The sequence below is a fragment of the Chaetodon trifascialis genome, chromosome 21, assembly GCF_039877785.1.
Source record: "Chaetodon trifascialis isolate fChaTrf1 chromosome 21, fChaTrf1.hap1, whole genome shotgun sequence".
In the NCBI taxonomy this organism is placed as follows: domain Eukaryota; kingdom Metazoa; phylum Chordata; class Actinopteri; order Chaetodontiformes; family Chaetodontidae; genus Chaetodon; species Chaetodon trifascialis.
This window is the reverse complement of record NC_092076.1, coordinates 15,239,952-15,474,915: the sequence shown is the minus strand read 5'-3', so window position 1 is coordinate 15,474,915 and position 234,964 is coordinate 15,239,952. Positions and strand designations below refer to the sequence as shown.

Genomic DNA, 234,964 nt, shown 5'->3' with positions numbered 1-234,964 from the left:
TGGTCTATATCTCACCCAGGCTGTTTAATTATGTAAACTTATGGCCAGAGAGCGAGAGGAAGGCTTGCGTTAGGTAATAAAGTGAACAAAGAAATCACCTCTAACAAACAAGAAGCACTATCTAATGGTGTTAAATCTTCAAACATCGACGGAGAATTCCTGCTTCACAAATAAACCTGAAAAACTGAAGACAAACACGCATATTCAGAAAATAGTCTCAGCCAAACAATCGAAGCAGAACTCTAAAATGGATTTCCCTCAACAGCAAAGATATGGCCGACCTGGGAAACAAGCTATGCTCGAGTCTGGGAGACAGAGCAGATATCAAAGAGAAATGGAGGGATAGTTGAAAGGCCCATGAAAGATAGAGGGAAGGACGCGCATCAGTATGACAGCCTATTTGGAAAATTGATGCTGTCGTACTGCCGCCGTGTTCCTCTCGCTTCCATGCGAAAGAGCATGTGGTTAGAAACCGGGCTGCGTGAGAGCAAGGGAGGGGCAAGGTTGATTGTTGGTTCAAGGAAAGCCCCTGTATTGAGAAAACGGTCTTATTTTGGCAGCTGTGACCCACTTTTACACATTCATGCTTGAGCTATGATATGCACACTCACACACATACAGTACGCACACCCACACGCCCACACATGCTGCAACGCATCAGTGAAGAGGAAAACAGAGGCATCTGGAAAAGTCGTCCTCTGGGAGGCATTGACATGATTTGCGGGGGCTCGCTACGTTTCCCATAACTTTGGTAGTGCAGCTCTCTGCTAGGTGGCTTCCCAGCGCGTTTGCTGTGGCAACTGATGGCTGCACAACTAATTGGCAAAACACACGAGCAGGCCGGGATTGTACTGCACCGTAATGTAAGGAGGCATGTGAGACCACACAATGTATAAATAATTGCACATTAATGTTTAACTCTAGTTTAAGTGTCTCCTCAGGAGTGAGCGGGAGCGTTTAAGTTCCCTGAGGCTCAGCTGGAGCTGAATCGACAAACGTCATCTTGGACGTTATGGCCTTGTTTGTGCTTTTAGAATGTTTTTGAATTCCATAACATATACTGCAAGCTCAGGTTATTGTTACTTAGGAGCTCTGAGCGAATGAAAAAAACATTTCAAGGTGCACATTTGTGATGTGTCCCTGGTTTCAAAGCCCCCTGTGTGTCAGATTTGAAAAAAACTGTGTCCATGGCAGCCCCAGACGTGGCACTGTGGCACGTGAGGAGGGCTGAAGGAGTAACTGACAACATGAAATAGGATGGCATTAATCTGATCACAAACACCAGCTGTAAACCATTACTTACAGAAGAAAAACGAGATCACAGATGCTTTGAACAAGACTGCTGAGGCGTTTTTTCGTCAGCACAGTGTCTTAATGGGAATAAATTAGCCATTTAAAAGTGTGCTTCACATGCTGATGCCTCCATGTGGGAGCCAGAATTCCCACAATGCTTTGAAAAATGTGATTTTCAGTTCCTAATGTGATGTCAGTGGACTGCTCGCAGTGAGGTGATGATTTCCAATTCTGTGAAGCTTTTTAATCAAAGGATGCAAAGTGACAAGAGGGCAAAAGCTTATGACTTTTGTGGTGAGGCAATGTGGCTGGTGATGAAATGCTCTAACTTTGTCTGTGTCAGGAAATTATAAAAGTGGAGGTGCGGTGCAAAAAAAGCTGAGGGGAACTGCAGCTGGGTGATAATTCGCTGTGGGTTCATCACTCTAAATGGAACCTGTCATGTTACACAAAGTCATTTGATCCTGTTAAAGACTCCCTCTGATGAAAATCTAGTTTTTAGCTCGTTAAAATGTCCATATGGTGTTTTTTATTTGCTAAAAGACCAGTGACAGTCTCACAAACGGATTCACTTAGCCGGGGATCATACGTAACAACCCAAAAGGAACCAATCCAATCAACTCGCAGTGTGGGGTATCAGAGGGTGCAGCTACATATCAGTATTTTGCAACATGTTCTGCAACCCGTGAGTTTATTTTTCTCGGGTTTGATTCATTGACTGTGTCCAAACAAATCTGCAGCGTGCTAGATAATGTTAGCCAGCGCTAGCCTGCCAAGTTACAAGATGATTCATATCAAATGCTGAAAGGACAGTTTTTATTGTCTAGGGTTGCTGAGAAAGTTGAACATCGCGCAACAGTTTGTCAAATAGGGAAGCTGCTGTTAAGGCTTGTGTGTTTGATGAGTAGCGGGGGGGGGGGGGGGGGGGGCTGGAGATAGAGGAGGTTACATTTAAAGCAATGTAAGGCATGATGGGATTTTCTTTCATGGAAAAAAATGTCCAAATATGTATATTTGATGAGCAGTGATGAGGGGTTTAGGCTTGACAAACGCTGGACGTGGCTGCAGGCACTGAAATAAAGAGCACACAGAAGGTGCAGTCCAAACAAAAACTCAACATCAACTTCAAACCAAGAGCAAAATGCTAATGTCTTCGCTGTACTCACACTGGGAACAAACTGGGAAAGCACAGAGAGATCAGGACAATCTGGCCACAGGTAGAGCTGAGTGCCTTCCTTAAATACCCTAGTGATAATCAGCCTGATGCGCGGCAAGTGCACTGCTGATTAGGCGGAGCCAGCTGAGTGCAGGGACACACCCAGCTTCAGACGGACAGGGGAACAGACAGACAGACAGACAGACAGACAGACAGACAGACAGACAGACAGATAGCACTAAGGGAAAAGGGAAACACTAGGACAAGACGGGTTAGAAGAACTTTAATATGTCAATATTTACTGGTGCAGTTGTTCAAAAGCTAGCTAAGAAAATTTGTTTTGGGCACCAGCCTGTCACATCTGAGCCACACATTTCTTTTTGGTGACTCCAAATTTCTTGTCAAGGTCACAATGGTGAAATTTTTATATTTCTTACAGGGTAGATTTGGAATATCCCAAGATTCCCTGACGACACTTGCAGCCGATTATAATAATCTGTAACTGATTGCTCTTTGAAAGGAAGCTTCCAGTTCCTATATGAGGGTGCCATTCCCCAGGCTCGCACCACCATTAACTCCCATTCATTATATTCTACAAAGCAGCACTACAGTAATAATCATTTATAGTCCCAACCACTGAGCTCTCTGAATATATGGTCCTGATCAAAAGCCAACACCGAACATCAAATGGGCTCATTCAGTTGCAAGTCTGGCTGTAAATTAGTGAGACATAGCATGCCAACGCTGGTGCCAGGGACAGGAGCTGGGACAGGATTCTAGACTAACAAGACAGTTATGGGAAGTGATGACAGTATGTTGGCAAGTGCCATTGCTCCAGACCTGACCCACTATTCATCTTGAAGAGGCAGCCGGCAAACAGATAAAAGCTACGAGAAATATCGACGAGGTTAAAATGTTTAAGCGCTCTCATAAGTGATTTAATGCGTTCAGCGGGTTTCATTTGGCATTTTTTTTCATTTGGCACAACATGCAGACAAGAGAATGTGCGTATTATTCAGTTTTATTGACAGGATATGAGGTTAAAGCAGCGATACATGACACAAGGAACACCTCTTCATCTTGTCCTTTCTGGGAGGTGTTCTGTTTCTACACCACTCCGCCCGGCTCGACACTCCACCCGTCCAAAGCCTATAGCTCGACGTGTAGCCCTGTGGGCAAAAAAAACGCAGCATTATCAGAAATTCTTGACAAAGCACTTTCAGGAGTAGGACTTAGCAGCACGCATAGTTAAACTCAAGGGAACAGCTTCTCTTAAAAGCTCTTGTACCAGCTCCGGCTCTTTCTGCAATTTGGGAAGCACAGTTTTCAAAAGAAATTGGGTCATGGTAATGGCAGAAGAACATGGCATGTATAAAGGATCGGCCCCTGGAGAGAGAGCGCGAGGAGTCAGGAACAATGGCGGCCTGCTCGGATGCGACTGTGTTTCATTGCTTTGTCAGTGCTGTAACAGCAAAGTCTTGTCAGCTGAAAAACTGGTATGCCTCAGCCTGCCTTCGTGTTTCCCACATTTAGGTAATGCGTATCATCTCAGGGCAACGAGTGGGCAAAGCGCTGATCTTGGGTCATTTCATAAACAAATAAGAAGCTTAAAGTGTTTCTTCCTCTAATGATTGTGAAGTTCAGAGCTTTTCTGGATGAGAAAGGGTCTTTTGGTGGTCATGTGGAAAAAAAGGAGAAATCCAAGGCACTCTGAACGTGTCTGAAGCCTTTATTCTGCATGACCAGTCATAATTGCAAGCTTAAAATTACAGAGGGGGAAAAAAAAGAGATCCAAGGCGCTAAAAAAAATCAGTTAAAAAGCCTTTCTTCTGCTCAGCTGCTCACTGTGAAGTTTTTAAATTAGAACTGTGACTACACAAACAGAAAAGCAGAAGCTTTTTAACTGATTTTAGCAGTGCCTTAAATCTTACTTTAACTTGATAATAAGTCTCAGAAGTGCCGGGCTGTATCAAGAGTAGAATAGAACAGAATGGGGTAACAGCCCTATATAAGGAGAATATGAATACCTAATATTGGTTTATAACTGACTAGTATATTATTATTATTACCTAGTAATATGTGTATTATTACACACATGAGCAAATCCTTACAGTGTGTTTATAATGTGTCATAAAATACTGAAAAACAAAAGTTAATTTACTCATTTCTAGTATCGTACTGATGAATAGAAGGTTGGATATTGACCTGTAGGTGCTGAGTGCATTACCATAATACACAATGGTTGTGCAACAGCTGTTTTAAATGCATCTGGGAATCTGTCTGTTTGCAGAGATGTATTTACAATCTTCAGGACTTGAAACACTGTCAAACACACGAGGTGGACGAGTTAGACTCGGTGACAGTCTTGCAGAGCTCAGGTGAATTTTCCCGTGGTTCCATCTGTTTCACAGTGTTTCTTGGGTTCATCTACATTCACATAAGCAGCAACGCTGGCTCTGATTGAGCTTATTTTGCTACTGTAGAATGTAATGCAAGTCCTTCCCAGTTTGATGCAGAGAACCATGGACGGGTGGGGGGCAGTGCCAAGCAGCTGGTCAACAGGGGAAAGTAATATTCTAGAGTTCCCAACATTTCTCTGTAATAATCTCGGAAATGTAATCCTGTCTTGCCAGATGTACTGCTTTGTTATAGACAGTCATGGCTTCTTTGTGTATATTACAGTGAACTGTGAGCCCAGTTATCCTCCATTTTCTTTCAGCGGCTTGACAAACCCTCTTAATCTAATTAACACTTTCATTGTTAAACCACGGGGAGATTCTGTCAGTCGACCTCTTTTTAACCTTCATTGGAGCAACAGTATTTAAAGTACATGACGTGTTACTGTTAAAATGTTCAACCGTGTCACTTAAAGAATAGTCAGCACTGTGAGACTGTTACCATGCTGATGAGCGGTTTCATTCACATACTGTGTGAGACATTCATAGCTACCAAGCGTGATCAGCTCTGAGAATATAAACGCATACACGCATACAGAGTGTAATGATGATGATTCTGGTTTGATATCAAGAGCAAGATATTCAAATGAAGTAAGTTCATGCAGGTCAATGTCATTACACACAAACTGTGTAGAAAAAAAATGGCTGCAATCCATTAGTTATGCCAGTTTCATGGCAATGTCTACTTGAATTTTGCAAACAGTAGCTAACATTAGCCACCAGAATTGTTGAAATTGTTATTTAGTTGCTTTTTGTGGGTGAAAGTTGCGTAGTTCAGCTTTACAAATGCACCTATACTTACTTAAAGCTACATTACAGTGTGTTCCAAACCACTTATTAATTGTTTATATCATGCTTATAAATGATAGATTGGGGAGTGGTGGGGGTGAAGATAGACAGAATATGCTGAAAATAACGCAACTGAAATCCATCTTAATCCACACAATAATACCACCAGGAATGACACCCACAAGAAAAAACTCCAGATCTAGTAATTACACCAAATGCAGCCTCATGCAGGATGCATCCTCAATCATGTTTATTGCAGGAACAGAAATGGACCTGAAACATTAATGGAGCATCATCCCCGCTGGTCACAAACCGCAGCACACAGATGTAGAAGACTTGCTTTAAAGCATTATCTTCTAGCTATACATTTTGGCATCTTATAGAGCAGATTTAACTCATGTGTGCATTTGGAAATACAGCCAATTGTGAAGGAGGACGTCCGTAAGAAGGTGTGTATGCTTTGCACCACTGTGTGCTTTTATTTGATGTTTGGCTTCTAGCCGTCATCCATATGTCTCGAAGCACGTCTATATCTCATGTTGAAGTCCCAGTGAAGAGTTCAGTGGTGAGTTTAAATTTTTCATCACAACAAGTATGGATGGCATCGTAAAACGTGGTTACCAAGCAACTGCTTCTCAGCCTCCCAATCAGCGGCGTTGTTGGTTTCAGATTCAGACACAAATATCATCACGCTCTCTTTTCCTCCTCTGCATGTCACTCAGTGTGCAAAACATATAGTGAATGGGCTCATTTGGTACGTAGTAAATGAAAAAAAAAACAAAGTGTTTTTGATCGAGGAGTCTTTCAGTTTCGGCTCCTGGAGGACAAATCTGTTTCCTAAGTCAGTCTCTCAACTTCAGCCTCATGTGCTGAAGGTGTAGCCTATAAGCCTTTCAGGAGATACTGTAAGTTTATAGGAAAGGCTTAGACTTTAAATTAGGATCTTTTGGTACCCTAACCTGCTGCCAGTCACACCACTGGTGATAGTGAAAAAAGATGCTTATGCAAAGCATTTTTTCCCCCTACTGTTCCTGTCAGGGAGCTTTTGAAATCCCTTTTCTAATGAGAGCTGGCATTCCACCTTCCTTCAGTATTTCCTCCGGAGGGGAAGCAGGGAGGGTTAGCGACAGAGGGATGACAGCAGTGAAAGTGCCGCAGTCAGGAAAAGTCCTCTGCTCTCGTCTTATACGGAAGACATACTTGGGTTTTGAGATTTGTCTGTTTTATAAACAATGTCATATGATCGCAAGGCGGCGGTCGGCCGTGTGACCTCCGTCTTCAGCAGCGATATCTGATCTGGCACCGCTGGCTGTCCCTGCAAAGCTCTGACAGGCGGTGCTGATGGAGGTGGATTCAGGCACTTTTAAAGGTCCTGCAATAATCACTTTAGTTTTTCAATTACGCAACAGCACAGACAGGATCACTTCCTTTGTATATGTATACAGTTGTAGATTCTAAAACAGCTTTACGCTGTGTTTTTTAGCTAACTAACAGAGGGAAATAGTGCATCTGCTTGGGACTTTCAGCTGTGGATTAATACATAATTGGTGCTCTAGTGAGTATTTACAGCAGCAGGGCGGTGCATGTGGGAATCAGTCGAAACAAACTAGTGAGTGTGCTCGTGGTAATGAAAGAACATGACACCCAGTGCAACAATGTTCTTCAGTGATGCGTTTTTAACAATACTGAACAACGGTGCAGCTCTATAATGGCGCACAGGAATAAGATATATCAGGCTTTGATGCACACACAAAGCTGGTTAGTAGATACATTCATTGCTGGTTTGGCTCTGTACCACTGCCGGCTGGTGACTCAAATAATTGGGGAGGACAGGAGGAAAGCAAACCCACGGCATCATGTTATCTTACACTAACTGGCTGCTTACCTCTACCTTCTTTTGTTCAATGAACGATTAAGGAGTATAACAACGGCCTGCAAGATTTCCTCCAAACGCCATTAATCCTGTTGTTTCCAGATTAACCAAACAGGCCTAATGTAGAAAATCGAGTATTTCTCAAGTGTGTAGATATACAGGCCTAAAATGTGGATTACAACAAAGTGGAGCACAAATGACAACAGTAACATGCAATTAGTTGCCAGTTTGAGCTAATAGGGTCTGTTGCTACAGCAATTCAGTAAAGCCTGCTTTCGAGGGTATAAATAAAGTTTTTCTCGAGAGGTTTATGGGCATTTTGGAGGCTGCGTGTGTTGTTGAATTGTACTGCATTATAGTTAGAGGTGTTTCTAGTATTTAAGTCTGCCCTCACTGACACAAATAGGCTGAACAAAACATTATAAACAGGTCTCTCTACGTGGAATACCATGCAGTCAACAGCTAGAAATTATTGCACTGTTTGTTTTATTACGCTGAAAAAGATTTAGCTCAGTGTACCTCATCGACTGTTCAACTGAGTGACAGCAAGAGAGAAGACGGACACTAAGAAGACGTCCCACAAACTGTTCCAGCTGTCATTAGTTCTCTTTAATTCCTTGTCCTCTGTGGCGCTGTTGACTTCTTGGATGAACAACTGCAGTTTCATGACCAGTGTGGCTTTGAGTGTGTGTGTGTGTGCGCGCGCGTGTGTGCATCGTTCTGCTTCACCATGAAGGTCGCACAGTCTTTCGCATCAAAATCACTGTCCAGGAATCTGGAGAAATCCATTTGGCTTCTTCACTCCTTCACTACAGTGCAAGAAGCTGGGCGGTGTGCAGTCAAAGTTCTCTGCTGCAGTGCAGTCTGTGTCATCCTGATCCACAGTTATTTTTAAATGTCTGCGGCTTTAGAGAAGAAAAGTTAAGTGAACATCCTCCACGCCACTGTAGTCGCGCCGTGGGTCCAGCCTGGACAGCTGAGGCAGTGAGGCCTGAGGCTGTGCCAGCAGAGCAGAGCTCTCCATCCGCTCCCTGACGGCATCCTTCCACTGCTGCGCCCCCCAAACCCAAATCCTGAAGTCCTTCAGGGCTATAACAACAAGATGTTACATTGGCTAACTCACGCAGCTACTGCTCAGTGAAAAATGGGAACCATGAAACTGAAAAAAGGAAATCTGGACTCTGATGAAAAAGCCTAAGTAAAATGTAATATTGGTTATGAAGGATCTCCTAAACTGCTACTAAAATGACAACTAAGTCTGCACATGTAGAATAACTGCAGTGCTTTGTCCTGATTGGCTGTCACTATAGGCCACTAGTCCAAACTGGGGGCACACTATGTGATTTTAAGCTTGATTTTAAACCTGATTTGGCGATGGCCACTTTCAGCACAACTCTGCAATTACTTGCAACGAACAGGGCAGGTCATCGTGGACAGTTGGCACATAGCAGCTTTAATTAGTGTGCTCTCACCTCCTGACCTGCTGAGTGCCGACTTTCCAGTTCAAATACTGCAAACTGGCCTCACTGCAAAGATTTTTAGTCACACTTTGAGGCAAGCACATAAACAGATCATGCCCAAGTCAGCAATAACTTCAAATTGAACAGAGCGATAGTCATCAGACAAGGCTAGTTATACTGTATATACTGACTATATAAATGAAAAGTGCTCTGAGTCTCACATGAGAAGGAAGCCTCAACTCCCAACAGGGAATTTCAGTCAACATAACTGACTTTGCAATAGAGGAGGAAGGACTTAAAGCTGCACAAAGTCATTTCTTTTGCCACTACGGGGCAGTGAAATAAGCTAAAAACACATCATTGTCATATTATCACTGCATAGCATTGTTTTGATAAACAGTTCCCTGTTCACACATCGTGCAGACACAGAGCAACTCTAGCATTGTTCGGAGTCGTGTTTGTGTCCATCTAGCAAATTCAAGTCCAATATTCACTCTGTTTTGGTCCCCGCCAACTCCACAGAAGACTGTCTGACTTTACATCTGCTAAATGTTCCACTATGTCGCAAACTGTATCTGTTGTGTTGTGCTGAGCAGGTAGCGTACAGTGGGTTTATCAGAGCTATTATGCTGGAAACAGCTGCCTGCTGCTGGAAATAAGGCTTGTGAGAGCAGAGTTGTGGGCTAGAAAACCGAAACAGCTGGCTTTTGAATTGGGTAATTCTCCCTGGATTCATCCCTACAAAGAACCCCTTTCACATGACATAATCATTTGACCACTCTTTTGGTAGAAAAATATTTACTGGTGCAGCTTTGACTGAATGGCAAATTGATGTCAGTTTCGTGATTCAACATTTTCCCCATCTTAGTAATGATGATACAGAACAGTTTCCAAGTCTGTGCAAAAATGAACTTGGAGCTCTCTCTGCTGAGTACACAGCTCACTGTGCAGAACTCTTTCAAACATCTATTACTTATTCTTTATTTATGTCTTTTTTCCCCTCTGCTTTCCATGCAAATCATAACACAAAATCAGGACTGCAGTATGAACTGTACATTTTGTTTTAGTCTCAATGCACAGACACATATTCTAACAAGCACAGGTGCATCACAAATCCGCTTCTGGCTTTTGTTTTCCCCTGATTGTTGCTATCTATGTGTGTCTGAGAATGTTCATTTATTCTCCAGCTTGTGTGCATTTCAGTCTTTCCATTGTTCTTCATGTTATCTGTATATAAAGAAAAACATGAATTCCTCCAACAGGCTCCCTTAAGATTTTTTTCATCCAGGCTCTCTTTCCAGGGTCTTATGACACTCTTTCTCTCCTCTGATATTTACTGGTGCCTCTTTGGCCCACATCATTACAGCCTCCTGCCTGCCAGAAACACTCCCCAGAAACAATGTGCTGTATTCTCATCACGTTGCATGCATTCCCAACCAAGGCAGATAAGTGCGATTTAAGGTCCAGCTCTCACCCTGCAGCTTCCACACACCTCTCTGTAGCTGCCGATGTCAAGACACCCTCTGCAGTTTTTTGATCAGAAAGCGTTGAGTACAAATCTGGGGTGCAATATAGCTCAGCGCTATCCAACCAGGAGCCACTGGGATCGGCTTTTCATCAGAGCCGAGCCCTACCTGCAAGATTTGGCCTCACATCTGGTTTAGGTGTGCTAATTGGAAAGACCTACACATAAATATACATGTCACATTGGTGGCTGTGGCTATTTGCGGCTACAGAAGAGCTGTGTGTAGGAGCACGCTATAGAGCTTTGGTTCATTTCAGTGCAGCAGTGCTGAAACATACTTTACTGGTAATTTAGCCCTATCAGTTCTCCATAATCCCCCAGGTGCCATGGATTGGCTCCAGACCAAAATGAGTGACTTTATCTGAATAAAGAGTGTATTAACTGAGGGAGCACAGCCAATTAGAGTTTCGTCCTGAACACGATGCTTGTTTACAGGCATGTAGCTGCAACATGATAACAGGCAGCTCAAAAGATCAAGGAATTGTGAATGCAAATAAATGTGAGTTTCAAGACGTGCAGAGTGTAGGTGGCTGCAGGAGCCAGCCAGCGACCGTGTGCTGTGGACGGAGGTCTGTGCAGCCATTTAATTTAGAAGTGTTAATGCCAATAACCAGGCTTGCTTCTTTGCTTTCTTGGAGGAGGAGGGGGCTGCAATTTACCGATACTTGGCTGAGTTCTGACGCCAGCACTGAAGTGATGTAAGAGACGGAGGGAGGGAGAAAGCCGAGAAGGAGGAGAGAAGAAGCAGAGAGAGAGAGAGAGAGAGAGAGAGAGAGAGAGAGAGAGAGAGAGAGAGAGAGAGAGAGAGAGAGAGAGAGAGAGAGCGAGGCTCAGAGCCCTGATATTCTCCTCACTTTCGGAGACCCAGACAGAGAGCAACTCCCCAGCGGGTATCCTAACTGAGGTAGGCTGGCTTTTCACACTCCCACCCTTCGAGTATATGAAGAAAAATAACATAGATGTAGTTCGATTTGAATTTTAGTTGAAAGCAATCAAAGAAATTGTCCCGGATCCACACTCAGCTGAGCGCAGCGATGGTTAGGGTGTAATGCTTAACATAAAGATAACACATTCATTTGGAACATACTGGTTCTGTGTGGGTGTCGTGTTACCAAGTTGAACGCGTCGTGCAAACTGCAAGAACGACCTCAAATATGATCGTTTTCCGCGACTAAAACCTGTCAAGTTGTTTGGACGTGTAGGAGCCTACTAATTAATTAATGACGTGACTCTGACGTGAGGATAATAGCTAATGAGCCCACTTGGCTTATGTGTTTCTGCAGCCTAACTTTGACTTGAGCAGAACTGACTGGGTCTCCTGGAATCAGCACCTTGGACAGCGACGCACCGCGGCGCTCACACGCCGCCCAGCCGAGGGAGAGCGCGCAGAGCCCGGGCACCCACCAGCGTTCCCTCCCGATCAGGATATGGTGCTTTCCTGCCGCTGATCCCCGCATGGGTCGCAATGGGCTTTAGTTTGTCCATTGCTTGATGATAGCAAAGAAATGCCCTTGACAACAGTTTACACAGAGTTGTATTCAGCATGACGGCGGCACAGGAGACTGAGCGAGAAGGGGAAGACTCGGTGGCGAAACTTACGCAAGACTAAAGCCCTGCATGTTGAACCAGAGTTAGTGTCGTTACCAAAACATAAGACTTGAAGAGTTCTCCACACTACCATGGGGATAAGGCACCTTTTGTTGCTGCTAATATACCTGGACCCGCTGAGCGTGTTGAGCGCCGCTCCAGGCGGAAAAAAGCCCAAACAGGCGGCCAGGAAGGTTCCCAAAGCCACTGTGGTCCCCACGGTCGTCCCGCAGAAGACGCCGCAGCCGGCCCCCGCCAGCAACCACGACACCTGCCTGGGCTACTACGACGTGAGCGGACAGTATGACAAAATGTTCGAGTGCAACAACACGGACCACCGGTACTGCTGCGGGACGTGTTACCTGCGCTTCTGCTGCGAGTACAAGAAAGACCGACTGGATCAGAAAGCCTGCAAGAACTACCAAACGCCGGTGTGGGTAGTGACGGCCGCCCCGTCGCCCGTCCCCACCGGTGAAACGTACGATCCGAGCATGGATCAGACCAACACGGCGGTCTATATCACCTGTGGGATCATAGCCTTCATCATAGTGTTGGGAGTGTCGGTCAAAGTTGCGTACGACAAAGCTACAGAGCCGCCTCAGGAAATGAATATTCATAGGTGAGTGGGTAGAAGTGCTTCAAATCACATATACTGTGAGAGTGACTTGTGAATGCATGAAATGTGTTTGCAGCACAAACATGTTCTCTGCTCTGTGTTTTCTTTCAAACGTCCCCTCGGTAAGACAGAAAAAGACTTAAAGTCTCATACCATTAGAAGTATATTCATACTGTCCTCTAATGTAGACAGACATAAAGAACCTTTGCAGACAGGGGTCAAAGGTCAAGACTCGTGCCAGAAACAGACTTAGAGTCATGTCGAATGCAGCAGTATTCAATGCACCCGAATGCAACTTAGAACATTTTTTTCCATCTTAATTCGAGATCAGAGTGTTTTTCCCCTATATCTGAAATAATGAACCAGAAATCAGACTGGCAATGTGTTTCAATTAATTAACAGATTGTTATCTAAAGCCAAACTGATGAGCACTTTTCAGATCAGATTCTATCAGATTTGTAGCAGATGTTAAATCTGTGTAAGCCTAAAATAATTACGGAGGAGTTGAAAGAGAACTATCACAGTGATTGTGGTGCTCTGGTGTTCATGAAGAGAGAGAGAGGGAGTGCGTGTGTGTGTGTGTGTGTGTGTGTGTGTGTGTGTGTGTGTGTGTGTGTGTGTGTGTGTGTGTGTGTGTGAGTGAGTGCATCTGTTATGTGTGGGAGTGAGAAGGATTGAGGCCCAACATCGTATACACAATAAACTCGCAAACATCCAGTATAGGATGTTTGCAGATAGAACCTTTCTTGTTTCCATTCAGCTGGGATAAAAACTGCATCTCTGGCGCTTGAATCTGAATATAACCCAGATAATTGGCTCATGAGGCAACCAAGTCAAGGCGGCCAGCTGTCATCAAAGATCATACTTCACTACTTGCCCCCAGTCTTACCCCCACCCCCACCCCGACTCCATGCACATCAGCACATGGCTGTCTGGTGCGTTCAGGTGGGGGTTTGACAAGACTGTTTAGCAGAGATGGGATACCATGGCCGATGATTGCGTCTCACCTCCTCAGCTGGCTCCTACTTCCTCCTGGGGCTTCACCATATGAGAGTTATCATACATGAGTAGACCACATGTTATAGACTGTATCCACATCAGTGAACAAATGCTGACACACATTATTTCCTCAAGATTGAATAGCTTTTCTTTTATTGGATGCATTATTCAACACTTGAGCAATCTTAAGACTTTGAATAATGGATAGTGTTAACGTTGGGGCTGTATCAAGGTCGTGTGACATGCATGCACCGCTGCACATTCAATAAGTAACAGGAGGGGGAGGGGGGGTAAAATATTCATTTAAAAGCAAAGGTTACGTCTGTGGTACATTTGTTGTACAAAAGCTTTGAGCTGCTGCAGCGCTGCAAAAGTAATTTGATTTCCTTTTACACAAGCGATGCCAGAAAAAGCAAACAAACACTTTTTGAACTTTCTTTCATCATGATTGCTTCCCCCCCACCCCCCCGAGGGCTCCATCCTTCCATATGCACCTGGTGCGGTCTGAAAAACATTCAAATTCAACCCAATTAGACGAGATACTCACACATCCAACGTTGTTTCTCTTGCAAATGAACATTCATCATGTTCCCAGACGTAAAAGAAAAAGAAGAAACAGAGCAGCCCTGAATTACCCATAATAGCACAACACTGTCTTAACAATTAGCAGCCATTCGGCGTGCAGAAAACAGACATGCTATCACTTCATTTTTAACTCAGTTCGGCTGCAATGAGAGAGAAAAACTGTACAAGGAGAGAAACATGTTCTTGGTGCAGTCTTAACAGGTGTTCTTGTTTCTTCGGTTTCCAGGGCCCTTGCAGACATCCTGAGGCAGCAGGGGCCCATCCCCATATCGCAATATGACTGTGAGAATTTTGCAGCGATGAACGGCTCACCCAAAGACAACACACCAGTCAGAACCTCATCCAAGAACCACTACACCCCTGTGCACACCTCCAAATCCAACCACGGTAAGAGCTCTTCATCTCTCTCTGCTCAGTGCTCATAGCTTCACAAGGATCTGCTAGTTTATGTGACATGACTGCTGGGCTGATATAGCTTGAAGGCAGATTTCAGCAGTTCAGCCCTTTGCAATGCAAAGCGTTTGCGATGCACTTGTTTTTTCTGTGCAAAAATTCTGCATTCTCCTCCAAAGAGCACCCACTGTGCTCAATCTTTCAACGGTGTAATCTTCAATGTTAACATCCAGTAATCATCCGATTTGAGCAAGAGAGTGCGAGGGAGAGAGCAACAGAGAAAAAGAGGGGCCTGATAGTGGAGATAATTACATGCTGGCAAGGTAGCACGGCCCTGCAGTCTCTGACAGACTGGAAGCGATGACCTCTCCGTCAGTCAGTGGGCGAATCACACGCAGCGCACACTGTGTGATTGAACCCCATGATCCAGAGAAGGGACAGGTAGCATGGATGGGTAATATGGCTGAAGAAAACTATGCAGGTAAAACAGGAGCCCAGGGGAAGCTGGTCAATGGCGGCGGGTTCTCCGGGCAAAGCAGGTGTGATTAGATCGAGAGAGGCAAAGACATGTAGGGAAGAGGAACACAGATGGAAAATAATGAGATATTAGAGGCACGAAGGAGCAGGGAGATGGAAAGAAAACACACGGAGGACATGTAGCCTCAGTGTGGAGGAGAAGTAAAGAAGTATTTTCACATATGTGGTGTTGATTTTGCAGCTGTTAAATACCTAATGTGTGAGGCGGGCTACCCATTTGTGCTATCTGAATTATTTAAATAAAACCCGTCTTCTATAGCTTCTTCAACAGAGCATTACAATGTGTACAATAGAACTTCCATTGACTCATTACACCCTGGTAGAAAGCTTCAGAATGCACCTTCTCATTGGCTGTGGAGGCAGGGAAGCATGTGTCTGGGGGGCGATGTCTGCTGGTTGTGACAGATCTGTTCTGAAAGCCAAACATCGCAGCACTTGATACAATGCACATGTCGTTGTTTTGGTTGATTTGAGCTACAGGACAGCAAAAATATTTTTGCATCTCTGTCTCTAAATAATAGATGCGCATACTTCCAGCTTTATTTGGATTTCCAGTCTCTTGTATGTCATGTAAACTTGGCCTCCTTCTGCCACATCGCCATCTATCAAATACTTACTGGGAACATTTTCTTGCAGCTCAGTGTTCACTGCGACTACAGTCTGCAGTCATTCACTTAGTGCCTTCGCCACTCAGACTCTGCATTATTCCCCTGCTAATGGTCACTGGCTGGCTATGCAGGGGACACCGCTGATACGTAGCTGCACATGGCAGGCTGCCTTCAGCGCGACCTTGCATGCATTTATGCTCAGTAAAGGTCGGGCGTCACTTTATCTGTCTATCTGACGCTCAAGCTCGGCTGCAGCTATTTTGCCTGCTTGCACACAATCACTGTAACTCAGTCTACCCCAGCCAAGCCCTCCCCTCATCAGGGACCACAGCAGTCCTGATGGGGTTGGACATGAAAGGCAGTGACAGCCCGGGCGAAAGCGTGGTTAATGTGTGCATATAAATTGGGAGCTCCGCTCGATGCCCTAACAGGCTCCAAGGTGCTGTGGAGAGGGAGCCCACTCACTCTCGCAGAAAATGCATATTCATATGCGCCTAAATGGGCATTTGGCTCGCGGAGGCAGGCCTCTTAAGGAGAGGGTCCTCGGCTGGAGTTGTCGCCGCTAAGAATGGCACTTCACAACCAGAGGCTTTTTGAGACATTTTAAATCAGGTGGAGAGACCTCATAAAGCAAGTGGCTAAAGGGCCCAAGAGGATCCTATCAACTTATGTCAAGAGCGGGAATAACATCCGTTCCTCCTTTGATCCTCAGCAGGCGATGATGCCCAGTTATTCTCAGCAGCAATCACTCTCTTAGCAAAGAATTTTTTCATTTATTCTCCTCAGAGTTTTGTTTAGGCTCAATTCTAAAAATACATGCTGATTTATTTTTTTTCACGTTGGGCCTTGTGTGGTGACACAGCACCCTTGGCGCACTGTAAAACTTCCCTGCATTTTTAGAATGATATATTTCTTTGAAAAAAAAAGAAAGAAAAACGGCCTACAGCAAAAACAGTACAGACAGCATAATATGATACCAGCGCAAGTGCTGCTATATTTATTCACATCCACTCTGCATTGTTGTGCGGCTCAGATCCTCTTTTAGGTTGGGGTGTAAACACAGAGCGCCCCACAGCCACAACAAGGAGCAGACCTTGAAAGGCAGGAGCAGATACCTTTACAGGAGTTCGCCTTTGGTTAAAGTAAACAATAACCGCTTCTCTGAGTAATGCAGTTTGGCCCACAGCTCTCTTCAGATGAAGTTGATTTATTTACCACACACCACCGGCAAAGATTTACCTCTTTTTTGTTTTTTGAAAAGTGTTGCTCGGTTTCCTCTCTGACATTTTCTTAATGCGCAGAATGATGAAATATAGTTTCCAGGTAGTGCAGAGAGCAGTTGTTTCCTCTGTCTCGGTTTGCTCAACAAAAACCAAAGGAAAAAACAATTACTTCCAGATAGCAGTTCTGCAAAAAATAAAAAAAAATAATACAGCAAATTGGATTATGAGTTATGGGGCTACATGTACTGCACCAGAAGAATTAGCAGATGACTGTATTAGAGTGTATGCTCACGCAGAGGAAAACCTTCAGCCTGTATCCACTGTGTATGAGCTGGAGCTCCTGTACAATACTGGAAGGACCTGAGCAGTCAGTTAATTCAGTCTGAGATGAGCAACCTCCTGAGCTTAAAGGTCAGCTGCTGTGGACAATTAGAGGTCGTGATGATAGAATAACATTTCCAGCTATTTAGCAGCTTTGACATGACCTTCAGATATTTTTAAAGCATGCAGCTGTGTGTGTGTGTCGGTGTGTGTGTGTGTGTGTGTGTGTGTGTGTGTGGGTCTCTCGGAGAGTTACCTAAACAAGAAGTTTTGCCTCAATAACAAAACAGTGATTTAATTACTCTAATTATTCGCCAAAAGGCACTTTTATAATCATATTCAGTGAGCCCTCCTGCCCCTACCACTACCACACACATACAGACACACACACCCACCCACCCACACAAAACACCTCCCTCTCCTGCCTGCAACCTCCTCTAATTAATCCTTAAAGTGAGCTGCTATAACATCTCCACTGTGACCTCGCCGGCTCCCCATTGGCCAGATAATCATCACCCACGTGTTAAAAACAACATTTCTATGCTGACTGCATCAACATGTTTAATAGAAGCTTCCTCCTGTGTGCACCTGTGTTAAACCTCAGCATCTGAGAGACCCCACCTAATTGTCTCCTGCCCTAGATCTCATTATTGCCCCTTATTATACAGCTGGACCTTTGGCTCCCTGAGTGTAGGTGTGTGTGTGTGTGTGAGGAGGTTTCAGGTGTGGAGGCAGGGATCCATCAGCATCCCTTTCCAGCACCGTTACCAGTTAATTATGGACCAGTGTGAATCCTGACTTACTGCACTGCACCATTAGCTTCATGAGAGGGCAGGGCCAGGGTTAAAAGAAAAGGGGCATGTATTTGCCAAAATGGCATTTAAAAAGCTCCCTTTTCAGCCTTCAGTGTGCATCTCAGCCCGAGAGAGCCCTGGAGGAAGATAAAGATACGAAGATACGTGATGCTGAGCTCCAGCTGAACAACTTTATCGAGATGATGTACACAGCTCCATGTCCACTCCAGCAGATCGGCATCTGATAACGCTATAAAATCAGTATACCATGTAAATTACCCCTGCCCGGCTGTGTTAAAGCTTAATCGACCTTGGAGTCAGATAACCTCCCTGTTGACAGCCACACAGCACCACATCCAGCTCGGTTCATGGTATAATTATCTTATTATTCACATTTTTCCACTCTCAGAGGTAATTCAGAGGTGTAGATGTCCAGCAAAGAAGTCTGATTAAAAAAGTATTATCATATGAATCCTCAGTGCCTGCCAGCTCCGGCGCCGGTTCATTTCAATGGCACATGGTAAAGGTGAAAGTCACGATTTTCTTTGTATCAAGGACGATAAATTCATAATGCGTAGCCTTCCCCCTGCAGGCTCTTCATGCTACCTCACCTTAATGAGCTGGGAATGGGAGCAGGAGGAAAGGAGGGGATTGCTTTTGAAGGGTCTTTCAGATTCCAGGGTTGTCGCAGTGGCTCGTGGAGTGGCCTACCAATGGCAAAGATGACAAAAGAAGACAACAATAACGGCTGCGTGTCGCACAGACACGCTGGCGTAATGGAATGGGAAAATAACCTCAGTGGATTCTCTATCTGCAGCCATGAGAGCAGCGCTGGGAGAGGTGTGATTGAGTTCAAAGTGCAGCGGTATGTGGGTGGTTGGAACATATCGCTTTTTTTTTTTTTTTTCTGGTGAGGATCGTGGCTCTAGGCTTGTTTGTGTGGTTCACGTTTCCACCGTTTCCCATCTATGCGTACCTGAGGGAAAGAGACCATGGGGAAGTTCCCTATTTGACACCATGAAAAAGACACAAGTGGGGCCACTGAGAACATGATGGAAAAGCCCAAACACAATTTTCTCATTTTAGACAGGTGCCCTGGTGAACTTTATCATGTTATTTTAGCCTGGTGATCCCCAGCCTTTGTGATTTGTGGCCCCTTAAAGGTGAATTTCTGCAGGTAGAGCTGAAACGATGAGCTGACTGGTATGCATATGTTCACTAGCACTGAGTATGTGCGGTACATACATACATACAGCTCTGATTGGGAAGCTATTTTGCAGTATTTCCACCATGCTGGTGCACAACAGTGATTTATTCTACAAGTGAGACGTGTTTCCATGCGTCATTCTTATTATTCAAGTCACAGAAGCCTGTAAATCATGGAGAATTGGGAAGCAGCTGACCGCGATGCTCAGCTGTTCCTCCATGTTGTCTGAAGTTTTACATAGCTGAAGTAGAAAAACAACTGCTGCCTCCATTTCATCAAGACAAGCGCAACTGGTTGTCTCCCCAACTGTGGCTCCAGTGTGTCAGAGGACATCTGAATGAAGCTGAACCTCTCTCAGCTGCCACTCGTCGATGGTGGAACTCCAAAAGATGTTCACTCATCAGTCTTAGTCACATATTTCTTGGATTTCAGACAGCTCTTGGGTTGTTTTAAAGCACAATTTTGGTTGTTTTTAGGATGAAATTGTGTACATGATTAGGTTGTAAAATGTTCATTATGAAATACTAATCACATTTCGGTTTAATTCAGACTTTTTTTGGCTTTACTTTTGTTTGTTCTAGGCTTGTCTGTAACCCATTGTTATTGCTGCACACCTTGGCCAGGACACTCTTGAACAGATGCTTAAGCTCAGGCTGACAAACTCTGCATCCCCAGTGTGTAACGCAAGGTAGAAATTTGTAGTCCTGATGACATCACCATGACATCATCAGGATTTTCTCAAAGACTTGGCAAAGCTCCTCCAGAGCCTCAGATATAAAACAGCTGTTTTGACAGGCTGACTGCTGTGTGACTAGCAGACTGACCTCGACGTCTAAAATTGTTGGATTACAATAGAGAAACATCAACTTGTCAATATGATCAGAATATTTTCTCCCTGTTTTATCCAAAGAATTTTTAGAGGACTGACGAGTTATAAACCATCCAGCGATTCATGAGGTTAGAAAGTCAAATGTTAGAAGTCTATGGGAAAAAAGAAAATATTTTTGTCTGGCATGAATGTTTGTTTTTTCTGATTTCATGCTCTGGTAGTCTTCTCATGACCCTTCAGATTTCTCTGACGAAACCCTGTTTCAGTTGTTGCTTTCCATGAACTGATCAGAATACTAATGCTTTCTGTATATGTCTGTGTCTGTGTGTGTGTTTGTGTGCATCCACATAAATGTTTGTACGTGAACTGTTCCTCATGGTGGCCTCCACGCGTGTGTGCGTGCATGTGTGTTTGTGTGTGTTGCAGGTCTCCACTATGGAAAGGAGAGCGTCCGCAGCAGTGGAGGTGCTGAACTTCACAACTTCATCTCCTCTGGTTTTGTGACATTGGGTCGAGGCCATCCGAAAGGTAAAGTACCTTTTCATTCCGTCTTTTCTTCTCTTCTCTCACGCAGGAGATTGAATGACCCGTTACCACATCTAGGAACACTGCGCTGCTGAATGCTAAAGCGACCCACGTAATGTTCCACCGGTGATCAACAACAAGACGCAGATGGAGGTGAAACGTTACCAGATTCAATTTCCCTCCCGAGCAATTCACATGAACTCCTGCCTCTGCTTTTTTTTGCAATTAAACACAAGCAAACACACACTTAGTGCTGTTGATAGGTGGGGAAGGTGACTCCGAGCTCACGCGCACGCATCCACGACACACACGTGCACACACAGCCATTAGTCAGGGGCCAGAGTTTTCCCATGGGTAATACGCTGATTAGTATGCAGCCATGTTGGCCGAGCTCTTGTGATTTATTTCCATCCATTTTAGCTCCACAAACTAGACCCTGTGCGTGTGTGAGTGTGTGTGTGTGTGTGTGTGTGTGTGTGTCACCTCGCGGGGGTTGCGAGGCGAGCTCCTTCACCTGATACTGCTATCGAATGTTTAATTGAATGTGTTTGTGCCAGCGCGAGGACGCTTGTAATCTTTCATAGCGGCTGACTGCTTTAGTAAAAATCTACATGATTTAAATGGAATCTGGTTCCACCGCTGCGTATGTCTTCCCACTCTTCCCCTTCGCCCTCAAATCCCGCTGATTTCCTGTTCATCATCCTAATTACAGCGGCTGATGACCTGTCGCCACTTTAATAAATACCAGTTCAGATTTATGCGTCGCTCGGCAGGCGCGCGCGCGTGCGACTTTTCCACCAGCAGAAATTCATCTTTTTAATTTTTTAGTGGCGTGGCTTTGTTTCCAAACTGCAGGGGCCTAGAAGCTTCTCTCTCTTTTATTTCTAATGAGGAACCGTCGTATTCATGTTTACATGAAATTAGCTGTTTTTCTCCTTACTTTTTGCTTCGTTTGTTTTCATCCCCAGAGGGGGTCCGTTTCACAATGGTATTCATAGGCAGCTAGAAAAAACAACCTCTCTCTGCAGCCCCCCCCCCCCCCCCCCCCGCATCACTACCAGAGATGAGTAATATGAAAAAAATGATTAAGCTTTATGAATCCTGATATTTTTAAATAGATTTTCTCTTCTGCACATATATCGCCGCAGCATCACTCTCCGGCTATATACATCACAACAACAGCATGGGGTATGGTTTAGCGTGCAGCATCTGTGCAGTCTAATAGGTGTTTTTTTTTGTTGGTTTTTTTGCAGCTGGTACTGTAGCCTTTGATTTCTCTGCTGCACAAACAAATGAAACGTGAGGCTGAGGTCTGCTGACGCTAAAATTTAGCACAAAAAAATACGTGAAGCACACAAGGGCCTCAGTTCTTGAACAGTATCCCCCCTTTCCAACATCTGTGTTTGACTGTCTTGTGCCCAGAGGCAGGTATTACTGTGGACTGAATCCTAAAATCAATGAAACACTGGTTTGAAATTTGGTTTGGGTATTGTTGCTGCTTGGTATTATCTTTAGCGTTTCACCAGTGTACAATCACTTCAGGGTGGTGGAGGGAAACGGTTTAACCAAGCCTCCCCCGCTCTCTCATAGTCTCTTTACAAGCACTCTTCATATCCACAAAAGCTGAGTGGCTTCAGCTACATAATACACTACTTCTCTCTTTGACTGATTGAAGGATGTAAATTGCTTGTACCCACAGTATATTCAGTATTTTTGACAACACACAGTCATATCTCTTTCCATTTTAATGATTCGCAAATAGTCAGTAAATCACTTGATCCTTCGCTTGACCCAGCGTTGAATTTATCTAAAATCCGTGGATGCTTTTTAACGTCCGGAGGGGAGAACCTGTGGGCTGATGTGAACTCGCAGTGATGAGATGGAGTCACGTTGAGGTTAAAAGCAAGTAAACAGTCCGGTTGAATTTAAATCATACCGAGCGTCATTATTTCTGAAGAGGTTTGCACAGCTTGGTTTGCTCTGGCTGAGGGAAACAAGGCTGGAAAAAAAAAGAACGCAAATAGATATTCACCGGTCAGTCAGTGGAAAAATTCTGTTTCCACATGAACCTGGAAACAGATGTTGCCTTCTTTAGTTTGCTTTTGTTGGTATGTAGGTTTTTTGACATATTAACAGAGCAAAGTGTAGGAGTCAGTCCTCTGGCTTGGGTATGGCTATCCTTACGTTGCTTAATTATACAGGCAGATAGTGTGTTTGGTTGTTAATTATATGTCAAGCTGTGTGTGTGTGTGTTTGTGTGTGTTGCAGCGCAGCCCTTGGGGAGGAGATGTGAGGTCAGAGCAGCTGGATGCTTCACATCTGTGTGGCGGGGTACAAAACCCTGTGCTGAACTCTAAATGAGATCTGCCATGAGCGCTGGGGTGGGAAACTAAACCCCAGCCTCTCGCACTGCAGTCCAAGAGGTCGTTTGTCCCAGTACCTTTCTAGTGAGCCGACCTTCCCCTCAGCTTACCCTGTGCTATTCTACTTCAGTTAGTGCTGCCCTACATTTCCCATAATGCCTTTCAGCAACCTTTAGGGGAAGGGTCATAAACTTGTTGTTGCCATCTGTAGGGAACAGAGAGTTTTCATCTGTGTTCTAATGTCATACCGCGCACTCATTGTAAACAGGGTTTGAATGAGTTGTGTGTTCGCGCCGGAAAAGCAGCAAAACGAGGCGTTTATTGTGAAGCAGCTGTAGGAAATTCTATGTATCTGTCAGCGAGATTAGTGGGGCTTTGTTAGCCGTGTGGGACGACAGAAAAGGAAACAACCACAGTGAGCTGGTACATGAAGAGCTGCAGGTTTTATCGCAGTTTATGAGAACCAACATGTCACCTTCTCCTATGGAAAAGCATAAGCTTTGCGAGCACGACTGGAGCGATTGTGTTTGCTCTCAGCTTGAAACGGCACAGGCACGCTGCACCTATCGAAAACAGCGTAAGCGTACATGAAAAGCGATGCTTGATTCCCGAGTGTGTTTTTGATGCGCGCCGTTCTCCCACAATGCTGTGCACATAGAACAAGAGGAGCTGCGCATATTAATGCTGTTAATGCATCTCTATTTACTATAGAGCTCACGACATGGTGTATGTCTTGTTGTCCAAATGCCGAGTAAGAATTATTAGACCCGTCGGTGGGTTCAATTGCATGTGCAAACAGGAATTTCACGTGCTTTTTAAAAATGCAACCGCTTAAGAAGAAGTCAGCATGAATAATGGCTGTAAATTAGCAGTCTGTGCTGTTGTAGCATGCAGAATGAATGATCAGTTTGTGCAACATGGACCAGGAAGGAGACCAAGAGACATAGGAAATGAGAGAGAGAGAGAGAGAGAGAGAGAGAGAGAGAGAGAGAGAGACCTTCTTTCCATTTCATTCTCATGCACACAGTGTCTTTATAGTCCACTTCACGCCAGCTTACAGAGCAGAGCGGGGTGACATTTCTTCGTCCCAGCAGTCAAACCACCAGCAGAGACGAGCTTTTCGTGTAAGAACCTTTAATTTTTCACAGTTTCGTGACTCCCTCCGCAGCCTTCTGCCCCTGTGTGGAGCGAGGTGTAGTGTTAAGGTGGGTGGCCATCTGTTCCCTGCATGAGCTCCCTTTGCTCAAAGTCCCAGGTTTGTCTCAACAGTGATGAACAGCAGAAATGCTGGCAGCAGAGGTGGTTTGGATTTGGGATTTGGGAGCTGAATGCTCTATTCTTTCTTTTTCTTTCCTTTAGGGGAAGATTCCATGACACAAACACACAGGCTCACTCTTATTTGTTACTTATGTGTTTCAAAATTCATTCAAATTCTCAACTCCCGCTGAACGTTTTCCCAGAGTGACAATCTTTTAGTAATGCTACACTTTATTTAGCATGCACAGCTGCTTACCTTGCCCCTGTCCCCTCAGCCATCTGTCCAGATCGATGCACCGCCTCACAGATTCCTCTGCTCCTGTGTACTCTGTTGTCCTCTTGTCCAAAATTAGGAGGCAGCAAGGTTGAGGCTTCTGTCAAACTGAGCCAAACTAATGAGGATGCTCACTGATCTGTTGTGTGTGTGTGTGTGTGTGTGTGTGTGTGTGTGTGTGTGTGTGTGTGTGCTGCTGTCAGATGGGACTGCACTGTTACACTGCCTTGGGTGTAAAAACTGCAGAACTCAGTTTGAAGCTTCAGAGTCGCCAGTAATTGTATAAAAGTTCTCTGGAAACATAATCTCAGAAGATAGATAAGAGGGAGCTGGAGCAACTTTGCTTTTGCTTGTATGCTGGTCGTGGTGATTCAACGCTACACCACATCATCGCTTCTGGCCTACGCAGACTGAAGCCCAATCGCAGGCTTATATTAATTGTTCTTGTCACAGAAGAACTGCAGTGTACTTTTCTATTCACTCACTGTCACCGACTAAAACCCTGCACTGTAAATCACTGTCACGTTGTCGCACATATTTTTCTGTGCCGGAGCGGCTTTAAGAGGAGAAAAGCTCAGCGTGCAGCCGCTTCAGATTGAGAATCCCCGCCATTGATGTGGCTAGATTACAACTTTAACACCTTGATTGGAATTTTCTGCCTTCGTCAGGAGAGCGGATTGACAGCCAGCATGCTAATTTGATAGTGTATAAAAAATGCAGCTTGCCAGCTGTTATTGGTTGAATGCGCCCATTTTAATTATTTTTCCATATGTCAGTCTTGTTGATATGAAATGCAGCCAAGCCACAGCATCCCGAGAAGTGATTACTTCAGACAAAGCCTCCATCCTTGACTTAGCGTGTGCCATACTTCATTACCTTGCTAAGCCCAACTTTTAATTCTGCCCTGTGGAGGAAGTCAAATTGGTTTTCATGGCAGGCAATTATTGTTTTTATGAATATGATGTGCCTGGAATGGTGGATATGGTGATGTAGCAGCAGAATTAGCGGGGGATGTTATCACAGAACTTTTATTTACAATGCAATTTCAGCACATTAACGAGTGCAAGAGTCACTAATTGGCGTGCCCCGCATGGAGCAAGTTGTACCGCACAACAATGCAGTATTAAGAGACTGTAGGGTCTATCCGGGGAAAAGACTTTGAGGAGAAAAAGAATCGAACAAAGCAAACACCAATCATTTGGTTCTGCTGTTACAAACGAACAGATGTTTGCCTCTAATGTGTCCTTTTTGTTTACCTTTTGTGAAGAACTTGATGACAGGGTATAAAAGCCCCTCTCTGCGTTTCAGTACGTCCCTCTGATTGTGAAACAATCATCTCCCGTTCCTCCGAATGAATCAGAAGCCGTGGAACAACAAGCCCACAGGCAGTATCATCATTTCCAGCCCGTGTAATCAACACTCCAGGCTGATGAGGCAGAAGATGAAAACATCCGCCCATGAAAACCTTTGGTGTTGTTTAAGGTACGCGAGGAAAAATAAGCCCAGACAGGAACTGATTCATACGGTGACCATGAAAAGGTCCGACGCATCATCAAACCAGAGATGGGAAATGAGATCACTGATACAAAATGCACATTATCGAACAAATCAAACAGCGTAACAGTCACTCACTTGTCAGCAGCTACTCAGCTACTGGGCTGTCTGTGAGGCGGTGCGTCAGTTTTTTTAGACTTGCAAAGGCATTTTAGCCTCCCCGTTGGACAAATATCGGTGAAGTAAAACCACAGTATACACGGTAGTAAGTTGTATCAAAATGATTTTTTCAATTCTGTATATTCGAGAGTCTGGAAGGACAGCTACAGGGGTCAAATAACAGATGGAGGCTGTGCTCGTAAACTGATGCTACACTGTGCTTTGAAGCTGCAATAATCAATATATAGAGAAAAAGGTGCTTTCTGTAATGCTAGAGGGGTCACACGTAGTGATGACTCAGCTCTCCCCAGTGTCTTTCAGCTCATGTTTTGGTTTTGCCTCCTGCATCTTTCCAGCTTTGGTTCACTCTCACTGTCACTGACTTCAGCTCTTTTCAGTGAAAAAGCTCTGATATATTTACTGTACTCTACCTGCCCAGCAAACAGCCAAACAGATAGAGAGTTGATGCCGTTAGATCACTGGTGGCTAAGATTTGCATTTTTGTGGAGATTGCTAAAATGAGTACAATAATCTTTAGTATTTTTGCTGCATTGTGTTAGGGCTCCGCCTTCATTATTGCAGAATCCAGCAACACATTGGTTGGAACTTTGCTGGGCCAGCAGCTAAAGACAATTCTGTGATAGAGACTAATCTATCAGCTGATTTATGTGTCGGTGGAAGAGTGGACGTCAACACATTCATACTAACAGTGAATGTGGGGATGTTTGTGTTCATCATGGTCAGCAGTCGCCCACTCCAGCGGAGAAATGCTCTGCAGCGGGATGATTGTGAAAGCGTTCATTCTGTAAAACATCAGTGTGTAAGCGGCTGTGACGCAAACTTTAGTCCCTCCTGCATGGTGTGAATGTGAAAGGGCTGTGTGTTACACCCCTTCATGTGCTAGCTGATGATTATACATGAACAGTTCATGAATTCTTGCATTGTAATCAGATGAAATACACCATTTAATAAAAGTCAATGACACTCATGAAATTGCAAAAGTGGTATTTTGGCCAGGAAACTCGCACAGTGTGTGTTTTTAGACAAAATGAAGGGACTTGACAAAGAGAAATTACAGTGAAAGTGACTTCATGTAGCAGAGGCTTGCAGATTTCTCCTTTTCGAGTTTACTGTTAGAACAGCACAGCTCGGTAAGAGTAGGTCGAGTTACTTACAAGTGAAAAGACATCAAGCCATCGAGTAAAACCAGGCTGAATATTGTTGAAAAGTTCAAGTTTTTTTACATTCTAACCTTTGTCTCAGCGGCATTTCACAGATTATATTTTCAGTGTGTACCAGGTACTACAGGATCTGCTGGACACATTTTCCAGCAAAGGGGCGGCACGGTGGGGCAGCAGGTAGTGCGCGTGCCTCACAGCAAGAAGGGCGGCGGTTTGATCTCCGGATTGGGCCTTTCTGTGTGAAGTTTGCATGCTCTTCCCGTGCATGCGTGGGTTCTCTCCGGGCACTCCGGCTTCCTCCCACAGACCAAAAACATGTTCATTAGGTTAATTAGTGACTCTAAAATTGCACTTAGGTGTGAGTGTGAGCGTGAATGGTTGTTTGTGTATATATGTTGCCCTGCGATCGACTGGCGACCGGTTCAGGGTGTACCCCGCCTCTCGCCCGTTGACAGATGGGATAGGCGGCATAGAAAATGGATGGATGGATTTTCCAGCAAACACACCTAAAATCCTTTATTCTGCCCTCAACCCAGATTAGTCCATAGAGATGAAAACCTTACATAGTGTAGGAGTCCTTACCTTTGGCTTTTTATGTTTGCATGAATACCAATGAAATGTTTGTTTCTCTCATAATATGCAAATGTTTATTGAGGTTCACATTTGATTATATTCCAGAAAAAGCGCATTGCTGTAAATTATGTTTGTAAAGTTGTCAAGCTATCAATGCTGCTGCAGTGTAGCCTCCGTAGATCACTTTACACATCATAGCAGTCCCTAAAAAGCCTCACATAGGATTACATCCTCTTAAAATGTATCAGTGTTTGCCCTCCTTGTGGCGATAAGTTCAGATTTAAATCTTAATCACCGGTTGCTCTTTTCTTCTCCTAAAAACACTTTGAAACCAGGTCCCACTTCAGGGACCGATCTGTACCCCCAAATCACTTCCAGGGCCTGAAAATCCAGCAAGGCTGCTCACTTTTTGCTCGCCGGCTGCGCTTGATTGACAGCGCGCTCCTATTGGGCACAAGAGCACCCGCTCATACAAATTGACGGTCAGTTTCAGGGGAGGTGGCACGGCTGACCTGCTGGCTAAGCACTCTGCGGAATAACCAATAAAAAAGTGTTAATAAGGTCCTGGAGAGAGCAGGGCCAGGGCCGTGGCACTCATTAGTAGAAAGAGAGATCAAGACAGATTTCTCCTGCACACAATGCAGAGAGGTGACCGGACATCTCTGTCCCTGGCTCTGTCTCTGGAGCTTCGTCCACTGAAAATGCAGGAGATTCCAGGATCGGGCCAGAGGTGAGGTATTGTGCTACTGTATGTAAAAGCAGACATGAGCAGCATATTTCACTGGTAAACACACTGTCTGCTCAGTTGGGTGTTAACAGGGTGTGACTCTGGTTTTCCTCCCCCTTGTTTCCACGACTCAATAGCGATCCTCAGCGTCCTTTAGCCGAGGACTGAATTAACATCTCTGGGTATTCACAAATGAACACAAATGCGACAAACACCTTGCAGCATTCTCCCAAATACCACCAGAACTCAAATATGTCGAGGTCAGTGAATGACAAGCCACCCTACAATTCCTGACAAGACTCTCCGGTATCCTGAGGAACAATAGCACTTCCAGATACACTGCAGTCAATTACAGTGATGTGAGATGCGGGGGCAGACAGAGGAAATGACAGTTGGGAGACAGCTCTCTTATCATTGTCCTTCTGTTGTGGCCACTTTGAAACAAGTGGAGCTATTTGTCTGGCAGCGAGGTATGCTGGAGGGAAGAGAAAGAAGACTTTTATCTCAGAGAGAGACGAGAAAGGGGGGAATATGCAAGGAATGTAGCACAGACAGAATATCTGAGTGGTAAAAAGCGAGCGGGCTAAACAAGAAAAGGGATTTTGAGAGCAGGAGTTTGGCAGGTAAAATGGCAGGAGAAGAGATAGAGAGTCCTTGCAGGCGGGTAGTCGGGGACAATGGGCTGACAAGGCTGCTGTGATGTTTGCTCGTGCACGGTAGCGTACTCTTAATGTGCAGCATCAATCAAGATGCTGCCCACCGCACAGCATGGCAACTTTTATCGCCGCTCATTAAAGTAAGTGCAGATATTTTATGCATCAGTTGGAATGCAAGGACTTTTTCATGCTAATTTCCTTCCTTTAGATTCGTTATTCATCATCTTTGATCAACGGGGTCCTGTACACAAATAAAGTGGAGTGGAGGCTTGCGCGCCTGATGAATCTGGAATCCGCCATGTGCTGAAGCATCACATCTGTGGATTGCCTCCGCTGCTTAACTTTATTTAGCAAACTCAGGAGTTTTATATATGTTTAATGAAACGGTAATGTATTAAATCCTCCTTCAATTGTTTCACAAGGCCTTTCTTTCAAAGGAAAGAAGTGTTACATTAACTTATTTTCACAAGGGGGTATTTATCATCCTTTAACAAATAGAGTCTGGAAATCAGGGTTTCTGTCCTCCAACTCTTGCCCCGGGAGCGATTCCCTGATGAAAAGAACGTTTAGCGACTTTAAATCCACACCTCCTTTGCTCCCTGCTTCCCCACCTTCACCCCCACTTCTGCAGGTCCATCCTAGACTGATAAGATGACTTGAAATGCCACGGCTGCTCTGAAATAAAATGAACTTGTGAACTTTGCCCCAAATATCTATCCTGGAGGACCATTTTGCCTCCCTAGCGAACGTGTTAGCAGATGAAAGGAGGTTGGCATGAGCAGTTGAATTGTGTTTTGGGTCTGGTCCCAGTCTTTGAATTTCAAGCTTCTCCACGCTAGGGCTTTCTCGTCTTCTTCTTCTTCTTCTTCTGCATCGCGGCGCGCACAATGGGAATTGAATCCAATGCTTCGTTTAAATTGATTTTTTATGACCGAATGTGAGCAGTGAACACTCTCTCTCATTACAGACATGGGCGCAGATCTGAGAGCTGTTAATCCACTGCTAAAAGCAATGTGTCAAGCTTTTGAATCAAACGCCCTTTTTCTTTCAACCCATCCTCTTTAAGATGCCTCTCAGTCCTAACTATATTTATTTATCAATTATTACACTGCGGCAGTTGTTTGGATTTTTGTTTTCTCTGAATGCATATAACCTGGTAATCAACCATCGCCCCCCACCCACCCACCCACCCACCAGCTGAGAAGCCAGCATAAGGAACTGGAAAGCAGCTAAGCCTGAAACTGGAGGGATGGAGTGTGTTAAGTGAACAACAGCAGAGTGCTGTTTACCAAAGATTTGGCAACAGAAACACCAAAAATAGCCGGCCCAAGCTGTTTATCATATTGAAAAGCATGACACTGTGTATTGAACAGCCACGTCCTTCTCAGAGTCGCTTTGAGTGATAAAACAGCTGGTATAAACAGTCATGCTACGAGCATTGCGAGGATACTTCTTAGTGTTTTAGAAAGGGCTGGTAAAAGACTGATCTTGGCTCTGCCACGCTGACCTCAAGCAGCTTTATACCCACCTCCCGGCAAGGCAAGCTCCCGCTCTCATCTGTAATCTATTATTCATAATGAAGAGGCAGAGACGAAGACTGGGAAAGGCAGATAACTTGGTCGCTTTTTCCGCCATCCACCCCCACCCCCATATTACTATTATCCAGAGGCCATTGTGTGGGAAAACAAATGGAACGATTGCCTTTTGTTGTATCGGAGGGGGGAGAATTTTGTATTCTGTGCAGAATTTGAATGTGGACTTGCTATTCAGAGCACACAAGCTACGACTGCCAGTTGCATTGTGCAAATAATGATGCATGGGAGGGATCAAATTAAAATTTATCAGCTCTGGGTTGGGATCCATCTCCAAATCTATTTCCAGCAGATGAAAAATTGAAAAGGCAAAGGGGAGCGCGTGTTTTGAGTCTGGTGTTAATTTGCTCCGTCACTCCTTCTTGTTTTTTGATCAATTCTGGCCAAATGTTAAGTCGGCAGTGAGTCTGTTGGGGCAGATGTAGTGTTTGTAATATTGATTCCGTTTCTTCAGTGAAGGCATGCACTTTTTAAATGCTTTATTCGACTCTATCAAGAGTTACCTTCACCCGAACCATAACGAGCACATGCTCTAACCCCAACTCTGACCCTCGCTAAACCCCGAGTACCTCACTTTGTGGGCACCACTTTTCTGTCTCCACATCGTCCCCACAACGTAGCTGTTGGAACAGATTTCTGTCCGCACAATGTGAGAAATACAAGTACACATCCAAATATTTACATGCAACAACAATGACATCCCCTGCAAATATACACAAACCAACAGCCCTGTCTAGCAACCCTGGTCCTAATTTAGAGGCTGATAAATGCCATCTGCTGTTGTGATAATCAGTAATCACTATCAATTTACAGTGGCCAATTGTTTACTGAGCACCTAAACAATTTGCTAATTCTGCATTCACAGATGATGAAGCATTATGAGGCACCTTTTGCTTGTTGTTCTCACTAAATTAGTGCAGCGATAATCCGATTCGCTGAACTGGCATGACCGAACCCTTAAAACATACCTTTTTATTATCTCTGCAATATATTTAACGACAAGCTGTAGCTCTCCGCCTCTCCATAAAGCAGGTGGTGTTTTCCCTGGCATCCACTTCACACTGCTATTCACGCAACACGCAAGCTGGAGGGACGAGGGATCAACACCTTGTCAATCCTGGCGTTAGGCTTCAGTTCGAAAAATCACACGAGATGTTAGGGACTTGTCAGGCTGAAAGGAGCCCTCTTGGGCTGATAAAACCACTCCATGGGCTGTTGGTTGAAGAGGAAAGGGGCGCCATGTCCTGTCGCTGACTCCATTCCACCACTGCACACATAACACCACAGCTGTCCCAGCCCTCTCTGACCAGAGCCGCAAATAGCCTCCACATCGTCACCAGTGCAGGGACTGTGCTTTTCACATGGCGGGGCATCTGAATTATCGCTGATAGAGGCCACAGGTATTCAATCTACACGCCTAGACTGAGGGGTAATAGCCGGGGGGTGGCGGGTGGGGGTGGTGGGGGACTGAGGTATTATAATTGAAAGGCCTCTTCAATAGCAATAAATAATGAAGTTTCCCTTGGGTCCATTAGGGGTTGGGAAGGGAGTGTGTCAGATGAAGGGGGGTGTTCTCACATATATTGAGCCAGCCTGTTAACCCCCCTCTGAGCGAGGCATGGAGGGAATATGATACGGGTGTGAACACACAGGAGGCAAGTCACTCAAACTGCTTCATTATGAATCAACTGGAACAGGTCTATGTATGATGTGACTGTGGTATTGCTTTGCACATTGTTGCTCATGTGCTACAAATCATACATATATACCTCTCATGCCTGCTAAGCATTTTGAAAAAAGTGTAGTTGGTTGACATTTTCTTTATTTGACTTTAGTTGAGGTTTTTTCTTTTTTTGGCAAACGTTGCAAATACTACATTTCTCTGACTCTGATTCCACATGCAAGGATCAGAAGCCTTAAAACAGAACTCCAGACCGTGTGGAAATGAGTGGAAGCCAGTGGCTGTCTGGAGCAGCCATTGACTTCCATTCAATATCTGCTGAACTTTGCTTCAGCTGTGTAATCACACTGAAAGTCAGGCATTATTTTCAGGGATAGGAGTGCAGACAACTCAAGGCATGCCTTATTAATCGTTTTCATGTCTGATAGAATGGAAACCAATGGCTGCTGTGAGTCAATGGTTTCCCCTCAAAGTCTTATGGTAAAAAATATAGCAGCAGACTTACACTTGGTGTTCACTGTGATGGATTACACAACCCAAACAAGTTCCAAATACTTGTTTATTGACTTTCATATTGTATAGAAATCAATAGAAACCACTGTCTTCCTGAAAAGTAGACACAAATCTAAAACTGTACAGACTGTATGTAAAGTACACATGATTTGTAGCTACAAAGTAGTATGTGCAAACTCACTGGTATGGTCCACTGAGTATTTTGAGATACATAATAGCATCAGTATTTTTAGACTGATGTTGGAAAAGATCCCTGTGGATTTCATTCTGATCAGGGGAGGAATATCTCTGCAACAGTGTTTAGCTCATCATGTGACACCGAAGCCGCTAACGCCTACGCTTAAGAAATTCTATTAGAGGTTTAGCAAGCACATAAATCAGAGCGACCCACCTTATCCACTGTGGGATGCATGAGGTGTTTAAATGGAAATTACATTTTTCAGTTTCATCGCAGGTTTTATAGACATTTTTATGTAGCCATTATCAAAGAGAAACTTTAGAGCTGGAATGCAGGACTTTACATAAAAATGAACGTCCGTTATATTCGGTCTCTTGTCAAACGAGTTCACACAATGATAATTTGGCCTTGGCTGGTAATTCTTGTTATATTTTTCTTTGTACCAGAGTTTTAAAATCTGGTGTCTGTGGCGACTTTCCCGTGGTGGTGCACAGGCAGTGATATGCTTTATATCAACTGGTTTGCCAGAGCTGAAGCAACTGTAGCGATAAGCTAAAAGGTAAATGTTTAACTGTAGCCTGCATGCAGTGTGTTGTTAGTTCAGCACTTTGTTGCAGAGGAACAACATCATCAAGATGCAAACAAACTTCTCTTTTCCCCAAACGAATGCGCACTCCTGCCATGCGAGTCACATGCCACTGCCTATAGTATATGCACATAGTAATTGGCACAGCCTTGAAGCGCTTTCAAATCAGGCAAAATTAGCAGCATGCTGCCGCTTCTGACAGATATGAGCTTTTCAATCCTCTTCCCAACTGAGTGGAGGAGTTTTCTGTGTCTTAATTACCTCACATTTGGCACAGTGCACTGCAGAGCTAGCGGGAGCCACAGGGAGATTGGGACTCAGCTGAGACACTCAGACAGCGGTTGGTGACAGAAGCCAGGGGAGGATGCAGTGGAGAAAAGGCTCCCAGCTAGCATGGCTGGGATGACAGGAGCGGTGGCGGAGGGGGCCAGAGATCCCCGAGGAGGAGCAGAAGAAAGAGGAAGAGCTAGCTCAAGGGAGAATTCCCCTCAGGCACATATGGCAGAATTGAAACATCCATATGCTGGTGTAAAACAGAAGATATTCAGAGTGTCGGCGCTCTCAGTCCCTCGCTACCTCCTGCTTTTGAGATATTGTGTACTGGCTGGTCTGTTTTGTTTTGCATACAACTTCAGATCCCTTTGGAATGCTGACAGTAGTAGAGGCAACACAGGGATGTCTCAGAGGCTCTACACTGGGAGTACAATGTCATGGTCAGCATGTGGATGGAGCTCTAACATGTAAGCTACTGTACTATAGAGCAATTTTTATAGTGAAACTGAAATATGCAATATATATTAAAACTGCCCATATATATCTACCTCCTTGGTGTTTTGACTTGTGTCCATATTTGGTCAGAATTAAAATTTTTGCCCCCCTGTCGGCAGTGCCCCTGATCAAATAGAAATTTATATTGTCATTATTTTTTCTTCAGTGACAGCAGCCCCCACATGAGTTTTCTCCAAGAGGTGTGAATTTTTTGTACCACTGATAATGTGGTATTGAAATTTAATTGGTACCATATCCCTGAGGGCTGGCATTGAAAATTGTTTTTTTTTTTTTTTTAATGTCACATTACTTCTAACAGTCTAACAGTCAGTTTACCACCTGGGTGGGACGACTGATGCACTATGTACCTTATTCTGTACTTTCTTTGATACGAATCACAGAACAATGGAGTGCTGACCCTACTATACTTACTTACCTGTGAGCAGCTAGCAAGGCAGGCTTCTGTCTATGATACTGGACAAACAATAACTCAGCAGGTGTTGTAACAAACATGGGAAGTAGAGTGGGAACCAGTGATAACTTCAGCAAGCTAGGCTGTCTAGCGTCCACTTTCAGAGTGGAATACAAACTCAGCAGCATGATGGCTCTTCCCAAGTGAGACTGACAGCTTAACTGGTAATGATAAATTGCTGGCACCATGTGGACTTCATGCATTCAGAAAGTTTTATTATTTCATGCTATACAGTATTTCAGTTAAACAACAGATTTTGGTTAAAAGTCCACTGATGCTGTGGGAAATGCACACTCAGAGGTTTGAGATTTGATGGCTTTACCCTCTTCTGAGAGACTGAAAACTCTGCAGCTGGACATAGCACACAGCAATAGCTGTGTACCAGCATAGTTTATGTTTACACATTTTCTAATTTAGCTTTAAAATAATGTGCCTGGCTGCAAAATGGCTGCAGGATCACGACCACTGTCAACAATGTACCAATCAAATGCCGGACTTAAACAAAATCCTTCCAGCAGGTGTTGAGACACCACAGGGTTCCTATCACTTAAGAGCACTTAAGTCTTATTTCAGAGTCTTAAGCAGTAGTTACAATTAAATCAGCTAATGGAAATCTTCCATTAAATTTAATAACTCCATTTAGGTAGAAAGTTAAACTAAAAGACCAATGTGCACATCTTATACACAAGCAATTTCCAGTCAGTTTTTCTCTGATTTAGTTGATGGTGGAAAAGCACAAAAAGACCCTGCAGAGAGAATTGACTCCTGCAGCCGTGGGCAATGAACCACAGAGGCTGACAGCGAAGCACTCAAGATGTTAGTGTAAAAACTGTTCCTGTAGCCGTGCTACAGCACTCTGCTACCCAAACTCATGTTTGCTTGCTCAGTCTTTTAATCACAATAGTCAGCTGATTGTGGGTCAACCATGCATGGATGCAGCAGCAACGCGATCACTGATGTGAGATGTCGTGACGCTGCAAAACATAGCTGTCCTGGATGTATAGAAGCACTCTCGACCATATCTGCTCAGCGTCGTTGTAGAGGCTGCTTTGTCCTCCCGTTGTAGCCTATTGTGCATAGTTTCTGTACATTTTAAGCCACACAAAGTAGATCTGCCTCCAGTTCAATTGTGCTCCCTTCACTAAACTGCCTCTATTCCCTTGATGTGGCATTGATCCATCTACTCAGAGCATTGTCTGTGCCAGCCTGACCAGCGCCATCAATATTGCATCAGGTTCAGTCTAAACAGCTCAGAACTCTTTTGCAGTCCATCTTGGAGGAGGTAATAAAATTCATGGCTGTCTTCATTCCCCGGGCGATGAGAGTCACATGGCAGATGATCTCAGCCTATAGCTTCATTTTGCACGCCAGAGGACCGAACCATTCACACGCTCTCTATTTGTGCCAAGAGGTGAGGTTAGGAAATGATTCTCTTGGGCCAGGCAAAAAGTGACTATTACATTATTAATCACCTCAAACATTAATTAGTAATCTCTACTAATTAGTATTTGGTCCTTTCATCACCCAGCATCAGCTGTTCCGTGAAAATTAAATGTTTACAAGAGAGTGAGTCAATATTTGCTCGCTGGAGGTTAAATTGAATTTTCTCAAGAAATACTTGAGCACTCAAACCCACCTGGACAGCGTGGGGAGCTGATTCCGTCCAGCTCTCCCAGAGTGTCCTCTGGAACACAGTTAGAGCTGACTTTGGCCCAAACTCCACCTGACTTTTCATTGTTCCCGTCGCCGTCTCTCCCCTGATCATGGTGGTTTATCTGGCAGACACTGCAATCTAGGGAAGCATGAAGATATTAAATTATACCAGGAGGAATCAGCCATGCAGCTGCCACAATGACCCCTGGGAAATATAGTAAAAAATGGAAAGTGATTCCAGAGGATGATATCTATAGCGCTAGTGGCTCATTGACTTCAAGCATTTTAGCTAGCTCATTTGCCTTCTCGCTATAACTGGTGCTGCAGACCTTGGTGGTTTTATGGTTATGCTGATGTTATATTACCTCGCTTTTAATTAATAGCTTGAAAAAAATCGGAAAACCCACAGTGTGCATTGTTGTGACACAGAATGAAATTTGATAGTGATTAATGCACAATAAGAGTCGCGTGACAGACGTCATGTCTAGATTGTTCGAGCAAAGGGACCAACCAAGGGCTATTTCTGAGGGCATTGTGGCTGAGCTGGCTAACGCTCTTGTCCAATGCAACAACCTCGGGCAGCCATCATGGGCTTTATTTTAAGAACACTTATTGAGGAAATGTCATTTTCCCATCCATTTAAAAGACATGAATCTTCTCAATTTGACTGGCCACACATTTCCATGAAAAGAGATGTGGAGGAGAGATTTTTAAAATACAGGTCTTATGTAAGTGTTCTTTAAAGTAGCCCTCTAATCATTTAATAGGCCATCACTAATGTTCTCAAATGTGCTCCAATTGAATTTGACTGTGCAGTTTGACTGCAGAAGATGTATTTGTGCAAAGAAAAACTACTTCTCTTTTTTTGTCAATGCACCATCCAGCAATTACGATATACAAAGAAATTAGAGCTGCAGTATCAGAATAGGTTGCTTTAATTTACATATTTAAGTGATAGTTTTGTCACGCTGGAGTTTGCATTATGCTGAGGGTGATTTGTAAAATTAGCATCATTGGTGCTGCTTTCAAATAAGTGACCCTTTATAGCGAGTTATAAGCTGGAAATAATGGATTTGTCAATGGTTAAAGGGTTCTGCTGATGCTTCGTAGAGCAGTTCTAAGACATTAAAGCTGGCAAAGGCACAGATAAGACCTTGTAAACCAAAAGCAGCTTTTATCAGTGGCTTGAGACCAGTTTATAAAGCACTATTAAATGATTCAACAGCATGAATAAGATAAAACTTATTAACCCTTTGCCATGGGCGAATTATTCAGAAGTGGTAGTCCTTATTTTTATATAGCAAATACAAAGCTCACATTAATGTTACTCTTTACTCCTTTTTTTTGAATGATTGTTGGAAAATGGGGGAAAAATGAAATAGTTAACCTGTAGTGATATATCTGATTTTGCCCCGTCAGTAAGTTAGACTGTTGTCAGCTGTTGCTTTCTTAGCTAGTACAGCAAGAGCCAGCTATTGGTGCTTTACAATTAACTCTGACATGAAACCATCTGAGAAGTGTGGAAGCATTGTGGATTTGAAAAAGCATGAATAAAGGTAAGGCTGCCTTCCATTCACATTAGAAATGAGTCACTCAGTGAGGCAGTGCAGGCGCCGTGAATGAACTGATCATCAGTCCATCATCAGTGAAGTTCAGGGTGAGGACACGTGAGTTGCGTCAGAATTAATTAAAAATAACACACTGTTTGTGTGTTACATGTCTTTTTTTAAGCCTGATTTCTTGAAAACGTGACAGCCTAGAGGAGCCTAAATCTCTCCAGCAGGCTGGTGTCAGTGGATGTTACCTCATTTAAAGGGTCAAGCTAACACTTTGTCACTGTGGCTCTGTCTCTCAGCGCGCACAGAGGCTAGCCAAGGTCAGCTCAGACACATTCCTCCCAAAATACCTTTGACAGGTAACACAATGACATCCAGGAGACAGAATGATATTTCTAAAAGTCCTCCAGCCTCTTTCATAAATAGCCCGGCTGCTGTCTGTCCTTCATGACTTCCTTCCCCTGGCAAGCTGATTGATAGGAATGCACATAATCCATTATTTTGGGCCATTGATTGAGCCCTGCAATCAAAGATCAGTGTTGTGGCAGAGGTAACCGGACCCTCCTATGAGATGGCTGCGTAGCACAGGCGCAGGCAGAGGTGTCAGCCGCCGGCCTACTAATCACCCTATGCTGTGAGTAATGGCTATGAAAGCAATCACAGGGGAAATGCATCATCTCTGCAGACCCTCGATCTATCAACCTGACTCGCTCTCATTTGACTGAAACGCATGCCAACATGAAATATGACGCTTTGTCAAAGGCAGAGGGAGCGCGTTTGGCTTCGGAGCTGCAGAATGTAATAATTAAACACACCCATAAAGACCCATTGTATTTTATGCATTGACATGTACGTGTTGCGCATTTCTGAAGCTGTTTCCCTGGGTAAACATTTCATGCTCGGCTCCGGTGCATAATTACAATGCTTCGCCAGTTTATACAGAGTTACAATATACTAACAGTCATTTTCCACTTCAGTCATCTTTCAATTTGTTTCCCCACATGATATCAACAGAGTAATGGTGGGAAAAGAAAGAAATGCCTCGCTTGCACACCATCAAAAAACTATTTGTCAGAGAGTTTGATGTGTTTCGCACAAACAAAAGCCACAAGCCGGCGTCCTCGGCTGCCCAATCCTTTTGACGATTTGCTTTATGAAGGGGAGCAGGAGTTATTCCTAGGTTTTCTTTACAAATCTGGGATATTTGAAGTTGTTTGTGTTGCAGTTTTGGCTGTGCAGATGTAATTTCCCACAGTGGGGAACATTTCCTCTCCAACCACAGGAGTCCCCGGTCCACCTTGCAATCTGCAGGCTGGCCTCTTCCTGCCCTCTTCTCCAAAGTGCCTCTCCATTATGCAGCATGTTGTTAGTCTCAACAGGTGCCCAAGAATATTTGCACAAGGCGCCCTAGATTTGCTGGTTCAGGAGTAAGAGGAAGCTCAATGACAATATCAAGGCAGAGCTGGAGTGAAAACTGCGGAGGACACAGACAAGCACTAATGTGCCAATTTAGCAAAGCTAAATGACCGAGAATGTCAAATGGGGTCCTTCACCCCATAACAAATTCAGAAAATGATTTATGTTTTTGTACATCTAACGAATGCAATATTTGTCATTTTGAAACAAATTGCCACTGCATCTCTTAAAATGAATTCTATAGATTTTCCTCTCAGCCCATTCTGGTTTTCTCTCAGTGAGGGTTATTACTTAATTAGATCGGAGGAAGGCTCTGTCAGATATCTCCCCTGCCTCCGACTGAGACTCGCCTTACCTCAGTCGCTCTTGTAGAATACTGATCACTCGGAACACGCCTCAACCAATTACCTGACATCAATGAAATATGACATAAAACATGAACACATTTCAACAAAATGTGCTTTTATCCCCCCCCCCCTTGTTGTTGAGGGATGAATCGCCCTTCTTCAAGATTAGATGGAATGTAAATCTGCAAGTTTCACTGTCATTGGAGAATATATCAAACTTGATTTTCAAGTGTAATCATGACAATTAAAACGAAATATCAGACAAAGGAAGGATTCCCACAGCATCTCATGACATTTTCATGCTCACGGTGTTCTGAATGTTACAGTCATGCCTGGAATTTTACTAAATTGCACTTTCTGTGACTGCTGAATTGTATTACCTGATTCATGTAAAACAATAAAATTGTGCAGGAGGTATACAGTATACAGTGGCTCGAATAAAAATGACTTAGCTAACGTTAGGGAAGGATGGTAGGCATGGCTTAAAAAAATGCTTCCTTTCTTTGCTTTGCATCATAATTCCTTGAGGCTTTGTCACACGAACACAAACATAAATGTTTTTGAAAGGACTGATTCTATAGTCTCTTGGGAGGACTCGTCGTCGGTCTCTTGTGTCCTCCCTCACTAGTCTCCTTCATGCACGCTCAGTCAGTTTTTGAGGACGGCCTGCTCTTGGCAGATTTACAGCTGTGCCGCACTCCTTCCATTTCCTAATGATTGATTTAAAGTGGATTCAAAGGGATGTTCAACGCCTTGCGAGTTTTTCTTGAATCCATCCTTTGACTTTTGCGTTTCACTTTTGTTCCTTTGCCGTCATTTTGCCATGATACAGACTCACGCACTCAAAGGTTAGACCTTCAAGTTGCAGCTCTATTTATAATACAATCAACCGACTAGATATATAGCTGATCTCCATTCAAAAGATCTGACGGTGACTGACTGATGCTGCCATCCCTCGAGCTTGTTTCTATTGTGGCTAAAAACTACATTAACATTTCTTTCATTCAATACTGTAAAACAATAAAACATGAAATGGGTGGAGGAGGGGGGGTACTCTCTGTAGACACTGAACTGAAAAAGAAAAACTAGCAAAAAGGGAAAAGGGTTTATTCCCTGTGAGATCCAATCATGATGAAATATTAAAAAGCCCACATACTGTATGGCGCCATAAACCTCATCCCGAGTTACCCTGCCTCACCTAGCTCCCTGCGGCCTGATCCGGCGGGCCACAAAATCCATCACAACTACTGTGATCAGTGCAACTGATGTGACTAGTGGCACTTTTCTGAAATGTTAATAAAGCCATATTGAATGGCGCACTATTCTCGGCAGGAAGTCCGTAGCCTGTGGCTGCTCACTAAATCTCAATGACTTCATTAACTCATTACCATGAGTCACGGCGTGCAGTGCCAACAGCAATTAAAACACAACAGAAAAGAGCGGTGTCCTTGGGCCACTGTTCTGCTCGCAAGACTGATACGCTTTACTAGATTTAGCAGGATGACTGACATATCAATAGGTGCCGAGGTGGATTAAATGGACTCGATCAATATTCAGATTTGTCTCACTCACACCTCGCTCCAGAAGCAAAATGCGTGCACCTTGTCAAGCGCTGTCGGCTTTTGTGCTTCAGGCTGTGCCAGTGCTGCTGTTATCAAGAAACTGTCTGTCACATCCAAGAAAATGACGTGTCTGTGAAGATTTTATTTGAAATTTGAAGGCTTGAAAAAAAAAATTTGCTTTTTAACTGATGATAATTGAAAAATTACCAAGAGCTAAACAAAGTGGAAGTCGCCGGGAAAATCCTAGAGGGCACGAAAGGTCACGAAGATTTCCTCCCACTACAGAGAGGACTGGTTAATATTCATCCAATTCTTTTGTCTCTCTATTCCTTATTCAACCAGGAGGCCAGAGGAGACGAAAAAATCGTAACTTTCAATGAATATGTCAGGGCTTTAATTCAACTCTCTCCTCTGTCTTTTGTAGAAACACATTTCTATTCATGAAGCCAATCCTCCGTAGTCATGACACTGCATACTTATGTTTCTTTTGTAAAACTCTAGCAAAATGGTAATTAAATTGCAACTGTGGGCTTCTGTCCCCTATGCAGACTTAAAGAAGCCTTTATCTTAGCAAATGACTGACAGTTGATTATGAAAAACCCCAAATTCCTTTTTTTTTCCTCCTGCGTGAAGGCAGTCCACCCACACCTTCCGCTTTTGTGCGCACTATTGTTATGGCTCCATTGTTAATGAGTTTAGAATTAACTGGCTGTAATGACTGGAGACTGGAGCCCCTGCTGAGCCTGATTGTGCTGTTGAATGGGGAGCTGGAGGAGTAATGTATGGATGGATGTGCACAGTGCGTGCAGGTATCTGTGTCTGTTGCTTGCTCCAGGGAAAAAAAAAAAAGAAAGAAAAGCAAGCGCTGCCTAGACTGGGAGGGTCGTTTTCGGGACCGTCATGCCTTGATGCCCGTTGCTGCTGTACAGCCTGACATCAGGTGTCATCCTGTGGCCATTCATCTACTTTAGAGGATTGGTTTTATTGTGATTTTTAAGCCAGACATCAGCTGGTAAAGCTGTGGCCTCAGTCAGCTGGGGGGCATTAGAGTCTGCCTAAAGTCACCTATTGCACACTGAATTAGTGCTATTAGCTCATTCAGAGACATTTACTTAGCATTAAGACATAGTGGAAGTGATTACATTTATTAAGAGCCGACTAATATTTTTTTTGGTGTGGTGTTAGGCGATAACTCGTTCAGTAATGAGTGGTGTAGGGATTACAGACTATATGCCTACATCCACAAGACAGCCGATTTTGAAAAAGCTGTTTAAAGTCACACGTTCACACTGGTGTGTTCAGGTTGTTTTGGTAAAGTTGTCTGTCCGCACTCAAACGCCTCAGCAATTAAAAACAGCTCAATGCGGGGAGGAGTGGGACAGAAACAGCTCGATTATTCCCCTGAGTCTCAGAACCAGTTTAACCCTTAATGCTCTCTTTTAAATTCACAATTTAGTCGTTCCATTTACATATTCTCTGCTTCTGCAGACAGCTGGCTGAGCATGAAACAGTGATTGGATGGCTGCTCTTAACTGCTGCAGGTGACCGGTCCTGCACTATACTGCAGTCAGACATTGGTCACAGCACTATTTTGATTGATTCTGTCTTACATAATCAACATAAATGCTGCTGAATGGCAACTCATTTATTGTGTGAACTGCTATACTGACATCCAAAATGAGTCATCATAGAGAGTCAGAGGCTGCAGGAAGTTGTGTCTTTATTCTGACTGCCATACAGCCCAACAGTGCTTATGCTTTCCATGATCTCACTTATTCTTGTCCACACTAAAAAACTGCTGCTGGCATTGTAAGATTTAATCATCCTGGAGTTTCATGTGCAGTGAGAAAAAAATCGCCTCAGTGTGGACAGAATGCCAACACAGAGACAAAGATGTGTTTTATAATTTAACCACCTTAGTGTCAGCGTACTCAAAGTAATTGTATTGCTAATTACATCATTAATCCCATAAATCTCTCTCTTTTTTCAACATTTGGGGTGTTTGGTTTCTCATTAGTTTGAGCTAGCCTCCACTAAAAGAGGAGAAACACACCTTCCGGCTTCTCCTAACTTGTCTTATTTACATGCTGTGTCTTGTTAGCTGGCTAAGGGCCACTGCCAAGCCTCCACTCAGGAATAAATTGTGTTTTATTCAGAGTTGGAGGGTGTGTGAACCCTGCAGGACCTCCAGACTGCTGCATGCAGCCACTGCAGCGATGATGACGGTCAATACAGTGAATACCTCCGAACCATTGGTCGGCTGGTCTTTAAACCACGATGCTTTGTTTTTCTATTCTTACATGTGTTAAATACAGAAGATGTGGAGTGTGGGTGTGGTGGCTTTAGAGTTGTTGGAGGCAATTTTGATGAACCTAAGCTGAGCAACAAAAAGCAATGCAGCTGATTAGTGCACCTCACCTACAAGTCCGGGTGTGCTGTATTCAAGGCTGCCCCCCTGCTGGGGCTGCCCCCCTGGGAATTGCTGCAGGGTTGAAGCAAAGGTCATGATTGCCTGTTTACAACATCTACAACAGGTCAAAAAGGTTGGCTGTAGATTGGTGCTTAGCTAGTAATGAGCATTAAACATACTGTAGTAGACTAGCTGGATTTTGGGGGCTCTGGCTGCATTCCTCCTCTGTCTCTCCTTCTCCTCTTCTTCTCTCCTCCTCTGTCCTGCAGCATAATTCTCTATAATGAGCTTGTGGACAGGAGATGAGATATGATTCTTGGAATTAAAACAGCATTTTCTACTTTGATCATCCAGCAGTGTGTGAAGCACTGAAATAAGACTCTCCCCTTCTTTATCGAATCTTTGCTCTCGCTCTCCCTCTCTTAATCTTTCCCTTGCTCGCTCGCCCTGCTCTATCTGAGCTTGGGGGATTGCTGTATGAGATGGAGAGTTAATGAAGAAAGCTTTTTTTCTCCCCTGCAAGAAGACCAGTAAACTCTGGCAACTTTGTACTCTGCTTTTGTTAATCGCGTCACAATCGGCTTTCATGCTTTACAATCCCAACCCCTGAACCAGTTAAGCATAAATATTTAACATCGTTATTTTCAAGCCCCTGAGAATATGTCTTAAACAATTGCATAAGCTGCTGCACAAATGAATCAGAAGTATTTTTTGCTGCTAAAGTTGGCCGAGCAGCTTCAGTCTTTCTCTGTGAAGCAATCCCGACAACAGAATCCACTTTTATTCCTTTTCATTACACACCATCTTATTTTACATCACTTACGGGCAAAACAGCGCTCACGTGGGCCCTCGCTCTCACGCACACACTCATAAATAAGCTTGTCTTCATGAAATGCGAGTGAGATGCAACATTGTCAGAAAGCCATTTAAGATGCTATCATCTAATATGGAGGCTGACGTGGGCTGGTGCTGGCAGCGTGGTTATGTAAGCAGCTTTCTCAGGGACTGATAGCAATCCAACACACCCAGCAGGGGAGTGGTGGTGTTCGTTTGTGTATGTGTGTGTGTCGGGTGAGATATGGGGGGTGTGAAACAAATCACACATTCAGTACGCTACATAATATTGCACCAGTGTTTTGCCACAGGTACAGAGAGAGGCACTGCTCTGTGCCAATTGATTTGTTAATATGCTAATGTACCGTGATTAGCGAAGCAAGAAACCGAGCGCGGCTTCGCTCAGTGAGGTGTTGATTGAAAGAAATCAGCAACTGAGGTGGCAGATGAGAAAGAAATGCACATTTTGAAATTAAAACTTTGAACTCTTTATTGTAATTACAGGCCAAAGCAGATACTTAAAGGATTCGTTCAGGATTTTTCCAAGTCATAGCCAAACAGTCCTTTTGGAAAAACATAGCAAAGGAATATGTAGCATCAGCAGCCTGAGTTAGCCACATCGTGAGGGTATTTTCCATTTTGCTTTTTTCAGTAGGCTCTAAAGTTCCCTCTTTGTGTTACCCAGCACAGTATGTCTGTGCTGAGTCAGTGTGGAGGGATACCACGTCAAAACGCCTGCAATAAACAAGTAACTACCACTGCTGCTGCTGCAGCTTGGTGTTATCTTTCGTAGTTTTGGCTATCATTTCTATCAGGTCGAGACAGTGTACGTAGGTTCCCTCCTTCTCAGATTGTGTTGCAGCCACTCAGCAAAACAGTGACGTATGCTAACAGCAGCTTTGCGTGCTACACTGACAGCTCCGAGTGAGCACATTACGATGATGCATGTGACGACGAATTAACTATCAGTTTGTCTGACTGAAGATTCAGCTTCAAGGCTCACGAGCCGAATGCATCAGCACCATTAGCAAACATGGTTTATTACATACACTCCATTGTGTGTTAATATGAAGTGCAAGGGTGTGTGTGTGTTTCACAGTCATAAAAAAACATTTAGCTTTATTGCGGCATGCATCACGGCATGGCAGGAGCTCCTGGAGTCACTATTCCCATCGTGTAGCCTAGCGTCACAGAAATGCCCATTACTATCAATGAAAGCTATGATAGTTAGATGAAGTTTAAGCAAAAATAGTTTAACTTGCATGCATTTTTCTTAAATTAAATGTGGCTCATTAAAATCAGACGAGAACCAAATAGCTTGCAGCCGTATGTGGTGTCCTCCAAAAGAGTGATGCGTTGCCCTCCAGCTGTGTAAATTGTGACATGACATGTTTGCGGCTGACATTTTGGCAGGCTGAGTCATATCATTGATTTCAGGAGATGGCCCATCTGATATGTGAAGGCCAGCTGGGGTAAGGGTGGCTGGAAATGCAGCCGAGCCCTTGTAGAACGAGTTACCTTGGGCTGAAAATCTGAGCAAACATAGTTAAGTGCTGATGGTGGGCATGCTGGCAAGTAGATTTGCCCTGGGAGGGAGGTCTCCTCAGTGCACTGACTCCAGTTTTTCACTCGTAGTTGTCTTTCCCCTTTGTGGCGCTGCACGAGAAAAATGCCTGTTCCAGCCAACATCAGCCTGCTGACTACATGTCGGTGCAGCAATTGACTAGAAAAACACAGTCTTCTTCCAGTTAAGGAGCACCACCAATGTTGTTTACTCTTAAGCTGCCAACCACACTTATGCCATTTGTGGACCTGCTTTAAAAGTTTTATAAATTTCATCCCTCCACGGACAAGCAGTTTTCAACCTTTTTGATATGCGTCAAAGTAACCGCTTTACATGGCGATGCCGTGGAACGAGATGATTGTTTGTTCATGCAGTGCTGAAGGGAAGTGCTGAATCTTCCTGTAGCACTCCTCAACCCCACAAGTTTCTGTTGACTGAAACGCTGCACACATCATAAATATGCTGCATAATGTTGAGTCAGGATAACTGCAACTAACACTTGGGCGTGAAGGTTTCTTGTCAGATTCTGGTTCTAAATTGTGCAGAATCACTCAGGCCGCTAAGCTGATGTGTGAATGACTACTAATGGATCGGTTTGGTCTTATGCAGCTCATGTAGCAGGCTCACAAATAGATGCATTACCCTTATCATTTCATCCAACACAAAGGAAACACATGCTGCAACTGCTAAAGCTAAAGGTGAACAGCAGCCACATATTATTCCAACCCTTAGACCTGCATAGAGTTCACTGGGTCCACCATGTCCCAGACCACAGGAACACATCTGTATCATCCTCATTATCCCCCCACACCAGGCATCAGGCATCAGATATGGACCAAACAAAGGATGCAGGAGATGATGCAGTACATCCTCTGGGGGGAAACACTCACAGCCATCAATACGTCAGCCTTGCATTACATGTGTGATGGATTTATCATAGCATCGATAAGTTATTGACTAGAATAATACCCAAGGTCGTCTTGTAGGAATCTCCAGTCGCCCTGCTTAACGTAGTGCAGCAAAAGGTTAATGTCAGTGGTCTTTCCTGCTCCTCTGCGGTGCAGTGAGTACAGATTTCACTCATCTCATGAGGTCAAAACGGCCATAATAAATCTAAGGGAGGTTATCAAGAGCTGCTGATCAATACCATGTACGGAAGCTCAGGGCTGCTAGTATTAATGACAACGTGTGACAAAATAAGTCAACTTAAAAAAAAATTAAATGACTCAACCACCGCTATTGTCTCAATAAATCATCTTTAATTAGCGAGTTTATTCTTCACTAATGTAAAAGCTCATTATTTATGTCAACAACACAACTGTGGGTTGTTGTGCTCTGTTCTTTGGTTGCTCACTGATTTCAATAAATGTCAAGGAGGACGTTTAATGGCATAGTCTTTCTTTCACAATTTATGTAGTCTTATGTACACTTAATACTTAAGTCCACATGTTCAGGTTCTTTAAGTGTTCTTGTTTTGATGAGAAGAGCTTTTCTGAAGAGGCATCAGTGTGCACTACAGTGGACTGAATACAGCAGTGCAGTTCATTTGGTTCTAATGTTATGTGTACTTTATGTGCATTTTAGTACAGAGATGTTCATATTTCCCTCACGGGGGGTTCATGTAAACATCAGAAGGCTGATGTGGAAAAATCTGTAATTCATGTTCATCAGTGTAGCTGCAGCAGCACTTCTTGTCATGAATATACTCCAAACCATAAAGGTTCATTTGGTCACTGGGCTTAAGGTCAAATCCAGTGTGCATATTGTTCAGAGCTGGGGAACGCATCTCTGTAGCTGTGTGTTGCTGTGTGGGAGACCGCGGCGATGAGAAGCTGATGGTAAATCGATAATGATGGATCAAAGTGCCGCATGGCTGGAGCCCTGCGGTGTCAGGGTGCGGGGAACAGCGGTGACTTTTTACACCTCCTCCTTTCTTCTCATTTTCCTTTTCCCCTCTCCTCCTACTTCAATTCTCCCTTTTCATCTTGAAATTCCAAAGACTCTCTGTCTCCCCCCCTGCTTGGTGGCATTTTACGTGTGTGTGTGTGTGTGTCTGAATGTGTGCGTGAGTGAGACAGAGAGAGGTGACTTGATGCTTTGTGTCACGGTGTCAGGTGGCATCAGCCAGTAGTCGATGGGAAGATAAAATGTAACACAATCGATATCCAAGCACTAAAATTGCTCTCATTTCCAGCAGCCTTCTGCACTACATGTGTCCACATATCTGTTGCTGTCGCATGTGAAGAACATTTGCCTCACAAAAGAAATGTAATTCATAAAATGAGGCTCTGTACTGCTGTAATGTATAATGTGCAACAAAGACCGGTGTGAATTGTGAATTTAACCCTATCCCTGCTTTTCAGTACAAATACAATAACTGCCGATTGTTTAGCGTGAATGTGATTTTCTGTTATGTTACCACATAAGTAGCACAATCTAATGAATAACCACTTGGTTCTGTTTTTTAGGAGAAAAACATTGGCCGGTCCGCTCCCAGAGTCACCATGGTAGGGATGGCTGTTCTTTCTTAAATGGTCAAAGTTGCCTCTAACCACTTCTTTATGATTTCTGTATTTCTCTTATGAACTTGTTAGTGATTAATAGTGGTAATCAGAGGTAACATCTGGTTTCTGATCAGTGATTGGAGGCAGCTTATACCTGGAGTGTTAATTGTAGTGCAGTGCCTTCCCGTTGATCTCTATCTATGCCTAACCTGTGTATTTTCCCTTTGACGTTTAGCTCTCCTGTCTATGTGATGAGTATGTGTGCAGTCTGGTCTGTGTGCGCTGGTTTTAGGGGTGAAACGGTACACGAAATTAATGGTTTGGTAAGAAAATGTCCGTTAAGACGAGTGCAGCAGGTTTATGACTAACCTACACTTAGTCACTTTGTTGTAAAGAGTTAGATGAGAAGGTCGTTGCCGCTCTTTTGTGTGTTTGAAACAGTAGGCAATTAGCTTAGCCTGAGTCTGTCAAAAGTTCATAAATATGCCAACACCTCGGCGGGGAGTTGCAATTACTTGACCACACTGCTAGCAGCACTGACGTCCCAGACTCCTGTCACAACGAAGTCGTCAAAGCTGTTCTCACCGGACAAACAGCTGACAGGTCAGTTGGGTTATTACCACCCATATTTACATTTATTGTTAGGCAGTGACTTCTAGTGGCCGAAGTAATTAAGACAGGCGCGAAGGAGGGAGTCGGGTGACATAGCATCAAGAGCAAGATGGTCCACATGTAGAGGAGGGCGTGGTAGATGGATGGGTCAACCGCTGTTTGTGTCCCTTGTGAAAGCAAAAGTCAAGGCTGAGCCCATGATCTTTTCTTAAACCTAAACAAGTAGTTTTTGTGCCTCATCCTCAGCAAACTGTGGTGAGGAAGGTCCTGTACAACGAAGCCCCCAGCACATTTTAAAGAACACTGTTATGGGCCTCTAGCTGTGTAATAATTAAGCTAGTATGCTTGATTGTCTCTGTTCTCAAAGACAGAACATCGCCCAACCTCTCTTCAAAAGGTCAGCACGCAGTTTTCCATTGCAGAAGGTTTTAGCTAGCATGTTTCGGTTCAGTTTCCAGACAAATAATGTCACTCAACTTCAGTTCACGGGGTCAGCACAGGTTTTTTTTCGTGCAATCCACCTCTGCGGTAGACCAAATAAGACATTTAACAGTAACCTGAACCAAACAGCAATTCAGGCCAAACGTACCGTTACGCCCCTATCTGATCTGTTCAATCAATGGTGTGATGATGTGGGCTCGCTACAAAGAAGCATTGTCAAGAGAAGATTTCAATTGCAATACAGTTTTTGCTTTCAGCTAAGTTTTGAGTAGAATTTGGGCCTAGTAGTGAAAAAAACCCAATCAAACTAGGACACACTTTATGTAAATAAGACTGTTCTGCACCTCTTGATGTTTGTTGCAGCTGGCCCACATTTCCTTTTCATTGTGTTGTGCCTTAAAACCCAACTGGTCCCATTTCCCTCTGTTCTAATTCCTGCCCTTTGAAATGTATGTTTTGAACTGTTTCACTGAAGCTTTTTCTATGTGTCGTCCACTTTTCTGAAATGAATGTCCTAAATCTATGGTGTGCGTGGTCTTCGACTCTGTCCGTCTCAGTGGAGAGGAGGGCTGGTCTATAAAGGCATGGATAAAGGCAGTTTTGATGATGTTACTTCTTTTATTTTAAGAAGACATCAGATAAATCTGTGCTTATCCTTGCTTAAGATATACGGACCCTCCTCTTCCTCCTCTACCTCTTCCTCGCCCTCCGCCTCCTCTCAAAGGAAGTCTGCTTTTCAACAGCCAACAAATGGAGTCGGTTGGTATGTCAATCAACTGTTGAGAGAAATGGCTTTTTTATTAGACTATTTTTCCTGCGATGTGACACCTGATGAAAATGCCATACTGTTACCCTGTTTGATTTTTCAGGAAAGATTGTTGCCTTTAAACCCAGTCAGTCACCTCTGCTTTGTCGCGAGAGGACAGAGTGAAACCAGACGAGCTCTGTAGGAACATCATGAAGCACTACTTCAATAAAATGGATCTCTTATTGCCTTTTAACGCACAGGGTCACAATAGTCCACGGTGGGTTCACTGTCTATCACATTTCAAAATGAGCTGGATATGAAGTCCATCTCAACCTCCTGCCCTTCTTCGCTCCTGCTCAGACTATCATGGCACATTTGTCAAGCTGCAGAGGCACTGACATGTCAACTACTTGGCCTTTGGTGTCCTGGGGGCGATTTTGAGTTATGAGATAAAGAGCGATACTTACTGGCCGCATGGATAGAAACAGTCTGGACTGGGATTTTATTGTACTTGGAAGAACACAGGAACAATCTGCAGCTCTGCTGATGCTCGTTAATGGAGTTATCTATGAATGCATAATGATATCTGAGTATTTCAGTGTAGCTATTCATTTCAAAACGTGTTAATTGGTTTCCTCTCATTAGCAGACATCAGATGTAGATTAACAGACAAGCGCAGCCATTTAGCGATACACTGTATTTGCAGACTAGGTATACACATGGTTCTAGCAGCATTACAAAACCATATACCAGAATCTGAACCATATCTCTTAAATGGCATGCTGTAATAGGGGCTTACAGCACTGCTGATAGCACTGCAGTGTTTACTATAGTGACATAGTGCTATGAAGCACTTGTTGATAGTGTTTTCCACTGCATTCTGCTTGCCTTTTTCCTGCAGTCCCGCTGAATGTAATGCATCTTCTGTTGTTTTCATGACATCAAAATACAATAAGAAAAATCAATAGCAGATTTTACTTTTATGCTGTTTGTTATTTTATATACACACCTAGTGGAATTTGTTCAAGCTGGACTATTCAATATTTTTATGTATCTACCTATCTGCCCTGCACCAAACTGATGCATTCATCAGGTCACCCAAACCCGCCCCTGTACGTGCATTTTCCATACACCTCTTCATGGTAGCATCCCCAGTAATTTTTCGTGGTCGGATGAGGCCGCCGAAAGTCTCGAGCTGGCATGAGGCTGGCTGACATTTAGCTGGGGTAGGAAAATTTGTTTATCAATAACAGCAACAGAAACAGGCTTGCATTTTGTATTTGAACAGTCTGACACTGTGGCTTACAGAAATAAAATGGCACATCATTTGCACGACACCCCCACCCCCACCACCACCGCACACACACACACACACCCTGACATGACTGGAATCAACAAAAACACGGTACCAATCTTCACCTGGGTTGTCTCACTTTTCTACAGACAACAAGCCTCAGAATAATTTAAAAGCTGCCATAAAAACACATACAAATTCCACACCTGCTGCCTGTAAACTGCTTAGGAGGAGTCAAACAGTATGCTGAGTTCAGGAATGTGGAAAGAACTTGAAAATCCTTTTGGGCTCTTTCAGTCTTGCAGTGAGACATTGTCTGGTGTTGGAGCTGAGTAAAGTTTCTTGATTTTGTTTCCCACTTTCACAGCATATTCAAGTCTAACTTTTCGTGTTTGCTAGTATTGACTCTGAGTAGCATTTCATTTTACATTATTAAAACCTTTGGTACCAAGCAGCCAATACAATACTACAGTAGTTCTGCAAAACACTTGTGATATTGCTTGCCAAACCGTGTTCCCAGTGCTGTTTTTCAAATTCAATTTTGCTTTATTGGCATCACGATATTTAAATACAGTTCTGCCAAAGCAGGTTGTGTAAGGATTACATTGTAAGTAAGGGCTGGGTTCATACCTGTTGATGACAAGTGAGCTTCTGTTGATGGCTTAAAGATATGGGAAGAGCTTTTTTCAGGGTGAATCAATGTTTTAAGTCCATATTCTGGCTCACAATATCCATTCAGTTAAGAATGAGCAGTGGAAGGTAAAATTAGCAGGGCTAGAAGTCCTATAAATAAGGCTCATAAGCATTATCGCCAGTGCCGCAATTGGGTCAGAGTTAAGCCTCCTGCGCTGCCAGTGAAATCAATGAGGAGGTGGGAGCTACTTCTGTCCAGGGGCCTAAAGCTTTGTCCCCTCCTAACCGAGTGAAGTGGGGCTATTATGGCAGTTAACATTTAGCGATTAAATGTGAACACTCTTTGTCAGTTGTTAAATGTCAAGCCCACGGTGGCTTCCCTTTCCTCCGCTGCCTTTGCAGCCAGAGGAGGCCAGGGATGTGTCGGTAGCACCGGGCTGTCAGCAGAGCCAGTCGGACAGAGACATCCGCATTCATATGTGTCACACACGGCTTGCACACATACTTGCAAACGCACACATGCACAATGCACTCCGTACCCCCATCGCCGCCACCTCCACCTCCTCTGGGCCTTTCATAACTCCAGTAGCTCCACTTGGCAGGGCTAATGGGATGGCAGGGCTGTTGGTTTTAGAGAGGGATGTCATGAGAAGAGTGCAGCAGAGAGCCGAGGATGGCTCTCTAATAGATTCTGGGGTGGGTGGTGTGGAGGGGTGGAGGGCTGCCTTGTGATCACTGGCCCATGTTGCAGTTTCTCTCGGTTTTTCATCCCACTGCTCCACTACATCCTCCTTTTTCATACTTTTCTTCCTTCTCTTCTCTCTTCTCTGCTTTGCGTCTTAGTTTATCTTGTGTCCGCTGTATTTCTGTCTCCCAGCCTTTTACTTACTTGCCCCCCTCGACTGTGTGCCTGAGAGATACTGAGCCTTTAGGGTTTCCATTAAGTTGTGTCTGTCTGTCTGTATTGTCAGTGTTTTGAAGTCTGTCTGTGCCCACCATGATTTCAACTTACAGTTTCCATTTTCAAAGCAGTGAAAAGCAAAGTCAAAGCTTTCTTGTGTTCAGCGTTTGCTGCCACAGGATTTTATTTTTTAAAAATATCTTTTAAACTTACACATATAAAAGCATGAAGCTCAACAACTTAGAGTGTAAGGGTCAGTACACTTGTAAAAACGGCATCTGAAAGCCCCTCCACAACCCTTCGGTGTCAGATTTAGCAGTTTTCTGTAATCAACAATCCGACAAACACACCCACTTCATGCAGTGATTTAACAAAGCAAGTATGCAGAAGCGCAGCTACTTCCGTAAATACTGTTCGAGAGTGTGTGCCATTATACCCACTTGAATGATTATCGCATCTCACTCACCCGACCTTCAAGTGTGTGGCCATTCAGAGCAGCCATAAACACTTTTGCCTTCAGTTGGAGGATACATTGATAGTTTCAAGCATTTATCAGTCTTTAGTCAGGTGCTGGGCCATGGAATGTCTACACACACCTACACACACCCAACCCCGACTTTCCACATTAGATACATTATTTCTTGCATTGTTCCTTCAATGTGTCACCTGCCTGTACATGTCGCTTGTATGTGGTCCATTGGATCGATTTCTGGGTCTTGCTTGGGTCACATCTGGAGGCTGCTCAGTTGTTCAAGCAAATCCTCTGTTGACATTAGTTTAGGTTTATTTGCTCTCCACAGTGAGCTGACTGGATATCATGACGAGGCTGTTTAGTTGTTGGACGGAATTACAATTCTTAGAAGTCGATGTTTTGATGGTTTTCAAGATACCTCTTAGCATACGACGCAATTGATGGTGCATATTCTTATTTAACCTTGGCATGGGGTTCAAGGTGTTTTGTGGTTGGTTCAGCCCCCCCATGTGCTGTATGTGGATGTGATGTTTGGAAGTGTGATGTGAAACAAAATGCCACGCCAAATGTCAGATTACTGAGTCACTTGCGTGCCATCTGGACGTTATTACGCAAACTCTGCAAGAAGGTTCTCCAGACATTGGTTAACAGCGAAGGAAAACTGAATGTGAGTAATCTTCTCTCAAAGAGGAGGTCAACTGTTTCCAGAAGACAGTGTCTCAGACCAGGCTCTACAGCCCACAGATCATAGATACAGTACTGTATGTGGCTGATTCTGACTGACACCATCTGACAAACACACATCTGTGCCATCATGACTGACAGAAAAACATCCATTTAGCAATTTAGATAGGGATCCTGTTTAACCCAACAATCTGGAGAGCATGTCAATCATAAATAATCAACCCACTGTATGATTAGACAGCAGCACTGGCGTTGCATCTATTTTAATATGCCAATTTAAGGAGATGAAGGCAATAACTAATGGACAGCGGTGCATCCAGGTCTCACCCTCCACTGTCAGCTCACTTCATCACTGGCAAATAGTTATCTGCAGCCACTTCGTGGTAAAACGGTGAGTGGAGGTTAGTGTGCGGTGTCGCCTCGAAGGGCCACGGAGGAAGACGGTGCAAAGGGATGTTCAGAGTTGATGAGCAACCTCATGGCTCTGAGATGTTGGGGGTGGAGGGTGGATGTGCTGGGAGTCTTTTTTGAATATGGCTAATTGGCAACCAGATTACAGAGGGATCACTGAACATGGCTGTCCTGGTTCCTAATGAGCTTCAGTCTTCGGTGACTTCTCAGTGGCCTGTTCAGCTGGGCCGTCTCTCCAGATCCCTTAGACCAGGCTTTAAGTGGAAATCACCAGACCGAGGCAAAAATTCTTGGACATCACTGTGCAACATTGGTCCATGTCTGGGCTCTCTAACTGGACTTTAATGGGAGAGTACAGTTTCCAAGAAGTGCTGATTGTCAAGAACATTGTGCTATCAGTGATGGAATCTGGGAGAGTTCACTTGCCAGTGGGGCCAGTTCTTTTGTGAAGTTGTTTCTGTGATTTTAGAGATAGCTTTAGGAGTTATTAATACTCCTAACCACCGGAGGGCAACAAGGATTAATGTTCCTGTCTGTAAGCTGTCTTGTATTGTCTTGGTTAGCCAGTAGGATTTGGTAGAAGAAGACCTAAATGATGCTGGCTGTGTTAACTGAGCTTTGCTACAGTGTTAATAAATAATTAGTTTTGATTATATTAGAAACATTACAATCACTATGATAAATTTCAGCAACTGTAATTGTGCTATTTGTTTTGAAAAAGTAATGAGTTACATGTAGTAGTAAGTAGTGGAATAACATAAATGCATTACGTTGTGCCACATTCCTCCCAACACCGCTCATCACAAACTGATGACGTGTCCCTTCAGTAAACACATGCTGATAAGTACAAGCATATAAATAAATCCATTTACCAACCGCCTGGTCAGCTTTTTTTTTATTTATACCACGATGGCATGGAAATAACAGCCCTGGCCACAAAAAAATGCATTCAAATGTGTTTTGTGGGGAACATGATGCTGCCGGAAATTGTTTTTATCAGTGTGACATGAACATCTACATACTGAACGTATCTGGAAAATGCTAACTGGAGTTTTCACTTGTTTTTTAACAGCAGCCCCTCCTGACAACTGAAGCGTGATTAACAGTTTCATAGTTACATCGAGGCAACTCAAAACACTCTGAAGTAAAACCAGTCATTCCCTATCCTCAGCAATGTCATTGCTGATGTTTAACTTTTGAAAATTTAACAAAAACAATTAGCTTAATGTAATTAGTTGCGATTTCGGACACCTAAACCAGGTGTTTCAGTTTCTTTGACCCACAGTTAACACACGGATGGGAAATTTAAAACTTCTTTCATGAATGTGAATGTGGTTCTCGTAACTGTGATATCTTAGGAACACCTTGAGGGAATTTGTTCACTTGGTCTCAAGGATGAACTGATTACAGTGAAGACATTTTATATCCAAAAGGTGAAAGTTCAGCTTCACCGTGACATCATAATGTCCTGCAAAAACACTTTCCTGTCCATTATTCAACACCATAACTTGGGAACAGAAGAACAGATTGTGACCATATCTCACATTTGGTGTGTGTGAAGCTTCCATGTTTTACAATTTGTAGCTTCCTTGCAGCAACATCCCCGTTTGAAGCATTGTAGTCCACCTGAAGCTCATTGCTTCTGCTGATATTGAGCTTCAGGTGACTGTCGTTGCACCATGTGATGAAGCTCTCTATCAGTCCTCTGTGCTCCTCTGTAAAAATAGTCTCTCGGTGAAAATAGCATGTTTCTCACTGGAAATGATTCACTAAAATCACCCCCCAAAAATACACTTCAAAAGTCTTCACTGCATGTATTATATGAGTCTGGACAGATGTGGATATAAAACTGCAATTTGACTGTTAGAGGCATACAGCCGGGAGGCAGTAATTCTAGCTTTCTGTGCCACCTGTGTAAAGGCATTTACATCGTGCCTGCTGGTTGAATTACACAACAGATAGTAACTAAACAGACATATATATTTATATTACAGTGCTGTTTAATACATTTAATATATTCAGCAGACAGTCCCAGACGATGTGAATTTCTCCTCTTGAATCACGTCTTCTGCGAGAATCACTGTTAAGCATTTATATTAAAAAAGAGAAGCCAGTGGAGGAACACACAGACGACACATCCCATCTATCTCCATAGCTAGGGCAAATATTGAAACCCATGATGTGAGCGCGTCAGGCCTCCCTCTCCTCCTTCTCGTCTATGACAGATGTAAATGGACGTTTCAGCAGTTGGCTGTAATGCATTTTTAAACAGGCACAGCAGCAGACAGCAAATGAACATGTCGCGACGGCAACACTCCACGACGGGGTCTCCATCTATCGTCGCCTGCTCCTCACGTACAAACATACAAGCCCACGCTCACACTTACACGCATGCACACACGTGCACGCGCGCTCCTGCACACTGCTGAGAATAGCTGTCATTCATCAACTTTCTCAGTACAATGGGCTCAGTAAAGGTCCCATCTTTCAACTAAAGCACCTCCACACTGCAGTGCCCAGCAGAGCACTGTACCACTGCATCACATTCCCTGTCAACCGCAAACGCTCCTGCACAGTAGGATGGATAGATGATTGGGTGAAGCTGTTGTTTATTTTCTGAGTTCAAAATTAAAATGGCTCTGCTTTCCCAGCTGACAACACAGAAGAAGACTGGTCCCGCTGATTAGACCACACTCGTGTACACAGAGAGCCATAGAAAAAAAAAGGGCAACGACCAGAGACGGAGTGCGTGTGAACGTTCTGACGATTTTCGCTGCGGCTGAGAGAGCTCAAAGGACTGCCACTCCAGAACACATGTGCAAATGTGCAAAATGGTGCTAAAACATAAGCACATTTGGAAAGACGCTCGCTAATCACACTCAACCATACGCAACATCAAAAAGCACTGCAAGTAAGGAAAACAGCACCAAGGCCTTTGTACAAGTTGTAGCTACATAATGAATGAAGTGAAGTAAAATGAAGTAAAAATATGATAAGTCAGTGTCTGAGGGGCACCAGAAAATGCTGCGGCTGAGCACTTTTAATGATGGAAAATGTCTATTTTAGGTTGACAAAAAAAATCTTAACTCAAGGTCACCCTACTAGCTTTTTTCGGAGCTTTCAAAGCAAACAGAGTCTGCTCAGTCTGTTCAGTTGTCATCGTGTAAACGGTTTGTGTAACCAGGTTGTTATGCAACTGAATCAACTTTGCTGCACCATTACTGCAGCTAAAAGGCTAACATTAAGTGTATGGCACTGGTTCTTTATGGTTCTGAGGCACAAGCTTGAGGACATAAAGGTGCATTTCAGTAAGAAACATCGACTCTCCCGGCTTCAGATTCTGCTTTGTGCACAGCTCGAGATTAAGCCGTTAAGAAAACGAACAGCACAGCGTTCACTGTAAATGAATCGACTTTTGGATTCTGGATCAATTTTTATTTATTTTGCTACAGCTCTGATTTGCGTCACTGGCTTCTGGCCTCTTCTTCGTAGCAAGGGCGGCTCATGGGTATTGTAATATTTAGCCCTGTCTTCCGAAGCGACAGACAAAATATGTTTAAGAATATTGATAAGCGAAACATTTTTCCCACTTACCAGCACTTATTTTTTAATTTGTGAAGGGTGGGGCGAGTGTGAGCTGTGTGTGTCTGTGTGAGTCAGCAGAGGACATGTGCATTGTAGCTGTGTGTGTGAGACAGGTGAGGGTGTATCTGTATGTATGCTGCTCCTGCTGGTGGATGTGATATGTGATTCCTTGCTTGAGTTTTATCAATGTGAGCCTTTTTTTTCTAAATGCAACATACATGTTGTCAAGGGGATAAAAAGCGTATCATTTGCTTGCTTTTCGTCTGTTTGCTTGTGGTTTCTTGAGCTGAATTGTGGGCCGCAGTCGAGCTGCCGCACGCGAGGCCTCATTTTCATGATGAATGCATAGATTAATGGAGTCTCTGTGTTTTTACTCTTAAATTATGCAATTTCCAAAGAATATGAGGGTCTGCGTGTTCCAGGACAGGATGTGATAAATATTGTATGCAGCCGTGTTTGTTGTCTTCTTTTCCTCATCTGTAAGTGTTCTACTGTAGCCTATCTGGAGGTTACAGCAGATCCACCGACTGTAGTTCCATTCATCCCACAATCTCTCTCATCTCTCTTTTTTTGTCCATTTCCTTCAATTGAGGAAATTAAAGAGATAGTTCACCCACTAAATATGGTTTCCAGCAACTGCAGAATAGTGATGTGGCATCGTGACACTGTAAAAGTCAATTTTTACACTTTTCTCTACATGAATCTGTATTTTGTGAATTATGTGAAAATCATAAAAATGCCACCAAAAGACAACTTGAACAGCGTTTTGGTGAATTATCTCTTCTATCACCCTGCTAACAGTCTGTATTTGAGCTGATACATAGCTGTCCTCGTGGACACTGAACACCTTTCATTGCTTTTGTCATTGCAGGTACCCATCAGCACAACTATAACCATGTGGCTCTAGGTAGCCCTACACGCACACCTAAGAATGGTAAGACAAACTAGCGGGTGAGGGGAATATTCAGGTGAATTCACGGCTCAGTTCGGTGTTTGAGATGAAGCCTGGACCTGGGCATTAACTTAAATAGAGTGCTTGACATGGACGTGTGAAAAACCCCTTGACACGGTCCTCTTTTCAATTCGCCCCACCGTGAATCCATTCTGTTATTGAAAATGAGGCCTTTTTGTTGAAGATTGAATCACAGAAGTGTCACATCCCGTAGTCATGAACATTTTTCTGTGAGCGGGATCAGGCTACGCTCGCCGTCCATCCCCCTTTTTTTTTAAAAGCGAACACAATTGGCTGAGGATCAACTTAATGTTCTGTCGAGGTCATCCCGTCCTCTGGTTGACAGAGCGTGTGAAACCTGCGACGTTCCCTGCTGTTATCCGCAGAACAAAAGTTATCGCCGTAACCTCATGCTCCCCGTGAGGAGCATCACCGTGAATCGCCTTTTATTACTGATGTCATGCAGCTGTTTGTTCAAATGGTTCTTGTGAGCGAGCCGAGGCTGGCCCCGGGTCGCAGACTGGCAGATGTGAAGAGCAGCAGTTGCATAAGGATGCAAGGTGGAGGCTGGAGAGAGGAAAGACAGCAGAGATTAAAGGAAAGAAAGGAGGCCATAAGCTGAATATTCACCGCCTTCTGTAATTATTAAATCACTCTGATCTTGCCATTCGATTCATATTCTGTTTGTTTCAACCACAAATAGAAAAAAATGACTCGCTTGCTCTCAGGCACTCGGGGGCTATGCTTGAATTCTGCAGCCAGAATGCCCCCTTCTTTACGGACATAATTGACCATGTGGTTCATTTCACACACACGTACACACACACATGCACACATACACAGCGATAAGCGAAGCACAACTATGGAGAAATGCCTTGGAGATCTATGGAAAACATGAAAAATCCATTTCAACAACACATCTAACACAGGGACTTTGATCACAGGCCCCCTGAAAGACTTCAAATTTCAGCATGCAGTGTATTTTCTAGATAAAACCCGCTGCCATGACCCCCCAGCGGCAGCTGCAAATCACAAGCAGAAAATGCGCAATCGTACACACAAGTGTACGTGACGTGCCTCAGGAAGGAAAAGCTGATTTGATTTGAATTCTTTTTGTGTTGGGTGGGGGCGGGGTGGGGGTGGTGTACTAGTCATGCTGAATATGGAGTAGGTCTTTGTAGGTTCTGTTTTTCTGCCCATCAACATGTTTCTGAAATACTTGTTTTTCACTTGGGTTTGGTAGCTCACCGATCATTGAGACGTGGTAAGTCATACATACATACATGCCTTTACTTTAGTGTGAAAACTCATTCATGACATCCCAGCACACATTTGTGTACACATGCACCAGACACCAACCCGTTTGTGTCGTCCTTTCTTTCACTGAAGTCGATGTGTTTTCAGACCTGATTGAAGTAGCATTTGCTGTATTCTTGCTGTTTGTTTGAACCTGCCTCAACAAGAACATTTGTGGTCTGTCATGTGGGGCAAATCAGTCCCAGAATCCTTTTGACCCATGAAAGCAGCCTATATAAAGTCAAGTCCTGTGATTGCTGATGTAGAGAACATAATCTGATGTATAATTTGTGTTATTCTATATTTTTCTTATTGTCAACAAAACCTACAAAGTTTAGTCATTCTCTCAATAATGTGATTTTTTACACCTCACAAATGTGTAGTTTGTCAGTACTTTTCCAAAACAGCTGGTTGCTTTAGTTATTAAGAAAAATTTTACTCAAACATGGGCTATTGTTAGCCGTGAATGAACGGCACCAGAGCTGTATATATTAGCCTGGTTCCAGACATCTGATCAGCCGCCCACATTTTCAATTTGTTCAGAAATAGATGATGTGGGCGGACGCGGGCAAATAGGTTGTTACGCTTATTGACGGCTGTTTCCCCTGGATGAGAAACAGTCAGCCATTCAGAGCTCCGTAGTAAGGAGTAAGAGCGGGGACCTGATGGGTCGGCTGTATGTCACTCACTACTGACAAAACAAGATAACCGCTCCATCCAGCAAGAAGCTGGCTAACAAAGTGTCAGTTTGAATGAATGAATGAACAACGGCAACTCAGTCTGAGCATCAGGAGAGGTGTGTGTGTGTGTGTGTTACATTGTTGGCTTTGATCTTTACATTCAATTTGTTGGCAATAAGAAAAATGCAGAGTACCACCAGACTTTCCCTTTAAAAACGCACTAAGATTTGCAAAGACTATTTGAGCCAGGTCTGAGTGGTCGTACTGTACATCATGATGAAGCAGTGAAACGTGTTTGCTATGGAGAGAGCTAACAGCATGCCACAGTCTGAGTCGATTCTCCCCTTATTGATGCAGTGTGGCAGACGGTCCACTAGCAGATCGTTCACATCCTTCCAATCCCCTCCCTGCAGCTCCCAGGACCCCCTGCTGTGCCGGCCCTGCCACCACCCTTCCATCCTACTCTCTCAAGCTTCCTCCTCACCTTTCTGTTTAATTTCCTTCTTGTATTTCACTCTCCTTTTTTCCCTTTTAGATTCTCTTATCTCCATCTCTTCTCTTCCCTTTCCTGCTCTCCATCCTGCAGCAGTTACTAAAGCCCTATTTTTATCTATCCATTGGAGGCTGGTCTGGAGCCGCACCCTCACCCGCTGCTCTGCACTGCGTGACAGACTCACAGCCCACTGGGGGAAAGTGAGATAGAGCAGGAGCGAGAAAGAAAATGAGAGAGAGGGGAATACTGAATGGACAAGAAAGAATTAAGGAGTGAGGGAAAGTGGGTGGCAGCATGGCAGGACAGATAAGATTGACAGAGCGAGGAAGACGGCAGTGAATGGGACAGACTGCGGATGTTTGTGTGTGTGTGTGCATGTGTGAGAAAGAGAGATAAAGAGAAAAACGAGAGCGAGAATAAAAGGGGGCTTTGGTCCAGTCGCCCCCTCCCCGTGCGTCTTCCTGGCATCATATCACGTCACATCAGTGACAGCCAGTCCAGGCATGGCTCCCTGGCCCGTCCCAGATCACATCACAGCGCTGTCACAAGCAGGGTCACTCTCCAGCACACATCTGTTGTTTGGTGTGTTGTCTCGTTTTTTTTCCCCTCTCTTTTCTTTTTTTGGAGCACTGTTTCCTCCCGTCAAACCACCACGTCACCTGTCAAGTCAGTCCCGCACCACACATTCACCGAGTGCCCGATGTGACCGCCTATACTCCCCCATCACTGCCACCGGCAAGTTGGAGTTTTAGATATACAACCGTTTCTCAAAGCCTGACACTCAACTCACCAGCTGAGTTACAGCTCAAGCAAAGAAACAGTTTTCTTGAAAAAGTGTTGTTAAACGTAGAAAGTAAGAGACAAAGAGACCAAGTGCTTGTTATAATAACCTTAAACTGTATGTAAACCCGACAGCCACAGCCAGGATTTTAGGAATACTGAGCTCAAGTTATATTTTCACTTAGCTGTTAAATAGAGTTGTGCATTTTCTGTCCATTTTATTTACCTGCATGATTTGTCTAAATGCCTTTTCAAAGCCCTTTCCACGATGCCAGGATGTAATCCTTGTGGGAATGCACTAAGTCCCTTTTTTAATTTAGTTTTTGGCCTGAAAACAGTCAAATTGAAGATCTGACTCCAAGGTTGGATTATGATAGCCAGACCCATTTTGGATACAGATGTAGGCTGACAAATCTCTAGTTCTCCTCATATCAGCAAAATATAAAGTAGAAAGCATCCAGGTAGCAGGCTTCTCGTGTGAAGTGAGCACTGATCACCTTGGCTGGTTTAAATGACAAACATGCACTGTGGCAGATTATTGGAACCACGGCCGTCAGTGCAATGCACCCCAGGCAGCCCACCCTAAAATACACTGAAGAATTAATCATGTTCTGTAAGGCAGCTGAGCTTTAAAAGCAGCCTTACCTTGAGCCAACAATTTTCAATATATGGTGCTTAATCCAAAATGCCGCCTCACATCACTTCTCAGACGGGTACATGTCGTGATTATCCCATTCAGCCTGGTTTACTGTGGGACAACAGCATGTAACAGATCGAGCTGCTGATGTTCGTCACTGGACTGATGCACTCGTACAATGAGATACTTGGATTTGAACCGGTGATGACTATCCAGCTTTCAAACAAAAAGTCATAGCACTTCAAACCACTGTGGCTAAATAACAGTAATGGTGTAAAAAGCGAAGTTCCCCACAGATCAACATGAAATGTGCCTGTTGTGTAGTTGCTGTGCCGGTCAAAGATCAGTTTAGAAAATAAAACACCACTCTCAAACTTAACTCTATGATTGCGAGTGGCCTGCAGTTCAACAAGCCAAAAAAATGTGGAGAGTATTCTCTTGTGAAACGATCTAACTGAAGGCATCATGTGAATTTCAGGAACTGTTATCTCCACGTTAAACTTTCATGTATATCAATAAGAAATACATCAACTTTGTCTGAAATGGAGAATGGGTGCAAAAGTGACTCTTAAAAACTACCAAAACAGACCTTAAAAACTTGCATGCATAAATATATGCTAGCTGCAGCCCTGGCAACAACAATGAATTAGTTACACATCTCAAATGTCTCCTGAAAATAGAAATTCTGGTATCGATATTTCGCCATGTTTTCACCTGAATTCACTGGCACCACAAATCTTCTTACTTTATACCAACAAGTTTATTTTCTCATAGCACCTCTGCCTCTGGGAAATATGTGTAAAGCTAAAACTCCAGCCTGCCCTCGAGCTCAATTTCCCCTTCTCTACCTCAGCAGGTGGTCCACGATGGTCTGATCCAGGCTTTTGGGGAACGAGGGAGGGTTGGGGAGGGGGCTAGGAGAAGCCAGCCTGCCCATTTTTTTCTCTTCCCTTTTCTGTGTCTGTATATGTATGTATGTGTCTCCAGAAAACAATCGGATAAGTGGCATCCTGACCTCGCAGACGGAACCCTACGACCTGTCTTTCTCACGCTCCTTCCAGAGCCTGTCACACCTGCCGCCCTCCTATGAGGCGGCCGTCAAAGCCGACCTCAACCGATTCTCATCCCTGAAGAAACTCAGTAGGTCCAAGTTCACTGCACTAATGCAAGAGTAGGCTCCCTGCCCTGATGCCCTGCATGAAAAAAAAAAAAATAAAAAAATACTGCACTACGTTTGCTTCCCCGACTCCTGACTGGGACTTACTGAGCAGTGTTTCAGCTGTGAAAACCATTTGCTTGCTGTACTGAGGACATCAAACAGTCAAAAAAATATAAACTCAACATACTTTTCCGGAGATTTGCAACTCCTCATTGAGTAAACATTTCAGGGGCTGGAGATGGCCTTGAATCAGAATCAGAAAATACCCATTTCTCAACTCTGATCCTTCATGAAATCAGCCGAGTCATCTCAAGAAACTATGAGTCATTGAAATTCCATGCTTCCCTTGTCTCCACTTAAAGGCTGCAGCCACTATTTCTCTTGGAGCGTATAAGTACATTAAGTGGCTTCTTATGCCCGGGACGGCTCGGTATTGATTTAGTGGTGCTACGCTGGATTTCTGCTGCGTAATGAGGTCTCATCTCATGATATTCTCAGAGTGGAACGCAAATATTCCTTAAGGCTTGTGTAATTTCATCATAACTGCCCCACTTCTCTGCTGGCTCGCAGTCAAAGTGAAGGATGATGATCTACAACTCATCCCGTCAGGGCTCGCTCCACGCTGGCTCCGGCTCATATCTGCCAGGCACCGATTCAAACTAAATGACAAAACGGGTTTGCAGGATGCAGGGCTATTTACTGGTCCTCGCTTGCATTGGAGAGGAAAAAAACAAAAAAACATTACAGTCCAAACGCTTGGAGAATTAACATAGAAGGCATACTACAACTACCGCAAGTACTACAAATAATACAATAATAAACACAGCGACAGTCGGTAAAACAAAACCAAATGAATTCATCTGTAAAAGATTGTAGCCCACAAAAGAGACACGGTGTTCAAATGGAAAGATATCCTTAGGCAGTGTCCTTCAGTCTTCCCAACTTTCTTTCTGCTTCCAAAGCAAATTATTTGTTGCAGCAAATAGCCGAAAGGCTGTGGAGTTTCTTTTTGTTGCTCAAGTAGTGTCTGCACACTGATAGATCATGTTGGATTGTGCTGGAGGGAAGACAGAGCAGCGTTTTTCATTGTCGGGATAATAAAAGAGAAGAATGCTACTGCTTATTAATGCAAATTGGTATCAAACCGAAGAAAAGCATTTAGCCCATTGCAGCGCAGGACAGTATACATCACAAGTTATTCATTCACTCTGCGGTAATATGGTTGATGAGTTTGCAATGCCCTGCCCAGATCTTGAAGACTATTATGCTTGAGAAAGGAACATCTTGTTTTTATTATCTCTCATAATGAATCGATTTGCAGCGGGCACCCTTGGCTCGCTGCTGAAGGGGATTTTGGCTGGGTGCAATCTTGACAGGTGGTGTGAACACTGCTGCACCCATTATTGAAAAAGACAGGCTCAGAGGCCTCCACGAATTCTCAATAAGGCAGAGAGGTCTGCTCCCCATAATTTATTCCCGCCACATAAATGACATTAGTGTTCACCTTTGATTTAATGTAATGGTTGAACATCATGCTGGTGTTCAGAAGGAATAAAGAATTAGCTTCTTCGTACAAGTGGACTTACACATGTTTCCATTTCTGAATGGTTTGTGCTGCATTGTGTCTCTTTGTCTGACGGTGTTTTTGTAAATGTGCGTCGTCCTTTGTGTGTGTACATACTCACAGACTAGTCTTTGTGCATGGGTTTGTATTGTGTGGCATGACGTTGATGCTACATCCACTCCTACTCTGCTGTCTTCAGAAATGTCTTCCTTTTTGATCTGCTTCTCAATGCATGTTATTGTGTGTACATAAGAATCGGGATTAAAAACATCCAATCAAGGACATTCCAACACTTCCAATTCTTGGTGTGAATTGATTGTGCAATTGTACAAACAGCTTTCCAGCATGTATATTAAAGGTGCCTGCGTGCTTTCCTCCATATCTGTATGATATGACTGTGTTTGTTTATAGACTTTCACATGACCTTTGAAAAGTTTGCCCCCACAGCCAGAACTGCCTGTAGAATCCCAGATGAAGCCTGGATGTGTGGATGTTATGTGCCTAGCATGTAATACGGTCTCACTGTGATTCCTCTGTCTCTCTCGATTTTTTATTCCCCTCCATGAGCTTGGAAAGGTGAAACACAGATGGTTCCGCCAACACTCCTCTCTGCATTGTGTGCAATGTGCTCCAATCCCACTTTATCCGATTTCTCCCCTTGCATTCTAACACCTACCCATGTTTTCTCTTGCTTTCGCCCCCTGAATCTCCTCTTCATTTCTTGCTTCTGTTTTTTTTTTTTTTTTATTCCCATCTCCTCTGCAGCAGATAAAGAAGTCGAAGACTACTACACCCGTAAGCGCCACCTGCCCGACCTGGCAGCAAGAGGCACTCTTCCCTTGCATGTTCTCAAAATCAGTCAAGACCAGGTGGGTACACAAGTGCTTGGTTTAAGTGTGCAGGCGTCTGAACAAGGTCATGTTCTTTGCTTTTTATGCATCTGTGAGGCAAAGCGAGTATGCTATCTCTTATTCTCCAGATTTGAATTAGTTAGAAGCTATAGCTGGTCTTTCACTTCTTTCTGCAGTGGTGGGTAGCGAAGCCTTTTACCCCTCAGCTTGTGAATAAACTCACCTCATTCATCTTTTGCTCAACAGCACCGGGAACAGCAGCAGCAGCTCCAGAGCCAGCCCCCACAGTCCTCCATCGCCCAGGCCCCTCCCCAGTCCCAGTCTTCACAGCAGCAGTCTCAGCAAAGGCAGAGACCCCGTCGTGTCCAGAGGGCCATGTCCCAGGACCGCGTCCTGTCCCCACAGAGGACCCCACAGCAGGATTATAGCATGTCTTCTAATGGTATGTCGCCGTACGGAGGCAGGATCCTCTCAGACGAACAGCTCCTGTCTGCAGAACGTCTTCGCTCCCAAGAGCGTCTTCTTCCACAGGACCGCCATACTTCCCAAGATCGTCTGTACTCCAAGGACCGCATATACTCCAAGGACCGACTCTTGTCGCAGGATCACCTCTATTCAAAGGACCGCCACTACTCTCAAGACCGCCTCTATTCACAAGATCGCCTGTACTCACAAGATCGCCTCCTATCCCAGGATCCTCTGCTCTCGCCGGACAAACTGATGATGTCGCTAAAGCGCGGCATGGTCAGCAGCATCTCTGGCGGGTTTCGTGGCAGCGACTTGTCCATGTCGCGGGCCATCTCGCACACAGACGTGTTCATACCAACCACACCTCTTATGGATCGCTACAAGATGACCAAAATGCACTCCCATCCCAGTGCCTCTAACAATGGTGGCGGCGGGGCATCAGGAGCGGGAAGCACTGGGCACTCCAACACTTTAGCCATGAACCAGACAGCATCTAAGAGGCAGGCGTTTGCCTCCAGACGGACTCATACTGTGGAACAGCTCCACTACATCCCACAGCACCACCAGCAGCAGCAACAACAGCCACAGCACTACCGTACAGGCAGCAAGACTGAGGTGACTGTGTAACGGCAGCCAGGACTACCTGAACTGCACAGGAAGAAGCATTGCTGTGTGCCAGGGGTGGGGTTGACTGAGGTACATGGGTACACTGGCCTTCTTTTAGAGTAGGATGGTGGCAATTTCACTTTCTTTGACTGAGGTTCCTGCAAAGTCAAAGATTCCAGGACCAAGAACATCCACATCTACTTACTGTGAGAGACCGGAAAAATGAGCTACACTGTATACACAGGCCCAGCTAGATCTGAAGCCAGAGAGAGTTGTGGATAGAGGAGGTTTTATCCAGCTAACTTGCCTACTGTTATTTCCACTGTCTTGATTACCCTATTCATCCACAGGCTACGGCCTCATTCTGTGTATGTTTTAGTGAGAAAACACTGATTGTGTCTGTTTAAGCCTTTATTGGCCTCCTTTGTCCAACAAATCTATTCTGTGACCTTTTCTGGCAAATCTTAAAGGGCTTTGCATGGTTAAACACATAGACCGATTCCTCCGTGACTTCTGTTGTACAACACAACACCACCACAGGTGATGAACTAGGATGAGCCTGTAACAACTTTATAAATATATAAATAAATGAACAAAAAACAACCGTTTGTACGCCCTGTCCTACTCATAGCGCTAGAGAATCTCAATGAGAGAAACTGAAATGGATGTTATTAGCACTTCTGTTTGGTGCCTCTGACAGATGTTCCATTTCGACAGACGAAGTGGTTTTGTGGGTTACAAAGCACAATCAATAAAAAAAAATATTCTCTTCTGTTTTTAATTTCATTTTTGAGTTTGAATAGTGATGGCTAGCTTGTTTTGTTCTTGAAGCAATGGCAGGTTTTTTTTTTCCGCTTCCAGTAGACGATTGTAAATAAGCTATTCTAGAAACAGTATTATGGACAAGTCTGTACTGGATGGACTTTGTATTAGACTGTCTGTTTTCAATAGATTCTTAAAAAAACAACTATAAATCATCACTGTTTCGTGAGTTCAGAATAGAAACCCACTTAACCAAGTATTTGACAGGATAAATTACTACTATACTGTGTGTGTCTTTGCAAAACTGTAGGACGAGAAGTGAATGAATGTGTTGTTGATTACAGATATACCACTGTTCATATTTGGATGTAGACTGTGTTCCATTGACATCAGAGAAGTTGAACATCATGGAAATGGATTATAATGCTTGTTACAGTAGGGTCAAATAAACCATCCATATTTTTCTAAACATTCGACATTGTTCCTTGATGTTCCTTGACATCTGTGTCGTGTGTTTGCTTCTAAAACTGGTCAACCACATCACCACGATCCGATCAGTGGCGTTGCTAGGGTCTCTTGGGGCTCCAAGCAAGAAATCCCTGGGGCCCCCAAACCATCTGTGTATGCTGCAAAAATGTAGTTTTTGCACACATAAATGCACAATTTCTGGGGCATTTGAGATGAATACTGAAAAAAAAATATTAGTGGTTCTCAAAGTGAGGTCCAGGGACCAACAGAGGTCCCTGAAAGCCCAGGCCTATCAATAATCATTGTTGTAAATAAGTGGCCAGGAACTCCAAGCAACTGCCTGGCTTGCCTGTCATCAAGCCCCGCCCCTGACAACGGCGAGTTCTACAGTAGATATGGTCTATTGAGGTCAGTTTGGTACCGTGTTATTTCAAGTGTTGTGCATAGGACTGACAAGACACCTGTCAAAACCATGAAGGAGTCTTTATCAATGTTTATGACTGTTGTCATTCAGTGTCATTCGGTCAATTATGTCAGTTTTAGTGCCACTGACATTGTTGGAGATGATCTTTGACGAGATAAGGTGATCGATCTTTGTTATGACAACTTGACTTTAACCGAGAGCATACCCTGTCATAAACATGCCACAGCAAATGATCAAACTTGAAGGCATTATGCGGGTTTATGTGTTAATTTTACATTAATCTTTCATATGTGGTCAGTTTTGACATTAGCTGTCACAAAGCCATCCTAATTTTGTCAGTGGTACAGTTTGTACTAGTCATTAAAATGTCATTATCGTTACTACGGTTAATGTATCTCAGAGCTGCTACGTTGATTCTGACCAGCCTCTTTCAATCTGTCTCACGTAACTCCCCCAACTTTATGGGAATTCAATGCTAAATCTCTAGACTCTTTAACCGTTAAGACTTTTGTACCAGTATGAGAACGTGATGGTACTTCCTGCTTTGCTGCTAAACATGAAAACAGATTGTTTAAAACAGTTTGAAGAAGTATTTCAATTCAATTTCTTCTTTATAACCGCCACTGTAGGTGCGTGGTGTGTCAACATCCTTTCTGGAAAAAAAAAAAAAAAAAAAGTATAATTCTAACTCCAAACTGTAAAGGTTTGCTTTCACATAGGTAGAGGCCTCACACCTTATCTGACACTATATCACAGCCTGACCCACTTCCTTAACTGACACTGTCACCATGATATACAGCACCAGTGTTGGCCAGGGCACTACTTCAATTTGACATCTGAATGAATATGGCTGACTTTAATGCTGGTCAGCGCAATTTCAGACCTCTTTGAAATTCATGGCAATCCATGGGTGCGAACGACAGTTCTCACAGCAAACAACGGCGCCTGCAATTGCCCTCCTTCACAAACACACAAGGGGGAAAAAAAAGGACAGGAAAAAAGTGGAATAAGTTGGGGTTTCCAATTTACACTGATCCCCTCGCCCATCAGCATTTAAATGAAAATATGAATCTGCAATCAAAAAGAATCTGTGGAGGGAAAGCAGCTGAAGCGTGAGAGGTAAGATGGCTACGATAGCCTGAGACAAGCACTGCAACTCAAGCGGAGGGAAGAAGAGGAAACTGGTCGAGGAAAGGGCTTTCCATAAAATAATCAGCAGTTTTCAAACTGTCTCTCCACATCTCATATGACATACTCCTCTCTAACAATGTATTTCATTACCTGTCTCTTCCACTTTTAATGCCAACATGATCCAGGGACACAGGGCTTATTTTGTTGGTTAAATATTTAGTTTGGGCTCTCTGTAGCTCTCGGTTTGTCCCTTGCTTTTGCAGTCCCTGCGGTGAACGTCAGCGAGCACTGTCAGAGAGATTGTCATGTCGGGATTTGAAGTAGAGAGAAATCTTTCAGTTGTGATCGTCAGAAAGTTTTCCAGTGACAATCAGAGGTTGTAGTTTCAATAAATAAACGGTCTTTTCTCACTTCTGGTCTGCAAACTCAAGAAGCACAAGAGAAGGTCTAAATCTAAAAATCTTGTAAAATGAAAGCATTCATACTTCAGCAAATAACAAAATATGATGAAAATGGTTATGACGCACACGAATGCATACAGACTGTGTGTAGCCTGAGAGGCAAAACCCAGAACAAAGAAGTCCTGAAAGCCCTCGCTGCACCACCTGCTTCTCACTGTTCGTTAAGGTTAACGCTGTGCAAGTGAGGTGATACCTGAAGGCCACTCACATGAGCGTATCAACATGTTCATCAGCTCAGATTTCATCTGGAACATGGCTGCTGGACGGTCAGACTCTTCCAAGAAAATCAAGCTGGAAGTATAAGAGGGAGGCAGACAAAGGATTTTGAAATGATGCCCTTGCACTTCAACATTGAGTTGATTTGGAAAAGGAAACTGTTGCTTGGTTGTGAAATCAACCATCATGTCTGTGTTAGACTACTGCTCATTCCACCTTAAACAGCTTGCTGCGGCTTAGCACTGTGCTCTGTATTGCAGTACAGGCGATAAATATCCTGCTCATCACTGCGTACAATATGAAAAATGGGCTGCTCCTCATTAGCAAGAAGAGAACTGCATTCTGTCATCGTTGCTTCATTGTTTTCAAACGTCTCCTACTAAAGCTGCCTCTGTAGATCACATCTCCTCTCACATTTCAAGCCATTGCTCATCACAGCAGATCCCAGGACTGACTAATTATTGGTAAGCCAGCATTAAATACTGAGCTTGAGAAGACTGCTTTCAGCACTTTGCACCATATAAATGGACTAAAGAGGATACTGAAAGCTGGGGAGGTGACCTAACATCCATACACATTAAAAAATGAAACAGGCAGCGTGACTCTGGATAATCCACAGACGTCTTTGACGACAGTTTTCTTTTGAAATACGTTTTATTTACAGAAGAAATAATGAAGGCAGCAGGCTGTGCAGCTTATCCAGAACACCACATTAAAGGCAGACATTTCTGAGATGTATCTTTTTACTGACCCTGAACTGGCTCTCATAATATATCTAAAATCTAATTATAGAATGGCTTTGATTACCGAATTTCAAAATGATCTTAATAGATTAAAAATTCTACATCAGATAAGAATAACTGCAACTATACCAGTCACTGTGTGTTAGTACACAGGCGCCAGCTTGAATGTGGCTGCAGATAATCATTGCCATTATTTTGCCAGTAAGCTCCTATCATTCACCCAGTAGGTGCTGTTGCTGTGACTAGTTTCCACCCGACTGCTCAAAACATGCCCCACATCACCGTCCTCTCCCTGCTTATCTCCATGCATGCAGGACCCAACCCCAGTTATTTGTGATAATCCACAGATTGTAGGCAGCTAACAGACATTTGTTTTACGACAGATGCCAGATTCAGATAAACATTTAATTAGCAACTCATCAGCTCTGTCAAAGCCAATTACCCCAGTCTCCAGCCCCAGCCAAAAACTGCTCCTCTCACAGCTCGTCTGCACAGCAGCTGACTCTGCTGGCTGCGGCGGGACGCGAGGAGCCAGAGGCAGCACGAAGCCGAGGCCCCTATACCGCGCCGGGATTGTGAGCGCCTAATCCAGCCATTCTGCCACTGCCGACTCTTCTGGGTCAGAGCAGTGAGGAGAATGGTTTAGATAGAATTACAGGCTGAGACAACATTGTGCTATTTATCAGCACTTCACACGCCTGTTGTGAAAATTACTGCTAGCGAGGTGTCTTGGCAGCGCTTTCGCTTGTCACGACAGCACATTTCTCAGCAGTCAGAAGGAGTGTGATGTGAATTTTGGGGAGGCACGGCGGACACACTGTTTGGCTGACAAGTGATCTCTGGGCAGTGTGGTGCAAAAACAGCACAGATGTGGCTGCTTAGTAGCGAAGATTCAGCTGAGAAGAAGAAGAAATTGATCGAAAGTGGTGATAGCAGTCAGCTTTACACCAAATGACCACAGGCTGATTAGACTGCCTTCCTGCTGCTTTGGAGGATTCTATGTAAATAGAACATGTGAGGGATGATATGGCAGATAGCACATGTGCTCAGAGAACAACAGTGGGAATTCACAGCATCATCTCCGCGGTTATTGTTCAGCCCTGCAATCACATTATCACATTTCACTCAAATTAGGACTCTGCATGCTTACATATTACACACACCAAGGCATCTCTACAGCATGCACATGAGAGGCTTCTCTGCACTGACCTGTAACCTAGCAACCGCCTGACGTCTCACACAAGCCGATGATTAAAGGTACCGTCTTTTCCATTCTGAGCATGAACCCTTTGATAGATTTTCCCCCCTTCAACTCCAGCATTCTCTCGTCAGTAGCATGCCAAGAACACTCATATTACCTACAAATATGAAATATGTAACACCACGCTGATTTTAGCCTTTTGAGACCAGGGGTCTGTGGCTGCTGTAGTATGCAAAGCCCCATCATTAACCGCTCTGGAGAGCTGCATCTGGCTTTTCATGTGACTCCAGGACAGCGGCTGATTTGCAGGGGAGGTTGGAAGACTCTTTGGTCCAAAGAGAAGCTCAGCTTCTGGGCCTTACACCACTTCACGAGCATGAATAAAGCACACATTCCAGTGCTTAAGAGCCTGGAGAGCGGTGTCTTTTGTTAGCATGCCAGACTAACTAGCTACTAACTACAGCGTGTACATGTTCCCCTCCAGATTAATGCAAGAACTTTGTGATCTTCTGACTTTTCATCCAGTGCCATCATTAAGTCTAAATTTTGATTTGCCCAATACTTGATTAGTCAAATGTTACCTGTAAATTGATGACGCCACCATGTTAACATTGTCAATGTGGCTACTTTAGCATGCTAAAGTTAGAAGGTGACTTGCTCTATAGTAGGCATCCAAATGTTTTAATGTTTTAATTACATTTTCGTTCACAACACAGGGCTAACTAGCTACCCTGGGACACGATGTCCATGTCTTAGTCATGGACCATTAGCTGCTAAGGATGCCTGGGACATATAGCTTTAGACTCACTCTTTTAGCTCCCTCCCATGTATGTGGCGGTCAAATGCATTTATGAAGACTTTTTACTGGGCTCTTTTTATACAACTTGTTGCCTGGAACATTAAATATGAATCTGAGCTGCAGGAGTTTTCAACCAACTGTCTGAGTTTAACTTAGTCAACTGAATAATACTACCTACTGATTGTTTCAATGTAATTAAAAGTGGTAACTCTGCCAGCGTTATCATTGCCAACTCCATGCATGTGGCATTAGAACAGAAAGCTGGTGTAAAGGTGTAGTAACAGTAACTTAGGGTGTTGGGGTGTAGCATGAGTAGATGAGTAGTAGATGAGTTAGTAATACTTCAACACATTGGAACATTTTTGCAGCACCACTGCTGCACTACAGGCCACACAATGTCTCCACACTGCAGCTGCAAGGGCACTGTGCATGGGTGCACAGGCAGAATCTATTTTAATAATGCCACCTGAAAGTATAATTTGGAAGTTCTACATAAACTGCCTCACCCTGCATCATTGGTTTCCTCCTCCCACTTCCCCTCAGCTGCTCCTCCTCCTCACCTCTCTGTCTCTGAGCGCATTGTTAAGGCTCTCCAATAACCAGATAAAGGAGACGCCAGGGAAACCGGGCTGAGACAGAAGAGAACATGGAATGAAGAAAGGGGGGAGATTTTTTTAGAGCTGGGTTTTACTGTGTGCGCATCTGATGTACATGCTGTTGAGGGATATCTCTGTGACACTGCTTTGCAGAGGGTTGCTTAATCTGAAATGGGGAGGAAGAAAGGAGTAAAGTGGAAGGAGGAGGCAAGAGAGGGGGAGAGAGTTGGTCTAAAGACTTGGAAGAGAAGAGGCTGGATGGGGAGACTGGAAACAGGAGATAGGAGAATGACTGAATACTGGCACTAAAATGGGATGTACTGTAGAGTGTGTGAAAATAAAACCAAATGCACAATCTGGAATGAAAGATAAAGCATCTTTATTCGCAAAGTTTTCTGGAAGAAAGTGGAAAGTAATGTAAAGTTATTCGTATAGATACAAACATATACTGTATATGATCAGTTAAGACATGATTAATTTATTACAAAATGTGCACTTAGTGTAGGTAGTTTTACAGATTTGGAACCAGCTAAAATGTGTGAAATCACCCAATAGTTAAATTTATTCTGTGATATTCCCCAACCAGCTTCAGCTTTATAACACCTCCTCATAAAGTGACTCACACATACATGATATGACTAAATTTTATCCTCAAACACATACAGTACAGATAATTAGCATTTTAACAACTTAGAGACAGCCGCTCAAACAAAGTCCACCAACCAGTCATGGGCGATTTGAACAAGCACTGAAGCTTCAGAAAGCTGCATTTAAAGGTAATTTTACTCTTGAGGTGTGATGTGTCATTTCCTGTGGGTGGGTGCAGAGATTTCATGCCACTGGACGTGACACCAGAAATTCATTTGGGCGAACAGAAAAAAAAAGATGCAGCATTTGTGGAGATCAGATGTGCTTTTATAATGAGATGTAAAGTGAAACGTGTAACTTTCACAGCAGTCGTCACTGTGGCCAAACTGTCATCACAGAATATGGCACAGTTCATTTCCAAACATTTCTTTGAGTCCAGTGGTTTACAGAGGGGGTTGAATAGGGAGACTGTCCAGGGACGACCACAAACTGCCACTGATACTGAGCTAGCACTAACACGAGCGAGCCAATCAACTGGCATGTTTAGTGCCAGCTGACCACTACTGCCTGACATCTCACAGAGCACACTGACCGAGCATTTGATGAGGTCGTGTTAGTGTTTTATTACAACCTGTGTCAATGTACACATATCAGCAGAAACTGACTGTTGAAAAGGAAGTTTAATGTCTTTTTTTCCTACAGTAGCACTGAGCTCTGCCCTTCATGATCTGATCCAGAAGACGTTCTTCCATCAAAGCTGGTCATTGCTGGTCGATCCTGTTATATTTGCTCTAATACAGACACTGAAAAGTAACTTATATTAAAGGAATCTTTAAAGTTGCAAAATCTGATTAATTAGATTTTGTGTTTGCATGAGGCTGGCTTTCTGCAAGTCCTAATTTGGTCTGTTTCTCTCATAATCGTTGTCTCTATATTTGAAAAGGTTTTGCCCTGATTTGAAATTCATAAATTTGTACCTGCTAATACACTAATTACCCTCTTGAAGTACAAGCAAACTAGTTAAAGCTGCCAAAAAGTAGCTTGCTAATGCCTCCAGCTGTCTGTCTGTCCCTCAAACGTCTCCACAAGCAGCAAACTAGAAACATCTCCCCTCAATGAAACTAAAGCAGAAAATAAAAACCTCAGGATATAAATCACGTACACATTCCGTGATAAGAGCAGTGAAATGTTTAACTGCAACATGCTGAAACTTAGTAGCAAGACGTATTAAAAGTAAACTGACTGTAATCATGCAGCAAACATCTGCTAACATTAGCTTACAGCAGCCATCATGAGCTACTGGTCTTACCAGAGTGAGTAAGATGTTTCAGCAGAATCCCTGAGTGCACTGAATTGAGTGAGGATGAACTCCTGAACTAACCTTTATGTTTGTAAGAAGACAGCATTATTTCTCCAATAAATATCTGGTCCAAACTGAATCTAACTCTTGACCCTGTTGGCACCCCAATCACCACAATAAAGCTCTTGAACTCCTGCTATATCTGCAGAAGCAAGGCCACTCCAGCTAAAGTCCACTTGGACGGATTTTCTTTGGTCTTCAGGTTGAAGGTCCATACATATGAGGGTCCCCTCTGGCGGGTCTTATAGACCGGACACTGGTACACGTTCCTGTTCTCCTGTTTGTCCACAGGAATGGCCCTGATGAAGATGACTGGCATGGTTGGGGTGAGCTCTTTCAGGCGGGCATCTACAATCAGGCCGGTCTGAGAGGAAAAGACAGTTTGGAAGGGGAAATGAGAGCGAAGGAAGGAGGGAGGGAGGGAGGGAGGGAGGGAGGGAGGTGTGAAGGGGGATGACAAGCCAGTCAACCACAGACAGAAACATCTCACAGAGCTGAAGGAAGTTCTAAATTAGTTTGAGGTGCGGTGAAAACTTCGTCCAGGCTCTGTACTTGCCATTGAGGCTGCATTTAATAATGTTCTTTTGTAGGTGGGGAAAAAAGAGATGTTTGACTAATCTAAGTTGGCACAAGCGGCGTCAGACTTCCAGTCTGCAGAACACAATATTGTGGTACCCTTGAAAAAGTGGTGAAAGTCAGCAGAGTTTGAGCCGAAGTCAAGCTGCCCTGCCTTAGAATACACACTCTATAAACACACTGAAACAGAGTGGTCTGTCTCATTAATTAATCCTCCTACACTTAGCGCCTGACAAACAGAAGTTTCGCCATGCATGCACAGTGACTTTCAGGAATGAATGTAAATCCTGATGACTTTGGAAAGCTCAGAGGACAAAGCCCTAATTGCATCTGCGTTTGCTATAAAACTTTAAAGAGGCGTTAAATACCGATAAACTTTTGGTAAATACAAATAATGGGTATCTTAAAGCAGGCCGTGTGGGCTCATTGAGTGTCGATATAATTTAATTTAATGACACTGTATATACGCTGCTAGGGCGGTAAACAGAAATCTATCTTTATTGTATAATCTCAGGACACACTGAGAGAATAAAAAGTATTAGAAAAAGCTGGAGTATTGATTATTCATCACCATTAAATGGTATCCGTCACATTAACACACAGGCTTCCTCTGTGTAATGTCTGCATTTCTTCAGCAGCACACAAGGTGTTTATCATATACACTATGGAGCTGCCTTTGATGTCTGAAACCCCTCTGAATAAAATGCAAGGTTCATTAATATAGATGAGTAAGTTTATCATAAATCTTTCACTTTTATTGCTGTGTCCAGATGGAGCTCCGCGTTCTCTCCCGTTCGCTCTCTGCTGCTCCCAGCCCGTGGCACAGACCTGGCCTTGGGGCTGAGAGGAGGACGCGAGGAGGGAGGCGGAGGAGGAGGAGAAGGAGAGCGGCGGAGTTGTGAGGAGAAGCCGCCCGGCCCGTCTGTCCGCCTGTCTATTTGCCTGCGTCTCCAACTTTAATGAAGAAAAAAGGAACCACTCCTCTAAAGGGCGATCTAAGTGTTCAAGTGCACACTCTGCACATTTCCTAATTAAGAAGTCTACAGGGATGCTCCTTGAAAGCTGGGCGCATATACAGTAGCTGTATGTATGTAGACAGATAGAGCCCTGGGAAGCTGAGTAATGCGCTGCGCTCCGAGAGGCGAACGCAAGCAGGATGCAAAGCAGAAAATTAAGCCACAAAGGGAATGCGGAGGCCCTTCAGGGGCAAAATATCAAAGTTACTTTACTTGACTCAGTTTAAAGATGCATTTTGAGGTTAACTCACCTTATGTTCACGTGCTAGTCTATCATCCATCACTGGGAGTGGAATACTTCTGTGTAAGCTGCTTGTGAATCAAAGCGGACTGTTTTTTGATTTCTGTATCCACGCCTTCCCCCGGAGGCTCAGCTGTTTGCTACTTCTGTGACAGTCAGCTCGACACAGAAATCAATGAATGACTCATGTACCTGCGTGTCCCAGCGTGCACCCTCCATGTACAGCCCGTGTACGTAGGCCCCTTCGCGAGGCGGCAAGCTGAAGTCCTCGCGATTCTTCTTGGTGACGTCACACTGCAGGCACATGCGGTCCAGAGGCCACTCATTCCTGTCATTCAAACACGGGGAGATTTAATGGTTCAAGTGCTTTCTTTTACCTTTCAACCCTCTGTGTCCCAAGGCACGCAAGCCCTACCTTCGAGCCATAGCCTGCATGATGGCGGTGAGGAAGGACTGTGGGTTAAAGAAGCCAGCCAGCCACACTGCAGAGGGTAACACGAAGTCCGCCGACCAGGCTTCCAGCTCCTTGATCCTGGCCAGCAGGTCAGTGAACCACAGAGTCAGGCCACACATGGAGGGGTAAGCCCGCCTGGTCCAGCTGTCGGGCACCATGTCCAGGAAAATAGCATTCTGAAGGTTCTCCATGTCACCGGTCATGGTTAGCTCTCCCTGAAGGGTGGGGGCCACAGGAAAGGAAAACACTCTGTGTCTGAATGAATCATTCCTTTTTCAAGTTTTCAGATTTACTGTTCATATTTTGTGTAGCTGAAAGGAAGAAACATCAGTAATGCTGATTTAACGCACCACCAGAAAGGGATGCAGTGGAATTTAATCTGTGTCCTTGCATCAGGCGGGCAAGGAACGTGCTAGCACTATGCTAATCTACAATGGCTTACGTTTCCTCAAAGGTGTAAAGCGTCAAGATAGTTGGCTGACAGCGCAAAGGCTAACTGAGCTAAATTTGATGCATCTGATGATTTTCGTGGAGTTTCTTCATCCCTGTGAGCAAATCCACCGGTCCACCAAAGCTGTGTTTGACTGCCAAACTGAAAGTTAAAGAGAGGCAGCGTGGGGCAGTTCAGAAAGCAGAATAGTGCTGCCTTCGGCTTTTTAGAAATAAAGCTCTCGCCACGCTTCGGTAACAATGAATAAACATATATACAGTGATCTGGTGATGTCAGCAAGAGCACTGCTGTACTGATCGCTAACTGGGAGTACGACCAACGCTGAAGGATGGAGTTTAAACTCCACTGCACTGAGAGGCCTCATGTCTGCAGATTAAAAGGATACATTAGCTGGAAAGCTAATGTGGGTTACACCACAAAAGCTGTGGCTCTTGTGTGTCTGACTATAAAATAAACATTTCATTATTCTGGGCATTTATATTTTGTTCAAAGGAGAGCACAGGGCATGTAACCCAAAGATCTTTAGCCGAAAAACAACATGCAATTTCATTTCAGATAGACATAAATGTTATTACTCCAATAATGTGAAGATGCCAGTGTTTGCTGTGCCTTGATGAACAGGCTGCTTGTGGATAGCTGAAAAATCTGTTGAATAATTATGCTTTTACCCTCTTTATGATCATCTGGATAATAGCGGTTTTAATTAGGACGACTGTCTCCGCCGCTGACAGACGCTGCCTCTTATTTTTGTGAATTTTCATTAGAGAAAAGGAACCAGGAGTTCAACGTGTCACTTCCCGTTTGCCTCAGCGGCTAAACATTGGAGGTGACAACTCCCAGCCGCATAAGGTGTTGAACAGTAACAGGCCCTCCGAAACTACTGATGCATGCGTAAACATGGAGACGAGCACGCCATGCCAGATAAGGAAACATGCTGTAAGACGGCCAGGAGACGAGTTATGAGACGGCGTATGAGTGAAAACAGCGGTGTCCTTCACCCACTGATACCGGAGCAGATGTATTGCTGATGTGTAGATACCCTTGTGTGACAGTCATAGCAATTCTTTATGACGCTGATAAGGTCCCGTAGATTGATCTACATCTGTGCATGAACCCTTCACCTTCGCAGCACTCCTCAAAATAATCTTGATCCGTCAGTTCAGCCGCGGCACACTATGAAGCTGCACCATCTCACCAAGGCCAACATTCTGATAGTTCCTATTTATTCCACTATAAAGACGAAATATGATTCCATTTGCTGGTACAATAGTCTACATGGCTTTTAAATCACTGAACCGATTTATTGAGGCTTGTAGTGTCGGGAGATCGAAGCCTCATAACTCCTGACAAACGCTTTTACACATTTTTTCCCCCATCTTTCTCTTTTTGCTTGCTGTTAACACACGACTCAGTCAGGCTTGACACACAGAGCGCAGACGTCTCTTTCCTTTCTGCCTTTCTTTGAGCCAGATCTCTGAGTCATTCCGAAGACTGGGCTTCTGACAAACGACGGAGAAGACGGTTTAGTTATGCAGGAATGCTAATGTGGCAGCGCGTCAGAGTCAACAGCAGCCGAGCCAGCGTCGTGTGAATCATAGGTGCCGAGAATAATTGAGGGTTCTGTGGTGGATTTTGAATGACAGTTCACTCAAAGTTCATTTGTTTTACATTTAAGTTATTGCGCTCTTAGCGCCGTCCCTGCTGAGCCAGCGGTTCTCATCAGTGGACACCCAGGGGTGATTAGGTGGTTGGAGGGAGTCCCTAACCAAATGGGAAATGAGCCCCTTTTGGATATGATTAACATTACAGGGGAGGTGGGGAATGAAACAGTCACCGTACTCCTCCGCAATTTAACTCATTGTTCCTGATGGCATTTTAACCATGAGGGAATCATAAGATATGGTCTCTAATAATCAGGGACAGTCAGTGGGACAGAGCCTCCACAGGGGGACGGGCAGAGATACAGCGTGAGGTGAATATCAGTCAAAAATCAATCTGACATTAAACACACCTTCCATGGTCTTGATGCTGACTGATATCATTCAGTGTGACTCACCCTTTCAGAGGACGTCTTTATGTCTTAGGCGTTGTGGGTACATTGCTTTTTCTCTAGTTAGAATTCCAAGCCAACATTTCCACATGTTTGACTAATGGCAATTCCAATTTAAGATGTCTCCAAATCATTTCTCACTATACACAAAATGTTAATTCTTGATATCAACAATAAATTTCTTAATGGCGGAAATGTTTATTGCAGATTTCTGTGACTACTCACCATTGACCTGTATTCAAACCTGATTACAGATATGTATAATTCAACTCTGATGTGTTAAAAATCAATGTAATTTTGATTAGACGCAATGCTAATTAATGATAACTCATTAGCCAAAATGTATTTTGTTGTGTTGTGTTACATTTGCTCATTGTAGATATCTCCAGTTATTCTTACATTACAGACATCATAAAAGGAATTCTAGATATCTAAAATTCAATTACAACTTGTCAAAATGAAACTATTGATATGTCATCTTGGAATTGTGACTAGTAAGACTGTAATTTCAGATATCTAGAATTCTATTTCAGATATCTGAAAAACTAACGGTAACTCAATTCTAACAATTCCTTTAACAGCTAGTCAGGATTGAACTGGAGATATCAAAAAGGGAAACTAGTCAAAATGTTGTAGATATCTTCTGTGACATATGCACCTATCTGAAATGAGCATGGTAATCTGGGCTGTATATCACAACTGAACATGGTCATTTATTCACCTATTTCAGGTCAACCAAAGCTTTTGTGGTTCTTTAACAGTACGATGCCAGAACATCTGAAATGGTTTCTTGGTATGATGGATGTGTAGGAAATGCAATTGTTGGTATCTGAAATGGGAAACTGCATTTTCCACTCGTCTCTTTTCAACATGTGGAAATTCTACTGTAGATCCTGCATCTGAACTCGTTATTCTTAGCAGTGAAAAAGGAATTAGTGATATCAAGAAGCAAATTCAAGATATAAGTGAATCAGTTTTGACCGCTTGAAATTGAGTTTCTACATGTGAAAAAAAAGATGCATGCCAAAATTGCTTTATCTAAAATTAACAATTAGCCATATGACATCTTGGCATGCTTCCACTGGTGAAAACTACGAGTCAGCACTGCGGAGCAAACGTTAACAGGTTCGCCATAGCACCTGCCTCTAACTGACATGTCAACAGCACATTGGATGAGCTTTCACGGGGTCCTGCTCTCCTGACGCCTTTAATTCTTTCTGTCGTCATGTTGGTTTTGCATGACTGAATGCTTTCTATTTACCAGTGGCAACATGTTGGATGCTCAGTAAAGAAGTACCCAGTGCTGTTTTGACAAACAACACGATGATAACCTGGCCAACACAGTTTAATGACAAATCAACGACAGAGCCATTTTTTTGAAACTCAGATCAGCCTTAAGACTGTTCCTCTGAAAAACACCTGTCCAGATGTGTGACTCACTGTGTTCACCGTACACAGATCACCAGAGATGTGTGTATGGAGGATAAAGAGTGACCAAAAGGCAAAAAGGCCTGCACTCCTGAGCCACACACATGACATCCAGCTGGTTTGATACTGAATATTAATGGGAACAAAAAGCTTCTTTCTGTCGGCTTTTTGAAGATCTGATGACATATCTGGTCATTACAAATCTGGGAGAGTTTTCCACATTTCACAAATTAGAGGGACAGTGACCCTCCATCCCCCGCTGCAATTCCATGCTTGAACAGAGCTAAAAGGCGAGTGAATATTGGACTTAACATTAGTCGGGTGGCCAGAAACACGACCCCAGACGAATGCTAATGTTGCTGAATGTGAAAATAGGCAACTGTTTGCTAACTCTCACAGTCTGCGTCGTGTTTACAGCAACCCACTGCCCCCAAATGGCAGTGACCAGAAGGAATGAATGAGCTTTAAATACTCTCAGACCACTGAAAACCAAAGGCTGCACATTCTTTAGAATGGCGTTTGTTTTACTCATCAGTTTTTCTGTTACTCACTGAAATCAGACGCCTAAAGAAAACTAAGAAAACCACGATACTCTCACCTGTTACCAGTGAACCTGTTTACCTGTGGAATGTTCCAAACAGGTGTTTTTGGAGAATTCCTCAACTTGTACTTGCATTTGCACTTTTTGCTCTATAACATTTATGTGATATTTTCCAGTTACTTTTTACATATGAAAGATAAAACATGTTTTTTTTCTTGATGTTTGTGACTCTACCAAGCAGCATACATAGTTAAACTATTTTCTGTTTTAATTGTGTTTATTGCTAATATATAATCAGGATTCTGCATAGGATGTTTTATTTTGAAATTCATGCATCTGATTTCTCTCTTATCTTTGCTCTTTTGTTTAATAATCTGACCTCTTTGGGACTCAAATGATTATGAAACAATGTGAGAGGATAATTTTCTCCTCTGACAACTGACTGAAACAAAGGAAGCTATCACTGCAGGCGACTCACCTTTAGTCCCAGGCTGAGCTCTTGGAGGGAGCGTCTGATCTCCTGCGTGAGGAGGTTCATGCGCTCACACTCCTGCAGCGCCACCACCTGGTAGGGAGTCCTCTCCTCTGCCTTCCCCAGCAGCTCTGCCATGTTGAACTCCTCCGGGAGCTTCTCCATGATCTCCTCCAGCACCGCACGCACCTGATAATGTGCGAGGCAATGAACAAGTGTGTCCGGGAGTGAGCGAGTGAATCGGCAGTACAAATTGCTGTTTGATCCATCTCATTGTTACAATCAAAGATACTCAGGACAAGAAACAGAGAAGCGGGGCAGAATACTTGAAATAATAGACTGATTGGGGTTGTCAGATAAACTCAGTACTGCCGACACTGACAGCCTGAGAAACTGTTACAGTTTGAAATAGACACTTCCATAAATATTCATGAAGATCTATTTTGCAAGGCAGCTCTTTGTTTTCAATAACAGTCTAATCCCTCCAGAAAATCAATGCTCACATCATATTTTTGCGGGTAAGTGATGAAAGCTAACGTCTGTGTCAACATTTTCCCAAGGCAACCAGCATTAGCGATCAATCAACGGATTAGGTGCCGAACAAAGGATATGAGGTCATCATATCTATGGATTTTTCAGTTCAAATATCTGATCTGGGTTTGGCAGCTCCTCAGCGCGCTGAATACAAAGTGAGCCTCGTTGGTAAGCTCTGCATGGCTGTCATCAGTTAAGACAGGAGTATCCAGGCTTCTGAGCCAGAAAGGTCACACATCGTAATACACTGAGGAATGGAAACACACGCACGCACACAACATGCAGTGGCTTTGAAGGTCTAGCAGGATTCCTTCTTCTCATCTCTGGTGTTTCTGCTGTACTGCTGTGTGTGTGTTCAATCAGGGTGTGGCAATTAGTTTCCTCACTCACCTACACACCTGCTGCCAGTCCACTCATCAACTACACCTGCAACATGAACCCCACTCCTTCACTTTACGCTTCGCTGAACCTGGCTAATCCCAACTTACCTGAGGCCTGTACCATAAAGCTTGATTAACCTAGCCGGGCTTCCTCTTACTTATCGGGCTTCACTTAACGAGACATCCACCCTCCGGATTTTCGGTACCATAAAGCCGGCTATCAACTCACTAATTCAATTCAGGCTTGTCCAATCTAGATCTGTGCGCGCTCACATAAAAAGGGCGGAGTTTGCTGCATGCGACCAATCGCAAACATGGAAAAATCAGCCCGAGCCGCATATTTCACTACGGAGGAGCAAACAATAATAATTAATAAATACGAGGAATACAAATCAATAATCCAGGCAAAAAGCAACACAGTTGCAGCTGCCAAACGGCGCAAGGATTGCTGGCAAAAAATCGCCGACTGTGTCAATGCGTAAGTTAGTGCAATTATAATATTACTTCCCCACTATGACTGCACTTGTATATCTGACTACAGTAACATTTGTGTGTTCCATAAATGTATGTGTGTATGAAATTTTTCGTTATGGCATGTGATTGTAGCCTTATTATTTCAGATGCAACCCGAGTGGAGCAAAGAGAACATGGGAGCAAATCAAACACAAGTATAAAAATATACTTCAAAGTGGTCAGTACACTTACTATATCTTATACATGTAGCATATGTATATGTAGGCCTACATGTTGGAGGCTATACAATACAATATACAACGGCAAACATCCCAGGGCTTAGTCTACGTTATGCAAATTACACATCAACCTTGCTTACCTGCGATGTCATAAAAGCCCTCTTTGATGCATTGCGTGGGCAGGTGGCCGGGAAACACCACGAATGCATCGACAAGCTCAGTCAGGGCCCCCGCGACTTTATGAATAGCTCTACATACTGTGTTTTTCCCGAGGTTTTCGGCATCGCCAACAGAATACATAAAAGTACCTATGAATGAATGAATCAATCCATGATTTACTTAAACAAATAATTGATTAATGGCATTTTATCTGTGGCTTGCTTGTAACCCATCCAACGAGGGATTTAAAGACATCATAATAATTACAAACATCACTAAGAAATATATTACCTGTGGCAAAAAACCTCAGTGCAATGCACACTGTCTGCGGGACTGTCAGCGTGTGGTTGCGGTGCGTTACATTACTGATGTAAGGCTCCAGCAGCAGACAGATGTATTGTAACCCCTCTCCCGAAAACCTGTACCTTTCGCACAGTGATTGTTCAGACAATTCGAACGGATTACAGCGATCTCTAAATATTCTCTCGCGCCTGAGTGCTCTTCGCACAAGCTGTGCACCAAGATCCACCGGGTTCTCATAAAACGGACAGGCCATTTTCCAAGAGAACTGATTGGTCAGTAGGTGGGGCTTTTATACCTTCTGAGCTCTTATCCTGAATTTATCCTGCTCCGGAGCAGGTTAGGTGTTCAGCATAGGTTACCACGGCAACGTAGCCCGATAGAAAGTAAGCCACCTTTATGGTACCGAAAAGCCAGGGTTAAACCTGAAGTTATCGCGCTAAGCCGTAATCCAGTTTTATGGTACAGGCCTCTGGGCTTGAGATCCACTGTCTCCTGTTTGCCTGCTACACCCTGATCCTCGCTTGTCTCCAGCGTTTTATCCAGTGCCCTGCTCTGCTGTTCACCACCCAGCCTGTCCGGCTCCAGATCTTAACCGCCAGCAAACTTTGGAATAAAGTGCCTTTGGTTGATTTGGTCTCTGAGTCTGTTCTACTTTGAGGTCCCGAGTTACTACCTTAACAGTAGCTAAGCTGGTTGATACTTAATAAGCAGTATTACTAATAAAACTCTCAGAAACTGTTGTGTGTACTTAAATGCCATAGAGGAGCTCCTTTTCTTACTCTCTATCAGGCTAACAAAAAAGCAAGTAAACAAACAAACCCCCACAGCATTGAAATACTGATTTGGAGGTTGACTGAATTCAGAAATTAACTGTTTTTGCATTGAAAATGCAATCATTAGGATTAATAGTGTTTTAATTCATGCAAAAGACCATAAAAGTAACCAAGCCCTCATTATAAAAGCACATTCTACAAGTGAAATCAGTTAAAACACACTGGAACATGACTCACTTTTGCGGCACGTTTCAAGCAACAATAAGCGTAAACGACTTTTTAACCAAGCTAACGCTCAGACAATCGAGACCCTTATTTATGATATTACAAAAAGTGACGCTGAGGGAGAGTGCAAGGCTGCACTTTCTCTGACGGAAAATTTGTATGAGCTTTTACACTCAAATAAGCTTTATTTCAGAACAGTGCTGAACCAGAAAATGCACCAGAAAATGCTATCTCTGTAAAAATCACCCTGGGTGCTGTCAGAGACCCCAAACAGTTGGTCTGCAATTTATTTTCAGTTCAGCGTGCAGCCGCTACAGAGAATGTCACCTGTTGTCATCACACATTTAAGATTTGGCGCTGGGGCCCGGAGTTTGGTGAGACAGTCGACTCTGTGAAAGGCTTTTCAAGACAGAAAATCACATCAGAATCATAACACGAGTTCAAATGCCACCTTTTTACCCCCTTACACTGACACTTTCACTGACCTGCGAGTGGCTTAGCCTCACAAATTCACTCTGCGCAGCCAGACATTGTTTAAACCCACGCACCTGGATTTTTATAAGGAGACCCCGAAGTTTTCTCAAACTGGATGTTGGTCAGAATGTGTGTGTAATCAACACTTAAGACATCTAGAATGTTTCTAGCTGAGTTAATGGTGCAGCCATAAAAACATGTCCGAGTCCTGGCGGGTGGATATCACACTCATACATCACTTTGAACTTTATTTCAATGAGCCTGCTCTCTTATTTAATATAATATTTATATAAAGAATAATGAGCTGGAACTGTGATACTGCTAGAGGAAAAGTCTTAACTTACAGCTACTAAAAGAAAAAAGAGGAAATGTCTGACAGGTCAAACTGTCGATTCAAAGCTGTGAAGACTTTGCTTTTGGGAGTCTTTGGGACCACATTAAAGTCCTGATGGACATAAGGGTTAAACTAGCCACACAAATCCAATGAATAATGATAGAGCACCCCCTGAGCACACAGGATTTCATGGGGATTTCCTACAGGGTTTGGAATAAGTTTTGTCTCAACTTATGATGCAACATTTGTTTTTGTCCTGGCAAAAAAAAGCTTCTGCAAGAATAACTGAATTGACATCACTTCAGGCCTCATCGATTAAACATACGTCATACGTCCAAAATTATCTTCCGGTTAGAGCTGAAACAATTAGTCGGTTATCCGATCAGTTCATCGATAGACAATTAATCAGCAGCTATTGTGATAACTGATCATTTTTCAAGCAAAAATTATACAAACTCTCTGACTGTAGCCTCTCAAATGTGAGGATTTGCTGCTTTTCTTTGTCATATGTCATAGTAAACCTTATATCTTTGGGTTTTGGACTATTGGTTGGATGAGACATCTAAATGCATTGTGCATTCAATGCATGTTTCAATACTGTCCATCACATCAGAGCTACACGATGAAAGGATGTGCCGTCAGCCGAGCCACATATCAGTTTATCTCTTGTATCTACAGATTTGTCGTCTTTACCTTCTCATCACGCGTCGTCCCTCCGCCTTCACCGACGCCTCCGTCCCTGGGCTGCATCTCCAGCACCGTGCGGAAAAGCTTCTCTGAGGTTTGCGTGAGGAAGCCGATCTCGGCGTTGGGATGAAGGCCGTACAGGTAGGGCGATTCAGCCGGTAGGGAGTCGTCAATATACTGGATCAGGAGAAATCCGCGTCAGAACTGTCATCGAAAACCTTGACCCAGATTATGGATTTCTGTTTGGACCTCAGATTAGGATTTTAAGAAAGTTTAAAAGTGAAGCCTGAGCAAAATCCTGTTTGTAAAGAGGTTTACACGCGACCTAAAGATGGCAATATTTCCACTTTAACCCCGTTAACAGCATGAAGATTGGCAACTCCAATTACTTCCCGCCACTTCCCTTTTTTCCTCTCAGGTGTTCCGTCTGTAGTACTGCTGACAAAGGACAAGAATGGAACCATATAAATGATGGGATATTTCTGGGTGAGATACAAAGACTCAGGATCAATTGACAGACTGTTAATGACCATAACAGGGGGAAGGAAATGTGGCATTTTCCATCTGCTGGTCCATAATGAATATCAATATGCTTTCAAGTTAGTGCAGATGAAAGTGGGAGCTCCACTGAAAAAGACTGCTTTTTGTGGGGCACTTACATTAAATAAAAAAAAGCTCTTCTAATCATAATGTCCTGATGAAAGTTTTGATGGAAAATATATTGGCCTTTAATACAGAAACACTTTGTAGTCTGCTTGTTTGATCTCCTCTGTGCTTGTTCGCTAACTTTTGCTGATTGCGTACACCTGTATATTCTTGAAAGAGGAGTAAAACTGCTGAGTCAGCTTCCTTCTATGTGCCCATCCCACCCGGCTCCTTTCCTAAATATACTGTTTGCTCCAGATGGTTGTGAGGGAGATATTGGCCTAACAGACCCCCGGGGACCCACGGGCCTTTACAGCCTCTGCTCTTGGGCCAACTCTCAAGTGCTCAGCCCTCAGCTTGGCTGTGTGGTGACAGTCCAGTGTAAAACGCTCCAGCCCTTCCCACCAGAGCTACCGTGACAGCCAGGATGTGCCCGCTGAGCAGCATCCAGACTGGGGGAAAATTTGAATACAGACTGCACTCTCTGGCTGCCTCAGTGCAGACCTCATGAGGAAATCTGGACTGTTTGTAAGAACACTACTGTCATTCATACAAATGTTGTCAGTTTTTCTGACTCATAAGGGACTAATACAATATAGCTTAACCCCCCCCCAGAAAAAAAAAAAAAAAAACTTCAAATGGCAAAATGGAATAAGCACAATACGCTTGGCCTCGCTTATTTATTCACTTCTGACACATAATATGCGAGGCTTTGTAGCGCGCTGCTGCGGCTGACACAACAACCCACCTCATTTCTGATCTCACCTTGTCAATCAAGGTTTGTGTTTGGTGATAAATAACATTTCAAGACAGACAGGGTGAGGTAGACTGAGGTGAAGCAGTGACCTGATGCTGCCTACAGCTGTCAGGACTTGTGTATGAAGTGCTCTAAAGCAAACTGAGGCTCAGTCAGGTCAACAGCCTGCGTGCCGATCACACGGGGGGATGAGGCGGATGTATGTTGCATGCTTATTCTAAGCCTTTTAAAGGTTTTAAACACCAGAGCAGCGTGGTGGCTCCATGGCGGGTTTGATCACAAATTAAGCCAAAGAATTCCATCTATATTCAACGACCTCTAGGACCTTCAGTCCTAATGTGCAGTGCTGTGGCCTTTATGTATCAAAGCAGGAAGTAAAGGTGTGGAGGTTTGGGGTGGTGGGTGGCTGAAAGTGAGTCCGACTTTCATGCTGGGGACTTGAGTTCATCTCCCGTCTCAGACCTGAATGATTAATAATAACCGTGAAAGAATATCTCCTTAATGTAGTTCATCTCATTTTAAAAATACAGGCATTGTGGAGTAAAAACATACTAAGAATCATCCAATATTGAGGCTATAGGGTGGAGTGACTACTTGCAGGGGTTGTGCAGTGGATACTGTTGGTTGTGGATGGTTTCATTCATGGCATACAGTACATGGGAAGAGACTTGGCACTGATTATGTTGATTGTATTGAAGGGAACTGATTTGCTTAATTATTTTGTAAATCCTGGTGTGACCAAGCCCTCATGTCCTCTCTGTATTTGTGCATCCAAGATGCAAAACTTAGATTAAATGAGGACTTGAAAGCTTTTTTTCGCCAACAGAGGGCATTGAAACAAGCTGTTAACACAACATCTGGCATATGTTACGACTCGTTAGCACACAGTTGGATACATGATGCAACTCTAGCATATATTCTCTGCAATGGACTGGTGCTGTTTATCCTAAGGCATGCTGGGTAGGTTTGCCCACCTCATGTTCAGCCAAAGGATGGACAGTAGATAACTGCTCGTTCCTCATTTAATTCAATTTAATTCCACTGATTTTGACTTCCAACCTTCCCTGTCATACGACTTTCTAATCTTAGTTTGCTAACGTTGACGTTTGCCAGTTCGACTTACTGGCAAACTCCTTCCACCCACAGAGCAGCTCCAACTCAGAGAAATATTTATATTACTCAGACTACAATCTGTTATGTCCCAGGGACCCATATGGGGAGAGTTTTATTGTTTATTGATTTAACATTGAATTGTAGAACTCAACACTGTACATGGGGAATAGTGATGGTGGAAAAAAAAGACAACTTTTAATTATAGTGATTCAATTTTAGCAATATTAAACCACCATTAAGTTGCTGGAGGCCACATATAGCCCCTTGGGGACCCCTGATGGCCCCAAGTAAACACCTAACATGCCACTGCTGTAATCATAACATGTTCTTGTATTCTGACTATGGGTTACATTGTATTCATTGCTTGAATTCATTCTTTTATGCTGCTTTTTTTGATTTTTTGTATGCTTTTTTTTGCTGCCGGACTGACTTCAGTTTACTTTCCATGTAATCTAAAGGCTGGAATGACTTGATTTGAGTCACTGTCTCATCCGCCTCACCTGGTGGTAGCTGTTGTAGTCCATGTTTCCAGGCAAGGGGAAGCCAGGCGCTAGGAACAGTTCTCCCTCCATCATCTCAGGCTTGATATACTCCTCCAGGTAGGTCCGACACAGGCGGCGGTCCCAGTCGTCCGTGATGTGACCCCCGTACATGATCTCACCGAACAAGTAGCGCAGGTCATCAAACGGCACCTAGGATTCAGAGACAGAGGGGATGCTGCTTTGCTGGAAGGTGGCCTGTGGTGTTTAACTGAGGTCACATGTGTTTAGATTTCCAATTAAGATCACAAATGCTCTTTGTAATCCATTGCTAGGGTATAAAAGAAAAACACATCTACCTTAGGATTGGCTTCCAGGTAGTTATAGAGGACGTTGATAGAAATGGTGAGGTCTCCGGTGTTAAAGGGGTACGATCTGTTCCAGCCCTGAGGACCGAACTTCCTCCTCTCCGCCACCACCGCATGGAAGTAGCACAGGGCAAACAAAATGCTCTTAAACTCATTCTCCCGCGCGCACATTTCCAACGTGTCCTTGAGAACGACAAAACAAAGAGGAACACATTTTGAAGACACGCGCTCACCCCTCCTGAACTGTACAGCTGCATTAGCGGAGCCACGTCGGCGTGTTACAGGTAAAAAGTTGTGGCAGGCAGCCCTGTGATCTGTTTTATTTTGTCAAGTCCCCAGCGCTGCGGCGCGCTAACAGACAGACAATGAGATGACTAGATAGCTATAAAGCCGGCGATGAGATTCCCTTTTAATTGTCACAACTTGTCAGGCGCTTTCAGCCTCCAACCGTCTCCTGGGCTCATTATTCCAGACAGGCAAATAAAAAAATGGACGTAAATGGCATTGTAATCTCTAGGGGGAGACAGTTAAATAAGCATGCCAATAACCCCTATGGAAATAGGAAGGCCAAATTCTCTTTATACCAGCATGTGTCATGGTGAGTGCTGCGGTGAAGGCCCTTTCACTTCCCCTGGCGCAGTACCCTGGGGAGCTGACTCCTGCAACGCACACGCATCATGCACACAAGTACAGTGAAGAATGACTAGCACACACACACACACACACACACACATACGCGCACCCTTTCGGAGATTTAGTTAATATTCTGCACTGTACTCCTGTGCTCAACACAGCTGAAAGAGATGCATAGCCTCCCTATTCATGACCTGTGGAGTGGAGAGAAATGACATGCAGTCAGATCACTGAGAGAAAGACAACACCCTGCACACGCACGTGCACTGAAAAACGCACCTCGATGTCTTTGAACAGGCGGAGATCTGAGATTAGCGCCAGGGTATGCGTGAGTCTGAATAACTGGAAAATTTGAAAGATGAACTGAATCGATCAGTTTCAGTAAACAGAGAAGCAGAAATCCATAACAGCTTATTTCACAACAGTACCACACAAGTGTTACCTCAGTAAAAACCTATACTGTCTTGCCAGATGTTAACTGCAGCCCACCCAGACTCCATCTTGCCAATGGAAATAGGCAGTGGAGCTGTACGCATCTGCCAGTGAAAAGGTCAAGAGGAAAGAAACTGTCATTTCTCTGGCTTAGCGCCGGCTTTAGCCACACGGGTGGGCTATTACAAAGGGTTAGCCTAACATTGATTAGCTTTCACTGAGTACACATGACTGGAATATTCCCTCCATCCTTACCTCAGTGGACCTCCCTCTGCATAAGGTGGGGCTCACAAACGCGTTATCAGGCAGATAGATATCGGCAAACTAAGGATCGTGGAAATGGAGCGGAGGAAGCCGAGCACTCAGGTAATGGTGAGGGGGAGGATGCATTGGCAGCGAAGCACTGAGGTAATGTTAAGGCTTAGATAGAGAGGAGAGCTGATAAGGTAGAGAAAAGGTGGGAGAGGCCACTGCAGTGCACTGATCCATTCTAACCACAGGGGCCGTAGAACGGCCGAGCAGCATGATATTGTCTGGCCACTCTTTAATAACAAACACAAAAAGTAGCAAACAGACTTTGTTGTGAACACGCTATCGCCATCTGCCCGCAGAATGGAACCATCCAAACTTTGAACGTTAGCATGTGCTACACTCACATCTGTCCTCCATGGGTCAGAGGCAATTGCAAGGTGAGTGAAAGGTGACTGCTGCCATCTGCCAGCTCCTACATGCAAATTGGCAACTTGATGAGAAATCTGGAGTGAAAATTGGCATGTGTTGTCTCAACTCACACTCACGGCAAACGTGAAAACGAGCCCTTCAGAGGAAGATAGCATTTATCAACATGAAGCATAAGTCGCCCTCATATATTAAAATCCCATAACATGGGCAATGGAACTGTTCAGTGGTGACCTTCAGTGGCTACAAGGGTGGGTGTCACAAAAACGTCCAATTAGAAGTAAGGATGTTTCAACAATCCTGCTTTTCTGAACATTCCATGAACTCAGACCGGCTTTGTCACCAGTACTTTATGATTTCAAGTTGTATTAAGTTGAATTGAGGCTAGTTTAAAGCTTCAATGATTTTTATTGGCTACTGGGGCAGCAGACAAGGCTGTAAACACAACTCTACATATTACATATGGCTAAAGATGCTAAACAATGAGCTGAAGATGATAGAACACTAAATGTAAGGGATTGAAAAGTGCAAGATTTGCCTCTGAGATGCAATGAAAGTGTGAAGAACAACCACGATTCCAAAGGAGGGATACTGTTTAAAAAATGAAATCTCTGCAAAGACAGCATATTTAGTGTTCTGCCTCATCAACTTCAATGTTTTTTGTAAATATCTGCTTATTCTGAATTTGATGCAGCAGCACGTTTTAATCAAGTTGGCACAGGAGCAACTTAAGACTGGGAAAGATGTGGAATGCTCTAATAAAATACCTGTTTGGAACATTCCACAGGTAAACAGGTTCATTGGTAACAGGTGATGGGATCATGATTGGGTATGAAAGGGGCATCCTGGAAAGGCTCAGTCATTCACAAGCAAGGACGGAGCGAGGTTCACCACTTTGAATGACATCACTCCTCTGTATCAGGATTATAGTTACGGTTGGGGGCAGGGTATTACCTGGTTGAAGTTGTCCAGGGCCTTGTGCAGGTTGGCGTGCATGCCAGTGGGAGGCTCATTGGTGATTTTGATGGAGTTTTCGAGGATGCCCTGTGGGATGATGTGGCCCTCGGGGGTGGAGGAGGGCTCGGCGCTGACAAACACCCTGAAGTTCTCGTGGCTTCCCTCTGCATACTGCTCCAGAAGTTTTTCTAAAGTTCCCAGCCAGCGAGCCACCAAGTGGATATTCTACAGAGAGAAGAGCAGGAAACGGGATCAGCCAAGTATGGGGTTAAGAAGGAGAACTGCATATTATTGGTTGGGGGACAAGCTGTTAGGCAAAATTAATTCTCCCTTGTGAGGTTAAAGAGCCTAATCTACACCCAGATAATGTTTTCTGTGGAATATCTGTGAAAGTCTGGGCATTAATGGATAACACATAATAGCTTAATAAGGTACTTGATGCTGGAATTGACTGTATAATTTATGTTTGTAATGACACCTAGCAAAAAGGAGCAATTAAATTGTTGCATATTCTCCTCTCTTCCCTGTGACTTTGATGTGGCACCAAATTAAATGGTACACAGCACTTGAAACCCATTTCCAGGTTGCTGACATTAAGCCGGCCGTTCTCCAGCGTAACTTCAGCCCGACTTTTCTGCATATTCATCTCTCAGTGCGGCGCGGGCAGTGGAGCTGACTTGTACTATCACACAAGCATGGATGAGCTCAATTTTCCATCTCAACTGTCCTGACACTTACAGGATATCCTGTGAATGATAAGGAGTCAGCCAAGCCCCCCACATCTCACCATGCAGCACTGCCCATTCCCTAAATCTAATTACAGCACTAATAACTCCAGTCATTAATTCATAAGCCTCTTTACTTTCTCATTTCCCTTTGCTCTCCATATTTAATCTTCCTTATGATGGCTGCAGTTAGCCCTCTTTCACAACGACGCGACATGACAGGGAGCGGGACGTCCATTTTCGGGAGAGTCGACGAAAAACAAAAGAGGAAAGTTTCACATTCTGCGAGAGAGAGAGAAGTCCGAGAGGAGCTTGGAGCTCAGCGGCGGAGAAGTTAGTTTGCCTCTCGATGCCTTGGAGAATAATGAATGGTATACAAATTAAAAGTCTAAATTCAAGCGCTTTTTCATCAAGCCAGAGTACAACCCTTCCTCTTGGCATGTAAATAGTTTGGCAATAAAGTGAGCCAACAGACGAAGTGAGAGACTGCCTCAGAACTTGTCACTGTAATGAAACCATTCATCCTCCGGCTGCAGGGGGAGAAGAGGGGGGGAGGGAGGCGGGGAGAGAGACAGACCAGCAGGCCGACAGACAAACAAACAAGACAGAGGAGCAGCCACTATTTTATGGCTTTTTAATTAACTTTCAGGTGCGACACTTTTTTGTTCCCTCAACGTCTTATGATAAGGGCCTTCCAGCCCCTGTGATGACTGCGCTGATACTACATCAAAGAGTCACCTATTTACATAATAATATAAAAGTTGAATCTAAAACCCATTAGATGACACCACTGGCAAGGTCTTTGATGCATTGCTATCAAACGCAACCTGAGGGAAAGCACAATGGCACATCGAACTGCCCGTCGCGCGCGCAGTGGCTGCAAATACGAGCACGTGCAGGTGACGCACGCGCCATCTTTCTCTTTCGCGCGTGTGAAAAACACATTCGTCAAGGAGCAGCGGTGAGGACAGCGGCGCAGCTGGGCTCCGTCGCTGAGGAGGCCTCCCCTGTGGTGGAGAGGCGGGCTGACACGGGCACAGGGCTGAGGGACAAACAGGACTGCCGACACACTGCGGGCACTGACAGCATGACAGACTGCCGAGCCCAAATTTAAAGACGGCGCCGATAAATTCAGAAATATGCAGGATACAGTTTGAGGGCTGCAGGTTTAGAGGGCCTTTATTTTTAACGGTCAACTCGCTCCCTGGAATGCACAGAAACTGCATTTTCATTGTAGCCGTAATAAAGAGTGAGTAGAATAAGCCTGTGCACAGGCAAAATGTAGACAGAGCGCCGAACTACAACTCCCAAGATGGACAGAACCATCCTCAGAACCATCCAATCATCAACCTTGAAATTACACTGCAAGTACTGCTAACATGCTAAATGAGCTAAAGATCACACACAACCTGTAGCTTAAAAGAATTCCCTCTCAAGTTCTTGGCACTTTTAATGTTCTGTGGCTCTACTTTGTGCCGAGGCTCATGGGTATTGTAGTATCAGAGCCATCCGCCACACTGCACTGATGGAAACAAAACATGAGAAACAACAATGAAAGAATTAAAAGTGCAATAACTGAAGCACCGCGTAAGTCACGCTTGTGTTCCCTGATTCATTCACACCACACGGCTGTTGACTCATTTAGCGGCTGCGCGGCGAGCGACTGACTTTTCACATCCCATCATACTCACGCGCTCCTCACTGTCACTCCGCTAATACACATGCCGATGCTGTTTGCTGCTGCAGCTCCCTCCACCAATATGACCTTCCAGTTATGTGATATGTTGTTGGTGTAGCCTGTTATTACATTATCCAGCAGCAAATTTAAAAGTGGAATTTACAGTGGGAGGAAATGGTGCCGCTCTGTCATAAAGAGTATAAAATGCAAGATAATTCACTTCACATGAATTACTAAACAAGGTCACAATATTGATATTCTCATGTGGGTTAAAAAGAGCTGATCTCTCCATCAATACTTAAAATAAATCTTGTCCAATTCTTAAAATAATAATAAAAAAAGAGGAATGTGTGATATACTGACGTTTCGAAAGACTACAGAAGCTATGTGTCTTTTCCTTCCAAAGTGAAGCGAAGAGAGGACATCGAGGGAGCGTTTTCATCAATTTGTCTCTCCTGCTTTCTCTCATTTATGCTTTTCTTCCTGCCAGTGCCTGCAAATGGGGTGGCCTCCGCAGTAAATGTGCGAAGAGGATGGCGGGCTTAGGCCACTCGATTCCCACTGCCTGGCCGATGTGGGATATTCAACTCCAATCTGCCCGATTGATTGCCTCTCCGCTCCCCCCACACCTCCTTCCTCCCAATGGGCTGCTTTCAAAGTTTCTGCATCTCTGTCTCCCAGGCCCATCTGAGCAGGAGCTGCTGTTCTGCTGCATAATTACCCGTCAGTGAAGGGGAACCTGCCATTGACCCGGCCCTCCGCTGATGGAGCCGGGCCTGGCAGCGGGAGAGTAAGGGTGGAGCGTGGGACGAGTTGGTGGGGGGAGGGGGGGGGTAGCAGGTTTGTTGGAAAGGTGGGAGGACGTGAGGATTGATAAGAGGGTAGATGTGGTGTGAGAAAATGATAAGACCAAAGTATGGAAGTTACATGAATGAGAGGGTGGGAGGAGGGAGAGAGGATGGAGTGCTGTATCGAGGAGAAGGAGGCTGCTGGTAAAAACAGGAGACGAGAATATGATACCTCCCCTCCCCTCCATTTCCCTCAGTGCCAGAGGGGTGGCTCTCAGCGGGCAGACAAACAGACAGCCGATGATAAAGCGAGTGGGAGGTTTGTTGCCAGGGGGACAAGGCCTTTTTAAGCCTATCGATCGGGTATCTTATGCAAAGGTAATTAAACAACTGCTTGTCTTTGCTACCCTGGGTCTGGAGCAGAGAGTGATGGTGTCCCAGTCTTTTTTTTTTTTTCTTGAATTTCTACCAGCTGTGTGAATTAAAAGAAAAGGGTGTCCCGCAGTGCCCGGTCTGCGGTTCATATCTGTCGATACTTCCCATTAGAATTCCACCAAGGTTTCCACTTAAAATGCAAACGCCAGCCTTGCCCTCCAGATAAGAGGAGAACAGACACCGGGGCTGTAGATATTGTACTGTATAATGCCACGGCCCTTTCAGTTAGGAAATTTCCGTAGAAAATTAAATTCACTTTTCCGCGCAGACAAACCTGGGAGGAGAGCAAACATCCCATTGCAATGAAAAACAATGTGATAATACACCTCATTCACACCATGCACAGATAAAGGACATGCCAGCTAAAACCTGTCCTTAATAATAAAAAAAAAAACCCTGAACCCTGTAGTCATTTTAGCAAAAAGCGCTTGAGATATGCGTGTTTGTTTTTCATGAGTGTCTCTATGTCACTTTTTATTTCAGCTGTATGTTTTATGATTTGGCACCTTTTGTGTGAGGTGAATGGGATTTACCACATGCTGTAATTCAGTGTTTAATCCATCATACTGAAGTGTCCTTTCATATGTTTCATATTGCTCAAATACCCCAAACTATAATTGGATCTGCCCAACGTGGCTGTTCTCATGAAAACAAAGCAGTATTCGTCGGACAGTATATTGAATATGGTGAGATGCTTCTGTCCGTGCCTGTGCGGTGTGTGTACACTGTACCTGTAAAATGACCCAGTGGCCGTTCTTTGCCGCCAAATCAAGGGCTTGTTCGGCTATAACCTCCTGACCCTGACCCAGAGAAACATTGTGGAAGTTCTTGTTGTCGAAGGTGTAACCCAGCTTCTTCCCTGAAAGAGAGCACGTGAGCAGCATTTCAAACAAAAACACCATCTGACACGATCACCTCCAACGTCGCCTTATCTATGTTTTGTAACCACTTTAACCATTCGACTGTGATAACGATCTTCACGTCTCTCATCAAAGAAACAAAAGTGGCCAGTTTCCAGTCGCGGTGTGCGTCTGAGGTCATCATCAGCACGCGGCCAATGACTCAGCTTTACTCGCCCACCTCGAGTTGGAAATTTAGCTCGAACAATACAATTATTTCTGTCGCTTCCATTAAAGCTCCAACCTGAAACCGAGCAGATAGCGAGGTTTTGTCTCAGGGATATTAGTCCCCTGCAGAGCATACAAAATCACATCATCTATCTAATGAAAATCTAATTGAAGCCTAATACCAATGAGAAACCCAATAGTCACAGCTATAATGGAAAAGCACCTCTTTGTGGTTCAGTGTAATGTGGCTGCTGCTACCCATCATCACCACGCGCTCTGTGCAGAAGCAGCGATTGGTTACTTTTAGCTTTGATGTGATTGACTACGCTCCAAGTGAGGGTGTTGATAATCAATAATCACACCCCTCGCAGGCAGTTCTAGTAGGAGTGCTCCCTCTTATCGTATTAGGAGAGGATGGCGGATTTCGCACAGGGCCAAAGGTCTGTCGACGGCAGCTCTGTGGCTCCTTTGTGAAAATGAAGCAGAGGAGCACAATTGCTGCTATTCTACTGTGTGTTCTGGATAGCAACAGTTGACTGTCCGTGTTGAATATGGTGTGGATTCATTTCTTCAGGAGGGGGCTTTCAAGCGGAAACAGAAATCCAAGACAGTCAAATCAGACAGCAGTAAATCAATCATGACTTATTTGAATACAATTACACTGAAAGTTGAAAACGTACGGTGACTCGGTCACAGCGGAGACGCTGAGGGAATCTCTTTGTTCCGGCAAACTGATACAATCCCCGAAATCTGAATATTTCATGGAGCCGACTTCAAATACCCACAGACTGAATTATTTGGCAGCAGATTCAAAAGTGTCAGGCTGTGATGGCGCCCCGTTCCAGGTCAGTACAAAAGCTTCGACTTTTGGCACATTTGTGGTCAAAAATCAAAACAGCGCGTCCTTGCTGCCGTTCGCATTATTCATACAGAAATGTAAAGTAACTCCAAAAGCAATGACATTTACTTTCTGCTGCCCCTAATACACTAGTGGTGTCATCTCATATATTCGTGACCTTTAGTATAATCCCTTCAATCTACCCAGAGCCTGTTGTGCATTGGCAGTGATGGCTGATATCACAGCAGAGACACAGAGCAGATGTGTTGGGATGACTGCTGTTCTGACTGATAATCCTATGCAGTAAGAATCAAAGTGGAAATCATGCATGCAGGTGGGCCTGCACTTGACTTCAATAGGCTGTTCCACAAAAATCCAGTACGCTCCCACGACAAAGAAATGACTGGCAATATGTATGCTGTGATAAAAGTCCAGGACGCACTCGGAGGCTGAATTTTATGGCTTATTAAAGATAAAACAAGCGAGGGTATTACCATGTTTCTCCACATCCTTCAAAGGGTCAACTCCAGGAGACAGGATGAAGAACATGGGCGTAGCCGGACCCGACTCTTCAAAGGAGACGGCGAAGTCCAGTGATCTGCCAATCACATACTTGCTCCCCAGTTTCTCCTCTACAAAGTCTCTGCGGGGAGAATATGACTCAGTTCTCCTCAACCCTTTTTTATTATCTTTGACCGACAAGCTGAATAACTTGAAGAGGGGGAATCTTCTGTAGCGCCTCATGCAGACGGCCGCTTGTGGAAAAACATTAACTCGAGTCACGACCGTGTTGTCAGCAGCTCTTTTCAACCTCTTTGGATTAAAAAATAATGATTTTCTCGCTGCTGTTCTAACAGTAAGTGAACGCTTTCACTCTTAATAGATACACATTCCAAATTTTCTATATGTAAATCCTTGCTGGCAGAATATTTGAAGATACAAAGCTCACATAAATTACATTGTGATGGATGAGTCAAATTTAAAGCAATTAAACACTGAGTTTGAAACACTTTAATGATCCTGTGCAGCAAACTCTGCTGTTGTGTCAATAAATAGCTTTAGGTAAGTGACGCATACCATAGAGGTCTACCTCATAACTCAGCCAGCTTGCTTGAAGCCTATTTGATACTAGTCTGAAAGCAAAAGGCCTGTTTGTCATCAAGGTCCCATTTCCACCTGCTATAAACACCCAATCTGATTTAGGACACTGAACTCTCTCTATTATGCCCCCATTGTGAACAGATGTCAATATGAAAATTATATACGCAGGTCAAGGGAAGTGATGCGTCATCATTAGCCCAAGGTGAATTATGACGCATGACTTTAACTTGTTGGGTGTTTATTTCTCTTAAAGGCAAAACATTCCTGAATTCAAATGTCTAAACACGACAAAACTTATGATGTATATTTTTTAGTGCTGTCAAAAATATCGCGTTGTAAAGGCGTTAAAGCAAATCAATTTTTCTGAATAGAAAGTTTAGTTTCAAAAAGTTGCCAGATGGGTCGACTGACAAGACCAAAGTTTGGACAGAGGCATATGGAACTAAAAACAAGCTTACTGCTGCCATAGCCAAGAAATGTTCAATCTTTCTAGAGAGAAATAAGAGGCTTGGTTGATAAGCCTCGGGTGAATAAACAGAAGAGCATCATAGTCTGACTGCTTGTATGTTCAAAGGAAACTTAAGAAAGGAAAGTTTAAGCCATGGTTTAACTGCACTATAGGCTGAGTCCTAGTTTACAATGATGTGCACTTTGTAACTTTATCTTGTATCACCCTGTTTTGATCCCTTAGAAAGGGTTGTTGAAGGGGCTTTTTTGTAACCAAGTATTTATTTTTTTGTCATCTGTTTATTGACAGTGTTAGATTGTGTGAGATTTGATTCCTTCAAATGTGAATGACTGCTCAAAATGAGAATGTTAGTGTGAAATATAACACTACACGTTGTTTTCAATAAAAAACATTTGCACAAAGCAAGCCTATCCATTTTTCCATGTTAACAGTATTAAAATGATAATTAATGGGACATTTAGAATAAATAAAAATGTGTGATTAATATGCGATTAATCGCGAGTTAACTATGACATTTATGCAATTAATCACGATTAAATATTTTAATCGATTGACAGCACTAATATTTTTCATTGTCGCAAATATTTCCAAGAAAGTTCAAAGGGGAAAGGGAAATCTGTGGCTTCACTCAAGGTAATGGTACTTTCATTTGGTTACCTGTCAGCCTGACTTTTGCCTGAGTCACACATTTGAATCAGCAGTGGTGGTTATTTAACAGTGAAGACAACAACTCCCATCATCCCGCACTGCCTCATAACATCATCAAACATGCTGTATTTAAGCCTGCATTAATTATTATTATTATTCTTATTTTAATTTTTTTGGCCACTTGAAGAAACATTTCTTTAGAGTTGCGGCTCTGGCCACCTAATGGACGTAAAGGCACCGGATGTCGACAGCTTTGGAAGCTTGCTCTGAGCGTTGCTTTGTTTCAGCCCTTTTTTGTGTTCTAATATCCAGATGACATATCCAGGTAGAGATTGCATGTTAATACCAGGTGGAAATGGGGTCCAACTTTGATAAGATGACACAGGTTGAGGGCTTCTTCTATAGTCTTGTTTAATAATGAGGCTCATTGATTGCAGAGCTGTGTAATTGCTCCTTCTTCTCAACAGCACACAAACACAGCGGCGGTGAGCACAGGTGCCCTGTCAACTCAAACTCTAAGTCAGAGGTTAAGATGTTTAACCTTTCCCCTTCCACCAAACAGCACAGATCCTTCACGGGGCAAAGGGCGAGCTGTGATTCTCCTCCTCACCTGACGGCGTACGTCATGCGGTCAGGCCTCAGGGCCCTCATCATGCACAGTCTCTGGAGCGAGGTCTTGTTCTTCCATTCCTGTGGGAATTTCTCTTTTTCTGGACACTCGGACTCGACAAACTTCTTCCATCGTTTGGCTGAGCCGTCGATGTCTCGATCCAGGTTCCTGAACTCTTCCATGGAGCACAGGGACTGGTGGTCGGGGGGGAAACAAAAGTGACTGTGATCAGCAATGCACATTAACAATAGACAGCACAAGGACTAACTTTGTTTGCAGAAGTCGGCTGAAAAAAAAAAGAGCAGGAAGGAGTGCTTTTCTTTCCTCATGCCTATATAAATGATATTTATTCAAACAGAAATGCTGAGTAAACACGATCCCTTTCATAACGGGACGGGGGGTTGGGGAGGACTGAATATGCATCCGTTGCAGAACTGGCAGGGGCTTCATGCGATGCCCCAGCTGACAAATGTCTTATCTCATCTGTGGAGAACAGCGGTGTCATGGAGTGCAGCAGGTAGACTCCCAGACAAGTATACAAACACACACACATGCAGTATGTCTCCTGTATGCTGTCTCTTGCAAGTACTGTCCTGAAGCTTTCCCATGGCAGACACATAGAGGACAAGACGTTATGGAAAAACAACATTCTACAAACACTCGCCACTGAGCACGCGGTGGTACGGTAAAGTGAGACGACATGGCTCAGCGCACACTGCGACTGTGTGTTTAATTACTACAGGCAGTTGGCAACCTCTCAGGCCTGATGAGGGAGAATACACTGGGTCTCTTGGGACTCCTGCTCTGCTAATATCATCAAGAGGGGCAAAACAATCGAGGATCTTATCCGCCTTTAAAGCTTTCCAGCTGATTATGTTTCCAACTGCGATAAGAAAATCGAGTGACGGAATTTGATTAGCAGCGCCTTAAACAACCACAGTGGGTTGAGTGCAGTTGGGGGAAAGGCCGTCTCCAAACCCTCAGAGGGGTTTAGGTTAAGTTAATATTCTAGGCGGTACAGATTGAAAAATTCATGAGCAGAGGAGGCTAAAAAAACATGCTGCCGTTAGGGTTTAGTTTACTGCTAAACTGATCTGACAAGAGAGGGAACCTCTGCTGCTTGACGTCCACGGGACCGCACTGCCAGACGTCTGTTCTTTAAGAGCAGCGACCGAGCTCGTTCCAGTGCCCTTTCAATGTTAAAATGCACCGGGGTCACGGAGCTAAGCCTGGCCCCAGAGAATCACACGGCAGCAGAGCGGAGCTTTGGGTTGAAACAGAGAAAACAGACTTCAATTACGTCGCCGGCTCTCTTAAGCGCAGTATGTTTAACGCAAAGTTGTTGCTGGGAGAACGGGCTGCACAAATTGCATCACAGGAAGCAGCTCCACACACAGGCATAAAGCAGCTGAGTACTCAAATAACTTGAGGGAAATTGTGGATTTCAGTCAGGCCTCTCGTACATGACAGGCTGGAGGGAAACGTAGCTCGGAAAAAGACATAGGAGTCAATTAAACCTTTCACTCGTGGAGACTATTTCTCGAGATATGCCTCGAAAAGAGAGGATTCTAAAGATAGAGCTGACGTGCCGTTTAACACTCCTCATGCATCTTTTTAATACATCTCTCTCAATCTCAAGAGGAGGGTTCTATCTTCATGAAAGAGCAACCTATTTCGGGATGGTGTGAACAACTTTATCTTGCCGTTTTGTGCGGATCTTGGCAGGAGGGTTTTGTTCAGGTGTTTGTTTACAGTATTGATATTTCACATCTTGTCTCTTACCTCGCCACTCCCAACAAGGTAGCACCAGAGGGTGGGGAGGGGTGATGCTAACTTCCCCTCTAGGGGATGGCAGAGTCTACAGGTGGATGTCAGAAGGTGCTCTAATTGACTGCCATGTCATTGAAAATGCAAGTATCAGAGGATTCTGCCCTCAGAGGTGACGTCTGACACCATCGAGCTTCAAGCATCGCCCACTTCCTGTCTGACTGCGCACTAAGAAGAAATTTGATCTGCTGGTGCCCCTTTGCATTTCACAACAAGAATTCAGCCCCTCTCCGCTGTCATTGCATTTCAGCAGTGGCAGGAATACAGCCATCTCAGCCTCTCGCTGTACCTTGATCCCTCCCCAGGAGTGGTTAGATAGGAAATCCACTGGTGATGTTACACCTGGTTGGACAGGGTATCTCAGAAGGAAGTCCAGCTCTGCAGGGTTTATTTCTTTATTCATCAGCAGGATCTGGGGACACAACAAACAGGAAGGACTTTTGAAATGTTGTATTTTCAGCACAAACCACATTTCCTTTCCACTTGATTAGATCCAAACAGGGCTGCTGGTCTCAGGAGCGGCCGATTCAACGGCAAGCTTGTTCTCAAAACAAACCATGCAGAAGATGAAACCGACTTCCATTCCTACCTGGAAGGCGAGCTGAGCGATGTACGTGAGCTTGTCACACTCAAACAGGCCTCTGGTGGTGTACTGGAAAACTGAGGAGGTGATGCTGTCAATTAGGTTGTACACCCGCTGCTTCAGAGCCTCGTCTGGTTCAGCCTTCAGAACGGCTTTCTGGAAGACCACACTGAACGCCTGAGGACGCACAGGAGCGGGCACAACACTCAGTACTGTCTCAGCGTCTCACATCGAAGTGTTGGAAGTAGCAAAGTAATAATATTGTTGGATATAGAGTAACAGAGTCAACAAAATAGAAACCAATAAATGAAATTATATATTATTACAATTGTATATATTACTGTATACAATACTACTTTGGCTGATATAGAAAGTTATTGACTGTAAGTGATTGAAATGTGTTCTGAGTTAAGTATTCATCATGTATTATTATTGTTATTAACCCTAACTACTACTACTGTTACACTAGCTGACAATGCTTATTTCCCATTTAGCTCCGTTTTGGTCTCCACCAGCTCACAGAGAAAGTATCTGTCTCTTTAGCTGCGAAGTGCTTCTCTGTGTTCACCAGCTGGTCTGCTGTTTTTACGCTGGCTCGGTGGGCTCAGCAGAGCCTTTTCACCGAAAACAGCCGCCTGCTGCTGCTGGAAACGAGGCCGATGAGTGCAGTAAGAGTGAACCAAAACAAGCAGCTGAAAGATGCTAAAAAGCTGCGTAGAGCTGAGGGAAACTGAGGGCAGAGAGTCTTGAGAGAAAGATTAACACATTGCTGGTTTTGGTCTTTTCATGGGATTTGATGACAATAAGAAAAAAAACAGAATCATGCCTTGTTGCTAATATATGGTGTCTCCAGTTTGCATTTGTTCTTTAAATAGTCTGTTAACAGAGAAAATGTAGCTCCATCACTCCTGAAATGATTCCTAAGTTTCACTTTGTGACCATCTCTTGCTTGTGAACACTACAGCACAGATTACTTGACCATACCAAGCAGAGTCTACACATATTACTGCCAACCAAATGTGCAGATTGAGGTCTAATTGAAAAAGTAGCTGTTGGAGTGACTGTAAACTGCAATGTAACTCAGGAAATGGGATAATTGCCATTATGTTCTACTCTGTGTGCTCTGGTGTCATTTCTGTCAGTTTAGCAGAGTCACACTTTGCTCTAACCTCGTGTGAAGAACACATATTATAACATATTTCATTTCATTCACAAGGTCAAAGGTATATACACCCTGTATGTGTTTTCATTTGATTATGTTGGGAAATAACTTGGGCCAGGGCAGCTACCTGCAGAGTCGGGAGTGATTGCAAACCATATCTCAGGCTGCCTCCTCTCAGCGCTCGCTGGCTGACAATATGAAAGACATTACGCTCTACATAACCACATTAGGGAGCCACAAACACAATAAAAGCAGGGCAAAGAGCATAAAACATGGTGAGCAAATGGAGGAAGGAGGGGAGGAACAGAGGAATGAGTGTAAAGAAGGGTCTCAGTGAGGGCCCGTGAGGCGGGCAGGAAGCACGGCGTGTAAATAGTGAGGCTACCTTGAGAGAGAACTGGTACATGGGGTGGATTTTATTGAGGTCGTTCATTATGAAGTACAATAAGGAAGCCCGTGCTGCTGCTGGTCGGTAGTGCTCCCGAGCCTCATTGATTTTAGCCTCTGTCACCTTGGCTTCTTTTACCTAAAGTGAAGACAGCGCAAACACAAATGGAATCGCACTCACAGACACAAGATCACATCGGCACAGATAGTCACACGCTCATCAATCAGCTAATGATGAAATTGCGCACCATCCAATAAAACACCCTCCAGTGAAGAGCAGAGCTATTCCAATTTCACGGTTCCAGCCGAAATGTTCTCACACTGTGTGGAACACGACAATTATGTGCCGTTTCTTTTTTTTTCTTTTTTTTGTTTGTTTTTCTTTTTTTTTTTATCTGCAAATGCCTGCGCAATTATGCTTAAGAATGAACATCTGCGAGGCGGCGCTCGTCTCGTCGACATCTCTCACATCATGGTGCAGTAAAGTGCTCTGAAGGATCAGAAAAAGCTGTGATTCTCTGCTGAGGTGACATGATCTGATTTTACTGACCAAAAAAAGAGAAGACGGAAAACTGCAATGCTTTAGATCTTTTTACACTAGCTAGATAAAAAAGAGCCAAATGTTGTGTGACACTGAAACAATGACTGTAGACTTTGATATAAGATATAATGAATTGACTTTCACACACCTGAAAATGGGAGATTCACAGTTGCTACAGAAATATACTGTAGCCTTGTGGATATGAGGGTACTATGTATGTTGCTTCAAAGGGGATATCAAGCTCGTGGGCCGAGGCTGTGGCTGCTGCTGCAGTACGCTTCAAGTGATACGATGTGGTCAAGTTTCAGTAATGATGCACAGTGTGTGCAGGGATTGGCCCATAAACTCAAGTTAGTGTTATGGATCTGGAGCTGGATCTGAAGCTGGAGGCTTCTTTATCCAGAAGCCCCTAACTTTGGCTAATATTGAGATGTATGCTTTGTTTTCTGTTTAATAAAATGTATTTTGGTGATAAACTATACAGTATAATTATACTGTAGTAATTCACTGCATAATAATATGTACTTGGTAATTACAGTGAAAATTGGTCTGCTTGACTCTAAAGCCGACGTGCCCAGTTACTACACTGTAATTACAGGGAAAAGGGTCTGAACAAGGGACTGGGTTTATTCACCCGGTAACAGCAGGAGTAGAGATGATAAAAATGCAAGCAGTTGAAAAGATAAAAAAAAAAAAAAGAAGAGGACCTTTTCTTCGATCTCGGCAGCGGTGCGTTTGGTTGTCTCCAGGTTTTCCACCAGCTCCGTGTCTCCCAGGAAGTTTCCTGAGGCTGAGGACAAACGAGACAGCAGGTTGTCCTCCAGCGTCTTCAGAGTGATCTTGAAACCGTTCTGCTGCTTCGTCAGGTCGGACTAATAAACACAGAAACACACACAAACTTCCACTTTACAGGTTCATTGGAATCTGCGGAGTTTATCCGAACAATGAGGATTTCTCAGCCGCACGAGCTGCTCGCTGTCAGGTTCTTTTCTGGCCTTGTCATCATAATCTGAGGCGGTGGGAAAAGTTCAAGGTGCGGGTCAATACGAGGACATGAATACTGAAGGGCACCTCAAAGGCAGAACTAATCAATATGCTCTGCATTGGCCATCCAGACCCATGAAGAGAGGGCTCGGGGCTGGATTAGCCAGCGTCCGTCTGGTTGCCAACATCAAACCTCTGGTGACCTAACCCTTGATGTGATGAGACCGTTGATTCAAGCAAGAGGGGAAGTAACTTTGATGGTGAACCACACACACACACACACACACACACACACACACACACACACACACACACACACACACTCACATCTATGAATCACCTGATAAATTCAATTATGAACCGATACAGACTACAAACACATACACAACCAGCTCAGAAATAACAGGTTTTACTCACAGCTCACCATATGGATTAGTGCACCGCGTCCTCTAATAAAGCTTAAACTCAAACAGTTTCTTTTTTTCTGTCTTTGTTCTGGCTGAAAAAACAAGCGTCTGAGAGAAACTTTCGCTTTCTCAAAGCCCGGTGTTTGAGGGGCACTGGGAGAACAAAGCCGGCAGGGCACGGTTACTTCTCTTTATTGCTTCATCCTGCTTTGTCCTTCATTATACTCTGCTGTAGCTCCTTGTTTCTGCTCGATAATGACTTTGCTTTATTGAAGTTTGCCTTTACAGAAGCCTCTCTGACCTTTGAATTGTTGAAATTACGGGAGGGTGGGCTGTTGTGCGATTTGCCTGCTCCGTTGTTGCTGGTGACTGATAATAGCTGGAGGTCTTTGAGTGGCGTGATCCCTGACAAACAGCGGTAATGCGTTTCTGCCGGTGCTGTTTCTGCCCCCCCCCGGTGTAATCACTGGGGGAGCTGGGGGCAGTGGAGGCGGAGCTGTTCCTCCTCCCTGTGGCATAACGTTCCCACGACAAAAGACATACTTAGCTCAGATCGCGCTGGAGGAGTTGATAGTTTAAGAGATCACACTGCTTAATTGCTCTCTTTATGACAGTATTTCCTATTGTGGTGATGAGAGGTATTTTACACCATTGTTAAAACTAATTGAGCCTCTGCCTTGTTAAATCTACACGCTCTGAGTTTGACGTTGTTACCGCTCTGTCGTTGAAAACTTCCCCTCTGCCAAAACTGCGCGGGGGGGAAAAAAAAAAGAAAAAAAAGACGTGATTTGTGGCATTTTAAGGAAAAACCTGACATGCGTGTGCTTCGAGCAGAGAGAAAGAAAAAGTACAGAATGAGTTTGAGTGGTGGACATTTAACCAGGGACGTTTGCCTGTGTGAGTCAACTGTGACCTTCTACTTGCCCAGACTCAGGGCCCTCGAGGGAGAGAGCCATCCACACTAAAACATTCCCAAGCGGATCAAATAATGAGTCACTTTTTAACGATTAGCTTTCCTCTGGCACAATGTGCTTGTAATTACCCTTGCTTTGGAAAACAAACAATTAACCAGTCAGCAGAACACCCTAATTGGGATTAAAATGAGATATTACATCTATCATTTTTTTTTTTTTAGGCAAATGATTACCGAGTGCCACAGAGCAGCCCTGTTAAGGTAATTTGGGAAGTGGAGCATTTTTGTTCTCATTAGCGGCGAAGGTCTGAGCAGGAATTGCGCCTGAACAGACGCACACAAGGCCGCGCACACGCTTGTGTGCGCAAAGGGGGGGGCCGGCGGAGGTAGTTATTGTGGTAAAAGGTTGTAGACTTATCCCCCTGTGCTCACTCCAAAAAGGCAACTTGACATTTTAAGCTCCTTAGCCCGTCTTTGGCTCGGTTAAATGAGAGCTCTTTCACCTCGTAGTCATCTTACGGCTCAGTAACGACGCTAACCTCATTAAAGGTATAATGGCGCCGAGTCACTCAGAGAATATAAACAGGTACAGCCAATTTGCACTTCGCTATCAGTCCGATGATTGTTATCAGTCCGGGTTGTTTACTGACAACAAAAAGCCATTCAGCACCTCATTCTAAGGGCTGTGTTTGGATAGGAAGGTGCAGGGAGTGCACGCAGCGATCCCCTCCACCTTCAACTTTCAGTGTTAATTAAAATGATAAGTGAGTTCCAGATCTTGTTTTTTTTTTTTTTTTCTTTCCTCACCCTCCGATCTCAGTGAAATGCTAATTAATCAAGCTTCATTAAATCACATTTCACTTCTTCTCCACTGGATTTTGCTGAGGGGACGTAAGGCTTAAAATAACTCTGGCATTTTGGCTTTTTTTTTTCTTCTTCTTCTTCTTCTGCCGTTTATTAAAAATGCTGATTTGTCCATGAATGAAAGCCCACAGGTCTGAATAAAGCACAGCCTGCAGAGGCCCGACGCAAACAAGGACACCTCCAGAAAACCATCAAAATGCAAATGGGATTGTGTTCGAGTAAATCTGCCTGACCCGTTAACAGAGTTCCCACATTATCTTGTGTTTTGATCTCTGGGAGACACTGCCGTCAGCCAGACGCATTCTGAATGGAGGGGGACTCGTGCTTTTCCTTTACCCTTGACTAACAAGAGCCGCATTTAAGGAACAGTGGAAGTGTGTCAGTGCGTTGTCTAATTGCTGTGGTGCAGGAGCGCCACCGGCCAACGCTTTTCAAACCGCTGACATGAAAAGAGCAGATTGTCGATGAGACGAGTGCGAGGCATCATTAGGCGCCGGAGCTTTGATCAAGTGGATTTTCACTTAATTACGAACATTTACATTCGCGCCGTACGCCATACTGTGGACGTCGTATCGGCCGCTCATTACTCCTCGAAAGGCGTCCGAACAGCCACCAGGAGCCTGCTGCATTGTACACAGCGCACAGTCGGCCATTAACTCTTAGCGGCGATGACAGCTTAAAGCTACAGCTGGTGACGCTTATCAACAGAGCGGAACAAAAGCTCATTCCTCCTCGCAGTCAAGGGTCCAAGGGCCACACAACAAAGGCAGTCATTTACATTAAAAAGAAAACACACCTTTAAAGCGCCTCCTATCTGCCTGGCCTTTGATTTTGGAGAGGTGGATGTGAGTGTGTGAACATAAACGAGTCTGCCAAAGTGATAAGAAACAGATGAAATTCCTTTGAGGATAGCATCAAGACTACAATCACACAATTCCAGGAGCTTGATGATAAATTGAGGAGTGTCTCAGGAACAGCAGCCTGGGTGACTGCGACACAATGGTGAATTGCCAGCGCTTCAAAAGTTAATTTGATTTTTGAATTAGGATTATTGGATTATTGCCTCTATGGGTGATTCTTCATGGACGCATCAATCCCTGACATTCAGATATACTGTAAATACTTTATCTTCTGCGACTGTCCATCATCATTTAGGATGCTCTTGCTTCCAACTTAGCTTTCATTAAAGCTTCTGGGTGTTCTATTTAAAGCTATTTGTTGGGTGGCTATTAAATCATAGCCGGTTAGAAGCTTTTGTTTAACAGCAGCAATAAAATTGTTGCCTTAAGTGGACTGAGAACGATGTCCGTCTTGCAGAAGTGACGTTGCTTTACCAAACGCCAGTTAGCTTATCAGCGTTCCGATAAGCTGTGAAAGACTTGTTGTATAGCGCTCTCCTCCACCATCATTAAATCGCCAGATGAGGGAACGGTCCAATCCAATCGCACTAAGGCCACCACCCTAAACTTGCTAAGTGCTACTGTCCTCACGGCCAACTCACTGCCTGGTCTGAACGTCTTCCAGGACCTTGCCTTACAGAATGGGCGAGAGGTCATTAATGAATCATTTTTGTCAAAATGGCATCATACGCTTCTTTTTTCTTGCTAGTTGTTCCTTCCATGTGTGTATACTGGGCTTCCCCTGTGTTTAACTTCGCAACGCTAAGAACTATGGGTTATTCCCTCAGGCAAAGTCTGCAGAAATGCAGACTCACGAAGTGTGCATAAAGGACTCTAAAGGTCTGCGACAGAGCCCTCGTGCACTGACAGTGGGACAGCCCTAAATCCTGGTGGACTCAGTGGGAATGCACCTCAAAGTCCTTGAGTCTGTGAGTGTGGACACTGGGATCGGGCAAATATCTCTGGGAAGAATGCTGCTTATCCCTCCAGTAGAGTTCCAGACAACCTATGACCAGAGGGGCCGATGCTAAGACAATTTTTCCTGTGATTGTGCGCCATCTGTACGTCGCTTTTCTACTGTGATTACTTGCAAAACATGTAAAACTACAATAACATATCACCACGTTCACCATGCGTTGACATGGTGAACTTTTGCATATTTACAGAAATTATTCCTCATTTGGAGTTGTGTTTCTGCCCACCAGGCATCACGCATTCACTCTCTTTTAGCTCTGTTTTTGGTCTCAAGCAGCCCGTCAGAAAATGATCTCGCTCTTCAGCAACTAAGTGTTCCACCATCTCCACCAGCTAGCTGCGATAAAACTCACTATGAAGCTCATTAGAGGGGAGCTGCAGAATCAGGTGTTAATCCTCTGTAGGTTCATCACTCAGTGACAGCGCAGGAAGACAAACAGACTGAGTTCTGCAGTTAAAATGAATTGTTTAAACATTATTTATGCGATTGGAGCCATATGCAGACATTCCTTATTTGGAAATGAGAGTAAATGTTTGGGTGCCACTCTTTATATCGGAGTCAAATGAATGTGTTGAATGCATTTCCTTCCTCATAAAACATCTACAAATCCAATCTTTTAAATCCAGAACTGTTTGCATCCACTAGCTAGGGGTCTTTTTCTGTGTCTTTGCCGGCACATTGCGACAAATCTCAGGAATGTGTATTCTTTCATATATGCGTGTATGAGATACTTAAAAAGCGTTAAATTTCAAATAACTTGAAGCAAACACTTCATATCCAAACACTATCCAGCGCGCATTTAATGTGGTGATCTAATTTTCCGAGTACTCTATGTTCCACACGCCACGTGAACACACAGGCACCATGTGCATGCAGGGACAAATTCAGACACACTCACACAGACACACAGGCACACACAGCTGTGCAGTGTCCCAATCTCCCTAAGTGAGGGACCCAAAGCCCCATAATTATCACACATCCACTTAGTTTGCTGTTAATCAAAGGCGCCAGCTGATTGTCTTGGAATCAAAGAGCCTGGACCTGCAGCCTCTTGTGATGTTTAAAGACAGACAATGTTTTCTTAGCATTAGCATTTCGGAGCGTTAAAGATGGATAATGACGAGCGAGAGTGCTACAACGGCTTCTGGAGGCCTCCGACTCCACTGGCTGTTTCTTTTAATTACACCTGCACAGACGAAGATCCAGCGTGGAACAGTTGTTTGTTCTCTGATAGCACCTGAGGAGTGTGACAGGTACCGCTTTCACATCTGCTCAGGTTCACTTTTACATTCCTTCGACATATCAGATGAAAAGAGACGCGTCTAAAAATGCGCTTTGTTGTTAAATAGCTGTCTGAGGTAGTGTTTCTCTCCGCCTCCACTGACACTTCCTCACCTTCAGCTGTTCCAGGTCAGGTCTCTCCATGCTGACCACCGCTGCCAGCAGCTGGTCCTCCAGACCGTCTCTGGTCACTGTGAAATTTATCAAGGTGCACTGGGCCTGCAGCTCCGGCTGGTAATGAGGGCTGGCGAGCTTGGTGTGCAGGATGAGGCGGAAACTGGGGTTGTACTCGCACTCCTTGTCTCCGATCTTGATGTACCTGTTTGGTAAACGAGGAGCGGAAATCTTGCTGCTAAATGGACGTTTTGTTGTATTCAGACAAATTCTCTCTGTCTTGTACACTTGTCTCATCAGTGGTTCTCAGACCTAACGAACAATATAAGGTTTTGCTTTTGGAACAGCTGAAGCGTTCTTTACCTGCCCTTCTTAATGGTTTCTCTGCCCAGCAGAGGTCCAAGAACAGGATCCAATGTTTCCTCCAGGTTCTCTATAAGAACCACATCACCTGCCGACAGCGCTCTCTCTATGGCATCCAGGTACCTTCAGGACGAAAGCAGCACAATCTAAAACTCCCCTCCAGAAAAACAACGCTGAGCACATTCCACCGCAACGCCTCTTACCCTCTCTGTCCAATGCGGATGACACGCAGGTCTTCGCCGTACTTGTTTTTGATCCACTTGATGCCTTGCAGCTGGGGGTCCACCATGAGGGGCCAGCGCTGACAGGAGGTGAGGATCGTGGCGTTCTCAGTGGACATCCTGTCAGCGGGCAGCCCCTCGTTCTGCCACGCCGCGATGTCCGCGCCATCCGTCAGCATGGTCAGAGGGTCCAGGTCAGGGGTCACTGGGATGGGAACCTTACAGATGACATTGACAAGTACGTATGAAGCTCGAATCATCCTTCCCACTGCAGTTAAGTCTTAAAAGCGGTTCATGCTAAGCTTCAGCGATACGGACGTACCGCTTCTTCGAGTTAACCTCGATGATTATTAAGTGGGCTTTCATTTTTTGCTCAGTGTCTGATTTCACCCATTGATACAGCAGAGGCATGTATTTCAAGCGGTATCATGCTTTCATTATTATATTATCACACTCCACATTTAGAGGGTATTGAATTCTTTAATTCATTCTGTAATGTAGAGCGATTGTCTTAGTCACTGTGATAGACAGCAGTGATTGTGACAAGCAACAGGTTTGCAGTGGAGATACTTGACGTGTCCTCTTGAAAAGGAGAAGGTAGCTGAGCGTTTTTTCAACTTGCTTCATGCTGTCTCACCCAGCGTCAGAGACTTGCTGGAGAAGCCTAAGCAGCCCATGCTGACCAATCATACTGCAGCTCTTGTGGTCTCCATGTGTTTGCACATTTTCAGTTGTGGATTAAAATACTGCTAAAGTGGGTATTTATGGCAGTTAAAAGGGAGAAGATTAGAGCCTTTCTTGCACTTCCTGAAAGAAAAACTGGTTTCTTCCAACTTCAATTTTATTTTCGTATCTCTGGTTCACTGTTGTCGGAATGACGTCACTGAAAAATGGGCAACAAACACAAACAGTGAGACAATTAGACAGATTGTAAACAAGCCAACACAGCTGCACAGTGGCTGCTTGTGGTATTTCAGCAAAAAAAAAAAAAAATATCCTCACCTCAAAATGCAAACATATTCTATTATCACTGTTTGTATTAGCAATTCTTGATGCATGAATTGTAAAAAGTTTCGTAAAAATCATGTGACCAGTCGTGGTTGTTGCCCAGTCTGACCTATTTTTAGTAACGTCACCACATTCCGAAATTTCAGTAATTACTTTAGCACAATATCATAACAACCTGCAGAAATGAGGCAGTCCCCACCTGCGCCAGCAAATAGAAGACTTGAAAAAACACAAGCAGTCCAAACAAAGGTGCATGTCAGGTGTCGCCCCTCAATGCACGAGTGTAATCCCACCTTCAGCTGACTGAGATAGGGCCTCCAGGTGCTGTCCATGAGCTGGAGCCTGTAGTGTTTGGTAAAGTAGCCCAGGTAGGAGATGAAGGCGGTGATGAGGAGGACGTCCCCGCAGAGAGTCCTCTCCTGTTTCTTGAAGTTTTCTACAGCCTCCGCCCAGCGAACGTTCTCCGACGCCAGACCTCCCACCTGAAACACAGACCAGGAACACAGTGTTTGATTTCACTGAAACTTACATTACCACAGCACGTTCCCCACAGGCATCCTGTAAAATCAAATCTAAATGAATCCACGGCCGCCGTCGTCAACGCACAGCCTCGTGAACATCAGGAAACGTCCAGAACAACAATGCTTTGCCACCTTCAAGCCCTTTTTTATTAGGTTTTCATATCCTTTATCACCTCTCCGCTCGTGTACCAACACCTCTACTCTTTACCGCAGCAATGATCCAATTTTCCTCCGGGGATCAATAAAGTTCACCTTCATATCTTATCTCTTCCAAACTTGAGAGTGTGCATACTTGGATACACACTGTAACTTCTCAGCATACACCTTCGGAAACACCGAGCGCTTCGTCAGTTTGGCTGCATTTGCATTGATATTTGCGAGTGACGAGCAGATGAGCGCTGCCTCTCGTCCTTTTGTTGCCCCTGTCAGGCCTTTTGAAAACTTCCTGTGAATAATTTAGTTTATCATACTAACAGTGTCAACACTCATCTTTTCGTTGTGCTGCTGTCAGCAGGAGATTTACAAACAGGCAGATGATGGTGGGGATTCATGTATATGCGTGTGTATGTGTGTAAACATATGAATTGTGCGCAGCCACACTAACAAGCAGGGAGACTTTTGGGATATACATGTGTTTAAATGCAGGTTTGTGCACTTGGAATGCAATGCAAAAGCTACTCTCTGTATCTGTATTTGTCAGACAAAATATCTGCATTTTTTTTTTCAACTGTCACTCCACTTTCCAGCCACGCCCACCTGCCCGCTCACCTGATTCTCATTACCAATCAGCTCAGTATTTAAGCCGCTCTCCCACACTCATTCAGGCCCAGATTGTTCTTTGCTCTCATGTGAGACTCTTCAGCATTTACCTTTGGACTGATCTCTCATTGCTGAACCTGCCTTTGACCACATCTGTTCACCTGTTCCCCTGTAAATACATCAGTCTTCTGTCCCTGACTAAGAGTTTTCCCTGCCTGTTACAGTTTGGTGTTTGATTCACCAAACACTTGAAGAGACTCACAGTCCAACTATAGAGACTTTACATCCAAGCCAGTTTTTTTACCTGCTTATTTGTTTCTGAGGAGTCTGAGATTAAAATTGGTACAAGCTATATCCGTGTTGTGGTGGCGCTGCATTTGGGTCCTAAACCCCCCTGTTACAGTACAATCTGGACCCAGCAATTTCCACCCCATCATGGGATCACTTTGAGAGGATTGAGGCCCTGATCCTGCATCCACAGCTGCTGCAGCCAGACAATCAGCAGTAGCTCGGGAGGTGGCGCTGGATAAGTTGGCTGCACAAATCCAACAGATAACCATCGCCCTGACCCAGCGGGTGGTGCCGGGGCCACCTCCAGTCCAGTCCAGTCCAGTCCAGTCCCGTCCAGTCCAGTCCACCTCCTCATGTCTGCGATCCCCGGGTGGGAACTCCCTTACGCTACACTGGCCCTGCCACTTTTTCCGCCGGTTCACACCGGCCTGCTAGCCCCCTGCCAGTTTCATACACTACATCCACTGTCTGAATATTGAAGTTAAATTTATGCACACCTCCCTGTATTTGTTTACATTTTGACACATCATCATGAATAAGTCATGCCGCTTTGGGCGCTGTTTGTACTGTACGGACATCAGCCACCTGGATTACTCCGGCGCTGAGGAAAAAGCCTGAATCTGATGACTGTGAACCAGGCTGTGAAGTTTTTCTAGGATTTCTAAGGAGAGTTTTGAAGAGTTTGAAGAATTACGACTCTGAGAAGAAGCTGCATGATGTTTGTGGCAAGTTTAGTCACAAATGGGGACAAATATGACTGTAAAAATCCAGATTGTGCTTTCATCTGATCAGAATACATTATCCTCTTGTATCCAAATAATGTATTAATACTGGTTTACATGTATGTGCATCTAAGAGAGCAAGACTAACAGCAAAATCAGTTTGTGGTTCTATTCTTAAGGTGTATAAACACAAGCTTGTACACATGTGCATCTATCTGGGGGAAGGAGAAAATGGGACAGATGGGAGAGGCAGTGTGTTCGTGTGTGTTAGTGGGCAGCCGATGCTCTGCGTGACCCCGCTGTTGCCCTCCTCACCAGACGATTGGCTAGGGAAATGGTGCGCGCGGTTGATTCTGCCTCCTGTTGGCACTTGAGCTTGTCTGCAGTGGCTTTCTCAAACTTGGCTGTCAGCTTGGCCAGGTTCTCATTAAGGTGCTGATAGGCCACGCACACCCACAGACACACACACACACAGAAAGAGAGAAAAATTGGCACTTGTTAAAATACAGCGTGGTCATGAGGAATCTTCAAAGACAAAGAACAAAGATAGCTAAAGTCTCTGTGAAAGAAACTTGGGAGTGTGTGTGAAGTTGGGTAAAACTTATCATTCCCTCCGCTATGGATTTATTTGGCATATGGAAGCAATTAGCACAAGGACAAACAGGATTAATCGGTGGAGAGGCACACAGGTTCAGTAGATTAGTTTGAGGATTGCTAATTCCCCTTGGCTCCGAACCCACTCTCCGCTCAAGCGATCTGACTGAGGGCTGAAAAATGACAGCAAGAAGTCATGCTGGATCTTATTAAGAGTCGTCACTCTGCACTCTGCAGGGTTTGATGTAAGCAGCAGCCGCCGCCGCGGCGTCCCGAGCACCGCGCTCTGCTGGGGCTCTCTGGCGCTCTGATGTGCTGAATGTCAAATGCCACCGAGAAACAATTATTTACAGCTGCTTTTATCAATAGGGTTTTTAGGTTGATGGATTTGGTTTTAGATTAATGAACAGTAAAAGCTTTTAATAGCACTTACCAGCTTTGTATTGATGAAACGCTGGTGGTATATCATTACTGGCAGAGCTCATGTGTCAACTGTCACTCAAGTCTTGATAAAATAATTCATATCCTGAATTTTTGCTTCAACTTATAGCCTCTGGTTATCATTTTTATTTTATTTTTATTGCATCAACTTCATATTATGCTGCATATCTTCTGGGTTTGACAGAGTAGCTGATCCACGCTAGGTACAGAGATTTCTGGCTTTCACAAGTCATCTCTCAGCCCACGGTCGGCTTAGTGCAGAAGTCAGCCTGCCAATGATGCTCTAAGACGCTCTTTAGTGTTTGTGTCGGTGCGTTTTTGTGTCAAACAAATGAAAACAAGATCAGGACTTAAAAGAAAAACAAGCCCTTTCTTTAATAAAATGGTAATGCAATTTCATGGAATGTATCCTCTGGATTTGAGATATTAAAATTGCTTTCTGTTGAAACAAATACAGCATTTGGCATATAGCAAATAAACTTTTCATTTCCTGTATAGCTGGTCCAATGCGGCGGCTTACATTGATCTTGCTCTTGATGGTGGCGAGCTTCTCCTGTGCGGCAGCCAGCTCTGCGTTGGCCTTGCTCAGAGCCTGACGCTTGGGCTCCACCTCACAGTAAACCTCATAGAACTTGACAATGTTTAAAACCCAGGAGCACAGGCCCGCCGCCGCGTTCGACTTGGAGGCCACAAGATCTGGCTGGAACTCTGGATCCTGGAGAAGATGAACAAGTGTATAAATGAAGAACAAAAGGCTGATCAAACGTGCCATGACGCCCCCCAGAAAAAGTATTGCTGTCCTACAAAGCCAAAACATAAAAATGCTACCCCATGTCTGGAGACCCCAGGTCTTAGAGCCAACAAAGCACATAAAAGAGATGAGTCGATGTGGGATCAGCAGTTTTTTTATGGAGGGGTTGGACCCCTCGTTCATTGGAACAGCTAGCTGAAACTAAAGAGCTACGTTAACATAATGCTAGCTGATGCAGCAGTTACAGCTAGTCTTAAAAATTCATCAACTGCTTCCTATTTTCTGTAAATAACACGAGCTAAACTAGTCTCAGTGCCCTAGTGCTAGCTTAATAAAGTAGAACTAACTGCAATCTTAGCTTATAACTCCAGTGGAGTTAACACATTACGCTGCGTAAGCGACCTAAAAAATACGATTTTCAAGTGTAACTTGGAGATGAATTTAATTTAGAATGGTTATAAAAACATCAAAGAAAGGTGATATCTGACTAAAAGACGCTGCATGTTCCCTGTGCTGAGTCACTGAGGCTACAAGGTCCAAATGCTGAACAATGGTAAATTAAAACGAGTGGCACAAGAGTCATGAAGACAGTAAATGTCTGTAATATCCATCCAAAGTTTGCTGGCAAGAGCCTCTATACATGGCTCTTATGATGCTAATGATTTCAAGAAAGATTGTGTTATATATTCTTTTAAAAGTTTCACAATCAATGATTTTTGGGTAAACTAATTTTCCCAAAAAGGTCTGTTGCACAGTTAGCGGGCTGAACTTGGCAAAACTTTAACCCCAATTATAAAAGTCACAAAGACATTATGAGTTAGATTTGTGGGGGTGTCTTTTCCGAGACATTGAAAATCGTTCCATCAATAGTCTGAGAACTGAATCTGTGTAACGTACATGGTGAATTTAGAGTGAATTTTGGCTTTGCTGCACTGACTTACCTAGTATCCGCTCCACTGAACTTCATAATCAGGGCGGCTGTTCAATTTGTAACGCTTAATTAACTGGTTGATTTTCTCTGGCTGTCATTTGGACACTCGGCAGCCATAATGTGCCTCTGTCATTGTAGTCACACCCCTGCTAAATTTATGACTTATTAGCTGGTCTCGCCAAGCGGCAGATATTGCACACAGTGCGCCGTTAGCGCTCATTTTAATGAGTAAGGTCTAATGGAAACGCTCACCTGCAGGTAAGGCTGAATAGCTTTCAGGCAAGCCTCTGGGATGTTCTCCTTGTTGAAGTTGATCAGAGAATCCAGGAACGCGTCCACTTTGGCCATCATCACCTTTGCGGCCTTCCAGCTGCGATCCTTTGGGACTTTGCCGCCGGGCGCTGACAGGACCATGACCGCAGCTGTGACGTTGGTCACCGCTGCCACCGGGGAGCCAAACGACTTCAACTCTGTCAGGTTATTCTGAAGCAGGCGAGATAAAGGGAGCAATGGACAGTAAATGAAAGCTATGATTTAATTGAGTTTGAACAACTGCATATCTCTGTGGTCTGCTGAGGGGAAAAGAGAGAGAAAAAGGAAAGGATTAGAATAAAGGCAGAAGAACCTGCGCTGACTTTGAGAAGACAACAGAGAATACTAATTAGGGCATCTTTAGAGAGCTCTAAGCAGTGATTGAACTGTCGGTTCTGCTTGTTTGAACAGAGCGCACCTTTTAAACACAGAGGGTGTTTTTGAAAATCCCCAAGGCTGCTCATAAACCTACACGGGATGTGAGGATGAAGAGAAAATACCGGCAGAACATAGAGAAAACACTATTTTAGCAAAGACCCGACTAAATCCTGTGATTCAATAATCTTTTATACAGTTCAAGGCCCGTGTGGACATAACTTATTCCACTGAAGCTGGGAAAACTAAATCAAACATAGAGAAAAGAACACAACCCTCCTCAGAAAAGACGAAAACTAAGAAGAGCATGATGGAGCAAATCAATAAGACACAGCAAGGTGTAAGAGAGTAACTGACCTTATTGAGTGTGTTAAGGGCATCCTGAGCAGCAAGGAGAGCTGGTTCAGCTTTGGCTAAGTCCTCCTCGCAGTCCCTCTGTTTGCCGCTGACCACCACAGCAATGGCCGCCACCTTTTGCTCTTCCTCATCCGCGACTGCCTTCTCCTTGGACACCTTCTCAGTTTCTATCCCAACCACCTGGGGACAGCACGCAGGATTTATCGCTGTGTTAATGCTGCAGGTTCAGCTAGTGGCTTCATTTTCACAGCAGGGATACAATGAAAAAAAAACAACCTTTGTTTAAGTCAAGCCACTAAAAAATCTGCACAAGGCAAGTTAAAAAGCTAACAAACCCCAAGAGGCAGAATGAAAAGTTCGACATGCAGCAAATAGGTAGAAAAACATTGTACAGAATGCTGGTGTTCACCCCTCTGACCTATCTGAGATCAATCTATAACAGAAGGTAACAGCAGATGAAGAAAGATCAGAGGTTTAAGTCCAGCCCTCTCTGAGTTTCTCACGCTGCGGTGAGCAGTTTCTGCAGACAGCACCAGGCAGGAATCTATCTGTGCATTATCCAGAGCAAAGAGGGCACTGCTCCTGGAAGGACGAGCCGCTGCTGAACTTTTTAAATGTCTTTTCTTTCAAATTCCATTCATCCCCATTGCACTGGAGGCACTGCTGAAGACAGATATCTGAGCAAATAAAACCAAAAGTATCTGCGCGGCGACATACCCCGAGAGGAGCCGAAAGTGAGAAAATACCAGCATTTAATAAATGCTAATGCCTGTTCATATCCAGCACTTTCTTGCCTGGATCAGCTTGTCAGCGTCCTCGTTCTTCTGCTTGAGTTCCACTTCTTGTGCAGCCAGCTTGGCCTTGAGGTCGTCTACCTATTAGAGGATAAGACAGGGAGACCAGGAGGTCAGGGTGATGTGACCGGCTGATACTAGAGCCAAGGCTGGAGCTCTGGATGAATGAACTGTAGATCATAATCACAACAGCAGAACCAAACAGTCTCTAAAAAGTCAAATTCCACACACTGTATATCTACTGTATGTAGGCTTATCAGTGCACACTTCACTCAACCTTTAAGGCAACACGCTGAGTTTTCTTGTAAACAAACAGCAGTAGTGGGAAGTACATTTACTCAAGTACTTTACTTAAAGCTGCAGTAGGTAACTTGTGTAAAAGTCATTTTTTGTCATATTTACTAAAACTGTCCCTGTGTCCAGACAGCAGTACATGAAACATGTAATCTGTGAATAAAACGGGCTCCATTGGTCCCAACTACTGCTGCTGCTGTGATTTGCAAGAATCCACCGCGCCCGACACAAAACAACCCATCAGAGCCAGAGGAGTGTCTGAGGGAGTGTCTGACATCTGTCAATCACTACTCACACACGCTGTGAACCGCCCCCTCCCTCCGCTCATGACCCCGGCTGCCGCTCAGTCAAACAGCTCTGTGAGCGGCGTCAGGGGGCGAGTGAAAGCTATGGCGGAGCAACAGCCACCCACAGAGGAGAAACTGCTCATACCATCGCTGCCAACAACGGCAGATACAGCTGAGACAACAAATAACCTTAAAGCTAATATGGTGATTGTTATAGTAACACTCCACAGTGCGTACGGTATGTTAGCGACTGTGATGTAGTGGCTGGGCAGAGTTAGCTTGTTTTCGATGCTAAGGTTAACGTTACTGGTTGTCATGGCAGCTGCGCAGACGCCGCAGGGAGGAGGGGCTTGGAGGCAGGGCATGAGTGCAGCGGAGAGGGAGGGGGAGTGACGTGAACTTGTGTTGGTTCAAATTTTCAGGCTAAGTCTGCTCTCTTCTCCATCTTACCTACTGCAGCTTTAAGCAACACTACAAAAGCACTTCTATTGTACTTTTGCCCTTCTACATTTCAGAGGAAAATATTGTACTTTTACCTTCACAGCATTTGAAAGTTATTGTTGCTAATTACTTTAAAAATGATTTTATATATAAACATATATGTGTATATGTATATGTGTGTGCGCGTATTCCATATCAACTCAATATTCCTTCATTAGTCCCGCGAGGGGAAATTCCAATTTACAGCAGCATCAATAAAGTGGATAGAGTATTGAAAAAGTGCAAGGCAAATTCAAAACAACAAGTCTATCTATCTATCTATCTATCTATCTATCTATCTATCTATCTATCTATCTATCTATCTATCTATCTATCTATCTATCTATCTATACACACACATACATACAGCCATATATACTGCATATAGATATAGATATGTATGTATGTATGTATGTATGTATGTATATATGTGTGTATACACACACACGTATAAGTATATATACGTATACATACATATACACGCTTTCTTCATGAGAGAAAGATAAGTAGATCGATACCACTCTCACGTTTGTGTATTAGGTACAACTCTGTGAGGCCATTAGCTTAGTGCATAATTAAGACTGGGAGCAATAGTAATAGTGTATAGATCTTCCCTGCTTTTTATGCTAAGCTAGGATAAGCACTCACACCGGTGAGTGACGAAGCTCGTACAGTCTGCACGAGATGTGAGGAAGATGAGAACACATGCATTAATATGAGGGGAGTCGTCAATAGAGCGCAGGGGTGGGCTGCTGACAATAATCTACTTTTGTCTCATTAAACGGTATAAGTAGCAATCAGTGCGTATATCATGAGCACTAATGAATCTATCGCTATCATCTAATTGAATCTCTCAGGTGGTTTTGAAGGAGTGATCATTTGTTTTTGTTGTTTGCGTACTCATTGGATCTTATTAGTAATACAATCGCTGATCAAGCTCGGTGGCAATTTAATTGAAACCTAAACATCTCCTCGAGTCTTCAAAGCGATGAGACAGATTCCTTGGCTGAGGGAAGTCGAACAAATGCGCTTCACAAAGGGCCTAAACCTTTACGGGTAACATTTTGTGCTCTGAGGGATTGTGCCATGGACCATGCATGTGACCTTTAATCCATTACTAGAAAAAAAATCTTATTCTGTCCGAGCAGATAACGGGGGTGGGAAAAGATGAATGGCATGCATATCTGGAGAAAAATAAAAGCTTTAGGATCAAGAGCTGCTATCAGCACACACACACACACACACACACACACACACACACACACACACACACACACACACACACACACACACACACACACACACACACACACACACACACACACACACACAAATGCACAGACCAAGGACGGTCGTAAAGAGAAATTAAAGCTGTTACAAACTCCTCATAACTCCCCGACAAATAGGGTTCTGCATTCCGGTCTGACTCCATCAAAATGTTGCACTGGGGAAATAAAAACAGACTGTTTTTCATGCTTGTCTTTCAGCTAATTAACAAACAGCGAATCAGGCTGGAGGGAAGACGGCCCTTCCGGGTTGCGACGATTCCACGCAAAAGATTTGGTCGACCATTAGAGGAGCACCAAGTGAGCCATCAACATGATGAATAGGTAGGGGGGGAAGACGGGATGGGGAGGGTGGGGGAGAGGGAAAAGAATGACAAACTAATTGGTGGGAGGCGTGGATAGTCAATACATCTGAGCGGCTTCTCCATCGGACGGAAATCCGAGCAGGAAAACACGTCTCTGTTCCCGACTGGCTTCATGAAACAGCCCAACGTTTTTCTTTTTCCCAGTGCAAAGAGCTGTCAGGACGCAGCCTGGAAGCATCACGGTCAACAGCACTCACAGCCAACTACAGCAGGAGCTGCTAGCTGCTGCTGTGATTACCTCTGCCATTACAGCTACCACTGGTATTACACTATTAGTAACTATTACTACCAGTGCTACATGTGGCATTACTGCTACTACTGTTATTACTACTATTACTATTAAAAAAGCTGCGACTGATATTAGGACTACTATTACTATTTGTACCGCTACCTCTCCAATTCCTCCTACTGTTACTATTCCTATTGCTACTTCTACTCCTACAACTGCTACTACTGTTAAGTATTAATACTACTACTCGTACAACTACTTGTACTTCTACTACTGTTACTAGTACTACTATTACTCCTGGTGTTACGATTACAATCTGCACTTGTATCCTTTGCTTTTACCCTCCTTGTGTATAATTACTAGTAGTACCAGTCTCACTACTCTTCCTCCTACTACGACTATGGCTACTACTGCTACTACTATTAATACTTTTAGTACTCATACTTACACACACGCACACAGACAGTCGTATTTCCTTCGCTTTTGGGGACATTAAATAGACCTACATTAATTTCCTGGAGACTAATTCTAAGCATAAGCAGTACTTACCCCCTAACCTTAAACTTAAACTAAGCCTAACCTCAACTTTAACCTAACCCTTACCCTAACTTTACCCCAAGTCTTAAGAGTAAAATTTGATTATTTAAATCATGGGGACTTTTGTTCCCACAATGTCTTAGCAGCTTTAAGTCCCCACAGCAAGAGTAATACTTGTCCACAACACCCACCCACACACACACACACACACACACACACACACACACACACACACACACACACACACACACACACACACACACACACACACACACACACAGGTCTCTTGCTTGAACCCTCCTTGTTTATCGTGACCACAGCAGCCCCTGGTGAGCCGCGGATTCTCTTGCACAGAATGTTAAATAACAGCACTTTTAGCAGTGCGGCCATCAGTGTGGATGCACTAACAAACACAGAATGCATTAATGGCTTCTTGCTGCTGCAAAGGGTGCGCTCTCTAATTAAAAGGATCCTCGATTACCATACAGCCCTTATATGTAGGTGTATGTGTACGTTGGCTCTTTTCTGCAGTAAATGGGTGACAGGGAACAAAAACACAGGACGCTCTGGGGCTTTCAGCACATTGATGTCACTTATGTGAAGCAGGGTGTTTATGCATGTGTGTGATTTTTGTGCGGGTGGGTATGTGTGGGCATGTTTATGCAAAAACGTGGTGATGCACAGTATGTATGGCTGAAATTCACTTCTATGGCAGAGCAGACCCACTATAATTAGAGCTCCTTCACACGCAAACCTCGTGTTGCATAATTCATGCAGCTCTCTTCTGCAAAGGTGTGGAGATGGCAAACATTTGGACAAATGGATCCAGGTGTCGATATTAAAAATGGAAACATCAAATGAGGCAAATGCACAAATTTCGGAAGACGAAATAAAGGTAGGACAAAAAGTCCAGCAGGTATCCCTCTGCTCTGCATACAGCTAAGTGGGGCTAACTCACTGTGTATGACATACATATACTTTTGACATGGTGGCAAGTATAACAGTGCACCACTTACCAATACTAATACTACACCATTTCTACTATTTCTCTTACTTCTACTGCTGTTATTACTAGTACTAACTTAACTACTGCGACCACTATTACCACAACTATATAACATGCCACAACTAGTGCTTTAACAATAATTATCATTTAAAGTAATTATACTATTGACACGACTACTACCATTATAGCATTACTACAACTACTTCTACAACCTGTACTACTAACGATATGACTATTATTATTATTACTGCTACAACTAATAATACTACTACTAATACAAGTAATAATGACGGTGCTTTCCAGAGAAAGGGAAATAAACTGTAATAACAAGATACCATAGAACAAAAGTGTAAAAGGAAAAAATAATATTTTAACACAGAAATAAAGCCCAAGGATAGACACAAACAGATAAAAGAGGGTGTTAAAACAGTAACATACAGTCTGGTGGTAACATGGCAGACGGTATTAAAGAAACAACAAGCTGTCTTTCAGTCGGTGAGGACAGAGAGGGACAGTAGAGAGTTAAATGCACTGATTCACTAATGAAATCTGCCCACTGGCCATGTGAACCTTTGTGTGTAATCTGTCAAAAATTTAAACATGGATTGCAACAGAAACTGACCATTCGTGCAAAGAAGGTAAGATAAAGGTGGTGTGGGAGCACTTGGCCTTCATCAGCATCCTGACCGCATGATTCTGCACAATGTGAAGCACACAAGTCCCACAACAGGCCAGGCGAGCATTTAATACATTCAATATATGGAGACGTAGAAACACTTGATATAGAGAATTTCTTCATTCCAAAACGTGATGTCAGCACTGACAGTGATACTCACCTGCAGTCACTGTTATTGCCTCTCATTCTAGCCAACTGATGGCACCCAACTTACACCTGAGCAGGAAGGTGAAGGGCATTCATTACCTGGTATGATCGGAAACCAGCAGCACTCAAGGTCCCAAAGAGCAGAGAAGGAACCACTATGTGAATGATAAATATGAATTAAAGGAAACTTGTGTCTCATTGCCATTGTTATGGTCATTCTGACAATGAATCATTCTAACTTTACAATCTCCGCCTCCGTTGGAGAGATTCAGGAAACAGATTCTGGCAGCTGCTTCTCTAGCAAGCACACAGACGAAACAGAAAGCAACCCACAGCTTCAAACATCCAAGTAGATTCCTAAGCAATTAGCAAAGGTGGCTAATGAAGGTGGCTAATTTCTGTGTACTTTCAGTGGTACATTATAAGGACTTTGAATTCATGTTGGTTTAAAATTGTGATAAGGTTTCAAAAATTTTAAAGATATGTCAGCAGAACAGCTACCTTGTGGTCAGATTATTTTGTCAATTGCTATTTCCGACATCAAGAATGAACTTTTAAGTCAATGTGGACGAGAAGCTCAGCTCTTCAACCTGCAGAGGCCATGACAATTTGGGGTTGTAAATATGGGGCCCTAATGTCCCTATGAGGAAATGAATTGAGAACAACAAAGTAAAGCCTAATCCAGTTCCTGGCTATAATGGGTCAAGATGCTGTGTACGATACTGTTTTGGGGGGTGAGACTATAATCTGTATGCGACGTGGGGCAAAAACACATCATTATAGGTTCTAAATGGGTCCTTGTGAGCCGTACCTGAGCAGAGGTGCTGTTGAGCTTCTGCAGCCCGTTCTCCAGCCTCTCCATCTTGGTGGTGAGGTCTTTGCTCCTCTGGCCCAGCAGACTGCGATACAGCTTGATCTGCTCCAGGAAAGACTTGGGCGTGGTGTAATTGTAGCGCCGCTCGTTGGCCAGGTACTCCTTGGACGTCTGATTGACGCTCATGTGGACGCTCGCCATGAATTTGCTGACTGACTCCTTCACTCGGGGCTGCGAGAATTGAAAATCACAGAGCTGGTTACTTCACATTAAAGACGGTGACTGTGCAGATGTGGCTGGAAAGCAATATTTCCTGCGGCTCAGGCTCCGAATTTAATTTTCGGGGCCTCCGGTCTACTCTTGAAATTAATATCACATTTGTTGTGTCACGGTGCCTGACATTTTAAATTATATTTTCAGAGCGTGGACATCATTTTTGCGGGTGGCGTCGTCGCTGTGTGTATATTAAAGTATGAGCTGTTCTTACTTCAATATTCTCCACCTCCTGGAGGAAGCGGAGGCTGACCGACTCCAGCGCCTCCTGTGGCCACTCGTGGAACCAGTCGATCGCCGTGCAGTTCACCACCGCAGGGAACTTCCTGCTGCGGACCCTCAGCTTACTACCCACCGGGGAGAAACACAGAGCCACCTGGAGTACACAAACGCAGCAAGGTCGAACAGAATTGAGTGTGAAGTCTGATACAGCGGCGAGATCATATTCATTTTCTTTGTCTCTGTGAGTACGACTCAAGTCGCAGTGTGCCTGAGGACAGAGAGGCAGGGAATTCCTGCTCTGATTAGCACTTCTTCATGGTCAAGAAGGGGAATGGAAAACTGTGAATTAATTATTTGCAGCTACATCATTAAGCAAATAAAGCCTCCAGCAAGCATGTGAATTAAAAGAGTGTGTTGAGCTGTGGGCTATGTCACACTGATTTTCACCGTTGGAGACGAACAGCTGGCTTGTCGAGAAGCTCAGCCAGATGCTCGAGACCATTAGACTGAAGAAACAAACATGGAGAAGGCACACCCTGACACTGCTGATGATAACCAACTGTAGCTGCATGCATATTTCACATTCCCTCTGTCGAACATGCTGCTCTCATCCGGACGAACGCGACATTTATTTCTTTAAAGTGTCATAAGTTTACAGCATTCATTTTACATTCATTTACATGAAGCCATGACTACGTGGGACATCTAGTCAGAGGTTCCAGGGGCCTGAGCTGTGGGCCCCCATAGGCCTCCATTTTCTTTGCACTTCTGGACGTGTGATCACTTCTACAGTGTTATGCAGGTTCACGTTGCTGGAAATAATACAGCTCTGCAGCTCCTGCTTCATTTGTCGCCTTCAGCTGGGAGGAGATTCAGGCAGTGTACTCTGGAAGCATAGTTAGCAGCTAACACTATCTTTACTTGCCCAGGACTGATTAATCCCGCTGGTAACTCTACCGTCAGCGCACAGGCTGCCTTCTCAAATGACTAGCTATGTTTACGCTGCCGTCGGCATTTTGTATGATACTGCTGCAAGTTTTTAAGAGAGCACTTCATAATTTACCAGGTCTGTCTGTTCAAGCTTGATCAGGTGCTGAAAGTGAAATATTGAGGTGTGTATAGATAAAGTTTTGTGCACAATGCACAGGAATGAGAGGGTTTAAAGCAGGTATGTTATTGGGGAACATAGCTAGCTAGTAATGACACACTCACACACAGAGGAGTTACTTTTAAAGATCAGCTTTGGATCTGTAGTCTGTGTCACTGTAACTGTATTTGGTCATGTTGCCCTGAGGCATGCCAGGGAGTTGTTAGCAGCTCATTCAACAAGCGATTTTCCCTTCTCAGACCGTTTCATTAGAGACCTGGCAAGGTAAAAGTATGCAGTATTTCACAAGGAAAAAGCAAAGTCCACAAACAAACATAAGTTAGTGTGCGAGATTTTGAATGTTTCCTCCCATGTAGTCATCTTGCAACTCACTCGTGGGGGTTACACACAGAGACACACACTCAGCAGATTCCACGCAAACACTCTGAATCAGATTGCCAACATTTTTGGGAAAGCGCCCATTCCATCCATCCAGGCAGACAGTTTGAGAGACAGAGAGCCAAATGGTTAGACATTCACTCTTTACAAGCCTGTGCCCATGGGACTGCCTTCCCCATTTATTCATTCTCCAACCCGGGGAAGCTTGAGCTGGGAGCGAGGCGGGGGTGGAGGATGTGGGTGGCGGCGGCGGTGGTGGTGCACACTGTAATAATGACAGGATAAGCAACCCCCTGGAATCCCTCTCTCCCCAGGGGGAACAAAGCAGCTACATGTTGGTGAAATTATCTGCAGCTAAACGGCGGCTTTTCTGCTCATGCCGGTGATTTATAACGACGTCCACTGCCTCCGAACGCGTTCAAGTTCATCTGAAAGTGTCAGGAAAGCAAATTGTCTGGGGAGAGGCTTCGTCGTAAAGCCAGATGTTTATCCAAGTATGGGTTTTGTATTCTGGAATGGTAAATTAGAGTGTGAGACGGCATGCTATTGCTATATTAAGAGAGGGTGGAGATCAAATACTGACGCAGTTCTACGAGAGAGATTAATGGGAAACTTACCCCCGAAGGAGAACCACAGAGAACAACTTGTTCTGGGTGATTAGCAGTGAAATGCAGAGTAATAAAGAACACAAATGGCTCCTTGTCCTGCACTTGTCTGACTGTCTGACTGCTTCACCTTGAGCTGTCTGCGGACTCGGTCGATGAAGAACTTCCAGCAGTTTTCCCTTGTATCCATCAATCCCGAGCCGCGGACCTCCGGCCTCACGCTGCCAATGATGCTCTCCACCTCGTCGTCCGGGAACAGGTCAGGAATCTCTCCTTGAATGCATAGAACGACCCACATTAACACTGGGAAGCCCACCAAGACTGTGGGAAGCAGTGATTTTTTTGCTTTCTGTTAGAGAGCTCAACTTGCGCGAAAACTCTCTTGAACTTTCTTATCTTGGAAGGATCTGAGCTGACACTGAGACTCTTATATCAAATCTAGGTGTGTTAATGGAGGTGGTGGCAGGAGGAGTTCACACAGAGGGCTTATGCTAATGCGGAGATCTGCTGTGAGTCAAAGCCTCACAGGAGCAAAGACGAGCAGAGCAACTGTACGTCTGCATGTACATGGCGTCTGAAAGTTACCACCCTGATCTCAGATGAGATGTGCTGTTTCTTTGAAACCTTTACTTCACACGGCACATCCAATTGCTTAATTGTTGCCCTGATGTCCCTCCCTGCTAGGCACAAATGGCCCTCTGATTGGCTCAACACATGCTCTGATGTGACATTAGGGCGCAAAATAAACCCTGAACGCTAACTGCAGCCTGATAACCAGACTGAATTAGCATTTAGCTTCACTCTGTTGTCCAGTCTGTTCGTTGTAGCTACTTTTTGCTTCATAATTCTAAATTATAGTAGTAAAATGCTGTCCCCATTCTTTATCTGGCCTACAATATTTTGAAAGGTTACCAGTCAACGTCCAAAATAACTGCAGATACGAATTATAATAGATATTTATAATATCATTTTAGATTGATATCTTATGAGGCTGTGTGTTGCAACCTTCAAACGCTAATGTGCAGCTCAGCCACGCTTCTTCACAGTGATATGTTGCAGCTGATGAGTAACGCCGCAGAGATGGCAGCGCGGTGATTTGTTGCTGCGGCGAAGCGAAAGCATTTCTCTCTCTCAAAACATGACACGCGGTAATTAGCGAAGCCTGCTGTTACCCGATGCCAACAGATCGTTGACCAGAACGAGGAACTTCTCGTCTGCCACTTGGGCGTCAGTCATTAGGAACACGGTGCCAATATTCTTCACGCCAGCTTTGATGTAGAGGGATGCCAGGTCAGTCTGGGTGACAGGGAGAGGGAAGGAGATGGAGTGGGAGAGGGACACACATAATGAGATTGGGCTGTGAGAGGGCTAAAGATTTGTTATTTTACAGTGATACATGCTGGGACTTGAATCACCTGTGAGGATACTGTGTGGATTACCTGTACTGTGTTTACATATTCTGTGGATTAGGCTACATTTCACTCAGATACACCTCCATGTTTAAATTTAAACCTGGCAGCAAGAAGCTTCACGATACTTAATATGAGACTAATTGAGTTGTTCGAATGGATGTTTCTTGCAGTGTAATGCGTCTTCGCCGGCTCAAACCTTCAGGTCGGCGATGCTGTAGCCTTTCCTCAAGGTGATCTGGAAAACCTCCAGATTGGAGATGAAGGCAGCCAATCGGGTCAGACTCTGCTTGCCGCTGCCACCCACTCCGACCAGCAGCGCATTGCCCCGTGGAGACTCCAGGATTCGGTTTATACGGCAGCTACATGTGGAGGTGCAGACGGTCGGGGGAGGGAAAGGTGTGAAGGAGGAATCAGTGGAAGGGTGAGATAAAAGGTAGGGGGAGGCAAGCCGGATAAAGACAATCTCTGACTCATAAGACAAACAGCAGAAGACAAACAAACACAGTTTCTGTCTCCTCTCTGTGCCTTTATACTGCCCATCACTCTGTTTTATTCAGATGCACCAGCACAGAGTGAAACATTAGACTAAATTGTACTGTGCTCCAGAGAATCTTAATGCCTTCAGTAAAGCAAGATGAATGTTCATTGTGTCCATGTTTAAAATGAATTGACTTCATTTTAATTTCAGCTTGTTGACAAAATGAATACACCGACACACTTCGGCAGTGCTTCTCTCCAGCACTTCAAAACTTCAGCCTTTTACAGTTCAACTGTCTTCTCTTGCTTTTCAAATGACGGCTTCCTCCTCTCACGCTTCAGTTTCTTTCAGCGCTCACACGTTAAATGAAGTTTTACTTGCTTGTGGACGATATACGAGGGACCGGCTAAAAATAAACTCCGGTGCCCGTGTTCATGATCAATGAGACACATGTCACCCAGTGGAAGGGTGTGGCTCACTGATGTGTTTGTCACCTGCTAACACAAACCGTGTGTTCAGACAGAACACAAAGAGAATTTTAGAGGTGGGCGAAGCAAGCAGACATGAAGACGCATCCGCACAAGTTGAAAATGTTTCAATTTGACAAAAAAAAAAAAAACAGCGAATGTGCTTTATGAATGTGCGGAGACAAGGACAAACGAGAGAGACTGGGAACAAATAACAGAAAGAACCGGACTTCCTGGCGAGTTCTGGGTTCAGACTCAGGCTGAGCTGAATACAAACAGGTTCAGCACAGTCCCACGCAGTTAATACACCCACTGCTCAGTAACATCTTGTAGGGCGGCCGTGTCAAACCTGTTCCACAAAGGGCCGTGCGGCTGCAGGTTTTTCCTCCAACCAATCAAGAGCACGCAGTCTGACCAATCAGCTGTCTGAGATCAGCTAATGAAATGAGTCAAGTCTGGTGTGCTGCTGCTTGGCTGGAAAGAAAACCTTCAGCCACTCGGCCCTTTGAGGAATGAGTTTGACATACGTGTTGTAGGGGGATGAAAAAACACAAAGGCTTCAGCAGTCATCAATCTGCACGAATGACGTGAGGGGACACGCCTTGAGACTGACATTTGAGAAACATGTATGAAAGATACACAGTGCATGGTGGTAACACTGTTGCCTCACAGCTAGAAGGTGCCGGGTTCGATTCCCACTGTGGGTGCCGGGGGGGGCGTGTCCTCCACCATGCCTTCGGAAAGGGGCCTTTCTGTGCGGAGTTTGCATGTTCTCCCCGTGCTCACCTGGGGTATCCGCCTTAAAAAACCCACTAAAAACATGCAAGAAGATCACCACCTGACCAGTGGTGACAGAAGAAATTGGGCGGGTGCCGGTCAGATGGGAGCCCACTGCTCCAACTTTAAAACTATTTAAGGGTAATTAAAGGGAAAAAACTGGATGTTTGGGGGTTAATAGTTTGTTTTCAGACTGAGGGAAAACATAACCTGTTCTCTGCATTTGTGTTAGGCCGCCATGATGTATGCTGCGAGACTTCTTACAGATTTGCCTGTCTGCTTTTGACAGTGTGTGAAATGGAACTGCAAATCCTAAAATACCTGGGAAGCCAGCTGATTTTCTTGACAGACAATAAAGGAACTGACAAAAACACCATTTTTTAAAAGAAAACTCTTTCTTCACTCCCCCACACGGTCCCCAGGGTTCCAAAACTTCCACTCACATGTGAGCCATGGCGTCCTCAAACAGCACCAAGTTGAGCGTGGCGTTGACCTCATTGTAGCTGTCCAGCACCTCCAGCAGGGTTTTATTGAGGCTGCTCCAGGACTCTGCGGCCATGTACCTGGCCTCCCCCAGCCCACGGGCAAAGTGGCAGTACAGGTTCATCTTCCTGGTCTGCTCCAGAGTCTCCTCCACGTCCTCGGGGAGGGACACACACACACACAAACACACACACATACTGCAGTGGTAAACATACAGACCCACACACTACCCCTGTCAGCATAACATTAGTGTTAAGCTTAAACAGTCTGGACAGGGACACAGCTGAATATCACAGCTGCGCAGAGGGTGACCTAGTTCATTTTCACCCTGGCAACTGTGGGGGCCCCGAATATTCCACTGGAGAGGTTTTGTGTGTCTCTGAGGGATGTTTTCTCTCCTATCTTACGCTGCCCTAAAAGCTACGGTAGGTGCGATGAATGAAGAATTGTTCTGGGAAATTTGCATCTACATTATGTTCCGGCGCAGTCTTCATTGTCACAGTATCAAGTGCACTTACTGACAGAGTAATGGCCTCCACAGACTCGCTTGTTTGCATGTAAAAATAGCAAGAAAACACGCGGCATATTGCTCTGTGACACAGGGGCAAACTGTCCTAAGCTTCCAGAAAACTGCCAACTCTGAATAATATATTCTGAAGTGGGTAGCATTATTCTCTCTTCTTCTCCTTCTCTTTCTGTGGGTGTGTGTACACATATACTTGTCAGGTTCTTCATTGTGGCATGACTAGTGTGCATGCGATAGAGCCAGAGAGGGTAGTGAGGGGAGCAGTGGACAGAAAACCATTAAAATGTTTTCCAATTTGCCGGGCTGACAGCGCAGACCCTGACAGCCAGACCCCCATACCACACTGATTAATATTCTTTCCGACCCTCTCCTGCCCCCCCCCCAACATTCCTTTTTCTCCTCGCTGTGTTGGCCACTGATGTCCAGGTCCAGACACAGAGCAGGCAGCCTAATGATTTCCCCCTCCTCCCCGATCCTCTAGCCTCTCGTTCTTGTCTTCCTTTGCTGAACTTTGTAAAACTCTCACCTCGTAGAACTTTTTCACTGTGTCGACCTGCAGCTTATCAAAGAGCTGAAAGTCCTGCTCCTCCACCAGCTTGTCTCTGTAGACCCGGTCGGACTCGTGCAGGTAGATTTTCAGCAGGTCCAGAGGGGCTTTGAGGCACTCGCCGGTACAGAAGAGAACGCCCTGGGCAGGAGGGGAGGGAGGGAGGCAGGCTTAGATTTTCATTCCAGAGGCTGATTTGGCCGTTTTAGCACAACAAGGAGGATAATGCACAGCCGGTGATTTGAGGTGTGGTGAGGAGGGATGCCGCTACTCTTGTTAGTAAAATGATCAAAATGCATCCCCCCTCTCCATCCCCTGGTGGCAGAGAGAGTGCAGGGGGCACAGGGGCGGTTAAGCTGAATACTCAGTCTAGGCTGCCTGACTCACTGATCCTTCATATGACTGTATTGATGAATCCACAGCGCTGTCGGTGGTGCTGAAGCAGCAGATGGATTTGTAATCGTGCCTTTTTCTCTTTGCCCTTCTGTCAGTTTCATCTCGGATCTATAACATTCTCCAAACCATATGCGATAAATATTCAGTTCTGTGCTGTGTTGCAGCCTGTATTCTCTACAGAGTAGTGTCACCTTCATGATCACAGTGTCAAGTAGCAATGTGAAGTCGCAGAAGAGCGAGAGGGTCATAGAGACACACTGCTTCCTGCAGTATTTCTATAATATTCCTAATATTTCTATGATCGTTGGGCGTCTGTGCTGCTGAGAACACACACTCACACAGCTGCTGTATTAGGAATCCCTCCTTCCTGACTTCACAGTGCACTGTATTTGCTGTCTGCCATTTTATCCAAGAGTCCAAATATGGAGTGTGAACTTTTCGGCTTTTACACTGAATAATTCCAACAATGGAATGAGAAATGTAGTATATATGGCGAATACACTTCTTTCTGCTAACAATACTGAAACGCATGAATATGAGGATGACTGTTAAGCAACTTTACAGCTATCAGAGATCGAAACGATGATCCATAAGTGTCTAAAATGTCAATTTACTGCTTCACGAGTAAACTCGTGTGTCTGTTATATTGAGAGCAATGAATGAGTGAATAAGGAGGTGACTTTGGACCAGACTAAGAGTCTACAGCCATGCTAGCGGCTCTGTGAGTAAAATGCTACTGTTGGCATGTGCGCAATGACAATGCTAACATGATGTCTGAGGTCTTACTTTACAATGATCTTTAGTAAGATTACAATGGCCACCATCTCAGTTTAGTGTGTTAGCATATTTGCTAACTGGCATGACATGTACAGCTGAGGCTGAAGGCAGCGTCATTTCGTTCAAGGTTCAGGGTTAATTTGTCATTAAATGAAATGAAATATAAGTTGTAGTCCCATTATGCTGCATGAGAAAACTCTGGGGTGATTGTCATATAAATAAATGGTCATAAACTGAAGTACTGGACCTGAATGCATCATGTCGTAGCAATCCATCCCGTAAGTGTGGAGACGTTCTACTCGAAAACAAAACTTCCACTTGAGTGAGGTGCTAGAATAACAGTCAGAGAATCATCCTGTGGGAGTCATCCCACCAGCGTGGCTGTAGATAGATGTGTTTTTCTGTCTGTAATTCATACTCCTTTTCACCCTTTGTTAAAAAAAAAAAAAAGACCAAATTAAAACAGAAAATCATGACAATGAGCAGATGAGTGCTTAGTGGGTGATTGATGATTAATGTGTCTCTAGAGGAAGCCCGTGTGACGTGTTGGCTTTCCCACGGGACCGTTCCCGATGCAGTCAGCCGCAACTCGGCGCAATCTAGATGCCTCACATAACAGGTGCCGTATAGGATGAGGACGGGGACGAAGGGGCGCCCAGGCACTGTTTGTTCCCCTCTGCGCACTGTCACCCAGGAGGCAGAGGCAGAGGCAAGCAGATGCTGTGTGTTTCCAGCCCCAGAACTTATTCCAATCAACAGAATCATCTCCGGGGGTAAAGCCAGCTGAATCTGATCTGCCTCCATATCAGAGACCACTGAATGTGACAATTGGCTGCTAAATCCACTGTGTAATGGTGCAGATGGGAGGTGTGCCTGTGTGTGTGGATGTCTGCGAGCACGTGTGTGTCCTGAAGATTCAAACTGAGCCAGAATTATCACCGCTACTCCAGATCTACAAAAGCCAAGATGTTTTCCGCAAGTACGTGTGAGTGATCTAATCCGCTGGCTTTTAATAGATCTGTCTTTCTCAACTCGTCACTTAATGGTGTCAATCATGACACCTTGTATTTATTGCGGAAAAGTGTGCCTGAGCTAAGGAAAACACCATATGGCAGCTCTGAATGAACAGGTTTAGCTGTACATCGTATCAATCGAACAAACAGCAAAGGGCTAACAAGAAGAACTTTGTTTTCCTCCTATCCAGCCGACGCTATCTCGTCCTCCCTGTCCCTGATCTTTCATTGCTTTGTTCAACTCGGAGGAGAGGGATTAGAGAGTTCTGGGTGTCGGCATGTATCTGTCGTTCTGTCTGTCTGTCTGTCTGTCCTGCTGGGTGAGCTTTCCTTGCAGCCTGACAGCTGCTCTGAGCCCCAAACAATGCTTCCTCGGCTAACAAATGCACCCAGCTGACTATCCCCGGAACATCATACAGACATATTGTGCAGTCAGTGCAGTTCGCCTCTCTGCGCCGCAAGTCTGGCGTACACTCTTTCTTTCTTTCTCTTTCCTTTGTCTCTCTCCTCCTCTTTCATTTTGTCCATCTCCCCCCCCCCCCCCCCCCCCCCCTTCGCCTCTTGAGCTTCGAGGAGCTCATTTAGGCTGACATGGTGAAGACAGGCCCTCGGATATGCCCGCTGGTCATGGCAGAGAATGAACACTGGCAAATAGAGCTCTTTGACAAAGCTCCCAGTCGGATGCTCCCAAACTGTTTGTCTTGCCCCATAAGTGGAATATGGCTACTGCACTTATAGTATGTCTAATTTAACATCCACTTGACGTAATGATCGCCCTAATGCTTGGAGGGAGCAGAGCTAGAGTACAGGGCAAAGTGGTAAAAAGAGAGAGAATTTGGTGGCCCTGCCCTGAGCGTTCTGTCAGCAAACAACTGCAGCGATACTCTCAAAAAGATGCAACTTCCAGCGTTGTCTGGTCCTTTTGTCACGTTTAAAAACACCTTTGCAAGAAGCGTTGTGAGCTCACGCAGAGTCTCTGAGCTCAGTTTTCTGGCTCATTAGAGTTGATCATAATGAGACAGCTGCCTTTGGCTTCATCTCCAAGTTCCAAAGTTTCACGAAACAAAGCGAATCACAGGAAGGCCCCCAATTATTTCGGCTGAGGTAAACATCTGAAGCGTCGTCCGGAAAAACACTGAGTGACAACCATTTAGGCCTCACGCTTGAAATCAGAAGAAGCGTTTGTACTGTCTCACCAAATGCTTTCCCACTTCTCAAGGTGCAAAAGCGCAGAGGTACGGCGGGGGAATTACAGCTGAGGCAGAGCTGTGAGCTGAGAGGCTGCTCGCCCCTTCCCGGCTGTTCTGAGGTGTTAGAGCCAAGAGCTGAGTAAGTTAGGCAGAAAAACTTCAAACGAGCTCCACGAGTCCCTTTCTGGCTTTCTCTCTGTTCTCTCAATGGGTGGAGAAAGGCGAGACAGCTTTGACGCTGTTTCCTCTTTGTGCTAGCAGGACCGGTCCAGTCACACCGAGCAGACCCCTTAAAGTAAGACTTTAATGAAGCAGGCAGAATGCTTCTTCAAATGCTGCCTTCAAAGTGTTGCGGTACGGCTGAACTTCTGCTGCGTCGAGACAGGAAGGGTCAGGAAGGTGCGTGGGTCATCAGGGCTTGAGCTTGGGGATGGTAATTATGCTTAATCTCAAAGTGCAGAAGGCTCAATCCTACTACAAATCAGCTCATTAGAATCATATAAAATGCAGCAATCATAGAGGAAGTAATGGTAATAACAACATACTTAAAGACGCAGCGAACTGCCATCATTAAGGTCTCAGTATGCTTAAAAGGAAGTGGTGGTCGGATAGTCTATCAGTGTCTGAAATCCTCCTCCCTTGTGTTTGACATCAGCGATTGGTCAGGTGTGCTGAGGTGTAAAAGCAGGAAGGATTTGGACGTCTGGCTAAAGCTCTCGTTTTTCATTCTCCACACTCTTGTTTCAGCGTTTTAGGCGTGCAACGCCACAAAGTCGTGATGACGCTACAGGGAAAGTCAGGGGATCACCAAAGTCATCATGAGCTGCTGTCTGGGGATCAGGCGTGTCGGCAGATGTTGAGGCGTAGACTAAGCATTGTAAACATTACACCACTGCCACTGTGAGCATGTTAGCATGCTGACACTGTTGATGCAGGCTCACAGAGCAGCTAGCGTCGCTGCAGACTCTTGGAATGCCTGCTCACTTACGTCCTTTGGGTTTAGTGTCCTGTCCTGATGGATGACCTGTTGTCAGGTCCTGCATGTCTGACACAGCAGTCCGTGTTTTTAAGCTGCTACAACCAACTGCTTTTACATGACACTTGATCTATAAAATATCTATCATAGATTTATATCATATTATACTGAATATACTAAAAAATATGAATTTGAACTAGAATATTACAACAACTGTGTATTTTGTACAGTGTGTAATAACAGTTAAGTGGGAACTCAGAGCTGCCTTCATAAACTCGTAGATTGAATTATGAAATATGAAGTTCCTATAGCTGAGTGGCTTAAAGCATTAATTATACAACGGAGTGTGTTAAATGAGAGAGCCTGCCCTCCATGAAACCGTGGAGGATTTTGACAGAAATATGGCCCCGAAAGCTTCTCCCTTGACAGCCTCCGCGCTCTGATATTATATTCATTTAAATACATTAAATCATCACTAACACCCGTGGAAGTGCAAATCCATTCTATTTTCTGTTACACTTATTTCAGACTTATTTCTAGCTTTCAGACCCAGCTCTTAAATCAATAATAATTTAGATGAGAAATTAGTGACAGAAGCCTGGCTCTTTCCACGTGGGAAGCGGAGCCGTAAAACAGAGTGAATCAAGGCGAAATATCTACCTCCTTGTCTGGAATGGAAAGAGCAGTGATATGAAAAAGCGCCCAACTTTTTCGATTTAACTTCTGACATTTAATTGTGGAAAGATTAACCCGAGGTCATTTCTGCTCAAAGCATATCAGCGCGGATCAAACTTCTTGTAGATTTTCTATCCGCGCGTGTCACCTGGAATATGTTGGAGAGGTCTCGCAGGTTGAAGATGTAGTGGAACTTGACTGCGGTGGGGAGGAAGGTGGAGGAGACGCGCTGGTGCAGGGCCAGGGCTAACTGGACCAGGGCGGGGCAGCTCTTCTGCAGGGCGGCGCTGAAGCCCTCTCCTCTCAGGTGATGAGCGAGGATGGAGGTGTAGATGGTGCTCAGGGCCTCGGCTCCGGGAAACGACAGGGCGAAGACGGAGAAGTGCCGCTGCGGGGGGGGGGGGGGGGGGGGGGGGAATACAGCACAAACAAGGCGGCCACGTAAACCAACGCTCCCCACTAATGATGCAGCCAATTATGCTCCAGACTAAAAGCGAGGGTCACCTTGTGGGTGTTTACAGCGTTAAGTGAGGAGGGACCGCCACTCGCTAAAGTGTGCCTTTTAAATTCAAATGTGACCATCTATAAGTTTGACCTATAATTATATCGCTCATGTTGGGAAAAACAGTTTGTCAGTGAGTGTACGCTGTACACCCCAGAGGAGAGTCCCGTCTTTGATCACAAGCCGCACACCTTCCAATTATTCCAATCCTTTTCCAGTTTTCTGATCATTCTCTGCTGTCGGCACTGTCGACTCCGCTCCTTGCCAATCTGTGATGTTCAGGATGAGCCTAATTTGTTTTAGGTCCCTGGCCTGTAGAGAAAATCTCGGATTTTTGTGCGGGTCCCTGAAAGCAGCTGAACACCTTAAAGGCTGATTACTGCCCTGTGGCTCTAAACTCAAACTAACGTCTCTAGAGGCTGATCTTAAACCGCTGACATCTCCTCTCACGTCAGTCCTGATCACTTTATGGAATCAGAAACAACTGGAACAGGCTCATAGCTCAAAGAGCTTTTAACTCTATTCAGCCCACCTGATGTTTCATGAGCAGATCTCTGCAGCAAGCTAATTGTGGATAAATGACTTTTTTTTTAGGATAATTAAATGAAATCCTGCACTGTCATCTCCCAGAATAAGAACTCATCACCTGTTTTGTACAATCTGCACAACAGAATGCTCTCAGCCAATTCTTCATTATTAAGGAGAATCTTTCAAAAAATGTATCAGACGGTGTAAGAATAACCGTCTATAGGTCAAAAACACAAGGACATGCTGACTGAAAGAGTCTCAACATACAAAAAAAAAAAAAAAAAAAAAAAGCCACAACGAATGTTTTTCTTGCTGCACTTCAAGAAGTCTGGAACGGATCATCGTGTCCTTCAACTTCTTTACAAGTCAGTACGACAGAGCGGTTTGACTTTTGGTATTGAACAGACATCAGCAGAACGGCTTTATAATGACTCCATTTTAAATAAGGCAGACTTTGAGTTGAGCCATGGGGGAGACTGTGACAACGCAGCCGCGAGATCTAAGCTCTCCTTTGTTCCCGCTGCTATCACAGCGTTTAACAGCCAAAGTCATCTGTGCAATCAGCAGCTAACCGGCACTGCCGCACTGTTTGTAAATGTCTAATTTCGCTCTCAGTTCTAATGCTGTGTATCATATACTTTAATACATCTGCTTCATCTTTTTGGAGTCACATTATACGCTCTCCTGACAAGCGACCCCTTGCGGTCATGTTAATGGCGGCCGTTCCTTCATGGCTGCAAAGGCAGAGGGAGCGCGATGTTGTCACACAGCCGAAAAGCATCTTGGAGGGAGGCAGGGTGGACGCTCGGATGCAGTCTATGCCACTGTAATGCAGAGACAATGATTTGCATGCCCAGCGGTCAAAGCTGGTTTCTTTAACCATGAAAGCGATCTTCCCCCTAATCATAAAGAATGAGGCTGGAAATATTCTATGTTTGTCATGAAATCCCATCAAGACAACAACCAACAATGACTGCATTGTGTGGATGTCAAAGTCTGACACTGTGCATCTTCTTCCTCTGTGCCATAGGGCACCATTGTTGTGCAAAAACTATTAAAAACACACCAGACATGTTTCTTCATCACTGCGAACACACACACACACACTGTAGTTTAATTTGACTCACAGAACATCCTGCTGCCACAGATACTCATCAGGGCATCAAATATGTATCAATCCAGCGCTCAACAAATGCACTATGTTCAGCTGTTTAAGGACATTTTTGACTTTTAAACTTTATATTTGTGATTCATATTTAGATTTTACTCATTATACATTGCATTTCACCTTATATAATCCTTTATATCGTATATTATATCACTATACTGCACTATATATTATTCTGGCATACCTGGTTATATCTGTTGGTCTCAGTATTACTCTTAAATATACTACACTGTCCTAACTTTGCTTCAGATGGTGCTGCACTATTACTCATTAGTCACAGTGTAGCTGCTGTGTGTACTTTATGTGTGCTGCTACTGCTTATAATCTGTGTTTCAGTATAATTGCTTTATTTTATATATACATATAGTTATTTAGTTTCTAAATTTTCTCCATTTATCTGTAATTATTCCTGCCTTTGTGCTGCTGCAATGCCCAAATTTCCAATCAATAAAGGATTATCTTTTGTTATCTTAATAAGGAACCAATGGACTCGTGGCTGAGTGCCACAGTCAAGGTGAGAAAGTTTAAAAGTGGACGGAGGCAGAGGCGGACTAACATGCTGATGTTTTAGGCATTTTATGCGATTTGTATACGGTAATGGAAATGTAAATGAACAGCAGCTTAATAGCTTAATCACAGGGAAATTACAAAACACCAATAATGTCATTTTTCAGCATTTTTTGTCATTTTTTCTGCCAATATTCTGAATGGATGCCACATAGTGGTCTGAAACCCACAACAAGTATTCACACACCACAACAGCTTGGTTTCTTTTTTTATACAATAATATATATATATATATATATATATATATATATATATATATATATATATATATATATATATATATATATATATATATATATATATATATATAATGGTCTAAAGTTTGGCTAAAAAATTACAAATAATTATCGAGCAGCACGTAATGTCATCTACGTCATAACATGATGATAACATGATAACATAGAAGAAGAACTAGTGCTCATGTAAGCTCAGCGGTGTGTTGCATAACCAGTGGAACACAATGTGCTGTGAGGACATGCTGTATATGTGTGTGTGTGTGTGTGTGTGTGTGTGTGTGTGTGTGTGTGTGTGTGTGTGTGTGTGTGTGTGTGTGTGCGCACGTACCTGCAGTCGCGGATTGATGGTGAAGCTGCCAGCTGTGGGGTTCATGCAGGACACGTATTGAACGTTGTGTATTTCCTTCAAAAGCAGCTTATTACGGTCATACCTGGGAATACACACACACACACACACACACACACACACACACACACACGCACACAATCATGCAGAAAAAAATCATTATTTAACATCCCTGCGTGCACACACGCCCTAGCTCGCACACACACATGCCTTCCTTTTGCCGATATGGACGCCTCGGCTCCCACTTAAGCCGGTGTGGCTCAGTAGCGTCCTCCTTCCTCTCAATTTCATACCTGAAATCCTCGCAGCATATCTCTAATGGGCTGACCGTGTCTAAGCCAGTCAGCCTGTGTCTGACGCAGTGGAACCATGTTCAGAATGGCCTCACTGTGTCAGGGAGATGAGCAACAAAATCCTTTTAAGGGGAATCATACAACCCTGCACTCACATTTGACTTTTGACTCTCAGAAAAGTTGCAGCATATTGATACTGAGGCGGGGATCTGTCTGAATACTACAAGGAAAATGTTTTCAGTAGGAAGGTGTTTGAATTATTATCAGCTGCTGGCACTCCGAATTATCGCTCTCTGTGTTAATACATGGAGAAATTCTCAGAAACTGTCCATCATTTAGCCAATTAAGGTGAGGAACAAGTCCGCCGCTGATGTGGTATTTTCTGAAAATCACCCAGCGAGGCGCAGTCTCATCCTCTTTAAACAGCCCAGGGATGTACTCATGTTTGCTCATACATATATATTGCACAGCCGCATGTAAGTGCCAGCCTTACCAGTGGTTGTAGTCCATGTGTTGGCGTATGAGTGTGTGAGGCTGCACCGTGCCATATGCGTCCACCTCAGGCATGTTCATGTCGTCTATGAAGTAGATCAGTCTTCTGCTGCCTGGAGGTCCGTAGTTGCGCCCTGCTTTCTTCTCAAGGGGCTTTTCCAGCACGGCTGTGCGGGAGATGAATGGACGAGGGGAGAGCAGAGATGTGGGGGGGATAAAGGAAGGAACGCTGAGAAAGATGTAATTGAATAGCAATATTTACAGAGTAGTTCAGAGTTGGAGTCACGGGTCAGTGTGATTGAACGGGAAGAGTACATAAGCCCGCTGCCTTAAGCCGGGGGTCGGGACCTGCTAAAGGGCTCCTGACACAAATCAATGGGAGGACAAATTGCTTTACATGTAATAAACAAGAGCAAGCAACTTGAAAACCATCGTCCCCTTTTTAAACTTCTGTTAGTGAATGTGCAGTTAAATAATGTTAATCTAATCAGTCCAAAATCACAAGTCTGTCTCAGAGGACGTAAGCCTGGTCCCAGATCTCTGAAACGCCTTCAGCGTCTCTGGCATTCAAATTCAGTTCTGCAAGGTGGAGACCCTGTCAGCCAATCAGAGATATTTCTGTTTTCTAGATTAATGTTAGTAGCCTGATGCGTCTGATCACGAACGTTTGACTCCTACCTTGGAGCATAGCAGACGTGGTGTAATAGTTAAACGGTACGTTTTTAATCATGCATTTCTCTGCGTCCAAGGATCCCAGTTTGTCCCCCACCAGAACAGACTTCCCCGTCCCAGCGTTCCCAACCAGCATGACGGGCCGGCGATGTTCCAGGAGGCGGTCCATGAAGTAACGAACCCGGATGGTCTCCGTAGTGTGGACCAGACACGCCTGCACAGGGGAAGCAAACAAAAACATGCATTATGTATGTGTTGTGTGTACTGTATCTCATCCATGTTAGTGTATTCTAAAGGGTTACAGGCCTGCAACTCATGATTAATATCACTATCAATTAGTCCAGCAAATTCTTCTAATAATAAATTTAGAGTTCTGTCGACAAAATGTTTAGAAAAAGCTGAAAAAGCTCATGTTGGAGAAGCCAGAGCAGGGAATAGTCAGCGTTTTTGCTTGATAAATCAGAGCGGATTTTTCGAGCCGATACACATAGAAACACATTTTCTTTTTGTTAAGGTCCCTTAAATTTAGTTAGAAGAAACTATTCAGCACCAAAATATGTACTGCTGAACATTTTACAGTTGAAAAAGACACTTGTAAGTCCTCTCTGGTGGACAAACTAAGCAGTGAAGACAGGTTTCACCCAATCTTTTCACAATCAATCATCTCACTGAGCCGCAGGTATGATGCGGCTCAGGATGCTGTGGGGCTGATGGGAATCGGGTGATAATTCTCTTTGGGTTCACTGCTGCATACATTATACAGCATATATAGTAATTTGATCTATTGTCACTATAAAAACAGTCATTAATTCAGCTTTAAGCTATTCATCAATTATCAATATTGTATGTAATGTAGTTAAAGAATAAGTCCAGTAGCTGAAACTGTATAATTTCACTCCAAACTTACCAATAGTTTGAGAAGTCTAAAACAACCTGCTGTACCTGAAGCGGTGTGTCTGTATCCATCTCAAACTTGGGCACCATCTTGGCCCAGGGTTCAAACTTCTTGCTCTCGGGGTCGATGTAGTAATCAAACACGGTGCCCTGGGACGGGAACTTGATGGTTTTGAACTCGGCCACCCACCACTTGCTGAACTCCACTCTGTAGTCGACCAGCTACACTCACGCAGAGCACACACGCAGAGACACAGAGGGTGAGCGGGTGGTCAATACTCTAAAATGACTTCCTCTCTGCGTTTTCTCCCCCGTGCAGCAGCTATGGATCTGTGCGTTTGATTTACACTGGTGTGAATACAAACCAGAGGACAAATAAATGACGACAACATAGAGATACAGCCACAGCAGTTGAAGGGTAGAAAATGAGAGATGGCAGGCCTATCTATCCATCTGCCTGACTCAGACAGTGAAGCAGACTCATCACCTGCTGGCTGGCAGATCCTCGCCTTCCTCCCTTCCTCCCCACCCCTTGGTACCTGTCTCCTCTATTCACTCCCAACTCTCCAGTCAATAAAACCACTTAGCATTTAAATGCATCTGTGATGGGAAAATAAAGTGGAGTACATTTGTACCGAGGGGAGAGCAGTTTTATCCCATAACTTAGATGGACGCGCTTACTGTACGGCACTAACTGGATTGCTTAGCAACTGCTCGCCGCGGCTCTCCCGCTGATTTAAATTCAGCCAGCCTGTGCGTTGTTGAGCTGGAATGAAGTCCACTTCATTTTCAGATGGAGATCTCTCCCCTTTTCAAAAAAAAAAAGCTGCCATTTCTTCGACTGGAAATAACTTTCAAATGACTTTTCATAAATAGAGACACAAAGTTGAGTTGCATAAGAGCCATCAGGGCTTGAATAGTACCGAGGAATACCCATAATGCAAGTGCAAAAAAACTCTTTCAGGAAGGGGTTATGAGGAGAGAGGAAAAATCATTCTGCTGTTTCCATTGTGTCTCGTTCTTTTCCCTCTTTACGCAACCACTTAGTAAACGGCCCCCATACCCAGAGGCCCACGCAGTACCTGGTCTTGGAACATGGCTCCCCCAAAGGCCCAGACAGCGGCAAAGACAAAATAGAGCTCATAAAGTTCCTTGGCACAGTCTGGCGGGGTGTTTTCTGGAGTCAGCAGACACTCCAGCAAGTAGCACAGCATCTGGACCATGCTCTGCTCAGGGATAGGGATGATCTTCTTAAACCTGAGCAAAGACAGACACGTTGCATCACCAGATTCAAGCATTTCCACTGACTAGTGTTTCTCATACGGCACCAGAAAAAAAAAAAAAAAACTGTGCTGAGAGGAGGAAATAAAATGTTAAATTATGATTTCACCTTATGTAATTTTGAACTGTCATACATTTTTAACAGATCTAACAAATACAGCTTTATTTTTCCTTTTTTTTGACAAAACACAGCTCAGTTGCATTCACTTCCAAGAGAGCAGATGACAAATGTGTCTGTGAATATCTATGTAGCATTATGTTGCTGTACAGTGGTGCATGTTCTGGATTTTTGGACTGGCAATGAGGACAAATTATTCCTCCTCTCCGTCTCCCTCCTCTGCTTCCTGTTTTTGTTGTCTGCTCCAATAGCAGTGGTGATGGAGGTGTTGGAGGAGGCGAGTGGTCCTGTACAATAGAATGCAGGATGGCATCCAGCTCCTCTGAGTCAGTGCCTGTTTGCTTCAGCCCACTTTTGCACAGTCCCTCCCCACGTTATGTCACACCCCGACATCCTGCGTCAACTGGACGTGGCTGTGCGGATGCTGTTTCGTGGTGACACAGAGCTGCTGCGTTACCTTGATCTGAGGGTGTCCAGGCAAGAGGGGAGGTACTTGTCAAACAGTATGGTCAGGTTGGCTTTCTCTGATTGGACCTCCCTCCTGTCAATCCAGCTGGACACTGGTGGATTCCAGCCAAGGTCTGCTGGGTTGATGTACAGGATGCCTGGAAAAGGAATCAGGGAATGTTACTTGCTTAGTAATTATGGACAGTATCTGCAAACATGGCTGGATTAAACCATTGTGCATCCTGGGGGCCCTCTGACCCCCCCTGTATGGGCCATGTCACCTTCACATCTAATGCATGAAGCATGCTACACATGGCTGCGCCAGCATTTGCACAGTGAACAAACTTAGCCTCAGGGTTTCTGAGCATTAGTTGGTTTGAGGCGATTTGTTTAAACAGAATTTTTTTTTTTCTTTAGGAATATGTACCAGTGAGCTACTTCATTTCCTATGTAATTCATCTGCAGGCAACCCACAAAGATACATCCTAAATGACATTTAACAAGAGTCTACAGCCATGCTAGCAGCTCTGTGAGGCTGTGTTTAGCATTTAGCTCAAAGCACACACTGAGTCTAACATCGACATGCTAACATGCTGACATTTAGCAGAATGTTTAGCATGTTCACCATCACACTTAAATTAGAAAATTAGCACTAAACACAGAGGACACCTGAGGCTGATGGGATTGTCAATAGTTTGCAGCAGTTTGGTCATAAACTAAAGACCTGGAGAAATAAAGTGACGATGGCACTAGAAGAAAAGTCAAGAAATGGCCAAATTTATCACACTTCATGATGAGGTGAACGTTAGTGTTTGTACCAAATTTTGTGCAAATCCATACAAAAGTTTCCTTCATTTGACACTGAAACACTGTGATGTGGCTATGGTCTGTTTCGGTCTCCGTCCACTCCTGAGAGAAAGTGTCTCTTTATCTGCTAAACTCTCCGTTGTGTTCACCAGACAGCTGCTCACTGTGTCTGTCAGCTGTCTGGTGTTGGGCAGGTTTATCAGAGATTTCCAGTGAAAACAGCTGCCTGCTGTGCCTGAAAATGTTGCAGATGAGAGTGATGACAGCAAAGCAACACATTCGAGCTGCAGTCTGTAAAATCAGAGACAATTAGCTGAAGATGCTGAAACATTTGGTCGAGCTGAGGGGAAGTGCAGACGTGGGTGATAATTCCCTGCTACACACTGTTAGCAGAAAAATACCTCTCAGTGCAGCTTTAAGTTCTTAAAACTAGATTTTGACATTTTGACAAAGGACTGTACAAAACATCGACATGGATGCAGCCTCTTTTGGCCCCCTTGGGTCAGTTGCATAGCTGGCAACCCCTAGAAATCCAATACCACCACAGGACGGTGAAAAGTGTCCAAGTAAAAGGATGAGACAAAGAAAGGGCAGCTACCTGCTCTCGATACAGTGGCGGGGGTAGCGGTGCGAAGGTGGCTGATCTCAAACACCAGCCTCATGGTGGGGTCCAGAGGGATCCGCTCATTACTGGCCAGAGTCAGCACCTAACAGACGGAGACAGCATATTCGCACACAGTGAACAGCGCGGAGATGTGACTGACTAAGAATGTGTTTTGTCACGTTCTCCTCGGCTCGCTTCGCTATTCTCAGCGTTGCAGGCACACGCTGTCATTTATTCTCTCATCCACGGAGCGCGAATAGTTTACTACTCTCGCGCGTCAGCGATGAGTCAACCGCATCTTCCTATTCATATCTGAGTGCTGACTTAGCAAACAACAGAGAGCGAAAACGTGTCACTTTAGTCATTCTGATACTGGATAAAAGACTCACTCCACAGTTACTCACACACACACACACATTCAACTCGCTCACACCTTGTTGTCATCCATGACTGTGTTGAGTGATTCAATCCACATTGGGTCAATGTCTCCATCCAGGACAATCCACTTAGGTCCGCTGTGACTGACATTGGCCAATTCACGCATTATACTGGAGAAGAGGCCTGTAAGGAGAAAACAGTTGACATTTCGGACATGTGACTCTTTAACGCATTGTACCAATCAGGACTGAGCAATCACCGTCTTTCCACTCTCTGGTCGCCGGGTTGATGATGCCAAAAAGCTCGTCATTGGTCACAGCTTTGGGGTTAAGGTCTGCCCACACAGGTCTGCGCTTCATGTCCTGATAGGTCCTTTGGAGTGACCTCATCACCTGGCTCTTTCCGGTGCCTGCGTTCCCGATCACAAACACGGAGTGACGCACCGCCAGCAGCTCCTCCAGCTGCACCACCTAACACACACGCACAGAATGAGACATTTTCTGTCCTGCTTTGTGTAGATCACACGAAGGACACGGGTGACATGGTGGACAAATAAACACTGACCCTTTTACGGCAGCAATGTAGATAATGTAGCGTTTCATGGGCTGCCACACAGCGGAACTCAGTCCACTGCTTCTCCCTCTTAATGCTCTGGTTTATGGTGAATATAAAGTGATGCAGGATGACAGGGGAGTGTGGTGCACTGCAATGCAGCGCAGCAGCTTAGTACACTGTTCACAGACTACAATAAATGACAGCAGTGGTCTTCTGGAAGGACAGATATCTGCACCCTCATTATTCTGTGTTTGCACACATAAAGGGCCACTCCAGCTATTTTACGCGCTGCTTAGCTTGTCATAGGGACTAGCAGTCAAAAGTTGTATGTTTCTATGAAGATCAGAAGTGTTCAAAGTTGAAGCAGTGAAAAAGAGTGTGATGAAATATGGGAGAAAATATATATAAATCTAAATAAATATAGTCCAGTAACATTTTTAAGCTCGGCTCTTCCTCTTCTGAAAGTGGCTCACACTTATCACTGTCAGTCAAGACAAACAGGCCAGAGACAGTGACGTGATTGGCTGTTGCTGGGGTCTGAAAGAGCAGACAGCCAATCGCGTAACTGCCTCATCCGTTTCTCTTGACTGACAGGCAAAAGCTTATTTATCCCAACTCCAGGGAACAAAAGTGATCAAATTAAGCACACTCTAAACTCAGTATGCATCCAAAAAAAACCCACTTTTTTGTGGGAGTGCTGTTGTTGTTCACATTCCCCCACAGTGCTGTACAACAGACGCTGCCCACAGCCTCAAAAAAGGAAATTGTGGATGGTGGAGTGTCAGCTTCAGGAAAATGTGAAATATTTGGGCAAAGATTTAGTTTCCTATTAATGGAGTCAAAGTCTGATTGAGGTCCGATGTAGTGGAAATGTATCTTTTCTTTCGATTTACTATTAAAGGGACGGACAGTGAGCAGAAGGATGACATACTACGTCATGTTAAATTATAGATACTGGATTATTTCCCAATCTGATGATATTATTCCATATTTCTTTGATACAGAGTTTGAAAGACTTGGTCGGAACCAGTCTCATTACTTTCACCCCAGTTTCTCCAGTCCAGCCCTTGTAACGCTTGTCTTCTGTGTTGGCTGGCGTGCCTCAACAGTCAAATGAACACACTCGCAGTTAACTTTTTGAATTTCCACCGGCTCGCTGTGTAATATTTTCTGTCAATTCAGGCATGGGAGGTGACACCGCAGAGTGTGTAACAGACTAACAGAGGGGGAAAAAAGGGGAGAAAGAGAGATTTCCACCCCGCCTCCATTCAAACATACAGATGGTGAGCTCAATCAATGCCATCGATCGGGCTCCTCGCGGCTCCTACTCACCCTCCATTCAGCCGGAGCGCGGGCGGCTTTACACTCTCAAAGGCCCCGGCTGATTACTGCTTTGATGTGGGGAGGACTAATGCTAGCGCAGGCTAACGCTAAAGGTATGCAATCTCTCTCACCTCGCCTGCACACACCCCCCTCTCCACCCAAACCCCCCCACCGCCTCCGCCTCCCCCCTTTGTCTGAAATCAAAAGCTTGGTCGCACAAACAAAGACAGTAAAAGTTCAGGCTCTGGGGGTGGATGGTTGTTATTGACCACTCCGCCATTCTCTCCCTCTTGCTCGCTGTGTTTCTCCTCCTCTTTGTTTATTTCTGTGGCTGCCTCTCACAATGTCAGGGTTAAGTGGCATGGTGCAGCTCCAGCCTCCATTGATGGAGTGTTATTATGTGGTTCCCGTGTCTATTTGACCTGAGGCAGATTGCACTTATTTCCCCTGGTCCTGCGTTCATCTGTCTCTGACATACACTGCTTTCTACTGTGCATGTGTGAGCGTGTGTGTGTATCTGTATGTAACATAATGACTAGAATTAGGTCAGTAGCTCGGGCACCTGAACTCTCATCGCAGCCAACCGTTTGCTTTCTGCAATATTTGCCCGATTCATCCGGACGCGGCAGACTTGTCTGACACTAATGTGTATTTCCCAGCGGAACATTATGACGTGAGGTAAATAGCTTTTGGAGAGAACTAAGATAAATCTAAATGAAAGTGCTACAACTGTAATATCTGTCTAAATTGTTAAAGATGAAACCCCCATTTGGGGACTTCGCAGATAACTTATGATTGTGTTTGCCTTCATCCTTGGCTTAGCAACACTTGTGACACTTACATTTTTTTGAGCTCTAATCAAAACAGAATCCGATAAACTCAAGCAGACAATCATGTCAGGGGGCTACCGAGGGATCGCGATTACTGCACCTTGAGTACAAAATTGTCCTCAGCCTGTAACTTCAAGTGCAGAATGGACTCCTTCACGTGCTTCTCAAAGTCCAGGTCTCTCTTCCTGGGGACGTCCAAAGCGGGAAACAGGTCGCCGATCAGGCCCATGAACACGGGCATGTCATCAGTCACGATCTTGGGGATGTTGAAGTCTCTCAGAGCTCGCATCAGCACCTGGTCCTCCGCTCGGTCGGGGTCGCCCCTCTTCAGAGAGCCGGCCACCACCAAGACTGACTTGATGGCTCGGAGGCCCCAGTCGTAGTGGTCCTTTGGTAAAAGGAGAGAGAGACGTCAGTGAGCAAATGCATAAGCTTTTAGTTTTATAGCAATGTGTTTAGTGCTGAGATTAAGATGGTAAAGCTAATTAAAAGTGATGAGCTGATCCCTCTAACATCTCAGCTCTCCATATTATGAACCTCATCAGAGTTTATCTGTAAGATTCAAGTTCTCCACTGAGATCCTTCAGTCTTCAGACAAACTAATATTTCCCTCCAGCTGCTGACTGAAACCTGTGGAAAAACACTCGCTCCATCATCTTAAAATACACGGAACGTATCCACGATGCCACCTCGGCGTCTCATGTCATTAAGGGACCCATTTAACCGGTTTGTGTGCAAATAAGAAAACAAAGCTGTGTCGAGTACTGAAACAGGGCAATGTTGGTCCCTCAGTCCAAGGTACAAGGTTCATTTATTGATCATTGGACAGCACAGGGCTGAACCATGACATGCTAGCTGTAGCCTTTATGACAATTACAGTTAGTCATTTGGCAGACACTTTTATCCAAAGCGACGTACATATGAATTCACACACCAGTGGCACAGCATCTGGGGGGGGGGTTCAGTATCTTGTCCAGGGATACTTCGGCATGTGGACTGCTGAGGCCAGGGATCAAACCACCGGCCTCCTGATCGCTGGACGACCGCTCTACCTCCTGAGCTACAGCGGCCCCTAAAAACTAATATTATATGCATGGATGAACAAATAATAAGTGACCATCACCACCAACATGGATTGTCATGACTGTCAGACTGTGCTCAAAGGCAGTCAAAGTTTTATTTTTTTAACATTATGCATGTTATATTGTTATGTTGCAAATCCGGAAAAAGTGACTAAATGCTTCTCATTCAAATATTTGTACATAGGTTCTTTGCATCTGTAGCATAAAGAGACTAAAACCTTCCTTTACCTTATTGTTAAAACACTAAAACTGAATTATTATTATTATTATTATTATTATTTTATTATAGTAGTTAGTTTCAGTTTACGACAGTGTTTTTCGCTGCTTATTTTCATTTTTCTTTACAATAATAACCTTGATTCACCACACGCCCACATCAGGACCAACCAGCCCAGCGACGTGGACCAGCCCATACTGGAGAAAACATAGCACCACAGCATTAACAAACACCATGAAACCAGAGGCCACACACTTATTAGAGCTGTACTTCAGATCCCTGCAGATTTTGAAAGCGTGAATACATTTCAGGACACTCTCTCATGTTCCGCCGTGTGCTCGCTGGCAGCAGAAACAGCAGAGCGGTTCTGCACAGGACCAGCAGCAGAACTTATGTAATATTAAACCCACAATTATGAATTGTTTAACTCAGGACAGTAGCTCTCTGAATCTGCACTTTCCATTGATTTGCAGTTTCAGCCCCTGTGAATATGGCTTAGAGAAGCAGTCTGTTCATTATCATTTGACTTCATTGCCACTAAGTTGCTAATGGTGGAAAACTTGCAGTGAAACTGTGGCAAACAACTTGGAAGCAGCTAAAAAGTGTAATTAAGGTGATATTTAAAGCATCTGAAGAACCAGAGCTTCATAAACAGCCATAAAAAGGAAGTAGTGTGCGATGGCACTTAAACGGGCCTGTGGTCCTGAGAAATTCATCCAGAACTGAGGGCTCATTAAATCGCTTACCTAAGTCGAGGAGCTGCACTCTAACTATTAGTCAGCACTGTGAGTGATTTTATTGCTTTTTTATATAATTAAAATAATGGCAAGACGTTAAAAAAAAGGCCTAAAAAGGGATTAAAGAAAAATTTAGATGGAATAACATCCAAACTCCCTGCAGCTTTTTATTCATATGCATGCTTCACTTCACTTAAGTCAGCTCTTGTGTGGTGCCTCAGAGTCATTCCTTTATCAAAAGCCTCAAATATAAAAAAAGAACATTGTGTCAGTTGTTCTGCTTTGAAGTGGAAATGGATCTGGCTTTTTCTAACCATATCTGATGTGTGACATGGAAGAACGTGGAGAGTCACCTGTTTGGACAACAGCTCTTTGCACAGTGTGTAGAGGGTGATGAACTTCCTGGCGAGGACCCGAGCGTTCAGAAAGCCCTCGGCCACCAGCATGATTTCACAGATGAGCTCGAAGTCTGGCACCACCATGGCGCAGGGTCTGCGGAGAGGCGGGCAGAAGGCATTACAACGGTTGTAGCTCATACAGTGCACACCATTCACTAAATGTGGACATTTGAGCACGCGTTGAGGACGGACGCACTGGAAAAACAGCAGAGCACTGTAAGCTTCGAGTCACAATCCATCACGATCAAACAAGCTTCGCTAATTTGCTCCGCTTTCCTCCCCAAATGTTTTCAGCTCTCTTCCCTTCAGGGAGTGACTGCTCACCAAACATGCTCTCTCTCTCTCTCTCTCTCTCTCTCTCTCTCTCTCTCTCTCTCTCTCTCTGTCTCCTACACACTTTGCTTGCTGCATGCACCTGCAGCTTTGTGGAACTTGCGTCAGGGGGGATTGAAAGTGAACACTGTGGCACTGACAGTCAGTCGCTTCTCTTTGATCTATTGGCTTGGGTTGCACCTCATTTGTGTGCTATTTTGGACAAAAGCATCAGAGGATTAATGCAAATTGAATGTAAATGTAATCAGGGATGTATATGAGGATGTTCTTCTGGTATTCTATATGCAGTCCAACAGACTTTATTCGAGAGATGTGCTGCGCAGTACCGTAAACTGCACTGTTGTTCTCAAAAACAGGTATAGTTTGAGAATAATATGAAGTTTAGTTCTAGGAGAATTGTGTTTGGGTTGCTGGAAATGATTTATGGCAATCCACAAATGTAAAAGAGCTGGTTCACTCAAATTACATCACTCTGTATGCAATGAAGGAGAACAGAATTTTTTTGTTTATGGTGCTCACAGATATGAAATAGACATGATGTGACCCTTTAAGAGACATTTTCATCCATCCATCCATTTTCTATACCTGACCATCCCTTTTCGGGGTTGCGGGGGGGCTGGAGCCTATCCCAGCTGTCAACGGCCGAGAGGTGGGGTACACCCTGGACCTGTCGCCAGCCGATCGCAGGGCAACATATACAAACAAACAACCATTCACGCTCACCAATTGACCTAATGAGCATGTTTTTGGTCTGTGGGAGGAAGCTGGAGTACTCAGGGAGAACCCACGCATGCACGGGAAGAACATGCAAACTTCACACAGAAAGGCCCGACCCGGGGATTGAACCGGCGACCCTCTAGCTGTGAGGCACGCGCACTACCTGCTGCGCCACCGTGCCGCCCAATTTGACATTTTTGAACAGAAAAAAATGTATTTTAAAACTGAATTTTATCCAACAATATTGCCACGTTCCCATGTGACGATGAGCGCAATTTTATGTCCATCCACCACCTATTTCTCGATCCTCTTATCCTGTTAAGGGTCACAGTGATTTGTAGCCAATGGGCAAGTGGCAGGGCGTACCACATGTTTATCACAAAAGGTGTTTTTTAGTAATTTTTTTCTTATTATCATAATTCCCAAAGTTAGTAAACTTCAATTGATGAACTAAACATAAAACCAGCTGAAAAAAAAAAGTAAAAATAAAACTTGGTATATTGAATTAGAGATGTGCATGTGTGTGTATGATGGTCCCTTGGCCGACCTGAACAGAGCCTTGAGGTTCTCAGGAAGCTCAGTCCTGCCGGCGTATCCTGGATTCATCGTGATGAAGATGCCAACAGATGGGCAGAGATTCACCTCCTCTCCCATGAAGTTAAACCTCTGCTTCTTATCTCGAATGGCGTCCTGGATGCTTTTGACCTGCACATAGAGAGGACTTAATTGTCATTGTTAGCGCTGGGTACCTTGATTAATGTCCATACCAGTGTCTAATTCAACCGTTTGAATGAAACAGATAAGTAAGAGCCTACAGCCACGCTCACACGGCATTGCTTTGAGCGAAATGCTTAGCATCTTTATGCTAAGCAGGCACTTGTTTTCATATTTTCCATGTCTAACATCTTAGCTTAGCATGTTAGCATGCTGACATTTGCTAATTAGAACTAAACACAGCAATACCAACACCTGAGGTTGATGGAGAATGTAATTAGTTTTACAGGACAAAGGTACTGCAGGAAAAGTTAAGAGCACTGCACCAAATTAGCACTGCATCTACCTCACCCACAATGCAACACAACAGCCGACAGTTCGGTTGCTGGTGTGGAATGATTATAGTGGCTAAGGTAGCCTCAAGGTAAAGGTTTTGCACAACTTTTTTCACATATGCATAAATACTCCCCAACAACCGGAAAAATTGGTGCACCTTCCCTTTAAGGGACCACAAAAGTTCATCCTGGGGGGGAACTTGTCCGTGTTTAAAAGATTTTATGAAAATCTAACAAGAATATGCTGACATATTTCACAGGACAAGTGAAAGGTTTGACATTCTGGTGGCACTAGAGAAAGAGTCAGGGGATCACCAAAGTCAGCAGCAATCATCCTGTGAGGACCATGAATGTCTGTAGAAAATGCTGCATCAATCCATCTAATAGTTGTTTAGATGTTTCAATCCGGACCAAATGGTACGAACCATCCTACCAATGTGCCATTACAACAGCTTCACCACTAGCTAGGTAGGTTTTGGAGAATGGAAAGTGCCGTATTGGCACCAAAAAGTTTCAAACCATACCCAGTCACTGCTAATTAACACTCCCAAAAGACACTTCCAGGCAGCCAACCCCTCAGATGGGATGTAACCACAGAAAGTTTGGCAGCACTCATTAGCATATAATTAATATTAATTAATATTACAAAGCACATACCAGAGTCAATTTGTAACAGCCTGTCAAACTGTTATTCGATGAGCACCTTTTTTTCAGGGACAAAATTTCATCAATAATATGAGCATGTTATCAGCCAGGGTTTACTGGATGGATGAACTGCCAAGGCTCCGTTTGTCTACAGTATGATTGAATGAGATATCAGAAATGAACTTTGTGTGTGGGTGTGTGTGTGCGCGCCTTGGCATAAAACTCCGAATCCCAGCCTGTAAGAGGCTTTATGAATTTAACATGCGTGTGGTAAAAGAGCGTAGCGAGTCGACAGCTGGAAAGAGGAGGAACATCTCTTCATGGATGAGTACTCGGCTACAGATCACTCAGTCATACTAACACAACAGGGAGAGGAGGGGGAAAAAATGCAAAAACAAACAGTGCAGCTGCAGAAAAAAGAAAAGTTTTCATGAGAACATCAGTGGGGCTTGATTTTTATGTGAGATGACAGCAGCCCACCACTGCTGCCCTACAGGGAGGCGGAGGGAAGGAAAACACCGAAAACACATTTTTAAAAAGTTTGCCGCTCTGAAAGGTGTGATCCAGCGGGGTCCGGCTCCACTCTTTCATGTCTCTTTGAATGTACAGACCAGAATATCTCTGTGTTCACCATCCAGGCCCGTGTCGGCAGCGGCACAGGCCGAACTTCACCGATTTATCTCCATGTTGTTACGTCTGGCGGCCTTCTGTTTGCCTCTGCTTTACTTAACGTAGCACTGGTCCCGCCAGCTGTGTTAGCAGACCTAACCGGCAGCCGAGTATGTCGCCGTGCAACGTCAGCGCCTCCCTCTTTAAGAGGATGGATTAGGTGTGTGTGCTATGGTGAGAGATGGCTCGGCGGTGGCTGCGCTGAAGCAGGCTCGGTGCAGGCTGCCAGCTGTCACAGCAGGAGTTTGACGCTCCTCTGTTCTCAAGGTCTACTTCTCCACGTATGAGCCACCGTGATTTATTATTCATCACGCCACACAACACCTATTCATTCTTCTGGAACTTAAAAATTCTCTAAGTGCTGTAGACTCGTGCAGTTTATGGGAGAAGACTGCTTGACTTTCATTGCTGCTTAAAAAAGGCGGGAGGAAGGGCAGAGAAGTGAGTGTTAAGTCTCGCGGTGAATAATGATGCTTTGAAGAGCTCCATCTCCATTATCATCATGATCATGATCAGCGTCCTTATCCACTGTATATATTTTGCTGTGACAGTGTTGCACATGCATAAAGACAGTGTCTGGGGCGATAGCATGCAGGATGTGAATACACCAGAGGGGCTAGAGGAACCGCAGAGAGACGCTCCGTTTGATCTGGGATAACAGAATGCAAGGCAGCAGAAAAGCCAGCATCAGCTGAAACACGCAGAATGCAGCTGATTTCTCAGAAGGCTCCCGTAATCAAAGGGCTAACCACGGTACGTCGCCAGAGTATACACCACTCAGTGCGTGGAGAGTGGAAAGGCTTTTTTTAACTTAATGTCACTACTCACAAACTGGAGACGGAGGAGGAGGACGAAGGCAAAGAGACATCCAGCTGAGCCAGAGAGCTCAGGTCATACTGAGCTAATGATTCAACTTACAATAACAAGACTTCGTCCTGCATTGATTGACTTCTTTGCCACTTGTGGGCAGCACAACAAGCTGGAAATACATCGACATAAAATATAGATCACCTTAAAAAGTTGATATGACTAAGGCGATAGCAAACAGCTGCCACGTACACATCCTGCAAACGCAGAGCAGTTTTCATCTGATGAATTCAAGTCCAATATTCGCTCTGCTGTTATCTCCGCTTTGGTCTCCACCAACTCCTCAGAAAAACGTCTTTTTGGCTTCTAAATGCTCCACCGCGATCACGCTGGTCGCTGATTTTATCCGACAATACGACGTGGTGCCTGGCAGGTAGTGAGATATCTGCCACAGCCCCAAAACAACGGCGGGCGAGGCTGAGTCTCACCGCCTGAGGAAACAAGCTGCTCTGTCGTCCGGTGGTCTGGCGGCAGATACTTGTGTATCGCTTGTCAGACGGCAGCAGGCTGAACAGGCTGTGGCTGGGTATTATCTTTCAGTGTGCTTTGGCGTCTCTGCAGGCACCTCACTGATATCATAGATGGTCTGTAAATGGGTATCGATGATGTTGTGGACAGTTTTAATCACCCGCTGCAGAGCCCTCCTGTCCTGGGCCGTGAACATCCCATGCCAATTTGTTCTGTTTCCGCCAGGATGCCTTCTATTACTCCTCTATAAAAACATGACTTTGGAACAGGAATCTTTCCTGCTCAAGATTCCTTAAGAAATGCAGTTGTTTGTGAACTTTTGTTACCAGGGTGGAGACGTGTCCCAGGAACCTAAAACTGTGTGTGTCTCTGGATCCTTCTTTCTAAAATAAACAATAAGCTGCTTGGGTGAGAAAGATGCTCACGGCGTTTATCAAAAAATAAAAAGCAAAAAAGAGGAACACTTTCTTTGCTAGTCCGGATAGTCTGTCAACGGCCTTAATATTACACTACATTTCACTAAATTTGCTTTCCTCTTGCCTAATTAGTATGATTGAGACTGTCGGGGCCACTGAGTCGGCTCGGCACATAATATCTGATAAGTGCTGACAGAAAAATGAAATTTCGGCTCATCATACTAGACTGAAGCTTCTTTTTCTTCAGCCATAGCTTTGTGAGCTTACATTTGTTATAACATGTGAACTGTTTCTGTTTAGAGTTACATCATCCAAGACTTGACAAAACCCATGTTTTTAGCTTTGCTTAAACTACAAATGAAATAGATGCCTGGAGGCACGAATGCTTGTTTCTTTGTATTCACTTGTATTCAGCCACAACACATAAGAGGCAGGGGGGCATCTTAAGGGGGGGTGAGGGTGGGTGTGATCCCCATTGTTAGCAGAAAAGATCAAAATGCATCCCCCTGGTTAACCTGCCTCCCCTCTCTTCATCCAGCGGTAGCACTGGAGTGAGTGAAGGAGCAGAGGGGTGTGTTTAGCTGAAAATGCTGTCCTGCCTGACTCACTGATCCTCCATCTGACTGAGGTTTGTGCAAGTTAGACTCCACGACCCCGACCATGACTCTGAGATATCAGCAGCCCGACTGTGCTGCGTATTGATAAATCCATGGCACTGTCCGTGGTGCTGAAGCAGCAGATGGATTTGTAATTGTGCCTTTTTCTCTCAGTCCCGTCTCTCAGTTTCATCTTGAATCTGTGATATTCTCTAAACTATATACTCAATTCTATACTATATTGTAGCCTCTAAGCTCTACAGAGGAGTGTGACCTGCATGATCAAAGTGTCAAGTAGCGTGTGCTGTACGGTGGAAAAAGAAAAAATAGGCCTACTTTTGGACAAGCAGCTAGGTTAAAGGCTCCAATTGGACTATTTGGTATCAACTAAATCTGGGAACGCTGGAAAGAAACGTTTTTGACTCAGGAGAGATGAGTATTTTCCAAATTACAAACACAAATAACTTGTTAGTTGTACCCACAAACCAAGGATGGAACACTGAGCAAATACTACTTCACCCAAAGTATTCTAGCACATCCCCTGAGAGCTTGAAGTTTGTCCATTTTGACTTGCTGTTATTAGCGCTGAAAGATGCGAGCGTCGTGACCGTCTCCGCAGGCGAGCGAAGGAGGCGGTTTTCCATCCTCAACTCTCAAATCAGATCGAGAAGGCTCCAATTATGAAGACGCTCGGCGGTGCAAAGGTGCCAGCCTTGGTGGATTAGTCTTATAGCTGAAGCAATTTTCGCTTGCAATCGGTGATGAAGAGGCTATTTGCTTCTGCTTTGCTGTTTTTGAGGGCTTATTTTCACCACGGCTTGATTTGGATAAGACCACTTGACTAATAAGATGAGAACTGGCACATTTAGCTCTACCCGCCTGAGGTGAAAAATATTCACTCTCCTCTCAGTGAAGTTTTGGCCTGAATGGGATTCTGGGAGCACCTGAGGCAGAGGAACTGGACCGGCTCTTACCTGTACAGCCACCACAGACAGCACCTCCACCGAGATCCTGTTAAATTCATCAAAGCAGCCCCATGCCCCCGTCTGAGCCAGGCCTTTGTAGATGTTCCCACAGGACTGGTGGACAGAGAGCGAGAGACAGATATTCAGAGAGACGCAGCGAGACAGAAAGTCGGCCGGGCGAGCTCACAGGTGGAGAGCCTGTCTAACTCACCGACAGGGCATGTGGCGAGGCGGACGCAGATGCATCGCCAATTAGACAGAAGATATATGGTAAAAGCACTCATCGCAGTTAACTCAGAGCGGCACCGCAGCAGGATGAGAGTAGGCGAATAATAACAGGATGATACATAAACAAGGCCTCACACCAATAAAACAAGGCGTTGATGGCAAAAAAGAGAGCGGCTAAAATGTCTACCGCCCACATTTTAGTTCTCCCAACACACAAGCAGAGCAGGTGAACAGCCCTCCGGAGAGCAGCTGGACCTGGATGAAGCAGGCAGCTGACTTTCTCTCCAATTACAGGGCCGAGGAAACCTTCTCTGACGCAAACCGGAGCTGACTGGAGGATTGATTCAACTTGTGTGTGTGTGTGTGTGTGTGTGTGTGTGTGTGTGTGTGTGTGCATGACTGGATATGAGTAACAGTGCGGGGCTCTGAAGCCAGCTTCCAGTGCCTGTGTTCCTCCTGGAGTATATTAGCACTTCTCTCTGACACCTTGCTGCGGTGTGTATAGCCGGGGGTGCTATACGCCTCTATACTGTAATGATGCCCCTGTGAAGCCGGATCACAAGATTATGTTTATGTCTCCCCTGAGCACTCAATATGCATAAAAATGTGTGTGTAAGAGTATACAAGAGTGCACAATAAAGCGAGGTGGAGGCTGGGTGCAGAGAGGGCATTCTGACGAGGTTTAGCAAAGAAATAACAAGTTTAACTGATCAGTTCGACTTTCATGGGGGAAGAAGGCAAAGAGGAGATGAAAAGGAAAAAAGATGAAAAGGGTACAAAGGTGAGCTGATGACTTTAATGACAAATGCATACCATACTGCTGACAAAGGCACAGATGAAAAGAAACATGCATAATGCGGGCTGTTCTGAATGCACATTAGCTTGTGCGCACAGGCTCAGACGCACATGCACGTGATTGCTCACCTTGTAGTCCATCTGCTCAGAGCAGTTAAACACATAGACCATGATGCCCAGGGCTCTGCCCAGGTCTTTGGTAGTCTCAGTCTTCCCCGTGCCTGCGGGCCCCGCCGGAGCTCCACTCATGGTCAGGTGGAGGGACTGGGTCAGGGTGATGTAGCATCTAAATATAGTTAAGATACACACATACTTCAGTGATGAGGACCGCAGTCTGACAGCTAGTAAGCAAAAAAAACCTGCTTTTGACTGATTCGACTGACTGCTCTTCCATTTCTAAACATCAGGACAAGGCCGCTTTCTTCCATTCGCTCAGACAGAGGAGCTTGACTGCACACGCTGGCACATTTTTATGTATGGCAACATGCTAGCTGAGGGTCAGCATCGCCTGATCCTCCGTCATGTTAACCGCAGAGCTTTGGAAGTGTTGATAAGTGTGCTCTTGAACTTTGGACTGAGGGGAATTAGCTTTGCTCTCAGTCTTGATGCTAAGCTAGCTCTATATGTAACATACAGGCATAATGGTGACACTGATAAAAAAAAATACTATGATAGTAGTTAAACTATTGCTTCAAAGACAGAATAAGGGAGCAGAATTCCCGTTTGCCAAATTCTGTTTTTCAGCTCAAATTTCTTAATGCATCAAGTTTAACCAATCAGCATTTACGGCACACTCCATACTCCATCCAAAGATGCTTCTCTGAGCCGTGCCTGCGTCCAGCTGCGTGGCAAAATGTTTTTCCGAATAAGTGTTAATGGAGTGGAACGCAAAATCTGCACACAAAACCTCCACAGATGGTTCAGCAGACAATCAGAGTGCGGAGTGGCATTCAACAGGTGGAGAACTGAGTGCTGAAGATCACCGTAACATTACGACTGGTCTCCTGTGCCTTAAACCACTGAAACAGCATGCTGGGATGGCTGCACAGATTGCACTGCAGTAACTGAGATAATACGCCGACAAACATCTCTGATTGGTTGACGCTTCAAAGAGGAATCAACGACAGTACTACCGCATAATCTAAAAAAATACCTGAGTAAATACCAATTCTGATTAATCACCTGCACTTCTGTGTTCAAATTAAACATTTCTTTTTAGAAAATACCAGCTTTCCAAACTAAGCAGTGACATATCCCAAGAAAGGAGTCATTTTAATATCAAGGGAAATGTTCAGTGCTGGCTGGGAATGGCTCCAGCAGGCACAAAGCTCTCCATCAAGATGCCCCTTTAAATTATCCACACTGACTTTTAATAAATGCACTCCAGGAAAATATTCCATTTCGACGGCAGCGTTACAAAAACTGCACACAGCAGTCAACGGCAGGATTGACGAACCCCGCGCCGGCACAGTCGTGTAACCGGCACTGACAACAACTCGGCGTCGGCTCAGCCGTCGTCGTACATAACCTCATTATATGATAATATAATCTGCTCCTGTGCTTTGATTATCACAAAGGCTGATTAGCAACACCCGTGATTGCTTCTCCTGCAGAACCTGTCAGGACTAACAAACAGTCTGCCCGTCCAGTATCAATAAAAAGCAGCAGCATCACGGACGTGAACTGATGGAGACAATCAGGACTTTATTGATCAGGGCCATAAACACAATGGTTTGCCTTGAATATCAATACAAGCAATGATTTTAATGAGCTGCTGGTTAATAGATGATGTATGGAAGGGGGGAATATTGGAAAGCATAACGAGAGACAGAAGCTCAGAGAAGACAAATGATCCCATCTGTATACAGTGTATCATCCGGATACCAGTGCCAACAGGCTTTATGGCTCTCCTCTGAAATATGGCCAAAAATCTCACAATCAGTCGTCTAGGGGGCCGGATAAGGATGTCCTGCACAGAATATCTAAAAACCAGGTACAAGGCAAAAGTGGGAGGCTGAACTGGGCAGCTGTGACAAGGTGACTTGTTTTATTACAGTGTTTTTAAAAGAAACAGCTATATATCAGTCTGTCCGTCTGACTCACTCTCCCTCCATTCCTGTCTCTGTTTGTCCGTGTGTGTGCGTGCGTGCGTGTGTGTGTGCGCGGACTGGGTAAAACATTCCGAACATTTTGCATAATGGTGCAGCTTTGGAGATCCTGCAGTAAAGTATTGAGCGAATGCTAACATTGTGCCCATAACAGTCCTGTTGTTATAGATTAGCGAGGCTGATTCCTTTAGCCTAATTATTCTGCTGCAGAAGGTAAACAGAGCAGACTGACTACAGTCAGCTTGTTGGAAGCACGCACACGCACACACACACACACACACACACACACACACACACACACACACACACACACACACACACACACACACACACACACACACACACACACACACAGAGGCCTGGATTCATTAGAAACAGTAGCACAACAGCTGCACATGTATGGCTAGAACTGCTGTCATTAAGCTGCTTTGCTTATAAATGGTGAGTTCACCTAAATTACTAGAAAAGAACTGAGGTTCAGCATGTGTGAGAAAAAAATTTGAACTCAAGGTCCTACTGGTTTTTTGCAAAGCTTTTAAAGGCTGGTCTTCATCAGCAAATAGATGAAGACAACCCCATATACAGCTACTTGTTACATGAATGTCATCCCACACTTCTGATTTCCTGCTACAAGAGTCAGCTCTTTTAGCTCAAAACATTTCTCTTTACTGCTGCTTGTTAAGTTAAATTTGGGGCGATTCATTCATATCCTGCGCTGCTCTGTAACTGTGATGTAATTTATATTCTCCATGTTTTATTATTTCAGCTTATTCTCATCTTGCATTCCACTTTATTCTATTTAAATCATCTTAATGTGTTCTCACATTGCCTCGTCCTCTTAGATCTTGCCTTAATGCCTTTTCATCTCTTACATAACGCACTTTGAATTGCCATCACCAAAAGGTTCTGTTCAAGTAAACTAAGTAAACTTGCTTTGTGGTAAACAAGAAAACTTGAACTGACCATTTAACATCCTACAGGATCCATGTGACATACGTTGACACCCTGCTTTCACCTGACAGCATCAAGATGTGTTCTTTTCTTGCCGGCTGCGTTGCAAGGAAAGTTTTTTAAGATCATCATGAAGCAAACATGCTTTTAGGTGTTTTCTCAAGTTGCGGATTAAAGGATTTGACACCCAGCCCCTTGGTCCACGGTCCATTGTTGAAATGAAAGCCGGTGGCAAACTGTGTGAGTCGCAGCGAGCCGCGGCGAGGGCATGCACCATATGGTGAAGTCTTGCTACACGGCCGCTGATCCGCCCATCAAAGCCCATTGTTTCTGTTTGTTCAGGCTTCAAAGGGAATACTGGTCAGTCTGGAAAACCACACAGTCAAACGCCGCAGTTTGCCAGAGGGCTCTGGGAGGCAGGTATTCATCTCTGTGTAGTTCAAACTTTATCGGGAACCCTGCAGAAACATGTGCATGTGGACAAACAGGCTGCTGGCAGCTCGCCTGAGCTGAGTTGTTCTAAAAGGTTTCGCTTGAGGTGGGTGTACATAATGATTCAAATGAAGATCTTTGAATGCGTCAGATAGTTATTATTAGATAAGGAGCTGGTATCTTTCAGTCAGTTCAGTTACAAGGGAAAAAAAGAGCCGTTTTCATGAACACAAATGGATTTCTGAAAATGCACTTATAATGGACTGTAATGGCACACTCGATAAACCTGCACAGGGCAACAGCTCAGATATTCTTGCTTTTTGCTGAAGGGGTGAAGAGCTTGGCAGCCTCTGGCCAACTGACCGTTCACTTAACCCTTTCCCTTTCAAATCGTAGCTGAGCAGAACTAGGCACAGCAGGCCTGTCAGGTTTTGGACTTCTCCTCATGCTGAAGCCGTGTGCACGGGACTGTAGTCAGAGAGGTACTCAGAATTTAATGAGTTTGGAGGATGGGGTCTTTTTTTAGCCTTTCCAAAACCAAAAACACAAGAGCAAAAGTCTAAGGATGGATGCAGCTGTGTTTATCTGCTCCAACAGAACATGAAATCATTAGCATGTCAGGTTTATTAGCTGACCTAGCCTTAATTCCAACACAAGAACAAGAACATATAGCTTTCAGTTGTTAGGTACAATATCATGTCAGGCTAGACCACCTGCTCATTACGAGCATTAACCATTTACGCACACTCACACACTGATGACACAACATCGGGAGGTTCAGTATCTCACCCAAGGATACTTCAACATGTAGACCGACTGAACCACCGACCTTTTGATAAGCGGACAGTCGCTCTCGCTCCTGAGCCATTTAGTGCATATTTAAGGCCACATTTAGCAGAGGTTTCAAAATGAGTCATCTGAAAACATTAAAGAGACATCCCTGTTTTCAACCAACTCCTTCAGGTGAGAAAGTCTGCCTGTGCCTGCTGTAATTGAGGGTTGGCAGCTAGAAATGAGAAGCCTGCTTTCGTCTACCTCTGTTTGTAATCAGGACTCCTTGTTTGAATGAGCACTGAGAGTTCTGATTGTAAATCTGCCTCAACTGTGTCACCTGTGTACGACACGTACGAGAATCTAAAGCTACAGCGACAGTCAGCTGGGGGTCAAACGAACTCGCTTCACCTTCCAGTCAGCTGACAGGCAGCCGCCACGTTTCGTCGCCTCTCGGTCTGAACAAAGACGCCGAGAACGACACCTCCATACCTGTCCGTGAGAGGAGTGATGACTAATCGTGGCGTGTTGCCCAGGTACTCGTAGGAGTAGAGAAACTGTGCGTCGCAAATGTTGGCAAAACAGTGCTTCTCCCTCTCATCCCAGCGGTGTCTCAGCTGGGACAGCCACACGAAGGCCTGAGAATTCTCCACCTTGAAAAAGAGAGAGAGAGACAGGGTGGCGAGGCTTGAGGTAAAGCCAGAAATAATCTGTGCTTTTCCACCCTCTAATTATGGTAATGACACACCTTGCTTGAATATCTTGAGTGCATTACTCACTGGTAATAGCCTCTCAAAAAATACAGCAGCTATCACGGTGTCTGCGTGGGGATTTATACAGTACATGTCCTTTGGCCAGATTTACCCGCCGTACCCCTCTCACCTTCTGAGCGATCATCTTGGCGACCACGTCCCTGGCGTGGACGTCGATGGTGCAGATGGTCATGACCTTCTGCCGATCGCCCGGTGTGAGCTGCCCAATCAGCATAGAGATGAGGGTGTTCAGCTGGGACACCTGCTTCCTGTAGTACTCCTTCATGGCGCTGTCGTAACCCTCCTCCAGACGGGCGAACGCCATGCCCACATCAGAGGTCCACCAGATCTGAGTGCAGGTCAGCGCCACCTGGATCAGACGCAATGAAGGAAATGACTGCAGGATGTTGATAAGATGTGTGTAGGTGGGTCCCTGTGTTTGAGACTACTCTGATTCTCTTTATTTGTATCCAACTGAAATGAAAGCATCTAAATATGAAACAAATGTACGAACCGAGCCAGCTAATGAATATGCATATGTCCATATGTCTCATGCATAAAACTGCCAACCCAGAGTTTTCTCTTTGTATCTGTGAGTGGGAAGCTTTGGATTGAGATGCAAAGTTTGATGGCCGTGGCTATTTCTGCTGGCCGGCTGTTATGATCCATGAGCGTAGCATTTCTGATTCTTTCGATGGATTAACATTATTATGGAAAGCATGAATAGCGATTCCATCACGGTGTGTCATTTGCTAGATGGATTACAGTTGTTTTTGATTTCAGGACGTCAAAAGCAAACGCTGAACTGTGACACTGAACCAGCTGATGTTCCTCACAACCTACAAGATGAAATCACTGAGCTGCAAAGCATCGACCTGCTACCGTAGCAGCTCTTCACAAACCTGACTCAGCTCGTCTGAAGACTGGCTGAGCCAAACCTGGAAAACCAGCTCCGAGTATCTTCATCATCATCACGACCGTCTGACACCAGACGCCTCACCAAAGAGAAGCAGCTCCAGCTCTCGAATTAGAGGTTGGTGTGATATATGTGACCCATAATTCAGTGTGACTCTCCAAGGACTTGAATCGTCCCTGGGTAGGAAAAAGGTTCCCCAGCTCTGCTGTAATGCAAACAAGCAGCAGACGGATGTTTCAGCCGTGTCCCTCCACCTTGAATTTGACCTTGATCATCAGTGAACTGTAAAATCACAACAAACTGCAAACTTCACAGCCATCTCCACCTCCAGCTGCTCTGAACTGCTTGTGTACATTTTGTGCTCCTTTGACTTATCTTAAACTTTACCATAACAGCGCTTACCGCCTCCCAATGTACTGAACATTAGATGCATGCTGATGATCGTGTCATAATTCTGTGTGGTAACATTTAGAGGAACAGTAACATTCTTTCGGGTGGAGTCAGCCAAAGTAAATATTTGTAATTCAGATCACTACGCTATCATTCTGAGCTTAGCGATCTCATAGAAATCCCGCCGCTGATCTGCTCCTGTGAGCTCTCCTTCACCGGCAGAGTGCGTCTGGAGGGCAGTACGAGGATCAGTCCAGGAGCTGACTGCGTAATGAGAGCTGCTGCATTTGTAACTCAGGCGCTGAACGCACACAGGCCGAATACACATATTTACACAACTCCCTTTTCTTAGTAAATCTGGTCCTCAGCTACAGCGTTTCTGATACTGTTGATTCATAACTGACTTCAGTAATGATTCATGTTTCTTTTCATAAGTTGCTAATCTGTAGTCAGTGAGAAAATACTCAGATGAATTCCTAAAAGACTGACTTCTGTACTCTGCTGAAAACAGTTACTTTGAGGAGTGAATCAGCACTATTTCTTTTTACCTGCGCTTCATGAAGTAAAGCAGCTTCTTCAAATCGCTGCTCTGTGTGTACCACTTTCAGCCAGACTCAAATCAGTCATGTCAGACGCATATTTTCCCATTCAGAGCATCAAATGCTTAATTACTTACTCCATTATCACGGACACGCACAGATATTTCATCTCGCTCCCTACCACACTGTTTCTCTCTGTTCAAAACAGTCCACAGAAGCTGGCGGCAAGCTGTGCCTGTAAAGCATTAGTGAGTGTGCGCACCGCACTGAAATATCCATGGGAGACACAGAAATGATTATGGTGCCAATCTATCTGATGCTGGATAAGCTGACTAATGGGAAAAAGTCCCAAAGTGAGCAGCGTCAGTTAAATCTATACGTGCATCCCGCAGAGCCTGTTTACCTGAGCCGGATAATCAAACAGCCACTGCTCTCTGGGTTTGTCCTCGTAGGCCATCACCGCCTCAGTCATCTCGTGCCGAACGGTGGAGCGCATGGTGTCCAGAACGCGGTTCAGCCACGCCTCCACCTTCCAAAAAACAACACAAAAACCAGAAGAAACGCATAAAAACATTGCAATGTGCATCACGTGAGCACCGACAGGCTTTCTTATCAATGGACCCTAATGAGGTCATTAATAAGCATTAGAGTGGAAGTGGAGTCAGGCAAATACTATGGGATGTAATGGAAAATTAATGGATTTATAGGCTTTGATATGCAAAACGCCAGGGGCAACGACACACTCCGTTTCATTTATCTCCTTTATTGTGGGGTTGTGATATCTTTATTTGATATGTATTTTCTTGCGCTGCAGAAAAGGGCAGGTGAGTGCCACTGTCAGCAGTGAGTGGAATGGAGATAATAACCGTTTTCAGCATTTCAACCGAGAGAAGTTATGGCGCCACAATTTTAGAGGAATGAATAAAAGATTGCGGGTGTATTTTACCTGTCCAGTGCAGTCACAGGACTGATTAAAGGGGACGTACTCCTCCTCCTTGCTGTACATGCCCAGACTCGTCTTAGAAGGATTCCCCTCTCCATCTGCTTCAAATCGCATCTTGGCCATGTTGTCAAACAGCTTAGACAGATGCTTCTGGACCTGAGCAAACAAGCAGACACATTCGGCTCGGGCTCGCTTCATTCTCCGCTCACAGTCTGACTGGTATTTTTCTTTGCTGCTGCGCTAATAAATAACATTTCATTACTGTTTTTCAGAATCAATCGAGAAGGGCAGGACCCATGTTCTGCAGCACGCCTGCTAACTTCCTCTTAGAGAGATTTAGTGGCAACTTGTGCTTAACTGTGATTTATTTCTCCAAGGTGGAAATGCATAAGACAATGTACTGATGCTGGAGGCTGGGGCGGGCTGCAAAAGTATGAGCGACATTGCCCCTGTGTGGACACTGCAGGTACTACAGAACTCAACAGTACTCAGCAAAAGAGCTAAATGGTGCAAGCGAACGTGGCTTGAGAACACTGTTAAAAAGCAACTTGCTGGAAGAGCAATGCATGGTGCAAAACGTTTTCTCCTGACTTGGTGAAGCGACTGAAGCATAACATTCATTGCTGCCCCTCAGACAAAAGTTAGTAAAGCCACCTGGTGTGGGTTGGTCCCATTAGACAAGATGTCCAGCAGGTCGGCTGAAGAGATAAAGTAAAACCTCGGGAAGGCCAGACGCTTTGTGTCCAGGTATTCTGTCAGAGCTTTTTCACATAGAGACAGCCTGTAGAGAAAAACACAGAGTCAGTGTGTGTGTGTGTGTGTGTGTGTGTGTATGTGTGTGTGTGTGTGTGTGTGTGTGTACAGTATAAAGCCTGTACAAGAACGCCCCTGCTTACAGACACAAGGAGTAAAAACAGAGAGACCTCTCACCTGCTCTGGATGTCCTCCAGTTTGCCAAACAGACCCGGTTTATTGGTGGCCTCCACCACGTTGGGCGTTTGATGCATAGCGTTTGCCAGCTCTTTGAAATCGGCATCAATCCCCTCGAAGCGCCTGGAGTCCTGCGGAGGATTTCACATTTAGGTTCCCGAAAGAGAGAGGGAAGAATCAGAGGTTTAATGGCAAACATCTGGGTTTAAGCACAGCCCGAATATTGCAGGGGCAATTAAAAAGCCGTGTAATCTCAGCTCCTAAACCAGAAGCATGAGCCAATTAATGCATTCTTAATGAATAGCTATTACAGTCATGCTATCTGGGTTCATATGGCAGCAGGGCACAGGTTAAGGCCTGCACACATGCAGCTATAATTAAATGTGTGCACGTATGCGATCCTGCCTATTCAGTGTGTCACCTCAGGCAGCTGTGAGCGGATGTCCTCTGAGCCAATGAAGATGCTTTCCAGGTGGGTCCATGTTCGCTGCACTTCGAACCAGATGGAGATGACAGAGTCGGCCACAGATAGCTTGCTCTGCCACGACGACACTTCATCCAGGAAATGGGCGATGTACTTGGAGGACATAAGGTTCTGCAGCTGCACCTGGTTGTCCTCCAGCGTCTCGATCAGCTCCTCGTCTGCGCACAGCAGAGGCACCTGGGTCCGGTGGTGGGGCTCATACCGGAACTGCATACCTAGACGGGATCAATATAGCCCGTCAATAGGTCATAAAACCGGCATGGCAGGATGAAGAACACTCGCGCTGAGAGAACGCCAGAGTGCTGCCACAGACTGAGAGAGACAACAAAGTGTCTCCTCTCTGTACCTGTCCATGTGGAGTTGAGCTCAGAGAGGACTTTCTCCATTCCCATCTCTTTAACGGCCTTGTCCACGATCCCTCTCACCTCCTCCTCGAAGCAGTGCAGATTCAGCTGCAGCAGGTCAGCCAGAGTGGTGTCCTGCTCATAGAAAACCACATCCCTGCTTCACCGACAATTCACATAATCTACATCACATAATGTGATAGTATATAATTATACTATCACCCTCATTATACTCAAGCTAATGCTATGAAAAGTGAACATACAATGTGTTGTAAAGGAGTATATTGGTGTAGCTTTCACTGTCGTTGCCTGTAGGTTAGCAGGTATAAAACTGGTGACTAAACAGCTCCCTACTGTGGAAAACCTGCAACCTGCTAAGTGTTAATTAGTAAGTTTGCGAGCACATTATATCACTACTTCTACAAGGCCAATTTAGACCCTGTAATACATTTTTGTACAAACTAAACAGCTGGAGCAGAACAAAACAGTCCAAACAAGCCCAGTGAGGATGCAGATAGAAGAATATAAGAAAATAATTGGAGAAAGCTGCCGTATGTGTGTGTGTGTGCCCTGAAATCATTGGCAAGTTACTAACACCAACGCTTATTTCACATATTAAACATTCACCCAAAGCCATGAACAGAACTATGTGCGCACCTGGTCCATGGTGAAGCGAACTCCAGTAGCAGCCATTAGCTGATGCCAGTGTCGGGCTCGTATGGCCGGGTTTTGGAGCTCTGCCACGGCCCTGAGGGAGATGAGGAGGTTCTTTACTCTGCCGTCCAAACCTGTGAAGGCCTCCCACGCTCGAACCTATCAGAGACAAAGGCCAGGGATCAGCGCAAGACCTTTTGAGAGACAAGGGAGCTTTCAGCTGCAGCTCGGGATTTCACTCTTTTAGTTGTATTTATTCCAGCGACGTTGACGTTCATGCATTTCCACACGTGGAGCTTCCAAGTTGAGCTGCAGGGCCTGTCACTCCCAAGCTGCAGTTTAGAGTGAGGACACAGGGAAGTTATGGCAACTACTTGTTTGCCTTCGAGCAAGGCACTTACAGTAACTCCCATTTGACCATTTGCTGATCCACGGCCCCTTTGTTCACTGTTGCCTGACGAGCTTTATGTTCTTGCATGGCACAAATGCAATTTCTAATGACAGCGGGCTAACTCACTACTTAAAATTCGCTAATAACAGTTGCAGGTTACTCATTTGCTCTTGTGTTTTTGGTTTTGAAAAGACTAAAAAACAAAAAAAAGCAGGGCAGGCATGCATCCTCCCACGCTTTTTAACCTCAGCTGTATTAAATGTGCTCCTATCCTTCGCCGTTCTCTTCCCTCACCTCTTTATCCAGCCCCCGTATATCTTTAGAGAATCGCTTGCACTCCAGCTCCATATCCTCCACATGGATCTCCCTCCAGGGAGTCGTCCTCCATGCCGCCATGCTGGATTCCACCATGGTGATCATGTCCCACAGCTCCTTCAGCAGGCCCACCTCGCGCCTGGGGGATGAAGAAGAGCGGACAAAGTGAATTAAACCAGCATGAAAAGTAGAACTCAGATACTGCCGATGAATGTAAAAGAGCACCTCTGCTATAATGGCTCATTAGTTTTCGAATTTGGCAAGGGCTCGCGGTATTTTCTGCTTCCAGCTTTGGGCTTTACCTGCATTGTCGGAGCTGTTTGTACTCAGAGACGGTGACCTCGAACAAGCTGGCAGACTCCACCAGGGAGGCCATCACTGCCTCCCGGTGCTGGATCTGCCGATGGAACGCATCCAACATCTGGTAGGGGCTCTCGCTGTCAAACCTGGACGAATGCATGAGCCCACACAGGCACACATCAACACACACGCACATTTGCACAAGCCCAGTATGAATCAAGTTGTGTTTAGGTAATGAAGGGCTGCAGTTAAGCCAAGCCTGACTTGGCTGCAGCATAACCAGGCCAGAGTCTCCGGCGCTAAATGCACAGTGTGACAATTAACAATGACTTCCATGACATTAATGGGAAAATAATCACCAGGTTATTAAGAGACCAATTACACACATAACTAATCTGACAATTAGACATTATGACGAAGCATCTCTACCTATGAATTAATTATCATTATGTTAAGATTCAATTAGCCTTGTCGGATGTGAGAGCCTCGAGATAACGCTTCTCTAATATCAAGTGAGAAAAGCAGAAAGGTGACATTCTTATCTTTTCAAAGCTACTGGCTGAACTGCGGAAATGAAACAATATAGCGGATTGTGTTGCCTTCAGTGACTGACTCTGTTATGGTAACAATTCATTTTAACCTCCCACAATTAATAATTGCTTATAACACACAATAAGTCGTAGTTATAAGCAGACAGAAGGTCATTTTAAGTGTATGTTTATGTTTGTCAACAACTATAACTCAAGTATTCATAATTGTGTGAAAAGAGATGATGAATGATTGACAGTATTATATCACAGCTGTAATCATATTAAATATTCACTCATTCATTCATCTTCTATACCAACCATCCCTTTCGGGGTTGGGGGGGGGGGGTGTTAGGGGGTTAGGGTCTAACCCCTAACCCAGTCGATCACAGGGCAACATACAAAGACAGACAACCATTCACACTCACACCTAGGGGCAAATTTAGAGTCACCAATTAACCTAATGAGCATGTTTTTGGTCTGTGGGAGGAAGCCGGAGGACCCACGCATGCACATGCAAGCTTCATGCAGAAAGGCCCGACCCGGGGATCAAACCGGCGACCTTCTTGCTGTGAGGCACACACACTACCTGCTGTCCCACCGTGCCGCCCCATATTAAATATGTCGTCAGATTTTTGATAAAATTAAGTATTTATTTATGATATTAATTCATCAGTTTTCTTTTATTTAAAAATCAAGTTCATTACTTTATACATGACAACAGAGCAAACTTCATACACTGATGAAGGCCATAAGAGGTAGCTGATCAAATTAAGTTTTTTGATACTAGCATGATTCCAAAAAAGACGTATGGAATGCTCCAAAAACACTTGTTTGGAACATTCCACGGGTAAACAGGTTCATTGGTAACAGGTGATTGTATCACGCTTGGTATGAAAGGCCTTGAAATGCCTGTCTTTGTAATACACTATACAATATCTGCTTGTAAGTCATGATTAACTTCTTTTCTGTATGTTTAGGCAACTCAGAGCATTTAGTTTAGCTTACAGGGCTCTAACAGCAGTTCCACATCACTCAGTATTTCCAGTGGAGAGGGCAAAGCTGCACATAGCAACAAGCACAGTGCTGATTTATTACCAGATTTGCTGGTCATTGTTCAACTAAGCTGAACTTTGACTTTGATAGATGGGGGTGTTAAGACAAAGTGTTCCCCATCAAACTCTTAGAGGCCAAAAAAGCTGGCATCTATTCTACCTGAAGGGCCCATTTTTGCGAAAGTGTTCCCTGAAGGTGTGCTGCTCCACGTCGAATGAGGCGCACTTCCGACGCAGGCCGGCCACCTCGATGGCCTGCAGAGGAGCCACCTGCTGTTTGACTAACAGGGCCTGCTTTCTCACATTGTTCCACTTCTCTGGCGACTCCTGCAGACGGACAGATAGATAAACAGATAGATATAACGAGGAAGATGAATTGAAGGAGATAAAGGCAAGGCAGGCAGGAGTGGCAGATGATGAATTGCCAGGAGGAATGGAACAGAAGAGAGACGGGTGATTGGAAGACACAAAGAAAAGTAAAAGAAAAGGCTCCTTGTCAGCTGAAAGCAACAGAAGAAAGAATATGCGCCGGTAAAAAGAATGTGAAGCGACTGAACATCATCAGTCCTTACCTCTAACTGCTTATAGACCACATCAGGCAGCTCCTGCTCATAGACCTTCAGCAGAGCGATGGTTTGCTGCAGGGGCTCAAACATAGCATTTGTGGTGGTTTGTCTTTCCTTAACAGCCAGCAGGTGACCCATGACGCTCACAAGGCCACCGTAGTCGCCCTCCTCCACCCGCTGGCTGAGGCCAGCCTCAGTCACACTGATGAACTTCTCCAGATCTGACAGACTGAGGATAGATGGTGATGATCATTAAAGGGACGTGTATTAATGGCTCATTTGAAGTGTGTATTTGGCAGAGTCAAGGTCATTTATGTATCCTGTGAGTGCTACTCAGCCGGTGACATCAAATGTATAATGCCTACTGTGGCGCTTGAGGTTTATTTTAGATAAGTTTAGCTTCGAGCCAAAAATAGTAAACAGAAAACTGCATTATTCAGAGGTGTGGAGGTTGACACACAGATGTTTATCCAGTTCTGATGGAGAGATGCTATCAGGATTCATTATGGGAAACATAGGATCCAGTGTTTTTGGAGTTTGACCCATTCTAGGGACTTTAAATCAGATTATTCCAGCCTGTGACCATCCTTTTTTAAATCTCTCAATTACAAGCTCCACGAATTTATGCAAGTGTAACACTAAATCTAACTAACAGCAAATCTACTCAACCCATTTACACCAAATACCATGACCAAATACACGTGTAGAAGCTAAACTATTTAAAATATTGTACTTCACCTGTTGGTAACATGATCGACAAGGTGCTGCTTGAACATGAAGCTCCACTTTTTGATGATGTTGAGCAAGGCGGTCTTCATGCTACGGCCATCCACCCTCATCCATCCGAGGAACACACGCACCGGCTCCAGACCCTGCACCTCCTCGTAGAGCTTCTCGTACCTACAGCATGGCAGCAAATGTAATTAGAAGCAGATGACCATAAAAATGACCGCAGATAGAAAATGAAGAACATGCACTTTGGCTGCACTTGACCAATACCCACCCATCCACCTGCTCTCTGAAGTTCTCCAGCGTTGGCGGGCTCTCTGAGACGCTGTCGTCATTGTAGCCCTCCATCTCCTGGCTGCTGAGAATGTGGCCGTACAGAAGGAACTGACGCATGAACTCCTTCCTGTCGTCCACGTAAAGATAGCTGTAGCGCTCCAAAGAGTTGCGAAACTCGCAGCACGCTGCCATGACGTCCTGCACTCGCTCCATGAGGAGATGGCGCATGTCTGCCAGATCAGCCATATCCTCCATGTCAGCCTGAGGGGAAAGTTTGACAGTTTTCTTGGACCAGGAGCATGCTGATGGGAGCGATCTGCATTTCAGATACTGCAAAAAGAATTCTAGATGTTGGGGCTTCGTCACGCCGTCAGTACCTGGTAGTGGGGGAAGGGGCTGTGCTGAGCAAGGCGCGGCACCAGCGATGAGATTCTGAACACGTCATTGATGAGGCTCTCCACCAGCTCAAAAAAACTGTCCCCCATCCCGAACTCCAGAGGTGGGGTGAACACCATGTCAGGAACCTTCAGATCCAGCTGAGCTTCAAATAGAGGAGCCACACATGCTCTCTGGTCTGGACCCAAAGGAAAGAATTGGAAACAGGTGACCGCTGGAGTTAACCGTACGGATGTGTCATGATGCATGTATATATCAATGAATTCAGAACATTTGCACATGTAACATTGCAGACTGGTGGGAGAGGTCCAGCCCCGGAGTCAACAGCAGCACACTGGTCAGACTACTCGAGGCGAATCCAGATGTACTGAGTCTCAAACTGAGTATTTTTATTTGGTTCCTGGGATCCAGAAGAAGAGTTGTTTGTTGAGATAAGGACTCATTCGTTGGTAGTTGTGCTGTGGGTTTGACATCAGCTCATAAAAATAACATCTGCTTTGTAAGAAACTGAAAATATTTCATAATGATATCTATTTATTTGAAAGTTCAGCCCCCATGGTATGTGCTCAATAAAATTATGGCCCTTGGACAAATTTAGTTGAGACCCCTGTTTTACTTGTGTTATCAATAGGTCACAGGCCGAGCGTAATGTTCTGCCAGTGATGCTGAATATAAAGTGCAGCTGAAGTAACATCTCAGCGATCGGGTCCTCAGATGAATGCGCTTTTAATGTGGCTTATTTGCCTATCGTTGACATCGTTGTCATAGCAACTGCTGCAGAGAGTGTTGTGTCAGTTGCAGCTGCAGAGTTCACACATTTAATGTTACACTGGAAAATTTGCTCCTAAATTGTACATAAAGACTGTGTCTCTGTCTCTCTAGGACACAAAAACAAGTGTAAACATAGTTGTAGAAACCGCCTGAGTGAGAAATAAACATGGGATAACTGTCTGAGCCTTGTCTGCCTTAAATATTATTTTTTTTATCTTTGAACAAAAATCAGATGTGGACCTGAACCCCTGCTCTAGAGGGCTGCTGTGCTGAGACATTTCCAGGTCAGTTCACTGAATACAGAACCTCCATAATCACGAAAGACTGTTTGAATCCTCACCACGAGAGAGCGAGAAGAAAAAGAGGGAGCAGAAGCAAAAGAACTTGTCGAATAATGAGGAGAAGAAGAAGAAGAAGAAGAAGAAGTGGCCGCCTGGCAATCATCCATCACATCTTGAACCACATCCCGGTCCATCTAAACTGGTTGACAAAACTCCTGCCAGCAAGTAAGTCCAGACCAATTTCAAGTCCGCAGCCAATACAGGCGGACACCCAATTGACATCAAAACCCCTGAGGGTGTGTTACCAAGATGCTGTCCAACTCAGAGCTGGCTGGAGGATGATGTTTTTGGTTTGCTGTAGAATCAGGCTGCAATTTTTGGATATTACACCCAGGGTTGGCAGCGACATCCTGGCTTTGAGAAAACAGTAGTAACACCGCCATCACTACAGCACTGCTAATATTAAGCGTGAGTGTCTCCACTTGTGATTCCACTTGTCTGCGCGTCGTTTGTTCATTAACGGCCTACCGGTGTTGTCCAGGAAGAACTTGAGAGAGCGCTCGATGCTGCTGAAGAATCCGTCGATGATCATGTCGTCGATGTACTCCACGTAGGCCTTCCACTCCTCAGAGGCCCGCTCGCCTCTGAACAGCTCCAGATTGCTCTAAGATGCGGCAAAGCAGCGTGACACTCATGCTGAATCATCTCTACCACATTTGAAAATGAGAATCAAATTTCAAAGCAAATCAGAAACTGCTGACTTGGTAATAAAGCTGCAGGATGATGAAATGCGAGTGAAACTTAAAGCCTTAAAGTTTGACGTATCACACATATGTGAAATCCTTTTTAAGCACCTTAAGCAGGAAGTGGATCTTTTCTCCGGAGGACCGTATCAGACTGTAAAACCTGTCCAGCCTCTCAGGCCTGTCCTCCAGACTGAGCAGTGCATCTTTTCTGCCCTCCTTCCTGTCAAACATGGGGCTGGCCCAGGACCTCATGCAGCTCTGGATCTCCTCCACGTTGTCCTTGGTCCTCTGAAGTCGGCTCTCCAGGTCGCAAACGGAGTCTCGTACCTCCTGGATATACTGCCAAATACCTAGATGGGAATGGATGATGGAGATGGGTGTCTGAGAGGTTAAAAGAATTGAAAATGAATGAAAAAAATGAAGCTGGAATGGGAGGGTGTGACCAAAACACTTTAATCTCCAAGAAAATCTCGAGCAAGAACTTCCTGTGTCTGACTATCTTGTTGCCTTCGGCCATGATTTGTAATTGAATTCAACATGTCTCTACTGAGCTGTAATCAGCATATTTTAATGACTTGTTTTGAACATGTTTTAGGTTCCAATGTATTATTTTTTCCTACATTTATTATTTGCAGTAGCCAACAATATTAACAATATGAAATGAATAAAGCATGGTGCCTTGTAGTACTCTGTATGGTATGAGGGCATCAGTGTGGGGCTGTTGTGGCAGGTAGGTTTGAACTAAATTTAGACATTATGATGTGTGGTTCATGTGCAAAATGTGACTGAAACAGATGCAGAATGGCCATTTTTGAAAGTGGCCCTGCTAACAGCTGCTGTCCTGCTAACAGCTTTGTTATTTTGTGGCTCCACCCATTAATCAACAGCCGGTTCTGTGGTGGTGCTTTGAGCCAAAAGCTAATGTCAGCATACTAATGTGTAAAGGCTAATATTTATCACGTTCACCATCGTAGCTTATTGAATTAGCATGCTAATTAATTAGCACTAAATCCAAAGCAGAACTGAGGCTGATTCGAAGGACATTTGTTTTGCAGGAACTTGGTCATAAAATTATATCAGAGACATGGTGTTTTTGACCTGATGTTGGAGCGAGATGACAGCTTGAGGGATCATCGTAGTGACAACAGTTTACCCCGATGAGATCATGGTTACCTTGACCGAACTTCATGGCAGTCCATGAGATACTTCAGCATGGACAGACCGTCTGACCTACAGATGTACCCACACTGCTAGTTGATTGGCTCAGGCCTCTCTTATTAGAGCCAGACCAATAAAGTAGCCGAATTGATCAATCAGCTGATGTCTTGGTCAGTACTTATCTTGATCATAATACTTAAAAACACAAAGGGTCCTTAACAGAAATGTTGATTTAAAACAGTTACTATGGAAAAATCCATCGTCATTGGGCTTCTTAAATTCAAAGGCCTTCAAATCCAATGTCGTTTGGTCTATAATCCTTAATTTCATTTGCCATTGAGGATGCAGGATGCAGTTTCAATTGGCATGACAACAAGCAGCCTCCAACAGGGTCCCCCTACAGAGTCTGACAGCAAACTCCTCTCGGCATCACGAGCTCGGTGAAGTGTGAGTGCTGGGTTTATTTAACAGTAAAATGCAGCGCTGAACATCAGCGGGACGGGCTTCCGTTTCAAATTAATTACAAAAACTTTACAAAGTGTTTGATACACAGAGCCCACAGATGCAGCACTAATATACATGTGAGCTCTAAATTGGAACGAATGCTATGTTTCCTCACATGTGGGAAACACTTCTTTTCACTCAAGTGTCGTCAGCGGTCGAATGCTGTCAGTGCTCATCAGAGCCAAGATATATAGAGACAGCAGCCAACATATGCACCAAATAAATCTACAGCAGACAAAAATTTCCACAAGATCCCATCCCCCCCCCCCCCCCCCCCCCCCCCACACACACACACACACACACACACACGAGGCAGATATGTGTGCAGCTACTGTATGTTATGCAGAGGGACAGCGAGTGTATTCCCACAGACGGTTGGGTGCATTGGCTTGTACCGTAAACACTCTTTTCATTTCTGCTACGTTCTTCTGGGAATCCCGGAGTCGGAGAAACGAACAACACGTCTGGCAGCAGAGTGTCAGGCAAAGCTTATCAATGATTGAATGCCTCTCCTACTCTTATTTTAGAGTTTTTTCAAAATGCAAAGCATTCATGTCACATCTCAGAAAAGCCGGCTCTGCCCCAGAACTGATAGGAACGGAGGGAAACTCCAGCGAGAGGGATTATTTCTATAATACTCTGTGAATTTAGATATACATGAATGTCTGCTTGACCATAATGCATTGCTGTTTACATCATATACTCCACTAAAACCTCCCACTGACATGATTGTGTACTGCAGTGCTGCAGCATGAGGATTTTGGGTAGTTAGCAGGAGCAGTGACAGCCACTCAGACTTTAACTACAGCGTGAGGAAAAGACATCGCAGAGCTGGACTGACTCGCTAATTGGCAACATGGCATTCATCATGTCCAAAAAGATAAAGAAAACCTTAAGGAATAGTTCAGCGTTTTGGGACAAACTCTTATTTGCCTTTTTCTGGAGAGTGAGGCGAGACAATGAATCAATCTTTACTGTTTATGTGAGTTAAAATGGCCTTTAACACCGAACATGTCGTTCGTCAAGAGCTGTATCAGGTAGCTATCAGTTAGCATCCTGACCTTGGCTGTTCCAGTCCAGACTCTCCTCCGCCTCTCTGAGCCGAGCGTCGATGTCCCTGAGCTGGCCCTGAACCAGAGGCCGCTCCACGTCGAGCATCGAGCGCATCACCTGCAGCCAGACAGCGGGAGAGGGAGAAAGATGTGATGTGATTTTCAGCTCCCATTAAGTGCGTACAGAAATATCATTTTAATATAACTCTCTGTGCCCTTTCGGCGGCCACACAGAGGCCCAGAGCATCAAGACAGGATGTCATCCTCATTAAAGTCAGTGTTTCTGGATCGTTCCGTGTTGCCATGACTTAATTGGACTTGAACTTTTAGCTACCTGAAGCAATGAAATGCTGGATTTTTAATATGGATTCGTCTCATCGAGGGAGCTGCGATACGTGTGGTTGAGCTTTGTGGGAGCTGTCCTCTGTGAGGCTGAGTTAATTACATCAGTGATTGCTCCTACATTGTTTTATGCTACATTATTAAAATTGCCATTTTGCCCCCATGCCCACTTCCCATTAAGACCAACAATAGAATTAAGCGTTTGATAGTGTCTGTGGCAAAGAGAAGCATATTTTATGCGCTAAATTTCATTAAGCAAACACACACACACACAGTGCACATCCGTATTAGCATAATTTGAGAATAAATGTCTGTTTATTAACTTTCTGCATGCACGGCAATCGCTGCAGTTTAGTTGGGTGGAATGTAACTGATCCAAGCCATGAGTTTGACATTTCTGAAATTGTATCAGAGCACAGAAAACACTGGAGCCCCACAAGGCTGTAATGCACTTTAAACACCAGAAAACACGACTGATGGATGGATGAAAAACAAGACAACTTTACTAATCTTGGCTTCAGGTCAGATCTATAGTGGTGAGCTGGCAGTGCGCGTGTAAGTACGTTAGCTTGCTAGCATTAGTGCTAGCTTAGCCACAATGACATCAAACAGCTGGGGTGAGCGAGGGTAATGAGCCTTTAAAAACCACGTCCTAGCAGCTTTTAGCCTAATCTAAGCCCACCTTGTTGTATCTGGTCACAGTGAGCTCCAGGTTGGCCACATACTGCCACAGCTGCCCCCTGCTGGTGTAGATCTGCACTGCAGTTTCAGGGATAGCCTCAGTCCGTCTGGCCTCCAAATACTTCACTTCCCGCAGCACGGACGCCAGCTAAGAAGAGGTGCACAGGGAAATAAGAGGCGCTGGAAGGCGTGAAGACATTTACAACCAGACCGTATAGCTAAAGTTTCAGTTTTATCGGTAAAGGCTGCTAACAGCTTTACTTTTAAGGCCCATTTCACCATAAAAAAGGATTTAAAAAAATCAAATATTCAGTACTAAAGTAAAGAAGCAATTCTTTAGGGCAGAGGGACCCAACATTACTGACTTTAAATGAAAAATTGAAATACTAAAACAACTCAATAAAAAGATAAATGTTCATACAAAATACAACATTATGTATTTATAGGCTCCTATGCAGCTGCAGGCAGGTGCATGATGGAAGATGTGCAATATATCACCAAACTAATAAATCACTCAGCTCCTGTCCACGGGTATTGAAAGCAAAAGGATGACAAGCAGCGACACATCTAACAGCTCGTCTTGGATCAGTTGTTCGAGCATGTAGGCTGGATGTAAAAACCTGTGGGTTGAAGTTGACCGAGATCAGCTGAGTGGCTGGGTCTCTGCTGATTAATGGCAGGCTGAGGTTGTACTGAGAACTCTCGCCCACGGTCTCTGTCCACGTCTCATACAGGCTGGTGGAGTAGCTGGAATTCCAAACATAAAGAACACAATCTGCGATCACAATCGAACAAAAGTTATTATCACAGGAAAAACAATTTATACCTCTCCTGCCGGGGTTTAGCTGCGCTTCACATTCCCATTAAAAGGCCCGGGGCTTTTATTTCACAAGGCCACAGGCGTGAAAGCGGCTCACATTACGGAAATTAACGTAAGCAGCGCAAACCAGCTGCTAAAAGGCATATGATTGAGCCATTTCTCGAATCCTCTGAGAGTGTAAACAAAAGGAGATGCACGATTTGCTCGTCCGTGTCAAGCAGACAATAAGGGCAAGGGAGAGGTAGCGCTGGAGGAGGGTTAGCTGTAGGCGTGGGGGGGTAATATGAGGATAAACGCTGATTCATCTGGCTGGGAACAGAGAATATGTCAGGGCTCTGTACAGCTATATCAATCTGTAAATAGCCGCGATTATGATGAGAACTTCAGTGCGCACTGTGTGCTCCTTATTGGATTTCTGCTGTGAGCTTCATTTCCTGATAGTGGCACCGCAGACGCAGAGGCAATCAAATGCCTCGGTCATGGCCATAAATCACGCTGCATTTTGTCTGTGAGGGTAATGAGTGAGCATGCCCGTCCTGTTCCTGACTGGAATATGTATAATAATGGCGGCGTTCATCGGAGGCAACGGCAGCGATTATTACAGTATAACAAGGGCTCTAATTTCTGACGGGAGTAAATTGAGGGCAAAGAACTGCTGTTGTTCATCATTCCGTTACTCTGGGTGGGGGACATAAGGCAAGGGGCGATATGAAGCGTGTGAAGCATAAAGAATGGCCGTTTGTCGGTAGCGTGTCCATGTGCGCGCTGTGATATGCATCTCATTCACAAAAGACATACTGGCACACATCTGGGTATGCCACACACTCACACACACACACACACACACACACAAGCACTTCAGTATTACCGCACTTGGAAGGACATGCAGTGACTATATTGATTCCTCAACCTTTAACCTTCCTGTGATCTAACACCAATACTAATCGAAGCTCTTTAAAAGGGCTGCAACAAATGATAACTGTCCTTCTTGATTAATCTACCCGCTATTTTCTGCAATCAATGCATCATTCATTTGGTTTTCACTGGGATTGTCTAATGTTTCTAAAAGCTAAAACTCATGCCATCAGTTTCATTGACAGGTGCAAAAAAAAGGTCAAAAATGTAATGACTTGGCAGCTCTGTGAGGCCTTTTAGCTTCTTCTGAGGTCATTGTTTTAGCTTTACGGCCAAAAATGTTCTGTTTGGTTCAGTCTCAGTACTGTCAACAACCCATATAGTCAACAGCACCTCAGACCGCAGCCTCCAAAATGATCATATTAATTCCTCTGAAACAGTTCCAACAAAAGATGAACATTAGAACCTTCATAGAGGGAGGGTTTATTGCAGAGCTGTTGTATTAAACTGTATTAGCTTCAGCTAAATGTGCCTAATTCCTGCAATCGGTGCAGTATATAGATACAATATAAATATGTTAACATGCATATATATATATCGCACTACATAGTGCAGTCAGCACTTACTGTGCAGTACAGTGCTGCTAACAATCCCATGATGCCAAGCATCAGTGTTATAGATTACAGCCAGGACTGGGTCCATCAAGCACAGTGAATCGCAACAAAACACTTGTAGTAATGATGTAAAGTGACGACGATGCAAAAAAAATTTAGGTGTCATAATTCTCGCATTACCCCCAAAATCAAGCTGAAACCTGGAAGTGGCCTTGTGGTGCAGTGAAAAGAGCAAAACATGTTCACGGTGTTGGATTCTTCTCATCTCTGCATGAGGACATTTCTTCAAAAGTGTAGAAACAGAAAATCTCTGTGTCTCTTTCTCTCTTTGACTCTAACAGAACTCAGTTTGATTTCATACAAACAGCCCCCCCACCCCACCCCCGGGGATGCTTTATCTTGCAGGTTTTGATGTTGGATGTGGTCTAAAAAGGCCATTTCTCACTTGGCATCAGTGAGCAGTGACAGAGCATATGGGATTATGGGAAGTCCTGTGAAATAATCTGCAGAGCAGCGCTGCAGTAATGAGAACATAAATCATGTCCCGAGCTGCGTGTCTACATGATATTCCACAGGGGCTGCTTCATAAATGTTATACACTCAACTAACAAAAACACAAATGTTCAGTTTGAAAACAGCGAAATTACATTAAAAATCACGTCAGAGACAGCAAATATCTGATTCATGTTGTTGGCTTTTATATTTACAGTCCAATAAGAAGGCGTCCCATTCTGACACCGTCTATTCTGTTTAGTCTTCCTTCCTGTTCTTTTATTCAGAAGCCCATACATCGAGGCATGATGACATATGGTGTAATACACCGAGATAAGATCCACACACACCTGTCCAGCAGTTGCATCATCTCCTCATACTTCTCGATGACCCTGGCTCCTTCTGCAGACTCCAGGCACCTGCAGAGACGATGAAATTTTACAACCCATGCAAAGGTTATATCCAATATCTTTCCAGTGGCCAATATTCCAAAGCATCATTTTTACGAGGCCTTTAAAACAGCTCACAGAGCGATTAATTCACAGTGAGACTGCTGGAGATGCATGACCACGCCGAAATTCATTTTTTAATCTGGCGTGCTGGAGACAAGAGAGGACGCTCACGGGTAGGAGAGGTGTCTGAATTGGGAGAAGGGGGTCTGGATGCGCTGCTGTAGCTCCTGGGCCCATCTCAGACCACCAGCCACCGCTGGCATATTTTTATTCACCAGGGTCCAACCTGAGGAGGTTAGGAATCATTATTTGCACACATAATTACCACAAAGACAGTGAAAGATTGAGATATATTATTATTGTAAACATATTTGAGACAATTCACAAAGTGAGGCTACACTACAGTAGAGGTCAGCAGTTCTTCTATATGGTCTTTGATGAGTTAAAGACACTGAACGCCACGCAGGTGTTTCCAGCGACTACGTTTACATGCACACTAATTTCCCACTACATCGTTACATCACTTGGACTATGCACAGCTGCATGTCAATGGAATGATTTTAATTTTCACTAGTCAAGTCAGGAAATTCCTTTGGAATAAAGGCAACACATTTTGCACAGGTAAACATCATCAACACCTCCGGCTGATTGGGCCTCTTGTCAGGGTGAAGCTGGCTCGAGCTACGCTGGAATTCTGCGAGCCACAAAATTCAATGAACCAATAAGAACGATGTGAGGGCAAGATGTCCCACCCTAATGGAGTCCACATACCTGCTCGCACAGTCCTAACAAAAGGTCTAACGAGGCAACGCACTGTGAGTGAAAACACTCTGTCACTATACGGATGGACTGCGAGTGTGTAGGCGCTTTAAGGGTTTTCAATGATCTCTCTTGATTACTCTCTTTTTAATTCAGAAAGTTTTAAAATGAAGATGAAGTTCTTATGGGTCTCACTGCTGATATGAAAGTCATATTCTCACTCAACTTTTGGGTGCAGTATGTGCCTTTATTAGAGAATTCACACTAGAGACGTGGCAGTAAATGAGGAACGGGAACGACATGCGCCAAAGGTCCCAAGCTGGACACAAACCGCAGACACTGTGGTTCCTGGTTCGGGGCCATAAACCTCTGGGCCACCTCTAATGCCACATAGTCATGAATATAGTGTTTATTTTATGTCCCCAAGATTTGAGAAATGTATCTCTGGGATTTCTGCCTCCACCTCAAAATTCACTCGGTCGTCATCTCTAATCTTTACCATTACTATTCTCATCTTGGCATCCAAGCATAACAATGTAAAGTTGACTTGTACCTAAACCAAACTATCTGGTGTGACCTCCCAGTCACATTCTAGCAGGATCCATGCATTTGTACCGAGCAGAAACTTTGCTCACTCATACGTCTCTGTGAAGTGAGTTAACTGAACAAGCGTTGTGTGTAATGACGGCACGGTTGTGACTCTCACCCAGCTCCTCTCCGGTCTGGATGTGTTTGTTGTAAAGCAGTTTACAGCCGTCCAGCTCTTTATCAAACATGGAGACAAGGAGAGGGTATCTATCCAGAGCATCTGTGGCCACTAAGGGGCGCTCCAGCAAGCTACCAAACATATCCAGAACCTGCAGACATCAGATAAGAGAAATGGCTTCCAGTAAACATGTGTAGATGTGTATGTGTGTGTGTGAGAGAGGAACAGCGAGAGATGAAGTTCTCAGACCTTGAAGGCGTGCTCCAGTCCGGAGGCGTCATCAAAGGCCTGACAGAAGATGGCTCCTAGTCGTCGGTCTGTGTCATCCACCTTAAGTTTGAACTCCCTCACATCTTCCTCATACTCCTGCAGGGCAGATAGCTCAGCTAGACCACGGCCAAAACACCACACAGCGGCGCGAGCTAACGCAGAGCCAGCACAGCAAATTCCTCTTCACATCTCACTGACTCAAAGCCATCCAGCAGGGAGTACTGACTGGGTCTTACAAGCAAAGTAAATTGCTTTTCTTGCTATAACTCGAGAACATCTTGGTTAAGCAACTAGATGGCACTGAAAAAAAAGGCAGAAAAACTATTTGCTCCACAAACAGTGGAGTGACCAGACTGTGGTGGTGTTTGCCAGCTTGACAAAAAAAGGGCATGTGCTGAGAATTATTCAAGGGTAAAAATTACACTGAGCTTGTAGCGTGTAGTACATTTCATTAAAGCCTTGTGAAAATGAACTGACCTTCAACATTGCTCTACAAAAATCACAGCCCATTTTGCCCAGCAGGGAAGTAAACAAAACCCTCATGCACCCTGTGATCCTAAAACTCGTACCATGTTGCTGAGGTCCAAGCAGTCATAGGGCTTCTCTGTGAAGGATTTGTACATGTCTGCAAACTCTTGGTGGAGCATCTGGACCTGCTGGCTGAGGGCTCGGCCTCGGACGCCTCCGATCTCCAATTTCTCAAGCTTCAGCAAGTCCACAGCTGTCAACAGGATGTCCTACAGGGGAAAATAAATGGAAACTGGAGGGCAAACAAGCTAAACTGCAAAGACACGGCCTGATTTTTTTTACATAAAGCAAATTAAAGTTTGACAGTGCATGTTTCTCAATGATTTTGCACCTTAATGGTCTTGATCCTGCTCATAAAGTGGTCAAGTCCAGAGAAGACCAACAGTGGGGAAAAGTCCCAAGGTCTCACTGAGCTCCCGTTCCTCTGGTACTGGCTTAGATTAGCCCTACGGTCCTCGTAGGTGCTCCTGAAGAGCTGCAGGATCTCCAGGCTCGTCTGCACCCTCAGGAGACTCTCTGAAACCTCTCCCCTCAGAAGCTCTTCTGGAACTAGATACACCCGGGCCTGGTGTTGAAGTGCAGTAACAAGTTAGCTCAGCTTGTGCTATAGTGACAGCTAAATGTTTAGCTCGCCCCTGCTGACATGTTTACACTGGAAACCACGGGGGCAACATAAAGGCAGGCCCACACTTTGTGGAAATGTCTTGAGTGGCTTCAAAAGTACGTACGTACGTAATCTAGTGTAGAAGGTGGATCACCAAATAAATCAATGAATCATCAATCATATAAAATATATACATCATTTATATTTTATATATACATAAATGTAACTATATATACTTACTTTTAATATATTAATAATATTAATTATATACATTATTTAATTTTATATATTTTTTGTTTGTTTGTTTGTTTGTTTGTTTGTTTTTTTGTGGCGCACAGATGACCAATAGCAGCAGAGTTGTCATCCAATCACATGATGGTTTCCTTTTAAAATGCCTGTGGAATCATCCAATGGTTGTTTGTGAAGTCAACAGGCCAGCCTGAGTAGATCAACGTCGGTAGCATTCATGTGCTAATTAGAGCTATTTGCACCTTCGCGACGGCGCAAATAACCACGCCCCCCGCCGACAGATGGTTCATTTCCAACGATATTTGGAGCCGGCGAAGTTCCCCGTAAACTTCCCGTAAATTGCCGATAATCAACGAACTTCGCGGGGGTTAACTGGTCGTAAATGTGGTTTTTCATGCAGTGTACCATGTTCACTGTCCACACTTGTCTCTGGTCCTTTAAATGATTGATTGATTAAATTTGCATGGCAATATGAAGCAAAAAAGCACAATATAAACTGAAATGATGAGGGCCGTATAGAAATTGTTCAGCGTTTTCTATACGGAGTTAGGCGAGAAGATGGATACCACTCGCTCAAGTTTGAAGCAACTTTGCTTATCTAAGCTGACTGTCTCCTGGCTCTGCCTACATACGTCACAGACAGATGTGAATTTTATCGATTTTCTTATCTCACTCTTGGCAAGAACGCCTTTCTACTGCATTTTCACCTAATCTTGACACCCTTTGTTGATGATATTATGCTTACATGATGAATATGTCTTTAGAATATGTCTTCAAGGGGAAATATTACTCAGTGACACACAGCAAACACGGGCAGGATGGTATTCCAGATAGCATCACCAGTTGGTCTCTGAGGCTCTGGGCAAAATAAATAGAGATTCCCTTGTGTACGCTGCTACATGCACTGTGGGTTCTTAAACGCCACAGGATATACACCAAAAGGGGGCCTAGTGGGCTAATCCAGTCCTGGTTGATAGGTCTTTGCTGGGAGAGGGTTTCTGGTACATTATACATTCTGCCAGCAAAACTGAACACAAAGAAACACAAGAGAATCTGATAGCATGAACAGTGAAAGCCTTTGTAGCTCTAAAGAATAAAGAAAAGAGTTCCACCCACAGTAAATCTTTCTCAACAGAAAATCCAAGAAAAAAAATCCCAGTACCACCCACCCACTCCTATTTCCTTTAACTGGCAGGTGATCTCTGACAAGTGCAGTTCAGACACACCACAGTAATGACTACTTAGCAACAAGGACTGCTACCACGAAAAATATAACTAAAAGAAACAGGCTCTTGGGATTGGATTGCCTCTTGACACAGAGGGGACTTTGCAGCTGACCTGTTGTATGAAGAGGTTGCAGGTCTCCTGCAACAGAACAATGAGGCGTGCTGGGGTGTTGTAGTATCTGGAGTTGGCCCACACCAGGCATACTGTGTGCATCAAAGGGGCAATTTGACCCCTGACATCTGGAAACTCAGCGTTCTCCATGTCCTCAAACAGGCGTAGCAGGGGCCTCAAGTAGGTGCTGATGTCCTTCGCCTCCTCCAAGGCTGGAGAGTGAAGATGTGATCAAAGTCAGTTCAACAACAAAAAAATATATGTGAAAAAGTAGATGCATCTACCTCAGAAAGCCAGCCTCATTTCATGTCTGTATGTACGGATTGTGTCATTACCTGCAAGGACGTCCTGTTGCATGTTTGTAAAAGCAGGAAAATAGCTGCTCTCGACAGCCTCCAACAGCATCGCCATCTTATCCACCTTAGAGGATTTTAGCTGCAAGTGGATGCACTCCAGATCTGCGCATCTTCAAGTAGAAACAGAGGACAACAAAAAGGTTTCCAGCACATTCGTAGAAAACCGCAGATTGGCTTGTACCACAAAGCTGTATGAAGCTATCAACAGTGAGCTCTGTTGAAATTTACTTTGTAGACATCTGAGATAACCCCCAAAAAACTCAGCAAAATTTCATTCCAGCTGGTAGCAACCCCTTTTAAAATGGCACTTTACTAAATCAGGCTGCATTAAAACTTAAAAAATGTCTTAGCCAGTAAAGCTAGCAAAGCTAGTAATGTGTCAGTCAGTCACTAATAATCATCTGTGCTGCAGTCCATAATAACAAACAACTATGTTAACAGAAAGATAGCAAGACAGACTGTAAAACAACTGAGAAAAATAAATATCCTTTGTAAACATTGACATGACTTTACTTCTGTGTATATATGGCAAAATATATTTCAGAGTTAGCGCTAGTAGTATTAAGTTTACAGTGAGAGGGAAATATCCAATTATGCTAACTACTATGCTAGGTAACATTAGCAATATCAAGCACGACATTTTGTAATTTCAGGTATTTTGTGGTGTTTTTGTGAAATATAATTTAAAATTTTTCCAGGTTATATTGTCACTAAAAATATTAATTAAATGTCAAGGTAAGCTGCCTGTTTTACTCTCCCAATCTAACATAGTGTATAATAGAGGCTAATATGTTAGCGTGCCGCAAGCGACGGTGTCAGTAAGTTCAGTTGACTATGAAACAGCTACACCTGGCAACAGGCTACAGCATTTTCATTAAGTGTCAAGTAAGATATCTCAGCTGTACTCCTCATTAGCTAACTAGCTCTTTTACTCTTCATTGAAAACGAGTCATATTAGCCGCTAATAGTTGTGTTAGCTTGCCCACCTAGCCGTCGTGTGCATATTCAGTTACAGCCAATCTATGTATAAACGAGTACGTGTGGTGAAGCAGTTATCATTCAGTGGGTAAATCTCCACTTAGTACACAGTTACATTACAACTAGGCTAAGTTTGAACATGTCATGCAACCAGTCGATGTACTCCATTTTTGCACACCTCCAAGCAGAGAACAGATAGAGTACAAACAAAGTTTTTGTCACATTTGCACAGAGGATAAACAAATGATAGAACTAGTGGATACTGGCCTCATAAGATATAATTCTGTTGTGTTAGTAAAACAAAGAAATAAAGAGAGCACCAGGCTCCAAATTACATTTTTCACTTGATTGCACAGGTGTTCTGAAACTTGAATAATTAGTAGCACCAGCAAAAACTTCTACAACTCTGAAACAATTCAACTCTGAGGTCCTGTAGGGACACGATATTGTAGCACAATCACGACACTGGAGGAAGTGTCTCTCAGAAGTTGCCAGTGGATATGCAGTGTCTGAAATAACAGCGATGCTGACCTGCTCTTCCAGAAGAGCAGCTCTGTGTGTGGTGTGGGGTTTTTGCCTTCCAGCAGAGCCTCAGAGGAGTCTTTCTTCAGGACGGCGCGGATCTGATGGCTCCACTCAATCACTGCTGACTCCAAGGAGTGGATGATGCTCTTATCCTCCATTTCCCCCCTGTGAAGTTTCCCAAGCAAACCATTTCTGAATGCAGACAAATGATGCATTGACAAGAACTTTTATGTCTCATGTGTTTGTTTACATTTTGTCTGTCTCCAGGGCAGCTTGCTCGACCCTCTCGGAGCCAACGGGGAGAGGCAGCAGAGTCTTGCCTTGAACTTGGCCGGACACCACAAACACACTGGTCTTGAGGGAGTGGACGTGGCGTTTGACATCCTGAGACACTACCTGCGGCCACTCAGCGTGGTTCCTACTGTTGGACAGCAGCGGGGCCACAACCTGGAGCAGTACAAGGAGTTTTGTCAACATAGAAAAATGTCTGCTTTGGAGCAAACCTTTTGGAGTAAACTCACTTAAACAATCACTTAAGTATGAAAAGTAAAAGTACTCATTATTCAGCAGACTGGCCTGTGCCACTGTGTGGTAATTAGTTTGTGATAATGTAATTATTTGCAAATTTACTTATAGGCCTACTTTATGCACTGCTAGATGGTGGCAGCCTCAAAGCAGTCCATCTATCTTTCAGAAGGGCCCTAATTTCAAATCTAGCTTTAAGGCCTTTATTATTTTAATAAACATCGTGCTCATATAACCTTAATTAATGTACACATTACATCTTGGTTTACAATCTCAAGTTCATCTTATTTATTTATGATCTCATTTATGATTTATTTACCTGTATATTTTTAGTAATAGTGCACTTTGTATTTCTGTTGTAGAATTAAGTTTTTTTTTTTAATCATCATTACTCGAATCCTCATTATTCATTTACATTATATCATTTATATATTATCATGTTAACATTTAAAATACTCATCATGGCCCCCTTTAGTTCCTGCCTACAGTTGTTTTACTTGGGACGAATGTGTGTTTAACAGTGATAAGTGTAACTGAAGAGACTGAAGTTTGGTGTTTTACTGCCTTGCCATGTTGGTGTTGATTAAAGATTATTATGTGAAGACAAACTGTAGTTTGAAGAATGCTATTCTTCAAGAACACAGGGTTTCACTCACATGCATTTGCACATGCACAAGTAATGAAAAAGTTAGTTACTACAAACACACTTAGCCTCTGTCCACCACCACAAACTGTTTGCAAATTAGAAACTAATGCACACAATGCACAGAGAGTGGGAAATAAGATGGGATGGGGGTTGATGGGTAGGGTGTGAACAGGGCCCCGCTCATTTTGGCCCCTGTGGCGCCTTGGTGCTAATCCGGGCCTGGTTAGGTGGCACATGAATATATTCTGTAGAAACGTGGTGATCTGCAAGTGAAGTAGCCTACAAGTCCCTACTGAACTACTTCCGAAGAGTACTTGAGTTAAGCACTTAAACCACATGATGCATAACAGTTGTGCTCGTGACAAAGTCATTTATCTCATTTAGAACCTCACTCTGCAGCTGAACTGTGGGCGGCAGAGAAATGAACGCGGTCAAGTCGAGGCAGCCCTGACAATAATTAACATATGCTGCTCTGCTGCTTACCTCCTCAACTAGAGCAGAAAACTGATCTAGCGGAGCGTAAGACAAGTCCCCGTAGAGCAGCTTGTCCCTCATGGAGTCTGGACTCAGCGCCCCTTTGCTTTGCTTTACAAAATACACCGCCTTGCTTTTGGAGGCGGCCGTGAAGGCGGCGGCGGGCTGCAGCAGCCCGGCCGCGCTCAGAGACACCACCAGCGTCCTCTGCTCGGCTCCGTCCACGAACTCCTGCAGCACCCGCCGGTTGTCCTCACTGGACACGCACTTCTGCCATTTGTCCCGTTTCAGCTTAAGCGTCCTCAGCACGTAGTCCGCTATAAAGTCCAGTCTTTTGTCCTCGGCAGGTGTCTCCTCCATGTCCGCGGGGCGCTCTGCTGTCCCGGGTCAGTCCCGATGAGTGTATGAACTGATTGTGTCTCGGCCTCCATAGTAACGCAGTGTTTGGATTAATCAGGCAGTTGCTTAGGGGACACGAGCGACCTAGAGCTGACCCAGGATCAGGACATCCCTCTGTCCGTCGAGCTGTTGATTGACACCCATTGTTCCCCGCGAGCTTTTTGTTTGAGTTTCAGGGGGAGTTAAGGGGGTGTAGGAATTTTAAGCCCACCTGCACTCAAATAAGTTTTACTTTTTCACCTCTCTGTGAAACTGCATGCAGGGGTGAGTTCAAGTTCATTGGGACACCTGAAGACTAGCTGGCTGGCGCGACCCCAGTTAATCAGTGTGCAGGACAATGATGTAGAAAAGAGATTTTTGAAAGAAAGAAAGAAAGAAAGAAAGAAAGAAAGAAAGAAAGAAAGAAAGAAAGAAAGAAAGAAAGAAAGAAAGAAAGAAAGAAAGAAATGCAGTTAACAAGAAAACACTAGTGCAGTAACATGTGGAGTCGTGTTTGTAAGTTTAATGTCCATCTAAAAAAAGACCATTGGGATGCAACAAGACAAGGGGGTCGAGTTTACAGAGCAACTTGCAGGTTGGAGACAACAGTGATTCATGTCGTAAAATGATGTAGAAATGTTCAAAAAGTATCTGTACACTTCAATGACATGTGGAGTTTCACTTCCGTCTCAAAAGACACAAACCGGATGTGACATAACATAATAAAAACACAGGTCCCTGTGCTAATTTGACACTGGAGAGGTGGAAAATGTGCATTCATTTGCATATGATGGAAAGCAGCCCAATAATTATGAGACCACTAGGCATCCAAGAGACCATGGACAATAAAGATTAGAAATAATAATGGCCGTTGGTGAGGAATTGAGTCGTGCTATGAGGAGAATCACTGGCGACAGCTAACATTATACCTAACGCTGTGTTCACATCACAGCATTGTTAAGTTTGCTGTCAAATATCAGGCTATAACAGAGCCCGCATACATCGTCTAATACTGGCAAGAGTGTGGACAGTTCCCCATAAAAGAAACTAATGCTAATATAATACTACACTGTGTTTTCCAATGCTGAACCAAGCGTGACAGAGACTGATTTGAATGTGAAGTTGATTTACCCATTTGAACTTGCAAATAGTTCATCTAACAAGTATTTATATGTAGATAGAAAGTTAATAGATGATAATATTAAAACATTAAACCCTGCATTAACTTTTGAAATGATTGTTTCCAGGAAGCATTAAGTATAAATTTACCCACTGTGACCTGCGAGTTGCTCTTTAAAGCTGTGCTGTCTGTGTTGGTAAATGAGAATACCATTTATTTTTCTGAGAAACTGTATTTTTAGCATTGCCCCACATCTGCTGCATAAGGGAGCCAAAGAGGGAAAAATGCTTTCATGTCAAGTAGGACGCATTAACAGAGGCTTCAAATAGAATTTCTGCAATATTACATATGTTTTGATGCAATGATGGACAAGACTGATGAAGTGTCTTAAGATTTTAATATTTTCAGAATCTACATCTGAAACTGTGTCATCTGTATATTAACTATACCACTATTTTATTAAAATGAAACATAAGTATATAGAAAAGAAAATGTATATATATACACACAAAACACACACATACATATAATGTACTCAAATGTGCTGAATTGTGCTGAAATGTGCTGGACTATGCTTTAGTTTGGAACGGCTGGTGTACTATGCACATGCATAAAATTGGCAGGAGAAAATAGGTACCCTTGAGCAAAGAATGAACAGCACACGACAGGACACAGTTGCCACCAGGTGGTATTAAACTGTTACTACACCAGATAAGACAGAGTCAGCAATGTGAGATCATGTAATTCAAGCTTTATGGAGATAAAGTGGGAAAATGTTTTGATTTATTTCCTAAAGAAGAAACTCTAACATGTCTTTAGTTGAGAGAAAATACTCAAAACACTTCAAGCATCTTATACTAATGCCTCTGAACAAAATACAAGTTTAGAAACCCTTTTCAATGTGCTTGTAGTGAAAAAGAGAGCAGATTTAGGACATTTTGCAGGGCTATTGCACTGGGAACAGTCTAACTAATGGACTCTGAAAGTCGTTTGTGACATATTGTGTTTGAAAAGAATCAGCTGGAGAGAAATGAGTGAGTTTGAATGAGGGCTCCTAATGAAGGCACATGAAATCACCTAATTCTAAGAGATGTTCTACAAAGAGATGTCCTGGTGAGATACATGTCATCTTCATAGATAAAATGAGCTCATTCTTTTTTCTTTTTTCTTTTTTTTTTTCATCAAACCAGATGCTTATCCAGCAGCATATGGGAGTAATCTGAGGAACAGACTTTTATTTTTTCCAAAACTAAAACTGGGAAACTGCACTTCAACTTATTCTGTATTTGATTGAAACCAATTTAAAAGCAACTGCAAATACTTATTTTATACTTTTTCTCCAACAACCCCCTCTGTCATGCCGTCCTTAATGTTGTAACAACAGTATTCACTGTAGAGAAACATAACCCAATAAAGAAAATGAGACAAAGTAGAAAGTAAATTTGAGGATTAGGGAAGCTGAAAAGAGTTATTGCTCTAAAGTTTGATACAGTGTCTCAGAAAGGCTTTACAGGCCCTTTGAGACATTGTATATACAGTACGTCCAGCCCACGCTCTCTAAGAAGAAAAGGAAAAACTCTCTAAAAGTGAAGAAACCTTGGGACAGACAAATCCAGAGATCCCCTCTCCACGGACATCTGGGAGAGCAATAAGAGATGCAGGTGGGAAAATAGGGATGGTGTAGTGGGAGTTGGGGATTGAGAGAGTTAGGGAAGTTGGGTGGCGGGTTTACTTGGAGGATGAACCTTGGAGGTTCTTGATTGCCCACAGGAATTCTCTCCTCAGGGAAGGTCGTGTATCATCTTCTCTTCTAAGCTGACAATCCTGTCCATTACACCGTCCCCTCTCGTCTCCAGAGCTTTCTCCTCCTCCTGCGGGGTCTGCTGGATGTTTCTGAGGGACTGGGGGAGATGGGACCTCTTCTTCTGCCACTGCAGCTGTTAACTCTCCAGCGCTCTCTGTGTCTGGTTCAGTGCAGCCTTCGGTTTGTCGTTCTCCTTTGTCGATGGGCCAGGCTCTTGTCTAATTCTTCCTGCTTCTTGTCTTGCCGCTGCTCCATCTGCTGTATCTAACAGAGACTCTTAGTTTCGATGGCTGGTGGCCACCAGCTCTAACCTCACCAGAAGGTGCTTTCAAAGGGTGTGGTTGTGGCAGTGGTGTCCAAAGCTTTTTCTTCTGGACAGAGCACCCAATTTAGGGCCTTCTCAAGCTTGCTGTGGAACATCCTTGGGACAGCAGCTTGCTGTGGTACATCTTTGGGTGTAGCAGCCTGCTGTGGTGTATCCTCAGGCTGCCTTTGAGGATGCTATCCCTGGGCACTGTCTCAGGTGAGATTGCTCTTTTCCCAGCTCTGTAGAAGCTGTAGTTCAGAACAGGTGGTTAATAACGACTCATCTCCTCAGCCTCAGGTCCTCACTCCCTCTTTTGTAGCAATATCCAAAGCTTTCTGAAGACCTGCATCAGAACAGACACAAAATGTTGAAAAAGAAAATGCAATTATAACAACAGCCGACTGTCATGGGGTTGCACCATGTCTTCTAATAAATAGGTTGTACACAGCTCTTCACACAGCCAAGGGAGGTGCTATTTTTAATTCCATCCAGCAGGCTGATAAAAGTGTTGCTACTTATGCTGTGCCATGCCAATTACCTTTTTGCACCACTTCCCCTACTCTTTAAGGCTCGCATTAGCATTAGCAATCACCTTTGCATGGTAAGCAGGCATTAGCTAACAATTAAATCTTTGCTGTGCTTTGCAGATTTAACAGTGAAAACAGCTGTAAGAAATATAATCAAGAAACACAGTTTAATTCAAAGGTCATTAGTTGAAATATTTTTGGGTACCAAGTGTTTGTTTGTTTTCATGCAGTTTCCTGCACAGACTGTCAAAACAGAAGTGGACATATCCAACGTTATTTATGGAGGGGGACCCTGGAATGTACCATATGTAAGTCAGCACAGATGGATGTTTCTACTGGTATAAATGCTCTTGAATGCGTTCTGCAGTATCTCCCAAAACTTGATAACACATCAACATTATGCCACATGAAAATATAAGTACATATGTATTAGCTGTGCAACAAAAATCACCAAACTGAGGTTATAAATTATGCCTACGCAAATGGTAGTTTTACATATGCTAATACTAGCTAGCATAAGATATCATGCCTTATTAGCAGGTGGGTTTTGTAAGATAGCTACACTGTCTTAACACAATAAATACTTCTTCTTTTCATTATTGAGTAGACCTGATGTAGCAGCTGTGTGTCCCGAAGGAAACGGCGGTCATCAGTCTCAAACAGTGTTTTTTGGTTACAGATTCAGTGTAACCTCCACAGAAATGCACCCAGGCACGAAAGGTGGCACCGTTCCCTTCCCTGTTAGGAAATCAGTGGACTCCACATCCTTTGTGCAACTGGCACGAACACAGTAAGACACAATGAGGAAGAATTGTGAAATGCAATGACAAACTCCTCAAAAAAGACACCCAATAAATTACAAGTTCTCAGACTCACTACTGCTTATTATATCACTGACTCCCTTGTGTGACACGGTCTGGGAGAAAAAATGCATTTTTAAGAGGGAATTAATTTCCAACAACTGTCCCACTTTAATTGAAATCAGTAGGTGTGACACTACAAAGCTGGTTTCATATTTGCCTGCTGAAGAGGGAATGTTTATTTCTAAAAAAAAAACAAAAAAAACATCATCAGCACCTTCATCATCAGCACAATGAGCGTGATTTGATTAGACAAAACATTTCATGAAGTTAAAATGGCGAGAGGACTCTTTATTTCCATCGACTCAGAAAATGTGATTGCCAAGATTGGCCACAAGATGGCACTATACTATACTGAAAAGATGTCGCAGTTGTGTCCCATGAAGCTGTTATCCAGAGTTCTTTTGGGGAAGAGGTCCTCTAACAGTACATGTTTCAGGTTTGATGCGTTTCTGGTTATACTCACAGAGATATCTAGAAGCTCGGTAAACCTGCGTCTTGGAATGGGCCTCATGTCTGATCTGAAACTTTTGAGACCTCTGGACAATGATAGAAGTGGACTGTTCAAGGTTCAGGCTTAGTTTGCAAGGCAGTGACAGATACTCCCTCAACTTGTAAAGCAAGTGCATAATACAAGTTTAAGAGCATTCTGCGATATCTCTGAGGGATTTGTCTTTGAGAAATGATCAAACTCTAAGGTCTGCATTCACCCCCATAAAGCTGTCGAGTAGAATTTGGCTGCAGCGAACACAATGTGTGTGTTGTCTGTTCAGTATTCCGATGGAGGATGTGAAACAGGATTATTGGCAACATGACATCAAATATTTTCTTGATGTGTTTTGTCTCTCGGAGGTGCATATCATGGTGGAGCTTGATGAACCCCCCTGAGGAAGGTGAGTGTGTGAACGAAGATACATGCGTGTGTCTATGTGTGTGCAGACCGAAAGGTGTGACTCATTCAGATTGTCCAGAAGCAGCGACTAAGGAGTTTCAGTTCCTCTGAATGACTTTGAAGATTAAGATGACAGACCAAAGAGAACCAGCGCAGCCAGACTTTCCATTTCAGAATCAAACAAGCTGCCTGGTCACTGATATGACGGAGCTGCTGGCTACATCCACCTGGGTGGTTGCACACTGAAATACACAAACCAGGAGCATCTGCCTCATTGTGATCTTTAAATCAGCTTGGATGATTTAAGTAAGCCTGATGCAGCACAAAAATGGCAGCAGGGAACGACAAAGCTGCTGATCAGCCTGAGTCACTCAAGTGACTTGTTGCAACTGGAGCATCCAGTTTAATCAGAATTAGACGAACATGTTTTTATGGTTGTTTTCAGATATTTCCACCTACTGATCAATGCGCTGTCATTGGACAGGTCAACACACAGCAGTGTTTGTCAGTACAGATTTGCACAAACTGTGTTTAGTTAAACCGATTTTGTTTACTTAAATAAATGATTATTCATTTCCAGCACTGATGATCATTCATTTTTAAGAGTTTGTTCTCTGGAAATTTGTCACACACTTGCCACGTGTAAACCTCATCTTGACAAACAACTGGTTTGAGTTTTGGTTAGCATGATGCAGCTGTTTTTAACGGTGCATTGATGCTCTGCAGTTTCATTCCACAATGACACATTTTTACTCTTCTTATCACTGTCAAAATACACTCAGGTTAAGGGTTTTAGTGGTCAGTGAAGAGAGGTGTTGATTGAACTTCATGGTCAGTAAGAGGCTTTCCTAATATTTTGCCCACCGTGGGTGGACAAACTGCCCAGCAGAATACAATATAGTAAGACAGCAGCACAAACTGCAGCCTGTTAAGATAATGGCTTTTTAGCATGACAATGTGGCTGACATGATATTCATGCAACTGTACTTCTTACCTGTAACCAGCAGAGGTCGGCAGAGTTCTTAGATTATTTCATCTCCCTTTGAGGCTTTAATTTAGGCAATAAGTATGATGATAGTTCAGACTGGGAAAAAGTCTTCCAAATACCTTTTTTAGATTCTGAATGTTCTTTGCAAAGGACAAGATGTTCCACAGAACCATCCAACCACAAGCATCAAACCCAACTATCTGAGTCAGGCAGATCATCTTGTCCTCAGGTCCTGGCACACTTTCATAACATCTGTGTCCATGCTAGCTTCAGCATGAATATGGATTAAAACAGAGAATAATATAACTAGTATGTGTACAAAGAATAAATGTCCCTGAAGGTATCACAGACTTATGCTAATGAAGCTTTTCTGTGTGTCGGTTCACTGTTTGTCCATCAAACATCAGTGTAAAGTTTACCCTTTTTCAGCTTCACATAAAAACTTGTAAACAGGTACAGTATAAAAGGGTATTTATTAACCTGTTAAAATTCTTCATTCACCTTCTAAAATTTGCCCGTCCCTCTCTCTTTCTTGTTTTATTGCTTTCAGATGTGGAACAGCACCAGTACGAGAGAGCTGAGCTGGATTGGATTCAGGAAAGCTAACAGTGTTGGTATTTGTCCGAAACTATCCATTGACACATCCTCATTTCTCTAAAATGAAGCTACACTGAGTTGGTTGGAACATGTGCCCAGTATCAAAAGAGTTAGTGCAAATGTATTTCTGTACATATTGGCTCTCTCACACAATATCAACAATCTGGGACTACGCAGACATTCCTGTGTGTCTAACTGAGGGTTCTAAATGACTTGTTCCTGATCCATGTCCACGTTGTCTGGTTTGGACTCCAGGTGAGCAAGCCTCTTTTTGTCTCTCTCTTAGTTTTCTAATTCAGGTAGAAGAGATAAAGCACAGTTCCCTGTTTTATTTTTAATTACAACCTTTTTTTTTTTTTTTTTTTTAACGGCAGCTAACTACTAAAGCTAAAAAAGATTTAGGAACACCTAAGGTCATGTGGGTAAAAAACAGGACCAGTCACACAATCAGACAAGGTTTAAACAAACCCAGGTTCAAATGAAAAACTCATGTGGAAGAGAAAACAAAAGCAAACAGTGAAGTTATTACAGAACTTGTCCGTTGCAAACATCCATGGCAGTTTACAAACCAAATTCCTGCTTCAGCTTTCTCCAAAAGGTCTTAGTGTTCTTTTACATTTCACTCACTTTCAATGCTTTAAATAATCTCGCTTCACTATTAGCTTGTTTACAACGCGTCTGATGGCGTGACCGAGAGTTTCTGTCCTGTCAAACGTCTTCTTAGTGATGTTGCCATGTTCTCAGCAGTTACTATGGTAAGCACAACATAATTATAACCAATAGAAATAAGACCCAAGCTGCCGAATGATCCTTCAAGATGTGTCTGTCCTTTAGTCATGCTTTTCTAATACCATCCTTCACTCATACATGTGAACCATCAGAATTTTTTACAGGGTGCAAACACTTTGACACACTTACACACCCACACGTAAGTCCTGCACCACAACATTAACTCGTGGCTCGCTCGATGACGTGTGAGCCACACCACAGTTACAATAGGTGCACACCGACGCGCGCACACACACGCGCGCCCTTGCAAAAACTTCACACACACGCCTGTGAGATAATCAGAAGTTTCATGCCTGTCTGCCTGACAATGATCTCATGCATGTGACGATGAAATGCCAAGCAAAACCCGCTCTCTCGCTCATGAGGGTTAAGCACACGCAGCTAACTGGAGCTATTCGATTTCAAAGGAAACAATTTCAATGACCAGCCATCAAATGCTCGAAAACACCAAAAACCATGAAAAGACCACAAGTGGACATAGAAAATGTGATTCATTTTGCATCCGGTTTTCCTCAGTCCACTCCATCTGCAGTTTAAACACACATACACTTCACATTTGCATGAGTTGTGTAGCAGGATAGCTTTTATGCACTCATTCCAAGTCATTCCTGGCAAGGCTGGCTAACCGAGAAATGTGACGCAAAGTCTGGTGCTGAGGATATGCCACAATTCATAAAGGCAAGCATCTGTTTCAGTAAAAGCCTGCTTCCTGGTGCAGTGCCAGTTGCTGCTCGAACCCTTCGCAGCGCCAAGCCTGACGTCTTAACGATCCTAACCTGACACTGGCATGACTGAAAGGAGCACCTGACACCTGACGCTGTTTGTGCATGAATGTGTTTGAGGAATCTGGCGAATACCTCAGCCTCTCGGGAATGCCAGTAATCCCGAATGCTTCTGAATGATGCTTTTCCTTCTCGGTTTGGATGGAGCTTGATTCATTTGTTCACTTCGTGTCAGCAGCAGCAGCAGCATTAATCATACTTGACTCAGTCTGGGGAGGCTGAACGTTTTGTAAAGTCAGAGGAAGACCTGTTCATAATAGCTGTTTTTCTCCGGGTTTGCTTGTGTTTGTCAGTTGTGAGGCCATGCTCCGTGCTCTTGAAAGCCTCACTGAAGTTGGGTGACAGCATAGTTTTACGCAGCACTCAAAGTACAAGTGGTCCTCCCATGACTGTCTGAGTTTACACATTTGGAAGCCACTACAATGAAAGAGATGCATGCTCGTAGTGTCTGGTGTCACATCCTTACAAAAAGAGAAGGAGAGCACACCCAGGGACAACATGTCAAGCTATTTCTGGGTCCGACACTCCAGAGGGATGTGACACGTTGAGCGAGGCGGGGGTAAAGCGCTGGCCAGTGAGCGTATGAGAAAGCTGATAACAAGCAGAGAGGAAGCCGATGCTGTTTATCTGGGCTTTCTGCACAACTACAATCCCCAGGCCTCGCGGTCGTTGAATTGTGCGGCCTTACAAATAGCTCCAAACGACCTTGTTCCTCTAGGAGGGAGGGAGGTAAGGGGTTTCGTGGTCGGTGGTGTTGGTGGGCAGAGTGGTGTTCTGCCAGTCAGCTCTGGCCTCTGAGCCATGTGGAGGTTTGTCAAAAGGAACGCTGATGGCTTTTAAAGAGCTGTAGGCCATGACTGGATGGGTAATTTTCATACTTTTGCGATTTGGTGAGGGGCCAAAAGCAACATGCTGGAGGCTCACTCTCTCTGAAACAGGATATTGGGTTAGTAATGGCTGTCAGGGGACCAGCAGAATGACATAAATGTAAGGCTTTTTTCACACATATCGCTGAGAGCTAACAGAAGTCTCAGCATGTATGAAACCCGTTTTAAGTCGGGGAGTCGGGCACACGTTGGATTGATATTGTGAAAATCAGCCTCACACGACATAAGACTGCTTGTTCATCGATATGGAGGGAAAGCAAGTCACAGCAGAGTATAACATCTGTAATATAGATTGTTTTCCACATATTGTGGATCATTAAAGTCACTATAATCACATTATGGTGCGATTATGTGTTTTACACTGTGACAATAGCCAAGCCAGCAAACTCAATTTGGTGCAAATTTTAACTGAATTTCCACAAAAAAATGGAAATGAATGTGTGTTGCCACCCACTAAAGTTATATGAATATTAGGATTTGGTGCATCGAGATGAACAGCTGGTCGAACTGATTCTCCAGTTGGATGTAAAAAGATGATACAACATAATACATATAACCCAGTGCTTTTTTATTTGCTAGTAATAAAATCAAAGAAGCTAATAAAGTGATTCATAAATTTTACTCCAGGAGACCAAACTGTCCAAAGAGAGAACATCTATTCATCAGAGTTAAACACTGAGGTTCATATCTGTTTGTATCTTCCAAAGGTCACGCCTGATCTTTTCCTGGATAACAGAAATTGCAGGATGCTAATTATGATTAATCGCCTTGCAATGAAATGTATTTTGTTATCTTGGAAGCGAACGTTCTACCTTTACCAATTATCACAATTGTTACCATTAGAGAGATTTACTCCAGAGGGGCAAAACTGCAGGTTGATATTTGAAAGTTTTCAGGCACCGTTCTTGTCAAATTTAGAAGATTTTTACTTGACTTGATTTGGCAGGTAGATTTTATTCTACTGTACATGAGCTGGTCTGTGGTTGCTCTTTTAAGGGGTTTTACAATTCTATGTGTTTTTTCCTCAATGTTTTTTTTACTTTTATTGTTAGCAGTTACGTCTTCCTTCCATTTTTTAAAGAACTTTGTATGGGAAGAATCTGAAATTCTACTTTTTTGTGTGTGCCGACATGTGAAGGAAGAGGTGTGGCCTGTTCATATTGAAGCGGGGAAGAAAGGGTTAAGTGTTACAGACTACCGTTCTACGGCGTGAGGTAGTTTTCAATAACCACTCTGTAAGAGGGTCAAAAAGAATTATATTTATTAAGTGATTATTCTTCTTTGTCCGCTTTTAAATTGCCTAAAATTGTACTCAGGAATAGCTGTAATGTAATAGCCTCAATTTGGGCTCTAACTGAGGGCCCACTGGGTTTTAGCCCTGCGGTGACATCTTACCTGGGCTTCATAACAGTATCTGGCAGCAGTGTTAACCCCACCATGGGGCTTGGCCTGGCTGGGTTCAGACAACTCTTCCTAATGGCTGTGTAATCAAGCCCAATTAGGAACCAATTAGAGGCAGGGTTTCACCTATGAGGTCAGTGTCCACATCAGTCCTGGAGGCTCACCAGCTTATGCTTTTATAAATCATTTCTGAGCTTATAACCAGCATGCTCTTAAGTATTAGTAAAAATGATTTTTTTTCTCCGCTTGAAGTGAAGCACAGAGGGAGAGCTGGCAACTCAAGCACGCTGGAAAATGATACAGTATGTCCTATAGCACTCCGAGACACAGATGTGTCATAAATCAGACAGGCTATGTATGGACTGTCGAGTTTCGAAGCTTCAAAACAGCTTGGGTTTCTTGTTATGTCATGCCGCAGCCACAAATCAGCTCAGAGGCCACCAAAGCATACAGTAGTTAAGTTTTTCTAACAAGCTAACGGAAAGGCACCGCTGTTGATGAAAAGACATGACATGACATTAAAAGATACTGTCTCTGGCATGGCTGGTGAGTGTCCTTTACCTCACAGATTCCAGTGATACGGCTAAAGTAAATTTGGGCCTTGTTGTATATGCCTTACAGAAGTATACTGTTTATTTAACATCTCCACGGTGTTGAGTTATGACTAGTAATGATTACTCAAATGCCCAGTGTTTGGGCTATTGTACCAGGAGTGCCTCCAAACAGGCCCGCTGGTGTTTATTTGAATTTTCCATTTTATATTGCCACGTGTCATTAGGCTGTTTAGAGTTTACTCTGAGTGATGGATCATTTCCTTCACCCCTCTCCACTCGCTAAAAACCTGCTGGAGGGCGCGTGCTTGTCCTAAAGGTGGAGAATATGTGCATGTGTGTATCGTGTATCCATGTCTAGAGATAATGGCACCCAGAGTGCATGGCAGATGTCTTATTTCATGGCAATACAGACAACACACAGACAATCGGTGCTGGGTCTGCCCCCGAAGGAGGCAAAAGCTGAACTTATTTCTACAGGAGGTGGACACAGTGACAGGGACATCTTTACCATCTCATGCAATCTATGACAACAGAAATGACCAAAAAGCTTTCCATCTTAGGTTTTTTTGGCAGTGGCTTTTGGTGTTTTGGATTGCATGAGCTTGTGAAGTGTTTCTATTATTTTGTCCCTACCATACACTTAGCAGTCTGGGGAAGACAGTGTGGAAAGTATTCGTGTATACTGGCTAATGTTTAATGCTGAATGACAAACAAGTATTGAAATCAATGGAAAATGCAGTGTTTTGCTCTTGTATATGATGTTTTGGGTTAATGTTAGCCTCCTGCTGCGTTCATGTCTCTTCTATGGGTTACAATGATTAAGATCCAATAAAACTTTACAGTAATTAAAATAGAGAGGATGTGATACATCACTGAGGCTCAGCCACCCTTTCCTTTCGGGACTCACGAAGCAGTGTCTTATTGTATTTTTGACGACAGAGCAATCTTCCCAAGCGCAACAATCTTGTAGAGTTTGTTCATTACAAGTTTCTCCACAGATGAATGACCCAACAGTGGCTGTTTTCAGCAAAAAAGCCTCCACTGTAAACAGCAGATAACCTACATCTACCAGATGTTTCCATCAGGTGGTGGTGGAGACCAAACCGGAGCTATAAATAGACTGAATATTGTACTTACTTGTCAGCTGGCCAGAAACATGAACCCAAATGAATCAAAACCTCAAATGTTGCTCCATGCCTGTTGAATGTGTAAAAGCAAATGGTGTCTAATCAAGTGTCTTCACTGTACCTGAGCATTGTTCAAAAATTCTCGATACCTGGTACCTTCCTACCTTGACTTCGATACAGATCCCTGAACTTTTCACAATACCTTTTTTGCAAAATCCAATTAAACAAAAAGAAAATTACAGTAGACATTATGTTACAATTGTGGCACGGCGGTAACACTGTCGTCTCACAGCTAGAAGGTCCCAGGTTCGATTCTCGCTGTGGGTGCTGGTGGCGTGTCCTCCACCACGCCTTCGGTGCCTGTTGCTCGAGGAAAAAGGGCCTTTCTGTGTGGAGTTTGCATGTTCTCCCCGTGTTCACCTGGGGTATCCTCCATAAAAATACCCCCACTAAGAACATGCAAGAAGATCACCACCTGACCTGAAATACCTGTCAAAAGGAACATTATCAGCCAACAGTAGAGGACATTGTAGTGTCTAGTCTGCCTAAACATGACATTTGTGGTACTGGGAAATAATGCGCGATGAGTGAGACCTCTTACTTCTGTGGCTCAAGTCTGACAGTCATCAACTGTGAGCAATGTGTGTAACATGCCTCTGCAGCATGTAATTTCAGCCATTCACCAGCTTTATTACATTTTTGTATAAGCATGCTGCATTCTTATTGGCTCACAGACGCTGATGAGATTTGGTCCTTTCCGAATGAGAAGCCACTTCTTTTCCGGTTTCATGCAACAGAAGTATCAAAGTTTGGTGCCAGCCCTGTTTCTATATGGCCTACGTGAAGACACTCATACTTCATGCATCACGCTGCTCACAGGGTCAGGGAGGAGTTTTTGTAATTGTAATGTAAATAGTAAAAGAACATTAACTGTAACTACCTGCTGGCTGAAGCATCAGGCATTTACAGTGTTTCTCTTCAGCCCTGAAACTAGTCAGAGCAGAAAGTACTCATAAATTAGTTTCCCCTGTAATCTCTACACCCTGGCTGGCTGTCCCAAGATGTCCTCCTAGATTTAAAAGCAACAGCGTAATGTTTGTGTTGGCTGGAAAAGAATATGCATCAAACTTCATCTGATGTATTAAAGACACCGCTGGATGTTGTTTACACACGCAGGTGAAAGCTCGGTGGATAAAATCCTATTTTCTCCCTGTTTGATGTCAGCACTTTGAAGGCAAAAATCAATCTTAAATCACGACAAGAGTTTTTAGGTCTGGGATTTGTGGAATCCATCAATATCATATTTTAGATATTTCAGTGGAAAGCGGCTTCTAAATGCCTGATAGCGTATGCATGAGTTCATAACATTTTGTCCTTTGATTTCCCATGGAGCCTTGCATCGACCGTGCATTCATTTTCGAGCGGAGGGTCAAAAAGAATGTTATAAAACAGAACAACTTATTGTATCTCTTGCATTTCATTTATTTGTGATTCGATAATTTTCGAGGACGTTGTCATTTTATCAGGGACATTCAAATGAGTAATCGTCTGGCTGCCTGTGCTGCTGATAACCCGGCAGAAATCCTTCCACTGCACTGCGTTGAGCCCGTCAAGCCCCCAAAGCCCTGTTTCATGGGAAATGGGAGCACGCTTATTTTGAAAGTCATGCCTGATGTGAGCAGCACACTGAGCCTCCTCTGTTTCACGTGCGACTCGAATCACCGAGTGCGATGAAATCCTTCCCGAACGCTCATTATTCAAGTTATTTCATGAAATATTCATGTCATTTGTGTGAACGTGTGAACAGTATGTTTGCTATTGCTCTAAAAATAAAAGATTTTCCCCTTGTTTTCCCGAAATTCCCCTCAAAGAACTAAAGACGTGAAACAGCTTGAAATAAGCACATTACACAGGTTGCAGAAAGAAATACTCTGAACATAAACATGGTGTCACTACAGGTGTTAACATTGAATTCTTTCATGCTATTTAAAGTGTGAAATGCAGCAAACATGACAGAGATGAACCATGGAAACAGCAGTTGACAGAATGAGACCTCATATGTTGAATATCATCGACAATGCATTGATTCCCACACTCATAAATCCAATTTCATGCCCTGGTGTCGAACCTGTCTATAACATGGAAATGTGCTTTCCATTAGGGGATAAACCTCCTGTGCATTCAGGCCCAGTGAGGATGAAAGGCATTCTTGCTGAGCTGTAAGAACATATTCTTACTGTACATCCTCATCGCATTCTGAGCACATTTTGGAAGTCAAGTGAGCAGCATAAAGCTTCAACACATACAAGTAAGTGCAGCATTTAGGATTCACTGAAGAGCTGAAAACAACCGATCATGTCCACATTCTTTGATGTGTGCTGGATCATTTTGGTGTGGAAGGGGTTTGGTTTCTCAGGAATCTCCTTGCTTCTGTCGTTGGAGCCGGCCTCGATGTGCAAACACTGGTTTCAGTCCCTGCTAAAGGTATTAATACATACTGTGAGAGATTCTGGCATCTGTATTTAGTTAGCGGGCTTGGGTTGAGCTTGTGGGAGGCAGTATGGTTGAGTCAGTGTAAGGGAGAACACTAGGGGTCCAAATCCACATAGTTAAAGGATAATTCTGATTTATTACATCTTTAGTCTTATTTAAATAGTTTTGGCCAACATTTCTATTGGTTATGATAACATCGGGCTCACCGAAGCGACTGCTGAGATCTGGGAATGCGACGACAATGCTGCAACAGACAGGACGAGTATCATGAGCAGACGCATAAACGAGCTAACAGTTTAGCCCGATTTTTGAAATCACTTCATTTACTGTCATCGCACAAGTAAACTGTGCAAAACAACCACAGCAAGCAGGAGAGGCCGACGCTGGAGCAGGAAGTCGGTCTGTAAACTGTGATGTATGTTTACAATCATTTTATCGTCAGCTTTGCCAAAAATTCCAAGTAGGTATTTGCTTAAAACAAGCTGTGACAGTATCGCCTTCTGAAGCCGTTATGGTGAACTTGTTAGCCAACAGTTGCTTATTTAAACCTCTAGCACACACAGAGCAACAGTTGCATAGTTTGGGTTGTGTTTGTGTCCACATGGTTAATGTACGTCCCATACTGACTCTTGGTTTTAGTTTGGTCTCCTGCAGGGAGTATCTGGTAGCGTATCCTGCTGTGTCTGGAAAAACAAGGTTGATTAAAGGCTCATGTTCAGCCTGATCCAAAACTTAAATTTCATGCCGTGAAACCAAAACAATGAGCTGAAAGAGGCTGAAAGTAATGGGAACTACAAAGTCGGATGATTATTCTCTGTGAGTTAAAATATGTAAGTATAAAATAGGATATAAATACAACTTTAGTTGTAGTTTGACATTTTTTATTGCTGAGCACTCCTAATGATTATTCCCATACTAAATGTGAGCAATTGCTCTTGACTTTAAGTGTATGTATGTATGTATCCCTTAATTCCAGTGAAGTTCAAATAATTCCCGATGCTCCATGAAGGTGGATGTCATCATCTCTTCTTTCTTTCTTCTCTTACATCAACCTACAGCTCTTAATGTGGACTCAGTGCACTGCATTTTATTCACAATAACAGGAACATTTGTCAAAATGCAAATAAAGATATATGAGTGAAAGAGAGGCTTTGAGGAAACCCAGACCACCTGGCTCCTCTGGTCCTCTTTACCTCCCTGCGTGAGCAGGCCCCTCGCTAACATGAGCATGTTTTCAGTTTGCAGCAGTGGGAATAATATATCTGGATATGAACAATTGTGCTTGTTTTGCCATTACAGTCCAGGCTGGGCTCAGTTCAACATTACAATTGTTGCTATTACGACTGGATGACAGCAGCCTCTCTGCCCAGTCTTCAAGCACACCGCGCTCACTCAAAGCTCCACGGCTGAGGTAATGCCTGGGTCGGGGGCCAGAAATCCATGCTCAGAACAGGGATACGAAATCAGGTCTAAATTTAGAGGATTGTTAAGTAGACTCTGTAACAATTCCATCAATCAAATAGGCTGACTTCTCCCTCTCATGTTTTACAAAAGAGGATTTTCTACATTTTATTGCTATGTATAATGGATTACGTCACGGCTGTGGCTCATAGGCAAAGAGCTCTGCGGTGTCACATTCTAGATGCCTAACCTCAACGTCATGTTAACTAGGTTTTACCCGCAAAAATGTCGCTTTTTTCCTCTCTTTGCCTCCACATGTGTGTGCGCTCCACATGACCAACAACTGAACCCCTCGTTGGTAAGTAAAGGAGCTTGATCCTCGGAAGAGAGCTGAGAAGCAGGTTCATTGCTCATCCTCAGAATGTTTTGATACTTTGGTCTTGATCTGAGGTGAACGATACAAGCTTCTGGTAAATACCAAGCTGACTGTAAAATATTAGCCTCTCTCTTATAGGGTATCATATGAGCCTGCCTCGGGGCGTCGCTGAAAGCCCTTAATGCCTTCCACCCTGCTGCAATGCCACTTTTCCCAGGAGCTGGACTGTCTGTCAAACTCGTTTCTTTGACAAGAAAAATCGTAAAAGTGCATAAGAAAAAAACGTTTTGTGGAAACTTGACTAGAGGTCTGTAATTATACATATATCCAAAAAGAGTTACATACAAACATGACACAGTCAGACAGATAAAAAGAGTCGCAGTGAGGGAACTGCATTGCTAAAACAGACAAGTCTCATAAATCATAAAACAAATGAGCTAATGACACTGAAGCAGGTGTCGCTAAGCAGCTATGTTTGCGGGTACTGAGGTCATGACCTCCATTTGCGGGTTGTCAGCACTCTTGGGGCAGTTTTTCTCCACTTAAAAACTTACACTCATGCACTCCAGTCATTACACATTTTTCCACTAGGATTCAGAGAGGGCATTTAGGAAATGAAACGGTAAAGCTTTATTTTATGAGTCCTAATAATTCCTCAAGGTTTCTGGAGAGAACTATGAACTCTCGTGGTAATTATAGGGAGAAGAGAGGCAAAGTTATGAGTGCAGTTGTGTTGGGTTTCTAAAAAGCCTGAGGCGCTGTGTAGCCCCCAAGAGAGGTGACTTTCACAAGGAAACCCACAGGATGACAGAGACCAAAACATCTTTCACGACTGAGTCCACTTTCCCCAAATTTGCACTTGAGACCCTGTGGATGGGTGAACAAACAGTCTGAGGTCAAGGCAGATAAAAAGAAGGAGTGGTTAAGCCTGCCTGAATGATTATCAAGCCATTGAGCCACTGGAACTCATCAATTCCCAGTCGCTGCACGCTTGTTTTGCGGAAATTACTCTTATGCAATGACCTCACTACTCTATCAAATAACTCCGAGATAAGCAAGTGGAGGTAACAACCCAGTCTGCAAACAAAAATCTCGATTATAAATAACCTGAAAGAGGTCTTTAGCCTGCTGGGAGGAGAGAACACGTTGCCTTACTCGCACACACACACACACACGCACACACAGTTAGAGTTGTACATGTGGAGCAGCGGCAGGGCCGGGTGAGGACACCCCCTCGCTGGATCAGGATTACCCCGCTGCTGTATCAAGCCTCCACCGACGAGTCAGTGTGAGTTATGCAATATATCTTCCCTCATCTTCCCTGTCAGGAGCGGACTGCGGCTAATTTATGACGGAATTAGAATACTGTGTGTATTTGGCTTCTTTTTATTCCGCACCAATTGAAGCAATCTGGAATAGCAAAGCTGAAACATAAATAACAGTGAAATAATATTGTGCTGTGTCATTCATAAAGGATTGCAAAGCTCGCCTGTCCTCTGCATGACTTTTCCAATTTTGAGTTCTTGTAACAGTTTTTGTGCTTCACTCCTACTTCGTGATCAAAGTGTGGTAGAAAAGGATGAAGATATTTCACAAAAGTATGCATTGTGATACTGGCTTCAAAGGCAACGCAGTATTAAGATTCATAACTGTGGGCTTTGGATAGGTAGCTTCAGAAGACGATAATAGTCTGAGCAGACGTTCGGGGTGATAATGCAAAGGTGGTGTTTTTCTAACTCAAGGGGAGAGGTGGCGATTAGTCTATGTGTGAAGGAGAAAAGGGCAGCAGTGGAAGTGAAGGAATTGGGGGAAGTGAGAAAAAATGGTGATTGATCGAAGAATGAGAATGAGGGGCAAGAGGCTGGTGGCATGGTCAGTCAGTATAGCACCACTCTGTTAGAGCTGACCGTCCTGTTTCCCAGTTATGATACCTAACATACCATATGGTGCTTACATCGGCTCCACCGCTCATGTTGAGAAAGAAAACTATGAAATAGGAGAAAAATATTTGTTGGTGACTGTTTCCAACCTAAGTAAGAATGGAATGTGTCATATTTTTTGTCAACAAATAAAAGCTAAATGATGTGTAAGATAGACAAATGAACTAAATACTGTTTAATGTAAAGTCTAATTCAATTAGTGAAAGTGTATCCTCTCGTTTCGCAAACATCTCGCATTTAAGTAACGTTACGTCTCTGCTGGTAATGTTAGCTAATGTTTTTTCTAATGATTTATGAATGAAACTGTTCAAAAATGCCACTGAAAATTGGACAGGAAGTGGGACGAACCATGCAAACAGCACACCAGCACGTCAACATTTACAAAAAGATGAGCAACATTAAATTATTGTGCCGTTAGCTGTGGCTAGGCTATAGGATCGAGGGCAGGATTCATGTATTCTGTCGTAAATCCTCTTGTAGATGCTGCCTAACCATTGTTTCAGCTGATCGTCTGAAGCTAAACCCAGATGGTGAATAATATTTTAGATGATCAGTACTACGTGATCAGCTGTGGAAACGCTAGGTTAGCTGCAAGAACTAGACAAAATTTGACTAAGGCTTATTAAAATGACTAAAATGAGATTAAACGTCATGTACACGTCAAAGGTGCCAAAATGTCGTCAGCAAATTATTACAGATCTGATGATTATTAGTCAAAAGCGCAGCAAGCAGCGAGGCCCTGTAGACTTCTTGGCGTAGGGGAGCGTCGGGGGCCAGGTCTGAGGCCCCAGTCAGCTCAACAACCAGAGGAGGGTTGTTTATAGAAGCACAGACGTTCAGGAGGAACGTATCTTCTGGGCTGATCCCAGGAGCCGGACCTAATTAGAAACAACTGGTTGAAATTCACTTCAATGGCTACACAGATCTCTCTTTTTATGTTGCTTGGCTGGTCCTGCACGTTCATCAGCTGCACCTCGAGGCTCATCTCCATCTCTTAAGACTCCCCTGGCTGCTCTGGCTGTTTGTGGATTTCATGGATGGTAAAAAGAAATTTGAGGCCCGCCACCTAACTCCCCAGCGTTATCTCTCCTCTCTTTGCACACATGCGCACACACACAGGTCTTGTCTTGAAACAACAGGCCACAATCACACTTGTCAGGTCAAATCTGTTTCCAATTGGCGCTGGACTTTCATGTGTTTAGACCTCGCCCTGTTGCTTTTGAGAAACATGACATCATGGAGCTGGTTTACTGTAGCACTGTAGGTGCCTCGCAGAGTTTTAATCTCTCACCCCGCTCATGTTTGGAGTTGAGTCAGTTATCATTAGCGATGAGATCACCGAGGGATCGCGCTTTAGAACAAGAAGTGCCACTACCGAGTTGTTCAAATCCAACTATGCAATGCTGACCTGGTGCCCCGCATGATTTCTACCATACAGCATCCATACAGTGATTGCATGTCTGGCAATATCGCGTTTTGGCACACGTGAACCCAGACGTGAACCCCTCCAAGCTTTCAAGTCAATCTAATCCTGTCATCAGGCCATCTCATGAGCGAGTTCTTCATTCAATTGGCATCTGAAAGTTCTCTTTCAGACAAGCACTGGCAGAGGCAGTCGCTCATATTTGAACCAGGTGATGGAGTTTCACATCAATATTTCTCATAATATAGACTAAATAATCACGGGGTGGACTTATCTGTGTTTTTTTGCTGCAATTTTTACACTACGGATGGTGTTACTGCTAAAAAATAAGCTTTATTTTCTCATCTGACGCTATTAATGGGGAGATGTCTGTGGAAATATACCGATAGAGTGAATGAGAAAACTTGAGAAAGGGCTTGAGAAATTGAGGTGGAGATGTGCTGTGAGTGTGAAGGATGAGATTGCATAAGACACATATACAGCCTATAACAGAGCGGGCCTGTGCAGAGCCGCAAGCCAGACGCAGTCACAACAAATCAATCCTCAGCTGAAAATAAACTCTGCACTATTGACTACTGAACTGGTTTGACATTGTTGTAACCATAATCCCTGGAATTCACACCATATTCCAAACCCACTGCCTACGAAATACATTTATATAGTAGTAAATTCATTTCCAGGATACATTCCTGCTGCCTGGATTGCCTTCCTAGGCAACGTTTCGTCCAAGAAGTGAAACATCAGTCATAATAGCAGGTGGTGGTTGGGCATACAGATCACAGGACTTTGACTTGTTACACTTGTTACATGCTAAAACTCCTTATCATCAAATTATTATGTGTATTACGTTGAAGATGTGTCATTTCTTTGTAAAATCCTCGGATGTTTGCTGGAGTGGTGTGTGTATGCGGTAAGCTGACAGACACAAAGTCTGAGAAGGTGGCCAGAACAATGGGAGGTGGCACACGCGTACAGTGGAAAAAGAGGTAATGGTTATGCAATATAGAACAAAAAGTTCAAAAAGGGAGGAAGAAGCTGCTCCTAGACAAAACTGAAAATGTGGTCTTACCCAACTCCAGCTGACACGAGACACACACATGCATACAAATTAAACCTGCACACATAAACACATTAGAAACAAGACAAGAACAATGACAAACCAACACGATTATATATGAAAATTACATATTACATCACAAAAACACAAAACAAAACCTATAAGAAAGTATTAGAAAAATAAATATGTAGATCAATTAAGAGATAATTGTTACAATTTTACACTGTAGTCTCTGGTAGGATGTTCCAAAACCATTCAAGTGATAGATTAAGGGATAAAAATGTAAGATAATTAGATGCCAACTAACAACAAAAGCGCCCCCAAGTGGACAGAAAAATCAAGTAGTGTTGCTTTAAGTTTAGAGAAAGATTGCAATTATGATTAGACCTTCAAAAAAGGTGATGCATCACGTCACCACTGACTTTTTAAATATTTAACCAAGACCGAGATTTTTTCCCGACCTCAACAAAGTGCTTTGAGTTGCCAACACACCACAGTAAGAGGATGAAGTGCTCTTTAATGGCTGGGAACAGATACTGTAGGAAAAACAAATTAGATGTGTTTCGTTGCGCACGTATGTTTAGTATGAACATTTAATGTTGCCTCCTTATGCTAGTTCTAAAAAATGTAATCAGGCAGCATTATGTTACCCACTTTGTATATGAATACAACTTTTCGGAGCCAGGGTTGTGTTTTCGCATGATGCAGCTGGAAATTTCTTTTCAACCTGAACTGCCAGTGCTAAGAAAGCCAAGCACATGCAGTTCTGTTGTTGTACTCCCTGCACACACGTCACTGTCAGCCTATGTTGTGTGCTAATATCCTGCATGGTGGACTTAGTCTGTTGTTTTAAAACACACATTCCTCCGTCTGTGTTTGGGACAGAAAAAGGCTCTAGGAAGTTGTTATAGCTGCGAGGCTTTTAAAGGCAAGTCAGCCTAAACAGGGGTTTCTTTAAGTATGGTACATCAGCTGTGTATGGACCGGAGTGTGTATTTGTGTGTAGGGGGGTAAATGGGGTAATGGTGGTTGGGGGGAAGCTGAAGAGGTGATACTCGTCAGTTTAAGGAGAATGAGTAATATATTCACGATGCGATGATTCATAGCTCTCCGTCTCCAACTGGACTGCACCGAAAGAATCACAATGAAAAATGATATAATTCTTGACCTTCATCATAATCATGCAACACATCGAGGGCTTAGCTGTAAGCTTAAACACGGCGCCCTGGGCCGAGCGGAGCTTTCTCAGACAAGTGGTATCAATTTGCTGCCAGTCATTACAGCACACAGTTGACTGGGATGACATAGTGTAGAGCCAAGCTAGCTGGGACCCCACTCTTGTAAGTAATGGCCAGCTTTCCCACAAAAAGTTGTGCTCGGTCTTTGCCACTGGAAGAAAAGACTCATTCCAGACTGGGACTTCAGCGGTTTCATCATCTGCGGGTAGTTTGCAGGGATGGTCGAAAAGGTTCCGGTTGCTCCTCTTTTTTTTTTTTTTTTTTTCCAGATGTCCCCTGCTTTTTAAAGGGGGAAAGAATGAAAAACAAAACAACACATTCCCTCCCTTCCTCCCACTCTCCCTCACTAGCATGCACACCCCTGGAGAGAGTGCACCAGAGGCGTCCAACAGAAACACCAACAGAAATAGAGCCGCTATTTTGGTCTGAGCTGGCTGTTATTTTTAGAAAAAGTGACATGCTCTACATTGAATTACAACATCATAAGGTCACTCCGCACGCCCGTTTTTTCAGCCCTCGGGCCTCCAGCCTATGACTCACCATAAACTATGTGGTGACGTTACCCCATACGATCAAACCCCGTGTTCTGATCAAAAAATTGATATTCGGCTCATTGACCTGATTCAATCATAGGAGGCCACAGAAATCTGCTTCTTGTTTAAACAGACAGTTTGTCCAACAGGTAAAACTGAGCAGGCTGATCAGGATGCTTAATGTGTTTAGTTCAGATTGGTTTGTTTTACGTTTGCCCATCGTGGAGCAGCTCCGTGACCTCCCCCCTGCTTTTGACGGCACATCATTAACATTTGTTTGCAGTGTTTGAATGAAATTCAGCACAAACATGTAACAGGATAATGCGGCTGTTGGTCTTCCAGGCTGAGACATGATGAAACATGCAGAAAACACATGCTTTCAATTTCTTACTCACTTCAGTGTTTCGTCCAACCACTGATGTAGTTTGAAATGAAAAGGTGGGTAATCTCCCAGCCTTGGTCGGCGATCACCATGAAGCAAAAGCCTCACTAATAAACAACAGGACAGCCAGAGAATCATGGCCGCGCTGGTGTATTAGGTTTACAGCCTAATCTCAAAAACCCCAGTTGACAAAGTGTTTACAATAAATGAAATCATGAAATAATGAAAGACAGATAAGACTGAAGGAATAAAAGGTGATCAGTGATTCAAAAACATAATTTTAAAAAATGAGGCAAAAGACATGACAATCAAAGACAAGGCTATAAAATACAGTATGTTTGAAGAAGCTGCTATAAAAGATGATGATGATGATGAATTCCCCACTTGAAGTTCCTCTGGCAGCAACTTCTACAGTCTACAGGCCTTCGTTGTGTCTGGAGTAAAGGAAACTAAGTCATAGAAATGGCTTCATGGATGGAAATGCCGGTTAGTTGGACCATTACTTTGGTCCAGACTGAAACATTTTTGGCACAGAATTTGGACAGATGTTTCCCCAAAGATGTGCCCAAATGACTTTGTGCCTATTCCCAAATGTTAGCATTTGTTAGCACATTAGATGGTGATCATGGGATACATTAATCCAACTAAACATCAGCATGTTAGCATCATCACTGCCAGCATGCTCACATTAGCATTTAGCTGTGGCTGATGGCCCCACATAGCTGATAGCGTGGCTGTAGACTCTAGGTCTTCTGTGATTCTGTGCAGGAGTCAACAGTGTCTGATGCTCAAATGATGACCACAGTTTGCCATCCCCTCAAGCAGTAAAAAAATGCACATGCACAGAAATGCACAGATTTGTTCGGAACTGGAAAAAAAAAACTTGTTAGTAATTAAGGATTTTGCAGAATTATTGCTCTTTTAACCCTAATCATAGGGTTAAAACATAAACATACGCATAACAAATATGAGGCTGCACAATGGATATCACACATATCCAGAGCTTCAGCTAGCTTGTAGATGGTAATTCTATAAGGGGAAAACTGAGTAGCATCAGCCATTCAGAAAAAAAAATACCCTCAACAACTGAACTGAACTCAGGTTTGTAATTAACAAGAAAAAGGGCACCCCAGTCCCAGCAAGCAGTCAAGTACCTGTGGATGCAGCTGAATTCAACCTCACTATTTGCCAGACTGTCAAGACCCAGACAGATGGACAGGGGGTGCAGCAGGAGGGCTTGGTGGCTATGCTACAAATGACACATTTCATTACTCTCACAGTGGCGGCACACCCCTGCTGGGCTTCTTGCACATGGTGCATGCACAGACATGGTTCACCTGCCAGAAAGTAGACTGGAGACATCCCAAGCATCACCTGCTGACCAGTCCCCGAGCAACAAGGAGAATTTGGAGCATTAGAGGACCCTTCAGGGAACGGCCTTGGACAGATGACATGAACAAATAATGAAGGGATGACATACAGATAAGAAGGAGAGATGAAAAAGAGATGGAAGAGTCTTGAAAATACATATAAATTACAAAGACATCATACTCTGCTGTTTTGTTGTTGACCTCAATGCAGCTAATCCCAACATTTCTGACAGCACTTTAAAGGAGCGTGTTTCATCTCTCATTCCAGTGGTATTATCTGTATTCCAATGAAACCATTGGTAAAATGGATCAACAACAGCAAAAGAAATGACTTTTTATGGTAATGTTAATCACGAGATACGAGTGCGCTTACCACCATGCTGGAAGAGCACGAGGGCGTGAAGCTGATGGTCAAAGTGAAAGTAGTCCTTTGTAGTCTGGAGTGGAAAAAGTGGAAAAACAATGAACATCAGCTACATTTTACGACTGCTGAGGTACTTGTACTAAGGAAATAGGAGTCTTTACTGCACTACAATTGATGGCAACAGTTACTTGTTACTGAAAATTTTACACACAAATCACAATTTTCTGAAATATGACGCATTGTAAACTACCCAATAGAATTTTAAATAATAAAACTGAGCTCATCCATCATTGCAGAGCTAATACATCAATGCATCAGTTGCAATATCCAGTTATATAATATCAAATGCACTGCACAGCTTTTGATACTTTAAGTACATTTAGCTGATATCAAAGAAAGCCTTTGAGTATTTTGTCCACAGCTAACAAATACAGATGCCTCCACGTGACATGGCATGTGACACATATGCTACGTCCTTCACAGTCACCAGATGTCAACCAAACTGAACATCTACGGGAGATTTATCACAATCAAATGCATCATTTAACGTTAAGACAGCTGACGTAGCTTGTGCCATGTCCCACCGCATGAAAAATCCCACTGTAGTTGTATTTGTCAGATCACTGATGTTAATATCCATCCATTATCTATACCGCCTATCCCTTTCGGGGTTGCGGGGGGCTGGAGCCTATCCCAGCTACAATGGGCGAAAGGCGGGGTACACCCTGAACCGGTCGCCAGCCGATTGCAGGGCCTGATGTTAATATGATGTTAATAATTACAAGGTTTCTTGAAGGCAGCATCTATTGCCTCTCATTCCAGTGGCATTATGTGTTTTCCAGTGAAACCGCTGGTCACTTGAGTGAACAACAGCAACAGAAATGACTATTTATAGTAAATTTGCTCATGAGATGAGACACCCACATCAACTGAGATAACGTTTAAGACATCATTAAATCACAGGACCTGTTAACATTAATGCAGTGTAGGCTAATTCCAGGCAAGAAGATTCTCCAGTATCCACTGAATACTGAATGTTTTCCCTGTAACTTGTATCACGGACTCTCATCTTTCCACCTCATCACCCTCGTATATTTTTCTCCTGGAGACCCAGCCTTTTGGGCTCTGCACCACATTTAAGCTAAGTGTTATATTTTCATACACTTTTAAAATACACATTTAAAATACTTACCATGAGACATGTCATTGTAGTCGATCACATATATACATACGTTCTCAATACTTTCCACATGCCATATACCACTAAATACTTCCACTGTGGTTGTTAGCTTTACTGCATGCCTCTAATATGAAACTGTGGGTAATAAATGTGGTGAAAGATGAATATAAACATAAGATGCACTGTTCAGACAGAGAATAGTTGAGGCCAGCAGTCTTGTAAGCACATGTTATTCTTAGTGAGCGTGTTTATCTACTTTGAGAAGGCGCAAATTCTCCCTGTTTTCCTCCGTATGTACACTACTCGTTACTGCCTAGGTGCATGCAAACTGACAAATTCTGTTATTTATTGCCGGAGCTTTGGACTTTGAGTCATCTAGAAATGGAAAAATAGAGAAAGTGAAAGTCACTTGTAATGTGGAATCTAAATTGAATCATCACTCTCCCCTTCTTTTTCTACCGATGATTAGCCACAGAGACTAAATCCTGCAGAGAAGCAAATATGGCAGCATCCAGGCAGTCTGAAACTGAACTCAGCCCCCCCTCAGCTGCTGAGGTCATTATGAGATACAGAAAGCACAGATGTGCTGGATGTGGAGGAGTTAACTAAAGGGCTGAGTGAAAATGCAGCCGAGACGCATTAAAGACAGCCTGAACTCTGACTGTGGTGTAAGGTGTAAACCTGTTCGTCTCTCCTGGAATAACCTATCCTGAAATTAAAGCGTCATATTTCTTCCTGTGGCATTAAAGCGTCAGCAATAGTAAGAATGTTGGGGATATACTGTCAAGCACAATATGTTCTAATCATGTGTAATAAATGCGTTCAGTGTTACCCATCCATCCATTTTCTCCGCCGCTTATCCCTTTCGGGGTAGCGCAGAGGGCCGGAGCCTATCTCGGCTGTCAACGGGCGAGAGGCGGGGTACACCCTGGACCGGTCGCCAGCCGATGGCAGGGCACAAACACACAAGCACTCACACTCACACTCACACCTAGGGGCAATTTAGAGTCACCAATCAACCTAATGAGCATGTTTTTGGTCTGTGGGAGGAAGCCAGGGTACCCGGAGAGAACCCACGCATGCACAGGAAGAACATGCAAACTTCACACAGAAAGGGACCTGGGAATCGAACCGGCGACCTTCTTGCTGTGAGGTACGCGCACTACCTGCTTGTGCCACCGTGCTGCCTGCGTTCAGTGTTACTGCAGTTCAATCAATGGACAGCAGAAGAAGAACTCTGTTGACCCCTTATGTCAGAACAATTTCAATTAAAGCAAGTTCTTCTTCTAGTGTTTTTGGCCATCACTAAACAGCATCAGCTCTGGAACAGAGCTCACCATGGTCTGCCTTTAGCTCAAGAAAAAACAAGTTCAGTGAGAGATCTGGCTAGCGGTGATGCATATCAGTGGCTTGAAATGCAAAGGTCAAAGACGTGCACTTGCACCACTGCAAATGAAACGGGTATCATTTGAATTTTTGTTGTTTTGTGGCCATTTTATGTCTTTATGTGCTAGCTGACAGAAATGATGTGAATCAGGGGTGTTGTCTACACCTTTACCCCCCGGCCTACAGCCTGGGAGCTTCTGATTTGGGTTAGTGCAGAATTACCAGACTACTCTATGTTTAATGGAAAAGTCAAATCCCAAATATGATCAAACCAGTAACTTTCTCAATGACAAAACACTGCAGGCCTTCTGGGTGTGTCATTGCCAATATTCCAAGAGATATTGAGCTATTTCCATTGATAAGGACGTAGGCAGCAGGAAGGAAGTCCCTGTCAGATGTGCATCATGCAAAGCAGCGTGGTGGCAGGCTGTGTGCTTTGCATGCTTTACAGTTGCTGGATATGGGAGCAGGCAGCAGTGAGCGCGAGGACGTTCGCCTCTCTCCTCTGGGTAATTACTGTACAGGAAATTGGACGTAAAATGTTTGAATAATCACATATCTGAGGTGAGTTATGGACGGGGCCGACAGTAGTGAAGTAAATTAAAACAAGTGAATCCAATTACTGTTTATGGAAAGCAGCTGCCCGAGCAGCATATGTTGGTGAGTGAAACTGTGAGACTGATGTTGTGGTTTTGAGCTCTGCCTGTCTGTGTAACATGATGGCTGTTTGAGTCTTTCACTTGTGCATGAATGCAGATTGACAAGCCAAAAGCCTTTTGAAAAACCTCATGCTGTGTGCTAGAAATTGTAATACATCTGAAGAACTGAAGTCAATTGTCTTTCTTTTTCTGTCTCCGTTAACTCATGCTCCGTGAGGGTATTCTGATGTCATAACAACACGATAACTCGCCTCTATGGATTTACAGAAAAACAAGGTTAGTGTTTGCTTACAGTCGTGTACAAACCCCCTTATCCGCGTGTTTATTTACGTACACTGAATCAATTCATCTGTGATACAGCCAACAGTCATGTACTGGATAAGCTTTCGTTTCAAAACATTTGGATTTAATTATCATGGGGATATGATATCCAAACAATCTGGTTTCTTCCATTAATAACATGATTGCGGCATGGCAGTGCGAGCTAAGGCCGCAGCGTTTTCATATATTTTTGTGGATTTGGAACTTGTTTACTTACTATTATGGGCATGAGGCAAAACCCAATTTAGAGTAATGATACAGTTTACGTTTTGGAGTTTTAAAAGATCTCTGTGAGGAAGTGTCCTGGTTCCACAGCCTGCAGTATCTCAACTGAGAAACCCTCCCCGTGTGACTTTTCCACAATAAGAGAATTCTCACTTGCTCGGGCCTTATTGTGGCTCAGCGCCATCGACGTGAGGGCGAGGAAACGGACAAAAGTGACTGATAACTTAAGCGCTGTACATTGAGGAAATGTAAGCAGTATGTTACTTTAGAGATAAAGCACAACAGAGCATGACGGTCTATTTATAGGCATTAACCACGGTGCAAAGTGTTTTTCTCCTCCTCCAGATTACAGTTCTGGACAGCAGGGCAGCAGTGTTGTCCAGAGCTGTGCTCGTTGTGGCACCTGGTTTTGATTCGTGTTTTAGTTTCAGTCATTTAATTATTGCTGAAGTCCAGTTTAAGTCAACAGGACATTTTTGTTTTTGGCGTTGAAATTGTTCACGCATCTACAGTCGCCATCTTTCACAGCAATCCCGTGGTTACAGGCGTTAGTCTATTGTGAGGTTAGTGGGTGATGCAGTCGACTGATTCTTCATTGTAAATATCATTGTCATTCCTAAACAATGGCCGTTTCAACAGAGCTGCTTGCACACTGTTATTTTAGCCGACTTGGCATTACTGCAGCTACCTGTGCTCTCCGCTGCAGAGCAACCTGATGATTGCATTCACTAAAACAGCCTGGGACGGCAGCTCAAACTCAATCACGTCAATTCTAAAGAGAAAGAAAAGACGACAACAAATGCACTAACAAACAACTGGCAATACCACAATTAGCTTATTTAAAAAAGCTATTTCAGACATTCCAATTAGGGGAGATCATTACACAGATTTTAATTAAAGTTCAGGTAGAAGAAGAAGACTGCAGGCCAAGTGCTTAATCTCTGAATGATAACAAGAGGGAAAAAATAATTACTCCCAACACCAGTTGGGAGTATATGAGTGTGTGTACAAGCTTTATGTATGTGTGCGTTTCTGTGCTTGCTTGGATGTGATTTCAGTCGGACTCCCAACAGCTGACCTATTCTCTGGGGGGGTTTGTCTTTTAGATTTAGTACCTGTGAATTCTCTAACCCTAACCCAATTGAGTTGAAGCAACAATACTGTCATGATTCTCCAATCCAGAGGGGACCCATGAGACATCTGATTTAGGGCCAATATCTCTGAGCTAATTCACTACAAGTTTTTATATTGAGGATGTATCTGAGAAAAGGCCACTGGCTGTGTTTTTCTTTCCCCTCATGTTGCAACCTACTGTAGATAAAAGCATGCAGCAGTCGCAGTGTCGAGTTTCACCGGGAGGCAGATCGTACAAATGGCAGGAGACAAATCATTTAAATTGGCTGCGTATATAGTCATATGTCAGGACTCAGCTGGAGCGCTGTGCTCATTTTTCAAAGAGCTCTCTTCTCTAAGCTGGTTTTGATCATCAGTATCGATTGGATGACCTGGCATTGAAGAGTTATGCCACTTTAGTCCACACTTTGGCCTGTTGGTCACCTTAACCTGTTATTGTTGTCATCTTATTTATTTCAGTGGAGATTCTGAAAGGTGCCCTAACATTAGGGATTGAATTTTGACCTGCTGGTGTAATGTATCAGCTGCTCTGCGCCAAAAAGCCCTGCAGTGTGGCCTGTTATCTCCCTCTGATAACACCCTCTCTTTGGTTTCCCTCAAGACACACTCATATTCACTTAACACTCACACGTGTTGATGTTTCCTCTCTCTTTCTTCTGAGTCCTTTGTGTTCATTTGGCGGTGTGGCTAGCTGTACACTCTATACTGAGGTACACATGTATAGATAAGCATAACCTGACTGTTGTGTCAATATGATTAGGGGCATGCAAACAACATGGTAATGATATGTGGGTAATGGGTGTAGTTAGGCAAACTGCAGGCAGGATTGCGATGGCCAGGCTCTGAGGATGATTGAAATGAATGCATTCCATGTCAAAAACTTCCACCAAAATTACAAAAAAACAACAAGAAAAAAACCCCAAACACATCTTCTCACTACCTCTATTTGTATCTAATTGTCAGAATTTGGTCCCAGTGTGGTCAAGTGTTGGACAAATTGAAATTTCGACCTGATGGTGGTGCTAGATACACGCAACCATCAATCATCAATCCATCCAACAGAGTCAAGACATTTGATCTGAACCAAAACCTGCTGGTGGTGTGAAATGGAAAGTCAGTGGATCACCAAAGCTGTCAGGATGCGTCCTCAGGGGACGGTGAACGTCTGTCAGTCTGGACCAAAGTGGTAGACTGATTGACCACATATTGCCTTTGCTGAACTCTCGTAGTTAGTGTGGCTAAAAAAATCAACAGCAAAGTGTCTCTCCAAAGTAGCTCCAGGAAAAAATATTGGTACTGAGGTCTGTGGATTACCCTCAGCCATGGAGACACTATCTCAGACACCACGAGAGGTAAGCAACTATTAAAGATTTATTGCCTGTGGATTCATAATCTGCATTTAGTTAGTTAAACTGTGGTTAAAATGGGCTTCAGTGTGTTTCACGCCCTTTATTTTACCTCTCATTGACAGTTCATGTGGCTTCATGCCACCCAGACTGGCTGCATGTTATTGGTTTGCTCATGAATTAGTACTTGGACACATCTTACCACATGTGTCCAATTAGAGTTCCAGTAAACTGAATTGGCACACACATCGTACATAATTTGGGCTGCTGAAATGCAGCCTATGGGTTTCCTATGATGTCTAATTACATTGTAAGACACGAGTAATTGCAATAATAAGTAATGTGTTTAGATTATGCAGAAGTCGGTCCAGATGTAAAACATCTGTTTTGATCCTGCAGTTGTGGTTTTGTTACTCTACATGGTACTGTGAGAGCTGCTGTCAAATTTGTTCATATCTCTCATGTAAATTTCAGGCTGGAAGAGTATATGCATGTGGTAATAGCCACATCTCTCTTCTGCACATATTGTAAATTCAAAGTGAAATGAATCGCATTGTCCCATGTAAAGCAGGGAGTTCTTTTGGCATGTTGGCAGGATGGAGTCACACAGTAGCATTATTGTGCTGTATAATGGTCATGAGGCCCTTAAAAGAAACGAGGCCTGTAGATTGGCCTGTACTAATTCAACATGCTATCAGTGAATTTTAGCTTTACATGTGTCAAATGAACCAACACACGGAGCATATAGACGTGAGAATGCCACCTGCTCAGTCAAGTAAAAACATCAGGGGGGAAAGAACAACCCCCATGATCAACAGCAGGGCGGCTAAAGCAACTAAACAAGCAGACTACAGTCTGAGCGGACATTTAGGGATTCAACATCAGGAACGAGAGAGAGAATAATGATATCAAACTAGAGATAATCCACACTGTCCGCCGTCTGACCCGAGATAAGCTTCTGCAGCCAAGCAGGTATGTCCTCAGTGATGAAAAAGATTTTTTCAGATAATCTTACACGCTCGATGTGTTTTTGTTTCTAATTGTCGCCATGTCAAAGCATGTAATCAAAGCTTAGATTTTTACCCAGGATGAGCAGCAGCAGCCTTCTGGTGCCTAATATGGGCTCTGACCTTCAATCGAAGAGGTCAGATTTGGATGTAGCAAATAAAGAATTTGGAAGGAAGCATCAAAAAGGCCTGGAGATATAGTTAAAGACAAATCTGGCAGGTTGAGCAACACCTTTGCGATCCTTAATGAGTTTATTCTGCTGCTGTGCGCAAAATGCTTTTAAGATGTCATTATGAATTCTTGCAGTGGAATCTGTCTAATACTTTGGTGGGTTTGTGACATGGCTTAAAGGGATTGAGTTCATGAGACGTAATCCATGTTCAGGCCGAGATGCTTTCTAGTCTTTTAACCTTTCCTTGAGCGCTCAGCGTTCCCTGACCTTCACGTTCATACCTGTGCAAAATACTCATCGCTGGTTCGCTTAGACTTCAAAGGCTCAGATGTGGAGCAGCGTTGCTGTAAGCAGGCGCAGCGGACGACAGGATCCTGCTCGGTTTAGGAAATAGATCGGGCGAGCCTGCAGACTTTATGTGAAAATATCAATACAGTCAGCTACATTTACTCTCGCATCAATCAGGTTAACTAAGAGCAGACGCTATTTGTCTAAAGACTTCATAAACTAGTGAATAAATCAAATTATTTTGTTATCAAGATCCAGCCACTGATCATCACAAGACATAACATTATAAACATGACGAATGAAGCCCATGCAGCTGGCGAGCCGGGAGAGGAAAATGGTTTTTTGATGATGGATCAGTCAACAGTTCATGTGGTTAGTATTCTTTAGAAAATTATTCCAACTACTTGGAATATTTCAGTGATGTAACAACAAAAGGAAACCTTGTAAAGTGAGGATATATCCTTGAAATGGGCTGCACTTTCCTTCATCCTGACCTGAAGTGATAATCCTTCAGATGTTCACTAGGATGTCAAACCCCATTTTGGATAGCAATTGCCCTTGAACGTTACACAGTAAGAAGTGGAGTCTGCCTGAAATTCCATTTGCCTTCTTACAAAAGGCAACCACAGGAAATTATGCATGCACATCCAGCCATATCACATCATATCATATTATATCATATCATAGCCATGGCTGCGTTTGCTAATGCAAACTGAACAAACGCTAGCTACTGCAGACCCCCCCCTTTGTGTAATGTGGGCTGAACACTGAGTGATGCCCGATGTTAATGCTCAACAGGTGTTGAAGCACAAACAAACTGTTAATATATCAAGCTAGCACAGGTAATGCCATGCATTTATCATCGAGGCTAGTGGTGCCATTGTTAGCAAAAAACAGGTGCACATGGGCCGTAGCTCAGCTGGCAGGGCGTGCACCCCATGTGTTGAGGCTGTCGGTCCTCTGCAGTGGCCACAGTTTGACTCCCACCTGTGGGTCATTTGCTGTGTGTCTTCCCCTCTCTCTCTCTCTGCCCCCTTTCCTGTCATACCTTCAGCTGTCACTATCATAAAGGCTAAAAAGCCCCAAAAAACAATAATAAAAAAACAGGTGCACGTAACAAGATGTCTTATATTATATATTTTTATTTAGGTTTGACAGCTGGTGAATTCAAAATGCAGGGCAGGCACAGCTACAGCGAGCTGTTACAATGAAGAAATCTTAACTCATGCTCCACTTATGAGCTTTCTCTGGAGCTTTAAACTTCAGCTCATAGTCTTTCTCAGATACATAAATTGTCCCCTTTTCTGTTGTAGAGTAGAATCTCGATGTTTGCTTACCCCGCTTGTCCATATGTCATTACAAACTGAACTCTGGAACCTGCTTTATTTACCAAGGGACACAAAGGACTTCATCGAATTTCACACATTTCCTGAAAAGAAAAGAAATGCATGGACCAAAATGCGATTCAGTAGTGAAATGTTTACACTGCCTTATATCTTTCAATGGATTTATCTTCTGGATCGACCAATGTTTCCTTCTTTAAAGTGTGTCTGTTCTGCCTTGCAGTGACTTTTGAATTAAACAGATGTTGAGGCTGCTTTAACAGTTACTAAAAGCATATTTGGCATAATGATTAAATGGCTTTGACTTTGTCTTTTTCTTCACGTAAGAGTAGATCAATACGATAAAATTGGCTTTCCACTATAATGCACTTGTATTTGAAAGTGTCTAAAATTTGCCCTCAGAGGAATGTACCCCACCATCTGGCTGCAGTTACATGGACCACACTGATGATTATCACGTATGCTGCAAATATACATCGTATGTATACAATGTCTACAGTAGGACGCAGTGTTTAGAGAATGGGTTTTAATTGGATAGTGAGTTAACCTGAGTTGAGACGCTGATCTCACTAATCAGATTTAGATTTTCTACTCAAAGACAGTGATAAGCTATTATTTTCTATAACCTTTGTTATTTGTCTCTGACTTGGCAGAACATTGCTTATCGTGCCTGATTAGACCCAGGGTGTCGTAATACAACCTTTCCTGAAGAATGTAATGATCTCACACATCAAGCAGATGTTCTCAATCAATATTTGTTGATGTGAAAGCCCATTAGTTTGCTAATTACATTTGCATAAACATTTCACTATTTCATATCTACTATTCTAAATTGGTTTTCATACAGAGTTTACATACAGTGGCCCTCAAGTGCTTGCATATGTTTGGTGTAAATGCTGTTTGACCTGAGTACTAATGTATACACATACATACACAGCCAATCACATACACTATGAGTGTGTTGATGGCCACACACACATAAGCAAACAAAATATCAGCAGCATCCCTCACTAAACAGCTTGCATTCCCCGCCAATGACTTGTTCAGAGTAAACAAACATTTCTATGCTTCTCTAGCAAACCAGTAGTGTGGTGGTGCTGTTTATTTGGTGGACACCCCGGCCTGACGCAAACTAACTGTTGAACTTTGATTAATGAAAGGTATGATTTGGACATAAGAGGATTTTGCTGCTCATAGCTCGATGTAGCCACAGTTTAGAGCTTCTAACATGCTGTGGTTTGGCTTGGTGTCATGGGGAGATCCAGATAATTAACTAATTTATAAGTCTGGCAGAAAAAGGACTTTATGTAATGAATGCACCCTCTGGCGGCCATATTAGAGGTTCTCGGGTTTTGATTCACAATGGAGTACAGTTACAGAAATGATTTCACCAAATCATCTGATCCATTTTCAGCCAAGCAAGCACATGAGACAGTCAGGATCATAGTGCTGCATTTCCTTAAATTGTCAGGCTTGTAGCTAGCTAAAAAGTAATGAAATAAATAAAAAAAATCAAATTTAGAACCGCAGGTTTGTGTCAGAGGGCTTTCATATTCTTATAGCACGACACAACCTCTATTTTTAGACCTAAATCGATGCTAAATTGGGACCCAGAGGCTAGTTTACATTCCACCAGCCTGTGTTGAGGCCTTTTTAACAGCACACATTTTAACATGTCTTCGCAGCCCAGGTGCTGTTTATAACAATAATTAGTGATGGCTGCATTCCTCTCAGGTGTGTTGGCTCCAGGGCCCTGAGTTTGTGCATGCTGTTTCACTCACATGTCTTCCTGGGATACTTAAGTGGAAGAGAGCCAGCATTAATGTTAGGAGTTACACCTGCGCTCTTCCAGCTGTGACAAGCCTGCTGCATGGTGAGCAGTCTCTCTGAAAGGCTAATGCATACAGTGCTGCTGTACTTTTTATTAAAAGAGCAAACTTAAATGGTTGGTAGTACAGCTCCCATGAAACAGCATGTAACAGCATTTGAAGATGCGATTCAACATCTAAAAAAAGAGCATTAAATGCATCTCCAGTGAGCAAGCTTGGAGAGTGGTTCTCATGGCATCTTAGAAAATGTAACAAGCCAATGACGCACACCTTTTTCTCAAAAAATGGATTAAAAAGGAGATTCGGCACTGGAATTGTTCACCAGGTTGCCAGGAACCTGACTTTTTTTGAAAATGATTTAAATTTTACCAGAGCTTTCCATCATAAGGCCAAAATAATAATAATTCTCAGTATATATAGCACTGATTTTTATGTTTGACTCTAATATATTTGATGTTAATATTGCAGGGACCTCTGCAAACAGCAAAAACTTTGGCCAAAGAGTACACAGCCTCTGTTTTTCCACAGCCAGTGCGCTACAGTAACAGTGAAAATGGTGACCATCATGACCAGGCCACCACTGATTAAGTTATGGCTGATTGTCAATGAATGAAACATTTCCCGTCTTCAGCTATGGTTCCTGTGCATGTTGAGAGAGTTGTGATGTCAGGATAACATGTCGCTCTGGCCTTTCATACCACAAACACAACTTACTCATGTCTTGTATTTGGACAGTATTTGCGCTCAGCCAGTTCTCCAGTTGACCTCTATGATGACAGGACACGTGGCTCCTGGGAGATTTGCGACGCAAGTGGCGTTTCCACCGTTTTTCCAGCGCTCTACGCACTGAAGTGTGGAATGAGTCTCCCAGAAGTCTGGTTTCACTTGTGTATACTGTTCATTTTTATATGTATAAACCTTCATCGTTAATCATGGAACACATACCTTCAGGGTGTTTGCAACATGTCACGCTGTCGTCTTGTGACTGGTTTGTATTATTTGGTTCGTTTCGGAGAAAGCCAGTGATGCAGGTTTTTGAAAGGTCTGTTTAAAGTATAGAAGGTGAATTTAATCAGTTCAATCTCGTGGAAGGTTGTAAATCTGGAAAAGTATGTCATAGTTTGTTGCTCTTTCATACCTGAGCAGATCTTATGGATACATAGTGCACAGTTCATGGAGTTTTAAGTGTGCATTCTTTTGTCACATGATGTAAGACATACTAATTTAGTGCCAGCAGCCCATGTAAGATGATTGATTCATCTGTTTGCCATATCACATACCTCCTCCTTTGTCTGTCACCCCGTGAGTCCTCTCACCCTTGGCCGAGGCTTTGGAAGCTGCACTGGCCCTCTGTGTGCTCACCACTCGGATTAATGGCTGTTTTGGCAACATATGAGCTCATGGGTAATTGGCTGAGGTGATGTTTCCTGCTGAATGCTACCTGGAGCTTTTGTGGTTGCCTTCATGGTTGGTCACTTCCCCTGCCACTAAGACTGGTAATTGAGCGGCACTTTTGTGACACTGCTTGTGAACCGTGATGAGGAAGTTATATGTTTCCTCAATGTGTCATTGGAGAGAATTACACCGAAGTATTGTTTTACGCAGAGGCATGGTACTTCTTTATGTGGTGATTTCCCTTTGATGACTAACAAAATAGTATGGCCAAAGAGACCAACAGCCTGGTTTTTACCTTAATTTTAACTTTTGTCTTTTTAATTAGAATGACTCTGATCAACATCTAATTGGTCTTTCTTTCCATTCAGCCTCAGCACCTCTCTGTCTCCACATTGTCATGAACATTTCCAGACATTGTTGTCATTCCCCACCTGTCCACCAGATGCTCTCAGAGTTTCCAGGCCTTTACCAGTGACCTGATCCCGCTCTACCTCGAACCTGTCCCTCGTTCCCTCATTAAGCCCCCATGCGTAGACAGCAGCCACTTCTAAGCTCCCACCTTCCACCTGTTCCAGAAGTGGCTGCATTTGGCTCCTCTTACCAAATCAATCTGCAATACGTTGACACTTACATGCATTTTAAAACCCTGGAAAAAGTTTTTTTTAAACCAGAAATAAATCAGGCTGTTCATCATGTGTCCATATCTGTACTGTTGTAGTGCAACAAGTTATTTCTTACATAAATTAAACAAATGAAAGACAAAAATATTGAAAACTTGTTAAAGTGGCCTTTGGTTTAACCTAATTTCTGACCCCTGGTGTTGCTTCAACAGAAGAGTAGTGTTCCACTACCCCCCACCCCCCATGCTGTCATACACACACACACACACACACACACACACACACACACACACACACACACACACACATTTTTCCAGTGTTGGAATTGAAGGAGCTGCGTCCAACAACTTTCTGATACTTACAAGCTGACATTCCTTACACGACTACTTCCATCGCTTTGCAGATATATAAATAAGTAAAACATTATGATTTCCTCGGATGGATTTAAGCCCTGCATAGAAACTGTGCATCAGTATCACTGAGGTCTTTGCAAAGGGCCACGTTAAAGACCAAGTTTAGAGATAATACATTCATGAGGGCTATAATCACCACACTGAAAGAAAGAGGAATGATTGAATTACTGTATCCACGAAGCACACATCAGCGTATGCAGATGAGAGACAGAACCCTACCAGAAACCCCATGGGCAAAAGTACCAGAATAAGATTGCTCCGTTGTAATGGGAGACTTGTAATGTTTAGGTACACGATGTGCCTGTAATAACAATCTAAGTGGGAAGAGGTCTTGGGTTCTCCTGCTTTGAATCCTCTCAGTGAAACTTTTCCTTAAGCAGCCTGCATACATAGATCAAAATAACAGGGCTGAAAAAGACCAAAGTAAAACTGTCAAGAATGGGCACTGGTGTGGATGAATGGACATGAACGAGGCTGTGAATTCTTCCACTGGGTTATGGCCTTGTTGTTTGTATCCCGAAAACAGATGTTACACTGAATCCATCACTTGAGGTGAAAAGGATGTGTGCGATTCCAAAAAAACAACGCGGCCCGTGTCATGATTCTTTCTGGGGAGTAATTCTAATAAAGCTGAAGAATCATTTCCTTCTCACCTCTAAGGTTAGAAAAGATGCTCTCGGTACTTCTGCTTGTACAGTCTGAAGAGATAATGCAAATGAGAGGTTAGTGCTGTTGCTGTTGGCTGTTTCTCCTAGCAAAATATTTGATGCTGTCATTAGAGTAGCTGAGAGAAATGGCATGACTTCATGTCAGTGTCATTTCCTTGGAAAGGTTTTGTAGTCCTCTTATCACATGGGAAAGAATTATGTTTACAGGATCTATTAAACCACGCAGGCTAGCCTTGTTTCTTCAGTGACTCAGCGGCTTGATGAACTGCTATACATCATGAAACACAGGTTGTTCTTGTGCCATTCAATCAGGGTGATTTGGTACGAAAGCAGAATACGGCTGATGAAAAACACCAGATCTTAATTCATCTCAGTCATCCCAGCTTATTGAAAGATTTATATCTGCTGACCTCTTGTTCCTTCTTCCAAGATACATAAAAGAACATGCATGCTGAGAGTGTGTTTGAGTGCCTTTAGTCTCTGTGTTTGTGTATTTGCTTGTGCAAGGCCTCAAGCAATTAAGTTCACGCCTCTGCAAACAAAC

The 234,964-nt window shown here is 43.9% G+C and overlaps 2 protein-coding genes across 11 annotated transcripts; one reads left to right on the top strand and one right to left on the bottom strand.

The window, feature by feature from the left end:
- The first annotated feature begins 11,367 nt into the window (after positions 1–11,367).
- On the top strand, positions 11,368–69,599 carry shisa6 (shisa family member 6). 10 transcript variants are annotated; one of them, XM_070991229.1, is made up of 10 exons: positions 11,368–11,456; positions 11,836–12,758; positions 14,566–14,726; positions 20,678–20,779; positions 49,061–49,099; positions 59,749–59,811; positions 61,073–61,093; positions 64,703–64,855; positions 67,204–67,307; positions 67,536–69,599. In XM_070991229.1, exons 2-10 carry the CDS (start codon positions 12,232–12,234, stop codon positions 68,382–68,384), a joined length of 2,019 nt encoding a protein of 672 aa, XP_070847330.1. In that variant the 5' UTR covers positions 11,368–11,456; positions 11,836–12,231; the 3' UTR covers positions 68,385–69,599. The 10 variants fall into 10 exon arrangements, with proteins under 10 accessions (XP_070847330.1, XP_070847332.1, XP_070847333.1 ...); XM_070991231.1 differs by having other exon boundaries at positions 11,396–11,456; positions 67,207–67,307; XM_070991232.1 differs by lacking the exon at positions 49,061–49,099 and having other exon boundaries at positions 11,396–11,456.
- A 7,372-nt stretch (positions 69,600–76,971) lies between these two features.
- Positions 76,972–195,203, bottom strand: dnah9 (dynein, axonemal, heavy chain 9). Its single transcript, XM_070990066.1, has 78 exons — positions 194,853–195,203; positions 193,449–193,645; positions 193,205–193,363; positions 191,675–191,805; positions 191,340–191,551; positions 189,480–189,713; positions 189,190–189,357; positions 188,600–188,716; positions 188,351–188,501; positions 187,057–187,171; positions 186,784–186,852; positions 184,273–184,399; positions 183,654–183,800; positions 182,639–182,747; positions 180,024–180,265; positions 179,698–179,833; positions 178,099–178,295; positions 177,720–177,982; positions 177,455–177,616; positions 176,723–176,945; positions 176,311–176,477; positions 174,571–174,714; positions 174,248–174,407; positions 173,566–173,721; positions 172,911–173,043; positions 172,502–172,779; positions 172,081–172,211; positions 171,805–171,931; positions 171,154–171,306; positions 170,611–170,736; positions 168,493–168,732; positions 168,103–168,263; positions 163,478–163,634; positions 162,335–162,439; positions 157,198–157,355; positions 155,556–155,694; positions 153,267–153,554; positions 150,718–150,928; positions 150,514–150,641; positions 150,075–150,183; positions 148,680–148,827; positions 147,906–148,080; positions 146,872–147,045; positions 145,936–146,143; positions 145,259–145,424; positions 144,455–144,557; positions 141,274–141,513; positions 136,078–136,239; positions 134,986–135,182; positions 133,017–133,179; positions 132,581–132,704; positions 131,539–131,681; positions 129,310–129,471; positions 128,820–129,053; positions 122,702–122,782; positions 121,908–122,087; positions 121,116–121,346; positions 119,702–119,896; positions 118,462–118,581; positions 116,147–116,335; positions 114,828–115,063; positions 114,625–114,747; positions 114,262–114,466; positions 108,531–108,695; positions 107,281–107,421; positions 105,740–105,910; positions 105,440–105,562; positions 103,324–103,517; positions 100,990–101,138; positions 99,322–99,449; positions 94,962–95,189; positions 92,256–92,447; positions 91,918–92,109; positions 88,909–89,079; positions 84,348–84,530; positions 79,361–79,614; positions 79,138–79,273; positions 76,972–77,476 (listed from the first exon to the last, which is right to left on the bottom strand). The coding sequence occupies exons 1-78, from the start codon at positions 195,201–195,203 to the stop codon at positions 77,249–77,251; spliced, it is 13,395 nt and encodes a 4,464-aa protein (XP_070846167.1). The 3' UTR covers positions 76,972–77,248.
- Positions 195,204–234,964: the final 39,761 nt, after the last annotated feature.

Coding starts and splice junctions, on each gene's coding strand:
- shisa6 (XM_070991229.1), top strand. CDS start 12,232: ATGGGGATAAGGCACCTTTTGTTGCTGCTAATATACCTGGACCCGCTG. Junction 14,727..20,677: donor CACCTCCAAATCCAACCACG/GTAAGAGCTCTT, acceptor TGTGTGTTGCAG/GTCTCCACTATGGAAAGGAG. Junction 49,100..59,748: donor CCGCTCCCAGAGTCACCATG/GTAGGGATGGCT, acceptor TTGTCATTGCAG/GTACCCATCAGCACAACTAT.
- dnah9 (XM_070990066.1), bottom strand. CDS start 195,203: ATGGAGGAGACACCTGCCGAGGACAAAAGACTGGACTTTATAGCGGAC. Junction 172,212..172,501: donor TCCGCTCACAGCTGCCTGAG/GTGACACACTGA, acceptor AATCCTCCGCAG/GACTCCAGGCGCTTCGAGGG. Junction 105,911..107,280: donor TGTACCAGTTCTCTCTCAAG/GTAGCCTCACTA, acceptor GTGCGTCCTCAG/GCGTTCAGTGTGGTCTTCCA.